Consider the following 287,660-nt stretch of genomic DNA (forward strand, 5'->3'; position numbering starts at 1 on the left):
AACAGGGCATACAACTTAAAATATATAAAAGAAAAATTATGAAAACGAAAGCATTCTAAGACATCTCTTAAAATACTCAATTCCCAAAATGTTAACATATACCGAAGTCAGAATAAAAACCTGATCACAAACCGGAGAGATCTTTTTTCAGGACAGGGAGTGAGATACAAAGCATGGAAAGAAGAGCACGTGTGACTGAAACCACTTCTTTACTCAAAAAAGTTGAGAGGAGGTGAAGGGAACATTTAAATAAAAATAGATCATTTCCTATAAGAAGTTCCAAATGGCAGCAGTTTATAAATTGTCTTTAAAAAAAACACGAAACACTAGCAAAAGAAAGGAGAACCAAACGTATTTTGCGTTTTTCTATGTAGAAGCGTGAGTCACCTTACTGAGGCTGCTTACGAATGAAAAACACAAAAACACAATCTTTCCCATTGAGTAATTTCTCAGCATCTCATTCAGGATCAGACACAGAGACGGTAAATTGATCCACGTTTGCTGAGTGAGGGAGTGGTGAAAAGCAAGAAGCAGTTCTCGTACACATGGTCTCAGCAGGACAGACAGTCAACTCTGACCTTTGAATCCAAAGAAAATTGTCAAGGGGAAAAAAGTATTTTTAAATGAATGCTGCACCAGAGGTTAACAGCTGAATTTAAGTTACTTCTAGAATACAAAAAGACAGATGGGGATGCAGGCAGCCAGTTCATAAAAAGAACCAGAGCTCTTCGTACTACATGGAAAACCGTCGAGTCGATGTGAGAGACATGCACGCTAATTTATCATCCTAAATCACAAAAAGCTATGCGTTCTTGTTAGCACTAAGCCTTAATGAAATCGGGTTAAGATATCTGATTTGTCTCCCCTAGCTGGCAGTTGCTGAAGGAAACAAACACACAAAAAGTAACCTGTTCCGTTTCGGCCAGACCCTGCCCTGGGTATCAGTGAAAGGAAACCCTCCGGGGCCGCAGCTGCACCCGCGGGACCCGGCGGAGCTCCTGCCGCTCAGGATGCAGCGGTGAGCGGGACGGCATCAGTCCTGCACCCACCCTCCCGGAGCCAGACAATTAAATATACATCAACCCTGCGGTGTAAGAAAGTAATTGTAAGAGGGTATTGTCACAGGATCAATGTTTCTTGGTTCAAAAACAGACATTAGCATTTACTTAGCAGCAGCAAACTATTATCCCACAGTACTGTTTTATTCAACTGACATCTTTTAATCAGAGCAATCCATATTGTGGCAACATTCCAAGGTATCATAATTGCAAATATATATGGCATGTTAGATAACAGCTATATTCTTGTTGCTAGTTCTTTCTTCCTTCCCTACTGATTGGATGCAGGCATTTTCTAATGAATTATTTCCACTAAGAAGAAAACCTGAAGTAATGATATTGAGACAACTTCTCATCCGCCTCTACCGGTTTCGCTTTTAACTGTTACACACAACTGCTGGTTCTAGATTTTCCAGAAAACCTCTGTAATGACGACAAGAAGGACAGCCCGCTTTTCGGCGGCGGGGCCGTGGCTACCAGAGAGGGTCTGTGCCGTGGGCACGGGGGTGCAGGGCCTGGCGCACCCCCAGCTCCTCCTGGTCCTGGAGGCCAAGCCTCGCGTGCCAAGAACGTGCTGGTGAGACTCACAGACGCGGGAGGAACAGGTCTGTGACCCTCACCGGAGACCCACGTTCACAGCCCGCCCAGTCTGCCCGTCCGCTGATGCCCCTCGCCGGGGTCTGCTAACACCGCTCCCCGCGGTGATTTCCTGGCGAGGCACACCGCTAACGCGGGGGGGGGGGGCTCCGAGACCAGCGGCTCGGCGGCTGCAAACCTCCGCAGGCCACTTCTGTGATGCCCATTTTAATGAACTGCCTTCGCTTCGCATTTAATTTACAAGTTTTGTAAAGCCTCCCTAGAAAGGCTTCTCATCATCACCTCGCCGAGACAAGCTAGTAATTTTCTTTCTCAAGCCCCCAAATTCATCCCCCAGGAGCGTCATGCAGAGATCTTCAGGCAGTGAGAAAATGGAAAACACACATTTCTTCACTGTCTGCAGTGTGTTTAGTTTCAAAAAGCAAAATAAAAAGCATCTGAAGGAGAGTCCTGATTCTGTCTACTTTATCTTTAACATAACCGCAGAAGGGATGAAGGCAAACACCCGGAAGGTGCACGAAGGTCGGCGCTGCTGAGATCAGCCCCTGTTAATTCACCGAGGCCTTTCTCGCTGCTCCTCTGACTGGTTTTTGCGGTTGAAACGGCGTCTTGGCGATTTAGGCCCTCGCAGCAGGCTTCCCAGAGACTGACTTCATTCCAAATGAGAGGTTCTAGAAAGTCGCCCCGTTTAACCTCCCGCAGGCTTCATTTCCTCATGTGCAAAACCAGAGCCCTCACGCCCCCACCCCCATCACAGTCGTGAGCTTTACGTCAGCGCGCGAGCCTATCGGACGCTCTGCACGGGGCTGGGAAGGCGACCTAACGACAGCCACTTTCTCTGAGAGGTTACTGTCAGAGCAGCTCTGGCTGAGCAAGGCTTTTAAAAAGACTAGTAAGTTTTCTCCAAACCCAATCGGGCCAGGAACCCTGAGGGACCCCGCTTCACGAGGGGCACACGTGGTCCCAAGCCGCCCTTTCGGGTCCTATCGGATCTGCGTGCCCTGAGCTGGAGTCTTCGGTCTACCGCGCAGGGGACTTTCTAAACACAACCCCATTCCCGCTCATCTCTCGGCAGCAGCAACCTCGGCCCAAGCTTCACTGAGCCAGGCCGCCTCAGAGTGGGAACTCTGATAATTCCACGTATTACTTAAAGCTCCTCCTCCTCTAGCCCGACCGACCGACCGACCGTCTCAAGAGGAAGAGGCCGCTCCCGCCCCAGGGCCCCAGCGAGACGCGAGTCAGTGAACTGCCATCACCAGCAGGGGGAGCAGCGGCCTCTCCACCTGCCAAGGTCTCGGAAGTCAAACGTTACTCGAGTGTTCAAGGTGACTTCCGAGCCCAAGTCCCACCTTGCTCGTTTTTTTTTTTTTTCTTTTAATCAAGAATTTCACAAACAACCCACAACCAGAAACTTGTAATTGGGCCAGTTCTTTGGAGAAGGAACTGAAAATGTCAAAAGGCATTCTATTTTGGTGTGGATTCTGAGTTTGCAAATACAAAGATTTTTGTGTGCAAAAAATATAGGCACCATTTGAAAAATGTTAAGCTACTTACATATGGTACATATGCTATATATATACACACACACACACACACACAGCTTGTTTTCAAATTAATTTGAACGGCTATTTAGCTCTGAGCTATCACCTCATTCAGTTATATCTGACTCAACACAGCCTGCAAGTCCAGTACTGGTATCTTCCGATAGCAATTCTGTTCCTGGGATTCGTTTGAAAGCTTTTAGGTTTTCACGGATCACTGGAGGTTCTTCATTTTTCCCCCTTCTGTGTTATGAAGGTATAAGCCATCTCTAGGCATAAACTGTCCACTGGTAAAAATCAATTTTGATTTTATCAGTATTTATTAGCACTGGTGCCAGCAGTTTAGAAGACTAGAGAAGGAAAACATGCAAACTAGGAGGAGAAAAAAAATTAAAGCCGGGTCCTCATACCTACAAATAACATAGCCTGCTGGTCTTTCAGGTATTTTGTAAGGTGCCGAGGGAGCTTAAATTATCAATTTTTAAATTCAATCAATAAAAATTTACAGGACTGTTACTGCTTGCATCTCTCCCGTATCTGCGAGCCCGGTGGCGGGTATTTCTAAAACAAGGGCACCACTCTCAGAGGTGCCGTGAGCCAGCAACCAGGGCAGCAGACACCGGGGCAGCCTGACTGCACCCGCCCAGGCTCCCTTCCCAGCCAGCACCCTAACCGGCTTCAGCCTGGCTCGCTCTAAGCCAGTTTATTCCAGTGACTTGACTCTCACCCTTCTCAGGACAGAACAGACCACGGGGCAGGACCGCACATCCATCTACCTGCCTTACTCTCATTTTCCAGAAAAGACACCCAAAATGTGCATGCTTGAGACTTCCCTGGTGGCGCAGTGGTTAAGAATCCACCTGCCGATGCAGGGGACACGGGTTCGAGCCCTGGTCTGGGAAGATCCCACATGCCGCGGAGCAACTAAACACCTGCGCCACAACTACTGAGCCCAGGAGCTCACAACTACTGAAGCCTGCGCGCCTAGAGCCCGTGCTCGGCAACAAGAGAAGCCACAGTAATGAGAAGCAGCCCACGCACCGCAACGAAGAGCAGCCCCCACTCGCCGCAACTAAAGAAAGCCCGCACGCAGCAACGAAGACCCAACACATTCAAAAATAAATAAATAAATAAAATAATTTTTTTTTTAAGTGCATACTTCTCCAGGTTCGAGATCTTGAGTGCCTGTGGCTCTTAAAAGGGTCCCTGAACCAGAGCGGCGCCTGCTCCCCACACATTCTCCTCTCTGACACACTCTTCGCTGACCAGGGTCACCGCCACGGTGTCTGGTCTTCCCATCACCACCCTCCTCCTCTCCCCGGGGCCGGGGGAGACGTTCCCTTCTTCCACTCAGTCACAAAGCTCAACAGGTGCTCACCAAGCCCCAGCCCCTAAAACAGAAAGAGGTTTCACAGGATTAGTTTTAAGGGACAACTCTGGATTTTAGGTTTTGATCTTTAGCTACACACAAAATGCCACCATCCTCGGAGATGCTGAATTCCTTCTAGATGTACACGAAACACTTAGTCACTTCCAAAGACCTAAAACACGAGTGTCCCAGGTACTCTTCTTGAGAACTTGGTCACTCGACTACAGGCGCCAGCAAACTCCAGCCTCACGGGCCAAATCCCAGCAGCTGTTCACGTGAATAAAGTTTTAATGGCACACACAGCAACACCCTTTAAGAAAATGTTTACCAACTCCTGCTCTAGAGGAATGGGACTGTACTGTACCCACAGGCACTATTTGAGGGCCCCCCCCATCACTCTCCTTTCAAGGTCATGAGGTATTAGAAGCCACCTAAAGCGTAATCTGTTGCAACTCCTACACTCAGACAGATTTTACTCCGCTTAGAGAGAACAGCAGAAAGCACATGCCTCCCAGGTCAGTCTTCTCACCCTTTTCCTCCTGGGTCCACACGGAAGGGACTGGAGACTAATTTATAACCGGGCAACCGGCCTTGCACGGCTTCGCGCCACGGGTGTGTGGTCGAGAACTAGGTCCATTCAACGTTTACCGCAAGTTCTCAGGATGTACAGTAAACATGTTATTTCTCATCGACAGGCTTCAATTTTAAATCAACCTTCCAATGACAAAATAATAATGATAAAAATAATGTCTCCCTCCCCCCGCCATTTAGCAAAAGTGACAAAATGACAAAAGAACTCTTAATTTGGGGGCTTTATTTTAATTTTTTTTTCTTTTTAAGATGCTACATAGTCAAACAGAATTGGATTGGTCTTTTATGGCATGAAATTAATTCACAAACTCTCAATCACTACTTGACGGATTATCTGACGTTTCTCTCCCACCCCCTCCCAACCCCACCGAGCCGGTCTGTTCCTCTCTCCTCACCCCTCCGCTGCCTGACTCACCTGCCCCGATCCCCAGCTAGGGCCACATGGGGAAGGTCAGGGCCACACTGGGGCACGTGTGCTGAATGAAGCGTGAGTGGTGGCTGCGGAGCACAGAGAGAAAGAACAGTACAGAGATCGGCTACCCTTCCCCACAGAAAGCGTAACCTGGAGTTGACTGCCACTACTAAGCACTTCCCTCCCTATGAGAGTTGTTATTTATTTGCACTTCCTGGCAGCTGTTCTCCAACATTCCAATGAACCGCACCTCCATATGTGTGTACAGCCCAGAACCTCCAGCAGCAATGCCAGCTTCACCCAGCAGTGTTAGGTAGCACAGGTGATTTTAGGCCACAGAGTTCATTATAATCTTGTGACAAGAAAACATGAGATGAAATACATTAAATAAGTTAAATATGCATTAAACATCTCTGAGTAACAATTCAATCTCATGACATGAACCAATGGTTATCTAGCTTGGTCCCTTTAAGAGAACAAAGCCTTCACTGACTTTTATTTCCAGAGTATTGCGTCACTCAGGCAACATACACCTCCAACTCGTGAGGAGCACAGCCTATGCTGCCACAGCGCCGTTCTTCTCGGCCTCAGGCCGGGCACGCGTGGAGGAGCAGCCCGGAGGGGAGGGAGTGAGCAGCGGGGGCGGACGCCCTGGGGGGGATGCACTCTCCACCGCGCTGGGCTCCAGCTCCCCGAGGGCCAGCACCAACAGGCAAGGAAGAGTGTCGTGCTGGAGGAGAGGTGATCAGCAACGTGGACCAAGGCTACAAGTGTTTAAAATGACATGTACAACATGCCAGTCTCGTTTAATCATGGTTTCCCTTGTCATTAATAAGGATCATTCTTTTCCCCCAGTCATTTACTATACATGTTAAACTCTCTAAAAGATGGTTATTTTATGTTCTATGTGTGTGTGTGCACGCGTGCGGCAGCACACACGCGCAGGGAGGGGTAATTTAAAGGCAAGACCTGTGAGATGTCATCATACATTAACTTCTTCTTACACGCGGTTATGATACATTTAAATCCCATGATATGGCGGAGCCATCGATCCAATTTACCATCCTTTGCCTGCTGCCTCTACAAGGCGATCTTCCCTATGATTACACCAACGATAAAGAACAAAACCACCAGCGCGAGTAGCCGGGTGCTGAGGCCCTCCTCCTTCCCAGCCGCGGCTAACACAGGAACGGGGCTGTTGCTCTGCGCCGCCTTCCTCATCCGAAGTCCATCTTCTTCCTACGGGAGCAAACACACATTTCAAAGACAGTCAAGGCACCAGAGCAGCAGTCAACTGTACAGCCTGGGGGGTGCGGGGGTGGGGGGTGGGGGGGCGGTGATGCCCAAACTCGATCACGTGATGAGGTCCAACCTCCTCATTTTGCAAATGGAGAAACAAGCCTACAGAGAAGAAGAGACTGGCTTGAGGCCACCAGGAAAACACTGCCAGGAGCCCCACTTTTCTCCCATCCATCCTACACAATGCTGCTGGGTACCTGCTTATACCACACATCTAAGCAGGGGACTCCCTGGTTCCCCATGATTTACAGAAAAAAACTCTTCAGAGAAAAGAATCGCAAGACACGACCCAGTGGGGGACCTGGAAGCTTTCAAAGGTAGAGCTCTGTATATAGTTGATATCTGATGAGTGACAGGTAGACTGCTGGATCAAAACTGTGATTGTGTAATATTAAAATGTAACTGAGCTTGATACATGCATCTCAAATATTTTCTACTTAACTCATGGAATTCCCACCAAAGGAGTGACTCTCTTTCTCATACACATGAAGATAACTTGGCCGTTTTCCCCCACATACACAGACCTGTAAGAAAAGAAACTTCTTCTTTCTCCACGTCCCCAAACGGGGCGCACGCCAAGGCTTTCCTACTCCGGCCAGTTACCCCTCGACTCGTCCCTGACGCCCTCCCAGCAGCTGCACTTTCTCTTCTTCTCCTTCGGTTGGTTCACATTCACCACGTGCCTAGCAGGTCTTGAAGACAACAGGCACCCAACCCATCGAGCAGACCTTCCGCGACACCCACGGACGTCTCGGTGGCCCCACCCATCACACTGGTTGCCAGTGTTCCTGTCGGGGCCTCCCCGGCTGCCCCGGTTAACAGGGAGCTTATCTTGAGGGCAGGGACTGCCCGCATCTGTATCCACAGAGCGGGGTACGAGGCAGGGCCTCAGGAAACGGGCTGGCCAAATGACAGGATGAAACAACACAAAACAAGAAATCAGTCTTTGGCAAGATAAAGAATCTTCTAATGTCAAGATTCGTCTGATAATATTTTAAAGACACTCTGCTCACGGGGCATGGCCAATACGACTGCACAGTGAAAAATGACTGGTGCTATTTGATTAACTTCGAAGAAAAATGGGCACAGCAATACAGCATTTATTTTATTAGGTTTATATAGAAGCTATTTCTACCTATTTATCACTTTAAATGGCACAGAAGTCTGTTTCTGAGGAGCAATACATTCAAGGAGAAGCTTTAGGCGTATCTTAGATTTTTAGCCAAAAAGTAGCGTGTCGGCTTCATAATTCACTCCTTACTAAAAGGAGTCACTGAATGAGGCAAATCAAGATTACTGCAAAGAAAGAAGATGATGCCATTCCCCAAACTCTGTCAGCCCTCCTGTATCTACCACCTTGTCAGAATAAGAGAAGGAAAAGTCAACTGCCACAAATTTATGACGTGTACCTGGTGCTATGCAGTGAAAGAGTGAAAAAGCCTATCATGTGGTTGGGGGACACGATCACGACGAAGAGAACAGATCGATCGGCCTCGAGATTTAAGCTGCAACAAAAGACCCTACGATCACACGTTCAGAAGTGCTCTCTTTAATACTGTGTGTGAAACAGACATACTTTTAACGCCGGAAGGGGCCTTAAAGGGGTTTTGCGAACAGAGGCCTGGGAGCTGCAGTGACTAACAAAGATTCACAGCGAGTCCAAGTTTGGCTGGTCGTTTCCACAACACCGCAGGCCTCCAAGACCAAGCGAAGTGCACCTGCTTTCCCCCTGTGCCAGTGCCAACCGCTGGGTCAATGGCCACAAGCTGGAGACTCTGGTTCCCTGTAATTTCCACCCACATACGGCGACAGCTTCCCATCTCCAGTCTCCTCACCATGTTAACAGCAGGATGAGACCCTACTGCCTAGGCCTATTTAGGATCCTCATGAAACAGAATTATGCCTGTGTTACAACAGAGTACAGGTCAGCATTTACCCACTTATAAAAGATTCTCATCCAGTGGGGATGGAGTGGGGTTTGAACATGTGAATTCAAGATAACCATTGCTGTTTTATTTTTAGTCTCAGAACTGAATTTCAATGTATACACTAATGGATTGTTTGTTGCTTTTTTTACGAGGTGACAAGAGTTTATACGGTGCAAATATAATAACAACTCTACAAATTCAGGGGTCCATCAACTTCCCCACCCAAGGTCCCAGTGAAAAAGCCCCTGGTCCCTGCATATGATCAGAAAATAAAAGGCTGTTACCTTGAACTGCTTGTTCTCTTCCCGCAGCCTCTGAACTTCACTCTGCAGCCGCTTACATTCTTCCATCACCTTCTTCACTTCAGTGTCATCCAAAGAAGAACTCAGAGCTTTAGACACTGTTGGGGTTTCTGTCTTTGATGCAGTTGTGGATATAATTTTATTTATTTCTACATCATGCTGTTCAGAAATAAATGAAAGCCCAAGTGTCACCAACTATGTAATAAAGGACTTTTTCATGCAAAGTAAAGTAGTTCTCAGCAAACACCACACGTGGTAGCGTTTCATCCACACTGCAAAATGTCACATTTACTTTTAAAATGGGTCACTTTATCTAGTGTCTTAACAATCTAAAGCAACTGCGCTCCAGAAATTATGGAGAATGGCAAATAATGAAGTTTGGCTGAGACTAACACTTCAAAGAAAGAGAGAAGGGGCCGTGCATACTGTACTATCGAATTCCTGCCATGCAAAAATTAGCATACTGTTAATTGTGCAAGCTCAGGAATTATCAGCCACAAATTACTGTCACCGCGAAGATGTGAACACCCCCAGGACTGGCTGAGCAGGGGTGGAAGAAGGCCAGAGGGGACATAACACAGAGGGCGATTTATTTCATGAACTTAGGAAACTCTGAAGATGGAACGAAGGTGCAGTAAACTCAGTGTCTACAATATTTCGGTCTGGGGAAGCACCACGTTCTTCCATTTCCTCGGGCAAGACTGTGCTGTGACGCAGTCTGGAGGCGGCCGGGGATGAATCACTGAGTGGGGGAGGGCACGGAAGCACTCAGGTGTGTCGGGAAAATAACATAACTGGGGATCGTTGCCCTGGGGCTTCCATGAAGCAAACTGAAAACTAGGAGCTCTCCCCTTCGTCTCCCAAGTGAGAAGAGTGAGGCCCTGAAAGGCAAGGCAAGGCCCCAACATACAGAGCTAATCACCTAGCACAGAGCTAGGGCCAGAATACAGATCTTACGGCATCCACAACTGACCTTCCCAGGACAGAATGCGTGATGGGAAGGGGGAAGGAAAAAAAGACCAGAGCTATTCAAACCAACAGGATAATGAGAGTGGTCAGTTATTGAGCAGAAAGAAAATGCTACGTAGCTTTGACATAAAGCATGAGCGTCCCTGGAGACGGCTGTGGATAATGTTGAGAAGGCGAGCGTTTCTACTTCCCGCCTCCAGCCGTTAACAGCCAGGGCGGCTGAATGTCCTGCATGTGTTTTAAACTGTGTTTCTAAGGCAATTTGTTTTAAGTTTTCTGACTGGGTTGAAGGGAGGTCCATATCAGCACTACAGATACAATCTTCTCTCTCCAACTGGTCACAAGCCAGGGCCGCGACAGGCTTACCCCTTGGGTGTCACGCCGAGAAAAAGAGAGCTGCCAGCTTGGAGGAAGCCGCTCCTTGCCCTCGCCCGCTCGGAAGGCAAAGGGGGTGACTCTCAACAGGGAATGATCGTGCCTCAGCAAGGGCACACTTGGCAAAATCCGGAGACGTTTTTGGTTGTCACAACTATGGGTGCGACTGGTATCTAGTGGGCAGAGGTCAAGGACACCGCTACACATCCTACAAGGCACAGGACTGCCCCCACGGCCAAGAATTATCCCGCCCAAGTGTTAATAGTGCTGAGGTTGAGAAATCCTAATCTAAAAGCATATTTTGACTGAAGAGCTGGGTGGGGTTCAAGGGGTAGAGAGGTGGTGCTGAGGGAAAGCGCGGACGGGGAAGCGTGCAGGAGGCACTGTGTAAAACAGCAGAACCTCAGAGCTCACCACCACCTGTCCACCAAGCACCATGATGAACGGCAAATTATTCCGTTTGGGTCTTACCCACCGTTAAACAGCAACCTATAACTTTGCGCCAAGTCAAAGAAGCTCTTTGGAATTTATGACATTTCAACAGCCAACAGGTTGCACTTTTCAAAGGGAAAAAAATGTTTCAATTAGCTGTCTTTCTGCAAGTCTCTCAAAGGCAGATTTCATGAAGGCCCACTTATTTGTTAACTTCAGCTTATTTTTTTCTTCATACATCAGAAGAAGGAAAATAATTTGCCAACTTAAATCTTGGTTTTGCGGGAGATGGTATGCAAATAAGCATCAGCTTGCAACATTCAATTACTGTTAACTATAAACATACTTACTGGTTTATCATTTTCTGCTGGCAATTCAAACACACATCTAAGTTTTGAATCCATAAGGTCTTCCGGTTTTGCCTCCTTCCACTAAAACAATTTAAATTTAATAATCAGGATATTATAAAGCTGCTGGAAGAATAATTTTCTTCCTATAACTGACAATTTCAGAAAAATACTCTTCATGAGAAAGCCCCGATGTATATCGAATAAAGAGCTTAAGTCTGCTGAGATTTCAGTATTTTTAACATGACAAGGTGAAACACACTAGCTCTCCTGAATACACACCCTCTTCACTAACCCAGTCTCGCTGCCTGACTCCTCCAAGTCCACCTGTCTGGCCTCTCCTGTCGCCAGTCTGCAGAAAGCACACAGGACAGAGAAGACGGCCACTGAACCAAAAGGGATCTTCTAAACTGCAACTGGATGGCCTAAGGACATCTGGGCTCTCCTTAAGAAAACACAACTTACTTATTAGCAGGGCACGCCCTTCTTAAGGGAGAGTGAGCACACACTACCGGCAGTGGTTTTAGAACGCTGCCAACTGCCGACAGGGCACAAGAACCGGCTGGCCCCTCTCTGTGGTCACCGCTGTCCGGGCTGACCCCCACTGCCTCAGTCTGCCGGTGGTGACATCTTCCTGACCAAACCCACGTTCTGGGACGATGCACTGCTGGCTTACTCCTCCTCCTCCTGGCAGTGGAGGACAGGAATTCCAGGTGTTCTGATAATTATAGACCAGCACAGCAGGAAGGCTGCAATGCAGAAAAAGGAACGAGCTCCCCCACCCTCACCCCAGAACCATGCAGGAGGTAGCGAGAGCAACACAGTACCAAGAGCCAAAAATGGGAAATAATCTTTATGTCGAACAATAGGGAACCACCAAATAAACCATGGCAGGTACAGTCAATGGAATAGCGTGCCATTCAAGGGATACTGAGGAGCGTTTAATTGCATGGGGGAAATTCGCAGGATATTAAATGAAGAAACTACAAGCAATATTTTAAGTCTGTTCCTCTGAGCGCGCACGCACGCACGCACGCACACACACACACACACAGAGTGTACGTCTGCCTGCGTGCGTGGGTCAAAAGAACATGGGGCAAGGACCATCTCTGGGTGCCAAAAATCACCACGTGAAAGACCGCCTGCCGGCGAGCAGGGCATTCACGTGGTCTCCACGTATCTGGAGTACTCTGGGTACCACAGATTACCTGTTCACCACGAGGGGAAAATGCGCTTTGACACTGGGGAGAGTTGGCGTTCACCACCTTAACCAAGTAATCAAACTTAGTGTCACCCAAAGAGGGACAACACAGCATTAAATGCCTTCTGATATGATGCGTCATACACGACACCACCTCGGGAATGTTCTTGACAAAAAAAAGAAAGAAAACAGAAACATTTAACCTGAATTTAATCACGAGGAAATAACGGGACAAATCCAGAATGTGGGACGTTCTACAAGTCAACTGGCCTGGACTGTAAAAAGGTTGAGGCTGCTCTAGGAGAAGAAAAACTAAAGGCCATTTTTGGAACAACTGGAAAATGGTGAATATGGGTATGGGTTTCTCTATTAAACATTACTGAATTAATGTTAAGCTTCTTAGCTGTGATAATAGGACTGTGGCTATGTAAGAGACGGTCCTTGTCTGAAGCAGTTAGGTGGTGAACTGTCAAGAAGTCTGTGTCTTACAGTCAAGTAGTTCAGCAAAAAAGGAAGTTTATGACATCAACAGAGCAAAGGTGGCAAAATGTTAAACAGTGCATCTTAGTAAAGGTTAGGTGAGTAGGCACTACTATTTTTTCAACTTTCTGTATATCAAAATATAAAGAAAAATATTTTAAAGTAAAGAAAAAGCACAAGGCTCTCATTAACAGTGGCTGGGTTTAGTATAAACAAATTACAGGTCACTTAGTTTTATTTTTGCTCATTTGTATATTTCCAAAATTTCCAACAATGTACATTTCAGATAAAAAATTTTTAACTGTTATAAAAGTTATCATGGAAGTAAAATTCACCGTTATTGTATACAGAGTGCCTGGCCTACAACAGTGCTCAGATAAAACAGCTGCCAGATGCCAGACACTATGCCAAGCGTTCTACATACACAGCACATTTAATCCCACAACAGCCATGTGAACTAGGTTTTCATCCCCATTTTACACGTGACCAAACCCTCAAGAGAGTTAATGAACATCGCCCAAGGCCACAATGTTAGTAAAAGGCAGAACTCAGCTTCACACCCAAGGCACCCAAGCCCATGCTCTTTTCACCAAGCCATGCAGCAAAAGCCAAACAGAATATATTCTTGGATATTCCATATTTTGCATTTGCCATACATTTCCTTGATCACACAAAGTAACATGAAGTAACACATCATGTTTCAGGAAATAAAAGTAGTGAATGCCTCAGCAGTCATTCCTATTCGAAGGAATCTTAAAGGAAGCCTACTCTCACTGATCTCCCTGAAACCCCCAAATATCTAGCTTACCCTTCATTTCCTACCCAGAAGTTAAACATGCATGAAGGTGGTCAGTTATGCTTTTCCAAAATGAAAAGAAGCAGCTGTGTGGTGGCACAGGGACATGAAGGTAGGCTGTGCATGAAACAGCACTTAGTATAAAACTTTGAAAGAGAAGAAGCAGTGCAGCGTGAATCTTAGCTAGCTCAACGTTGCAGGCATTCCTCGGATGACTTCAATCTCTTAGTTTGAGTTAGCAAACTGCAAAGCGGTGAAAATGTTGAGGCAGTCCTGCCCTTCTTTTCCAAACTGTGAGGGCTAGACAGTCTGTCCTCACTGGTGCTGTTGGATTTTAAGATTTATCAGTATATTGTGATTCACACTCACAACACCAGGATGCCTGCTGATTTATTCAGGTGAAACCTTGGGGAAGAACTACCATTATAATCTTCTTCTAGAAAACTCAATACAAGGGACTGATTGCAGGGCCCCGCCCCCATGGCTACCAAAATCTCAAGTGCCTCACATAAAATGCTAGGACCGTTGGCCCATATCCACAGATGCAGAACCCACAGAAATGAAGGGCCAACTGTAATTTATCAATTATTTACTTTATGAAAATGAAGTCATCTTATTTTTAGCAAAATTAAGAGATGGAGTTAAACATGTATTTAATCAGGGGGAAAAAAAAATGAAGGAATCTTGGGGAAAATAACAACAACAACAAAAAACCCAGAATCATGCTTACCAGAACCAAGCATGAAAAAAAAAAAAAAAAAAAATGCCTAAAGGGTTGAAGGATATTTAGTATGCAACTCTCTCCCATCCCTCTGGGTTCTGGAGGATGGGGAAGATGTGGTAGGAAGGTTCTCTATAGTGAAAACTGTCCTTTTCCGTGGGGGGAATGGGAGGGGGGTGAAGGGAGAGAATCCTCAGACCATTCAAGACACAATCCACCAGAACAAGGAACTGCTGAAGGAAACCAGATATAAACGTCAGAAGAGTGTTCTAAAAAGTTACATGAAATGTTAAAATCAAAGTTTTAGAAAAACCATAAAGGCAGTCAAAGCACAAACCTCCTTGAAGGCACCACTCCCCTTTAAGATCAATTGTGACACATTTTGAAACGCATGCACCCACAATTCTGCACCTAATCATTTCTTTTAATTACTGAAAAAAATAAGAAGCATTCAGTACTTACTACTGCTTCCATATCAGAAGTGTCAGTTGGAGCAAACATAGACTGAACCATAAACTTGTGTTTACTTTTCTCATTGGGATCATAATCGAAAGGCTGTAACATCACTGAGAAAGAAAATATTTCATTAGGAGGGTCAGAGCTTGGTTACCAGCAGCCATTTGTTATGTTAACTACTTGCAGTTTGGTTGTAAAGCCCTTTACCAGGATTCTCTCCTCTGAGCCTTCAGCCCCAGGTGAAGCGAGCAGGTCAAGATGACCAGCCTCTCGCCCTACTTTGCAGGTCTCAAACCCGAGGTCCAGGAAAGTGAAGGGACTTGCCCAAGGTCCAACAGCAGGTAGTGGGAGAGCTAGGGCTGGGGCTGAGGACCCAGGTCTTCTGACCCCTGGCCCACTGATCTGCCGCTAGGGCAGATCAAACCTGACCAAACCTCTGCTACGGGCCTTACGTCCAGGTCAACCAGGTAGAAACACCTGTGCCTGTTTTGCTCAAGAAGACACATGCAAATGACCTCTTCAGGAACTAAGAGTAATCCAAGACATCTAAGGAACTGTTTTAGCTTCTCTCTGTCCTATTTCCCACGCCAAGGTCATCAAAGTAATGCTTCAAATGCAATTTTGCCAAGAATGTTAGAGAATTTTCACAACCAGCACCCTCAGGGCATGGAGAAGGCACCACCAGCTTACACCCATTTTCTCCCTGAGAACCTAGGGGAGTCTCACATAAGGGCTCCCCTGACCGAGCACACCCACTGCGCTGAGGGAGGTGCCGTCCTGTTCTGACTGGCTGCCCCCTAGGACCCACCGCCCTACCCCATTAAATGACAGCTGCTTTAAAATACAGGTTTTGCTACAAACCTTTGATTAAACCACACATCTCGTTAAGTTCCCCGAAAACTAACTTTATCATACACAGGAAAAGCCCGCTGTAGCCCTGACCTTGATAAGAGCTCCCCGGGACTGAGCATCATCGCCCTTGGGCCAGAAGCTCAGCTCTGCACTTCGGCTTTATCATTACCTCAAAGGCAGGTAATGCTGTGGAAGTTATTTTGATGGCTGTTTTTCAGATGAAAATACCGAAGCACAAAAAGGTTGGCTAACATGCCCAAGGTCACACCGTGGAGGAGTGGACGCTCCAACGCAGGTGGTCTGACTGGAAAGCCAATGCTCGTGGCCACCATGGGGAGCTGGCTCTCCGTCCTCTGACAGCGCAAGTCCTGTCCTCCACCAGCACCTCTGCTGCTGGGCACTCATCAGTGTTCTCTTGCCCTTGAACACCACTTAGAACTTGCCAGGTGCTTAAAGGCTCACAATCAACCACCCCTGCAGCAGGTGAAGGGCACCTACCCTAAGCCCTAGCTTATAAAGGAATCTGGGACTCAACGAAGTGAAGGGACCTGCTCAAGGTCACTGTGCTGGGCAGCAGCAAAACTTCGACAAGGAGCCACATGCAGTCAGCACCCCTTCAGCCACAATGGACACTCCACTTCGAGACGGGGTCACATCCTGCACCCCAGACCCACCATCACATATCTTACAGAACCACACAGGGTGAGGAAGAGAAATACAAACACCCCCCTCCGTCTCAGAGACGCACGGGTCCTTTCTCTCTCGGGCACAGAGGAAGTCCATCAATATGTCCAGTCTGAGGGCCCCCAATCCATAATGTGACCATAAGCAGAGAGAACAAAAGGCCGTTTAAAACACGGGGCCACTCTACTCGAACGTTTACTCTTGCGGATGTAAAGGCACAGCTCCACCCTGGAAAAGCGGTCCTCGCTGGTGGCCTGGGACCTGGAACAGAGACAACTCTGCCTCTGGCATCACGGAGCCAGCAAGAGCTCTCTTGTGCACAGACCTGGAACATCACTACACACCTGGGCTTGACATTTAACCTCAGGGACAAACGACCAGATTAGCAGGTCAAAACCATGGACCCTTATTCTGAAAGCTAAATTCCCATTGCGTTTTTTCCACCTGCAAGACTGCAATAAGGAAGAGGCACGTGATAGAGAACGAAGCCAGTGTCTTCACATGCACTGTGATCTTCCCTGGACAGGAACTGTCAACCTCTTTTGGAGTTGGGTCACAGTCTTCAAACTACTATCAGATTAATATTTATTTTTAAAAATTAAAGTGAATTAGGTTTTAAGAATTTCAGATCTCATCTGGCTGTGACAAAATCACGCTCTAGTATTTTTTAGAATTGGAAAGGAAAGAACCTTGTCCTAGACTACACTTAGATTTTCAGTAGGGCTCAGCTCTAGCAGAAAAACTGCCTCATCCTTGAGACTCTGCTTTCCCAGCTGTGAACCATGGAGGGCTCTGAGGCTGAACAAGTATTATCTGTAAAGAGCCCAATGCCCAGGAGATGAGAGCAATCAGCAGACACTGCTAATTTTCAGGGAAGTTGGCTCTTTAGCTCCAATGACACTGGATCACACACAGAGAATGGATGGGTCCAGAGACCCTAAGACAACCCCACATAAAGAGCCCCAGGAAGACCTGCTGTTCCCTTTCCACTCTTCTCCCCCTTCCCCCAGGAGGTGCAAGCCAGAAAGAAGGGCTTGGGTTGCAGGCACGTCCTAAAGCAAACTGACCCTTCCTTTTTCTCTCTCTACCTCGCCCCACGCTCCCAGCCCCAATGCCTTCGCAATGTCCCAAGAAAGGAAAATAACTTTTACTAGGGCCTCGTACAGACTAGGCACCAGAGAAGGAGTATTTTCCTTAGTTCTCCCATCAGTCCTCACAACAATCATAGAGATGGCCATGTCTCTATGTTCTAGATGAGAAGACAGGGCGTGGAAAGGCTAAGTGGCCTCCCTCGGGTCCCAAAGACAGCGTATTAACTGATGGAACCAGAGCTCCACGTTGGCTTTGTGTCCACAGTCCAACTTCCACACCACAGGTTCTTGAAGTGTTACTCCCAGACCCCGAGACCCACCCCTCAGGTGGTCCATAAAGTCAAAACTGCTCATAATAATACCAAGACGTTACATGTTACATGCCTTTTCCACTGCACTGACATTCGAAGTGATGATCGGTACAAAAGCAACGGTGGGTGAAACTGCTAGTGCCTGAGCGCAGACTTTACTAAATTCCAACCCTTGGCAATGCATCTTCTTAGCGCTCTGTACAATGAAATGACAAGTACAGGGCTTCCCTGGTGGCGCAGTGGTTGAGAATCTGCCTGCTAATGCAGGGGACACGGGTTCGAGCCCCGGTCCGGGAGGATCCCACATGCCGCGGAGCGGCTGGGCCCGTGAGCCATGGCTGCTGAGCCTGCGCGTCTGGAGCCTGTGTTCCACAACAAAAGAGGCCGCGATAGTGAGTGGCCCCCGCTTGCCACAACTAGAGAAAGCCCTCGCACAGAAATGAAGACGCAACACAGCAAAAATAAATAAATTAACTAATAAACTCCTACCCGCAACATCTAAAAAAAAAAAAAAATGACAAGTACACATCAAGCATTTCTGCTGCCTTGGGAAAAGCACCTGTGCAACTGTTTGGGTTGTGAGCTCAAGTGGACGCTTTCTCATGGAACCATTTACTTGAAAGAACAACTGACAGAAAAACTATGGTTATTCACACCTGGGTATACGGCAGATACTCTCCTGAAAAATGAACGAAGTGAGCCTGTCACTTTAAGGAAAATAACTTATAGCTATTGCCAGTGAAAAACACCAGGCATTCAAACAAAAGTTAGAATATTGGAAAACCTCTCTGTGCCACCAAGAGCTTCACAGTTTCCTAAAGATTTAAGGACTTTTCCAGTGAGATCAGTGGGAATAGTAACGAATGTACTTTTTTGATACTGTATAATGCAATGTCAACAGAGGAAGATCTGTATAACTCAGCTAGCATAATATTACCAAAGCCATCAAGTGTAAGAGAAACCAATGCATCTTAGTGAAACAAAGTTCAAACGGTTCACTGACAGGGTGTCAGATTCTACACTGTACTAAACTTTAAGAAAGTGTCACTTGTCAAATTTTGGTATAGTGTCAAAGAATAATGTCTATAATTATCTGAAAAGGCTATTAAAAATACCCTTTCCTTTTCCAATACATATCTGTGGTAAGAGTGGTTTTACTTCATATATATTCAGCAAAACAACACATTATTAACAGACTGAAATGCAAAAGCAATTGAGAGAATCCAGCCTGTCTTCTATTTAGCCAGAAATCAAGGAGATTTGCAAAACATATTGAATAAAGCCATAATTTTTTGAAAAGTTATTTTCCACTAAAAATGTTACTGTTTGCATATAATTGTATTTATTAAAGTTGTTATTAAAGAATACGTTTTAAATTTCTCAGTTTAATTTGCAATACGATAAATATTGATACAACCCACAAATCAAAAAAAGCTCTTTTGGTCTTTGATTTCTAAGAGTGTAAAGGGGCCCTGAGAAAAGGTCTGACCACCATTACCCTACATCAAGCTGCCTTGCAGGCCCCTCCAGGAAGAAAATGCTCTGGTTAATAATTCAAGTGAAGACACTGGTGGCTTTGTGTAGTCCCCTTCTTGGGAGAATGTGCAGTTTGAAAGAGAAAGCAGCTTCACACAAACCAAGTCGAGTCCCATATGCACCCAGACCTCGGGTGGAGACAGAAGCACACGTGCACGCGCACGTGTCCCTTACAGGGAGGGGACTGGGATTCCCTGTGCTCTGATAACCAAACCACCCTGCAACCTCTTGCTCCACCTCTGGAGAAGGGCGCTGTCCGAGACCCCCTGCCACCCTCGGACCTTGAAGGTGGCATCAGTCCAACTCCAGGCCTAGAGCACGCTGCCTGCCAAGTCGCCACAGTGCAGAGCTAGAAGACCCTCAAGAGGATGTAACTGACATTTAGACCTCCGAGCTCAACAAGAATGTAAGCACACAAAGAAGCGGGTACTGGTGGTAACTAATCACCTTACAGGAGCACTGGAGACAGCAGAGGTGTCAGGTCAAATACCCCTTCTGCAAAGGCAGGGACTCATGAAATAGAAACACAGATGCCCGACGCACTGGTGAGACTGGCAAGGTGAAAACTTTAAGCTCAGTGAAAATGGTGGCCGCTGGTGAACTTCAGGAAGCGCAGGGTGTGAGACGGGTGCTTGCCCCCCGCCCCCCGCCCCAGCAACTCTCCTTCCACCTACAGCAGTAGGTGGAAAAGAAGGCATTTGCCACCTACCATCGCTCCTTTCTTGTGGGCTCCCCAATCAGCGTGCAAGAGGGAGGAGGTCAAGTGGCACCCAGACTTTGTGAAATTTCATAAACCCTCGCTGGACCTCAGCGTCTGCACCCTGCTGAACACAGCCCCCAACTCATGTCCAAAAGTTTGTATTTCTCAGCTACGATCATCTCATGTCGAATGCAATTTGTTATACCCTATTAGCTGGAACTTTACGAGAACAAGACAGAATAAATGTTGTTAAACCTTTGTTCTTTCAGCTGCATACATGCAAATTGTGACAGAAATTATGTACTTTTTTCCATGACAGGCTATAAAAGAGCTTCCCATTAACTTAATTTATTTCACTTGAATACCAGAGACACTGATGATCAAACCCTCTTAAATGAACCATCTATCCTACTTTTAAAATGCATTGCTGATGCTACACTAAAAAGAAGAAGCCTGTTACCAGGAGACGGCCTGGAGACCAGGTCACCACTCACCGGCATTAACGCTTTGTGATACAATGTCTGCTATACTGCAGGCTGCGAAAGTGGGAAGTGGGATCCTGTTAGGAAAGGGCCTTCACGGTCATAAAACACTGGATCAGACTTTCTTCGGAAGAAATGCAGAATATATGCTGCTTCACACACACACACACACACACACACACACACACACACACCCCTCTACCTTGGAGGAATGACCTGATTAAATGCAGCATAAAAGCACACACACACACACACACACACACACACACACACACACACACACACCCTCTACCTTGGAGAAATGACCTGATTAAATGCAGCATAAAAGCTTCTTATGAGAACCCGAGCAAGTCACAGATCATTTTCCTCTGCATCATAATGGCAACAGAGCAAATGAATAAAAGTCTAAGAAGCACCTCGACACATGCTTTATTATTTTTTTAATCTCAGAATTTTATCTTTCAAATGTCCCCCTCCTTGTTCACATGACCACAATCTCAGCTCAGCCCCACCCACCAACATCTAAGTCTCTCCAGACAGATCTCCCCGCCTCCTCCCGGTCTCTCTCTCACACAAGCTGCCCTGCAGAGCCCGATAACGCTACAAATTTCATCTCCCCCTGAACACTCTGCTCACCATCACGGTATTCCTCGGACCAAACACCTGCTACAAAAAAGCCTATTTCCCAAGTAAAAAACAATCAATTCAAGTCCACAGCCTGGTTCTCTCAGTTTACTGATATGATCCAACAACAGGCTTCCCTGCTGGTCCAACAGGTGTGCACACGGTGCTGGCCACACCCCCGCACGCAGGTATTCTGTCGTAAGTTACCCAAGTCTCCTTTTATCACGTGGGCCTAGGAGGCTGGCACATCCCTCTCCGTCCCCCTGCCCTGCTCACATCTCAGCAAGTCACACCTCCCCGGGCTGCATCTGACTCTGAACCTGCCACCAGTCTGACTCTATCATGAGGGGGTCTCCAGCTTCAGCGTGCATCAGACCCACCCGGAGTGCTTGTTAAAACGCAGGTGGCGAGGTCCCACCTCCAGTTTGATTCAACAGGTGGGGCTGAGAACACGTACTTCTAACCTGTTCCCAGCTGCCGCTGCTGGTCCAGGCACCCTACCTGGAGAACACGTGCTGCACGACACCTCCTCACGCCACAGCTCCCACTGGAATGCCATTTCACGCTCTCATCTTACTGGGGATCTTATTCTATCAGCGGACACTACTGATACAGAGTTCTCCCCCCATGTTCGCCTCTTCTACCCAATTAAGCTGAGGCCCATGCTCTGCTACCTCACATTCTGAGAACGAATCTGCAGCTTTTCACTGGTGGAAGAGTATATGCCCCTTCTTCCCTGCCAACATTCAAAGCCCCCCGAAGCATGCTCCCTCCAGAAATCTCCCCGGGCAGCACAGAGGGAGGAGACCCTCTTTAATCCCCAACCAGCTGCGTCTCCTCTTCTGCCCCACTTCCCAGGGCCACTCACTCTCCGTCTCGTGGCTTAAGACACTGGTTTCCACTCCTCTCATCACCACTGTGCTCTCTCACTCTCTGTCTTTGCTCTCATGCCTCTGTCAAAAGACTGTTCTCCACTCAAGTGCACTGACAATGTCGTAATGAAGTCACTGCTCCACTGTTTTTGAAACTAATCAGAGACAAACCAGAACTTTGTCATCAGCTTACGATAACCAGTATTCCACAGTGAGGCGACAGAATTCTAGCCTAAAGCAAAGCGGACATTTTGGTTAGACTGGGTGCACGTATCATGAGTAAATTTATTACTTCCTTTAGGATGCTCAAAATGTTGAAAACATGACTACTTTCCTGGACCTCTGCCTATTCAGGGACCCATGGATGGAACTAAGAGTCTAGAGGGTAAATAATTAATTCTATCTATTTATAAATCAGTTGACACTGACTTGTCTTTGTGCTCTCTACAGGATTCTGCAGCTCAGTATAGCCCATCATGGATACCAAACCCCTCAGTGTCTTACTACTTTATCTGTGCAGAGTTTACAGTACAAATGCACCCCAGGATCACTGGAAAATGAGGTGTGCCATATACAGGCACTGGCCAAAGAACATGGCTGACTCACTTTTTTCTATGAATATCTTTTAAAATGCACATCTTTTCTCAAAGCTCCAACACACTTTCCTGTCTCCATTAACACTTCACACTGGAACACCACACGGCCTTTCCTGAGTGCTCTCGTGTTCTGGTGACCATCATCCATTACATGCTATATCTTAAATACGACCCACGAGCAACGTCTCTTGGGACTGACCCACTGCACAGGGAGAACGGTCTGCCCTGAAGCTGAGGCAATTCCAGATCCCTACTCTCATCTCTCCCGTACTTGTTCCTTGAGGTGTTCCCGTCCGGGCCTTCGCTGCGGCCACCGCTCGCAGCCCTTGCCCTTCGCTCTGGCCTGTGATGGGCTGGACACCAGGACAGGGTTAACAGAGAGTCTAAGGTAAGAGTGTAAACAGGAGAGTCAAGACTCGGGAGCCTAAGTGTATAAATGTGCAAGGTGCGTAACCAGTGAAAAGAACATAACTTTTGGCTGCTCCGAAGTCATGCTTGGTTTTTGCTCCTCAGCCATGCTGTAGGAGCTGAAGTTACCTTCAGCTAAGTGAGGTGTTCTGAATGTACTTGGATAAGTCCTCTTGATCATGATCTTTGAAAAATGTAAAGAATAAGGAAATTGTGTTACACTCATAAAAAGTGAAACATGGGATTCTCCTTACGAAACTTAAATATTACAGTAAACTTTTTTTAAAAAATAAATTTATGTAGTTAGTTTTGGCTGTGTTGGGTCTTCGTTGCCGCGTGCAGGCCCCCTCCAGTTGCAACGAGCGGGGGGTACCCCCCGTTGCGGTGCACGGGCCTCCCACTGCAGTGGCCTCCCCTGCCGCGGAGCACGGGCTCCAGGCGCACAGGCCTCAGCAGTTACGGCGCACGGGCTTCAGTAGCTGTGGCGCATGGGCCCAGCCGCTCCGCGGCATTTGGGATCCCCCCGGACCAGGGCTCGAACCCGGGTCCCCCACACTGGCAGGCAGGCTCCCAACCACTGTACCAGCAGGGAAGTCCCTGCAGTAAACTTTAAAAAAATCTTTAAAAGCACGATTAAGCTTAATTACTGTTGGTAATTTCCCCCCTTTTTTTAAAACCAGAATCTCATCTGGTGAAAAAGATTAAAGACATCTTTTAAGTATGAATGTGAGCTGTTCTTATCTGAGAGTCATAAAGCTGGTTCATGAAAACCACTTATAAAAAGGTTCTGTTTATCAGAGACTTCCAAAGCAAACGATCAAATGAAGAAGAATGTGGCTGTTAAGATGCCCAAACCTCCAAATTTAGCTCCCACTATCAGCACTTGACGGATGAATCCCTGACTTCTTTCTCTAAGGGCAGTGCACTTATACTCGGATGCTAATCACCTAAAAGCTGCAACCCAAGGTTGGCTGGTCCAGGGCAAGCAAGCAGCTCCTTTAAACTGAGTCAGCAAAATCTTAAAAGGATTAATTATCCATTGCAGTACTACCCAATTACATTACTTGACCAATGTTTCCATCCAAGAAGAGTTGCTGATATTCATTCTCTGTCCTCGGGATTTTACTGGAAGAACTTTATGCTTTAAATGTGATTGAAATAAGTGCTGAAAAGGGCTATATGTCAGGAATAAACACTGCTCCTTAATTCTTTGAATTTTAATTTAAAAGACAGATTCAGACACTAGAAGATTTGTGTGTGTTTGTCTTTAATCCATTTTCAATTCCCAGGGTACACTTAGTAAAGTGTATCTGTACCTAAACATTGGTATTTTTAATGACTCTTTCCAATGCCCCCCCCAAACAGATATTTTGCATTTCTAATTTCCTCGGTACAAAGGCAACCAATATGCATAATTGAACTGCAAATGGAAGCGTGCTTGCTACTTTAGTGAAATTAGAATTCAGTGAAGGTTACAAAAATATTAAACTTAATATCATATTACAGGAAGCATAAGTATTTTTGATGGGCCCATAATTTTACCACTTCACCTGCTGTATCCGCTGGCAAACATGGTTTGGAATATTAATGGAAAGCCCCCTCATTATTAAACTGCAGTATTAAAAAAAAAAATCCACAACCACTAACAGCTTACCACAGACATTTTCAGAAATTATCTACCTTAAAAATATTTTCCCACCACAGTTCAGAAAACAGATTTAATTTTGTAAAGCTACAACAAATGGCGAGACCCCCCACTGCTTCAAACAATTCATTAATTCAAAAAGTTCTATTTTCCTTGCATTTAAAATCTCTAGAGGAAAAAAATCCAATCTCCTCTTCTCCAATCTCCATTTAAGTGTGCCTATTTTGCTGAGGTCCAGATTTGAATAATTCAAAACCGTCTCTAGCAGATGGTGCATATCAAGGGGCAAGGGGCCAACACCATGGCATTCTGGGCCAATTAATGCAAACACAAAGCACCCAGCACCCTCCCACCTACTGCCTGCCTCATCCAACAGGCACAGACCCCAGAAGTGGCTGTCAGAAAGAGATGCAAGGAGCACCTACCGAAAGGACAAAGAAACGGAGTCAATCAGAGATCCGAGTGACCGGATCCCAAAACACTCCTCTGCGAAGTCCACACGTTTTCACTTACCGACCCACAGGAAGTTTAGGTTATACCTGTTCCCAACTGTAAGTTTACCACCTGAGTTTATAAAAGAGTTGTTGTTGTTTTTTTTTAGGGCCCAATGAGTGATGTGCCATCTGCTGAAGAAAATACATGACAGGCCAGCGTCTGGACTTTTGATGCATAATGTAAGGTCCTGTGAATACCAGATTCAGCTGACAGCTGAGAAGAGTTTCACAGGGTGTGTCTGAAAGACGTCTGACAGCTAGAAAGCCTCAATCCCCCATCAAAACCCTGATTTGTGTGCCTTCAAACCTCAGTCTCTCTTGCCAGCTCCATGGGTAGGTACCATCCTCCTCCTCCTCCCTCCTCCTCTTTCCTTTCCTCCTTGCCCCCCTCTCTCACAGAATGATTTATAACCCTTCCTATCAGCTAGCACATCCCAAGGGTTTTCAGAGATGGGAAAAAAATAATGTACTAGTCATGTCCTTTTCAGGTATGCTGTGACATTTTGTGTGGGAGGCAGGGCAATGCTGGTAGTATTTTCAGTTGATTTGATGACCTCCTTTTTATAGACTGTATTTGAAAATTTACTAGTGACTTTTCACTATAAAACAAATGCATATTATAGAAACAAGAAAAATGAAAATTTCTTCTTAAATTAGAATTAGAAAAATTTCATAAATTAGTAAAATGTATAGAATTGATTTATTTCTAAAACGGCAGTTCAAATATGTACGATCCACCTTCAACAGAAACTAGCCAGTTTTCGTCAAAGCTAGTGGAAGAAAAATGCAATCCCACTCTTGTACCATTGCTTCCTGTTAAAATTCTTCAGCATTGGTAAATACTCTGTGAGGCGGATACCATTCTCTCCACCTTACAAATGAGAAAACTGGAACCTAGAGTGGTCAGAGTATTGGCAAAGATCAGCCGACAGGCTAAACAGCAGGGCTGGGCTTCCTGTTCAGGTTTCCGAAGCCCAGATCTAAGGAGCCCGGAGCAGAGCGGGTGCAGCCAAGCTCGGCGGCCCTCGCGCGCGGCAGAGGGGAAGGCCAGCCTCCGCGCCCCCTGTGCTGCCCGGCTGCCGCCGGGCCCCTCCTCCTCCTGAGGACGGTCTCTCTCTCCCCTGCAGGAACCCGGGAACCCCACGTCCTCTCCCAGATGCCATCACGTGGCTGCATTTTAACAGGGCCCCTGGAAAAGTGCAGTGCTTTTACCCCAAGACATGAATGTCTAATAAATGATACGGTGGCCCCTCAGCACGGAAAACTACAGCAAGTGGAAGCTGGTCGCTGCCGACTGATGAGGCTGACCCGAAGATGCAACAAGATCTGGCTTTACCCAGGTGCACCCCCAGCACGGAGACCGACGCGCACCAGATAAAAACAAAGGAGGCCTTTCTCACGCGTAAACATAATCTTGCCTCATGAGGAGGAAGGCCTGCAGACACATGGACGTTTTGTTATTCAGTGGCTTTTTTCCCCTGAGAGCCAAGGTATTTTGTTTTACATTCATTTGTAAGTGGGGCCATCCCCTAATACTGTAGAGGCAATTTAGTGTCACCAAAGAGCCCCTGGATCAGGACACTTGGCTTCAAATACTAGCTCGGCCACTAATCACCCATGTGCCTGTAGGCGTTCATGCCCACTCTCTGAACCTTACCTTCCTATCTGCAAAAGGCAGGCCACAACCACAAAACCTTGCTCCTCCTCAAGGAGGCCGACATCAATCAAAACAAACGCCCGGGGTTAGTTAGCATTTTAAAAAAACATTCCTCTTTCTGAAAGAGATACACATATACTCACACACGTTTATCCTTCATATTGGAAGGCACACCTACACTGTACAACTGCCTGTTGAGACTATTCAGAAAACGAGGTTGCTGCCCCATGTTTACTGTGAAAATAGCTAAGTCTCATCTACTGACAACCTTACTCAAATTTGACATGGGCAAGGAAATCAAGAGGTAAAAAAGAAGTCAATTTTAAAAAGGGAATTAAAGATATCAGCTGCCCTTGATTTCAACAGAAAAACTGAAACCATATGGATCCGAGCAACACCGAAATGCCAACATCCTGGGCCCCTCCCTTTTCCAGCACGCTGCAGTTCAGAGAGTCTGGGCATCAGAGCCAAACAGCACGGTCCACATCTTGGCTCTACCGCTGGCCAGCTTTGTGAGCTGTGGCCACCGGCCTCCTTCTTAGTACAATGGGGGTAACAGTGCATTCTGCACAGGGCAGACGACAGAAATTACATGAAATGACATGTGTGCAGGCCCAGCACAGAGGAGACCCTCAGTAAATGCTGGCTGCCACCCTCCTGATTTCTCCTGGATAATAACCCGATGCGAGAGTCCCAATCAGCTCTTGCAGCCTCAGAGACAAACACATAAGAGGACAGCTGGTGTGGGCGCACCATAATGAGAGAGACCAATGGATGTAGGGAACAAGGGTTTGCAGAAATGATCAGATAATGAAACACCTTGTATCTTTCCAAAGAGGTGAGTCATTTTCTTTTAGGTGTCAAATAGCCAAATGTATCACAATCAAAATCTGTCATGAAAAAAGCCAGCCAGGTACCCATTTCAAATGAGTAGTAGCTTCTAATGATGCAGAACCTTCTGTGACAGTCTCCTGATACTTAAAGGATTAACAGACACTCCCCCATAGCTCCTCCACAAACACAAAAAGCACTGTTGGATCCAGAAGTTCTAATGAGCTAAAAGTTTATTCCATTTCTAAAATACATTTAAACTCAAACCCATCACTTACATCTCCTTAATTCTAAAAGCCAATTCTCAATTTGGGCCCTCTACCAGCATCTTTTCAAAATTTGGACTTTGGAAACTATATGCCCTCTCAGACAGGAGGGGAAAAAACCCATCAGACATGCACAAAACTTGCACCCTTGAATATATTCCAATTTTCTCAGCCTTCATCTCCCTTACCCTTTCACAATCAGTAAAGTGCAGTTACCAATCACTGGAAATGACATGAGCTTAATGTCAGAAATCATTTAGCTTAAATAAGAAAATAACTCCATTTACCTTCCTCCTACAAAGTAAAATTAAGTTTGTTTAGCCCTTTTTTATTTACTGCCAAAGGGCAGATTTGATTTCAAGGGAGTGAAAACCAAACTCATTCTGAAGCAAAGTCTTGAAGTTACCACTTTAATTTTGCTCTAACTATTGAGGCACGAAGGCTGTAAGCATTAAACTAAAGAGACTTTAATTACGGAAGAACAACAGGTGAGTGGGACCCACAGAGCTTTTTAATCAGAGGGCGGGGGCTTGTGGGGGAGAAAACGACCATATTATTTTGCTATACTGCACATACATGCTTTAAGAGATCCCACCACTTCTAGGGGGACCTTTTCGCCCACCCTGTTGGCCTTCATTCTCAGAACTTACCAGATACATTAATAGACGCCCCTGCATCAATGATCCCACTGTTGGGCCTCACGCAGTACCTACGTGGTGCTGTGGTCTTCACTTTAAAACACACATTTCGGTCTGTCGGGTTGCCAAGCTTTAGGTTGGTGGTGACAACGTCGGTGAAGGGACCTGTGGAATGAGACAGAGACTGATTGGGGATCTCAAGAGGATCGTTTAGAAGAAAGACTGATTTATGGTCTGGGGTCAGGAGGGATGTGCAATACGGTTAATCCAAAACCATCTCATTATGATGGAGAGGAGAGACCAGCTGAGGCTGACGCACTAACAGTAACAGCTAACGTTCACCAGGTTCTCACCACGCCACCAGGCATCTGGCCTAGTGAGTGCTCCGGCATACGGTATCTCCGGGACACCTCACAACTTCATGATTACTGCCAGAGGAGAAAACTGAGGCTCGGGAGGACACACTACTTGTCTCAAGTTTTCATGCTAGTTAGTGGTAGTTAGGATCTGTAACCAGGCAGCCTGAATCCAAGGCCAGTTCTTAACCTATGCTGAGCGCTGATTTCCACAAGAACAAGATGAAATCTAACAGGGAGAATGTAAAGGACTAGACTAGGGTCCAAAATGATTATCGCAGGCAGAGTGTGCCGACAGTAGTAGAGAGGCAAGAAAGACGCTGAGGTGTTGATGGTCTATACACGCAAACTGCCCCCACAGCAATGCAGCGTCGCTGCAGAAAAGTTACCATCATCTTAGGCTACGGCAAGCTCAGAGTCCTGCTGGGCAGCCCACCCCTGGAACATCGCGTTCAGTTTTAACTACCCAGGGTACCCGGAAGATTGAAACCAAGTGCCCTGAGGGGGTATTTTTTATGATTGTTATTTATTCATTTTCTACTTTATTAGATTTTTTAATTAAAAAAGTAAAACATGCTTCTTAAAACAAGCCAAATAATAAAGGATGTATAAAGAGGAAGTTAATAAGCTTTCCCTTGTCCCCTGAGGTAACTAATATTCACAACATGGGAGATCGTTCCACATCACATATGCTTACACAGACAGTACACACATACATGAGTGAGGAGGGGGGTTAACAAAAGTGGGATCCCACCGTTTACACTACTCTGAAACTTCTCCAACACCGGACCACTCGGGTTTATCAAGAAGTCAGGGGACGAGGGGGGGGGGGGGCGGTGAACTACAAGGTCTCTTAGGACCTCTTCCACCCCTTTTCAAATTCACATCTTTTCACTATGTAAATCAATGATGTCTTTATGTCTCCTCCAGGCAGGTTCTCTGACCCATTTTCACATTCGCAGGAAGTTAAGAGATGGGGTGGGGGGGTATGTGTGCTCCTGTGTTCACAAACTAAGAAACACACCAAGTTGCTTCATCTGCTCCCCAAGAAGATCCACAACCAAGACTTTTAAATCTGCGCCTTGAAAATTTTTCAACGAGACTCTAAGCTCCTGAGGACAAGAACATTACCAGTTTATAGAAACCTTACCAGCTTCTATATCTCCAGCACTGTGCCTGGTATGTGGTAAAGGGGTGTGTGTGGAGAGAGGGGGCGGGGAGAGACAGAGAGAGAGAGACCGACTGAGGGTCACTCACCAAGGAGGAAAGTACCTCGTGGATTATCACTAGAAAAATTAAAATCTCAGGCTGCTTTCTCGCCTCCGGAGGTGCTCTGGGCATGAAAAATAAATCTGGTATGGGCTTAACAAATATAAATTAAGAAATCAATAACGGTGAAAAGAAAGGAAAAGGGACTCAATTCCAATAAAATAAACTACAGCCAGTTCTGCTAGAAAGCTTATTTTGAAAATGTGAATCTGTTTCAATGTGATTGATGTGCATATTATGGGGACAATCTGAGCATAAAATTAATTTCACATTTGCTTATGTGTGATTTGTGTCTGCAAGAAACGCTAAGTGATCACAGAAAACTGCACCCAGCTGCAGCGAGTGGCATAGAAATACACAAACTACACAACTACACACACCTCAATCACCCACCAGCACCTCCACTCACCGTGTGGGACAGGGGCCACACCCATCGTCACCTGGTGTCACCTTCCCTGTGACTTCAGGTCACCCTCCTTCCTCGACTTCAGCGCCTCACAAACTGCAACTCTTCCACCAACTCCCACTTCCACAGGCAAACCAGGTCTTTTTCAAGGTAAAGTACCATATTCATTATAGTACGGATATATTTCCGAGCCATTTAATGTGTGCAAAACTGTGCTTCTGCTTGTATTAGGTTCCTATCTTTGTGTGTGTGTGACCAGCAAAGTTTTTGAGTGTTATGCACCTAACCTCGTTTCCTCCTAAGTCCCATGGTTTTTACTGTGCTATTTTGTACAGGATGGCGATTTTTAGGAACGCATATGCCACATTATAGCAGGACTGATTATACTACTAGATTATCTATTGTTTTGTAGTTACTTATACTAAAAGCTATTCCCATTCTTTGAGCAATGACACCTTCAAGAATGAAATGCCTAGGGAATTCCCCGGTAGTCCAGCGGTTAGGACTCCACGCTTTCACTGCCAAGGGCAAGGGTTCAGTCCCAGGTCGGGGAACTAAGACCCCACAAGCCACGCCGCAGAGCGCCCCCCACCAAAAAAAAAAAAAAAAAAGAATGAAATGCCTAGACAGAATTTCTCCATTTGCTTACCTTTCCAATAAGCCCTGCCTCTGGCCCTGTGGCAGTCAAGCTGGATGCCACAAGAAGGAGGCACTTTGTAGGTCCAACTGTGGCCAGGCATGGGGAAAGGCGAGGCCTCTGCTACCTCACCCCGCCTACTGACTCCATCACACATAACCCTCTCTTGACCTGCTAAGTCATCTCCTTACTGAGAACTAAAAGCCTACACAGGAGGGTGGGTACCCTGTGGCCCAAGAGGATTTTCGGCCACAGTGAGGAACAGCCAGATGCTGACCACGCTCCATCCTTGCATCGAATTTTTGGACTCTAGGGAGAGAAAAGACACTTGGTGCCGAGGCGGTCTCTTTGGGATGATGGAGGCAGAAGCTCTACATGCCTCTACCCTTTTCCACTCTCCACCACATGCGGTCTGGCTCAGAATGAAGGAGACAGTCTGATCCCCCATCAAGCCTCTTTGCTTGAAGTGGATACAGCACTTCAGCAATATGGTAAAAGAGAAAAAGAGCAACTAAACACAACGCCAGTTTTCTGGAGCCAAAGAAAGCAATTAAACACACACACAAACACAAGCTCAGACAGACCTACACGGGCACAATCACGATGTACACATGTTCCTTGGCCCTCATGTAAAAGGTGCCAATCACAAGGACTTACGTGCCAATCATATAAGCAGAGCTCCAGCTCGAATGACCCCACAATGCTGGGGGGAAAGGAGAAGAAAACAGACAAAAACTGTGAGACACCTGAAAAGGGGTGCGCTTTTAAATATAAGGCCTACGGGGGAAAACAGTACTCTCACTGACAATGTGAAGGGGCTTCATAAACTAACAGGTCTTAAAGCTTTCCAGATATACGCTTAAAGTTACTTGTTTCAACAAAATTCTGCCTCAAGAACATGGAGACATCTTCAGATCAGAATGCCAAGAATTCATAAGGGCCCACAAACACATCCAAAAAAATAGAGGATTTTCTAAGGCGGTTTGAAGTATACTAAGCAGAAAATAGGGATTGTTGGCAAGATTTCACAGTGATGAAATTAAGAGTACTTACTTGTTTCCAGCTCAGTTTCTCCTGTCTCTTCCTCCTCACCCTGCCTCATCAAAGGGGGGAGTTTAAGTGTGTTTATCCTTTACAATGACCTTTTCTTCTAGGTATTCCACAAAAATAAAGCAAATTTAACTGTAAACACTAATCTGCTTTTGGAAATTCCACCAGTTAACCCATTACATAGCAATCTAAATAATATTTCAGCCTATAAGATTCACCTAAAAAGTAGTTTAAATTATTGAAAGACAAACGATACTTGTGTTATAAGCAGAATAAAAAAAATATCCCAGATTTCTCCCTCAACACTCAATCCTGAGCCATTAAGTGTTAGAGATTTCTTGGGCTTACGTAGGTTTTATTTTCAAAAACATGGAGGAAACTATACTAAAAATATATGCAAGTGAACAACATCATTGATAAAATAGCAAAGTCTCCTGTGTAAAAATCATGACATTGTGTAAAAACAGGCCAACCCTTCTCTCCTCTCGCTGGGCAATTTACTCTAAGAATTTTATTGAAAACAAATTCTATTCGATTTGAGTAATTATAGGAAATAAACCATGTTAGTGTTCTCCTTTTCCCCTGTATTAATGAATGAGAATACACAAAAGCCTCAATAAAAATGATGTAATAAGGGCTTATGAGAATCATTCATATTTTTACTAGTCATTTTCATTTCATAAAACCGCCATTTCCATTAAAGCATTATGTAAAAAATGGGATTTTACTATACCAACATGCATATTTATCACCAATGAACTTAAACACTGCTTATATAGTACAGAGTCAATTTACAAATGAAATCTTCAAAAATTAGACTTTTTTCTTTTAAAAGATGAAAAATATGATTTCATATCTCTAGTACTGCAGCACCTCCTCTTAAGCATTTTTCTTTCTAATCTTCTAGTCCTTATTTCAGATAGTTATACAGATATTTAAGAATTAACATCTAACATGTGAAAAGGGAGGTCCAAAAAAATGAAGCAACATGAATTCGGGAGAAATTAGGAGTATTCCTTAAAGTTTTAATTTTTCTTCTTTTTAACAATTTGAATAATGTTCTTCATGCCCTATATCATGCATATTCATCTGTGAAAATTCCCGTGAGTTTGATAGATGCTCATGAATAGCATTAACTAATGTGAATATGAATTCTGTGACAGGCTCTAAAACATACTAAGATAAAACTAATCACAGTATAAACTACTTCCTCCACCCAGGTTTGGCTTATTGTCATTTTAAAGTGTGTATTTTAAGACAGTAAGAAGATCTAGAACTGGCCTTAGAAAGTAAATAATTCGATGTCAGCAGAAATATGCATAGCATTAAAAGTAAAAGCAGGAACAGTTAATTTTTCAGTCTGTCTTACAAAAATGGAGCCTCAGAATTATAAAGTGCTGGTTTTAAAGGTCAAGGAAAGAAGGTCATAATCCAGCAAATGAGAGTCTCAACAGTAAGACATCAGGTTTCAGGTATTGACAATTTCATAAAAAAGGCTAGATAAACTTATCAATCAAGACACAAGAGCATTCTGTGGAAAAAGTATTCCATTAAATTTTTAAACATTTTAGCAATCTATGCACGGTTTAAGAGTACTTCCTTCTTGTAATCGGTCATTCCAAGATCCATGGAGGAAAAGACTATAACAAAACTCTTCCTTTCAGAAAATGCAAATAACCATTTTCACAAAAGAGTAACTTAAGCATTCAGGTCCCAATGACTGTAAAAGGTGACAGTGAAACTCCAAGTGAACTCAAAACTCAATCTTGACCTTACTTATCTGTGTAACCTTAAGCATATCATATCACCCCATATGTAAAGAGCAGGACAGAATTTAAGGGGCATTATTTTTACTTAGCAATTCAACTAGAAAACAAAGATAAATATATATACACACACACACACATACACACACACAAACTCTAAAACTCCTAGATGATAACATAAGAAAATCTAGATAACCTTGGGTTTGGTGATGACTTTTCAGATACAATACAGAAGGCACAAACCATGAAAGAAATAAGTGATAAGCTAGACTTCATTAAAATTAAAAATGCTTGTTCTGCAATGGATACTGTTAAGGAGAATGAGAAGACAAGCAAGCCACAGACTGGGAGAAAATATGTGCAAAATATTTAAAGTATTTAATAAAGGACTGTCACCCAAAATATATAAAGAACTCTTAAAACTCAACAATAAGAAAATGAACAACTGAACTTAAAAAAAAAATGGGCAAAGGATTTGAACAGCCACCTCAGTGAAGAAGATACACAGGTGGAAAAAATATACAAGTGAAAAGATGTTCAACATATCTCATTAGGAAACTGCAAATTAAAACAACAAATGAGATACTAATACACACTTATTAGAATGGTCAAAATTTAAAACACTGACAGCATAAAAGGCTGGCAAGGATGTGGAGCAACAGTTCTCATTCCTCGCTGCTGCGAATTCAAAATGGTATGGAACTTTGGCAGACAGTGTGGCTGTTTCCTAAAAAACCCAACATCCTCTCTTGCCACACAATCCAGCAATCACACTCCCTGGTATTTACCCAAAGGAGCTGGAAACTCACGTCCACACAAAAATGTGCACACAGTTGTTTATAGCAACTTTATTCATACTGCCAAAACTTGAAAGCAACCAAGATGTCCTTTAGTAGGTAAATAAACTGTGGTATATATAGACAATGGAATATCATTCCACACTAAGATGAGCTATCACATCATGAAAATTCAGACATAGACGAATCTTAAATGCATATTACTAAGTTAAAGAAGCCAATCCGAAAAGTCTATAACCTGTATAATTCCAACTATATAACATTAAAGAAAACGCAAAACTATGAAGATAGTGGTTGCAGGGGTTAAGACGGAAGGGAGGGATAAAGACACTGAGTACAGGGGGTTATTAGGGCAGTGAAACTATTCTGTATGATACTATACTGGTGGATACATGTTATTATACATTTATCAAAACCCACAGGATGTACTACTATACCAAGACTGAACCCTGACGCAGACTATGGACTTTGGGTGACAATGACGTGTCAATGAAGCTTTATCAATTGTAACGCACGTACTACTCTAGTGCTGGACGTTGACAGTGGAGGAGACTGTGCATTTGTGCGGTCGGGGAAACTCTCTGTACTTTCTGCTCAATTTTGCTGTGAACCTAAAACCGCTCTAAAAAAAAATAAAGCTTTTTCTTTCCCCCAAAAAAAGAAGGAAAAAAAAAGTATTTGGTCTTTATATTAATCCACTTTTGGTGGCACCCCCGAAGTTTCAGATAGTAAATATTACTGATTTTAATATATTGTGTATGTATAATTGAATAAATGAATAAAGATGCTTTGTTTTGCTTTTCTTCCATTTTCTGGAGTTCATGAAATTCCGGTGTTGCAAATACATATCCTTCCTTTGTAATATGTGTCCTGATGCAGCCACAATACTTTGAAACTCAAACTATGTGTTACCAAGTTAAGTTACATGCCAATTTGATATATAATCTATCAGCTCTCAGCTTTCCAGATATAAATTTAAAGTTACTAGCTCCATAACAGTTTTTTTCCATTCTGCATAAAAAGAGCTATATTATTTTAGACTCTTTTATAAACACAATTTAGGTACAATATCTCTTTTCTTCAACACTTCCAAAAAACAAGTTACCATATTTCATTTCAACTCTGAAAAGATTACCTTCTGGAAAGGTAATAATCTGTCTCCAGAAGCCTAGGACTGATGATGGATTTTGTTAAGACAATGAAATTATGCTTGAGGTTTCAATACAATAGACTCTGATACACAGAGTCTATTGTAAAAGTATATCAAGATGGGGGAAATGGACACTGTAAAGTAAAAATCTGTTGGATATCTTATAGACGTCTTTAGAATGTATCCTTTGACAGTGTACTGCTTCCTACTTTCCCTAACCATCTGCAATGCACCAATCTTCACATTATTTTTCTTGTTTATGTAAGGCTTCCACGTTCAGAATGTAAACTCCAAAAACAGAGACTTTTCTGTCCCTCTTGTTCACCACTGATCATCAGTTTCCAGAACACTTCCAGACATAGCGCAGATGCGCAATAAATATGCTGAACAAATGAGTAAAACGGCCATGCCACACTTCTATCTATTTTAAACAATGCTTCCAGTCTTCCTGTACCCTCCCTCCCGGATGCACCACCAGGCTCGGGGTGAACGAACTCTGAGCTGGCTGCTGACTGCTCCCTCCGCAGCATTATCCCCCTTTTCATCTTCTACCTAAGACTTACCACGGACTGATAGTTCATGTGTCCCTCTCCTGCCTGTTCCCCACCTAGAGTGAACCTCCACGCGATTCAGCACGGGGAGGTCTGAGCCTAGAAGAGCGCAACAACACACGGTTGCATTAAAGGGCTCAGTAAGTGTGTGCAGCACAAACGAACACCGGACTTCCTCAGAGGCAATTCAACTCTGATTCTGACACGTTTCCTATAAACGAATGCCTAGTCCGTAACTCTGATCTGAAACCATGATATATTTTTGTTCATACACAGGTTGAAGGTACTAAAAATGTTCACTTGTGTCAATAACGCCTTCGTCATTATTATTCTATGATAATTTTGTTTAAAGTTGCCCCCTCTAAAAAAAATGAAAAACAGATTTCATAGTAACAGCTATTCAAAGACGGTAAGCTCTTAAATAACCATGAATTCAAGAGTAAGGACACTGGGAGATAATTTTTTTTAATCTATTTTTGTGATTTAATTTTTAGCTCACACATTAATTCAAAGCTTTAGAAACAAAAATAAAGCTTTGCAATCAATGTGCCTTTAATGGCAGACAGTGGATACCAATATTTCAGCAGAAAGCCTAATTACGTATCTCTTATTTTGAAAGAACCACACATAAAGAACCCTACACATACACATAACTTTCCCAAAGAAATCTTAGAATTCAAAGTGTTCTAAATTAATAAAGTAACCTACCTGATATCCTCGGAGAAGGCCAGCTACTGATAAACATCACACTCATTATTACAGCAAGAGAAATCAAAAACCAAGATTACTCACCAGTGATGCCATCAAAGGCACACTAGAGGACAGCTTGATTGAGACAGACTATACCAACCTTTAAGGCTGCTTATTCAACTCACTAGTTTCCTAGCTCCTTCGGAGCAAAAAGAAATAAAACTCAGTCTCGCATCAACTCCATGGGTGGGAAAAACTAGACCACAAGGCACCCTACTGTAGTGTAAGAATCCAATGGATAAAGTACTATGGAAGTGTAAGATCAAACTCAGGAAAGCTACCTGCAAAAGACATAAAGCTGGACAGCAAGAAACACCTTAGGAAACTGAAGGATATTTGGAGCTTATGTTAACAGATAAGCAATTACTAGTAGAATATACAAAGAACTCTTATTAAGAACAAATGTGTTGGGACTTCCCTGGTGGCACAGTGGTTAAGAATCTGCCTGCCAATGCAGGGGACACGAGTATGATCCCTAGTCTGGGAAGATTCCACATACCACAGAGCAACTAACAACTAAGCCCATGTGCCACAACTCCTGAGCCTGTGCTCTTAGAGCCTGTGTGCCACAACTACTGAAGCCCGCAGGCCTAGAGCCTATGCACCGCAACAAAGAGTAGCCCCCGCTCGTCGCAACTAGAGAAAGCCTGCACACAGCAACGAAGACCCAATGCAGAGCAAAAAATATATATATATATATAAAACAAACGTGCTAAAGTCTTATGAAGGAATACTATACAGCAATTAAAAAGAATGAACTAGATCTGTATTTCAACAATAGACGGGTCTCAAAAAACATGTTAAGTGATACATACACCACAATACCACATTAGGTGATACAGAAAAAAAAATGGAAATAGTTCACACTAAATTCCTCTGGAAAGTGAAGAAGAGATCTGGAGCATGAATGGGCAGATGTGGAGGACAGACATGTCTTCAAATTCTTGGTGAAGGCTTATTTATTAAAGAAAAACTTTACAAGTCTAACAAATTATTAACATTTAGTTATTCTGTATTTGGGTGTTTATGAAATTATATGTATTTTTGTGTATTTACATTTTTTTTCCACAGGAAAAAAGCAATAGTTTAAGATCCAGACAATGTTCTGAGAGAACTTTCTTCTTGTCTAGAATGCTTTGTATACATAAAAATACTAGAATCCTGAATTGTGGAGTTGTTGAAAACCAATATACATACATCAATAGCCATTCTTGTGTAATTTTTATAAAAATCAAGGTTATTATTTAAAACACATTTTAGAGTAGAAGCAGTCTCATTAATTCAAGACAAAGACCCAAACCCAAAATTTTGACAAAATCTACTGTAAAAACTTTGAAGACTAGAAGCCTTTACCCATCTAGAGATAAATTCTTTTTTTTTCCCCGAAATTTATTTATTTTATTTATTTATTTTTGGCTGTGTTGGGTCTTCGTTGCTGCGCGTGGGCTTTCTCTAGTTGCGGCGAGCAGGGGCTATTCTTTGTTCCAGTGCGTGGGCTTCTCATTGCAGTGGCTTCTCTTGTTGAGGAGTACGGGCTCTAGGTGCTGGGGCTTCAGTAGTTGTGGCTCTCAGGCTCAGTAGTTGTGGCTCGTGGGCTCTAGAGCACAGGCTCAGTAGTTGTGGCGCACGGGCTTAATTGCTCCGCGGCATGTGGGATCTTCCCGGACCAAGGCTCGAACCCGTGTCCCCTGCATTGGCAGGCAGATTCTCAACCACTGCGCCACCAGGGAAGCCCTAGAGATAAATTCTGTGACTACTTTCGTTAATGCAACATTTCTTTTCTAAATAGAAAAATGGCTACAAGTATTATATAAGAGCTGAAGTTTTGTACATTCTACCTATACCCAGCACTAAAACAGATTATTTTAAGTTAATGGCACACCTGTCTAGTGTGAATTTTATATCAGTTCTAAAAGTATCTTAGACTCAGGTTTTTTTTTAATGCATAACCTTTGACCCATTGACTAACAAACACCTAGTAATTTTTCTTTATTTAGGATACCAAATTTGTGATTAGGGTGATCATGAAATTAAAAAGATAAGCAATATTCTACTCCAAGTAAAATTCTACCTGTAAAGGAGAGTGGCAAAACATGACATTTTTTTTCACACAAGGCAGGAAGAATCAAGACAGATATTATGTCCAAATGAGTTATATGCATGATCAGAGAACAAGGGGTCCTAATTTCTCATGGTCATGGTTGTGGCTGGAACTTGACTGAGTTATAAATTAACAGTTCAAATCAAGTGCCTAGAATCTGTATCAGCAGAAGTAAAAACTTCCCCAAAATGTTCAACCTTCAGTGGAGATGACAACACATGAAGAACCTCCACACCAAAATTAACACGTCCCAATTCACAGGAGACACAGAGGAGCGAAGCAAAAACAAACAGCACACTCTGCGCCTCTGTGGTCCACGTGGGATTTTCAATTCGTGAGCAATGAGGACCAGCAGAATGTGGTCTATCAGTCAGTGTGTGATCGGCTCTGGCTCCCTTTTCAATAGAGGAGCCTAAATGGCTACACAAGCGAAAAGAGATCATCAACCAGGTCAGCAGCTTCTTAAACAAATTCAACGAGAGGCCAGTGAAAAAGGCTGTGAGACTTGGATGGAAAATATCTTCTACTTTTCCCTTTCTCTGACTTTGGAAATCATACTCATTCTTCAAAGTTTTGCTCAATGTCCTCTCTTCTGGAAAGGCTTATGTCATCTCTCAGGTGGAAAAAATTATTCCTCCCTACACTGTGTTCTAACAATAAGCTGAGAATTGCCAAATTAATATCCACAGCCTGACCCTCTCCCCTGATGTCCACTTACAGCTGTACTGAGCATCTCAAGTTTATCATGGCCAAAGAGCAGAGTCCCATTCCCCTCCCCCAAACCCACTGCTTCCCATCTCAGGAAAAGAAACCACCATTCACCAAAATGCTTGAGCCAAAAGCAGTTACCTTAGTTTCCTCTCTTCCTCTCCTGCTCCACATTTAACCTTTTAGCCAGCTCTACCTTCAAATGAGATTTGGAATCTGAGCACTTCTCATCCCATTCTCTCCACTGCCACCGCCCTGGTCCAAGCCACAGTCTCTCGGCCTGGGTTATGGATAACTGTATAGATTATGGATGAATGGATGGATTATGGATAACTGTATGGATTACGGATGGGTGGATGGATTATGGACAACTGTATGGATTATGTACGGATGGATGGATTACGGATAACCGTACGGGTGACGGATGGGTGGACGGGGCACGGGTAACTGTACGGGTGACGGATGGGTGGACGGGGCACGGGTAACCGTACGGGTGACGGATGGGTGGACGGGGCACGGGTAACCGTACGCCTGACGGATGGGTGGACAGGGTACGGATAACTGTAGCAGCCTCATGGCTTCCACACATACCACCATCCACACATCTCCCACAGCCTACTTTCCCCACACCGGCCATGGTCTTTTAAAAAGACTCCTGGTCAGGGGCTTCCCTGGTGGTGCAGTGGTTGAGAATCCGCCTGCCGATGCAGGAGACACGGGTTCGTGCCCTGGTCCGGGAAGATCCCACATGCCGCGGAGCAACTAAGCCCGTGAGCCATGGCCGCTGAGCCTGTGCGTCCGGAGCCTGTGCTCCGCAACGGGAGAGGCCACAACAGTGAGAGGCCCGCATACCGCAAAAAAAAAAAAAAAAAAAAAGACTCCTGGTCAGAATCCTCCATGCCTTCCCACATCACAACAAAATCCAAAGTCCTTCCCGTGGCCTGTCTACCAAGAGCTCCTCCTTCCTCTCTGAGCCCATCTCCTACTGCACCACTCCATCATTCCACTGCAGGCAAAGTGACTGCTGCTCCTTGAACACACCAAGCCCATCACCATCCGAGGGCCATGCACTTGCCGTCCCCTCTCTCTCTAACGCTCTTCCCCCAGCTTGCACACACAGTTTACACAGGTCTCGGAAACTCAGCCTTCCCCAGTCACCCTCTTTAGAACAGAACCCACTCCCAACCAAACCCCTTTATCCTGCGTCCACCCCCACCCCCCATTCAGCACCTACCATTATCTGATACCACATTATACGTATTTCCCATCCTTTTATGCACTGCCCACCTTCCCCACTAGAAGGTTTTGTCCGTTCCTCATGTGGGTGTCTCAAGTGCCCGGGACAACACCTAGGGCACTGCGGGCACCCAGTAAGTAACTGGCGGCTGCGCAGCCCAGGCGCTGTGCCGGGCCCTCAGGCTAGAGAGGTGACACGGCCTCTCCTGCCCAGAAGCCTGGAAACACAGAGTAAATACACTTGGAGAGCTGTCCCAGGACCCATCCACAACTAATGAATCAGAGTCTCTAGGGCTGAGGCTCTGGAATGATGTATCTTGAAAAAAAAATTAACAAACAATAGTAACATTAGTTAACACTGAACAGGTCTATTCTAAGCACTTTACATGTGCTAATTCACTAATCCTCCTAACATACCACAAAGTGAAGAATCTGAGGCACAGAAGTTAAATACTTTATCCCAGGTCATATAACTTTTAGGTGGTAGATCCAGGATTCACATCCAAGCATTTCAGCCCCAGAGTTCACACTCTTAACTGCTGGGTTGTACACTACCTCTCAATGCACTGAATACCACGTGAAAGATAATATATAGTTTTGTGTGAACACAGGAGGGTGGGGAGTTGAACACTGAGGGGAAGTCCCAGAACTTGAAAAGATGAAGGAAGGTACATTCTCAGCTGGAGGAAAAGCCCTGGGGTAAGCACAGTGTGGCGTGATCAAAGTGCAAGAGGCCTTTGTAAGGGAGACCATATGGCTGCAGAAGAAGGGGTTTGAGGAAAGGGAACGAACTGAGAACCGGGAGGGGTGGCGGGGAAATCATGTCTGCTTATGCTTTTTAAAAGCTTATAGTTTAAGTAAAAATAAGCTGTAAAACCACAAACCTACACAAGTCTGGCAATGAGCTCTGTGGAAGCAAATGAAAGGAAGAATATTAAAAATGACTCTATGAAGGCAGGTATGAGGAAGGAAAATGGGTTTCCTTCTCCTCATGGGTTCTGAAAAGTATTCACCGCCTCTGCCAGCATTCAGGAGAAACCAGATGTAAGAGGAGATGTACTCACACATCTGTGTGTGTGTGTGTTTGAATATTTTAGTTGTTTAAAATGGAGAATAAAAGCCGAGATTGTTTTAAAAATAAAGAGGTGTGACCCAGTTTTGAAAGGCTGTGATGCTGGCCTAAGAATTTTGAACACTAACCTGTAGGATTGAGGGAGCCAACAAACGTTTTAAAATAAAGAAATGACATGATCAACTTCAATTTTTAGAAAATAACTCTGAAAAGTGTATCCAGGATAGCTTGAAGGGTGAGGGAAGTAGAGAGTAAATTAGAAACAGGGAGTTGGGACGTGGGGCAATAATACTGGAGAGAGAGGGCCTACACTCAGGATATGGCAAAGGGGTACAGGAGACGCGGGTAATGAAAACGGACCGGCTAGACGTGAGCAGTGCGGGATAAGGGGCAGGGAAGGACGAGGTCAGGATTTCTGGCTTACCCCTCTGGGTGCAAGGGTCATTCCCAAGATACGGCAGACACGTTCAACGGGGGACGAGAGCATAAACCATGAATGCAGCGCGGAATATGGCCAAGTCCTGAGGTGTTTTCGTGACCACCAGATAGGCAGGAATGACTGGCAGGCAGAGAGCCTAGAGAGCAAAAGATCCGCTTGGAGACGGAGATTTGGAAGTTTTCTGTGCAGAAGTGAGAGCTGAAGGGACTATTAATGAGACAACACAGAGGATGCTTAAATGGAGAAGACTGAGGACAGAAGTTTGGGGAATGTCAACATCCAGTAAAAGAGATGATAAACGGTTGGGCAGTTCACCAGAAAAGTCAAAGACAAAAGTCACAAAGAGAAACCTGGTGAACTGAGAAGGGCTTCAGTGGAGGGGTAAGGAATGAGAATTGAAAGGAAAGTGAAGACGTAAACCAGTCACTGAGATTCACTGCTTCCAAAATCTACCTGTCATGTAAGACCGAGCATTTGCTTAAGTGGGGGAAGATCTGGAGGAATGTGATTTCCTTTTGGGAAGGGGAAACTTAAGCACGTTTGCAGGAACAAGGAAAGCATCAAGTAGAGCAGAAAGTTGAGACACCAGAAACAGAGAGGCTGACTCTAGTGGAGCAAGACAGCGCAAGTGATGGACGAGGAACGGGCTGAAGCACACCAGGTGAAGAGGTGGGGGGGGCGGTGCTGAGGCCCTGCACCAGGAGGGGAGGTGGTGAAACCTAAGTGTGCAGAGGAGAAAAAAGTGACCAATACTTGGTAGAATATCTTCATTTTCTGAGTGAAAGGCACTAAGTCCACATCGATCAGCTGCACACAGCAGGCCTTGTTGATGGGCTTCACCATTCTTTTGCACAGAAGTTTTCTTTTCTTTTTCCCTTCTCACCTTTCTCAACCTGGACATTAACTCCCTGAGAAGGTGCCTTGTGCCATGCATTATGCTAAGCACTGGGATCAGGGATAAAAGACATAGTCCAGAAAAGGCAAAGGCCTTGTTGATTAGCAGGGAAAGAAGGCAAGTAACCAAACACAACTCACCACGATATGTGCAGGGGCACAGGGGACAGGCACCATGTGAGTGGAGTGTCAGGAAAACGACCTCAGAGTGCAGGAGGGAGCGGTGGGACAGGAGGAGGAATGGACTCATCTTGAGAGACGGAAACAACATATGTAAAAGCTCTACAACCGGGAGAACGGAGGCCAGAGCACAAGCACGAGGAAGGTGAGACTGGAGAGCCCAAGGGCACGAATGCTTTTCCAGGTCTCGTTAAAGAATTTTAAAGTTATTCTTTGGGCAATGGGTAGACATTTAAAGATTTTAAGAAAGCAAGAGAACTAATAAGAACCTGCTGTATAAAAAATAAACAAAATAAAATTCAAAACTTCAAAGAAACAAAAAGCAAGAGATAAGCCGAGATCTGCACATTTGAAAGTGCCATCGATATGGAGAGAAGAAAGAGGTAAGAAATGATTACAGTCATCCGGAGAAAAATGAGGCAGCCATAGAGGGGACAAGGAAGAAGGGACAGAGCTGAGTCGTGGGCTTTCTGAGTTTGAGTCGCTCCACTGTGTGGATGTGGGTACCATTCAAGGAGGTACGTGCAGGAAGAGGAGATTTGGAGAAAAAAGGAAAAGGGAGTGGGGAAGAATACATACATTTGGGGGCATGCTGCATCTGAAGTATCTGCAGCCCCACATATGGGCTCGGGTCAGGCCTAGGATCATTCGTAAATGCTGTCAGAAGCCAAGGGTACTGGGAGAAGAGCTCCCTGACAGGGAAAAAGGAAGACGGGTGGGGACACTGAGAGACAAAGAGAAGAGGAGCAAAAAGGGGGGGCGGGAGGAAAACCTGTACCCCTCAGCCTCATCCACAGGACTCCTTAAGGAGTGGGTAAAAATGGCCAAATGGGTGGAAGAAAGCCAAAAGAGGGTGATTGAGAAGGTGAAGGGAAGAGGGTCAAGGAGCACAACGGCAACAGGTGTCAAATGCTGCAGAGGGTACACAGGAGGTAAAGAATAAAAATACAACAAAGGATGCAGGAATGAAGCAATAAAGTTCCCAGGCAATGACTTTAGGAGTGAGTGCGTGGTGAGAAAATGGTGATTAAGACTATTTGCAGAAGCTTGCTTGCTAGGATAAGCCTTCCAGAAGGGAGTAGCCAGGGAGAGCCACAGAGACTGAGGAAGCAGTTATTCTTTTTTAAAGGTAGACAGGACAGCACTCAGACATTCGCTGAAGAGGGCTAATTGGCAAAGCACCGCGCTCCAAGTGAGGCGTGTAGAGGAAAAAAAAAAGAAACAATCTTACTAGGAAGGGCGAAGGCAACAAAGGCATTCACTTAAACATTTTTTGGAAGAATAAAATAGAGAGACCCAAATAAACTGACCAAGTTTTCTCCGGACTTCTCCAGATGACCTCTCATGCTTCTTCCACCTCTGCCATTCTCTGAGCAAGATTAGAGGTCAACTAGGCACCCACAGAAAACTGTGATCCTCCTGTCCCCAAATTACATGAGAAGTTTTGAATGAGGAGGGTATCTACAGATTCTCCAAGGAGTGATTCATGGCTTTTCTTCATCCAATTAGTAAAGCAGTGTCCGACTTCGAAAAGGTCAAAAAGCGCGGATTTAAATGTTCAGAGCAGTCCATCAGGATACACTTATATGCCAACAAATCAATGCAACCAACAGAATGAGAATTCAAATAAGCCTCCACAAGGACAAACCTTTGGTTTTTCAGCAAATCCCTCTTTTTATTCTTGTGTATGCTTCTATTTCAAATGGTCAAACCAAACACTGAAAAGATGAGCAAGTCCAACTTCTTTGGGGTTATTAGCAGAAGAAAACAATTAAGAAAAGAATATATTCTACTAGTTACCACTGGGGAAAACTAAAGAAACAAAACCTATAGGAGCTTGCATTCTACAGCATGGAAGACAAAGCAATCAGTAAATAAAGCACAGGGAGAGGATAACATAAACAAAACATGCAGTGGTACACAATTTGTACAGTTTGAGGTGACGCAGAAAACACTGGAACTGGATAAGAATATCCAAGAATACTCAAGAAAGGTCACTAGAATATAGTGAGCTTTGCAACAGGAACAAGAGGGCTCATTAATTAAAGATTTGAGAGCCCACTAGTGCAAGGCAATGGTAGGTTCTAAGAGAAATACAAACTCCACTTTCTGCCCTCATGGGCTTTCCATCTTTCTTCTTCAGCGAAAATAAATTTTAATCACAGGTTTTCAAGACTAGAGCTGGAAGGAGCACAAAGTGGCACTGAGTTCAAGCTTCCTCATCTAACAGAAGAGGAAATCAAAGCTGGGTGGGGAGGTGAGCTGAGTGTCTCTACTGGACGGCAAGAGGAGGAAGAGAAGCCTCCCTTTGTAATACACAGCACACACGCTGTAGAGGCTTGAAAGCCCGAGGTACAAATTATGCATCCCACCAAGTGCTGGGCCCAGTCTCTCTCAATTTTAAAATGGAGATGATGATAATACTGGCTGTTTACCTAGATTTGAACTGCTTGTGATGTGGCCTGGAACACTTAGCTCCTCGGGTTCTCTAAAGGCTGGAGTGTGCTCCGAGAATGGAGAGGAAGAGAAAACTGACCTAGGTACCATTCCTTTCCTTCCCTTTTTTCTACTATACTGTAAATGTTGCTGAGTGATGTAATTAAAAGGCAAAATAGTACCCAATCAACCTGCACTGTTTGTGATGACAGACACTGAGGTTAATAAAGGACTTGGAATGGGGAGTGGGTGGTAGAAGGAAAGGTGTGGTGATAACATTAGCACATAATTTTGAACATTAATACATGAATGACACAATCAGAAGTGATCAAGTTAGAACAAAAGTCCTTAGAGGAAAACAGAATTAGTACAAAGATTTTTTTAATCAGTCGCTTTAGCGTTCCAGAACAACTCTGCACTTCGTGGAAGCAGTGACAAAGAAGCCATTACTAGATTACAATGACAATTAAGCACCTTCCCTTCCTTTTTGTATCTCGTTTCTCTTTCACTCCTTCTCAATTCCCACTGTCCTATTTCCAGTCCTCCTTTCATCTTCCGAACAACATAATAAATAAGAAAATCCCGGGCCTTCCTCGTAAGCCACACTCCCACTAACTTTTTAAGGGGAGCAATATAGCCAACATAATGATAAACAACATGGGCTTTGCAGTCAGACTGATCTTGGTTCAAACCCCAGTTCTACCTCTAATTCAGGTTATGAACCTGATGATCATAACCATCTACTTCCTAGACCTGTTTTAAGAATAAATGATCACTTATAGAAAAATGCCAAGCACAAGTCACAGATCTCAAACCCCACCTTTCCTGTGAGGTTCAAACCCCAAAGCAGAATTAACAGCTTTTTCTAAGCTCCCAGTGAGGGACAGCCCGTACGTGTCCCATTTCCACATTCTCCTCCACCTGGAGGCTGGAAACTCTAAGGGTTGGACTCCTCTGCAGTCCCCACTCCCGTGCCTGGCCCACAGGAAGCTTTCAGCATGCGGTGACCAAACCAACCCTGAGTCACAGTTATGCTATACTCCGTCCGACAAGAGGGGGGGGTCATCTGTTCATGAAGTAAACTTCAAAGGATGAGCTGTGGAAAAGGAAGAAACCCCGAATACTCCCAATCGGACAATCATCTATTACGCACACAAGCATCATACCCATGCGTGTCTCTAAACCCCCTCCAATCTCATTCACATGCACGGATGTCATCATGTGGGGGGATGGTGACTTCCCAAAGTATACCTCCTACAGAATGAAACAGCACTTTCTGATATTCACCTTGAGTTTTTCTCTTTCAACATTTGAGACATCTCCAGTTATATGTTAGTGCACACTTATGTGTTTCTCTGCCTTTGTAGCCCCACTAGCAAGGTTTAACGCAGCACCTATAAAGGTCACTAATTTCAGACCTTCCTCTCTTAATAAGCACCCCTTTGAACTCTAAATTCCCACTTTACAAATGTGCAAACCTGTGAAATCTCTACCTATAAGTTTCACCCTACCTTCCAAAGACTCCAGAGCAGATTTGCAAATTACTCGAAAGTTACATGTGTTCTAAATATACAGATTCATTAAACACCAATGATATCTGTTATAAAAACTCAATATTCACAAGGTAAGTCAAAGAATGCTTTGGAGTCACCAGCATGAACTTTTTAAAAAGTATACTGAGAAATCCCTCCTAAAAGTTCCACAAATAATAATTCTTAATTAATTAATGTTCTTAAGAAATTATCCTGACAGCTCCTAACACTTCCTTAATGGTTAAAAATTCTCTGCCTCCCTCCCTCCAAAATGAAACCCTTTATGAGTTTGTTCTAGAGTCGATGTGAAAGAAATGGGCTTTGACGGCAGACAAACCTGCGTTGAATCCTCGCGCCGCTGTTTACCACAGCGGCCGCGCCCGGGAGCAGAGGCTCCCTAACCACTGAGTACCTCACATCATAGGGCTGTGCTGTAGATTAAATAATAAGATGAAGAACATAAAGCATCTACCACAGTCCCTAGACTTTGTGGTCTACCTTCTGGAAATTAAGCATTTATCTTCTAGAAAGGTTCAGTCTTCCCTCACCGTTTCTTTCCTCTCATATTGCAAAATGAATGCCAGCTCCACTACGGCCACCGCTTTTAACTCCAGACCCACCCTACTGCGGGGCCTACTAAGTGGTGGACCTCCACCACTAGCCCCTTACCAATATGCCCTCTGCTCCCAGCTCCCCTGGGTGCGGGGTTCCGCTCCTCTGAAATCTCTGAGCACCTCCAGCCTTTAAAGACACAGCCCAAGGAACTTAAGAGTCATCAAGGTTACAAGCCACATCACAAGCGATTCAAACCTAGGTAAACGGTCCAGGGGGCCATAACACTGTCTTCAAGTACCATCCAAAAGACAAAACAGTCTCAATCTCTTTCTCCCCTGAAATATTTATTTCCCTAACGCCCCTCCCAAATAGGCTAAGGTTGTAAGGCCCTACTGAAATGCCAACTGGATACTAATTCAGACGCATCATGGGTACCTGCGAGAATGCGTGTACACCAGCAACACTCCAGGTGCCCACATGGGCGTGCACACACAAACACAGCCAAAAGCCTGACCGAAGACACTACTTGACACAGAGGAAAAGAAACAGCAACCTGCTGGTCAAAAACTGATAATAACCCCTCTGAAAACTCTAGGAAGGTATTTCTATACCTTTACAGATTTGTGCCATTAATGCTAAATTATTAAATGAAAGCACTTCAAGATTTTTCCCTTGGGACTATGGCATTTTCTCAACGATTTTTTTTTTTCCGTGCCAGGGGGGAAAATCCAAAAGCACATTAAGGCATTGTTTCTAGACATCAACAGCTTTTGTTAAAACAACATATTTAACATTTTGAAAAACAGATATTCTAGAGATACTATTTTGCCACACGGGTATTTTTAAAAATAGTCTTAAAATGACTGTCAAGTTCAATAATTTTGTTCCCATAATGAAGCTCTTGAAACAGCTGTTGTTTTTGTAAAGCTAGCAGCCTAGGTCTGTCAGGTAAAAACTTCAAAGAATGTGCACATCCACCGAGCAAGGGCCAAAGCAATCCTGGATATGCTATGCTGATGACAGCCTGAGAGGGGCCTAGAGTTATAGAAAAGGAGGAAGCAAGCCTGGAAACCATAATGCAACTTTGTTTTTAACACAATCCCCAGTGCAAAATAACTGTTCAGAAGGCTTTTATTTTATTTTATTAAAGACACTCAACGGCAACCTTGTCTTGACTAATGGAACTCCGCACTCTGTGTTCGCCTTTCTTGTCATCTTGCTGAAAGCTATGCTCATTTGTTCCAAATCACGGTCATCCTTCAGACAGCAAATTTTTCAAATACAAGTGGGAGATATATAAAGCAATCTTGGAGATAATTCCTTATGTAAAAATTCAAGTTTCAGGTTCTAAAAATCAAGCCTGGGCTTTTCCCTGGTGGCGCAGTGGTTGACAGTCCTCCTGCCGATGCGGGGGACGCGGGTTCGTGCCCCGGTCCGGGAGGATCCCACATGCCGCGGAGCGGCTGGGTCCGTGAGCCATGGCCGCTGAGCCTGCGCTCCGCCACGGGAGAGGCCACAGGAGAGAGAGGCCCGTGTACCGCAGGAAAAACAAAAACAAAAACAAAAACACAAGCCTAAGGGTAGTATTTGAGTATAACCAATATAGTTTACTCCCTTGATTACTCCCCTAATTTTCAGCTACTTAATGGTAATATTACAGGGTCAAAGTTCTCAGTATTTTGCCTTCAGCACTGGAAGGAAAGATGCTATATAATTTTAATAAATAAAAGATAGTGGGCTTCCCTGGTGGCGCAGTGGTTGAGAGTCCGCCTGCCGATGCAGGGGACACGGGTTCGTGCCCCGGTCCGGAAGGATCCCATGTGCCGCGAAGCGGCTGGGCCTGTGAGCCACGGCCACAGAGCCTGTGCGTCCGGAGCCTGTGCTCCCCAACGGGAGAGGCCACATTAGTGAGAGGCCCACGTACCACAAAAAAAAAAAAAAGATAGTGTTAATAATGTTTAAGAGTTCACCTCTTTCAGAAGCATCAATTCAGACTAATTATTTTAATAAATCCACACTTGGATGCAAAGCTACCAGGTTTATTATGAAGAAAACTGTGTTCATGTTACAACCACACACAACAAGGAACTATCACCATATAAGCACATAGCCGAGAACTATCCATTTCTTTCTTAAGGAGTTAACTGTGAAGAAGAGAAGTAAGTAAGTGGGTAAAAGTAGTTAACTTCTACTTCACATTCTTCTCCCAGGAACAAAAACTCAGAAGTAAATAACACAATCTATGAAGATTTAAGTTTGACTAAAGGTTGGTAAGTTTAACTTGCTTCTGATAAGCAAGCTGGTTAATAATTAAATAAATGAAGATAATCTATTCAGGATGGATTTAAACCACTACCATAAAGAATCTTAAGCACACTGCTGACATTTTGTTGTGCTGTAAAACACAGTCTGCTCTATGTGATCATGAAATGTTAAGGAAATCAGTGCTATGCTAAAACTAGAGAATTAATGCTGTAATCAGCATCTGAAAGATAATTACTGCACTGAACAGACTATATCTACAAGGTGTTATATTTTTTAGCTTCCAAATACTAAACTACACGTTAACTTAACAGAGTGAACTAATGATTCTAAGCACGCTTTCCTTATACAAGAGACTACTGTCCCTAACCTATCTACCCAAGTTCCTATCTCCTCCCCAAAGGGGTAATCAGTCCAGCGGTGCTGCCCCACCTGTGACCCACACTGACCAACAGCAGGACCACCTGAGACTTCTAGAAGGCCCCACTGCTTTAGTTGCACAATAAAGCAAAAGTAATGGGTCCACAGCAGGTTTAAATCTTAACTAATCAGCTCATGAGGACGGTTAACTGACCATTCTCAAGGGACAGTTTCAGGAGACGGGGGAGAATGCTAGGATGTGAAGAAGGATTAAGAGTCCTGGGCAATGACCAAGAAAACACAAGACATACTACTGACCATGGATGGAATCAGTGGAAGGGGGAGGGGAGGAGAAAAGAAGGGATACCAAATGCCCTGAAAGTGACTCATTCAAGAAGCTCTCACTGAGCTGGGCAACAAGTGGGCCCTCAGAGTGAAAAAGAAAAGGATCTGGCCTTGGAAGAGGAAGAGCAGCAGAAAGATCAACAATGCAAAGCACACGTGTCACAGGGTTAGAAGCCCTTCACTCTTTCAGAAAGGGGCCCCCAACCCAAAGAGACCCTACTGTTTCACCAAGGCAAACGTCACAGCGCCGTGCTTCCTTCCGGAGGCCAGGGATCTTTCTCCTTCTGACACTTAACACAATGCAGCATGGCACTTTCTATAAGACTGAACGAGGTCCTGTAAGCCTGTGTCCTCATTTCTTCTGCAACGTCCTTAACTTCAAAAGAATCACACAAAACGCCCAAGACGAAAAAGAATCCAACATATACAACCCCATTATCATTTTAGGCTGCACTTAAAAGATGACTAATTTTTTTCCTCTGGATGATAAGCATTTTAATTATTATCTTCTTAAGCAAAGTTAGCTTACGAGTGTGATTCATCTAGTGAACCGTCTGAAGTCAGAATCATCACCCCACGTAATCTGGAAGACACCAGTTAAATGTGACAGTTCTCACCCTGAAACGAACGCTGTCTACACAGCAAAACAGGGTATTGAGCCTCTACTGTGATTTCACAATCTTAGTCCTCAGTTTAAAACTCACCTTCAAACAAATCATAAAGTGGTATACATATGCCTGCAGATGCCTCTTCTGAAGCCACAAGCCAACAGCCTTCAACAATCTGACACCGTAACTTTCCTGGATCACTTCCCTAGCAAAAATATCCAGTGACTTTGGCCATCATTACTTTGGTCAACCCTGGGCCAGAGACAGATCACTCTTCTTTGCCATACCTTTCAGGTAAAGAAGTTGAAATGATAAAACCAGTGGTGTAAATACAACCAATCTCTGCTTAATATTGCACATTTACAAAGCAGCTGAACAGCCATAATACCAACAAAACTTTCTACACGAGGCAAGGAAGATATGAGCGCCATTCCCATGGAGTAAAGAGTCATCCCAGGGCTTCCCTGGTGGCGCAGTGGTTGAGAATCCGCCTGCCGATGCAGGAGACACGGGTTCGTGCCCTGGTCCAGGAAGATCCCACATGCCGCGGAGCAACTAAGCCCGTGAGCCGTGGCCGCTAGGCCTGCGCGTCCGGAGCCTGTGCTCCGCAACGGGAGAGGCCACAGCAGTGAGAGGCCCGCATACCGCAAAAAAAAAAAAAAAAAAAAAAAAAAAAAAAAAAAAAGAGTCATCCCAGGCTTTGGGGAGCAAAGCGGCCAGCCCAATGTCAAACATCACTAAGTCAAAGAACTGGGACAAAAGCCTTAATTTTCTCCAATTAGTGCCTCATTCTATAACATCACATTAGAGGAGAATGTATGTACTAGGGGTGGGGTTAAGGTTGCAGGGGATCAATCAAGGAAGAACTAGCCGAGGAGACACAACACAATATGAACGTGTACACTAGCTGTGTCTGTGCACAGAGGCCTTAGAAGAACTGGCTCCTGTCTACTAGCCAGCGTCATCTCCTCCTCTGCCTCGTGACCCCAACAAATGCTCTTTGTCACTGTCATTCCGAAATACGACTGGCATCCCAAAGGAGCCCAATCATCTCAGTCTTCGTGCCTCTGTACATGCAATTTCCTCCACCTGACATGCTCCCCAACCATTCCCTCTTTTCACCTGCTTTCATTCGACCTTTAAACTCTGCTCAAATGACACCTCCTTCAGGAGGTGACCTCCTTAGTGCTCTCAGAGTACTCTGGATTACCTTGTGTCACTGCACTGTTCTGGCTGATTCTGTCATCTGCTCTCTTCCCTAGACCTAAGTTCTGGGGTGGGGGGTTGAGGGAGAGCAGGGGCCTACATGTGATGTGACTCATCTTCTCCTGGAACCTGACACATGGAGCAGGCACTGAAATGTCTGTGGACTAAACGAATGAACGTGCCAATTCCCAGGAGTCGCTAAGCCCGGCTTCCAGGGTAGAGAACTTCAGACAACGCAAGGGGAAACCATCACCCTCCACGTTCAACTGGGTCACCTGGATTCCTTCCTCAGGCGGGCGATGAGAACATCACATAAGCTATGGCACAGCTGTGGAATTATAATCCACGTTAGGTTTTGGGGGTGTTTGTCTGTTTTAACTGGAAAACCTTCAGTTGTTTATACATTTGGAGTCACTTCCAAATGTGACAATCTGGAGATTGTTAAGCTGGGAGGCTAAGTGACAGCCACAGCACTGGAGTATTTCCCAGGGGTCAGACAGCATAACGGTTAAAGAGTGTGAACTCGGAAATCTGGGTTCAAATGTACCATTTGCCAACTGATTAACTTTGGGTCAGTTACCGGACACTACCTCCTGCTGGTACATTTAAAGTGGGGTCGGGCTTCCCTGGTGGCGCAGTGGTTGAGAGCCCGCCTGCCAATGCAGGGGACACGGGTTCGTGCCCCGGTCCGGGAAGATCCCACATGCCGCGGAGCGGCTGGGCCCGTGAGCCATGGCCGCTGAGCCTGTGCATCCGGAGCCTGTGCTCCGCAATGGAAGAGGCCACAGCAGTGAGAGGCCCGCGTACCGCAAAAAAAAAAATAATAATAAAGTGGGGTGCCTTGTGGCCAGAAGGCATTCCAATGCCACAAACATCTATCGAGCAGCTACCCTAGGCCAAGTGCTGGCGACACAGCGGTGACCTGGCCGTCCAATGCAAGCAGAGTCTCATCATGCCAGCCTGTCTTATTTTCTTCACAGCACGTACCACTACCTGAAACACTCCCGTGTACTGGCTTGTCGCCCCTTCCTACAAGGTAAGCTTCATGAGAGCAAGGGTCTTGCCTGTCTTGTCCATTTATATCTCTCAAGGGCCAAGCAATGTCTGCTACACAGTTACTCAGTCCCTTTGGAAACAAGGAATGGCCAAGTCAGATGATATCCCCGGCGCTGATATTTTGCTGGAGAAGATAGGGGGAAAAGATTAAAAATAAAGGTACACATTTCAAGGGGCTCTGGCTCGCCACAAACACATGTGGCCCCCTGGGCTTCCTCAGGCTCCAGTCGCAGGTGGCTCCGGGGAGGAAAAAGATCTCGCCACCCTGACAGCCCCGCACGGCTGCAGAGACATGAGCAACGGGCACGAGAAAGGCAGGAGAAGGAAAGCTGGGCCACGCATCCTGTCGGAACTTCTGCGGACGTTCCTTTGCTTAACAGGTACTTATTAGGCTCCTAAGCCGTGCGGGGCATGAGGCAGAGACGTGACAAAGTCCTGTCCTCATGGAACTTCCCTCCTAATATACAGACACGGCACACAAGTGCGTAAAGCGGTCCTTTCGGGGAGTGCTAAGTGCCGAGCTGCCACGAGCAGTTACGCGACAGGGAACGGCCGCAGGTGTCCACGGCGGGGTGGCCGGCCAGCGAGAGACGACCTCTGACCCAGGACCTGAGTCTTCTCGGCACAGGCGGCCGCCGCGGCCCACACTCAGTGAGGAGGTCGCAAACGGGACAGGAACGGCCACAGCGGCAATGAGGCGACTGTCTCGAGGGCGAGGCGCGGGAGGCTGCGGACAAGCAGGCCCTGAACTCCCGGGCCGGACGCCTGGCCCTCGCGGCCCGGGGAGAGCGGGCTGGCGGGCGGGTGCCGCGGCCGGGGGGCCGACGTCACCACCGCGCCGCCGGGCCCTCCGGAGCGCGGGTCGGACCTGGGGAGCGGGACGGCGGGCCTCTGGGCTTACCTCGGAATTTGAGCTCGTGCTGCGGCTCGAGGCTCAGGACCTGCTCCACCTTCGCCATGTTCCTCAGCGGCGGGACACCTCGGGCGGGGAGACCCCGAGAGGTCACCTGGGGTGGGACGCGTGAATGCTGCGCCCCCTTTAAATTTGGAATTGGGGGCCGGCCGGGGCGCGGGCGGGGGTCGCCAACGGGGTGCGCGCCGGGGGTCGGCCTACGCGGTGCAGGCGCAGGGGCGGAGGGCGAGGGCGAGGCCGCGGTGCCCAGCGAGCGCACGGCACGCACGCACGCACGCACGCAGCGACGCACGCACGCACGCAGCAGGCCGGCCGCCACGGCCCGGCGCGCGCTTGGGCGGTGGAGAGCTGAGCGCGCCGAGCCCCCTATCGGGCAGTGCGCAGGCGCGGCGCTTGCCGCGGAGGCGGAGCTGCCGGACGGCAGGGGGTGGGGCGTTGCGCAGGTCCAGGGGAGGGGCAGGTGGGGGACGCCCAGAATTGAGTACCGTCCCCCTGAAGATTACTTTTTCAGGGCCCTTGGTGGCCAGGCTTTGTGTTAAGTGCTTTACTCAATAATAATAATTAATAAGAATGAACTGCCACTTTCCCCTGCTACTGTGGTGCCAGGCACTTAGAGATTTTGAATAATAATAATAAAAGTACCATTTATTCTTATTATAAACATGATGTTTATGGGTGAATGATGTGTGCTAGGCACGATGACATATGGTAAACAATAAATATAAATTTAGTAAGCTACCAATTATTGCTTGCTTATTTTGTGCCACTCTGCTGAACCCTTTGGATAACAACAGCATCAATTATAATAAATAAAAGCTACTCTACATTAAATGTTTACTGTGTAACAAGCACTCTGCTGAATCCTGTGCTACTAAATGCAACAAATATTTAGAAATACAATGATCAGAAATATTGACCTGGTTCCTAACCTCTCACTAGAGCCCATACGAGAGGCAGCCTTTGAATAAATAACTGCACACAAAAAGTACATGATTAAAAATTACTGAGACCCCTGGACTTCCCTGGTGGCGCAGTGGTTAAGAGTCCGCCTGCCGATGCAGGGGACGCGGGTTCGTGCCCTGGTCCGCAAAGATCCCACATGACACGGAGCGGCTGGGCCCGTGAGCCGTGGCCGCTGAGCCTTCACGTCTGGAGCCTGTGCTCCGCAACGGGAGAGCCCACAACAGTGAGAGGCCCGCGTACCGCAAAAAAAAAAAAAAAAAAAAAAAAAAAAGAATTCGCCTACCAATGCAGGGGACACGGGTTGGAGCCCTGGTCCGGGAAGATCCCACATGCCACAGAGCAACTAAGCCCAGTGAGCCACAGCTACTGAGCCAGTGCTCTAGAGCCCACGAGCCACAACCACTGAAGCCCACGAGCCATAAATACTCACCCTGTGTGCCTAGAACCCGTGCTCTGCAACAAGAAAAGCCACTGCAATGAGAAGGCTACACACCGCAATGAAGAGTAGCCCCTGCTCGCCGCAAGCAACAAAGACCTGACAGAGCCAAAAATGAATAAGTAAGTTATTATTATTTTTTTTTTAATTACTGAGGGCTTCCCTGGTGGCGCAGCGGTTGAGAGCCTACCTGCCGATGCAGGGGATGCGGGTTCGTGCCCCGATCCGGGAAGATCCCACATGCCGCAGAGCGGCTAGGCCTCTGAGCCATGGCCACTGAGACTGCGCGTCCGGAGCCTGTGCTCCGCAACGGGAGAGGCCACAACAGCGAGAGGCCCGCGTACGAAAAAAAAAAAAAATTACTGAGACCCCCATATCTGCTTGGCCTCCAAAGTGAACACTCTACCTTATTGACATTTAAATTTTACTTCATTATGTAATGTTTACTACATAAAATATGTATTAATATTCTCCTTTTCATATATAGATGAAACACAGCAAATAGCTAACACTGACCCTACATGGCAGGCATATGGGATTCTTTGTACTATTTTTCCCACTTTTCAGTATGCTTGGAATTCTTCATAATAAAAAGGTTTTTTTAAAGGTAATCTTTGTGGGCTTCTCTGGTGGCGCTGTCGTTGAGAGTCTGCCTGCCAATGCAGGGGACATGGGTTCATTCCCTGGTCCGGGAAGATCCCACATTTCACGGAGCGGCTGGACCCGTGAGCCATGGCCGCTGAGCCTGCGCGTCCAGAGCCTGTGCTCCGCAACGGGAGAGGCCACAACAGTGAGAAGCCCCATGTACCGCAAAAAAATAATAATAATAATCTTTGTCTTTTAACTACAGCATTTGGTCCATTTATACTTATATTTATGATATATATGGATTTATTTCTACAGTCGTATTTTGTGCCTTCTACTTGTCATGACTGTTTTTTCTTTTTCCTTTCCTTTTTGCTTCTTTGGGGCTGATTTTTTTTTTCTCATTCCACTTTTCTTCCTCTTATATACTCTATTTATGTTGTTTTAGTGATTACTCTTTACTTTGCTCCCTGAAAATAAAAGCACTTAGGCATACTTTAACTCTAATCACCCAACCCCTAAATTATACGCCTTAATTATAGTATATTTTAAGTTTAATCTTTTCCTTTTTCACCAGTGAGTCATTACTAAATTGTTTATATAGTCTGTTAGTTTAGACTCAGCCACACAGTTACCAGTTTCTTTGCTCATCTTTTCTTCTTGCATCTCAGAACTTACAACCAGGATCACTTTCCTCGTGCCTGAGATAGAGCCTTTAAACTCTATTTCAGTGAGTTTGTTGGAGCAAATGCTATCGGGTTTTTGTTCATCTGAAAATTACTTTATTTTTCCCTTGTTCTTGCAAGATATTTTGGCTGGTTTACTAGAGGGACAATTGTTCTGTCTCAGGGCTGTGAGGATGCCACCACTGACTTCCAGCTCCCGTTGTTACTGCTGAGGTTTCAGATGACAATCTCCTCATTATTCCTTCAAAAATAATCTGTTTGGGCTTCCCCGGTGGCTCAGTGGTTAAGAATCCACCTGCCAATGCAGGGGTTACGGGTTCAAGCCCTGGTCTGGGAAGATTCCACGTGCTGCAGAGCAACTAAGCCCATGCGCCACAACTACTGAGCCTGCGCTCTAGAGCCCATGCTCCGCAACAAGAGAAGCCATGACAATGAGAAGCCCGCGTACTGCAACTGAGTAACCCTCACTCGCCGCAACTAGAGAAAGCCTGCGTGCAGCAACGAAGACCCAACGCAGCCAAAAAATAAATAAATAAAATAAATTTTTTAAAATATAAAAAATAAAATGTTTTTTCCTGTTGTTCTGGGGTTCTGCAGTTTTATCGCGTCGTATCTTTCAATTTATTGTCTTAGCCCATTCAGGCTGCTTTAACAAAATACCATATAGACTGGATGGCTTAAATAATGGCATTTATTTCTCACAGTTCTGGAGCCTGGGAAATTCAAGATCGAAGCACCAGCAACTTCTGTGCCAGGCAAGAGCCCACTTTCAGTTCATAGTCAGCTATTTTCTTGCTCTCTGGGGTCTCTTTTATAAGGGCACTAATCCTATTCATGAGATCTCCCCGCTCATGACCTTATCACCCCAAAGACCACAGGTCCTTAATACCATCATTCAGGAATTGGGTTTCAGCGTATGAATTTTGGGGAGGATACAAATATTTGGTCTATAGCACTTATCCTGCTTGAATTCCCGAGGGTTTCTGAATTTGTTGACTTGTATCTTTCATGGTTCTGGAAAATTCTCAAACAACATTTTTTTAAATTGTTGTAAATACACATAGCATATAATTTACTATCTTAGTCATTTTAACTGTACAGTTCAATGATATTGAATACATTCGCATTATTTTGCATCCATGACCGCCATCCATCTCCAGAACTCTTTTCATCTTGCAACTAGAACTCCATACCCCAAAAAACAATAAGTCCCTATTCCCCCTCCCCACAGCCCCTGGTAATCACCATTCGAGTTTCAGTCTCCATGAATTTGACTACTCTAAGTAAGTGGAATTGTACAGTATTTGCCTTTTTGTGTCTGGCTTATTTCACTTAGCATAATGTCTTCAAGATTCACCCATGTTGGAGCATGTGTGACGATGTCTCTTTTAAATGTTACTTTAGTCCATCCTCTCACTCTTTTCTCCCAGAAGTCTGACTAGTAGTTTATTCAACGAGTATTTTTCAAACTGCAGGTTGTTTCCCAAAGGTGACATAAAATCAATCTAGTAGGTTGTTACCAGCAGTGAGGAAGAAAATGAACAGAAACTATCAGAGTGTGTTGTATTTTTTCATGAAACTTTTGTTTCAGTTGTATTTACTAATATACCTATACATGTAACTAGGTGGTGAGTTACCAAAAAATGCATTGATTAGACCTCCTCATACTGTTCTCCATGTCTCTTTGCCTCTCTGTCACAGCTTCCTCTCTCATCTCTGTGTCCCCGTATTGTGGATATTTCCTCAGATCTCTCTCCCAGTCAGTAATTTTCCCTTAGATTGCCGATAAACGTGTTCCAGGAGTTTTTCATTTCAGTTATTCTTTTTTAAGCCTCTAAGTTCTATTTTGTGCCTTTATGCAACTAAGGATCACACTGGCAGGTCTCTAACATTGGTTCCAGGCCCCCCTCCACGCAGGGAATGGTGCCATATTGGGGTCTTAGTGTTGGTCCCCACTGTTCTCACTTTAGGCAGTGGCAGTGGCCAGGTCAGCTTGATGAGGGGAAGTCCATGTTCTTGGGCCCATGCAGAGCTTCCACACCTGCTACCATGAACACTTTTAAGTAAACTCAGTGTACAAGCAATGGCAGGGCTGGCCCAGAATGTGTCACCCTGTCCAGTGGATTATTACTGAGTCACTGATGTCCTTGGGTGGGCATTCACACGGGACCCTGGAAATATCTTCACACTGTGCTCACCCGGGGAGACACCCACATCACCCCTCCCCACACCTCCTTCTCGCGAAATCCGGTTCTGCTGTATCTGTTCCTGGCCACCCACTCCCCAGGGGTCAGTGTGCATCTGTGCTTCTGGTCACCTCTCAGCCAGACAAAGTAAACATCTAAATGTACTGCCTGAGATTCTGGAAAATCTATGGATTCCATTTATGTTGTAATTCTGCAACCTGACCAATTAAACCCGGGCTGTGATTTTCAGCAAAGTCGAAAACCTAGAGCTACAAGAAATAAAGGATTATTTTAGGGCTCTGTAGAATCTCTCTGGCTTTCCAACGGTGACTTAAGCTGAGAGGTTAAAGAGCTTGTCATTTTCTTTCCATAACAGTTCCAGGAGGAAACTCCCCGGACACAGTGGTTAGGACTCCTCACTCTCACTGCCGAGGGCCCAGGTTCAATCCCTGGACGGAGAACTAAGATCCCACAAGCCGTGTGGAAAAAAAAAAAAAAAAAAAAAAGCTCCAGGAACTCAGCTGCAGCCACCCCGCCCCCCAACACACACACACAGTCCCGTGGTCATCACGGCCACGTCAGGGGTAGCAGCCACTCGGCTCTCCCGGGCGCTTGCCGCCGCGAGAACTACATCAGAGTCAGATGCAGATGTGAAGGTGAGTAGTAGTAATGCCACTGCAAATTACTTGTAGATTACTTGTAACCCACGCTGGATGCCAAACCGACTCTCTGGGATAACAATAACTGATTTGTAGTTCGGGCAGATTTCTGTGATGCAGACACTCCCACCATGACCGATTTTAAGCCACCTATGGAACATCGCGGAACACAGAGTTAAAAGAGATGCACCATTGGCTTCTGGGAGCTGGTCCGAGCCCAGCACACCCTTGCCTCTGTTCCACACCCCGTGGGCACCACAGTCAAGCATGAGGATGTGGCTAGGTCAGCCCCAGAATCCCCGCTTCGAGGGTCTGTTTCCTGGGACCACTGTCGGTACAAAGCACTGTATCAGTCAAGGTCCAGCCAGGAAAGCAGAAATTACAGCAGTTATTTTGACAAAGATAATTTAGTATGAGGAAATGGTTAATCGGGTAAGGGGGAACTGGAAAAGCCAGAAGGGGAAGACGCCGAGGTATCGCGAGGGTAGCGGGGCAGGGGGCAGGGGAACATCGGCAAGGGGTCGGGTCGTTAGACCCCAGGAGCTGATGGAAACAGTTAACTTCTTCCACCTGGTGGGGGTTTCAGAATCTACAAAACAGCTCACAAGATGTGGCTCAGAATATGATCTCTAGCCCTTGAGGAGGAACCAAAGGTCCTTGATTTTGTTTAACAGCTAAACATTATTATTTTGTCTTGCTTGACTGTTTTCCTTTGCTTCTGCATTTTCTCACTTCTCTGATTAAATTTATTCTTTTCCTAAAGTTTTTCTACAGACAAAAGGCAGGTGGAAGACATGGCGGGGAGCAGAGGGTCAGGTTCTGGTCTGGGAAGGCCCCATAGGGTCCTGCTCAGTTACACTGAGAGAGGGAGAGAGAGAGAGGGAGAGGGAGGGGGAGGGGGAGGGGGAGGGGGAGGGGGGAGGGGGAGGGGGAGGGGGGGAGGGGGGGAGGGGGAGGGAGAGGGAGAGGGAGAGGGAGAGGGAGAGGGAGAGGGAGAGGGAGAGGGAGAGAGGGAGAGGGGGAGAGGGAGAGGGAGAGAGGGAGAGGGGGAGAGGGAGAGAGAGAGAGAGAGAGAGAGAGAGAGAGAGAGAGAGAGACAGAGAGAGACAGAGAGAGAGAGAGAGAGAGAGAGAGAGAGAGAGAGAGAGAGAGAGAACAAGTGAGCCAGGTAGAGGCTGTGTTCACCTTTTGTAAACTGGTGTCAGAAGTCACCCAGTGTTGGGCTTCCCTGGTGGCGCAGTGGTTGAGAGTCCGCCTGCCGATGCGGGGGACGCGGGTTCGTGCCCCGGTCCGGGAAGATCCCACGTGCCGCGGAGCGGCTGGGCCGGTGAGCCGTGGCCGCTGAGCCTGCGCGTCCGGAGCCTGTGCTCTGCAACGGGAGAGGTCACAGCAGTGAGAGGCCCGCGTACCACAAACAAACAAAACAAAAGAACTCACCCAGGGCCACTTATCCACTGCATTCTATCCCTGTCCAGGTTCAAAGGGAGGCAACAGAGAGTCTACTTCCGGATGGGGGTGTGGCAAGGTCCTAGTAGAGCACATGGGGCAGGAAACGTTGTTGCCGCTGTTTGTGGACTATCCAGTCTTCTGCCAGGTAGGGGGCAGGGGTGGGCACCAGCCAGGGTAACCTCAAACCTTTGGAAAGTTGCCCTGTTTTCATGAGTCTTGGAGGAAATGGCCTTTTCCCTTCCCTTTGGAGCTGGGGACAGTATTTTCAGCTGACTGTACGTTGAAGGCCCCTGCTAGACTCCCCACCTGGGGTGGGCTCTGAACTTTGTCTTTCATCCTATGAAGCCCAAAAGACTGAGAAAATCAAAACACTTGCTCACAACTTCACTTTTCCAGGACAGAACCCAGCTCCAGGACTCGGCTTCTCAACAAGGGTTTCATCCTCCCTTTCTTTTTTGGCATCAGAGCACCCCTGGTTCCAGCTACTCGATGCTCTTAGAACACGAGTTGTTTTGCTTGGGAGGGTCACACAGAACATCCAATCCTCCATACTGCCAGAAATAGGAGTCTCATGGAGAGAGTTTTCATGTTAAAATACTTTCTTATCTTGTTTTTCCAAAACAAACAACTTTATATTGAAGTATAGTTGATTTACAATGTTGTGTTAGTTTCTGGTGTATGGCAAAGTGTTCAATTATATATATATGTAAAATATATATATATATATAATACATATATATAAATATATATATATGTATACACACATATATATATATTTACCTGTGCCATACAGTAGGTCCTTGTCATTTATCTATTTTATCATGTTAAAATATTTTCATTGCACCCAACTCTCAGATCTCAGTTTCTAATATCATTCCCAATAAATGGAACCAGGATGCCACCGAAAAATGGCTGATTCTAAGAAGGGAGCATGGAACATATGAAATGGACCTGGAGTATCTTAGAGCGCCTGGAAATAAGGAAGTGCCCAAAAGACAAAACTAGGTGGTACGTCAAAGGGACACAGGAACCAATGAAAGAGTTCCCAATGGAACAATTTAAGCAACAGCAATCAATAGCATAGTATTGGATTGTAACCTGAAGAATAAAATAAATATCCATGAGTCCATACTGATATGAATCATTCATTGAGTAAATGGAGTAGAAAAGACAGAAGAATTCCAAATAATTTATGTTAGCTATTCCTCCCTCAAGGAGGTGGGACGTGACCCCCCACCCCCTGAGTGACAGCTATGTTTAGTGACTTCTTTCCAAAGAGTACAAGATGGGAAGTAGGGAAGTAGTAACTCTATGAAGAGAGACCTGGCAAATGGTACCCCAGCCAGGTGATCAATGATGAGTCATGGTGGGAGCATGGACCTTGATACGATGTGATGAGAAGGGCGATTCACCTCTGTGGTGTCCCCCCCAGAAGCCCACAGTCCCGATCTAATCACAAGAAAACACATCGGAAAAAAACAAACTGAGGGACGTCCTATAAAATACCTGAGGAGCACTCCTGAAACTGTCAAGGTCATCAAAGACAAGGAAAGTCTTAGAAACTGTCACAGCCCAGAGAAGCCTCAGGAGATGTGATGACTAAATGTCATGTGGTGCCCTGGGTGGGGTCTTGGAATAGAAAAGGGGCATCAGGGAAAACCAAGGAAATCTGTATAAAATATGGACTTCAGTTAACAGTAGCATGGTAATCACATGACTAGTGGTTCATTAGTTGTGACAAACGTATCCCATGGAAGACGTTAGAGATAGAGGAGACTGGGTGCTGGGCACATAGACACTCTCTTTACTGTCTTTGCAACTTTTCTTTTTAAAAGAATTTTTATTGAAATATAGTTGATTTACAGTGTTGTGTTAGTTTCAGGTGTATGGCAAAATGATTCAGTTATACATATACATATTCTTTTTTAGATTCTTTTCCCTTATAGGTTATTTTAAGATATTGAGTAGTTCCCTGTGCTCTACAGTAGGTCCTTGTTGGTTATCTATTTTATATACAGTGGTGTGTATATGTTAATCCCCAATCCCTACTTTATCACTCCCCCCGGGCTTTGCAACGTTTTTGTAACTCCAAATCTATTCTAAATTTAAAAGTTTATTTAAAATATTATTACTGGATTTTCAAACATCTAAATTGGCATTCTCTATAGTGCAATCAGTTACTGTTGCTCTCTGACCCTCAAATCCTTTGATAACCAGAATGCATAAGGTTGAAGCACACTGAAGAAATGGGTGGCTTTGTCGAACTGGTGTCTCACCCCCTTTCCTGCTTCGGAAATGCCGCCACCCCTGGCTGTCCAAACCCCACCCATCCTTCCTGGCCTCGGTCAGTCACTCACTCATTCTCTCTTTCATTCATTCACTCATCCAAGCAGCATTTCCCAGGATCCACTGCATCAGCATCCTGCAGTGCATAGATTTAACCTTGGCTACAAAGGACCTTACTGTCTAGTGAGGGGAGTCAAGAAGAAAGATACCAAGAGACAATGAACTTTACTCTGGGGACTGGGAGAAAACTTAAAAAGCTCATAGGGTATTAGAGAATAATCTTGGGAAAACAGTAGGAAAGATCTTGCCAGACAGAAAAGAGAAGGAAGAGTTCTCCAAGTAGAGGAATAGCAAATGCAAAGGCCCTGGGGTACACGGCCTGCCAGGGCCTATTTGGGGAAAGGCAAGGAGTAATAAAACTTTCTCAAATTTATTTAGCTCCTGCTCTGTGTCAGGCAGTAGGTTAGCATATGTATTTGTTTCCTATAGTGCTGTAACAAATGACCACAAAAGTGTGACTTAAAACAGCACATGGGACTTCTCTGGTTGTCCAGTGGGTAAGACTCTACGCTTCCAATGCAGGGGGCCTGGGTTCGATCCCTGGTTGGGGAACTAGATCCCACATGCGTGCTGCAACTAAGAGTCTGCATGTCGCAACTAAGAAGTCCGCACGCCACCAATAAAGATCCCACATGCCACAACTAAACATGTCACAGCGATGACCCGGCGCAGCCAAAGTAAAAAGATAGATAGATAGATAAAAAATAATAATAATATTTTAAAAAGCACACATATTATCTTACAGTTCTGGAGGTCAGCAGTTCGAAATGGGTCTTACGAGGCTAAAATCCATCTGCGCTCCATCTGCAGGCTCCTTGCCTTTTCCAGCTCCTGGAGGTTGGCCACAGACCTTGGCTTCTTGCCCCTTCCTCCATCTTCAAAGCCAGCAACATAGCATCTTCGACCTTCATCTCCTGTGGACCTCTACTTCCCGTGTATTGAGTGTGTACGTGTCAGCCAGATACTGCACCAAGTGCTTTGTTTATATTAACTTGTTTAATCATCACCATGTCAAGAGGGTGATTTAGCCCCACTTTACAGACGAGGAGACCAAAGCACTGAGAAGCGTACCAGCAAGGGCTGGGGTGATGGGTCTTCTGTTGTGCTATAGAGTCTAGGCGTCACCCTTGGCTATCCTAGAGGATGTCCTATCCAGATGAGTAACACGACCAAACGCATTGGTTCTTTGTTTTGTTGGTTTGCTTCATTTTGTTAAATTTTTTTCATTTTTGTTTTTTAAATGTATTGTTTTACTTATTTATTTTTAATTGAAGTATAGTTGATTTACAGTGTTTCAGGTGTACAGCAAAGTGATTCAGTTATACGTATAAAACGCATTGTTTTCCAGAAAGAGACCCACAGACATAGAAAACAAACTTATGGTTACCAAAGGAGAAGGCGGGGAGGGATAACTTAGGAGTTTGGGATTAACATATACACACTCCTATACCTAAAATAGATAAACAACAAGGACCTACTGTATAGCACAGCTATACTTTAATAAAATAAATACATAAATAAAACCATTCCAATAGTTAGGAATCCTTAAAAATAAATAAAATGCTCAAAACAAACAAAAACAAAAAGTAAGACGTGTTGTGTTCAAGTACACTTGTAATTTTGCAACAATTTTAGACTTAACTGAGAAGCTGCAAAAGTGGTACAGAGAGTTTTGTCTTCTCCTTACCCCAGTTTCCCCAATGCTATCATTTTACATCATTTTACACAACTGTGGTGGCAACGTTGGAACATATATCACTGTAAACTCCTGACTGTTTCTGGACGTCACCAGTGTTTCCCCAAATGTCCTTTTACTTGTACCGATCCAGTCCAGGATACCTCAGTGCATTTAGCCAGTTCATTTTTCACAGAGATGCTCGGGAAGCTGACTGGGGGATGGACTGATGTCACCATCAACTGTAGCCTCCGCGGACCAAGTGCCACATGACCAGCGCCACCCGGAGAGGCACGGGTCTCTCCTACATCCTCACAACGATGGGTGGGAACATCACTTGCTCCAGTTGGGAGCTGAGGGAACCAAGGCCCAGGGAGCTTTAAACACTCTCCCAAGAGGAGGGAGAAACTGGAGCTGGAGGACAGGGACGTGGATGAAACGGACCACAGGGGTGAGGGTGGGGTGCGTTTCTCAGCAGTGGAGGCCATGGTGCGGGACTGGGGGACGACCACAGAATCGCGTGGCCCTGCCCGAGGCCCTTGACACTGGCTGTGCCCTCCCAGGGCCACCTGACACTGTCACCGTCACTCGACCACTTCCTGACCGCCTACTGCGCATGGAGCACCGGGCTCGGTCCCGGTCACATGGGGAGACACGTGCGCACAGGCGACAACGAACCTCGGGAGGGGAGTTGTGGGCGCGAAGCTGGAGGTCCAAAGGTAGGTGGGCGTGAGCTGGACGGGACACCCGCCTGAGAAGCCTGCTCTGTGAGGCTTCCCTGACGCCAGCTTCTAAGTCAGGCTGTTCCTTCCCAGCGCTTGTCAACATGGAATTACTTATCTATTTATCTGCGGCCCCTCTCCCCACTAGGACACAAGCTTCATAAGGATTCCGGCCGGATGTGAGCTCGTAGCAAAGCCTCCAAGCACTGCAATCAGTAGAGGAGGGAGGGGGGGAGGGAAGGAGGGAAGAAGATCCCGGGTCACCAGGTATTGAAATTTCAGGACTAGCTCATACATACGCTGTGTTCAAACCCACGTGGACCCAGCAGCTCCAAACCGGCCTGGATGGAGGTGGAGGGTCATTGGACTCAGAGCCACTCCACTTCTTTGCAAACAGGGGTGCACTCGTGTGGCCCGGGGTGGCTTAACCCTTGTCCAAAGAGGGGGCCCTCCAGGCTCAGGCAGGAGGGCTCGGGAAGGGCTCCCTGCTCAGGGGAAGGAGACGGATGCTTTCTCCCTTCTCCACCCAGGAGCAAGCTCTCCCCGCTTCCCTGAACTCCCTTGGTTCCTCATTCCTGACCGGGAGCGACCTGGGGGGGGGGGATGGATTTGTGGTCCTCATCTCTGCGCTCAATACATGTCTGATGAATGAACGAAATAATGTAATTAAGAATTTGAAGGGAGGGGTGGGGAGAAAGTCTTTTCCCTCCTTAGGCCTTGTCCCCAAGCACCCAGAAGGCCACATTTGCATACAAATAATTGATATTCTAATTACAAATCATTGGTATTGATTTATTAAGCAGATCCCCAAAGGATCTCTAGAAGATAATTAGATTCCAAGCTCCTTCGGGGTTAGGAAGGCGTATTTACCTCGCTGTTCCCCCGGGCGGTGTGAGGAGAGGCGCTACGGGCCGGGGTAAACCTGCTCTCCTTGTGGGGAGAGCTGGTAGCGGCCCCATAGATCATTTCCAGTGTGTCGGGGGGGGGGTTCGGGGGACAGGGGGCACCTCCATTTGTGCGTTTGCAAGTTCGCGTGTGTGTGTGTGTGTGTGTGTGTGTGTGTGTGTGTAAAATTTGCAAACCTTGCTTTTCCCCAAGCCCGAGTGATTTTCCACTGTGCGAGTGGCCTTCCCTTATGGAGGCGGTACATCACCCAAGCGTGGGGACCGAAGGACAAAAGACACGCAGACCCCTCGTCCAGGCCCAGCCGGAGACAAAGCCAAGCAAGACAGAGCCTCCAGCAGCCCCGCCACGGGGTGGCGGGGGGGCTGGAGGTGTTGGACCCTCCCGATCATCTCTATGGGCCTCTTTCCCAAGCCACCCCAAATAGATGACATTAGTACATTAAAAAAAAAAAAAAAAAAAAAAAAAAAAAGCCACCGGTGAAGGAAGCCATCAATAGAAAACTTGGCAGTTTTTACCGATCTGATTAAAAACTCTGCTTGCTCTGCGAATGCAGCTTCGAGCCCCCCCACCTCCGCTGTCTTTCTGACCCACTGGCCACCCCCAAGGCCCTGTGAGAATAGACGCCTTGCTGCAGCCCTGGACACCAGGCTCAGAAGGAGAGGAGTCCCCTGCGGCCTGACCCCCTAGAACTCGGTGGTGGCGAGCCGCCCAGCAGGGCCCGGGAGGGCCCAGGGATGGAGGGAGGGAGGGGTCGGCAGGTGACAGCACCCGTGAGAGAGGGAGGGAGGGAGAGGTGTTGCGGCGGAGGTGTTTTAAGGTTGGTTTCTCCACTTCCATGTTCCTGTGCCCTGCTCCCAGGAATGCTTAGGGCCACAGATTTTCAAGTGACTGTCACGACTTTGCATTTCTGTCTGGGCCCAGGGAAATGAAAACAAACGAAACAAACAATATGTAAAGCAAATGCAGTGTTCTCAGGAAATCCAAGCAGCTGCAGCAGACCCCATCATCTCCTGCCGGGAAAGGCCTTGTTGACCCTATCTGGGTGGTGGAGGCTGCTGCTGCCTGGGCCACAGACCAGTTTAGCAGCTCTGAGATGTACTAGGTGTGTGAGCCCCCGGCAGGGTCCTAAGCTGTGGGCGATGCCCTCCAGCCAACCGGACACAGCTGCAGTGGACCGAGGGGTACGTCATTGTTCACTGCAGTGCACAGGAGGTAGCTCAGAACACCCGAAGGGAGCGAGTTGCGGGAGGGTTTCACTCTGGGTTAGATGCAAGGGAGGGCAGACCAGAGGCAGCTTACAGCTGTAACCAACTGGCAAAGCAGTAGCCTACCCATCACTCAGATTAGCTGGGAGAGGTCAGTTTGGGGGGTTTGGACACCGTCCTTGTTTTGTCTGGGCCCAGAAGGATGACAGAGGGGTCTTGTTATTGTCTCGACCCACCCTGGTCACGGAGTGGCCCTGTGGGATGCTGGTGTCCTGTGGACTTCTGTTCAACAGGAGAGAGGACATCAGGGCCGGCTGTGAGCGCCAGGCCAGCTCCTGGCTGCCAGTAGCGGCTTTCCCTTCCCTGCCCGCGCCTCATCTGTAACGTGGGGAATAATCAAAGTTTGCCTCTCTAAGGTTTGGGGAGGATGCAATGAACGAATGCAAGTGAAGTTCTTAGTGCCCTGTGCCTGGCACATGGTAATTCCTCAATAAGATATTAGCTATGACCACGAGGGTGGCATTTCAGACAGCTCTCGGGGTCTCTTGTGTTGCATCTGGGAGGCTCGTATACTGTGTGGGCTTGGGAGCTGTTCTGTTCCTGGAGATTTTACTTATTGCAGGGCAAGTTTATTGGTACATTGTGAAGGAAATGAATTCATCGCGTAGGTCAATCCCTCTCACCCCAAATACGGCGCACCCAGGAAACAGGGCATTAAAAACTGGCTCTTCAGGGCTTCCCTGGTGGCGCAGTGGTTGAGAATCCGCCTGCTGATGCAGGGGACACGGGTTCGTGCCCCGGTCCGGGAAGATCTCACATACCGCGGAGCAGCTGAGCCCGTTAGCCATGGCCGCTGAGCCTGTGCATCCGGAGCCTGTGCTCCGCAATGGGAGAGGCCACAACAGTGAAAGGCCCGCGTACCGCAAAAAAAAACAAAAAACAAAAAACAAAAAAACTGGCTCTTCATCATCAGTTTGTAACTCGGTGAAGGCACCCCCTATCCCCCCATCTTTTGTTCAACAAAAGCAAGCGATCCTTCACCCCTAGCAATTAGAAAAAGGGGCATGCAGTAGCTACCTGCTGTTATTTCCTCCCATGGGAGAGGTATCACAAAGAACCAGCTTTCTCTCTCGGAAGATTAATTCCCTCGTGAGCTCGGAATGTATTGGTGTTGTGATAACGCGTGGTGTGTGATAGGGGTCACAAAACCCTGTCGTGATTTTTCATCTATTTATTCCTCCGTGTCTGAGACGTAGGGCTTTGCAGTGGCAGGAGTGTTTTAACATGTGACGATACAGATAATACATGATGACGGATCAGCCTCTGAAAGCTGGAACCTGGGAGGGGGAAGGGGTGGCATTTGTCTCGCCACGGCTGTGGGCAGCAGCGCCCATGGGCACAGGCACTCTGCCCCTTCAGCTGTTCTTGTCCATCCCCTGCCGCCCCCCCCCCCCCCCCAAGCCTCAGAGTTCTCCCGTGCAAACCCTTCTCACCCTGTGCTATTCTGCTGCTGCGGCTGCAAGACATCTTTGGTCTTTTTCTCATGGTACTTTGCAATTTAAGTCGTTGCCTTTGCTTCATTTTGTGTTTGTACTCACAGGCATGTGTGGGTGTATTTTTATTTAAACGACTGCATTATGAAAAACAAAGACAAACTCATATTTTTTAGCCTGTAATACAGAAACAAGAAAGAAGTCCCCAAAGGAGCCCTGGTGAAAAAAAGCAGGTACTCAGTGTGTGTGGTTTTGTAACGGGCTGTCGGGCTGTCGGATGCTAGGGCTAATAATGGAATTTGTGTGTTTCTTATTGGTGCGACTAATAATATTGGTGTACAGAGCTTGACGGCTTGCCATCATTAGCTATTCACAGCAGCCCCCATGAAGTTGGCATCATTGTCACTTAGCAAATAAAATCACACGTTGACTTGCAGAGGAGGTAGCCAAAGTTGAAGCAGTCACTGAGTCGGCATGTCTTCTGGTTGGCCTTAGAGCCCCTTTCGAAAAATGAGCCCGGAGTCCTTCAGTTTAGAGAAGAGCCCAAGTAAATGTAATTTTACTCCACATCTTGAAATGCTCTCTCTTCAAGATTACTGGATCCCTTAAGCCTGTACGTCATTTTAATCCAGCTAATGCCAAGGATCCTTTCCAGGCTGGTCTTCCACTCAAGGTGGCTGAGTTTTTCTTGGGGGTGGTGGTGGTGGTGGTGGTAATTTGGTACAGACAATAATCATCTCCATAGTTGTACCATAAGAGGCTGTCCTTTCAGCACCACGAGGTTGTTAACAGCCCATTTATGAAAAAACTGCCGCTTATCTACCCATGTTCCCATCTCCTATTACATTCAGAAGGAGCTGCATCTGGGGAGAAGTAATTTAAAACCAGGGAAAGAAAACCCACGGACATCCTACTTCTCTAACATGAGGTTATCACATTGGACATAAAGAGCATAAAGATAAAATTTAAAACATTCAAGCAAAGCATCCTTAGTGGGATCTTTTATGATTTGATGGCCCCGTGTATTCATAACCGGTGATTCAGACCTCATATCACCCTGGTGGTAAAGATCTCCTATGTCATTGTTGTAGCGTCTGTTCATTTTTTCCTTTGTTTTTTTCACTTTTTTCGAAAACTATGATGTGTTCCATTTATATGCAAAGAAGATGTGACCTGACCCCATCGCTGGACCAGCTGATTGAAATTCTAATGCTGATGATAGTATATACCACGGGCGTGGCTTCTGCGCCCTAATATTGTGCATTCACCTCACACTTACGTTCACAAGCCTACAATTTTCTTCTTAAAAGTGACCTTTCTCTAATGGAGTGGAGCCTTGGTAGCTTTCCCATTATGTTTTCCATATATTTTATTTAACAGAGGCCTGAAGGTAATAATATTCTACACTGTGTATTAATAAGGAGAATTCTGACCCTCTTGTCCTGTTTCCCACCCCTTTAACAGTGACACCTGTGGTTATATCAGCTTTATGAACACACCTTAAAAGATGATCTCTGCATTCTTACATTGTTTCCTGGAAGATGCTGAAAGGTTACGCTGAAAATAAAAAAATCTAAGTGACCAGAGGTCTGATTAAAATCATTACTAACACAGTGATTCATTTTGACAAGGTGTTAGCTGTGAAGTCTTTTCTTCCTTTCTTCTCCCTTACAATCTCCAGCAGTCTCTCAGAAAGGGTATAAACTGATAATTTAATACTCTTGGTAAATCCTAGAAGGCTGATGATGCGTGACTTCCCAACCAACACTGACATTTTCGGTGGAGAATCACGTTTTTGGCTAGTGTTATTATAAGCCAAACAACTGGAAAATTATAAAGGCTTTGCATTTTATCTTTATAATATGCCATCTTAATGGAAATCTAGTTCTTAAGTTCTAAAGGGAAAAAAAAATCTGCATAAACATTAAGGTTGCTTAGAAACCTGGGTCCATGATTTAGTTCTTATACGCTCTAAGGCAACAGCCAGTTGCCTGTGGAAAAATAAAGCCCAGTTGTTTTTGTGTCTGCATTTAAAACATCCCTGTTTGTTTCAGATGTGTGCTAATTTGTTTCTTCCCTTTTGACAGTCTTCTCTTTTTCTTGGCATCTATAAATGAGACTGGCTTCTGTAATGGTACTATTTTGACAGGTGATAGTCTAATATTCTTCTTCTTAACATACATTTATTTATACTCTCCCCACCACCCTTTCTTCTAGGTGGATTTAAGGCAGCTTGAAAAGATCAAAATAAATGTGGACTGTAAACTTCTAAACACTTGCCCCAATCCGGCTCTAAGCTTTTTACTAACCAAATTGAAGGTGTGTGTGTGTGTTTTATTTTTAAAAATTTATTTAAATTTATTAAATTAATTTATTTTTGACTGCATTGGGTCTTCGTTGCTGCACACGGGCTTTCTCTAGTTGTAGTGAGCAGGGGCTACTCTTCGTTGCGGTGCGTGGGCTTCTCATTGCCGTGGCTTCTCTTGTTGTGGAGCACGGGCTCCAGCCGCACGGGCTTCAGTAGTTGTTGCACATGGGCTCCGTAGCTGTGGCTCCCAGGCTCTAGAGTGCAGGCTCTGTGTAGTTGTGGCACACGGGCTTAGTAGCTCCACGGCATGTGGGATCTTCCCGGACCAGGGCTTGAACCCGTGTCCCTTGCATTGGCAGGCGGATTCTTAACCACTGTGCCATCAGGGAAGTCCCTGTGTGTTTTAAAAAAGAAAAATAAGACCATTGCAACTTCAGTGTATGTATTGAGCCAGTTTTCATGAAGAATCTGAAGAGTGAATTAGGGTGCAGGAGTTCATGACTTTTAAAAAACAATATTTATTTATTTATTTATTTGGTTGTGTCAGGTCCTAGTTGCGGCAGGTGGGCTCCTTAGTTGTGGCATGCGAACTCTTAGTTGTGGCATGCATGTGGGATCTAGTTCCTGGACCAGGGATCGAACCTTGGTCCCCTGCATTGGGAGCATGGAGTCTTCACCACTGCACCACCAGGGAAGTCCCCATGATTTCTTTTTTAATAAGAAAAAATCCACACCTAACACACAGTAAAAAAATTTTAAAACTATAGAAGTACAGATAAAGCAGAAAGTGAAAAAAAGTTAACAGCTCTGTAACCAAGCCTCTCTCCTCAGGGAGGAGATTTTGAAAGCATGCACACATATAAATGTGTGTATGTGCATAATTTGTTTTATACAAATAAGACTCATACTCTACACACATCCTGATCTTCCTTTTCATTCTACAATATATTGGGCACATCTTTCCATGTTAATTTGTATGTAACAGTTTTGTTTCCTTTATGCTCCTTTTCCAGAAGTTATAAGCAAGGCTGCAAAGGCTATTCTTTGTGTGAATCCTTCTACGGTATCTCCAGGCGGTGATGCCTTTAGATGGGGACCAAGGGAGGGGTCCCCCCCCCAAGAGGGCTTGGGGTGCTTCCCTCTCACCAACAGGCCAAACACTAGTTCACTGGTTTGGTTGTGCATCAGTGTAGTTTCTCCTCTTTAACCTGTTAATTTGCTATGTGTATTTTCTTTCTTGCGAGTTGTCTTTTCATGTAATGGGTCCTTTTATTTCCTTTTCTGAGGGTGGTTCTTTCTGCTTTCTGGACACTCTTAGCAGACTTAGATAGTAATCCATTCCATCATATATGCAGCAAACATTCCACCCCCACCCCAGGTTTTGGTTCACCTTTCAACTTCATCTATGGCCTTTTCTGGTCTATCTTCTCCCCTAGCCAGTAAAAGGACCTGGGAGTTGACCCTGGGTCTGGGGGTCCCCGCCATACCTCTCATCATCCTCCTTTATCTCCCCACACACGCAGCCCTAGCTGTGGGTGTATGTACTGTAACACTGGAGGATATGGACTAAAAAACACATCAAATAGGAAAATGCAAATTCCACCATAGGATACCACTACACCCTGCAAGAACGGCTAAAATGGAGAAGAATATATCACGTGTTGGCAAAGATGCTGTGCAACTGCAATTCTTATATGCCGTGGGTGGGATTTCTAGTGATATGCCCGTTAGGAAAACTGCATCTACTGAAGCAAAAATGAATAACCCAATCTACAAATATCTCTCTCTCCCATGACTCAGTAATTCTACTCCCTGGTACACGTCCAGCAGAAATCTGTATACGGGCACCAAAGACACGTGTAAGAACGTCTCTTGTGGTACATTCCTAATGGCAAAAATCTGGAAACAACCCAACGCTTATCAATGCAGAATGGATAAACAGTGGTTTATTCACAGTCGAATACGACAGAGCAGTGAGAATGAATGTGAATACTACAGCCCGTGTTGAATGAAAGAGGCCAGACCCAGGAGTACATACACTACGGTTCCAAATGGTATGTATGGTAAAGTTCAAAATTAATCTCCTCCAGAGAGGCACAAGGTGGAGCTTCTGGGATGTGATGATGTCCTGCTGTTTGAGCTGAGGGGTAGTTACGTGGGTATGTCTCCTTTGTGCAAATGTATCGGGGTGTACACAAGATTTATGGAACTTTTTGTATGTTACGTTTCAAAAAAAAATGGCAACAAACAAAAAACCAAACGAATGACAAATAGTGATTTTAACTGAAACAGATAAAAGATTATCAGGGAGATGGCTTTAAAAACAAATTATATGCGAGCAACGTTGTGCTGAGGGCCAGTTATGTAGGCATCTCCCCCAAACAGCCACATGGGGTTGGCGCTTTATTATCTTCCCATTTTGCAGATGAAGGCCACGAAACTCAAGAGAGGTTAACAACTTTGCCTAAGGCCACCCCCAGCCTAGAAAGGGGCTAAGCTGAAGCTCAAACCCAAGTCTGTCCATCTCCTGGCTTCGCTGCTCTCTCTGGTTCCCTCGTTAGAACACATGTGTCCTGTCAACACAACCATAGCATAGAGACAACTGTGCTTGTCTCGTAGAGGGATATCAAAGAGAAAACAAGTGAAGCTGTGCTTCTATGGGCAATGCACAGACTGACGGAGTCCAGGGCTGAAGTCCACACTGAACGGAAATGCTGGCATCGCTGACGAAACCCACCAGATAACAGAAGATGGTGTGAAACTTTTTGCTCACGAGGTAGGGAAGCAGCATTCCCTCCAAACGCTCGCTGGAGGCTTTGCAGGCCTGCCTCCATCGTTGTTCCCCATCTGAGCTCTGCAAGGACATGGACAGAAAGGAGCTGTCTAAGAGAGGGATGCTGGGAGCCGGACTGATGGATACAAATACCACACTGCTCACCAGACACTACAGCTATCAAAGTTCTGGCATTCCAGTTTTCAAAAATCATTTTAAAATGACACCGGGAGATTTGGTTAAGACGAACGTGTAATGAAGACTATCACAAAGAAAAACCACTTGAAAGGCAAATACATGTATCTGTAAACATAGCATTTTTATTAACAAAATGTTTACACTCTCCTTACAATACAACAAATTTTGTAGTGACTTAGCATGTTATACTCTATAAAAGTTTAGTATAGAATATTCAAGCTAAAACAATATAGTTTAAAAGTATGCCAAATCAACCACCATTGCAAACTATCTACTACCAGCCTAAATGTAAAAAGGAAAATCCAACAACAAAAATCAAAAGATCAAGTTTTCTTTTGTCAGCATCTACAAACAATACAGACATCATACGGTTTATATATAGACTTAGGTCCAGCCCAAGGTTAAGACTGAAAAAATAAAGTCTTCAAACATCCATATAAGCTTGGCAAACCATCATTACAATATTTCATCACAGGTAATCAAGCGATGCATCATGCAGGGAAGCCACGGCTACAAATCTGGGCTGTTTATAGTGCAACAAGGCGGCCTAAACTGTAAGCAACTTGACTTTTTTCATAACAGACGCTATTATAGAAAGGCACAAATATCTTACTCCTTGCATCAGGTCTTGAAAAGGCATGACATTCTTAGGAGAAATAAGAATTGCTGGTACAACGGCTTAGCTTTTTTTGTTAACGTCTAGGCTCATCTCCACAGCCGTTTCTCTTCAAGACTTTAGACTTGGGGTTTTACATACTTTAACAAATGTTCTATCACAAACTAAGCAAGGCGCTGACACTTAAACTGCCTCATCGCCGGTGGTAAGAAACATTTTGTTCGGCAGTCATGTTGCCACTGTAAGCTAGTGCTGCCCTTTTCCTCGCTGTAAATACTGGACTTCTTCCCCTAAAATTAGCCTTTGTGTTATCTGACAGTACTGGTGGCCTATTGCTTTCCCTGTTGGATGTGGTAGGCACACTCTACCGCTGCGACCAGGGTAAGGCTGCACGGGAAGGCACGTCACACGCGCCGGGGAGGCGGCTGGTGCCCTGCATCTTTAAGGGAGAGCCCACAGCAAAATGAGAAGAAGAGAAGTAAGGCCAAGAAGTCGGCTTCGATCACAGAGAAGGCAAGACGTCCGTTCTTAAGAAGGTCAGAGGCATGATTGACAATCATGTGAGTGACTCGTAAAGTGAGATGATGGAAAGAAAGACTGAGCGGCTGGATGAGAGTAAAAAAAAAAAAAAAAAAAAAAAAAAATCTTTTCCAGGGCAATAAAGCTCCGTCTACACAACACAACAAATGGTTTAAGAAACAGAGCCACCAATCAGTTGCTCTGACTAGCCAGCTGCTGCTAATTTTCCCCACACTGACTCGACCAGTCACTTGGATACCAGGCGCATGATCCACATTAAGCAAGTTTCCTAGACTAGGTGATAACCGCATAGGCAGAGTCAGCAGAGGTACACAAATTTAAGCCCCACTTTCAACATTTTCCAGTGGGTGAAACTGATTATTCAAGTATAAATTTCATGGAAAAGTTAATAACGATGAATTAAGGGTTACGCTCCAATTGATGTCACAGGCTGCTGACGATTCCTGAAGTGGGAGGGGGAGTGCTCCCCCCCTCCCCCCCCCGCCCGCCCACTGCAGCTGCTGCTCGTTGGGCGCTGGGCTTGCCCTGGCGAAGAAGGGGTGCTCGGCTTTTGTCTGTGACATAAGACGGGGAGTTGCTTGGATAACTGCAATTCTGAGTAAAGACTGTCAGCTGTGTGTGTGAAATGCTGTTTTAAAGATGATTTCCTCTGAAGCACCGCTTTAAACAATTTGCTTCTGGAAACATGACAAAGTTCCTGAATCAAGAAGTTGCATCAAAACCGGAGCATTCTGTTTCTTTTGCAGGATTAAGGAGATGATTGAGGTCTACAGTTTAAAACTGCCAACTATAGAAGGCTCTTTTGAAAAATCATTCCTATCTGAGGACTTCCCATTAACTGGCTAAATTCCTGGCACTTGAATTCCTGTTCGTGGAAAGCTACCCAGAATTTTGTTTGTTTCAATTATGAAGCATTTTGATGAGGTACTGGACACCAGGACCATGCACACTGATCTGCAAATGGACTGGCCATGAGTTTTTAAAAATTTCTGTTTAATTTGTTAAGACTCCATGGTTTTAATTCTAGTATCTACTGATGACACATCCTAATCTTACTATCTATCTAAAATGTTCAAGGTAATGAAAGGAAAAGATGGAAGATTTCAGAGTTTTCTTTTTATTAAACTTCTGAATCTTTTGTTTGAAAGCCACAAACAATTCTAGCCTATCTGGAACTGGAACTCATTATACTCTAAGAGGAAAGAACACAGATATTAGTTATTTCTGATGGTACAGACCAAAAATCAAAGTTGATCTGTGCCACTGGAAGTCCTTCTGGATTTGGGAAGTAAAAAGTATTCCTTGCATGCTAGGGGAACCCCGAAGGACACACGGAGAAAGATGGAGATTCTTGGCTCTATTTCTTCCCTTTCTTCATTATGCCTAAAGAAACGTCATCGATAACAGGTTGCTCACTTCTCATTCTCTTGGACTGAAAACGTGGAGGCTCCTCAAAAATGTAATACCCTCCTAAGTTTTTTTAAGATTTTCATTTGCACATAAAACAGGACAAATGCCCCAGAATTCTATTAATATTTCATGAAAACCGGATAACCACATTGCCTGGATTTCTATTACTGGAAGTCAAGACGAGTAACTCTGCTGTCAAGAGAAACGGGCAGAGGTCACTTCTTTCAGTCCAAGGCTAAATTCCACCTCCACCTCCCTTTGCTAAGACTATACAGCATCGTGTTTATCTCCTGGATAAATCTGTTGCTTGGACTGTTTTTTTGTTTGTTTGTTTGAATCATAGTACCACAGGAGTTAAAACACATCTCCTAAACATTACCTTGAATCATTAAAAAATTTCTGATGGACCAAGCTAACTGAGGGCAGGTATATAGTCACAGCCTGACCCTTGAAGGTACATTTCGCTTCTTCTTTTAAAATATATGAGCTGTTAAGAGGTAGACGATCTCTTGTAGTCAAATAAGTCATGCTGCTATAGTCCCTTTAAAACAAATTTAAATAATGAAGAATTTTTACAGGTTTCCACTCTCTAGCTTATCACTGTTGTTTAACTTTCATTACAGAGACAGGAGGAACATTTGCAGCCTAATGAGTTGAGAGAGAAGAGCCAGCCTGAGTCTGTGGGCTGTCATTTCTCCCCCAGAGGTTCTACAGCAGGTACCTAGCACAGATCAGAGTTAAGGGGATTCTAATAACTTCTCCCCAGAAGGAAAGGATCTTCTCATTACTTATACAGGTTCTTGCAAAGACATCCGAATGTGTAGGGGGCTCGCCTGTCATATACATAACGTACTGTGCGCGTATTTCTTATACACTGAGGGGCCATGAATCACTTTCTCAGCGTGTTCTGAGAAAAACAAGTGAAAAAATGCTCATGAGAATGTATACAACCTCTTTTGCAACTTACTCCCCGCCTATAAGAAGATGCATATATGACAGTGAGCAAACGCCTTTTCAAGCTCGGAGGCTGACAGGCCAATCAGCGCAGGGTGGTCTGAATTAAATCTGCCCATTTAACACAATGCCGGAACAGTACAGATATGCTGGTCTGACGCCTCCAGGAAAGCCATGGAGAAGTCATCTGAGGACATTTTCATTATTCTACCTCCCAGAGTTTAATTTAGAAGGTCTCCTAGACCTATTTTCCTTCTTGAGAATAGAAAAGCAATAAACGCAAAATGTAAAGATAAGTTCTGAAATTCAATGTGGTTTTCTTTCCCTTTTTATATATTTAGAAATAATAAAACCCAGTAACTTCAAGAAGGACACCAGCCCACTTAGAGGAGGTCGGGCCTGCAACATAGGAGGGTCAATCGTCTCAGACGTGGGGAGGAATCCAGGAAGCCTGTGTACAACGGGAGGCAGGCATCTCAAACAAAATCACACACAGGCGACCAGGAAGTGGGTTATTCTAAAGGAATCAAACCTTTGCTGTGTGAAGAACGTGGCCTGTGGCTGAAAAGCAGGTGATGGAGGTTTCATTTGGAACCAGAAGGGCCTGCGATAGGTACTTCTCCCTAATCACTTCTTAAAGAGAGTTTGAAATGAAGGACACTTAATCATACTCATACTTTATGCTCTTTTAATCACCAAATGACAGTTAATGAGTTATCACAGAATCAGAAAAACACTTGTGTGAAAGGAGAGTTCTTAAGACCAATGGTTACTAAGATTGGACACCTCCAAAGAGCTGATTTCCATTTCTCTGAGAGGAATCAATATACACTTGCAGCTAATTAATGATTTTTCTCTTTTTCAGTCCCCAAAGTTTTTAAAGATGGCCCTGCGTCATAAAAGAACCAAAAGAAGATTTTTATAGATGGGCTATGTCTCAATTCTTTTACAATCTAGCATTTTCTCATAATAAGACATAAGAATAAAGAATATATAAAACGTGTACTAGATCACTATTTAGTCAGGTGAGTAATCCAAAGTAGGCTCAAAATAAAACACTGTTTCTCACTTTAATATTCATCTTTGCATCTGAGAAGCAAACAAGATAACTGAAAACACCTTCCCCCCATTCTCGAGTATGAATTATGAATTCTGAGAAAGCAATGTGCAGTTGTTATTGTTAAGCGTTAAAAAGACACCTCGTGAGAAACGGAGCCATGGCAATTTGAGACAGACTGAGGACAACGAGAGCAAGAGAGGCCCTGAAGCGCAGGAGGAACACACGGCAAGGAGAGCGAGAGACCAGGATGAGAAAGCAGCCGCGGAGGCTGAAGGGTGGACCCGTTCGGGCTCCGTGCAGTAAATGCCACAACCGGGTGACAGGCATTCGGAGGCCTTACCGATAAGAGAGGCACCGAGGCACTCTGCCTTTCCCTGTGTACCCAGACACCATGAAATCATCCACGCTGACTGACAGCTTTGCTTGAAAACATGTGAAGGCCACAGATTTGTGTCATCTTTTGGTGAAAAAAGACGGAAAGGGCCACACACGCGTCGCCTCTTCGTGAATCCGGCAACCTTTGTTTTCTGTTGTTGTCATGGAGATACAGGCCCAGCAGTGGGAAGGTTAGGGACAAACGGGGCAGTGGCCCGACGGCCCGATCCACCTGGAAGTATACGGAACAAAGCCACAGCACCTTCAGCCGCAAAGAGCCCGGCCCTTGGAGTCACACATTCTCTCTGAAAGCTTGCTCATCTCAAGCTGGGAAGGAAGCTAGATGCTGCAGGAGCACAGAGTCCACACGTATTTTAAACAAAACAACATGAGAATTTTCACTACCTCCGTTCCTTCTGTATGATTTCGATAAGAGAATAAGCAATTCCAAATGCTTAAGACATACACCAGGGGAAAGGGAATCGTTTTTTACTTAATCTGAGTTATAATTTTCCCATTACAATCTAACCGTATCAAGTGGGGGGCACAAAGAAATAACCATTATTTTTAAAACTTTCAACTGTTCGGTTTAAGGATAGCTCTGAAAGAACAATTTAGTTTGAAATTCAAACTGTTTCATTTCCTATTTAATCTTGTACATTTCCTTCCCTTACAGTACTCAGGTTGGAAGGGTGCCAGATTAGACCAGGAACAAATTTTCACCAACTTCACTTCAGTGCTTTATTTTTAGATTACATTAAAAACCTCAGTAGGCTCCCTGAGGGAAAAAAGCATTAACCACTAACAGAGGCAGGGGAAAACAAGGGAAACAGAAAGACAGGCTAAATTGTTAACAAGGAAAGCTCTCTCAAAACAGTTGGCCCGAGGTTGCCGTAAAAGCTAAAAGAAACTTACCCCCAAGACCAGGTAGGTAAACGCCGAGAGCTCCGAGCTCCGGGACCTTAACCTTTTGCCCCCAAGCTAGGAAGGGTTAGTCACGCTTGTCAGAGTGGCACACGTCTTCACCATGATTTCCAGATGGGACTGGAGGGGCGGGGGTGGCGGGAGGGAAGGCAGAGAAATCCTGACCGATCGCAAGCCATGCGCTCTAAGCTTTTGCACCATGTCAACGTGCTTCAAGGAGCCTCCTGTGCACAGGCTGCGAAATGGGCGGGCACAGTGCAAGAGTAAATGGAGTGTTGAATGAAACACTGAATTTGTTAATGTATTTACATAATTTATAATCTGTAAGCAATGTTCTCGTAAATATAGACTACAACTTTACATATGCTAAGCGACAGACCATTGTCTCCCCCACCAAAATATCTCGGTTAAATAAAAAATTGACAGCATTTACACCACTTTCTTTACTTTCTCTCTTCTTCTCTTTGTAAACCACTGCTAGTCAGTTCAATCATCTGCAATTCAATTTATTCCAGGCAGCTTCTCTACCACCACCACCTTGATCGTGACAGCTTCCTTAAAAAGGTGCCAATAATGTGCCTGGTGACACGCACGTGACAGGGTCAGGATGCAAACCCAGGGTGAGGCATGCACCTGCTGCTGTGAGTTTACTGTGCATGTCCTGGGCTGATGTACCCAATGGAAAGTGCTTTAGAGACGGCAGGGGTGAAACCATCTCCATCAGCCCTTATAAATAACCCATTTTAGCTTCAAATAACTGCCATCCCTCCATTTATGATAACTGACCGCCTTCTAAATGACACCAAGGAAATGGTATCATTGGTACCAAATGGTATCAATGGGAAACCAAGGAAACGATAATCTCCACAAGGTCTTTTTCTTCCCTTAAGGACCACAAAAGTGCTAATTTTCCCTTTACAAATGTTACATAAAATCTTGATTACAAAACTACTCAACAATTTAAACCTACCATCCATACAATTATACACTCGCTCTCAGCAAGGTCAAAAGCCTATGATGTCATCCCTTTGTACACCAGAGACTCTTTACAGAAGAGAAGTCCACGGACTGAAATGTTATTGCTGCAGTCTGCAAAGAGGAAACAGAATCGGTCGATTCCTCTGACTCCTTGTTGCCCAAAGAAGATACAAGACCGGCGAGGCGACCCCTGGCGACAGGGCTCCAGCCCTCCCGCTCACTTTCAGGACCACCTACTTCACCGCTGAGCCTGGAGGCCGAGGCTCGGTCAGCAGCAGCTCCGTTTCGGCTCCGAAGGCTGTCTTCGGAGTTTGAAGCCCTTTCCACCGGAAGGTGGGTTGGCGTCAGTGGATGGAATTCTTCGACCTGAGCCAAGAGGACAGGAGGGAAGGGAATGAGCTTTCACTTTCTCAACCTGTTCATTCTGAGGAACAACCATTTTGCAGATGCAATTTGACAGGTTTCATTAAAATTTAAAAAGTTGAAAAAACTTCTAATTTGGGAAGACTTTTAGATTTACAGAAAAGTTGCAAAGATAGCACAGAGCGCTGCTGTATCCCCCTCACCCAGTTTCCCCTGATTCTGGTACCTTACAGTATTACCATAGGATTTGGCAAAATGAAGAACTCGACGCTGGAACATCACTATCAGCCCAGCTCCAGACTTTTGTCGGATGCCATCAGTTTTCCCACTAATGTTCTGTTTCTGTTCCAGGGTCCAAAGAAGGGTATCACATGGCATTTAGTACAAATTTTTTTTTAACTAAAGAAATTACATGTTAAAAAAAATTGCATCAGAATGTGCCTGTCCCTCTGTCTCGTGGCAGAGGCCACCTTCCAGAGACAGGTGTGTGCAGACATGCACAGTACACACACGCTCTTAAAACCAGGGCAGGAGCAAATACTGTTTCACCTACTATATCCTGGGGATTGCTCCGCCAGAGCGTTCTTTTAAATAGCTCTGTGATACCGCATTGTGTGGATGTACCGTTCTTTATCCCCTATTGATAGATATTTAAGTCTGCTTCCAATATTTTGATGTTATTAAAAACAATGCAAAGACTGTGTTTGTAAACCCATGAGTGCATGTGTGGGATAAATTAACAGGTGTGGAAGAGCCAGGTCACGCGATTCTACTCCTGGGTATTTATCTGACACGGACACTGTATTCCCAGTGTCTATCTAGCACAAATGCAAGAAGGACGTGCAATTTCAATTTTGACAGATGCTGTCAAATTGCTCTCTGAAGAGGCTGTGCCACTTCATTCTCCTACCAACAATGCATGAGAATGAACAGGTTTCACTTTACTGCTCTGTGAATCATAATGTCAATTTCAAGAGAAACCTTAAATCACCCATCATCCACCTACCTCACTGATAACTCAAGGGCTGCTTCCTGTACAAAGGCTTTCCTGACACCCTCCAACTTCCTAACTCTGTCCAATATCTCAGATGCTAAAATCAAGTCAGGAGACAGAAGCACGTTACGACACATTTGTTAATGCAACTATCTCCATTATTTCCCTCTAATCAGGCCCAAAGCTCTTCAAGGGAAGAGATCTCCAGCTTTATGTTTCTAATATCTATTTAGCATAGCACCTGGCACTGAGGTATTTTGAAAACATGGAACGAACTGACACCTGCATCTTTGGCATTAATGAGGCTCAGCAGGAATCTGCCAACTCTCAGGTGCTCGGGTGCCCAGCCTGAAGCCTCTGGCACATCCAGCAGCCTGCAAATCAGGAGTTGGGGAGGGAGAGGGCAGTACACAACATGGTGCCCGCACGGCTAGGAAGCATCCTCCAATATGTCCTACAAGCACTTTCAAATGCCTATACGCACTGCTGTGAATACGTTGCAAATTTATTTAAAAGCTTTACTGACTCTTCTTGTCATTACTTACTTCTCAACAAGTGGATACTGAAAACACAGCTGGTATTACAGAGCCATCTCTGAAATATTTTTAGAAGAACACAGAGAACACCTTCGTGACCTGAGAATAGGCAAGGATTTCTATAACAGGAGCCCCAAAATGCTAACCATAAGAGAAAATAAGGATAAATCGGATTACATTAAGATTAAAAGCTCAAATTTACTAAAGGAGTTGATTCAAAAATGAAAGTCAAGGGACATTCCTGGTGGCGCAGTGGTTAAGAATCCGCCTGCCAATGCAGGGGACACGAGTTTGAGCCCTGGTCCGGGAAGATCCCACGTGCCGCGGAGCAACAAAGCCCATGTGCCACAACTACTGAGCCTGCACTCTAGAGCCTGCGCGCCACAACTACTGAGCCTGCGTACCACAACTACTGAAGCCTGAGCGCCTAGAGCCCGTGCTCCACAACAACAGAAGCCACCGCAATGAGAAGCCTGCACACCGCAACAAATAGTAGCCCCCGCTCACTGCAACTAGAGAAAGCCTGTGCGCAGCAATAAAGACCCAACGCAGCCATAAATAAATAAATAAATAAATAAATAAACAAACAAATAAATAAATTAAAAAAAAATGAAAGTCAAGGCACACAGTGCATCTCTCCAATAGACATAATCAACAACGGACTCATAGTCAAAATAAACTATAAACGCTAAGATAAAGGCAGATAAACCCAACAGGAAGATAGGCAAAACTACACAAAAAAGGATATCTAGATATCATAAGAATGTAAACAGACATCGGAAAGGTGCTCGACTTCATTCACTGCCATAGGTGCAGGTCACTACCCTGCCCCTCCGTGTCAGAGTGACTGGGATTTACAGACCCCACTGGTGTCCGTGCCAATGCAACCACCCTGAAGACTGTTTGACAGTAAACTTGTGCTCAATGCATGCATACCTGAAGACTCAGCCATCCTTCTCCTGGGTATAAACAGACCCAAGAAAAACGTGTACCTGTTGGGTACATGCTGGACATGAAGCAGAATGTTCACAGAGGTTCTACGAGTCATAGCTCGAAACTGGACATAACTACCCCAAGGCCTATCCACAGTGTGCGGACTCCCCGCCGCGGCCGCCCTAGCACACACGCTCTATGGCGACGAGGGCGAATCGCGCGCTGGTGCGGACGAATCTACCAAACGTGATGTAGAGCTAAAGACGCCAGACACGGGAGAGTAAACCCAGCATGTTTTAAAAAGCCTAAAATATAAAAGCAGGCACAACAGGAAGAATGAACGGTCAGGATGGTGCCTCCCTGGGTGGGGGGGGCGAGGCTGCGGGCCGCTGCTGGGCCTTGCAGCGAGTGCCGATTACAGGAGTCTACACAGTCCGTGAACGTGCCTGGAGCTTTATACTTCTGATATGAGCACCTTTCAGCGTGTATATTAGACTTTAATAAAAAGCTAGCTAACCAGGCACTGTGCTAATGCAATTTTACAACACCCCAGTAAATAATAAACTCAATTTACATCTCTTTAAATTTTTCTAATCTTTTTGAACATGTATTTTTTATGTTTCCGTTAAAATGAGTATATGTACAGGCTAGTTTTTATACAGGAATTTGCATTATTGGTACAGCTCACCACCACCTTCCTGTTTTTTAATACTGCTGGAGTGAAGAACACTTCAAAGAAATGGTGATAATTTTAGCACTCATGACACCACACACTTAGATATTTTAGCTTGAACTGTGAAAAACTCCCGACTGGCTTCACGCTGCCTTCCAAGAATGCATCTGGGTAACTGCTATTTACAATCTAGGAAGACGATAAATATCATGACTCTTCAACGCTGGAAGGAAGGGGCTGGACTAGAGCTTGCACACCAGCCTCTACCAGCCATCCCAGGCAGCAGATGGGCCTGGCAGGCCTGCACAGTGTCCTGAAAATATTTGAATAAGTGGCCAGATTTAAAGAGTGGGACATGTTACATAAAATTCGGATCTCTGGTTCTCGGAACAAACTAAAAACATCAAAAAAATAATAACACCGAAAATAACCCCAACAATTGAGTAGCCAAGGGCCTAAATCCCGGTGCGGTCCACCTGCTGGAGCTGGGCCTTCCCTTGCCAGCTGTCAGGGTCACCAGGGCTTTCTGCAGCCCCCCAGGTCTCGGTGCTTGCCCCAGGCCTGCTCCTCTGCTGGGCCGTCCCTGCCTGGCCCTGGTGGCTCCTCCTCTGTATGTCGGCCAAGGGCCCTTCCACTTCTCTCAGACCTCCCCCACAGGATGGATCTGAATGAGTAAGTTCACTGTGCTTTGCTGGCTTTCTCCTGTCCTCCAACGGGAAGTCTGACCTGTTCAGTTAACATGAACCCCAGGGCTCTGCACACCTGCTCTGTCAGGTCTCAGCTCCGGTATCACCTCCTCAGAGAAGCCTTCCCCGGCCACCTGCAGAAACTCCTTCACTTCATCCTATGTTATTTTCTTCCCATCGCTGCTCACCATCTGAAAGGACCTCACTTATTAGTGTGTTCACTGTCTCTCCCACAGTGGAACGTGCGCCACAGGACAGCAGGGGCAGAGCCCATCTTGTTCGCCGCTGCCTCCCCTGAGCCTGGAACAGTTCTCAATGCATATACTGATGAATTTGAATGAAATGAATAAACAGATACAATCTGCAGAGGATCCCAGAGGTACGCAGCAGCCTCTCTTTTATCTAGTGTCATCCTATTAACACTTCTGGAAAGGGAAAAAGGAGGGGTGGGAAAAAGTGGTCTTACGTTTCACTAGTGAGTGCCTAGTATTAATTTTTGAGGGCTTTCTTATAGTGGAATTACACACTCATTTCATTTCCCTTTGTTTATTTTGTTCATTTTCAATGACTCTGGACAACTAACTGAAACGCATTTAGAGAGAGAACGAGGGAGAGGTGGCAGCCTCTAGGACCTCTGGGCCCTGCACATCGTTTATTCAGCAGCAACGCTCTTTCCAGAAGAGCTACAGTCCTCAGGCGGCAGCTCTCCAGCACTTACAGCACGGTATGAAAACCCACCGTCACTCTTGCATTCTCAAATCTCATTCCACTGAGAAGAGTATCAGAGACTAGGCCACTCTCTGTAAGGAGAAAATTCTACTCGGAAAGATAATTCTATTTGAAGTTGCTCTGCACAGAGGAAACCCATAAGGCACAGAGATACTCACTAATTTCTATAAAGAGTTCGTTTATGTTTATCGCGTTTTTTGCGCTGGTCTCTACAAAAATTGCATGGATGGAGTCGGCGTAGTCCTTAGCATCTCTCTCCATGACCTCTCTGGAAGGCAACGAATTGCAAATCAGAAATTCTGCCCATCAAGAGCTTAATGTGATCCCCACCTACCCAGTAATTAACCAGATTTACGATGATAAAGGGTGTCACAAATGGCTGGCTGGTGAATGAGCCCTGACACCGTGGTCCTCCCAATTACACCACTTCTACGGTTAAAGAAAACAGAACAGAACAGAATAGAACTCGGGGCTACTAGCGATGCATCTAGTGGAATGGCCAGAGAATCACTGGGGTTTCTTTTCCCCTCAAAGTAGAGCCCTGGCTTAGGGAATCGTGGAAGTGGTCCAGAGAAATTGCCAATAAACGTGCTTTCCTTAAAATATCCTTCCCCATTCAGGTATCCTATGTCATGAGAGCTGAGGGCTACACTAATCCCAGATAATATCAAATATGATGCAAATGATGTTTAAATAAATTACACACCTGTCTCGATATATAATCTAATTAGCTCTAAATGTCTGAACTCTTAAATTCTAGTTTGAAACTTCAGGACTCCAACCAAACAACAAAAAGGAATTTTTCAATGTCAGAGATAAAATAAAAGCAAGATTCTTATATTGGATATTGCTCTGTAACAAAAGGAACACATAATCAGCACTGTAATCTCCTGTTCTAATAACTTACCTTACATCGATAAGATCACACTTATTTCCTGCAATGGCAACTACAATATTGGGTGGGCCGTGCTGTCGAAGCTCTTTTACCCAATTCTTTAATGTTGAAAATGTCTCCTGTAACACAGAGGAGGAAAGCAACTGGAGATCTAAACAACCAAAACAGAGTTTTCAAAATAGTCTAAAGAAAACGGCATGTAAGTCTTACTTCTTTTGTGATATCATAAACAATTATAGCTGCAGCCGAGCCGCGATAGTACATTGGCGCTAAGGCACGAAACTGCAGAGAAGAGGGAAAAATAAAAAACAAAATTGGGAAAACTGGTTAAATATGTTTTTTACTAGACTTTTAAGCCCATTATCCCTGCACAAAAGGTAATCTTTCTCTTAAGCCAAAGAAGATGACATGATGCTTTAAAGCAAATGAACCAGTAATTACCCAAGGCAAAAACTTCTAATGTAACACTGAAATGCCTCTCAGAAGGCAGTTTAGAATACAGTTTTATAGGAATTAAATATGGTGCTATAAACAATTGTTTCAGCTAAAAAGGCTTTTTAATGGAACTCAATGTTATAATTCCCAAATTCATTTGTTCAATAGTCCTTTAAACTTTGGCTTCCCAAACTATCAAAGAGATAAAAATAATGCTGTAAATAGTTCTGCAGAGAAGTGGATGCATTTGGGTGTTGAAAAGATAACGCTGTGATCTAAGTGCTGACTGTGCTACAGAAATGAGTACACCTCTACGTTCACCACTTGGATGAGCCTGTAAATCGCTTTTTTGGTATCTTCCACACACATGGCAATCCCCCAATGCAGGTACATATCTCATTTCATTTACATGGATTAAACTCTGTGTGCAGGGCTCCCTCCCATCAATCACCTCCCTGCCCCAATACAGTAGGGAGGGAAGAAAAGGAAAGGGAGAGTAATAACAATGTAAACAGCGAGGCTGATTCAGTGGGCCATTTCTCTTGATAGAGTGTGAGATGGAAAATGGGAAGCTCTCTCTCCAGCCAACCCTGGTTCCTGGGCATCTGGGTGAGCACCTTGCTCAGTGAATGTGATGCCAGCGTTGAAAGACAAGACTCTTACCTACGCTTGACCTTTGTCTTACACCCTGACTTTGAAACCTGACCCCTACATATGATGTGAGAGATACCACTGGACTCCCCTCTGGCTCTCTGTTCTGTGCCTTCCCCGCAAAACACAGGTAGGAACTGTCATCAGAAGTGAGCATCTGAGTACATTCCATATACAGAATTACAGACTCCACAACTTCTTACCCAATGACTTAACCTTTGGCCTTTAAACTTTCATGCTAATTTGAGTTTTATAAATGAAAGTGAAATTACGACTGTAAACTGCATGAGGAAGACAGCATGTCTGTTTAGTACCCCATTTTATCTCTGGGCCAGGCGCCTGGCACACTGTAGTAAGCCAGAAGTGGGGAATAAGGGAATAAGAACTGTTCAGGTGCATGAGGAGGTCAAACTAAATGCCAAACCCAGATGACCATCCATGTGAAGTTTTACTAGTCTCAGTGAGAAAGATCCCTGCTTCTGGGGTCAAAGCCTGATAACTTTCAATAAAATATGTAAAGTTTTAGAGAAGAAAAAAAAAACCCAATAATAAAGCCTGTAAGCAACTTTAAGGAAACCAGATTATTAGGTAGAAAAGACTCTGGATTGTCTTCCATGGGGTGAGAGTCACAGGAGCAAAGGCAATGATATTAGCTTTCATTTTTGATGTGTTATTCTGGCAACACGCTTTACAAGATTGTTGGTGTTTTGGCTTTGTTTTCTTTGTTTTTTGCATTTAAATTTGTAAGGTAAAATTCATTTAGAGAAGTGCAAAGATCTTAAGTTTGATAAAAGGTCTTAAGTTTTGGTAAAACAACAAACGTGTATGTATACAACCACGTAAACACCATCCCACTGAGATATAAAATGTTTGTATCAACATGGAAAGTTCCCTAATGATCCTCTTTTCATGCCCCCGCTTTATCCTTGAATATCCAAGTCTATTTTATTGATATTTACTGATATTGATATAACCACAATGGTTTTCTCTTGCTTAAGATCCACATAGAATGTCCTCTTCCATTCTCTTATTTTCAAGCAATCTCTGGGTTTACATTTAAGGTAATCCTTTTATAACCAGCACATTGTTAGATCCTGACTTTTGATCCAATCTGACCACCTCTGCCTTTTAAGTGGAATGTTTAGTTCCTTTACATTTAATGTACTTACCGATATATCTGGTTTTTACTAATATTAGGTCTACCATTTTGCTGTTTGCTTTATATTTGTTCCATTAAAAAAAAGAAAACCCTATTCTTTTCTTCCCTTCTTTTGCATTAACTAAATATTTTTTAGTACTCAATTTTAACTTATTAATTTGTCCATTGGCTTTTTAATTATACCTTCCTGTATTACTTTTTAAGTGGCTGCTCTTGTAACTACAATATACATTCCTCACAGTTGACTTAGAGTTTAAAATGCACCACCTCATGTAAAAGATCAGAACCTTGCAAGATTTTTTTTATCCCACTGTCCTTTGTGCTACTGTCAAATATTTTAAATCTATGTGATAACCCACACAATCCAATATTATAATTTTTGCATTAAATAGCCAGTAGTCTCTTAAATAAGAAGAAAAAAGACAGAATTTTATATTTACTGTTTCTAGTGGTTTTTATTTCTTCCTATGGATCTGAGTTACCTTCTGGTGTCATTTCCTCTAGCCTGAGAACCGTTCTGGGACCGCTGCTGCTAAATCCTCTCTGCTTTTCTTCTTCTAATGGTGTCATGACTTTGACTTCATATTTTAAAGATAATTTTGGCACTTGAAAGATACACTGCTCCACTGTCTCCTGGCCTCCACTGACTCTGTGGGAAGCTGGCCCTCATTCATACTGTTGTGTCCCGTACATAATGTGTCTATACTATTATCTCTGGCTGCTTTCAAGATCTGTGTCTTTAACTTTGGTTTTCAGCAGTTTGATTATGATGGAACTAGATGTGGTTTTCTTTGTACCTATGAGTGTGCTAAACTTTTGGATTTGTGAGTTGATATATCCCACCAAAATCTGGGAAATTTTCACCCATTATTTCTCAAAATATTTTTTCTTTCTGTCTCCTTCCCGTCTTTTTTACAACTTCTGGGTCTCAAGTTACACATATGTTAGACTGTTTGAATTTGTCCCTATGGTACTAAGGCTATGTTCCTATTTTTCCACTTTGTTCTTTTGTTTTGTCACTTACCCAGTGGACTTTTCATCTTAAATACTACAGTTTTCAGTTTTAGCATTTCCGTCTGATTATTAGTTGCCATTCTGTGTAAGATTCCCCATCTGTAGTTAAGTAGATTATGACTACTTTTCCTTTAAATCTTTGAACATTTCTAAGCCATCTGGTTTCCATTATCTTCTCTGAAGAGTGTTAAAACACTGGCTAATCACTCTGAGATTGGTTTTACACATGGTTAGGGTGGGTCTACTTGGGTCTCTACTCTTAAGACACGGCCCTTCAGAAGTTTCAAGGGAAGCCTAACATGTTTATCAATCCCCTCTAACACGGCAGGACTGGACTCCAAACTCTCCTTTTCCTGTGATGAGCAGCAGCCGAAATCTCTGCTCCGTCCTGTCACCCCTCCAGCTGTTGGTTTCTGTTGGGTCTCTTAGTGTCGCCCCTGTGCATTCACAATTTGGGGGTTAGGCAAAGCCTTGAAGGGAATTTACAAGCAGATTTTGGGGGCTTCCCTCCTTGTTGGATCCATCTTTTCTGGGATTTGCCTCCTTCTTTCCCAGCTGCTCTAGCAACCTTAAACTCTGTCCTCAAATACTGCAAGCTAAAAAGACGGCCTTTCTGCTGGAGTCCTAGCTACCCTGTGCTGCATGGTCTGGGGAGTGCCCTCTGGGGAAAAGCCATGAAAATGTGAGTCTCACTCAATGTCGTTCCCTTTTCAGTCCCCAAACTACGTCTGGTTGCTTGGCAGTACCTTCAGAGAGTTGTTTAATGTTTTGTCCAGAGTTTATACATAATCGTTCTCTGTGGGAGGGTTAGTCTGTTACAAGCCACTCCACCATTACTGACACTGAAACTCTTTCCATGTCCTTTTGGTGTAAAGAAAGAAGGTGGCAGCTTAAAAAGAGACTAAAACGACGTCCGCACAGCTCTGCTCCCAATCTGGCTCTAGATCAGGGGTTGGCAAACTTTTTCTGGAAGGGGCTAGGCAGTAAGCATTTTGGGCTTTGTGGGTCATATGATCTCTGTCGCAACTCCTCAGCTCTATTACGGAAGTGTGAAAGTAGCCATAGACACTATGTAAACAAATAAGCATGGCTGTGTTCTGATAAAACGGGAAGCAAGCTGGATTTGGCCTGTGGGCCACAGTGTGGACCCTGGCTCTAGATACTAAGCCACTACACGTTTTCCTGATTTCGGACACGAGAACAACTCCTATGTGGCTCCTGTGACAGTGGATGAGTCCGTGTCTTCCTGGTGCTTTGCCCTCTAGAAACAGTCATGAGGAGAAACCACAGTAAGATTCAGGACATAAATCTTCAAGGACTGGATGTACTGTCTATTAGACTTTGGTTAGAAGCTTTCTTTTACATGATCACAGACAGATGGCAAGTAACTGAAATGCTGCTGCTACAGTTATGGTGCATTTCTGATATGGACTTGAGGTGCATGTCTGAGCAGGGGCTGGGTCTGTCTCCATGCTTCTGCAGGAGTCCCTGTTAGTGAAGGGTGATTGGTGGGAAAAGGTCATTTAAAACAAATTCATTTAGGATAGCAAATAGGAATGAAAAGGTTTGACAAAGGCTCTATCTTGAGAAAAAAATTATGAAAACGAGTTTCATTTTATCTGATATTAGAAAAAACTTAGGTTTATTACTGCAACCAGGAGCTAGTTTCCTGAATGAACACTGAGTCAGAGTTGATCGATAACTTGACTGTGATTCTTTTGATAAAACCATATGCTGGCACAATATGATATCTATCTTTCATTTCATGTTTGCCTTTCCTAGTCCTGTCATAAAAAAGGAACTTTTACAAAATATGTGAGGACTCCCACAGTTTTCCCCAGGCCCCTCGACCTTCCGACACACAAATCATTACCTCCTGAAGCACTTCTGTCCTCATTCTGATCAGCAGTTTTCTCCTCACTTAATGTAACAAACTCCTTACCGTGCATGGCTTTGCATGACTTCTGTGGAGTTCCCCAAAATCACTTTCATTGACTTAATGAAATTACTTTGCAACCAACTGTGACTGGACCATCAGAAAGATGACCCATTGGTGAAAACGCGAGGGTCAACTGGGGAGGATGTCTGAATGGTCAGTCCATCATAAAGGGGTGCCATTTGACGATGACTTTTGGTTCCATAATGTCATTACTACAGAACTGAATAATAAATATGCAAATATCAGAAATGTATAATTTGAGGCATGCAATACTCACATGGTAAAACTAGGCAGAGGATCTGTTCCTCCTTACCTGTGCCAAAGTAGGGCTGACAATCAACTGATCTAAATCCACTGGCATCAGTACTGTGTGCCAGGGGCTTAGCGCACAGACATGAGGACAGTCCCTGCCCCCAAGGAGCTCACAGTCTAACAGAAGATAAACAAGTAAGGAAACGGGGGACAATCCCACGGATGTGGGCAATCGCAAAGACTGTTCAGGATCCGAAGAGATACACTAATGAGTTCAGCTGCTAACTGGCCCTCCCCATATCTGAGCATCAATCCCAGGTCAGGCTCTGTGCTGGGCCCTGGGAGTGCGAGCCCGTGGTCCCAGCTCTCACAGTTTACAGTCTGTGGGGACAGCCTGTCAGGAAGAGTGTGTAGACAGATATCTAATTACAACTTGGAATGAGGGTCCTGAGGCAAATGAATAAAGGGCAGTGATGGAGAATGAGCTGGGGTCATGCTTAGGTGCAGAGGGGTTGGGGAAAACTGTGAAGGTGTGGCGTTGAACTTGAGACGAAAAGGCTGGTAAGGACCCAGCTGGCCAGGCTCCGAGTGGAGGGAAGAGAGAGTTCCAGTACGAGAAACAGCGCGTGTGAAGGAAGGCCCGGTTCTGGAGAGTCTGAGGAACTGAGCGGAGGCGGCGGGCTAGAGCTCAGCGAGTGAGAGCATGGACGCCCCGGGAGGGCCCTGGAGAGCGGTGGAACAGGCCGTGCAGGGCCGTGCAGGGCTGTGCAGGCCAGTGGGCGGGGTGGGGTTCCCAGGAGAGGAGCTGTGGGCAGTTACTGAAGGGCAGTAAGTGGCAGGGTACAGTACTGAGTGGGGCTGGCAAGGGGGAAGGTAAGAAGACCAGTTAAAAGGTGAAAGGAATTCTCAGGTGAGAGTTAAAGCGGGCGGAGAGCAGAGAGCTGGCAGTGGAGACGGGGAGAACCGAGTGGAGCTGAGGTGCATTTAGAAGCCGGAGCTGTCGGGACACGCGGCCTTGCTGGCGTGGCAGGCCGACGGGGAGGGAGTCGAGGAGCGCCTCCGCGTTCACGCCTGAGCACAGCGGGCACGCGGCCATCTGAGAATGGCAGGGGTGGTGAGGAGAGCTCCCTGGGGTGACATGAGACGCGCGCTCTGAAGGCCGAGCACGCGTTCTCTAGGCTAACGGTGGGAGGGGGGTACTCTGAGCAGAGGGAACGGCAGGCCAAGGGTATGAGGCTGTGGACCGGCCATGCACACTGCAGAAGCCTATGCAGTTTGGTCTTGGAGGATGAATTGGTGGGAGGAGGTGAAGGTGGAGAGTCAGGCTGAGGTTGCCACGGTCGAGGCCCTGAAGGCCTGGACAAACGGGAAGGACAAGCTTACAGATGAGCCCTGGAGGATCCTCACAGCATTTCAAACAGTTTCTGATTAACTGTCAGATGTTTTGCTCTTCTTAAACCCTGTGATCTGGCAACAACCAGCTGGAGCGAGGGCTCGCTGCAGGCACCCCTCTCCTGAGGGTCTCCTCGGCGAGGGGCTCTGATGGGCGGGCCTTCCGGCCCGCCGGGCTCATCTACATTCCCTGCGGGAGCCCCTGGCTGGTTCAGTGATCTAGCTCCAGGTAGGGGTGAGGCAGATTTGCATCTCAGAGCAACTACTCCTGGTGCAGAATCAATTAGAAATGGGGAAACAAGAGGCATGCAGACCAGCTAATTACAAAACTTCACAGAATCCTGCTGTTGCGGTAGCAGCAAGAGAGAGGCATAAACCCTTGTGTTATTCTTTTTCCATGTTCTGGAAAGAAGAGATGTTATATATCACCATGTCTACCAGGACAGGCTCTGATTCAAAGCATAATGGAATCTATATCATAGCATGTGCTTTATAATGAGGGTTTTGCCGTGTCATCAAATATATGGGAGGGGGTAACCGAAACTTGGGATTCAGTGAAAGGGCACATGTATTTCTTGTACGCAGAGCCACGAGTTCGTGGCTAAAAGGCTAGATGCCAGGGCTGTGTCCATGGATGTACTCAGGAACACCGCGCGGCAAGCAGCCCTCTGAAGGACAGCAGAGTGATGGTTAGCCAACGCCTGTCCCCACTGGAGACGCACAGCCCAAACAGTGTAGGAACAGTGGGGACTGGAGACTCAGCAGATGCATCTAAGACGAGGAAATGGACACAGGGTGTGATATCCAGCATTAAAAAAACAGAAGAAATCAAACAGAGCAAACCGTAGACATTAAATCTGTACAAATGTATGCTGTCTACGTCTAGGACAACAGTAATGGTTTGCTGTGTTTTCCTCCACGTGTCTGTGATGATTCTTGGCAGGTTTTATACCATTCGTGGTATCTATGCCATCTCAGATAAGACTGTGAGGACAGACTATTTCTTTCTCCTGATCACTTCTGCTATAAGAGCTTAAGACAGCACTGTGCGTCCATCACATGTTCTTGTTTTGATAATACTGTTTGAAAACAAAATTAAACAGCAGCTGAATAATGGGGTAGCTGCCAGACACACCTCAGCAGGGAAATGAGACTCCTGGCCCAGAGGGAAAATGAGGTGGCAGCAGCGTCTGGTTCCCTCCCCGCCTTCCCACCCCATCCGATTTGGGCGGGCTTTGCCAAATGCCGTTCTGCGCGGTGACGCCGTGCTCCCGGCCCCAGCTCTGGTCCAGGCCCCTCCTGAGGCAGATGACCACCTTGGACAACTTCACCAACAGGCGTTTATTAAGCACCTACCGCGCGGCACTGTGTGAGCTCATCCATTTCACTGTAATCTCAAACTTTATACGCTGTAAAGTTCCCTCCTTAGCTTTTAAAAGGCGGCTACAGATGAGATGAGCTTAACTCTCCCTTTCTACCATGAATTCTTTTATATCTTCGCTATAGAGGAGATGGAGCCCCAAATTACACACAGTACTCTGAGCAGGGTTTTCTCAGGCCTCTTAGTCAATGTTTACTTGAAGACACTAAAAAGTATAAAAATGTCCTCCGTGCCCATATCACTTTCTCCGTCAGTAGACTCTGTCGTTCTAATTGAAAAGAAAAAGGCTGGCCCACGCAAACGGAAAGACGTGTCTCCAGCGCACAGAAGTGAGGTGAGTGACGTGAAATGACAGGAACCGGCGGTTTTGTTGGAGCTTTAATTTGGGCCTCAGAAAAACACATAGTGAATTAAAGAGTGACTTACTCGTTCTTGTCCAGCTGTATCCCAGATTAGGAATTTATGTAGCTCGTTCTGGTACTGGACAGTCTTGGTCATAAAAGATGCCCTATAAAGAGAGACCTAAATGATCAGAATACAATTATTTAAAGCAGGTCACCAGCCCCAGTTGGAAACACCACGCAGACTTCAGGCTGAAACTCCCGCTCCACACTATATCCTAACTGTTGTCCTCTCTGGAGTATTTACGAGATGCTCAGATGCTGGCTGCATATTCTGTGTCAAAATAAAGGGGCAGAGGCACATCTGCCCAGCACAAAGGAAGGGTTCTTTGGCTTGTGACTGCCTAAGCTCCATATCGAAAGAACCAAGAGATAATTTGATAATCCAGACATTAGCCTCCCTTGTAATATACAGAAGCTGTTCTTCAAAACGATGGCACCATGGGAAAACTTTTTTTTTTTTTTTGCGGTACGCGGGCCTCCCACTGCCGCGGCCTCTCCCGTTGTGGAGCACAGGCTCCGGACGCGCAGGCTCAGCGGCCACGGCTCACGGGCCCAGCCGCTCCGGACGCGCAGGCGCAGCGGCCACGGCTCACGGGCCCAGCCGCTCCGCGGCACGTGGGATCCTCCCGGACCGGGGCACGAACCCGCGTCCCCTGCATCGGCAGGCGGGCTCTCGACCACTGCGCCGCCAGGGAAGCCCCGTGGGAAAGCTTTTGTTAAGAACCTGTGTCCGGGAAATCAGTGCGCTTAAAGCATTAGGCCATTTAGGTTTGTCCTCAGCCATTCCTAAACCACATGGCCACACACAGAGCTAGTGTAATACTAGAGTTAATACAACTAAGATGCCAAACAAGAAGCAGGAAGACAACCAGTACGTCTGTGTTTCAGTAACAAAGCAGCCCCTTGGTGGTCCTGATGGGCCACATCAGGCCTCAGGGGCCGCCCCAGCCCTCCATGGGGAAAGGAATGCTGATGTGCAGGTCTTACTGCTCTCTGTGAGGCGCCACTCTGCCCAGGGGCCTTTGAAGGCAGGGGCTGGGGGGTCTCATGCTTTCTGGAGAATCTGTGAGGAGCTGTGGTGGCCCAGAAACATGCCTGGACCCTCTAGGGGCTCCTGGCTAAAGGTTCGGGAGTCCTGCCCTGGGCCTGTGCTCGGCTCCAATGCTACCCTCTACTCCCCATCTCACCCAGGAAGCTCCCTCCTGGGAAGCCCTTTCTCTCCCAGTCTCCTCAGTGCATCCGAGTCTGGCTCAAGAACCCAGAGATGATTATGTCTTCCTTCCCAATGAATAAGCCTTCTGGGGCCAAGGGTCAAGTTGTACTCTTGGAGTCATAGCCTAATCATCCTAATCAGGACAACCAACTCAATGGCTAGACATTTTCAAATATGCTGGATCTGAAATATCCTTGAGATTCAAGTAACAGATACATAATTTTCAAGAAAGTTCAAGCTGAAATCGATAGAATGACTTTCTGAAGTATTACTGAGCTTAGCTAAGTATCAGAATCCTAGTTTTAAAAACTGATACAATGAATTCCTAGTAATATCTATATAAATTTATGGTTTAGCAAGCAGCCACCAGAACAGTGACTGTGATGAGGAAGGGGGAGGGAGCCAGGAAGCAAGATCACATTTATTGGGCTGGGGCTACTTACTTGGTATCTCTTTAGGGGAAGTTTACCCCGTGCTGTCCTTCATAAAGTGCTTTAGGCACAGAAGGTGCTCAATAATTGCTTATCACGTCAAGAACTTCTGGCAACTCACCATGATTAAATCAAGATGTGCACCATGATTTCTCATTTTAGGAAAGATCTAAGCATTCAAAAAGCCGTATTTGGGCTTCCCTGGTGGCGCAGTGGTTGAGAATCCGCCTGCCGATGCAGGAGACACGGGTTCGTGCCCCGGTTCGGGAAGATCCCACATGCCGCGGAGCAACTGAGCCCGTGAGCCATGGCCGCTGGGCCTGCACGTCCGGAGCCTGTGCTCCGCAACGGGAGAGGCCACAACAGTGAGAGGCCCGCATACCGCAAAAAAAAAAAAAAAAAAAAAAAAAAAAAAAAAAAAAAAAAGCCGTATTTATTGTGAAGATTAAATGATATGATGTATGTGAAAGTGCTTTGCAAATTGTAAAGTACCATCCCTATGCAAAATACTATTACTATTGTTATTATTGTTATTTAAAGGCAGCTGCAGGAAATGTTTTAGTTTAGACTCTGCAATTAGTCCTAAGAGCTTGCAACTCAACTCTCCATCAATTATGGCTTGGTGTTAGATGTAAGAGTGACAACAGACACCAGGTAGAGGCCTGTTAACACAGCCAGTGCATCCAACACATCCATTTTGGCTGCTCAAAGAACAAGAGAAGAAATAAGCTTCAAGTAGAGAAAAAGCTGAGAAAGATATATACAACAATTAAAAGGAAATGTTTCATTATTAGATCTGAATTCACTGAAATCCAACCAACCTGCCAACCATTTCCCTTGTAACGAAAGCACAGATTCATTAATCAGACAGGAGGAAAAAAGACAAAATGGCAGCTGCAATGTAATGTAGGGATCTAAAAGGATTAAACCCAATTTCCTGTCTGCGACCCTAGGCCATCCTTCCACCTCTCCCCCATGGTCGCTCTCAAGACAACTCCTTCCCATCTGCACTGAGGTCTTGTCATGTCCAAAGCTCTCTACTTAGGTCTCCTTGGGTTTACACATCTGTTGGCCTCTTGTCCTTTTATCGCCAGCACCACTCGCCATACTGTGCCAGTTCTTTAGGAATCTCGCCTGTCCTTCTGTCTGAACCACCTGGAAAAGCCTCTCCCCCTGCTTCCTCTGCAGAGAAGTGGGGTGGCTGCCTTGCTGGAAGAAAGTCACAGAGCTGTGAGGACCAGCGTGAAGGCTGTCCTACTTCAGCTGAACCCACCCAGGCCTCTCATCCCACACAGCAACGACCCCACATCCTACGACTTTTGTCCGGCTCCCAGCCACTGCCCGAGACCCCCCCTCCCTGGGCAACAGCTTGCTTTGGCATTCTCAGAGAGGACAGAGGCTGTAAGCCCGAAGTTTCCCCTCATGTTCCCCCATCAACCCTCCCAACTTGAGAATAAACACATTTCCATTCACACCAGCTGTGATTTCCACTCTTCTGCCTCTGCTGAGTCAGAGGTGTCTTGTCTTTGATTCACACACCATCACTGCTCCCAGCACACCCTGCCTGGGCCACTGCGGTCACCGAACTGGTCTCCTCCTCCCAGACTCAAATCCTCCCAATTGCTCTGTTTCTACCTACATGCTGACTGTTCTTTTCCTTGAATGCTTTCTTCCCTGGCCAAATGCTCCTCAGGTTTTAGGTCTTAGCTCAGCTGCCAACAATCACAAAAATCTGTGTGGTCCACCCAAGCCAGGCAGCTCTGCACCCCAACTTCACCCTGCAACACACATCAACCCATTTTGTCTTCAGGGCATCTGCTACGAGGTCTGTATAATATCTGCCTGGCTTATTTATTTATCTATCTTTAAATTTACCTGTTCAACGCCTAACTCACCCATGAGAAATGTAAGCGCCACGAAGGTCGGGACCTTGCTGTACGTCTTTCTCTGTAATAGGCGTACCTTCCTCAGCCCCCTCCTTGCTATCCTGGAATTCTGACAAAGCATGTACCATGTTGCCATAAGCCACTTCGCCTTCCATGACGCCCACAGCTCCAGGGAGACTCGGCCCAGCACTCCCCAAAGCATAAAGTGAGAAGTGCTTCTGGAGCAGAGAGAGCTGAGATCAGAGGAGCCTTGGGGGCTCTTGAGCCAGGTGGGTGGCCTCTGGGGGTGGGGGTGGGAGCCACCAGCAGGGCTGACCACGCCCAGCGAAGTCCTCATGACCTGCTGCTGCTTGGCTGCCAGCTCTCACCTCCAGGCCAGCCAACAGGCACCGGGTGACAGCCAGGCGTCTTGAGCAGTGACCGACTCCCGAGTCCCTCCATAGCCCAGACTTCCAGAGCTATGCTAAGGAAGAGGCTGCGGCACTCACGGCTGAAGCAGGAGTGTCTCCCCAACCGCCGGGTCCCAGCTCAGGTGGCTGTGGCGTGACCACCACGCCTCCCTGTCCTCTCCTCCTTGAGCCCCCGTGACACCTCTTTACTGCAACAGATATCTCTGTTGATCTTTGAGAACCTGAGATCTTGGCCTGTCACACCTGTAAGGACATTTCCTCCCCTTCGGCAGTTGCATTTGGTGATTCTACACAGTGACGACACCCTGACTCGGGCCAAACAAGGCAGGGGGTGATGCCCACTGTCCCTCCCGGGTGGTCCCTGCGCGCTGGCCGGCCCTGGGCAGAAGGCCCCCCGCACGGCTCGCCAGAGTGAATCCTGCCCCACAGCTTTAGGCTTTCATCCGTGGGGGACGGCGCTTTTCTACATCTGGCCGCCTTCAGCTGGGCTCCACAGTCTAGACACTCCATCCCCATCTCACACGTGACACGGTGAAGATGGGGCTTATTTCCACTCCACTCCCACAACAGCCCCCAATTCCAAGTTCTCAATCAGAACACGGTGTCTGCCTTCCACGGAACAGACACTGGTCTGCAACTCTTCTTTGTCCTTTGTTACTTCCATCCACTCTGAGAGAAATATCTGGTTCTTCATTTTACATTTAATCTACATTTGAACCTCAACCCGAAATAAATTCATAAATTGGACCCTACTCTTCGGGCGGGACCACTACAATTTCTCCCTCCCATCATCACTCCAACTTCAGGATCACTCCTTTAACGTTCAAGTTAAATGATGCGGACGGTACGATGACTTCAATAGCTTGCTTTTTGAAAAACAGGCAATGGCTTCCTGCCATCCAAATGACACATTTTTATTTTCCAGCCTGCCATTTACTTGTCTGACAACCTTCTTCTTCACCGCTAAGCCACCTCTCCTCACTCTGCCTAGGCAGCTCTTATCACCACTTTAATCTAAGATCCCTACTAGCATTACTTCCTAGAGCTAGACTGCCTTGCATGTGCGTCTCCATTTTTCACGACATTCTAAAACGATGACTTTCACGGGCACCAAGTAGTCATGATCTTTGGTAGGAGCACGTGTTCCCAATGAACGTACCTGCTGCAAGGTGTTTTAAAAATGCCTCTCCTCTAACTGCAGAGTGCAGTAGACTTGTTCGGCTCTCTCAGAACACAGGTGTGCCCTGCATCACACTCCAGTACCTGCAAGCCCTTTCCTTGGAATGACACACGGATGCTGTCATCCCCATAATGGTATGTGGTGCCTTGTAAGGAAGGCTTTGAGTATCCACAACCTCAGCTCCTCGTGTAGGTTCCACAGTCACACGCATCTTTAAACTCTACCATTTCTCAGAGATCTAAGGTCTGACGTGCCATTTCGTACCACTCTGCACAGGGCTGTTGTCTAGGCAGCCCTGCCCACCTGAACCAGAGTGGTGGGTGCACACGAGACGGCTAGGCCACAGGTTCACGGTCACCTTAATCAAATTCTCTAGTACTTTCTACATTTTTGTCATTCTAAACACTTTTGCAAAAATATTTAAAATCAAGGAAAACATTATTTTAAACCTAAAGACAATTAGATTTGATAACAAAGAGTGTAGCCTAAGTTTCCTAAGTTTGTCCAGAATAACTTACACAACAGAAAAACCTTTCACAACATAAACAATAAAATTAACAACAACAGGGATGGACCTAGCTGCCCTGAGTGGTCATGATGGTCAGGCGTTCTTCTCGTCCTTCACGTATGTGACCCCGTTTAGCCCTTGCTGTTAGCCTCTGGGCTGGGTTCAAGTCGTCAGCACCATTTTGCAGACAAGGCATGGAGGGGTGGAGCGAGTGGGTGGCACAGCTGGGAACCTCAGCAGGCGGCCGGGCCCTGAGCCTGGCCTGGGAACCGCAGCACCGCAGGGCCGTCATGCACTGGGTGGTCGACTCCCTCAAACACATGCCTTCTTCTGCCCGGCAGGAAGCCTGGGCAGGCAGGATGGCTGCAAGCCCACCCCTGCCCTCAGGAGGCTCACAGGGAGAGGACTGGTCAGATGACAGATAATTATAAGGCAGATACTCAACGGGATACTGACGGATGGACAGAGAGTTGCGGGAGCACAAAGGTAAAGCCGCATCTGAGTTCCCAGGAGAAGGGTGACTCCACGTGTGCGAGGATGGATAACACCCCCCAAGAGGATGTCCACACCCCAACCCTAGAACCTGTGAATATGTTACTTTCCACGGCAAAAGGGGTCTTACAGACGGGATTAGGTTAAGAATCTTGCGATGGGGTGAGGATGCTGGATTATCCAGATGGGCCCAATGTAATCACAAGGGTCCTCAGAAGGAGACAAGGAGAAGCTGGAGCCAGAGAAGGTGATGTAAGATGCAAGTGGATACCAGGATAACGTGCCCTGAAGATGGGTGAAAGGCATCTTCCGGGGTGCTGCTCCCTTCCCCTGTGTGGTGAGGCGCTCTGCTGCATGGGAGCTTGCTCTCCAGAGGGTGCTGGGCTCGAAGTGGCCAAGGCCCCACCCCACTGGCCTGGTTTCCCAGGGTCCTCACGTGGGGGAGGAGAGCCATGCCCTGCTTCCTTTCCCACCCTTCTGGATTTGTAACTATTTTGCGTTCTTAACACCTGCCAATAAAGACTGTCTACGCTGAAAAAAAAGAAAGTACAAGGGAGAGCATCAGTGCCAGGTATGGGAGGCTGGAAGAAAGGCAGCCTCGAGAAGCTGCAAAAGGCAAGGAAGCCAATTCCCTCCTCAGAGCCTCTGGGGGGAACCAGCTCTGCCAATACCTTGACTTTAAGCCAGTGCAACTGATTTCAGACTTCTGACTTCCAGAACTATAAGACTATAAACTTGTGCTCTTGCAAGTGACATTTGCTATATGTTGTTACAGCAGCAATAGGAAACTAATACAGTAGGGAGGACTTCATGAGAAGAGCTGAAGTTGGAGCTGAACCCCGCTGAACCCTCCTTCAGGAGAGAGTTTGCCCAGCAGAGGTCCAGCAACAGGACCTAAGGCGGGGGGATCACATTCTATAAAGAGAAACAGCAGGAACAAAAGCACAGAATGGTGAACGTGCAAGACGCATCCAAGTGGTTCTGCAGAGTGAGCCTGGGTGGGGTGGGGTGGCCAGCACATTCAGGTAACCATAGAAGAGGCCCCAGGCAGGGCAGGGACAGATAAGTGGTGAAGGTCAACAAGACACTGCATCTTCACACCGATGAGTGTCTGCTCTGCGTGAGGCCCTGTTTCCTGTATGTCAGCATCTCCCGAAGGCCAGGGCCTCACTGTCACCATTTCTGCCATATCCATGTTCCATCTGTATTACTTACTATGAATATTGTAAAAAAATCATTCTATTTTTTTTTAACTTAAACTTCTCTGAGCAATAATATTGGTAAAATTAAAATCCCACAGGATTCATGGACCAGTTTATTTTTTCTAACAGACAATAAAATACTTAACAATATAAATTTAAAACATCTACCTGGGCACCATGTGAAGTCATTTGGAGGAGGATGTTTTGGGAAAGATGGCTGAAAGTGGGAGGAGCCCCTGAGGGGAGAGGAAGGCACAGTGTTATCAGACCTGTTTGAAAGCTGAATTCTGGAAGCAACAGGCCTTTGGGGTCCTTCTGCCAGATACCAAGCCCTTAATAACCCATGGATGAGTGAGATGGATGTCTATTTTTAAGGAACTTACAGGGCAGAAGTGGAAATGGATTTCTAGGCAAAACCTGGGGAATACTAAGCACCGTGAGAGCTTGGACCAGATGGAGGGGACGGGACACAAAAGGGAAACAGGGAAGGAAACGAGCTAGGAGGCCCTGAAATGATCCTGGAGAAAGACGGGGTAGGCTTGATGGGTAGGAAGGGACACTTTGAGGCTGATACCCCAAAGCCACAGGGGATGGACTGGTGAGAGGGGCAGTTCTGAGAAGTCTGAGGCAGAGGCTTCTGTCAGCTCAGGCAACTATGTGTGTGATGAGCTATTTCAGTCATTTCCAAACTGTTACTATATCATTAATTTTTGGAATGGGTAATACACTCATAGGCTTCATGACCCAGAATGTACAGAACAGGTATACTGGCCTGAAATGTCTCCCTCGCACCCCTCTCTCCCAGCTATTCAATTCCTCTCCCTGGAAACTATCTCATCCGTTTCTTAGGTTTCCTTTCAGATATACGTGCGGTTTATACAAGCATATGTGCATACAGTTTCCCCTGCATCCTCTTTTATTTATTAATCCAGATGGTAGAATATAGTACATATCTTTGATTTTTTTCACTCTACACTACACCTAGGAGGTCATCCAATATAAGTATATAAAGTTTTCTCAAGCTGGCCTTTTCCCCTTCATCATATTATATCAAGTGATTATGCTATAAATAATATAATCAGGCCCCTGCTAATCCACAACGCTGCAATGACTAAACTTGTATAGTTACTAACCTTGTTGTTTGGAACTTCTGTGAGTTTATCTGAAGGATAAAGTCCTAGAAGTAGAATTTCTGGGCAAGGGTCTGAGACAACAGCATTCTCACTAAGAGTGCATGCAGGCTTTTCAGCCAGACTATCCAGCTCTGTTTATAAGTTTTGCCACCAAATGGGCAAGTCAATTAACCTCTCTTTGCCTCAGTTCTCTCATTTGAAAACTAGGAATACCTCCAGTACCTATAACACAGGGCTTTAAAGCGTTTTATATATATAAATATATATGTATATTTTACTGAAGTATAACTAACAAACAATAAAATGAAGCATAGGGTTTGACGTTTCATATTCTCGTGTAACTATTGCCGCAAACAAGATAAAGAACATTTCTATAACCCCCAAAGTTTCCTTAGTTAAGGAAACTTTGCCCATTTCTAGTTAAGTCTTGTACCCACCCCAGGCAAAACTTTTTGACTCCTACTTCATAGCTTAGTTTTTTTTTTTTTTTTTTTTTTTGTGGTATGCAGGCCTCTCACTGCTGTGGCCTCTCCAGTTGCGGAGCACAGGCTCCAGACGCCCAGGCTCAGCGGCCACGGCTCACGGGCCCAGCCGCTCCGCGGCATGTGGGATCTTCCCGGACAGGGCACGAACCTGTGTCCCCTGCATCGGCAGGCGGATTCTCAACCACTGCGCCACCAGGGAAGCCCCATAGCTTAGTTTTGATTGTCCTTGGAGTTCATATAAAGTATATACTCTTGTGTCTAGCATCTTTCATTTAATGACATTTTTGAAAGGAATCTATATTACTTGATAGCTAATTCTTGTTTTATTGCTGTATGGTATTCCATTGTATGAATATATCAGACTTTGCCCATCATTATGTCGAGGGATATTTGGGTTGTTTCAAGCTTTTGGCTATTATGAATAAGGTATTTTTTTACAAGTCTTTCTCTAAACATATATTTTAATTTCTCTTGGGTGAATACCTAAGGGTAGAAGTGCTGAGTCATAAGTTAGATGTACGTTTAACTTAATACAAAAATAGAGCACAGTCCTCCAAAGCAGTGACGCTATTTCCTACCAGCCTCAGAAATGTATCCCGTTCTAGCTGCTCCACATTCTCACCAGCATTTTGGCTGTTATGCTTTAATGTCAGCCATGCCTTATGACAAGGCTGGATGTCCACTCTCACCACTTGTATTCGACACTGTATTGGAGGACTGAGTCAATACAATAAGGGAAAAAAACCCACCAAGACTGTAAAAACAGTAAAACTGTCACAGAGACCATATTTATAGACATCAATATAGTGTATGTAGAAATGCACAATGCCCTGTGGAGTCTATAAAATATGTAAATGCTAGAAATAAGAAAACTGACATTCAATGTAATTATTTCCATGACTGGTTTTAAGTTTCTCATTTTGGCATTTGTTTGTTGTTTCTCTGCTCCTCCTTTTCTGCCTTCTTTTGGATAAATCACACTTTTCTCTGTATTCTATTTTTTCTCTTGTATCGACTTTTTAGCAATACCCCTTTGTGTGTGCCTATTTTTTCCAAAGTTTCTCTAGAGGTAACAATATGAATCTTTAAATTTCAGTCTATTTCCACATAATATGGTGCTACTTCATGAACAATGGAAGATATACAACAAACTAATTTCAGGTATTCCTCTCCCACCCATTGTGCTCAGTTGCCTTATATTTAGCTTCTTCAAATGTTATAAACAAAGTAATACAATTGTTATTTTTGTTTTAAAAGCCAACAGTTTTCTTAGAATTTCATTTAGTATCTTTCATGATATGGGTCTGCTGTAGGCAAATTCTCTCAGCTTTTGCCTGCGAATATCTTTAATTCACCTTCACTTTTGAAGAAAATTTTTGCTGGATATAGAATTCACGCTTGGCAGGTCCCTGCCCCACCTTTATTTACTGTGTTGAAGATGCCATGTCATTATCTTCTGACCTCCAGTGTTTGTTTAGAAGTCGGTGACAATTCTTATCGGTATCCAATGTGTTTTTCAGTATCTAATGTGTTTTTTAATGCCCTTCTGATTGCTTTTAAGATCAACTCTTTTGTATTTATTCTGATTGGCATTTGGAGATATTCTTGGATTTGTGTATTGATCACTTTCATCAGTTTTGGAACGTTCTTGTCCTTTATGTCTTGAATTATATGTTTGTGCCATTCCTTTTCTCCTTTCTTTCTGGGATGCCAATGATGTGTATGTGAGTGTGGCATAATAAGAAATATATATTTGGTCTTTGTTCCCAGGTTCTGACACAGGGCTCTTAAATCTCTTGGAATATCCTGAGAGGAATGTCTTTTGTTCAGATGAGGTAAATCCTGGCAGTTCCCTAGATAGCTCCAGATTGCTCCAGATTGTGGGGTGGGAGGGTGGGTTGCCAGAAAGACCAGATCTTGATAAGGGGGTTGGAACTTTCAGCCCTACTCTCCATCCTCTGCGGAGGAGGAGCTGGAGACTGAGTTAATCTCAATGGCCAATGATTTAGTCAGTCATGCCTAGCAATTGAGCCTCCATAAAAAGTCCTTAACAATGGGGTTTGAAGAGTTTCTGGATTGGTGGCATACCTGCAACTCCAAAGGACAGAAGCTCCTGTACTTGGGACCCTTCCAGCACTACAGACCTCTTTGTCTCACTCTTCATTTGTATACTTTATAATAAACTAGTAAATGTAAGTAAAGTATGTTCCCGAGTTCTGTGAGCTATTCTAACAAACTATCAAACCTCAAAGGGGTGGAGGGGTATGTGTGCATGTGGGGGAAGTCTCAACTTTGTAGCCAAGTCAGACAGAAGTGTGGGTGCCCTGGGCACGTGACACTGGTGACTGGCACCGGGAGATCCAGCAGTCTCGTGGGACTGAGCTATGAACCTGTGGAGTCTGACACAACTCTGGGGAGGTAGTGTCAGAAACGAACTGGACTGAAGGATGTCCAGTGGTTGTCTGGAGAGTTAATTGTTGGTGTGGAAAAAACCCACACATTTGGTGGAAGAGGTGTCATGAGTAAAAATAGTTAACAGTGAAACTGCCGTGATATTGTCCTACAGATTTCAGATGTCCTTTTGTTGTTGTTGTTAACTCTTTTCTTCCCCTTGTGGTTCAGTCTACTGGCCTGACTTTAAATACAAATTTTATTAGATCAGCTTAATGGCTGACCGGCCACAGCAGAGGAGGGATCAGCAAACATGATCAAGATTTTAAGGAGTTCTCTTGGCCTTCCAGTTCCCTGCCTGGATCCCTGTGCCCTGGCTGCTGTCACCCTATGTCCAGTGAAGGCGGGGACTCCCTCAGAGATGTTTCTCTGGGCTCACCAGCTGCCTCAAGTCTCCACAGTTAACAGTCTGAGGGCCCCGTCTACGGCAGCTTCTCCCTGGCCCTGTCTCTGCAGGGAAGGACAGCAGCCATGGATCACTTCTCTCTTGTGAGTGGCTTGTCACTTTCTGAAGTTTAGTTCATTTAGGTTTCTTTGTGAGCTCACATGACTAATGGGCTTTAAAAAATTTATCTTGCTGGTTTGGTTTTTTTTTGGATGAGAATTTTGTGACTTTTTATATCTGGATTATAAGCACACAGGGTTGTTTTAAGGATTAAGTTATCGTATTTAAAATATAAAATATGAGCAACATTATCACTACAACTTGGAGCTTGTAGTGGTTGTATCAATTCACACTCAGTGGTGGACACACTGACAAGGAGGATGAGGTCTTTGGGATGAAAGGTGGAGAGAGGAGTTCAGGGGCAGATATGTGGTGTCCCAGGTGTGTCTGCAGTGACACAGCAGTCATCTGCAGTCGCTGGAGAAAGGTGGCCCTCAAGGCTGTGAGTGTGAATGAAATCACCTGGGAAGACCCAGGGCCATGGCAGAAATCTTCCCTGCTTCCACATTTTAGGGGTGGACACCAAGGCCAAGAAACAGAAAAAGCAGGACTATCCCAAGAGGTAGGAAGGAGGAGAATCAGAACTGTATCCCAGGGACTTCCCTGGTGGCACGGTGGTTAAGAATCTGCCTGCCAATGCAGGGGACACAGGTTCGAGCCCTGGTCCAGGAAGATCCCACATACTGTGGAGTAACTAAGCCCATGTGCCACAACTACTGACCCTGCACCCTACAGCCCGCGAGCCACAACTACTGAGCCCGTGTGCCCTAACTACTGAAGCCTGCGTGCCTAGAGCCCGTGCTCCACAACAAGAGAAGCCACTGCAATGAGAAACCTGCACACCGCAATGAAGAGTAGCCCCCGCTTGCCACAACTAGAGAAAGTCTGTGCATAGCAACGAAGACCCAATGCAGCCAAAATAAATAAATAAACAAACAAATAAATAAACTGAACCCTGGCCTCAGAGCCTTTGCACTTTCTTAAAAAAAAAAAAAAAAGAACTGTATCCCAGGTAACAAGAGGCTTTGCAGAAAAAAAAAAAAAAAGAATGCTAGGAACTTCTAGAGAGGAGAAATACAATAAAATGGATTATACTTGGCCATTTACAAGTTGATGTTAAACTCTGCAACAGTGGTTTCAGTGGAATAATAGGGCAGATGCCGATAAGAGGAGGATCTGAAATGAATCAGAGATTGGTGAATAGAGATGATGACGGTATACAATTGTAAAAATCTTATAATTAAAGAACAATCTTTTTTTTTTTTTTTTTTTTACTGAGCACATAACTAAGGGCTAGGCACTAGGGATACATCTGTAGTCACTCTGGATAAGGTTCCTCTTCTCATAGAACTATGGAGTGGTGGGGTCAGACAATAAGTAAGTAAATAGATAAATGATAATAGATTTTAATATTTACTCTGAAGATAACAAAACATTATGTGGTAATAGTGATTAGAGTGGTTATTTCAGCAAAGAAAAGAGCACTAAAAGAAACAAACCAACCAGATATTCTAGAACTTTAGAAAAATAATAACTGAAATAAAGAATAAAGATAGGTTTAAAATTAGATTAGAATTAGTTGAAAAATTTTAAAAGATTAAAAACTGGCTTAAGGGCTAGGAGAAAATACCTAGTTTAAGGCGTGGAGGAAAAAAAATAATGGAAAATGTAGAAAAGAGTGTAAAAGCCACACACACAAATTCTAAACTATATGTTAATAGTAGTCTGAGAATGTGAAGAGACAAAATGGAGCAAAAGCAATATTGAAGAGATAATGGTTGAGAATTTTCCAACTTGAAAGACATCAAACCACAGGTTCAAGAAATACTATGAACCGAAGCAGGATAAATACAACAAAAGTCTCACCTAGGCACATCAAAGTAAAACTGGTGAAACCCAAAGACGAAAAGCAAGTCCCAAAGGCATTCAGAAGAAAAAATGACGCATTAATATTCAGACAGCAACAAGACTGACACCTGACTTCAATAAAAATAGATGAAGTCATATGAAAATGGGATACATATTTTCAAAGACCTAAGAGACAATAACTGAAAACCAGGAATTCTATATCTAATGAAAATAGACTTTAAAAAATGATTGTGACCTGCCAAAATAGCTTAAATTAAAAACAACTGTTGAAGATATGGAACAAATGGACCTGTCATGTATTGCTGGTAGGAATGGAAAAGAGCATGCAACCACTTTGGAAAACAGCAAGTTCTTATAAACATGCCTTAAAACCTACTGTGGCAGCCAGCATCTAAGACGGCCCTAAGGATCCTCACTCCTGGTATTTATGTCCTCGTGTAGTCCCCTCCCACAGTGAATGGAGCTGACCTGTGTAACCAAGAGGATATTACAGGAATGAAGGTGAGGTCTCAAAGACACTGTGGCTTCCATCCTAGGCTCCCATGTTGTGAGGACACTTCAGCAGCCCTATGGAGAGGTCAGTATGGCAAGAGCCAGAATTGCCCAGCTAAGTTGCTCCTGAATTCCTGACCTACAAAAACTGTGAGACAATACGTGTTCATTGTTGTTTTAAGCCACTAAGCTTCAGGGTAATCTGTTACACAATGGTAGACAAGACACATGCCTTTGAACCAGAAATTCCATCTTCAGGTATATACTCAAGAGTGACACGTGTACATATCTACACACAAAAACTGTATACAAATATTCACAACAGCTTTATTCATAATAGCTTAAAACTGGACTCCATTTAAATGTCCATCAATAGGAGACTAGATAAACAAATTGTGGTATATTCATACAATACAACACTACTCAGGAATAAAAAGGAAACTACTGATATGTGCAAAAACATGGATGAATCTCAAAAACAGTATTTTGAGCAAAGGAAGGCAGCACAAATGAGTAGATATAATAAGACTTCATTTATATGAAGTTTAAAAACACACATTTACTCTATTGTGATAGGTGGTTAGGTTGACGGTGGTTAGGTTGTTCAGGCAGGAGTGGGTATACCAGGAAGGGAGCTTTCTGGGGTCACGGAAATGTTCTATAGCTTGACGGCACTTAAACAAGTACAAGGCAAAAATGCACTGAACCACACATTTTATTATATGAAAATAAAAGCTCTATTTAAAAAAGATGAAATTAAGACATTTTCAGACCAAAAAAACCCTCAGCACCAGAAGAGTACAGTAAAGGAGATATGAAACAGTATTTATTCTTCAGAATGAAATAAATAATCCCAGATGGAAGGTCAGAAATGCAGGCAGGAATGTAAAGCAACAGGAAGAGTAAACATGTGGAGAAAACTGATAGGAATGTTGACTGTATAACAATAATAAAGGTCCTATAAGGTCTAGAATTAAAATGCACTGTAAAAGCATAAAAGGCAGGAAACAGGGAAATTGGATTTGAGATCCTTGCATTGTGGGAATGTGGTGAAAGTAATTTATATTAGACTCAAAAAAGTCAAGGATGCGTAAGGTAATTGCTAGAGTAACAATTAAAGAACAATTAAAGAATGTATTTCCAAGGTAGCAAAGGGGGAAATATGGTATTAAAAGCAAAATAAAACAAAATTCAACCCAAAAGAGCACAGGACAGGGTAAATAAAAAGCAAAGTGTAAAATTGTAGTGTTTAAACATAAATACATCAGTAATTATATTAAAAGTAAAATAATTAAATACTCAAATTGAAAGTCAAAGTCAGGGAGCTCTGAGCCCAGGCACAGTGGTAGTAGCCCGCACTGGGAGAACCCTCACCAGCCTGTCAAGCAGAAAACCAGTGCGGCTGGCTGGAGGAGGGGGTTTGGGGCTCCCAGTGTGGCTGGAAATGCAGACGGGATGCCCTGGGAAGGAAGATGCTGCAGAGGGAGGCTCAAATCTATGCATCAAGTCCCCTCAGAACCATGGTGACTTTGAACCGCACATGTGTGGGGGAGACTCCAAGGACAGCGCCAATGGAAGGCTGAAAGGGCTGAGCAGGATTTCAGCTGCTGCCGACTGCAGGAGAAAGAGTTGGAAGTCTGAATCCTGCCTACTTACAGGGGCCCAGTGAGCACCCTGAGGGAAAAGACAGGTAGGCCACCCTTCAGAAGTAAAGACTGTGTCCCAGGAATAAGGATTTGCCATGAGGCTGAAGGCAACAATCCAACAGAACCATCCTAATAACAGAGTATAAAAGCACGTTTCCCCAAGTTCAAGGTGGTTAGCCCACAGTTCAACTTTCTGCTAAAACAAAACTCAGCACTGCCCGGAAGATAAGAGAATAGAAAATCCCTACAACATACCTCTGCAGCATTCAGTATACAATAGTAATTAAAGAAAAGCTACTACATATGCAAAGACATGTGACCCAAGGTCAAGAGGAAAAAGAGTAAATAGCAACAGATCCTGAGCTGATACAGACGTTGGCACTAGCAGACATGTGCTTTAAAAGCTATTAGAAATATAATCAGGACTTAAAGACAGACAGTTATACTGAGTGAACAGATAAGCTTACAAAATATAAAAAACAAAGACTCTAGAATTAGATAGTGTTTGAAGTGAAAAAAATACACTAGATGTGCTTAAAAGACAAAAGAAAGGATCAATCAAACTTAAAGGCAGACCAACAGAAGTAACGTGATCCTTAAAGAGAAAAAGATGGAAAACAAAGCAAAGCAAAACCCAGGCCACAGTCACCTGCGAGATAATATCCAACAGTTTAATACATGAGTAACTGGAATCCTATAGGTGGAACAAGAGAATGGGGTAGACAAAATATTTAAAGAAATAATGGTTTAAAATGTCCCAAACAATCATATTTCTAATCCAAGCAACTCAGTTACCCCAGAGTATATCAAGCACCTAGCACACAACAGTAAACTGCTGAAGACAAAAGACAAAGAGACCCTAGATAACTAATAAGAACGTGCTGTACAGCACAGGGATCTCTACTTAATACTCTGTAATGACCTATATGGGAAAAGAATCTAAAAAAGAGTGGGTATATGTATATGAATAATTGACACTTTGCTGTACAGCAGAAACTAATACAACACTGTAAAGCAATTATACTCCAATAAATATTAATTTTTTTAAAAAAAGAGATCTTAAAGCAGCCAGATGATAAAAACATATGCTACATACAGGGGAACAGTGCTACAGATGACGCCAGGCTGCTCAGCAGAAACCACAGACGCCAGAATACAGTAGAATACTATATTCAAAATGCTGAAAGAAAACTATCTGTACATTACACCTCCAAGTGTGTACTTCTGACATCTTCACTCATTTCACCCATGGAATGTACAGCTTGGTGACTATAGTTAATAATACTGTACTGTATGTTTGAAAGTTGTTGACTAAATCCTAAATGTTCTCATAGCAAGAAAAAAATTTTTCTAATTATGTGTGGTGACTGGATGTTAACTACACTTCACAATATGGTACCATATCAAATCATTATGCTGTACAAACAAAATACAAAAAGGGGAACCGCCCCCCCAGAAATCCTTATCTAGCAAAAATATCCTTTAAAAGTGAGGATGTAATACAGACCTTTTCAGATAAACAAAAACTGAGGGAATCTGTCACTAGTAGCCCTGAGAATCCATGAGATGCTAAAACAGTTCTTTAGGCTGAAGGGAAATAACAACAGATGAAAACTCAATTCTACCAGAAGGAATGAAGAGCAATGCAAATGGTAATAAGGGTGTAAAATAAAAAGAAATGAGTTTTGCATGTCCTCTTTTTTCCTACCCTGAATAATTACTCAATCTCAGGATCACTTAAATTAGGCGGGCCAAGCAGGTAGGTACATGCGGCGGAGGGGTGGGGTGACCCAGGCTCACAGAGCCGGCATGTAAGGTAAGGAGTGCGTCAACGGCTCAATGTTATACTGTTTTACACCAAGCAGCCAGCTGTCTTTTAATGACATTCGGGGGATAAAAGTTGGTTGTCTTTTAATGTCTTTATTTACAGTAAAATAGCCATCATTAAAAACAAACAAACAAACTTGAAACAGTCTCTAATTTAGAGAAAAGTTACCGCTACAGAAGTTATTTATCCTGAGCCATTTCAGAGTAAGCTGCCTCATTACCTCTGAACATTAGTGGACATTTCCTACAAACAAGACTATCTCCCTGCGCAAGCAGAATAAGAGAATCAAAACTGTGAAATTAACACTGACACATTACTACCATCTATTCCTCAGAGCCCATTTGAGTTTTGCCAATTGTCCTAATAATACCCTTTTTGGTAAAACATCCACTTCAAAACACATGCTGTATTTAGCTGCCATGACTCTTTAGTCTCCTTCAGTCTGGGTTAGCTTCTCAGTCTTTCCTTGACTTTTTAAACTTTGAGACTTTTGAAGATTATATACCTGTCATTCTGTAAAACACTTCTCAATCCGAGTTTATCTGATGTTTACTCACAACATGATTAGATACAGTAAGGATGATTGAACTTTTGAAATTCAATTAATGTAATTGTGGTAGTTACAAAATATGTTCATTTTTTTGCCTTTTGATACTCCTTCCTTCAAGAGTGGAGCTTAATTCCATACCCTGCGGGTCTGGGATGGGCTTAGTAACTCCCTTCTAAGGCGTCATAAAAATACTACAGATTCTTCCTTGCTCTCCCTTGGGTCACTTGCCCTGGGGAAAGTTAGCTATCCTTTTGAGGACACTTATGCAGCCCCATGGAGAGGCCCACATGGTGAAGATCTGAGGAACTGAGGCCTCCAGTCAACAGTCATGTGAGTGCGCCATTTTGGAAGCAGATCCTTCAACCCCAGCCAAGCTTTCAAATGACTGAAGCCCTGACTCGACTGGGACATCTTGACTGCAACACCACAGAAGACTCTGAGCCAGAACCATATAAGCTAAGCCACTCTGATTTCTGACCCACAGAAAATGTGGATAATGAATGTTTGTTGTTTCAATCCGCTAAGTGTTGGGATAATTTGTTACTTAGCAATTGATAATGAATACAGTTATCCATCACATTAACAGAAAAAAGGAGGTAACACACCATATTGTCATCTAAATAGATGCAGAAAAGTATTAGGACAAAATTCAAGATTCATTCTTCGGCCATGGCTCACGGGCCCACCCTCTCCGCGGCATGTGGGATCTTCCTGGACCGGGGCACGAACCAGTGTCCCCTGCATTGGCAGGCGGACTCTCAACCACTGCGCCACCAGGGAAGCCCTCAAGATTCATTCTTGATTTAAAAGAACTTTCAGCAAACTAGAAAAAGAAGGAAGCTTCCTTATCTTAATAATGGGCACCCAACAACTAACATCATACTTAATAGTATAATGTTGAATGTTTTTCCACTAAGATTGGAAAAAGGCAAGGATGTTGGTCACCGCTTTTATTCAATATGGTACCGGAGGTCCTAGCCAATGCAGCAAGGTATGGAAAAAATTAAAAGGAAAGGAAGAAACTGACTTTATTCTCAGACAACATAATCATGTATGTAAAAAAAAAAAACCTAAGGACTCTACAAGATAGCTATCAGAATAAATGAATTTAACAGGATTAAAGTATATAAGGTCAATATATGAAAATCAATGGTATTTCTATATACAGGTACAAACAACTGTATATAAAATAAAAAACTAAAATTCCATTTACAATAGTTTGACAAACATTAATATATAGGAAAAATTTTTAACAAAAATACTCTTAAGACTCCTGCACTGTAAACTACAAAACAATTCGGAGACAAATTAAAGAAGACCTAAGTAAATGGAGAAAGACACCATGTTCATGGATCAGAAGACTCAATATTATAATTTATTAAGATGCCAATGGTACTCAATGGGGAAAAGAAAGTCTTTCAACAAATGATGCTGGGACAATTGGATAATCACATGGGAAAATAATGACTCTTACCTCTACCTCACAGAATACAGAAAAATTAATTTGAGATGGATCAAAGAACTAAAAGTAAGGCTAAAACTATGATGAAAACATAGGACAATATCTCTGAGAACTTGGGGCAAGCAGTGCTTATTTAGAGAGGACCAAAAAAGCATGAACCCAAGAAGACAAAACTGATAACATGGGCTTCATTGAAATTAAAACTCCTCATTAGAAGACATCATTAAGAAAATGAAAAGGCAAGCCACGGAGGGGAAGAAAATATTCATAATAAATATACCTGACAAGAGAGTTCTATTTGTAATATGTAAAGAATTTCTACAAGTCTGTAAGAAATAAGGCAAAAACTCCCAGTAAAAATGGGCAAAAGACCTGAGTACTGACTTCATAAGAGATATATGAATGACAAATACACACATGAAAAATGCTTAACATTATTAGTCATCTGGGAAATGCAGACTAAAAGCACAATGAGATACCATTTTATATCCACTAGAATAACTGAAGTTAAAAAGACAAACAAATGCTGGTGAGGATGTAGGGCAACTGGACTTCTATACCTTGCGGGTGGGAGGGTAAAATGATACAACCACTTTGGACAACTCTGGTAACTTCGTACTAAGTTATATATGCACCTATCCTATGAACTAGAAATTCTATTCCTAGTTATTTACCCAAAGGAAATGAAAACCTATGTGTACAAAAAGAGTTTTAAAAGAATCTTCACAGCACCTATATTCATAATAGCCCCAAACTAATGGGTAAACAAATTGTGATCTATTCATATAAGAGAACATTAGTCACCAATTAAAAAAAGGGACTGTGATATATGCAACAACATGGTTGAATCTCCAAAACATCGTTTTATGGGGAAGAAATAGGACACCAAAGAGTGTCTTCTGTATTATTTCATTTACATGAAATGCAAGAACAGGCAAATTAACCCATAGTGATTGAGGTCAGCACAGGGGTCACTTATGGGGAGTGGGACTCACAGAAACAACCTTTTGAGGTGATGAGAATTTCTGGATTGATTAGGTGGTGGTTATATGGAATGTATTTTATCAAATTCACATCATAAGCTGCTTACAAGAAACCCACCTTAAACAGAAAGATACAGAAAGGTTAGAAAACAAAAGGATGAGACAAAGTTGCACGATGCAAATACTGACCAAAGGAAATAGTCTTGTTATATTAAGACACAATTAGACCTCAAGGCAAAATGCATTCCCAGAGCTAAAGAGTACATTTCAGAATGTTAGAAGGTTTGTATTATCAGTAAGATACAAAATTCCAGATTTGTAAGTACTTACAGTAGCTGCAAAACAGATAAAGTGAAACTGACAGAACAAAAAGGATAATCAGACAAATACACAAGCATAGTGGGAGATTTTTAACCCACTAAGTCTCTTAGTAACTGATGGATATGGGTAGACCGAAAACCCAGAAGAAATGAATACGATTAATAAACCTGACCTAATTCCACTCACAGGAACATGGCAAATAACAGTTGCAAAGTATACAATCTTTTCATATACATATGAAACATTTACCGAAATCAACATATGCTGGGTAAATTGCAAATTGCATCAGAAATTAAAGGATTTAAATATGTTCTCTGACCTCAATACAATTATGCCAGAAATCACTAAAAAGAGTTAACTAGAAAATTTCCCTATATTTGGAAATCAACAAACACATAACTAAATGACACTTGGATCAAAGGTGAAATCATAATAAAAATCAGAAAATATTTTGAAATGAATGACAATGAAATGATGATATATAAAAACTTGGATCCAACAAAAGCCATGGCTAAGGTATTAAAACATAGGAATACAACTGAAAGTAAGGACTGAAAATCAGTTATATAATCATCTCTTTCAACGAGTTAGAAAAAGAGTAGCACATTGAACAGAACAGAAACTATAAAGATAGGAGCAGGAATTAATGAAAAAAAGAGAAATACTGCAGAGTTGAGCAAAGGCAAAACTAACATCAGAAATGTAAAAGAGATATATGTAAAAAGTATAAAGTCTTAACATCTTTATGCCAATAAATTGGGAAAAGTATATGAAAATAGTGAAAATCCTTAAAAAAACCCCAAACAAACCACAATCTATCAAAATCAATACAAGAAGAAATAGAAAATCTGAAAATGAATAATCTTACAACTGTGAAAGAAATTGAGGGACTTCCCTGGTGGCACAGTGGTTAAGGACTCCACGTTCCCAATGCAGGGGGCCTGGGTTCGATCCCTGGTCAGAGAACTAGGCACTACATGCATGCTGCAACTAAGAGTTTGCATGCTGTGACTAAGAGTTTGCATGCTGCAACTAAGAGTTCACACGCCACAACTAAGGAGCCCACCTGCCGCAACTGAGAAGCCCACTTGCCACAACTAAGGATTTGGCAAGCTGCAACTAAGGAGCCCACTAGCTGCAACTAAGGAGCTCACTGGCCACAACTAAGGAGCACACATGCCACAACTAAGGAGCCAGCGAACCGCAACTAAGACCCGGCGCAACCAAATAAAAAATAAAATAAAAATTATTTTTTAAAAAAGAAAGAAACTGACTCCTTAAACTACATTATTCAAGGACAAGTTGAAGCCCACATGCATTTTACTAATCATTTAAAGAAGAAATAAGAGCAATTTTACACAAACTCTTCCATAGAAGAGCTTCTCAACTAGCTTTATAAGGGAAGCAAAACCTTCATACCAAATCTGATGTGTACGTTACAGAAAGTAATATTACATGACAATCTTACCATAAACATACACAAAGGTCCTAAAAAAACACAGTAAACTAAAGCTAGTGATATGTAAAAAGAAAAATACATCACAATCTAAGTGGATTTACTCCATGAAAATTCAACGTTATTTACCACATTAACATCGTAAAAGAATAATTACAGGATCAAGCCAATAGATGTAGAAAAATCTTTTGGTAAATTCCACACTTATTCATGTTAAAAACAAACTCCAGCATATGATAAAATGAAGGACACTTTGTAACGTGATAAGGTGTATGTACAAAAACCCTACAGCAAACATATATAATGGTATGACAGAGAAAGCTTTCCTGCTAAGATTAAAATAAGATAAGAATACCCAGTATGACCATTTCTATTCAACACCGTACTGCAGATCCGTACTCAACTCAATAAAAGATACAAAAAGTTTAAGTTTTAGAAATAGAGCTATTTCAAAGCAATACCATTTAGCACATTGACAGCAGAAAACTGCACTGAAACATCAAACCCCTTGGATTAAATCTAACAAAAGATGTGCAAATCCACTACACAGAAAAGCAGAAAAAAATGCTCAGAAAAAATAAAGAAGCCTAACAAATTGAAGAATAATCTATGTGCATATATTGAAGATGCAGTATCATACAGATGTCATTTCTCTCCAAACCAATCTATAAATTCAATGGAATGTCAATCAGAAACAGTGCAGATTAGTGGGTTGGTGTGTGTGAAACGGATAACACTAATGTTTACATGGAAATGTAACAGGCCAAGAAGAGCCAAGAAATTACTGAAGAATAAAATGGAACTACTCATACTACTGGACATTAGGACTTATTACAAAGATACTGGATTTAAGAAACTGTGACACTGGCACAAGGACCCAGAAAAAACACTAATAGTCTCTTTAAAAGATCACTGACTAAGGCAAAAAATAAGTGTATTGTGGACTTTATAAGATGCAGAAATAAAATATATGACAATAATAACACAAAGGATGAGTGAGGCGAAATGAAAGTATACTCTTGTAAGGAGGTTCTTATACTATACGTGAAACCGTATATTATTTGAAGGTAGGCTGACAAATTAAAGAAGTATATTGTAAATCCTAGCGCAACCACTAAAATAATAGAAGAGGTACAGCTAACAAGTCACTAATGGAGATAAAATGGAACCATTAATATGGGCAGTAGAAAAATACAGCAAGATGGTAGATTTAAGCCAAACCATATTGATAGTTACAAAAAAATAAAAATGGTCTAAACCAGTACTATACAACAGAGCCTTCTACAATGAGAACTTGAAAGGTAGCTAGTGTGACTGAGGAACTGAATTTTAAATTTTAACTTAAGTTCAGATAGCCACATGCAGCTACTGTATTAGACAGCACAAGTGTAAACACTCCAAATAAAAGGCAGGACCCACAATGTTGTCTTCAAGAAACTCACTTTAAATATACAGATATAAATAGGTTAAATGTAAATGGTGGGAAAAGATATGCAAACACTGGCCAACAGAGAGCTGAAGAGCCTGTATTCATATGAGACTGAGTAGAATTCAGAATCAGGACTGTTACCAGGGAAAAAGAGGGACATTTCATGATAGTGAAGGGGTCAAGTGATCAAGAAAAATAACAATGCTACATGTAGGTACAGTCAATAATAAGAGCTTCAGAACATCAACAAAAACTGATCAAACTAAAAACAGAACTAGACAAATCTTCAATTAGGGTTGGATTTCAAACACTCCTTTCACTTCAAATAAGGGGGAAAAAAAATCAGTAAGGATACAAAGGAGAGGAACAGTGCTACTAGCCAAGCTGATTATTTAACATTTACAGAACACATCACACAACAGTAGCAGAATACATTCTTTTCTGGTACACATGGAACATTCATGAAGGCCACATTCTAGGCCATAAAACAAATGTCAAATGTAAAAGGTTTGAAATAATGAGTATGTTCTCTGACTACAACGGATTTAAACTACAAATCAGTACTAACTGAAAATATCTGGAAAAATTCCCAAATAATTGTAAGTTAGAAAACATACTTCCAACAACTAACAGGTCAAACAAGTCACAAGGGAAATACTTTGAACTAAATGAAAACGAAAACACATCATATCAAAATCTGTGGAATTCACTCAAACCAGTACTCACAGGGAAATTTATAGTTCTAATTGTATAAATTGCATATACAAAAAAATGCCTTAAAAAATCAGTATTATAGGGCTTCCCTGGTGGTGCAGTGGTTGAGAATCCTGTCACCCAAGAGCTCTGATGGAGAAGTATGAGATTAATGTTGTTTTCATATCTGCCAACACAACATCCATTCTGCAGCCCATGGATCAAGAAGTCATTTTGACTTTCAAGTCTTATTATTTAAGAAATACATTTTGTAAGTCTATAGCTGCCATAGACAGTGATTCTTCTGATGGATCTGGGCAAAGTCAATTGAAAACCTTCTAGAAAAGATTCACCATTCTAGGGCTTCCCTGGTGGCGCAGTGGTTGAGAATCCGCCTGCTGATGCAGGGGACACGGGTTCATGCCCCGGTCCGGGAAGATCCCACATGCTGTGGAGCGTCTGGGCCCGTGAGCCATGGCCACTGAGCCTGTGCGTCCGGAGCCTGTGCTCTGCAATGGGAGAGGCCACAACAGTGAGAGGCCCGCGTACCACACACAGACACACACACACACACACACACACACACACAGACACACACACAAATCAATATTACAAACTTCCACCTTAAAAAACTAAAAAAGAAGAAGTTAGGCCAAAATAAGCAAAGGAAGGAAAAAATGAAGATAAAAGCAAAAATCAATGACAAGGAAAAGAGTGAAATATTAATGAAATAAACTGATTCTTTGAGAAGACCATTAAAATTGCACTGGACAGATCCTAATGACATTAAAAAGATAATAGAGGAATATTATGAACAACTTCATGACAATAAATTAAAAAACAGATACAATGGACAAATTCTTTGAAAGACACAAACTACCAAAGCTTACGCAGGAAGAAGTGAATAGGCCCATATGTATTAAAGAAGCTGAACTGGTAGCTAAACTTTTCTGACAAAGAAAACTCCTTGCTCAGATGGCTTCGTCCATTGATCAAATGGATATAATTTATGAATTATACCAAACTTTTAAGGAAGAAATACCAATTCTACATGAACTCTACCAAAAAAGTAGAATAGGAAAAAACACTTCCCAACTTATTTTATGAGGTCGTGATACCAAAACTAGAGAAACATATTACAGAAAACTATGGATCAATATCCATCATGAACATGAAGGCAAAAATGCTTAGCAAAATTTTAGTAAATCAAATTCAGTAATGTATTAAAAAATGCATATTAACCAAGTGAAATGTATCCGAGGAATGCAATGTTGGCTCAATATTTTAGTATCAATTGTTGTAATTCACTATTTTAAGACTGAAAAAGAAAAAGCATAAGAACAGTTCAAAAGATGAAAAAAAACACCTGGCAAAATTCAACACAATTCTTGATAAAAAAAAAAATCTCACTGATTTAGGGATAGACGATAACATTCTCAACCTGATAGTGGGCACCTATAAAAACAACCTAGAGCCTAGACGTCTAACTTAATGGAAAAGACAGAATGCTTCCCCCACCAAGATTAGGAATAAGGAAAGGATGTCTGCTCTTACCACTTCTCACAGTACTGGAGGTCCTAGCTCATGTGCTAAGGCAGGTAAGAGAAATAAAAGGCATACAGATGGGAAAGAATGAAATAAAACCGCCTATTACAGATGGCATGATTGTGCACCTAAGAAAATCCCAAGGAATCTATTAAAAAGGTGCCTGAACGAACTGAATTTAGCCAAGACACACAACACAAGGTCCATACGTAAAAATCAATTTTATGTCTCTATATTAGTAACAAACAATTGAAATTTAAAAATTCCATATAATCTATAGTGACAGAAAGCTTATCAGTGGTTGCCTGGAGCCAGTGGTAGGGGTGGGGATGAATACAGGATGGGGCAAAAGGGAATAGTCTGGAGTGATGCAAGTGTTCTATATCTTTTTTTTTTTTTGCGGTATGCGGGCCTCTCACTGTTGTGGCCTCTCCCGTTGCGGAGCACAGGCTCCGGACGCACAGGCTCCGCGGCCATGGCTCACGGGCTCAGTCGCTCCGCGGCATGTGGGATCTTCCCGGACCAGGGCACGAACCCGTGTCTCCTGCATCCGCAGGCGGATTCTCAACCACTGCGCCACCAGGGAAGCCCAAGTGTTCTATATCTTGACTGCGGTGGTGATCTCACAGATGTATAAATCTGTCAGAATTCATCAACATGTTCACTAAAAATGGGTGTACTTTATTGCATATAAACTATACTTCAGTAAAGTTAATTAAAAACACAGATCAATGGGATATAATAAAAAATCCATAAAAAGCGCACTATAAATACAGATGCTCAATTTATGACAATCATGGCTCAGCACAGAACACTGAATTATGGATGGTCTAAAAAAACAAAAAAAGGGATGAGGATTACTGGATAACCCTGTTGGAATTAAAAAAAAAAAAAAGCCAAAATGCCCCACAACTTAACGTTTATTTTACATCTCATCCAGAAATTAATTCCAGGTAAAATTTAAATCTAAATCTGAAAAGCGAAACAAAATTTCTATAGGATAACAGGAGAGTATTTTCATGACCTTGGTAAATCAAAGTTTATTAAAAGGACATAAAAAGCACTAACCATAAAGAGGAAGATTGATCAAATGGATATATTAAAAGTAACAACTCTTCATTAAAATATCCTTTTAGAGAGTGAAAACCTTAGTCACAGAGTGCAAGAAAATATCTGCAATACTCAGAACCAACAAATGACTAGTATCCAGAATACGTACACAACATCTACAAATCAATAAGGATATGACTGATGACCCAATAGAAAAATGAACAAGATTCTCAAACAGGCAACATATCCAATGACCAATAAACATATGAAAATGTGTTCAATAGCTTTAGTCATATGGGAAACAGAAACTAAAACCAGAATGAGGTACTAACCCACCCTCCAACACACCTAAAATTTGAGACTGATAATACCAAATGTTGTAGCTGATATAGAGCAACCGGAACTCCTGAACACTGCTGGTAGGAATATAAATTGGCACAATACTTTACAAGGTAGCTACTAGAGTTAAGGTACATATTCCTTCTGACCCAGGAATTCCACTGCCAATTGCCAAAGAAATTCCACACATACGGGCACAAAAGACACGTACAAAAATGTTCATAGCAGAATTATTTGTAATAGCCTCAGACTAGAAACAACCACAATATCCAGCAGTAGAATAAACTGTGGTATCTTTATCCAATGAGATACTTACTATATAGAGATGAAAAAGAATAAACTATTATTACATGAAATGACATAGATGAATCTCACAAGGTTTGAATAAAATAACCAGATACAAAACAATACCTACCGGTCTAATTCCATTTAAATAAAGTCTAAAAAAAACCTATAGTGTTAGAGGCGTATTAAAAAATAACAGCTGCTAAGAAATAACAAATGCTTACCATATGCCAAGTACCATTCTAACTAATTTTTAGGTGTTTAACTCAAATTTCACAACTCTATAATGAGATGCAACTTATTCCCACAAATGTGCAAATTTAGTCACAAAGAGGTTAAATAATTTGCTCAAGGACACACAGCGACTAGTGTTAGACCTGGAATGTGAAGGCAGCTAGCCTGGCTTGAGAGCGTGCATTCTAAAGGCTACATTGACGCTCAGTGGTAGTGCTTTACTGGAAGATGGAGGGAGGGCAAATGAGCAGAGAGAGGTGGGAGAAGTAGGATGACTACTTCCCGTCTCTCAAGAAAGCAATCCGGAGATAATGCCTAAAATTGGGCGATGGGGTGGGGAGAAGAGAGAAGGGATCAAGAATTAGCAGTATATGCGTATTACGAAAAAATTTGGAGGAAAGATCAGAAAAAACAGCTAAACAACATCCCAACAGTAGTTGCCTCTGGGGAGTGAGTCAGAGTGGACCAGGGGACAGTTATACTTAACTTATAAGCCTTACTGTTACAGAAAAAAACCACATGCACACACTTCGATAAAAATAATTTTTAAAGATTTTAAAAAGATGTAAATATTTTTAAAAACAACAATGCTATCATGTATTGAGCCCCAGTGTCCCTGGCATTTAGCTAAACGTTTTAATTACAGTATCTCATGGAATTCCCCTAACACTATGGAATCAGTGCCAGTATTACTATTATTTTGCTGATGGGGAAACGGATTCAGGGTTAACTAGCTGGCAGGTGGCAGAGTCCATGTCGGAACCACCACGAGGACAGATGAAGGTCTAGAAGTCAACAAAGAACAGGTATGTTAGGATATTCAGGAGGAGCCCTGGACAGGAGCCAGTGACTCATGCTGGCTTCAGGGAGGGGAGGGCCCATTAGGAGGGGGATCTGAGAAGGACGCCCAGGTTGCTGGCTTGCGTACCTGAGGACATGTTGGTCCTTTTCTCTTCCACAAGGTCCACGGAAAGAGGAGCAGAGGGCCACGCCTGTGGTGGGGAGTTTATGAGCTCAGTCACGAATACGTAGAGCCCCTTAGAGTTTGGGAAAGGCACGGCACGGAGGAGGACGCAGTGTGCGGAAGACCAAACACATATGAAGTCAGCAGGGGGCGGGGGGAGACGACTGAGGGGGAGGGTCACGGACCCAGGGAGAGAAAGAACGTCTGGGGCCTGGCCCTGCTGCCGTCCAGCCTCCGGGCCACCCATCCGACGTGCCCTGTCCCCCGGCCTCACAGCTCCTGCTGTCCCCCGTGCTCCTCTGCCCTCAACACCACCGATAGTTATCTTCCACTCTTCAAAACCTGTTTTTCGAAATCCAGTCCGCTCATCTTTCACTATGGAAATGCCAGGGCTTCCAAGTGCCTCCCACCCTCTGCGTTCCCCTCAGCAACCAGCCGTGCCCTTGGGCCTGGGTGCGGCCCCTGCCACGGGCTCTCACGGGCGCTCCACATTCCTCCTTGGGAGCACGGAAAACGGTCAAAGAAATCACTGCCTGTACTTTAGTTACAGAATATGCCTCTCTCCTTCTAGGAGAGGCTCATGAGGGCAGGGGGGGCTGGCAGACTCCTTCTGAAAAGGTCCAAAGAGTAAACACACTTTCAGCTTTGTGGGCAACAGGGTCTCAGTCACAACGATTCAACTCTGCCATTGTAGCCCGAAAGCGCGCAGACAAGGGACAAATGAACGGGCGTGACGTGTCACGGTATCACTTGATCTAGAAAACCAAGAGGTGGGCCAAACGGCCACGGTCTGCTGAGCCCCGGTCTAAATCGGCAGCCCCCAGCCTAGCATGTGGCACACAGCAGGCACTCGATGCATGAAGAAAGACAGACAAAAGCCGTCGCTTTGGCAATGAGATGGAAGCAGGCACCGAGGGAAGGCGGTTTCAGTGGGCCGGTGGGGTGGCATGGAGACAGCAGGGGGCTGAGGAGAAGCGGCAGCTGAGGAGGCAGGAAGTCCTCTTTCCGGAGCCCCCAGTTTGCCCGGCAGGCTCGGGGGACGGCCCTGTCTTCGGGGAGCGTGTCTGCAGGCTCTGAGGAGAAGGCAGGGCTGGGGAAGGAAGGGGAGACCTGATGAAGGCAGGGCTCCGGGGCTCAGGGGCGTGGGGCGGGCTGGTCCTGAAGGAGGAGGACACCTGCCGAGGACAGAGAAACAAGGACGGTGGAAGGCACGAGGGGGAAGCCTCGCATCCTCTTCCCTGTGAGACGTGCGCCTGGACCGCCAGGTGAAGAGAGCGGGGCTCGGGGAGGTGAAGAACCCCAGCGCCTGCGGGGCTGGGGGGGCTGGCCGCCGAGGACAGGGCCACAGGCCTGAGGGAGACCCTCCAGCTTCCCTCCTCTCTGGTGAGACGGCACTTCTAAGCAAGCTGGCGTCTGGGTTTTTAGTGCTGCCTAGTGTGACGTGTGTCACTCACTGAGTCACCGGTACCACCGGCTATCACTTCCTGTCCCTTGACTTTCCCATGCAGGTAGTGACAGGCAGGCCCAGAGGACGAGTTCACACTTTAACCATGTAGACATACCCGGTTCTTTCTTGAAGGGTACTGAAAGGCATTTTAATTTCAGAGAATCAGTGGCTGTTTCATCTTGGTGCCTTCAAGTGTGTATGTGTCTGCTATAAAATATTTCCCGATTAGGCAGAACAGAATTTTTCTTTAAATGGAAGAAGCCACTCGACTGGGGCTTTGCATAGTAGCTATCTAGTCTTACAAGCCTAACAAAGTATTAAAACCCACGAAACACAACTTCTCACAGAGAAAGTATTAATATTATGATATTTAAACAGCCTGAAAAGTTTTCTCACAGAGTTGAAAACCGACAGCCAGTCAATTTCATTTATTCTAAGACCCAGATACCCGGAAAAAAGCTTCAATTTTGACATTAATTTGTCAATTCTTTACTGCTACTGGAACGTGTAGTAGCAGTGCTGGAATGTGTGAGAAGGGTTTGGACCCCAAACTATTTTTTTACGAAGAACTAAAGCCGCCTAAAATATCTTTTAGGTGACGTGCCAGGGGAAAAAAAAGTATTAGGACCTGTTTTCTTCTGCCTTATTTCAAGGTGTAATTGCTGTTACTATTCATAGATCGAAGGCTCTATGTATATTCTAACAAGTAAAACTTTAATTCATACTTTCATTTTTAAGTTTTCATTCCTCACAAATCAAAAGACAATTTTCCTAAAACACATCAATCCTCACTCCACCATTTCAAGTTCTTCTAGAGATGATGGGACCAGTGTCTCCAAATTCACTAGAGTTTAAAATGGGGATGCCTAACCCTTGTAACACAGCCTTTATTTGAATGGACTTTTCAATACACCTTTAGATGCACATTCCATAAACTTGATCTCTTACCCTATTGTTGGGTTGATATTCGGATCAAAACTGTCTTCCACGAACCGCCACACAATACTTGATTTACCTACACCTGTATCCTGAAAGAGAATGAGAGAGGTGAAGAAAAAGTTTTACCTGCTTGCATACACCAAAAACTACCTTCTGCCCTAAGTTCAGGATTTTGGAAAAATCATTCCAGACAGGTAAATTTTAGAAGTTAAGAAACACAAAAAGGTTTTCATAAAAATTCAGTGGAGTAACTAGGAGATTTCAAAATGTATTGTAGGAGAGGGGTTCCAAGTTTTTAAGAGACAGGATCTTTTGAAAGATCCAAAGTTTCTGCTCACTGTGCAAAGTGACAAACTCACCTGCTTTATAAGAAGTCTAAAAGAACTATGAACACTTGAACTACTTCTGAGTAATCCCTGATAAATCCCAGCCCCACCCATGTAGGAAGGACTAGTTATTGAAATCTTTTGCAGTCTTTAAAGCAGCAACTCAGGCAAGAGAGCATCAATTTCAGAAAGTATGGTCTGAAATAGCAAAGTTGCCTTGACAAGTCAGGAAGCTGAAGCTTCAAACTAGTCTTTGGGGCTTCCTGATTTGAATGTGCCCCCGGCCGCCCCAAGGAAAGTAACTCTGTGAGAAGTGTGAGAGGTATCCCACAAGTTCAAAAACACCAAGCAGACGGCAAAGGAGACTACTGCTGCTCATAAAACCTAAAGACCTGTTACTGGCTGTACTTTGCAAGACTTGGCCAACTCCTAGCTAGTACCTGGGGAAGCTATTTAAGAGCTGCTCTTAACCCAGATGCAATGGAGAGGCAAGGAGGGCTCTTCACCCTTTGGGGGGGGCGAGAAGAGACCCTGGGCTCCTGGGAGGGACGAGGGGGAAGGTCCCTCCTGCCATTTAAACCTTCAGGACTGTGCGGCCAGGTGGGCGGGACGGCCCGGGGGGGGGGGGGCTGGAGGGAGGGTCCCGGGGCAGGTAGGCGGCGTCCCGCACGGAGACTGGGAGAGGGGGCTGAGAGAACGTGGGCACGCCCGGGTCCCCGGCCCGCCCGGCCTCCCGCGGCCCTCCCAGCCGGCCCGCCGCTACTCACCCCCAGCAGACACACTTTGAGCTCCCTCAGCGCCATGGCCTGGGAGCCAGGGGCGCGGGCCCGCCGCCGCCCTAAGTTGAGGAGGGAGAGGCCCGGCCCAGCACGAGCATCCCCCAGCGCCGCCGCGGCACGGCCTAGCCCCGGCCGTGGGGCGCGTAGAGGCGGCGGCCGCCCGTTCGCCTGTCCTCGGCCTGGCCCGTCCGTTACCAGCCGTGCGGGGCCCGCCTCAGCAGCCGGGACGGTGCCGCGGGTTCCCAGGCGCCACCGCTGCCGCCATCTTGGGACGCCAGCCGGGTCACCTGACCTCCCCGCCCACCTCGGCAGCCACCTTCGCCGCGAGGGCGGGGCCGGCTGGCGCCGCGAGGCTCGATGCAGGGGTGGGGGGGCGGGGCCGCCGACGAGGGGCGGGGTCCGAAGCCAGATACCCCGCCCCTCTCCCTCTGGCCCCGCCCCTCGCGCGGCGGGCCCCCCTCCAGGCCCATTCCAAGATGGCGGGTGAGTGGGGCTGGACTCCCGGGGCGCTCCCCTCCCCCCAATCCGGGACCACCCCTCGAGGCCCGGGGACCACCCCCGCCCGACCCTGAGGCCGCTTGCCGCAGCCCCCTTGTAACTCCTTATGTGTCTCTTGGTTTTCAGGGATCCCCCTGTACTTTGTGGACTTGCAGGATGACTTAGACGATTGTAAGTAACAGTTGGGGCGTCCCGCCCCTTCCTGGGAACCTCTCATAGAATTCGGGGTGCACGAAAGGCGGGGGTGGGACCTACGGGCTGGGCTCTCCGTGTTGGGCCCCGAATAGCGGGACCCCCAACTGCCTTAATCACTTGTGGCGGTCCCTCCTCACTGGGCGGGTCGGCCGAGGATGGGGAGGATTTTTGTTGCTGAGAAACTTCTGACTTCCTGTCACTTTCTTTCTCTTCCTCCTCCTCCTCGTCCTGCGGCGGCCCGGGAGGGGAGGGCGGGCTAGTCCCTTCTCCTAGTGATTCCGGGAGGGAGGAGGCGTGGCCACCTTGGGGGTCGGGGGCTTCCACCCAATGTCTCCACTTTTTTCCCTGGAACTTTTCAGAGTGCTGGGGAGTTTGGGAGGTCCGGCTCCCCGTGTGGCCGGCCACAGACTCGCACAGACTTCTCCAGTGTACTGGCCACAAGCCCAGCTCAGTTCTCATCCCTAGGAGCCCATTGGGTGGGTATCCTTTACCTGTCCCTTCCTGCTCTTTCCTTTAGAATCACGTTAAGGACTGATGGCTGGGGAAGGTGTTCCTGGAAATGCAAGTTCGCATTTGTGGTGATTGAAGCATTTCCTTTCCATTCAACAAACATTTCTTGAGCACCTGCTGGTTCTGGGCCGGCCATGCGCGGAGCCCGGGACCTACAAACTCGAACCCCAAACGATGACGACTCTCAGGAAGCTCACAGTCCAGAGCCGACTTGTAAACAGATAATTACCAAACACCGGGTTGCCTGCTTATGAAGGAGGCCTGTACAAACCATCACAATAGCCAACATTAATGGCGGCTTACTGTGCTCTTCCCTTGCCCATCTGCAAGTTTCCTACTAACAAGAACTGATGTTTACAGAAAACACCATAGGTCAGGCACAGTTTAAACCCTTTATACACATTATTTCTTTTAGAAGGAGGCAACTTTATTAAAGTAAAATGACACTTGAAGGGGCCAATGTTTAGGAGCATGGGTCCTGAAGTCAGATGGCCAGAGGGTGAAGTCCTGAGCCACTCTTTACTGGCTGTGTGATCCTGGCCAAGTCACTGTACCACTTGGAGCCTCATTGCCTCATCTGTAGAATGGGCATAATAGAAGTCCACCTCAAAAGACTTCCACGCGGGTTAAATAATAAAAGGTTTAGCATGAAGCCTTGTACATAGGACACGCTGGGTAAATATTATCTGCCATTATTATTGTTATGATCATTATTCATAATTATTTAACGCTGTGGGGCAAAGTACAGTGTTGGCCCCAGGTTTATAGAGCTAAATGTTTCGGCCAGCGGGCGTCTTCGAATGGAAGGAATGTAGCCTTTCTCTTGATAAACAACAGTAAGCTGCTGTTAAGGCACCTCTCCTTCATAGACTCGATATTTGGCCTGGCTGGAAAAGCTGATTTCTGGCTATATCAGTTATCTAACAAACCACCCCAAAACTCAGTGGCTTAAATCAGCAGCATTTTGTTATTTCTAACAATTCTGTGCATTGACTGGGTGATACAGAAGCTTCGTGTGTTCACTTTGAACTCTGGGAAGATAAGAAGGTCCCAAATGGCTTTCCTCACATGGCTTTTGGCCAGGAAATCTGCTGGGACTGCAGGTCAGGGCCTCAGTTCTCTTCTAGGAGCTTCTTCCACTTGGCTAGCTTGGGCTTCTCACAGCATGGTGATGGCAGGCATTTGGACCTCTTTTCTGGCAGCTAGCTTCCTTTTGTCTTTTTTGTATATGTGTACAAAAAGGAAGAGATTATATAGGAAAAAATAATTCTGATTTTCCTTTGGCCCTGTTTGTGCAAATATTGGGTGTTTGAGACTTGTAATAAAGAATGCCATAAATACTCTTTAGCAGACAGCTGAAGACTCGTCCCAGTAAGGAAGAAAACCAGCATTATGGCTCTGAACACACCCATGCCATGGGTAGGGCAACTCTGGGAGCCTCCTGGGGCTTCTTTTTTTGAGCAGGGGTGGGGGCTTCAGGGTGCTGTTCCTATGAAATTACAATATAATTGGTTTGATCAATAGCCATAATAGGAGGGCCTGTCCCCCAGTAATTTATGCAGCCCTGGGTCCCACCTTTGCACTTTACTGGGGTGATATTTGGGAGGCATTATCATGCTGTGATTGATAGCAAGAACCCTGAGGTCCTGTAACCCACTTCCTGCCTTTAGCTGAGTCAGTGTGAGCAGATCACTCACCCTGTTGACATTCTTCATCTGGAAAATGACGTTAAGAATTGGAGTTGCTTCATAGGACTGATGTGAGGATTAGATGAAACAATACACACAAAACATTTTAGCTCAGTGCCTGGCATAGAGTATTATATTCAATGATTTTATTACTGTTATTATTTTAACCATCATCATTATTGCTAGGCACTCGTATACAATTTTCTGATTTGGTGTTAAGGGCTGCTACTATGTGAAGTAGGTGGGATTATTCCTGTTTTACAAATGATGAAATTGAGAATCAGAGAGGTTAACTAACTTATCCAGTATGGCACAGGTCATAAATGATAGAACTAGCAATCCAATTCTGTTCCTCTGAGTCTTGCTTTTTTTTATTCCATCGCACAGATTGACCTCACAAATATTCTTAAGCTAATGGCAGGAGCATGGATGTTGCTTGCGGTGGTTCTCCATCTGTTGTCCTTCTTGGGCATTTTTTGTCTAAACGATGGGATAACCGCTCCATTTAGGCTCTAAGTCACTTTGGGCAGGAACATAGGTCATCCTTTTTTATCACCCAGTGTCCTCCATAATCTAGGTGTTCAATTAATGTCATTACTGGTAGTGATAATGGATGACGAGTCTTGTCCGATTTACTTTGTGATTTCTTGATTAATTTGGCTAACTTCAAAAAGAAGCCACAATGAAAGACTTCCTTGTCTTTTAAAATCATTCAGTCTTCGGGTCATTTCAGCACAGAAAAGATTTAATTTTAGTGAGTTAGCTTGCTGAAGCAATCTAAATTCCTTCTCCTGAGAGAAGAAAGTATGTGGGATGGTGTGGCACCCCGGTGGTGGATTGCACTTAGAAGGTGGAGCTGGGTGTGTCTGTGCCTCAGGGGCTTAACGTCCTGTTACCTTCCGGGTTGTTTAAAGCAGGTGGAGGCTGAAGAGGTATTACTCCTGGTAAGGTTTGCTTGGCCAATTGGAATTTAAGCGTGTGCCAGTGGTGGGTGAAAAAAAAGTGAGGGGAATCTGTTGCAGATATAAAGAGACCTAAGAGACCTATCAACAAAATATAATATGTGGTCATATTTGGATCCTTAGTTGAACAAATCAGCTATAAAAAGACATTATTGAGACAGTTGGGGAAAATTAAACTTGGGCTGGGTATTAGGTTATAGTAAGAATCATTATTAATTTTGTCAAATGCGATAGTGGTGTCACAGTTTTATTCAAAGGAGAAGGACCTTATCTAACAGAAACAAATAAGCATTTATGGGTGAAATGATTTAATGTGTGAGGTCTGCTTTGAAAATGCTGCAACAAACAATAAATCATCAAAGTTGGGAAGAAGGATGAGTGGGAAAAATTGGCAGAATGTTTATACTTGTTGATACTGGTTGCTAAGGGTGTGGGGTTTATTATACGATTCTATTTTTGCAAGTGTTTGAAAATTTCCTTGATAGAAAGTTTTTAAAAATGAGATGAAAGTTTCATATATGATCAAATGTCTACATGAAGAGTTTAAAGGTGGATTTCAATTCTGAAGTCATGTTATTGTAAGATGCATTTAGCTTCAAAAGACAGACTTGGAGAATCTATTAGTATTTGGAGGACTGTGTATCTCTTTTCAAATGTTTAGTTTTTGAGGTATCTGTGAAAGAAGTTGGAAGAAGGTATACTTCTGTTGATGAGAAAAGCTAGGTATCAACAAATAATATCTGGACCTTTGCTGAAAATGGGATTAGCTTAGTCAGAGGGATACAGATAGACTCTTTGAATCTTAATGCTAGAAGGAGTGGTGTATGTTCAAGCTTGAATAAAAGACATCCTCCAGAGTAGAATGCATTCCGTTTCACCTGCCCACTTTGGTCCAGGTTTGTAAAAATGTTCTGTTTGAGGACCACAGCCAAGCAGAGAAAATAGACTAATTTTAGCCCCAAACCAAACCATTGAACGTTCTCTCTGAACTATTATATAAACTCAAATCAAAGATTGTCAATTTTTTTTTTTTAAGTAAAGACCTCCCTGTTGAGTGAAATAGTTTGAACAGGAACTTGAATGTACTAATAGTTGGGAAATAGAACAAAATCCAGACATCAGACTATTCTCCAAGTCAGAGATGGGCAAATTTTTTTTTCTGTAAAGGATCAGATAGTAAACATTTTAGACTTTGGTGGCCAGAAGACCTGCTGTAACCATTCAAGTCTGCCACTGTAGCCTGGTAGCACTCTCAGATATACATAAATGAATGAACATGGCTGTTTGCTAATAAAACTTTATTTACAAACACAGAGCTGGATTTGGCCCTCTGTTCTAAATCAAACTTGATTTCATTTTTTTTCCTTTTTGGGGGGGGGATTTTTTTTTTTTTATTGTAGTTGATTTACAATGTCATGTTAGGCTCAGGTGTACAGCAGACTGATTCAGTTGTATATACATATATTTATACTCTTCTTATTATATATTTATTATATATATATTCCTTTTTCAGATTCTTTTCCATTATAGGTTATTACAAGATATCGAGTATAGTTCCCTGTGCTCTACAGTAGGTCCTTGTTGGCTGGTTATCTATTTTATGTTTAGTAGTGTGTATATGTTAATCCCAAGCTCCTAATTTCTCTTTCCCCCCTTTCCACTTTGTTGTAACCATAAGTTTTTTATGCCTGTGAGTCTGTTTTGTAAATAAGTTCATTTGTATCACTTTTTTATTTTTAAAAAAATTTTATGTATCACTTTTTTAGATTCCACAGATAAGTGGTATCATATATTTGTCTTTCTCTGAAACTTGATTTCATTCTGTCCGCACCCAGAAGTCTGTCGATTAGCTGAGCCAACCTGAAAGGCTGCCTTTCCCACTGGGCTCAGTTTGAAGAGCTGACTTTTGTCAGCACAGCCCCTGCTTTGTTGAGGAGCCCTTGACAGGTTGTTCAGCCTTCACGTCTCCTTTTTCCTGTTGGTGTGTTGGGGATTAAAAGGATGTACCTGTCTCCTCCCAACAACAGGATGAGGGTGAGCAAGGAACAAAAGAGTCAGCATGGTGTGGGCCGAATCTACTGTGCTTCCCGGCTGATAATTGTAATGCCTTTTACTTTTGTTGTTCTGTATTTTCCATTTTCTATGAGACAAACAGATGAACATCAGAGATTCCCTGAAATTGTCTCTGTTTAAAAAGAGAGTTTTATATGGCTTTCTACCTCACAAATGAAGATTTTTTTGAGCAGAAATTTTGCAACAAAACCTAGCTAATGAAAGAGAAAGTGGTTTTGAGCTTCAAAACACCACTTAGCCTTAACCCAGATGATGAAAAAAAATAAGAGATGAGGGCAAGTGGTTGCTTTCCCTGTTTGGAAAGTCATTCATCCACGTAACATGTTTCTCCAGCTCCTCCCAGACACCAGCCTGTGGGAGGCGCTGGGGATAGAGGGATGAAGAAGACTGGGCTCCATCCCAGAGCTGCTCCCACCTAGAGGGAAGGTGCGCATAGAGATGGCACAGATGGGAGGCGCCGGTTGAGTTGGGTCAGGCCAAGGAGGGCAATGGGTGAGTGAGCTCAGTGAGAACTTTTCCAGTGCAGCCAGGGGGCAGAAGCCAGGCCAGAACGAGTGGTGTCGGGAAGTTGAGGATATGGTGCCTGTAGTCCATGCATCGAGCACACACTGTATTCCAGACACTGTCTGGCCGCTGGGCATTTTGGGGAGTGGGGTCACTGTTCTTGGGAGCTCCCAGTGTAGCCAGGAAAAGAGACCCTTTTGAGAAGAAGCAGCTGGAGGGGCTGGAGAGGTTGAAGTCAGTCGCTTTGCTTCTTGGCTAAGAGAGCCCAGAACACCTTTGCATTATTTATATCTACTCTGACAACCTTAAAACAAAAGAAAAAGGATTTGGATGGCCCAACCGTTCCACTCCTGGTTACTTGCCCACAAAATGTGAACACGTGTTTTCAAAAAGACAGGGTCATGGTTGCACTATTCTTAATAGTCGAAAACTAGAACCCACCCAAATGTCCATCGTGAGTAAAATGGATTATAACTTGTGGTTATGTTCACACGTTGGAAAACTATGCGGTTATAAGAGTGCATTATCTACAGCGCCACCTCAGTAACATGGATGAACTTCACAAACATAGTGGTTGGTGAAAGAAGCCAGACACAGAAGGGTATAGATTGGATGATTCTGTTTACACAGAGTATGGAGACAAGCACAGCAGTCGAGCTGATCTGATGTGGAAGGCAGGAGAGTGGTCCCCTTTGGGTGAGGCAGTAAGTGGGAGGGAGCGTGGGGGGCTTTTGGAGATGCCAGTTAAATTGTCTTTCTTGAGCTGAGGACTGGTTTCACAGGCATGTTCAGTTAAAAAATGAGTCAAGTGGAACACTTACTTTTTATGCACTTTTCTGTGTGAATGGCATAGTTCAGTTAAAAAAATAAGAATTGCCTTTGAAGATCAAGGCACAGGGGAGAGCATAACCATGGATGGGGGTAAGGAGTCCGTGCAAAGGGGAAGATGGCAGAGAGCAGGAGGGGAGGGTGATGGCGGGGTTGGACTGTGTAAGACAGGCATGGGACTCGGTGCATCCGCGGAGGAGTTTGCTTCTTTCCAGAAGGAGGAAGGCGACCTTCCTGGCAGTTTGGCCAAGGCGGTCATTAGAAAAGTGGTGCAATGTTGGCCAGCATTGCTTGATTGTCTCACATATTTTGAACAGTAGGAAAATAGAGCCCCCCACGCACATACACTCACCCCAGGGGCTGTGGGTTTTGTTTTGCAACCTTTTTTTCCTTTCCGGATCTGCCTCAAGTCTGAGTGGAGAAGTCGCTGCATTTTTCAGTAGTGCTCTTCCATCCATCAGACTGTGTGGAGTCTGGCCCCCTCACCCACACCTCCTCCAGCTCTGTCCCCAGCTGGGTGGGTTGGCAGGAAAATTGAGATGTATAATATCCCAGTGGAGCCCACGAGCGGCTTGGAGCTGCACAGTGCTCACCTATCAGGTGACCCGAGTCAGTGTTGCCCGTTGACCATCAGTGTAAAAGGCAGAGTCATAAATAAAGACGGGTTTTGGAAGCCGTGATTAAAGCCACAAATCAAAGAGGCATTTGCATGTATGCATGGTATAGAAAGGACGGCTGCTCGTGAGCTGGGTTGGTCTTTTCAGCCAGCCCACTGCGTAGTGCTAGTAATAACCATCAGTAGCCCTCAAAGATTTGCGATGCAAAACATTATGCACTGGACAGATCCGCTCATGCAGGAGCTAATAAATCAGCGTGGGTCTTGTTAGAGAATGGCATTTATGCAGAGAAAGTTTGCCTGTGCAGCTTGCCGTTGAAATTTAGTTAAGTCAACAGAGACCTGCTGTGTGCAGGGGTCAGTTCCACCTTCCGCGCCAACCCCCCCGCCCGCCCCCAAAGTCAGTGAAGAAGCAAGAACGTTCTTTATCTTTTGCATGGGTTGGGTTTGTCTGGTGTAGCTGTTAGAAATAGTGCCAATTTAAGATTCTGCATTAGTATTTATAAGCCTGTTAGCAAGAAGGATGAAGCCACTTTAAATAATACATTAATGGATGGTTTACTCTGGTTTCCCCCCAAATCGTATAAGGCCTTGCAGAGACTTAGTTATTGTTCATCGAAGAGTGGCTAATGAGAAGGGCTAAGAATTATCAATTACATAAGTTCTACGTTAATACAGTTTTCTCTCTCTTTTCTTTTAAGTACACATTTTGCAAGTAAGGCTAGACTCCTTCTCAGCCACCGTCAACCAATCTTCTAACATTTTGAAGTGGACACAGACAGCGGGTCACATCTGTCATGTTTTCTCCCAACCAACGTCCCCTAGTGCTGTGTTAGAGACAGAATATTGGATCGTATGGATAATTGGGCTGGCCCAGGGTGGCGTATCTCACACAGAGTTATAGTGACAGGATGACATGTTGAATGGAGAATCGTAAATATTGGGAATGCCTGGAGAACGGATTCTTAATGAAAATGCTTGCTGGGATAGACGTGCTCTAACATTCTGCCTCCGTCTCTACCTCTGTTCATGTCTGGGTCAATAAAGTTATCTCATTGGACATGGTTTATTGTGTTGATTTTTTCGCACCTTTCCACTTCAGACCAGTTCTGGGGTGGCTGCTCAGCTAGGGCTTGGTGGCTTCATGAGCAATCTCTGGCTTCCCGAACCCCTCAAAGGCAGCAGACAGCCAGTGCACTTTCCTCTGCTGTGTTCTTCCCTTCATCTGGAATGTTCTTTTTCCCTTTCTCAGATCCTCTCTCTCTTCCTGTGTGGTAAACTCCTACTCGATCTTCAAGGCCCAGCTCAAATATCACCGCTGTTGTAGGGAAGCATCTCCCATCACCTCCTTCCTCCTACAAGCAGAGCTGGTCTGCTTGTCTTGTTTGTACCTGTTACCCTATGGCTCTTGCCACCGGGGTATTGTGGGTTGTTATGTGTGGGAAGATCTTTGTTCCCTTGGGAGCTTTTGGAGTCTGGGGACCATGCCTTTGTCATCTCTGAACTGCCAGTGCTCTGTCGAATGTTAAGTTATGGTTTACTGTTGTCACCTGAAATTAACCATGCTGGGTGTGGAGAGGACGTTTGAGATGGGTTTGCTGTTAACACGCCTTCTGTTTTTTGTACTAGATCTTCTGATCCTTTTTGTGATGCAAAGTGACCTGTAAAGTTTCTTTTCTTTCTCTCTTTTTATTAGATCGTATCTATTGTGCTTTGAACCTGTAAAGCACATTCACCTAACATTATACTTAAAGCATTAATTCATACTTAGCCTGGTTTGAGACAGATTGGTGTCTTGTGGAAAAAGCACTGACACACAGGCATGAGCTCAGGGTCCCCTGTGCGTTTTCGCCAGAGCAACCTCATCCAACTTATTTTGTGCCCCAGCCTGTTTTATTTATTTTTATTTTTATTTTTTTATGTATTTTTTTGGCTGTGTTGGGTCTGTTTCTGCGCGCGGGCTTTCTCTAGTTGTGGCGAGCAGGGGCTACTCTTCGTTGCGGTGCACGGGCTTCTCATTGCGGTGGCTTCTCGTTGCAGAGCAGAGGTTCTAGGCGCGCGGGCTTCAGCAGTTGTGGCTCGCAGGCTCAGTAGCTGTGGCTCGAGGACTCTAGAGCGCAGGCTCAGTAGTTGTGGCGCACGGGCTTCATTGCTCCGCGGCACGTGGGATCTTCCCGGACCAGGGCACGAACCCGTGTCCCCTGCATCGGCAGGCGGACTCTCAACCACTGCGCCACCAGGGAAGCCCCCCAAGCCTGTTTTAAATGATGACTCTACTGACAGCGTGCGTTATATTTGGTAGATAACCCTTGAGTCACCCGTCAGTGTTGAGCAGGATCTGGGACAGGGACAAACGCTTTTTCCCCCACGGTTGTAGCTTCCAGAAACACATTTAATGAGGGAAGAGGTGTTCGTTCGCCTGTTTTTTACTTAGTCACCTAGCGTCAGGGTCAAAGGATAATAATTCTGTTGGACTTTGTAAACTGATCAGTGTCTCATTGAAGTAGAGCCAGCCTCATCTTCAGTTGGGTGAGCTTAAGCCTACTGCTTCGGGACCGCTCTGGTTTTGGTTGGATGGAGGTGAGCTTTGTATCTCTTAGCTGGTTTTTTTTTTTTTTGCGGTACGCGGGCCTCTCACTGCTGTGGCCTCTCCTGTTGCGGAGCGCAGGCTCCGGACGCGCAGGCTCAGCGGCCATGGCTCACGGGCCCAGCCGCTCCGCGGCACATAGGATCTTCCCGGACCGGGGCTTGAACCCGCGTCCCCTGCATCGGCAGGCAGACTCCCAACCACTGCGCCACCAGGGAAGCCCTAGCTGGGTTTTTAAACTTGGACCATCCCCCTGGAGGGTAGGCAGGATGCACCAGGGCCACGGGGATGTGGACCCTACGGTTCAGGGGACCTGTGGACACGTGGGTGTGCAGCTGGGGACAGGGTGCTGAGCAGAAGGTGTGGCGGGGGGCCCCCACCCCTACAAGTCAGATAGCGCTTCTCGGCCTTTCCCTTGCTGGTCTTTGTTAGGTTTAAATCATTAGTCATTTTTGGTAAAGGGTCAGTGATGTCCTGTGCAAACTTGCCAATGAAGCTCATACGTGGCAGAAACTTAGAAAGCAGCTGCTGCCAAAAGTCCATCATCATGGAGATAGCAAATGAAGCCGGTCACGATCAGTATTGTTTTCAAAATATTTTAAGGGAGCCAAGAAGGCTTGAAGGTATTAGAGACTATTTTCTTAAGAAGGCTTTGCTTTTCTGTATTATATTAAGCCTTCTTGAGTGGAGTAGGTAACTTTTTTTTTCAAACGTAAGAAAATATAATGAAAAGATTTGAACAAGGCATTATTCATACCCTACTTCACATTTCATTTCTAGCTCGAATGCTTAAGATTCCTGATGTTTGTGGATGACCTGGACTTGTGGATCCTCAGGATAATCGACTGCTCCTGATATCACCGTGTCCATAGACCTTTGTTCCTTGTTCCGTGAACAGTTGCCTGTTTGCCCTCTTAGCAGTGGCTAGAAATGTAAATTCTAGATAATTCTTTCTGAGAGCAGGAGTCATTTTATGTGTTACCGCCACTGTCGGGGGGCGTAGCAAGCTAGCTTGACAGATCGTTATCATTCATTCATTCATTCATTCAGCAGCTTTTACTGATTGCCTGCTGTGGGCCAGGCGTGTCAAGGAGTCAGTAAAAGCTTTTTGCCCTGTGAGTGCGATGGTGGAGGATTGGGGGGTGGACGGGGTGGACCCGTCTACTGATAAACAGTAGACGTGGGAAGAAAACGTTCTGTGTGTCAGAAGGTGATACATTCTCTGGAAAAATAGAAAAGTAGATCAGGGTACGGTGGGGTGTAGGTGGGAGGCATGCAATTTCAAAATCAGGTGGCCAGGGTGGACCTCACTGAGAGGATGAGAGAGCAGAGCTTTTACTGAGAAGAAGGAAGTTATCAAAGAGGACATCTTGGGGAGCAGAGTTCTAGGCCGAGGGAGGTGCTGGGCTGTGTGACGGCCCTCGGCCAGGGACGTGACTGGGGTCATGGGGAAACAGCAAGGAGCTGCGCGGCTGGAGGAGAGGGCGGGGGTGGGAGATGAGGTCAGAGAGGCCAAGGGGGGCCAGGTCATTCCTGCGGACATGAAGCCCCTTCCCTTATGGGACCATCCAATCACCAGGGGCTGCTCAGGTAACACCTAGCTTTTATTTTCACAGTGGTTCTCAACTGGGGACCTGTGGCAGTGTCTGGAGACATTTTTGATTTTCACAAAGTGGGGAGAGGATGCTCCTGGCATCTAGTGAGCTGAGGCCAGGAAGGCTGCGGAATGTCCTGTAATGCACAGAACAGCCCTGCATCCCGCTGTTAGAATGTGGTTCAAGGGCCAATCATGCTGAGGCTGAGAAACCCTGCTCTGTTATTATATAGTTCATCAGCTGTTGATTGATTTAGTTTGTCTTTGAAGACTTAATAAAAAAAAACATTAAAATGTCACGGGAAGAGGTTATTAATCACGGTATCTGGTTAGAATACTGTCAGAGTTGACGTTGAAGATAATGCTGGCTGTTTTCATTCACTTTGTGGCAAGGGGTTCCAAATCTGCCTTGCATGTGCATTTTAGTAAACTCTGGTGCTTTTATGGAGTAGTTCAAAAAATTTAATACATCATTTACAAGTAAATAGTAATAGTCTCACCGATAATCTCATCAATTTGGATTCAAGTAGGATTTTGAAAGGGGCCGGGATGTTGGTCCACACAAAGGACAATGTTTACATATATTTGGAATTTGGAGTAAAAGACACTATTATTCACATATGAATGTGATGCTATAAGTGGGGCATATTGTCCTTGGATTATACCAATCCAGTATTTTTCGGAAGTCTATCATTTGTGTACCACTTTTCCTATTTCTGCTGTATCTATATACCACCTGTATTTTTCTTTGTATCAAATAATTTCTTTTCTTTAAACACATTTTGGGGAACTTGTATGAATTGCTCAACATGAAACTTAAGCAAAATATCGTAAGACAGAAGTAAAATAACATGATAAAATTCTAGGTAGACACAGTTGTCTGCTAAGGATTCTGAGTGTGAGCCCTGCTCTGTGTTCGAAAGGAAGATGAACCAGTTTTAGGGAAGTGTTGAAGACACACTAGTCGAAACGAAACTTTCTTTGATTAATCGGAGAATTGAGAAGAGAATAACTTTCCCACTGTGTGGTTTAGTGATATTTAATGTCCCTTCCCTGTGCCACACTGGGGGACGTGCCGTCCTGAGCTGTCCATAGTGAGGCCAGGTGAAGGCTGTGCACTTGCAGACTCGCTGGTGAGGTCAGAGCTGCAGTTGGAGAGTATGTGACCAACCAGGGGTGTAAAGGAGGCCGGTCCTCTTTGGCTCTGATTGGCCACCAGCGGTCTATTAATGCAGAACTCTCCCAGAGAGGTAGCCACGCGATGACCCGGTTCTTTGTTTTGTACAGGACTAAAACTGTAATTCCACTTCTTAAAACAAAACAAAAATGCCTGTAATTCAGATTTCTTACTATTTCCAGTGAATCTTACACGTCTTTCTTCCCTCTGACCCTCTTTACCTACTTAATATGAATTCCCAAAATTGAATTCTACTATATTCATCGTTAGGGTGGTGGAATACTTTTGATGAACTCATGCGCTTTGTATTGGATGTTGAAATGTATTCATTTTATCGTAGCAGTTATGTGATAGTTTTGACCTGCATTCTGTCCTGAAACTAAGACCTCTCATTTCTGCAAGCAGAGGCGAATGAATTAATGTCTTGGTTTCTTGATAACTCGCTGTGCGTGTGGCTCTAGGTGGCTTTGGGCTAGTTGCTGCACCTCATTTTTGTTTTGGTGGAAGCTAGATTTTCTCAGCTTCTCAGGGGCTGTTAGGCTCCCATGAATTGAATCCAGGTGGCCAAAGTCTTGGGAGACTGACTTCTATAGAAACTGCTATGTATTAAGTGTAGGCTCTGTACCAGGCATTATGTGATGTGGTCCCAGGGCTTAAGGGCCTCCAAGTCTAGCCGTGGAGACAGAAGCAGTCTCCTTAGAGTTAATAATGCACCACTTTATGTAAGAGGTTGAAAACTGACAACTGTACACTTCCATTTCTTACCCTCCTACTTTACGTTGCCATTTTTATTGCACAGCACATCTACGTGTTACACGTTCTCCAATGCGAGGTTGTAAGTTTTGATTTGTATTGCTTAAACCATTGTGTGTCTTTTGAAGAAATCAGGAGGAAAAATAGTTCTTAAAATGTTTTCCTGCATATTTACTGTTTCCAATGCTTGTGATTCCTTTTGAAGGTAAAGTTTCCAAGGGGTACCACTCCTCTTCAGCCTCTAGGACTTCATCGGGCATTTCTTGCAGTCCACATTTGCTGGCAATGTTTAAAAGGGTGTGTTAAAAAATAAATTCTTGGGCTTCCCTGGTGGCGCGGTGGTTGAGAATCCGCCTGCCGATGTAGGGGACACGGGTTCATTCCCTGGTCCGGGAGGATCCCACATGCCGTGGAGCGGCTGGGCCCGTGAGCCGTGGCCGCTGAGCCTGCGCGTCCGGAGCCTGTGCTCCGCAACGGGAGAGGCCACAACAGTGAGAGGCCCGCGTACCGCAAAAAAAAAAAAAAAAAAAAAATTCTTAGTGTGTGTGCTTTTTTGGTTTCTTTTTAGTCTGACTGTGTCTTTCATTCATCTTTCTCCCTGAAAGATGTTTCGCTGGATGTCAAGTTTAGGATTGGCGTTTTTTCTTTCAGTCCTTTAAACGTGTGCTTCCATGGTCTTCTGCTTCCACTATTTCTGGTGAGGAGTCAGGGGACATTCACATCATTACTCCTTGTACATAATTTTTGTTTTTCTTTGCTGCTTTCAAGATTCTCTTTGGTTATCAGCAGTTTGACTGTGATGTGTCTAAGTGTGGTTTTCTGCGTACCGTTGACTCTTGGAGAACTTGGACTTGAACTGTGCAGGTCCACTTATATACAGGTCTTTTTTCAGTAAGAAATACTTCAGTGCTACATGATCTGTGGTTGGTTGAATCTGTGGATGCAAAGGAACCACGTATTTGGAGGACAGACTATAAGTTATACTTGGATTAACCCCGGTGTGGTTCAAGGGCCAGCTGTATTTATCTTCTTGAGGTTTGCTGAGACCCTTGATTTTATATATTTGTTTCTTTCACCGAGTTTGGGGAATTTTTGGCCATTGTTTTGTCATCTCCATTCTGTTAGGTCTGCTCAGTGAATTTTTAAATTTCAGATGTTTCAATTTTAGAATTTTTATTTCGTGTCTTTTTTTTTTTTTTGCGGTACGCAGGCCTCTCACTGTTGTGGCCTCTCCCGTTGCGGAGCACAGGCTCTGGACGCGCAGGCTCAGCGGCCATGGCTCACGGGCCCAGCCCCTCCGTGGCATGTGGGATCCTCCCGGACCGGGGCACGAACCCGCGTCCCCTGCATCGGCAGGCAGACTCTCAACCACTGCGCCACCAGGGAAGCCCCCATTATCTCTTTGAATATTGCCTCTTCCTATTTTCACTAATCCGTCCTGGAGTTCCTACTGGACTTGTCTTAGACCTTAGCATTCCATTCTTCATGTGCTTCAATTGCTGTCCCGTATTTTCCAACTCTTTAGTTCTCTGTGCAGTGTTCTGGGTGATTTGTCAGATCAGTCTTCTAGCTCACTAACTCTCTCTTGAGCTGTGTCAAAACTGCTATTTAAGCCAGCTACTGAATTTTTAATTAAATTGTCTCTATTTTTAATTGCTACTTGGTTCTTTTTCAAATGTGCCTGTTCCTCCCACCCTGCCCTCTCCTCTTTTTTTGTTATATCTACTTTAAAAATCCTATTAATTCTATGCATAATTCTTTGACAGTGTACTTCAGATTTTTTTCTAATATCTCTAAACTTGGGGTGCAAATTCTCATTTGTTGTGTCTGTTAACCCTTTCTCTTGATGGTTTGTAACCATGTATAGTTTGAAATTTTTTATTCCATATTTATCTTCAGCAGGGATTGTTTTATGAAGGTGCATGCTTATTGGATTGTACGTCTCTTTAGAACAGCTTGTTTGCTTCAGCAGGGATGCCTGGAATTGGAATAAATCTGGACAGTGGTCCTCCCAGTTGCTCAGTGTGAGGCGCCTGCACTTTGCAACTCGTGTAAATCTGGCCTCTACACCCATAGGTCATGCAAGGCTGTGGTTTTGATTTCTCAGGAGTGAGCGTCCTTTACCCTACTCCCACCTTAACTGTAGCCCCCTTTCCACAGTTGTCTTATATTGGGGGCTTGGTTTCAAATTCACTACGTGTATTTTTTATCCCCGTATAAACATCAGAAATCTAGTGCCTTAGCCCTACCTGTATGTAGGTCTTAAATGTTGACCATAGGGTGTCAACTTCTGCTAAAGCAGTTGTTTCCTAGCAACGCACAAGTGGTTTATCTTCCAGGGGCTGCTGTGCTGATCTCTGCGGTGCTGATCTCTGCGGCTCCCTCCCCTCCCCTGGCCTCCTCACACCTCCTGCTCTGCAGCTGAGAACCCTCTAGGCGGTCAGCCGCTGCCACCTCAGGGCTCCCCTTGTTTGTGACAAGGAGAGATCTTCCCTGGGAGATCCTAGTGCTGGGCTGCTTCTTGTCCAGTGCCTGGAAACTTTTGTTTCATTGATATTTTTCCTGGTTTTCTAGTTGTGTGAACCTTGCAGGTCTTTTACCTTCTCGGCTGGAAACGGAAGTCTCTCTTGCCTTCCTTCAGTTGCCTCGGAGGCCATAAACCTTGCCTTTGGCTTTGTTGTGCTTTCAGCCTTCATCTCAGTAGGTCTTTTTGCACATCTCTTGAAGGAGCGCTGGGCCGGAATGCAGAACCTTTAGGTTCTAAGAATTCCAGTTTTTGCTACTGGCTTTGGGGGCTCTGAATATAAAATGAGGGAATTTTATCAAGGCATGTGCTAAGGTTCCTTCTTGCTTCTTTATGATTTTATATTATGACATTCATTTTTTTTTTTTAATTCAGTATTTTCATTCATTTAAGTTTCTTTTGGTGTTCCTTCACGGCACTACTTTTTATTGAGCACCTGTTACTTGTTAGGTACGATACTGGGTGCTGGGGTTACAGCCCCTCCATGGAGCAGGCAGAGCTGCTGGGAGACAGACACGAGCAGCCACAAAAGCTGGTGCCAGCGCCTCTGTGGCGGCGTCAGGACGGGAGAGCCACAGCTCCAGGAGAGGCTGTAGCCGGGGACTGGCCTTCCCCCTAAGGTCAGGGAAAGGCTCTTTTGGACAGTGACACCCAGGCTGGGGGAGGGCGTAGTGATTAAGGAGTGATAGTGTCCCAGGCACTGTGAACAGCACGTACAAAATCATCGAGATGAGGGCTTTTGGTGTGTTTGAAGAACTAAGGGAAGGCCGCTGTGGCTGAATCCCGGGCAGGGAGGAGGGAGGGATTTCTTTGAAAATTAAGCATAGTGCAACATCTAGAGTCCGACTGTTTGCGTTCAGATTCTGACTCTGCCGCTGTGTAGCTCCGTGACCTTCGGCAACCTTCCTAACCTCTCTGAGCTCCAGCTCCCTTAATGGAAACGTGGGCGAATATGGTTATTGTCAGGGTTCAGTGAACTACTGCTATACAGGAAGCTCTTAGCACAGTTCCTGGCCTATAGGAAGTAACCAATAAAGTTTAGTTATTATCCAATATTTTATGGCTTATGGCTTTTATTCCCATGTATATAGTTAGTGTTGTTTTCTGTAGTTAGTGTAGTAGAATCATTAATGTTCTCTAATAACAGTTATTCTTTTGTAGAATGAATTGCTAAGTTCTTTAGGTCTCTGATAAGCGGAGGTTTTTGGGGAAATATTTTCTGTTACTTTAAAACAGGAGCTCTTAACCCATGAAGTACACCGTTGGGCCTCAGAGGATGTTTTGAAACCTGATCCTTATGAAAAGTTGTATGTGTGAAAAGGGCATGTATGTCTGTGGACGTCATCAGGTCCCAAAGCTGTCTCTTTTGGACTCGGTGTTTTACAGCCCACTCCAGGCCGGGTCTGCAGCGCTCCTTGACCGTCTGTGGGTTGGAGGTTGCATAGTCTTCCTGGGTCCCGAAAGGTACTGAGAAAAGCCCATGCCACGTGACTGTGGTTAGGGGCCTGGTTCTCCCAGGAGGGACCCTGCAGGAAAATGACATCGTTGATCCTGGCACATGCCATTTGTTTCTACAAATGTCTAATTCCGTGTTAGAATTATCTGGGTAACTGTTATACAGTGTACATTTTTAATAGGCTCTAATCACTAGCCTAAAAGAATTAGTTGAGGAAAAAAATGTGGTTAATGTTTCAAAGAAGAGTCAGCACCTAGGTGCAAACTTGTCGTCTCTTGTTTTCAAGAGTTGTCAGTTACTGCCGAAATTAACCGTGGTTTTTCTATCTGCCGGGTAGGAACCCTATGCATTTTTGCGGTAGTGCTTCTCGCCCGGCTATTTCAGTTCAGGGGATAGGAGGGAAGTCTTTCCACCCCGGACGCGCGGGTGCGTAGAGGGCGGTGGCCAGGGTCCAGGCCAGATCATGAGGGGCCAGATCCCGTTGGTCTTGCCATGCACGAACTCACTTGTTCCAGCATCTGGACCGGGAAGTGTAAGGCTCTGTATGCACCCTATGTGTTAGAATATGGGAGCATAGACAGGTTAAGTCCCGTACTCTGGTCACGCAGCTAATGCATAGAAGTTGGGGCATTCATTCCATTCCGGGGACGCTTGGCGTTACCTTGGAGGGAGGGGATGCCTGCCCTCAGCTGGGGGGACAGGGGAGAGCAGGCTTGGAGAGGAAGAGGCAGTATGACAGCTGGCTCATTTTTGGCCAAAGTGAGTTGGAGGCACCCGTTAGACACCCACGTGGAGGGGTCTGGTTGGGCGTTGCCAGGCCAGGGCTCAGGGTTGACGGGACTCGATATCACGGAGTGGGTGAAGCTGCATAGTGAGGACACTTAGGCCAAGACAAGATATGGTGCCGAGGACTTGCCATCAGATTCTTGCTTAGGGGTCAAACTTCTTTTTCTTTCGACCATTTTAAACGTGTTTGCGTAGAGCTCTGTGGCCAGTTTTCAGTTTTACTTCATAGGGGCGAGTGCTTTGTTCACCTGCTTCTGTGTCCCAGGTGACTGAGAGGGTCCTATCCACAGTGGTGAGAGAGCATCAGACCGGCAGCCCTGAAGGGGGGCGTTCGGCCCTTCTCGAAGGCTCTGGTCTCACCACCCTTCCCTTGGTTTATAAACCTGCTCCCTGCATTTTCCACGCATTGTCAAGTCTGCAGTTCTCCGAGGCTTCAGCCGGGAAGGCCTGCGAGAGGAGAAGGCGTGCGACCGGCCCGTCTCGCCCCGGTGTGACCCGTCCCCGTTGGTGCGCGCTCTCGAGGGTGGCTCCCCTCTCCCCTCTAGATGGGTTTGAGGACTACGGCCCCCGATGCGGCGGCATGTGGGTGACGGCCTTCCTGGACGTTCTGGGCCAGGACAACCTGCCTGCACTCGCCCGCCTGGAAAAGTGCACCTTCAGCGGCAGCATCTCCAACGGTGAGCCGTGCCTGGCCTGCACACGGTTAAGGGGCCACTGGCGGCCACCGGTCTGCGACAGCCTTGCAGGGTGCGTGGTGGAGGTGGGATACGGGCTGTTCCCTGGGTGCCGGGAGCCCGCCTGCACAGCGCTGTGTTATTAGGCTTTCCCATTATTCTTGTTGCTGTTTTACTGACCGCCCGGTAAGCCAGGAAGGAGACGGTGGTGAAATTTAATGGGATTTAAATAACTAGGATCGCTAACTGGCTTTCCTTCCCATGTATGGCGCTCGGAAAAGTGAAAGGTGGCCCGTAACTGAGGAGCACCGGTCGGCGCGTTGCTCGCCCGTCCGTGTCTCGACGGCGCCGGGCTTCGGGGACCTTTGTGCCACTTGTGCCGCACATCTGCTGTCACCCCTCATGGGGCCGGCAGGACCCTCCTCCAGGCTCAGCCCACGCCTCTTCCCTTCAGCAGACGACCTTGACTCTTCCTTCAGGAGGAAAGCGGAGACTAAGGCATCCCTTTCAGTTCCCAGCCAGCCCAAGCCTGCATCTGCCGGCACGTCCCTCCTCCCTCAGGGGAGAAGGCGCTCTCTCTCTCCCATCTCCCTCCGTCTTCTGTCTCTTCCTTGTCACCCCTTCTACGGGCCCTTTCCTTCCACTTAAAAACCCTCTCGCACTCTGACAGTCCTGTGGACTCTACCCGGCCCTCCCGGCATCCCTTCCCTGAAGGACAGGTTCTGTGAAGACTGGTTCCTACTCACTGTCTACTCTTACTACTCCTTTAAAAAATTATAGTCTCTGCTTTCACATCTGTTAAATCATAGAAGGCTCACAGCAAGTGCTACTGAGTGAGCCCAGTTATTATCCCAGACCTACAGCTGGGGAAGTGAGGGTACTGTGAGTGGCGGCTTTTGGTGAGCCGCTCTTCACTGAGACACGTAGTCCACGATTTAGCAACTTTCTCTTTTAGGGTGTGTGCTTTTCACGTCCAGTGTAAGAGCCGCCTGCCTCCCCCCAGGCCACCAGCGTATTTTCCTGCACTGTCTTCCTGAAGTTCCGCTGTTTCCCGTTCACGCTGGGAGCCACAGTCGACCTGGAATTGCTCTTCTTGTTTGGTGCGATGGGAGGGAGAAGTCAGGTTTCACTTCCCTCCTGTGGTCTCCAGTTAACCCGGGGCCATCTATTGAGAGCGCTTTGATCTCTGCTCTGCATTGCCACCTTTGTCTTCAGTCAGGTGTCCGTTTCTGGACTCTCTAGTCTGCCACATTGGCTGTGTATCTGTCCTAGCACCAGGACCCCACCGTCCTCATTACTGCAACTGTGTCATCAAAGTCTTGGTATCAGAGACATTACCTGATACCTTGCTGTCCCACTTTGTTCCTCAAGATGGTCCTGGCTGCGGTTGGCCCTTTGCATTTCCAAGTGTATTTTAGTACCAGTTTATCAGTTTCTAGAAAAGAAACCTGCTGGGATTTTCACTGCAATTGCATTGCATCTATAAATCAATATGTAGAGAACTGACATCCTTACAATATCTAGTTTTCTACTCCTTCCATTTTTTAAGATCTTCTTCACTTTCCCTGTGTGTGTGTGTGTGTATGTATACACATATATACATATACATGTATAAACATACACATAAATAACTATAAAACTATAATACATGGTTTTCTGTTGTAGAGATCTTGTGTATCTTGTTAGATTTAGTTCTATGTATTTGATCTTTTAGGCTAATGTAAATTGTATCATTTCTTAAAAGGTATATTGTAATTGTTGTTGACATGAAAATGGAATTGATTTTTATATTTTGATTTTGTCTCCATTGATTATGCTAAGTTCACTTATTAACTTTAATAACTTCCCTGTGGATTCTGTGGGTTTTCTACATACTACAGTGATGTTGTCTGTGAAAAATGATGGTTTTATTTTTTCCTTTCCTATCTTGTTTTATTTTTGTAGTAGCTACCTCTCATCAGCTTAAGAAAATTTATATTTCTGGGTTATATTTCTGTTTTGCTAGGAGATTATTTTTAAACTTTAAAAGATGATCTCAAACTTTTAGAAAAGTTTCAAGAAGAGTAGGAAGAATTCTTATGTATCTTTTACTCAGATTTGTCACCTTGTTAACATTTTGCCACATTTGATTTAAATCTCTCTCCATATTTTTCCTTTTTGGTTATCAACCATTTGAGAGTAAGTTGTACACTTAGTGTTACTTTTCCTTTAAATCCTTCAGTGTGCATTTTTTCTAAGAACAAGGGCTTACCTCATTTACTTACATAATCACAGTTCAATTATCAAAATCAAGAAATTTAAGTTTGATACAATACTATTATTTAATATGTAGATTTTAATCACATTTTGCCAGTTGTCCTAATAATGTCCTTTATATCAGGGTTTTTTGTTTGTTTGAGTTTTAGGTCCAGAGTCCAAGTCCGCATCATGTAGCGCATTTAATTTTCGTGTTATTTTAGTTTCCTGTAGTCTCTAACAGTTTCTCAGCTTTTCTTTGCCTCTCTTGGTATTGTTGACATTTTGAAGAGTATAGGTCGTTTATTTTATAGAAAAAAATCACTAAGAGTTTTTAAAAATCCTCAGTGGGGTCTGAATTTTATATCATGCTTCTTTTATATCTGAAGGGAAGAATGACTCTGGGATGGGGTACGCCTCTGTCCTACTTTAGTAGACGGTGCCAGTTTTCCAAAGTGGCTGCCATAATTTACTCTCCCACCTTTGCCCTACATTTTATCTGCCAGTTGATATTGTCAGATTTTAAACTTTTAGCCAATCTGGTAGTATGGTAGTGTATATAACGATATCGCTTTTTGATTTTAATTTACACTTTCCTTATTTATGAGTTTGAGCACCTTTTCATATGTTTGTTGAACCTCTGAATTTCTTGTGAAGTATCTGTTTAAATGTTTTGTTGGGGTAGGGGATGGATGGATTGTCTGTCTTTTTCTTAATGATTTGTAGGAGTTTTTTGGTTTGTTCTAGATTTCAACCCTTTGTCAGTTGTGTATGGTAGACATCCTCTCTCTTTCAGTGGCTTATGTTTTAGCTTTATTTATGGTGTTCTTTTGGTGACCAGAAGCTATTCATTTTAATGTAGTTAAATTTATCAACATTTTCTTTTATCCTTAGTGCATTTTGAAGTGTCTTTAAAATGTCTTCTTCTACCCCAAGATCATAATCGTATTCTTTTATATTGCTTCAAAGGCTTTAGTTTTTTTTTTCTTTCATTCACATTTAGGTCTGTAACCCATCTGAAATTGATTTTTGTTCATTGTGTGAAAGGCGGTGGCGGGGTGGGGGGCGGGGGGAATCCAGCTTCATTTTCCTAATTGTCACAATACCACTTACCAAAATATGTCCTTTCCCCAGTGCCATGTCTGTTATAATCTGATGTCTGTTCATGACTCTCTGGACTGTCTCCTTTTCCAGTGGCTGGTTTGTCTCCCCACAGCCAATACCACACTGTCTTGATTACTGTAGATTTGTAGGAAGTCTTGATACTTGATAGAGAAAGAATTATCACCTTGTTTTCATTCTTTGACATGACTTGTTTTTCTTGGTCCTTTGCATTTCCATATAAATTTCAAAATCAGCTCATCAGATTCTAATACAACAAAACAAAAACAACACCTATTAGGCTTTTGATTGGATTTGCATTTAATCTGTTCATCAATTTGGAGAGAATTGCGCTCTTTACAATATTTAGACTTCCGATCCATAAACATGGTATATCTTTCTATTTATTTAGGTTTCCTTTAATGTCCCAATAAAATTTTCTCTGTAGAAGTTTTGTGCTCTTTTGCTGGTGTATTTTAAAGGAAATCTAAGATATTATGTCATTTTATCCATTAAAGACTTCAATCTAACTGCAGTATCATTATCACACTCAGCAAAATTAGTAATGCCTTCCAGTCTACCAATCTACACTCAATTTTCCCTGACTGTCTCAAAATGCCTTTAAAAAAATTATTTATTTATTTGTTTTTGGCTGTGTTGGGTCTTCGTTGCTGTGCGCGGGCTTTCTCTAGTTGCGGCGAGCGGGGGCTACTCTTCGTTGCGGTGTGCAGGCTTCTCATTGTGGTGGCTTCTCTTGTGGAGCACGGGCTCTAGGCGCGTGGGCTTCAGTAGTTGTGGCATGAAGACTCAGTAGTTGTGGCTCGTGGGCTCTAGAGTGCAGGCTCAGTAGTTGTGGCTCGTGGGCTTCATTGCTTTGCAGTGTGTGGGATCTTCCTGGACCAGGGCTTGAACCCGTGTTCCCTGCCTTGGCAGGAGGATTCGTAACCACTGCGCCACCAGGGAAGTCCATCAAAATGCTTTTTTATGGTTGGTTTGTTTGAATCATGATCCAGATAAGGTCCACACATTTCATTAGGTATATGTGTCTCTTAAGTCTTTTTTTGTTCATAGTTGTTTTCCTTTTGATCTTAAATCTCTTTTACTCTCTCATTGATTTTCCCTGTCATCTTCCTCCTACATCATTTATTTGTTGAAGGAGTCATTAGTCTTTTTTTTTTTTTTTGCTGCATTGGGTCTTCGTTGCTGCGCACAGGCTTTCTCTAGTTGTGGTGAGCAGGGGCTACTCTTCGTTGTGGTGCACGGGCGTCTCATTGTGGTGGCTTCTCTTGTTGTGGAGCACGGGCTCTAGTTACGCAGGCTTCAGTAGTTGTGGCATGTGTGCTCAGTAGTTGTGGCTCGCGGGCTGTAGAGCGCAGGCTCAGTAGTTGTGATGCACGGGCTTAGTTGCTCCACGGCATGTGGGATCTTCCTGGACCAGGGATTGAACCCATGTCCCCTGCATTGGCAGGCAGATTCTTGACCACTGCACCACCGGGGAAGTCCATCTTGAAGGGGTCATTAGTCTTGTAGAATTTTCCACATTCTGGATTTGGTGGTCATTATTCTCATGGGTGTAATTTCACGTGTTCCTTTGTTCTCTGTATTTTCTGTAAACTGAAAATTAAACTTGGAGACTTGATTAGATTCTGCTTCAATTTTCTTTTAAACAATACTTCATATGTTGTCTTGTGTACTTTTTATTACAAAACATCAGGAGACAAGGTCTGGTTGAGATGTTAATATTGAGCAGTGGGCGCAGGTGTTCAATTCTTTCACTACAAAATTCCTTACCAACCTTTCTTCTAATGATTTTAATGGTCACAAATAATCATCGCTTAGATCTGTTATTTCATTGTCTGTTGGAAAATGGTAATTTTCTTTTTATTGTCTGTGAAATCTGTAGTATGGCCCCATTTTCCATCCTGTTGTTGGCTCTTGTTGCCTTTTCTCTTTTTTTTCCCTAGATGATTCTTACCAGAGGATTATCAATTTTATTAGTTATTTTGAAGAATCAAGTTTTGTCTTTGAATTCCTCTGTTATATGTTCATTTTCTAGTTCAGTAATTTTTTGCTCTGATCTGTATTATTTTCTTCCTTGGAGTTATTTTGGGGGTAATTTAATTGCTGTTCTTTTTCTTACTTCTTGTGAGGAATGCTTAACATTTTACTTTCTTGGCCTTTCCTTTATAACATCTGCATTTTACATTTTAAGATTGCTATTAAGTACTATATTAAGTATTATAAATACTTAAATATTATATTAGTTGCATCCTCAAGTTCTGATAGGCAATATTTTCATTACCTTTTAGTATAGAGTATTTTTAACATCCATAATGATTTCTCCTTTGACCAATAAGTTATTTAGAAGTATATTGATTAATTTAGAAATATTTGAGGATTTTTCAGGTATCTTTCTGTTATTTGCTTCTTAGTTTAAGTCTTTTGTGGTCAGAGAACATACTTTGTATTATTTCTCTTCTTTATAAGTCGCTGAGATTTGTTTTATGGCTCAGAAATCTGCTCTAACTTGTTGCATGTTTCATGTGTGCTTGAAAAGAACGTGTATCCCAACATTTTTGGGTAGAGTATCCTATCAATGTCAACTTGGAAAGCTGTTTGAAAACATTTTTCAGGTCTTCTTTATTCCTATTTATTTTCTGTCTTCTTGTTCTGTCAATTATTGAGAGAAGAATGTTGGAACCTGTGACAATAATCATGGATTTATCTGTTTTTCTTCCAGTTCTAACAGCTTTCATTTTGTGTATTTCGAAGCTGTGTTCTTGGCTGTGTACACACCTAGTATTGCCCTGTGTTCTTGGATAAATTGATCTCTCGATCAGTGTGCAATGTCCCTGTTTATGTCTAGTAACATTCCTTTTTCTGAAGCTTACTATGTTTAATATGAATATATATACTCCTGCTTTCTCTTGATTAGTGTTTGTATGGTATATTTCTGCCTGTACTTTTGTTTTTAACCTTCCTATGTCTTATATTTGAAGCCTGGTTATTGTAGAAAGCATGGAGTTGGGTCTTGCTTTCTTATCCAGTTTAACAATATGCCTTTTAATTTGAATGTTCAGCTCATTTCCATTTGTTACTGTTGATATGGTTCAGCTTAAATCTACTGTCTTGCCCTTCGTTTTCTGTCTGTCTCAATTCTTCCTGGTATTTTCCTCTTTTCCTGCCTTTTTAAGAAAAATCAAATGAGTTTTTTAATAATTCCAATTTATCTCCACTATGGACTTATTAGTTATACCTCTTTTAAAATTTTTTACTGGTTGTTCTAGAGATTATAGTGTATTTCTTTAGCTTATTCCAACTGTTCAAATAAAGTTATTCCACTTTTCATGCAGTGCAGGATACAGTATAAGAACTTTAGAGCAGTGGACTTCTGTTTCCTCGCCCCCTGTCGTCTTCCTACATTTTACCTCTACACAAGTTACAAACCCTACAATACCTTGTTACTATATTTGCTTCAGATAGTCAACTATCTGTTTAAAGCAACTAAAGTAAGAAAAATATTTTTTATATTTGCTATCATTTTTACCATTTTCGTGCTTTTTAGTTCTTTTTGTAAACTGTCCATTTCTGTCAGATGTCCTTTTGCCTCAAGAACTTCCTATAACAATTCTCGTTAGCACAAGACCACTGTCAGTGAATTCTCACAGCTTTTGTTTGTCGGAAGGTTTTTATTTCACTTTAATTTTTTCTTCAATTAACAGACTTTATTTTTGTGAGCAGTTTTAGGTTTGCAGAAAAACTGAGCAGAAAGTACAGAGTCCCCATATTCCCGAACCGCCCTGGCATGTCCAGCTCTTCCAGTGACCTGCAGCACGTGAATCAGACTTATTTTCAAGTCCTCGTCTGATTGTCCCCACCTCGGCGGCCGACGGCCTCACCCCTCCGTTTCTCCCTTCCCAACGCCTGCTCGTCTGCGTGCTGTCTCCCTGCCGCGTTCCTCCACGTCCTTCTTCTCTGTCTTTAGAATCTCATCACCGTTGGTCATCGTTGATTTTCCTGCCTCCTTACAGGCCTTGACTGTGAGCTCCTTCAGAGCGGGACCTGGAACTTGCTGGTCTCTGCACCCTAGGCTTCCTGCCCCTAGTGCCGAGCCAGTGGGGCTAAACTCATGATCATAACTGCACGAGTGGGTGAGGGAAAGAAGGGACAGAGACACCAAGGGTTCCTTCCATGGTGACATTTCCAGGGAACATTGCCATGTGAAATCAAGCCATCCTCTTTCTTTATGTTAAAAAAAAATTCACAGAATAATACATGCCCTTTGAAATTTAGCAATTTCAGGAGTTAAATAGTGAGAGTCTCCCTCCCTTCCCCACTATAATCTTAGATAGTAACCATGAGCCGTTCAGTGTATCTCCTTCCACACGTTTCCTAAATGAGTGTACGTGTATATGAGTGTGTTTATATGTACATGTATTGCACACGTATGCATAAACATGATTTTTGTTAAGAAATGGGTTCATACTGTATGTAAAATCCTTCCTCTTGTTTTTTCATTTCATGAATCATGGGCATGTTTCTTACTCAGTGCATTTCTATAGGTACCTTTAAAAATGGTTGTATGGCATGCCAGTGTATAGCTACATCATAATTTATTTTAGCTTCCCTCTCTTGATAGACATTTTGATTGCAGTTCTTTGCTTATATCGTAATATGGTTGATGGCTGATGCACTAGAGGACTCATCGTGTGCCAGGTGCCATGCTCTGAGCTCCACGTGCACGATCTCATGGTCTCATGTAAGCTTCCTCCCGCTTTCCTGAGGTGCACGATTGTCCTTCCGTGTCATTAGCACAGCTGACAGAAGTATCGACTCTGATGCTTCTGGACTCTGCTCGTCCGCTATGACCTCTCCAGGTCGTTCCAACATCAAGCAGCCAAAGCACCAATCTGTTTGCGTCTTTAGCTCTCTCGCGTTCTGCACTCACAGCGGTGGATGTGTCCCTGCTTCAGGGCCCTGTCTTACCCCTTTCCTTGCTTTCCTTAAGAGGGCGGGCCTCCTGTGACCACTTGAGGCTGGAGGTAGTTCTGCCTCTTTGTTCTGTGGCCCCGCAAGCAGACTGGGGGCCTCAGTTGCTTGATTTCCCCCGGGAGCTGCTGTGACTGTGGTTCAGTGAGACGTGATCAGGGACTTTATAGGGTCTGTTCCGGCTTCCCCGAACCTCCTGGCTGCCGGATCGCGACCCGTCATCCCAGGGGTGGTGTAAGTCTCTCTGTGGGCAGGCTCGAGCTGATGGATTTCTTCCCGTAGTATGCTGGGCCAAAAGACGCCTCTTTGAATTCCACATTTCTAGTCATCTTTTTCTGAAAATCAAGGTGGGTTTTCGACTTCATCTCTTCTCCCGATGCTTGGCCAGAAATGACACAGAGACGTGTATTATTTCTGGATTGTCAGGTACCCAGAGGAGCAGAGAGAGGCAGACAGAGGCTCCTTTCCATTTGCTCCCAGACACCCATCAGGAACGCCAGTCCCTCTTTGCGGGCACACCGAGGCCTCCAGGCCAGCGTTAGCCACTGTTGATCCCATTGACTTTTCCCCTCATCAGTGCCTTTGTTGAAAACACCTTTAACAAGGCATACTTTTCATGCAATAAAATCCACCCACTTAGAGCGTCCAGTGAGGTGAATTTGGGGTAAATGTATGCACTCATGCAGTCATCTCCATGGTCAAGTTTGAACGTTTCCATCAGCCCCTTGTTTCCTTGTTTGCCTCTTTGCAGTCAGTCTCCTCCTCTCTCACCACCGCTGGCCCAGGCAACTACTGACCTGTTTTTGGATGCTAAGGTTTTGCCTTTTTAAGAATTTCCTATAAATGGAATCATGGGGTATGTAGTCTTTTCTGCTGGCTTCTTTTACTTAGCAAAATGCATTTGAAATGCCTCCCTGTTGTTACCAGCAGTTCTCTCTTTTTATTGCTGAGTCATATTCCATGGTATGGATATTGTGTGTTTTGTGTATGCATTCCCCAACTGACAAATATTGAGATTTTTTTCCATCTCGTGGCTATTGTGAATGATGCTAATGTGAACCTTTGTGTACAAGTCTTTGTGTGGACCTATGTTTTTATTTCATTTGGGTACATACCTAAGAGGGAATTGCTGTGTTGAATGATAAGTGTACATTTAATTTTTTGAGAAGCTGCCAAATTGTTTTCCAAATAACAATTGTTTTCCAAATAACAAGTGTGCTATTTTGCATTCCCACAAGCAAAATCTGTGAGTTCCTGTTGCTGCATATCTTTATCAGCACTAGGTATTGTTATTATAATTTTAATTCTTCTAGTGGGGGTTAGTGTTACCCCATTGTGGCTTTTTTTGGTCTTTGTGTTTTGTTTTGTCTTTGAACCTTATTTTGAAGTAACTTCAGATTTACAGAATTGCTGTAAAGATGGTACAGAGAGCTCCTTTATGCCCTTTGCCCAGCATCCTTTAATGCAGTGGCTCTCAGCCAGGGGTGATTTTGCCCCCAGTGGACATTTGGCAATATATAGAGACATTTTTGATTGTCACATCATGGGGAGGGGACAGCCAGGGGGCTGCTACTGACACCTAGAGGGTAGAGGCCATTCGAGATTGAGATGGCCATCGGATGACCCTTTGGACCTTTTCCTTCTGCATTTTATTGGTCACTTAAATTTCCTCCCGCTGTCATGGGACCTCTCTTCCAAGTCTATCTAGGCCTGAAGAATCAGTCAGAAAAGGAGAAAAAGGTTTTCTTTTGTGCAGGTGGACAGTTTCCACCTCCAGTGACTGCCAGACTGGAGGTTATGGGTCCTCTTCGTATAGGATGTTGACCACCTTTGGATGCTCCTTGACCATGTCTTCTCCCTCTGGACGGAGGTGGCTGACTTTCCTTTCCCCCATGATTGTATTACCTGCGCGTAGCGTAGCCCGTGCTGGAATTAGCACGTGTAACTGTGTGGATCGTTTCTCACTTCCACAGTCAGATTATTGCCAGAGGGCTGCCTGATATCTTCCGGGACTTCAGTAACAATGAAGAGGACTTTGTAATGGTAATGGAGATCGTGGTCAGATTGTCAGAAGATGCAGGTTTGTACAAGGATTGTATACTTTTATTTTTAAGTTGTACATTTCCAAGAAATTGTATATAAGCTTTGATAGCTGATTAAAATAAAACCTGTTTGTTAATTGGTAAACATTAAGCAGCGTCTACCCATGAATGGATTTTGTCATGAAGAATGGGCAGGCATCTTATTTGGCATCAAATTATCCTTATTTTTAGAAAATTAGAATGACTAAGGATTATGAATGCTGTTTGCCCTGGCAGTTAGGCCTTTATTTTTTTATTTTGTGAGTTTTGCCAGACTGTTGGTTGCTAAGAAATACCCAATCAAAAGAAGTCCTTTGGATTAGAACAATCCCAGTCATTAGTTTCCCCACGTGTGATCTTTGTAGGCTAATCTTGATTTTTCTTTCTCATTATACCTCTCCGTGATTGCTGTCTTGGAAGAAAAGCACACTGCCTTATGGTAGACACTAAGACATTGTCCATCCCCCCACCCCCTGCTACACACACACAGACACACACACACGCACACACAGACTCAAGATAAGTAACATGAGTGTTGAGTGGGGTTGCCAGTACTGACGGCTGCTCTGCACCAGCTACCCACTTTGCATTTATGATGGCTGGTGAACAGCTTCAGCAAGTTTCCAGAATCTTAGGCTTGCTTTAGGTTTTGATCATTTTAACCAAAAATAGAAAAATAAGCCCTTCCATATAGCTCCCGTATTAGTTTAAAATATTCATATGAGCATGACACAACGCTTTTAAAAAGGCCCAAGTGGATGTTTTGAGTCTTAAATGGATTCCCTTTGTAAATGAGTCACCATTTACAGTGCTGAAGCAATTATATATTTGTGTTAAATTTAATGTGGTGTATTGCAGCTAGAGCCACTCTTTTGTTTAATGCTTTGCCTTAGAAATAATTGGGGTGCGTGGATTGTGGGGGAGTGCATTTATGAAAGAATTATTTATAATGTATACATTCTGGCTGGAATTTAAATAAGCACAACCCATAGGTCTCGCATGTATGCCATTAGTTGTAATGGGTTTTGGACGCTGGCCCGGCATGTGGACCTCTTGCTCCCTCCTTGATTTATATATGGCTTGTTATAATAGAGTTGTCATTCTCTCTTCTTTTTATGTTTTTATATTGCCACATAGCTTATCAGCTTTTTAAGCTTGTCTGTAGCATAAATACTCTAAATGGGAAATGATTTTTAACCTGCATTTGTCTAATTTCCTTGATGAAGCATTTTAGTAAGAAAAGCTAGAAACTATCAACATATACTATATAAGATGCTTAGCTTATTCTTATATAATTCTTTGTCTCATTTTTTTTTATTGCTGCAGAGCCCACAGTGCGGGCTGAGCTGCTGGAACAGATTCCTCCTATTGCCATTTTTCTACAACAAAACAGACCCGGTTTTCCAGTGGTGCTTCTCTGAGCATCTCATACCCATCGTGGTGCAGTGCCTCACAGATCCAGACAACCAGGTGTGAAAAGTTATAACCTTAAGGTCTTTGTAGCAAATTCTCTTTCGTCTTATTTTAGCTGATATTCGTAATTCAGAAAACAGCTGCTTAGAGTTAAGTGACTCAAGAACAAAAGGTCTCTTTGTGCCCAGTTTCTTTAATCACATAGGAAGGTAGATGGCACGCATTCTTATTATCATATTTCTTTGTTTTTCACTTTTTATTATGTAAATTTTCAAACACACCTAGCCGTGGCGAGAGTATTAAAATGAATGCCCATGTACTCTCCACCCAGCTCCAACTATCATTAACATTTGACCAGTCGTTTTTCATTTATCTTACCCAGATAAGTCAGCATTTCCCAGACATTTCAACTGTAAACGCTTTAGTATTGCTCCCTAAGAAATACAGACGCTTAAAAAAACCCCATAACGACAGTACCATTATCACAATTATAAAAACTATCAGTAGGTCCTTAATATCATCTAACATCTAATGACTGTCCACATTTTCCCGGTTTTGTCATAAATCTGCTTTTTGCAGATAGTCTGTTCAAATCAGAATATGCACAAGGCCTACACATTGCATTCGATTGATGTGTCTTTTAAATCCCCTTTAATTTGTATCAGTTCTTCCTCCTCTGCTATGTATTTGTTGAGGAAACTAGGTCATTAGTCCTATAGGATTTCCCACATTTGGGATCCGGCTGATTGCATTTCCAGCGTTGTTTGAGATGTTCCTCTATTCCCAGCATTTCCTCCAAAATGGTAAAGTCTTGAGGCTCAGTCAGACTCAGATTTTTGCATCGTACAGTGAGAACACTTTTTAGGTGTTGCTGTGTTTTCCTGCGGCATCAGATCAGGAAGCACAAAAGCAGTGTGGTCACTGGCCTAGGTTTTGTCAGCCTTGTCTGTTTGGGACAGAGCTCCTCAGCCATCTGTGATCGCCCGTCGCCGACCATCACCCAGCTCTGTGAGTTTGGTAGAGGCTGCAGGAAGCGTGATGCTCCAATGCCATCCGTCATTCCTTTAGTTTTTGTTGATGTGTAGCTGATTTACAGTGTTGTGTTAGTTGCAGGTATACAGCAAAGTGATTCAGTTATACATACATACATACATATCTATATACATTCTTTTTCAGATTCTTTTTTCTTATAGGTTATTACAAAATGCTGAGTGTGTTTCCCTGTGCTCTACAGTAGGTCCTTGTTGGTTATCTTTTTTATATATAGTAGTGTGTATCTGTTAATCAACATCATTCCTTCGTCTTCTTTTTTTAATATAAATGTATTTATTTATTTAATTTTGGCTGCATTGGGTCTTCGTTGCCGTGCGCAGGCTTTCCCTAGTTGCAGCGAGAGGGGGGCTACTCTTTGTTGTGATGCGCGGGCTTCTCACTGCGGTGGCTTCTTTTGTTGCGGAGCACGGGCTCTAAGCACGTGGGCTTCAGTAGTTGCGGCACGCGGGCTTAGTAGTCGTGGCTCACGGGCTCTGAGCGCAGGCTCAGTAGCTGTGGGCTTAGTTGCTCCAGAGCACGTGGGATCTTCCCGGACCAGGGCTCAAACCTGCGTCCCCTGCATTGGCAGGCGGATTCTTAACCACTGCGCCACCAGGGAATCCCTCATCATTTCTTCTTAATTTAGTACCTGGAATTCTTCCATAAAGAACTTCCCCCTCAGCTATTTGGTAACTCTGAAAAACTGTCTGTGGGAGACAGGTAAAATGATTTACTTTTCCCCTTTATTTACCAGTTTCTAGAATAATCAGTTGGTATCCTAATAATCTACAAGGTTACCAATTAGGTTTTAAAATTTTATTTTGAGTATTATTATGAACTCCTGAATTTTAAATATTAGATATGTTTTAAGCCACTGTAGTTTTTATTCTTTTTAATAATCAAATTGTCCTAGTTTTGACCAGAGGTAACCCTTCAAGTTGGCTCCTGAATTTTCTTAATGTGATCCAGTAGGCTTTGCTAGCTCACTTTAGCTGGAATCAGCTATTTCTCCAAGGAGTCCTGGTTCCTTTACGAGGGAAATAATTATAAGAAACCAGAATGTGGGTACCAGGGATGCTCATTGCTACAAGAGTGGTCATGGATTCTAGTGACAGAGCAATTTATTTTCTTAAAAAAATAAAAATTCCTCATGAGTTTATATTGATATTTCCAACTCAAATTTGGGATTATAGGGCTTCCCTGGTGGCGCGGTGGTTGAGAATCCGCCTGCTGATGCAGGGGACGTGGGTTCGTGCCCCGGTCCGGGAGGATCCCACGTGCCGCGGAGGGGCTGGGCCCGTGAGCCATGGCCGCTGAGCCTGCGCGTCCGGAGCCTGTACTCCGCAATGGGAGAGGCCCGCGTACCACACACACACACACACACACACACACACACACACACACACACACACAATTTAGGATTATAGGGCTTTTACTTACTTGATTTTTATATTTGTATCTTTTTATTTGTTTTTTACACAGTATAAATCTTCCTTCTTCATGGTATTAATGTGTGTGTGTGTGATGTGTATGTGTGTGTATCTAAAATAAAAATACCAGTATTATTACTAACAACATGGTAGGATTACTGAATATAGTTTAAGATTTCCTTGCAGTTCTTTTTGCTTTTAGGCTCTCTCCCAGTAGAGATGCACAGTCATATTAATATTACTGTATTTTTAAGTCACTTGCATTAACCCTTCTTTTTTTTTTTTTTTTTTTTTGTGGTATGCAGGCCTCACTGTTGTGGCCTCTCCCGTTGTGGAGCACAGGCTCCGGACGCTCAGGCTCAGCGGCCATGGCTCACGAGCCCAGCCGCTCCGCGGCATGTGGGATCTTCCCGGACCGGGGCACGAACCCGTGTCCCCTGCATCGGCAGGCGGATTCTCAACCACTGCGCCACCAGGGAAGCCCAACCCTTCTTTTTTGTGGTTAAGCTGCCATCTTGATACACAGTTAGGCTCATTTGTTTTCATTTTTAAGAATTGCTTTAGCTTTTACATTTTGATCTAATTTAGACTTGTAATTATTTAAAATGTTTTTACATGATTCTAAAGTCAAAACTGTAAAAGAAAGTACATTTAGAGAAATCTGATATCTACTCCTGTCTCCTTCCCCATTCGCTCTCTCCCCTATGGATGGCCATTTTTATTAGCTTTTGGTTGGTTCTTGCCTTTAAAAAATACACACGCACAATTAACTCTAAGCAAATACACGTATGTCCTCGTATCCTGTGCCGCCTTGCCCCGTTGTCACATGCGGGCCGGCATACTGTCCCTGGTGCTCTGCCCCTTGCTTTTCCCGTTGTCTTGGTGTCCCGGAGATTAGCCCACGACAGGCAAGGGAAGGCATCCTCGTTACTTTTCCCAGCATCAGAGCACTCCACTGTACTTTATCCGTAGACCTTAGGTCATGTCTACCCTTTGCCACGTTAAAATTGTTGCAACAAATAACCGTGTGTCATTTCTGTTTCTGTCAGTTCATTCTGGGGATGGATTTTCCACTAATTTTTTTATGATATGCCAAGTTTTTGTTATTGTCATTGCCAAGAAAGTCTACAGTTTTGACTTGTATTTTTCCCTTGATCCAAGCATTCTTAAAAGAACAAATACTCCCTTTTGACTATCAGACAGTGTGATGGGATTAAGGATGGTTTTAAATAAGGAAAGAAGTCAGCCAGCCTCCACTGTCCTGTCATCAGTATTTTGATTATCTTCGCATTTTCTCCTCCGGGTGCTTTTGCGTGTTTTCCTACGTGGGTCTAATCACAATGCGATGCAGTTTCCTCCATCCATTCATCTGTTCAGACAGCTTCTGAGCGCCCCTTGTGAGCTGAGCGCGGCTCTTCGCGCTGCGGATGAAGAGATGAGTAGGACGGCTTTTCTACCCTAGGAAGCTCGTCTGTGTGTCATAGACGTTGTACATCTTCATAATCTTCACACTTTTAATTTTTTTGAATGCTTAGTTTCCTTTCAGCTTTTTTGTCCCGTAGATGCAGTGAGCTTCACAAAAGGTGCAGTTTTATTTTTCTGTCAGCTTTTCTTTTGCCTTCGGATACATTCTTAAAAATGAAGTTATGCTGGGTTGGGGGACTTGACATGTCCTTGGCCCCTGTCATGTATCACTGTCTTACGTTCGATTCCGGACGAGGGAGGCAGGAGCCGTGATGTTGGTCCCAGGCTCTCCCGTGGTTCCTGACACTCAGCCTGTGTTTGCTGGGGAGTCGTGTCCGTGGCCAAGAGCCGGCTCTCCCCGCTGTTGGCCTGTGCTGTTCACGCCCTCCACCGCCCCCTCCCTCGGTCGCTCCTTTCCTGGGGTCTCCAGAGCTGTCTCCTCTGAAGTCCTGAAGATGTCGTCCACGCTCTCCCCACTGACTTCCCACCAGCCTGGAGACCTCTGGCTCCCCGACCCCCTCTGTGCCCTGCCGTTACTTCCTGTTCTTCCTCGGCTGCTCCCTCTCTCATCCTGCCCTTTTGGCCGTCTCCGCCATCACGCTCCATCGCTCTCCCCTGGACCGCGCTCCCACCCTCCCGGCCCTGCCCGCCTGCCCGCCCCCAGCCCACCGGCCCCCTTCATCCTGGGTTCCCATCTCGGTAGGGGAGTCACATCGTGCGCTGATTGGGGCCACTGCAAATGCATGGGTTCCAGTCGCCGCTGGACTTGCAGTGCTGCCTGGCAATCCTTTTACTGGTCCCTCATCCGCTGCTTTTCACATCGTCCTCGGCAGCTCTTTGAGACCTTTGCCGCTTTCATCAAGCCTCTTCACCTCGCCCTGCCTTGCGCCTAGCCGGTGACCTTGCATTCTACTTCCCGGAGAAAATAGAGGCCTTCAATCTTCATCCCCTCTCTCAATGAATGGAGCCACCATCCACTTCATTCAGTTCCCCGGAGCCTGGGAACCATCCACATCCTTCCTTCCCGCATCTCCTACAGCTAGTTAGACCCAAGTCTCCTTGGTTTCTGTAGCAGACACATAACCTCTTGAGACACCCCCTCTGCCCTTCCCGTCGTCTTTAAACACAGAAATGGGATGAAGTCACATCTTTCTGAACAGTCTTCAGACTCCTAACGCCCTCAGGCACAGCCCGGCCTCCTGCACGGGCCTCCCGTCCCCGTCCCGCCGTGGACACCGCAGGCCTCCGCCCAGGCCTTTCCTTCCGCTCCTGCTGGTCTCCCTGCTCCTTCCAAAGGCCGCTCTACTCCCGTCGGCCCCCACCTCCCGCTGACAGATGCCGACCCTTCACACATCCACCGTGTGCGCTGCTCGCGATGCCTGAAGGTCCCCGATGAGTTAGGATCCGTCCTTCGGCAGAGGCGAAGATTTTGCTGCTTGAGGCAGTGGGTGTGCCAGGCCCCGTGCAGCACCTGCATTTCGGGACAGTCTGTCTTTCTCTGTTCATCATCAGGTGCTTTTCATGGCCGTTGGACATGCAGTGGCTCCTGTGAGGCATGAAATACACAAACTTGGGCACGACAGCAGTATGACCACCATGACTGCCTCGACCGCTACAGCTACGATTTCTTGAGCTCTCCCCGTGTGACGTACCGTGCTCTTGTTTCCTCTCCCGAACCATCTCGGGAAGAGTGGGCGTGCTGCTGAGTTCACCCTTGTTTTAGAGGTGAGGAGGCCGAGGTGCGGAGAAGTGTGGCTGTGTGTGTCGGGAGCCTGGGCTTATGAGGCTCATCTGGTGTATGTTCTAGGATTGCCCAGGTCTACTGGACGTTGTAACCAATAGTTTCTCTCCCGTTCCAGACTCTGAGCCCCTGGCACTGGGACCTGGGTCTTCTTTATTTATCTCTGTGACCTAGCAAAGGGTCTGGTGGCTGGTAGGCATTTGGAACTGCACTGGCTGTAGACTCTCCCTTTGGTAACGTAGCTGTCCCGGGCTCCTTGCCTTCTGTCTCAGGAGAACGGCCGTCCGACCTCCTTCTCCAGTCTGATGTCTTCCTTCCCCTCTTTGGCCCCATCTCTTGTTCATAGCTCGCTTATTTTCCAGTCTGTCTCTTTTCTCTTTCAGTTATAATCATGCCTGAGTCTCCCTCATCTTTGTGTCCCCTGGCCTTGACCCTGAGCGCACCATCACTCCTTTTCCAAGTGTCTGCACTGGGGCCTTGACCCTCTGTGGGCTCCCGTTCAGGGGTCAGCTCGCGGTACTGCAGCTGGTGGGCCCGAAGCCAGTGGGAGGTCTCTAGCCATGGACTCAACTAATCTCATTGTGAAATCTGATGTTTTGGTTTTTTTCAAAAATAGTTTTAATTTTTAAAATTTCATAAAATATTTTCATCACGTGGGAGGATTATGTCATAAACACCCAGATCCCTAACCGCTCATATTTGAGAAATGTTAACATTTTGCAATTTTGCTTCAAACCTTTTTATTTTTATTTATAGGTTGCAGATATGGTGAAAACTGCACCGGGCCCCTCCTCCATCCCATCCTCCCTTCTCCCTTTTCTGCAGGAACCCACCACCCCGGCTTGGTGTGTCCCTTCCATGCCGGCCTTTATAGCCACCTCCTGTGGAAGTGGCCCTGAATAAGAGAGTGTCTTGTTTCGGGTGCTTTACAGCCTTACATAAATGACATCAGGCTGTACTTTCCCTTCTGCCACCTGCTTTTATTCCCCCCGTTTTTAAGATGTATCCCCGTTGGTCCAGAGAGCTCTTGGCCGCTCGTTTGAACTATTTTATGCATTTATGCATTTCTGTGTTTTTCACCATTTATTTGTCCAGTGACTTCCTTTTTCCTTTGTTTGATCCTTTTGCCCCATTTGCCCCCGTTAACTACTTTCGCGGTTTTGAAGAAACCTTTCTTGGATGCCCACTCAGCGATTAATGTTGCGCCGTCCCGATATGCCCCAGACACTGTCCTTTACGTGTATGAGGTCGTTTCATCCCCAGAGCCACCTGTGAGATAGGTGCTATCACTGCCCACTTGTACAGGGGAAGAGATTGAGGCCCGAAGAGGCCGACCCCCTGCCCAGGAGGCCCCACTGGCCATCATCGCACAGCGCAGGCCGGGCACGGCACCCGCACCACTGCAGCGTCACCTGTTGGGCTCGGAAGTGTCCCCCCGCCTTTCCCTCCCTGCCTGCGTCTTCCCCAGTCTCCATCACCAGCCCTGTTCCTCGCCCGCCCTTAAGGCTGTTGTCTGGGCTTTTTCTCTCATGGTGCCGGGTCTCATCTGCTCCCCTGGGCCTGAGGAGGTCCCCGTGCGTGCGGACACCAGGATGCCGCGTCTCAGCCAGGCCTCCGGAGTTGGTGCGTCACTGACCTCCTCCCGCAAAGCCCAGTGGCTGGCTCTCCCGAGAGATCTACTGCATCAGGCCCACAGAGTTCAACTCCTCCAGCGCCCAAACCTGTTCTCTTTACCTTCAGTCTTATTTTCTCTGTTTTATTTATTGGTGCCTGGAGGCAAAGATCCCGAGTCATCTTTGATTTTCTGTGACCACAAGCGTGCAGGGACCGCCTCTCCTCTCTGTCCCCTGCCCCCAAGCCCACGCCTGGTCATAGCCGGAAGCGTCGCTGCGCAGGAGCCCCTTGCCTGCTCTCAGCATTTAGAACCCTTCGAGGTTTCTCAACTGTCACTCTCACTGAGGCCAAGGCGATCTGGTCACTCCTCTGCTTTTCCACCCTGGGGCCCCACGGTGCCGGAGTAGCTGCCAGAAGTCTTAGTGGGACCTGGAAGCCTTTCCCACTCCAGCCTCGCTGGCCCTTCGGGCTCGCGCTCCGCCATCCACCCGCCACCCCCATGCTGTCACCCGGGACCTCTCCCCAGAGTCCGTCTCTCTGCTCGTGAGCACGCTGTCCTCTCCCCTTTTCCTGCTTGCGGTGTTAGTCTCCTGGGGCTGCCAGAACAAAGTACCACAAACTGGGTGGCTTAGAACGACCACACCTGTCCAGAAACTTTTCTGCTCGCAGGCCTCCAGGGTTCCGGTCTCCCAGGCTCGCCTCTTTATAACCAGTTCCTGTCTAATCACCTGCGACTCTGCCTGCACGTTTCTGGGTCCCGTTGCTCTTCCCCCGCCTCCCCATCACTGCGATGAGCTGCCAGTCTCATTACTTGCTCTACAAACTGGAATTTCCTGTGCTTTCACTTCCCCAGAACGTTCTCTCTCTAGCTTCTTAGGAGCCCTCGAGCTCCGGCGGCCGCTCACCCGATGAGAGGCAGGCAGCTCCCCAGCTTTCCGTCTCTGGCCCCAGGAGCCTCTGTGCGCGTGTCCCGTCTCGTAGGGCAGGTCCTCCCGCCAGGGCTTCACAGAGTGTCGGGAGGACAGCGCCACATTTTCCCACCCCCTGCCTGCGTGGTACCCACTCTCCAAGTTCACTCTGCGGTGGGAAGACAGACAGCAACGTGTCATCATACAGGAAAAATGTGTGTGCGCGCGCGCGCGCGCGCGTGTGTGTGTGTGTGTGTGTGTGTGTGTGTGTGTGTAGAAATCTGGGGTAGGCATTGTGAAGGCAACGTGCAAAGCCTGGTTATGCTGTCAGAGTGTAGCTGGGGAAACCGACCCGAGTGGGGAACGGGATGTGTGGCCTGAGCTCAGAGGAGCGGCCGGTGCCGTTGGCGGCCTCATCTAAGGCCCTGGGGAGGGAGTGGCCCAAGGGCCAGAAGATCCGTGTGGTGGGGCAGCCGGGGGCCGGGGAAGGCGGCGGGGACCGGCCCGGCACTCACCGTAGGGAGTTTGGTCTTTGACCCTGAAAGCACTTTGGCTCATTCTGTGTTTCACCTTTTGCCTCTTCCAGGTTAGAAAATCAAGTCAGGAGGTGCTGTTGATTCTTCTGGAACAAGATCTAATTTTCCAGCACGATACTGAAAACACAGTGTGTCCCATCTGGCTGGTGCTCTCCGCCCCTGACGGCGATGATGAGCGCGAAGCAGAAGCCGTGAGTGTAAGCCCACCGGGGAGGGACAGCCCCCGAGCCTGGCAGACTGTCCCACAAGTTGACGCGTGCGGGGCTTGAAGCGCCACGTGCGTTCAGCGCTGCTCAGCACTGTTCCCACGAGCAGGGCAGCTGGTGGTGGGGCCTCTGTCCGGGGAAGTTCTCAGTCAGATCCAAGCTTGTCCTGGAAGTGATTACCCTTATATCCAATTGTTTCAGGAAGGCACAGCTTGGGAAATCAGAGGGATCCGGGCAGAGGTGAGGCAGCTGGCATGGACTTCTGCTGGGCAAGGTGCTGAGATTTATTAGGTAAAGCCTTGAGCCAGCTTGGGTCATGGACCCTGTTTCCCAAAGTAAGGAACCGAGTGTGGTATGGGAGGTGCTTTTAGGTGGTACTTGGACAATTAAAAAAAAAAAAATCTAATGGACATGTGTGTCTGTTTTATAAATTAAGATGAGACTAAACTAGCTATGTCAGCACATAAGAGAGAGTCTGTCTGAAGAATGTGGCCATCACATTTACAGCAGTTTGGGAAATGCTGTGTTCAAGTCTCTGTGCTCTTGTCAGTTAAAGGTATACGATGAAAGGAAGGGTGTAAGTACTGAATGTCTTCTACTTTTAGTAGTTAATTTTGTGGTATCCTTGGGTTTGTGGGATTCTGTACCCATTATGAAGTGATTATGCAGGCAAGGACTTTCTAGTTGCTTCTGGAACCCTTGTTCACAAACTAGCTGCTGACGAGCCAGTGCTGGCCTGCACGTGCCGCCCGTAGACTAAGACCCAGCTTGTCCTCGGGCTTGTGGGTCAGGGGAAGGTCATCCAAGGCCACCTTGTGTTCCACAGCTGCTGCTCCCTCCCCAGGGACCGAGGCAGGGGTTGCTGCACCGCTCGGCCCTTGGTGTTGGCATCACAGAACTAAACAGCTCCAGGAATGTTCCAGCATTTTAGGAAAATACATAAAGATTTACAAAACCTTAAGTCTTAATTGTGAGTACAATAAGATATAGTTGTTTTCTCGGTTGAGAAAGAATGATGTTCGAAAAAGGAATTCTTTTTCAAAGTGGAAACATTATACGCCATGGAGCTAAAAATTTGTAATACAGCATCAGAACATTTGGTCATTATTCTTCATTTATGTAAAAGTTGTCCTCAACTATGAGTTAAAGGTCTGGCTTTTTTAACTAATTTAATTTTTTGCATATTCCATATGTTTATAAGATGAATCAGGCTGAAGAATAATTGATTATTAAAATCCAAATTCTCCAGGGTTCGTTGATAAATTTCAAGTTTCCCTGTAAGAAATTAAATTCATTTTGCAGAATGAACCTGGATAATATCATTTAGTTGGGATATTTGGCAGTTGAGCGGTAAACTTTGCCAACTAGATCTTCTTTTTCATTTGAAAGTTAGTTAGGCTAGTTTCCAAAGCTACAACTGACAACCGAATATCTTATCCCTAAAGACTGCCAAATACCATGACAAATAATTTTAAAGGCATTTTTGCATGATTTTTATTTTGTTTTGTTTCCAACCACTCCATTCTTGTCAGCAATATTCTTCTTTTCTTTTGGTGAAAATATTTGGAAAATATAACAAGTCTTCAAAAAGCTCTCTTCACATTTCACTTGCAGAACAAATTAGTTCACCTAAGTTGTACTTTTTATTCAAAGTGGGTTGCCGATTTCATTACTTGAAATGTGCAAGCTTTTAAATGTGGCTGCAAAGAACAGAAGTGGTCTTGAACTCTCCCCAGGTAGAGGCACATCTGCGTTTCAGGGCACTTCTGGAAGATTGCCACTTCTCCTCCCTTAGGGCCCCAAGGGAAGCAGGATTTGGGGCCCCTTGCCTGGCCCGTGTGTGCTTGCGTCAGACCCAGAAGCTGTTCTGTCTTCCCTTATTTCCTGGAGGTCAAGGAGTCTTGGAGGGGGTCTCACTCATTGGGCCCCCAGAGTCCTGGAGTACAGAGGGTGCTGTTCTCTTTTCAGCGAGGAAATGACAGTACGATAGGGAGTGGATTTCATTCTTCAAGGGACAGAGGCCACGCCACGTGTGGGATTGTCAGAGCTTCCCCAGGAGGACAGCGCACTCATTTAGCTGGTCTCAGTGACACCCCAAACACTGTGGTGACCGACATGTATGTGTGAGGAGGTGACAGGTGAGAAAAGAAGCAAATTGCACTGCTCCAATGCCCTTGTATTTTGGGCTTTCTTTGCAGCCATATGGTGTGACTGTTGCTACGTCCATATGTCCATAAGCACACACTCTCGGAACAGTGCCCTTTTGGAGGAATTGCTTCTTGCTCCGAGGAAACAGCGTGCCTCTATAGACAAAATGTGCATCTGTTCATTAGCCTTTGCATTCCCTTTGGAAGTTACAGTCAGTCGATTCTGATGCCAGCAACCCTAGTGTGTACATGATTGAGAGAATCGGAGCTAGCCAACTGGACATGTCCTGGGCATTTTAAAATTGAGTTATGCAGTGCAGGTTATGTGTATTATGTGTTGGTTTCTTATGTCCTGGTTTCTCAGATAAATGCGGTTTGTTCTGTGAAGTCTGTCTAACATGCCAGGTGATGTTAGCCACTCTCTCCTTCACGCATCCCGGAGGCTTGGTTCATATCTGTCTTCTGTCATTTAGCAGTCGAACTGCGAACTTCATTTGTTTGTTTATTTCTCCTTCAAAATAGTGCGCTTTTTAAACAACAGGTGTCTTTCTGCCCTTGGCACCCAGCACAGTGCCAGGCCCAGAGTCAGTACTAAATAAATGTTAGTTGTTGAATGAATGAATTGGTAAAACCTGGAAGCGCTGTATCCTGTAATTATATCTAGACAGCATAAACAGGCCACCGGAGACCAATTATAATTCCTCTCGCTTGCAGGAAGGCCATTAGCATTCTGAGATTATAACTAATTGTCAGAAGCCTATTTTTCTCTCACCACACGTTTTCACATTAAGGCTTCCTCACTTTTTGTTGTCATTCCTAGTTTTGAGCTCATTTTTATTTGTGCGTTTATCTTAAAAGAATGGTGCGGTTGTGCTATAAAGAATAGTTGGCTTCCAGCAACTGAGTGGAGCTCGTCATTGCGTACAAGTGGTTCCCGGGGCCACGGGAATGTCATTTCTTGTCTCTTGGAGTGCTGACTTTTTAACGATTCTAGATTTGTTGCACACGAGTAGTAATAAGGTCTTGTGGGCGTGGCAGATGGAGAGGGTGGTTGGAGATGCCGGGCCCTCTTTAGTCGCCCGTCACCCTGGATACGAAGCCTCGCGGCTCATTTATGTGACTGTCACTCTGTGCGGTTCTGCCGAGCATCAGATCAGAAATATGTGTCTTCTAAATTCGGAAGACACAGCCTTTCCCTCATTTGTGTTGTGGGGGTAGTTTCCTCTTCCCCCACCCCAGTTGGTTCTCTTTTCCCTCTTGTTTGCTATGTGCAGATTCCAAGTAGAATAGTGGGTGAACTGCTAACCAGGAGCTTGCTCTGCTGTTTAAAAAAAAAAAAAAGGCAGTGCTGTGCAGTGGGCAGAGCAGACATGAGGGATGGGAAGTCCTTCCTTCTTTCCTTTCTTCTTCCCTTTTTCTTTTTTTTTGGAGCAGGGGATGGAAGAGTTCTTTAAACATTTTTTGGGGTAATTTTTCATTCTGTCTTAATTTCAAACTTGTAGAAAAGTTGCAGGAGTGAACTCCTGTACACACTTTATCCCACTTCTCCAGTGGTTTATACTTACGTCTGTTTGTTTAATCACATCCTCTCTCTTTACACATCTGCGCGCACACACAGATATATACATACACATATGTGTGTATATTTTTCTGAGCCATTTGAGAGTAAATTGGAGACATTGTGCCCCTTTACTCCCAAATACTTCAGTGCATATTTCCTTTCTAAAAACAAGGAAATTCTCTCCTAAACACCCATAGTACACAGATCAAAATCAGGAATTTTAACCCTGATACAATACTAATATCTCATCCATGGTTCATGTTCAAATATTGTCATTTGTCCAGGATCACACATTGCACTGAATTGTCACATCTCCTCTGTCTCCTTGAACCTGGGGCAGATCTTGAGTCTTTCTCTGAATTTTGTTAACATTAACATGTTGGAAGAGGACAGGCCAGTGCTTTGGTGGAACGTCTCCCAGTTTGGGTTTGTCCTATGTTTCCTCATGACTAGATTCAGGCTTTGCATTTCTGGCGGGATGCCCTGGAAGTAATGTGGCGTCCTTATGTGTCACGTTAGGAGGCCCAGGACTTCAGTTCGTCCTGATATTGATGATGTTAACTCTGGTGACTTAGACAGAGGAGGTGTCTGCCAAGTTTCTCTGCACCGCTTTTCCCCTCTGGACATAATAAGGGGAGTTACTTTGCAGCTACACAAGTTTGCTGTTCATCAAACTTTCACCCACTGGTATTAGCGTCCACTGATGATTCCAGCTGTCATTCCACTGTGAAGAGCGTTCCCTTCTCCATTATTTGCTGACATTTTGTTGAGATTTTCACATCTATATTCAAGCGGACTGTTGTAAGCAATTTTCTTTTCCTGTTATGTTTTTGTCAGCTTTTAGAATCGGGGTTATTCTGGCTTCAAAAAATGAGTTGGGAAGTATTCCCTGCTCTTCTATTTTCTGAAAGGTTTTTTTTTTTTAAGATTGGTGTTATTTTCCCCGTAAATATTTGTTAGAATTCACCAGTAAAACCTCTGGTTCTAGGGTTTTCTTTGTGAGATGGTTTTTGATAACAGATTCAACACAGATATGGGCTATTCAGACTTGTTATTTCATCTGTGTTATTGGGTAAGTTGTATATTTTAGGGAATTTTAAAATTTCATCTAAGTCGTTAATTTATCAAGTTGTTGGGATAAAGTTGCTTACAATATTCTCTTACCCCTTTAATGCCTGGAAAATCTGTAGTTTTATCCCTTTCATTTATGATACTGGTGATTTCTACTGTTTATTATTTCCTTCCTTCTACTTACTTGAGTTCAGTTTGCTTGTAGTTTTCCAGTTTCTTAAGGAGGAAGCTTAATATTTTTCAGCCTACCTTCTTGTCTACTTTAAGGGTTTAAAGCTACACATTTAATGTTTATATCTTTGTGATGTATTGACTCTTTTACTAAGAAGTGACTTTCTTTATCACTGGTAGTAATATGTATCTCGTAGTCCACTGTGATATTACTCTAACCACTCCAGCATTCTTATGCTTACAGCCCATCATAGTATATTTGTTTACATCTCTTTACTCAACACCTTATATGTCTTTACATTTAAAATGCTTCTGCTTTCATTAGCATAGAGTTTGGTCTTCCTTTTATAGCCAATCTGATAGTTTCTGCCTTTTAATTGGAGTGTTTATTCCATTTATGTTTAATGTAATTAGTGATATATTTGAATTTAATTCTGCCATTTTGTTATTTGTTTTCCATTTGTGTCATTTGTTCTTCTGTTATTTCCTGCCTTTTCTTGGGCTAATTGGATACTTTTGTATACTGCACTTTAATTTCTCTATTGAGGATTTTCAAAAATGTAGGTCCTTGCAACATCATAGTTCCCCTCACCCCCTCCTCCTCTGTGCTGTGGTTGTCATATGCATTATGACATGTACATCACATGATGATCCTGGTAATGTGGTATTATAATTTTAGATTTGAACAATTCTATCTTTGGGAGAAAGTAAGAAAAGAGAAAAAATGCATAGCCCTTTATACCCACATTTTTACCATTTTTGGTGCTCTTGCTTCCTTTCCTAGGTCTGAGTTTCCATCTGGTATCATTTCCCTGCAGCCTGAAGGTCTTCCTTTAATACTTTTTAAAAATTTGGTTGGCTGCTGATGAAATCTCCCAGTTTTAATCGGAAAATGTCTTTATTTTGCCTTCATTTTTTTTTTTTTTTTTTTTTTTTTTTTTTTTGCGGTACGCGGGCCTCTCACTGCTGTGGCCTCTCCCGTTGCGGAGCACAGGCTCCGGACGCGCAGGTTCAGCGGCCACGGCTCACGGGCCCAGCCGCTCCGCGGCATGTGGGATCTTCCCGGACCGGGACACGAACCCGCGTCCCCTGCATCGGCAGGCAGACTCTCAACCACTGCGCCACCAGGGAAGCCCTTGCCTTCATTTTTGAATGATAATTTTACTGGATATAGAATTGAGGTTTGTTTTTGTTTTTCCTTGCAGCACTTTAAAGATATCATCCTGTTGTCTCCTGGGGAAGTCAGCTGTCATTCATATCGTACTCCTGTGTAGAAAATATCCTTTATTCTCTCTCTGCTCTTGAGATTTTTCTCTTTATCTTTGCAGAGTGAATGCTTATCCTGCTTTGTGTTTATTAAACTCCTTGGATATGTGTACTGATGCCCTTCACTTAATTTGGACAGTTTTTGGCTATTGTTCCTTTAGGTGCTTTTTCTCTCTTTCTCCTTTCAGTCTGGGCCTTATAAAGTTGGGACCCTTGATATTGTCCCAACAATATGTCTTTGAGGTTCTGTTTTTGTTTGTTTGTTTTGTTTTTTTTAAGTAATTTTTGATGTTCAGATTTAGTGATCTTCATTGATCTGTTTTTAAGTTTGATGACTCTTTTTGTCATCTCCAATCTGCTATTAGCCCTATCCATTAAATTTTTTATTTCAGTTATTGCAGTTTTCAGCTCTAGAGTTTCCATTCTGACCTTTTAAAAAAATGTTTATTTATTTATGGCTATGTTGGGTCTTAGTTGCGGCACGCGGGATCGTTCATTGTGGCAGGCAGGATCTTTCGTCGTGGTGCGTGGATTCTCTAGTTGTGGCGCACGGGTTCTAGAGCGCATGGGTTCAGCAGTTGCGGCATGTGGGCTTAGTTGCCCCACAGCACGTGGGACTGTAGTTCCCTGACCAGGGATCGAACCTGCATCCCCTGGAATAGAAGGCAGATTCTTAACCACTGGGCCACCAGGGAAGTTGACCTTTTTTTATAGTTTATATATCTCTATGATGTAGAGATTCCCTATATGTTCTTTATGCTTGTATTTTCTTCTCATCCTTGAATATATTTATAAACGCTCCTTGAAAGTGATTGTCTGGTGGTTGCAACATTTGGATCATCTTGGTGTTGATTTCCGTTGATTGCCTTTTTCTTTATTATGGGTCACTTTTTCCTGTTAATACATAGTTATTTTTAATTGAATACTGGATATTAAAAATGATACACTACAGAGATCTGGATTCTGTTTTATTTCTCTAAAGTGATTTTTTACATAGCAGGCAGTAATCTTGTCTGATCTCCAACTCCCAGCTGTCACCTCTGCTCAGTTTGTTTAGTTTCTGACTGCTGCTTTTCTGCTGGGCCCCTGGGGTCTCCCCATATATGTGTAGTTTAGCAGCAGCCAAAGATCTCAGCAAAATATAGACACAGATTTTGGACCTTACTTGCAAATTTCTCCTGTTGCAGTTCATCTTTTAAGGACAGCCTCCGCTCCAGTTTCTGCCTTTTGGTTGCTCTCCAGTACTCTTAAATGATTGTTTTTCTGTGTTTTTTTCAAGATTCTGTAATTGTTATCTGTAAGAGCGTAAGTCTGACCAAGCTACAGTGTTATTACCAGAAGCCATGATTCTTTTTTATAGTTTCCATTTCTTTGGTGAGATTTCCTATCTGTTCATTTGTTATGACTCTATTTTCCTTTTAGTTCTTGAACATATTTATAATAGCTCTTTAAAGGCCTTTTTAAAAAAAAATTTTATTTATTTATTTATTTTTGGCTGTGTTGGGTCTTCGTTTCTCTGCGTGGGCTTTCTCTAGTTGCGGTGAGCGGGGGCCACTCTTCATCGTGGTGTGCGGGCCTCTCACCGTCGCGGCCTCTCTTGTTGTGGAGAACAAGCTCCAGACGTGCAGGCTCAGTAGTTGTGGCTCACGGGCCTAGCTGCTCTGCAGCATGTGGGACCCTCCCAGACCAGGGCTCGAACCCATGTCCCCTGCATTGGCAGGCAGATTCTCAACCACTGTGCCACCAGGGAAGCCCTAAAGTCCTTTTAAAGTCCGCTGATTCTAACATCTGGATCTTCTGTGGATTTGTTTCTACTGATTGAGATTTTTCTTGAACGTGAGTCACATTTTCCCATTTGTTCTCACGTCTGTGATTAACGTATCTTCTCACATTGCAGAAACTCTGGATTCTGTGTTTTTCCTCTGAAGAGTGTTGACTTTGTTCTAGCAAACAGTTCAGATTCTGTTTCCTCTGCAGTTCTCAGCAGCTGAAACCACACAGATCCTTCTGCCTTCAAGCTATTGCTTTGCTCTGTGAAACTCACCGTGTCCCTTGTGCCCACGTGGTGCTGAGATCAGCCAAGGATGAGAGTAGGATTTAATCGGAGGTGGGGGCTCTCCCTTCTTTAGCTCCCTTCCTCCATCCTTCCCTCCCTCCCAGGATTTCTACCCTCACTTTCCAGCCTCCCTGGCCACCTCCATCTCTGTCCTCTGACTTCTCAAGCCAGTAAAACGGTAGCTTTTACTTGGAAGTCCAGCTACGCCGTGTGGCTGTGCAGAATGAAGGATGCCCCAGGCAGAAAGGCAGCAGCCAGCAGTGCATGTTGTACCCAGTGTGGTTTCCCCTTTCAAGGGTCTGCGTCCCTTTAGTCCCCACCAGTGTTTGTTGAGTCTTCAGTGATCACCTGTGAGCCGTCTTTTATGCTTTGTCCGGCTGTTACTGTATGTCCCACCTCACTACTCTTTGGTTTCGGTAACACGACTTAACCTCTTTGAGCATTAGTTTCCTTATCTGGAAAAAGGAAGGTAAAGGATACTCATGTCATAGGGTTTGAGGAACGTGAAAGAGGTAACGCATGTGAAGTGTTCATTCACGTGTCGGGCACATGGTAGGCACCTGGCAAATGGTAACTCTTCAGCTTTAGACAAACCATATCTGAGTAAAACTTGCAAGCCATTGGCCTTCTATTGATGTAACCTGACAAAATGCAAAAGAAGGTGTTCTCTGTTTTGACCTCTTGGGTATTTTGGCACTATTTTTAATATTAGCTTTCGGAATCCAGTTAGTGATACTTGGGACATTTATGCTTTGGTATTCCGAGTGACCCAAGTTTTCCTGTTATTTCTAGATAATCTGCAAGCTGGCGTCAGAGCTGAGCAGCAGCACCGTTGAACGCCTGCTGCTCCCTTGATTCTGTGAGCTGTGTGGTTTTCAAGTTCGGAAGGTGGGAACGTACAGTTGCCAAACTTGAAAAATTCAAAAAGTTAAAAAAGATTCAAAGTTGATTCCTTTAAAGTGCCTGCACTTCCTCAGTAGACACAGTCTGGATGAAAAACGTGGCCAGTGTGAACTGTGTAAGGAAAACAGTGAACAGTGTTGCCAGTTTTCCCTGCCATCCGGGCATCTGTGGAGACATACGGTTAGGCTCCGTGAGGGTAACCCTCTCGGGCACAGGAGGAAGAGACATTGCTGGCTTGTCCTTCAGTGCTAGGGCCCAGGTGTGCAAGGCCTTTCATCACTGGGGCTGACTGGCTCCAGGACCCTCGCATGTTTGCTGTACCTTCCAGCTGCACCCCCTGCACTGCCCTCCCCGTTTATCGCTCATCACTCGGTTGTCATATTCTTCCTTCTGAAGACCATTGCCAGCCCCTTCCCCGAGCAGCCTCGCCGTCCACCTTGCTGTGCAGCTGCCCGTCTTCCCCGTGGTCTCCCCTCGTGACGCAGAGGCAAGGAGCTGGGTCTCATTTACCATGCAGAGAACATTAAGGGTCTCTTTGGCTCGAGTGCCAACCCAAAGCATTATGTATTGAGATGATTAGGAGCCTCAGCGTCCTAGCATGTGGTGCTCAACTGTAAATCTTCTGTTTCCAGTGCAGTGGAGGCCCCGGGGTGGCGCTGTGTGGTCACCGGGCTCAGTAGGTGCTTGTTAGCTGCCCGACCAGAGGAGTCGTTGCTCTCAAGGCTCCTGCTTGTTAGTTTTCACAATTTGTTAAGACAAAAAGAAATCGGAGAATGATGAGTATGCCGTTTGCCTCTTTAAGGTATGTGCCACAAATTTTGGTGATATTTGTCATGCTGTCGGACAAGAAGCCACTGAGAAATTTTTGGTACATGACGTTTTGCCAACTGTCCTTGCTGGTGCACTTCTCAGGGCACTTTTGAAATTAGTGGTGAAGGTTCGTATTTACGAGTCTGTTACTTTGGAATGGCAGCTCAGTTTTGCATGCATCAGTTTCAGGTTTCTTGACTCCTGAAGCTAACATTTCTTAGAAGCCTCAGGCAGCTGGTATGTGGGATGGGGCAGGAGCAGCCCCCGTCCTCTCTCCTGGGGACTTCTGCTGTCGCTTCCTCCCCGTTCACTTTCCCCCGGTCTCTTCTCACTGTCTGAGCCACTCTCTCTCGCTTCTCCACTGCTCTTTCTAGAACACTGCTCCACCACCTCACTCCTGGCTTTCAGAACCTGTGGGGTTTTTTTCTTGGTTTACAGATTAAAGTCCAGACCCTTGTTGACCCCTCAGTTCCCTTCACAAGTACCTTTCCTGCCTCACCTCCAGTCGCCTCCCTTGGGTCTGAACGCCGCCCTGACCTTCGGTCGTGCATCTGAATCGCAGGGAGGGCGAAAGGGGGCACGGCCGGGGTCTGTATTTTTGCTGAAGTCCCCGGTGATTCTCAGCGCACGAGTCTGGAGAGCCACGTCCCCAGGCAGCTGGGGGGCTCTTCAGGGCCGGGCAGCGCTCTGCTCTCGCGCACCTCCCTGCCCCTGCTCACTGCTGCCCGTCTCCTTCCAGAGGCTTCCCTGCCTGGCGGGGGTGCCCTCCTCACACGCCACACCCAGCTTGCGTGTGCATTTGCCTCTGTCAGGTTCCTTCCCTGTCTGGACTCACCTACCCGCTGGGTCAGAGAGAGTTAATTTCTCCCTTTTCAGCCTTCCATGACGTTCCGTTCAGAGTGCTTGCGTGTCCCCCACCACGCCTCATTGCAGCGTTGCTGACGGGGACTTCACTCCATCCCGTTCATCTTTGCTTCTCCACTGCCCACCCAGCACCGGGCCCCCAGAGAACCGTGCTAAGTGAGCACTTGCCACTCTTACATGACAGGGCGTACCACCTGTACGGCGGGAGTACAGCTAGTTTAACTGGAGCCCCGCACACTTACGGCCACAGCGAGGAGGACTGACGCGAACTCGTCAACGGACTCAGGGCCGTGTGTGTCCAGAGGGTGGTGACAGTCCATCGCAGTCCACTGCACACGGTTTGCGTTCCGTGGCTGGAGGTACTTGCGGTTCTATCAGGTTTCATCAGTGTGCGCCTTCTTTCACTGAAGTACCCCAGCCAGAGACCCCGGTACCTGGGTGGGGCCGCTAGTTGGGGAGTCCACAATTTCAAAGGCATTCACAATTCTTCCCTACAGTTCACAGCACGCACATCAGTCATTCAGCCTTTGGGGAGGTTTTCTGTATTATCCTGTTGAATTTAACGCAGTCAGTTACTAGGATTAAGAGGTAAAGGAAGTTACTTATCCTCATTTCTGTGTTTCAGACGATTCCTTTTGGACTCATAGCTAGTTGCCTTTTGTGTCGTTAACTTATGGCTCTGCCTTACCCACATCATGGAAACAGGTCTGCCCTTCCTTCGGGTGACCGAGTCTGAGTGGCATGGTTCTGTGTTTGCTTTGGTAGCTGCCGAAGATTTTTGAGCTCTGCTCAGACAACGCACGGGGGATGAGGAAAGCGTGTGCGGGGTGCTTCACGGCCGTGTCCCACAACACGTCCCGCGAGGGCCGCCGGGCCGCGCTCTCGCAGCTCTTTATCACGCTGGTCAGCGACCCCTGTCGACGCGTGGGTGCGGCCACTCGCAGGCCTCGGTGTGGCTCTGGACTTGGCCCCGCGTACCGTGTCTTTTCAGTAACGGATTGGCATATTTAGACCCTGTGAGGATTATTAAGGCACCTAAAATCTCAGAAGCCTGGTGTGTAGTAAGAAAGTGGCACACAGCTCAGCATTCATAGCAAACGAATATCACAGAAATGAGAAATGAGAAGGAGAGAGCCGTAGCTGCATTGTTACCTTTTCTGTTACGATCATAAACATGCCCGTAATGATTAATAAGGTCTGTTCAGATGCTTTACAAAGTCTGGAGTTACTTGATGTAGAATTAATATTCTGGAAGCATACAAACTACATGATGGCACTAAATTTTTCCTGATTTTCTGTTGAAAAATCATTTATTTGGAACTTAGGGACTGCCTTAGAAAGCAATACATCTGCTTAGACATAATGTGGCGGACGGTGAATTGTCTGGTGGTCTGCCATCTGTTCAGCCTGGGATCAGACCTGGCCGACACCACGTCCACCGCGCCCTTCTTCTCTGGTTTCAGGTGCGCCAGGCTGCCTTCCAGTCCCTGGGCCCCTTCATCTTCACCTTTGCCAACCCCTCCAGGGCTGGCCTTTATATTCGAGAAATGGCACCCTCACTCTGAGCATCCGACCACCGGCTCCGTATTTGGGCTCGGATTTCACCTCCAGGTCACCGGGTGCAGGCAGCCATGGTAACATGTCCTCAGCCTGGCAAGTTTCCCCTGGGATAGTTATCCGGATCCCGGCTTCACCTCAAGCATCCACCTAAAATTCTAGCAATTATCTTGTCTGGAGTTTTAGTAACAGTGACCTTCTGGGCAAGATGGAATATTAGAGCTTTAATTATGTAAAGAAGCAAAAAGTAATTGCAATAATGATTTTGAAACATGACTACTGGGTTATAAATAATGAAGCTACTGTGTCTCCTAAATTTAGATAAAATATTCATTCAGAGTCGTGATTAAATAATCTATAAAGAAAATTTGCTCCTACTTTTTGATTAATGAAGTTCCTTGGATAATTTACACAGGGAGAACGTGAAGTCTCCCCAGTAGAATTTTGTGCCGTAGGATTTTTCATGCACATGAAGGTGACATTGCTGACTCACCGTTAGGAGGCCCGCACTGTTCTTCTCGGAAGTTCCAGTGCTAGATCTCGGGTTTTTTCCTGTTTCCTCAGAAGACGATGGGTACCTACCTACTCAGCAGGCCCTTCGAGGTGGTTTACAAGCACCTCTCCGTTGCGAGTATCCCTCCCCAGCCGTGTGAGGGGAGGTGGTTCACATCTCGGATGGCACGGATGCTCCGTAAGGTGGGTGCGTCCTTCTCTCCATCTTTCTCCACCAAAATTCACTGAGTTCTTGCTGAAGGTCAGGCCTGTGTGCCGCATCTTCCTCATCAAGACTTTCCGGGTGGCTCACAAATAGCCAGTTCTTAGCAGCTCTAGCACCTTTTATATTCTAATGCCTGCCCCCTGGTGGAGGTACTGATGAGCAGTAAGGGCGGGAAATCTCGCCACCGAAGGGGTGCCCGCTGAAGCCAGGGCTAACGCACCACTTGAGTGTAATGGAGGGATTGGGTGAACCTTCCCGTGGCATTTTCAGTGCTCGTAATACTCCCAGAGGGGCAGAGGGCGCTGATTGGACCTCTCATCCTCTGTGAGGTTACTAACTGCTGGCGCCGGCAGACGCGGGAGGGTGGGTAGCCCGGCAGAGAGGAGGACCGGGCTTGCAAGGGTGGGGATCTGATGTTTTCCCATTTTACTTCCCGTCTATTACACGGTGCTAAAAATTTGCTTCCCTCAATTTCAACTAGTTCAACAAAGCCGGGCCAGACAAAGCCAGCTCTACCCGTGGAAGGCGCATCCCCGGACACCAGCCATTTCCCGTGCATCAGTAGCTCCTCCAATGGCCTGATGGAGAGCCCAACGGAAGACTGTCTTGGCTGGAGCCGAGTTGACCAGGCTTCCCCCGAGGCCACGAAGCTCCCCAGTATTAACGACCTCCCCGTCAACAGCCATCCCGCACCAGACTCCTGGGCCCGGCCGGGGAGTCCTGAGGACGTTTTCAATAATTTCCTTTATTGGCGAACTCCTCTCCCTGACCTAAGCAAGGACTTAGAGCTGCTCCTGAGCGAGGCTGGCCCGCAGGAGGCAGGTGGCGGCACACCCGAGGCCGTGCACAGGAGCTGTGTGGCTGGGAGCGAGATTCAGAGAGTCCTGGATGGTTTGCAGGAGCATACGGTGCACGGTCCAGATGTGCAAGGTAACCGTTGTCCACGCTAAGGAAAGAGAGAACGGGATCTTTCTGGACCGTGTGTCACCCGGGCCCGTGTGGCTGTCCACGTGTGCGTACTTCCCTCGGTCGACCCTACGCACCCACCGTGGGGGCGCCGGGCCCAGTCTCCGCACGGCGCTCGCACCGGGGACCGTGCCGTGGCAGGTCTCTGCGAGGGTTTTGCCTCCTTTGCTTTTCAGCCATGTGACCCGGTTCTCAGATGAAAGCGGCTAGTTCTCGGGCGTGTCTAGAGTGGTGGGAATGTTATTAGCTCCTTGGACACGGTTCCGTCTCTCGCCGTGTCGCAGTGCCCTTTCTAGTTAGCAACAGCCGAGGATGGCGGTCCTTCTGGGGCCCGTTAACTCACCTGAACCTTAAGGTTGTTGCCTTTGTACAGCCAGGAAAAGCGCCGCTGCTTCTTTTCGTCTTGTGGCGACTGTTCCCGCTGCGCGTCTGATCCGGGAGCCGGGGCTTGCGCTCCGTGCCCATCGCCATATACCTCTTCTTTCTCCAAGCAGGGCTATATTCGTTTTCTGCCTTGAGTCGGGGAAACTGGAAAAAAAACAACACTTGCTGCTGTTGCCGGGCAAAGATCTGTGACGCCTTCGGGAAAGGAAATGTGAAAATCCAGTTAGCCCTGTGATCATTCTTTGTCTTTAAATTTATAAAGGAAATTAAGTCAGTGTTTGCTGAAAGAATGAGCACGTGTAACATATCGCTTCTAATTGTTATAGACAAAGGTCTGTTTTTGGAAAACACATTTCTAAAGCTGCATTATTCAGTGCTTGGACCGGGGCTGGGTGCTGGGGCAGTAGTGCCCGACACACGTGAAGCCCTTAGGGTCTGGTTGAGGGGATTATGGAAACAACCACCCGGCAGGGGCTGGGGCAGGGGTGGGTGCACAGGGCAGGAAGCCGGTCCCTCCTGGGGGCGGAGGAAGCATCTGGGAGAAGAGCTCGCAGAGCAGCTGACATTTGACGCGGGCTTTAGGCGACGGCCAGGACTCCATCATCTCGAGAAGTCGAGGGTTGAGTTTCAGAGGTTTCTTCCAGTTTCCTGAAATCGTTGTTTGTAAAATCTTGTGTGCATATGCAGACTTAACTTCTTTGTAAGGAAGGACCCGCAGCTTTCATCAGCACTCAAAGGGATCTGGGACCCCAAGAGATTGAGAAATAAACTACCCGTTGGGTATTTGTGAACTGGCCATGGCTGAAAATGTCACTCAGACACCTGGGAAGGGCCTCGGGTGCACTACGGTGGTGGCACCTTGCCCCGGGCCCAGTGGGGAGCCCTTGCAAGCTCTAAACATTTTAAGGACTCTTGTTGAATTGAACTAGTAGAAAACAGGACGCAGGCAGTATTGTGTGTGTGTGTGTGTGTGTATGTGTTTGGAGGCTGGAGACATGGAAACATCAGTTTGTTTTTACAGAAAGGCATGTGAACTATGTCGTCTGCACTGTCAGGAGGGTCTCGAATAGCCGTGCAGTGGACAGAAAGAACGAGTAGTGCTCGGGGCCGGGTGAACGCGGTCTTCACTCGTCGGTGGGGACGGGGATGGGTTGGCAGAGCAACGGCCGCCCTGGTTTATAAATGGGGGATGGGACCCCCCCCCCACCATGTCGCTGGGCCTCCCAGACAGCAGCGTTCAGGAACGTGGTGTTGTCTTTCTGTGAAAGATGATGGAATTGAACTCTGATGTTCCTAACTGAGGCTTTTCGAGTTCAGGTTTGATGCTCTGTGTGTGGGGGGGGCATTTAGTTGGAATAACGTTAATAATGGCCGTTAACATCAGCACCTCGGTGAGAGCTCGCGCCGGGCGACCGACGTCCGGAAGGGGAGGGCTTGTGTGGTGCATCCACGTCCAGCCCGTCTTGTTGTGGGTGGATCCCTACACACCAAATAAAGTTACTAAAATTCTTGGAACTTCTCTTCCTGCAGCTCAAGTCCAGGTATCGTCAGCCGCACTGAGAGCCGCACAGCTAGACTCCGTGAGTGAGCCCGAGCGCCCGCCGACGGAAGGGCCCAGGGAGGTGGCCATTTCAGATCCCAGCCCAGCCTCTGGCAGTCAGCCGGCCCCGTCGGCTTCGCCGCCGCAGAATGAGCTCGCCGCGGCCAGGACGTTACAAAGCACAGTGAGTCTTTGCCCTCTCCCTCCGCCACCGAGGATGTGACAGAAATCACAAAGCCCCATTTTCTTTTATTGATATATCCTGGCAGAAATGATAAATGGCACATTTAATTTTATTCTTAAGGTCATGTTTTGGATAACTAGACAACGAATCAATCAGGTGATTGATAACCCCGACTCTCCTCCACAAAACAAGCGTGGGGAGACCAAAAGCACCTTCCCTCTTCTCCAAAGACAGCCTGGTTCTTTGGGGGGATTAACCGTCTAAATGCTCTGTTTCACTGCTAAACCCACGCTTACATCTTTCGGCAGCAAGGGGAGGTGAATTCGTGCAACCCCTAGGACGGAAAGCTGACGGTGACCTTTGAGACTGCGCGTCACCTCCGGCCCGTCCTGTGGGCCTCCTTTGACCTGTGCTTGCTCAGGTGCTGGATGCCGTTCCTCGGAGGGGAGATTTTGAGAAGCCGAGTAGCTCACTACTTTTTCTCCTCTAGTCTGGAACCAACCCCCGTGAGGCTGGGACTCCGTGTTTGGGGCGAGAAGGAAGCCTGGCGCTTATTTCTCACCTTGAGTTTCTCTAGCTTTCCAGCTCGCTCATGGTAGGAGGCTCTGATGCCTTCCCAATTCCTCCTAAACTCTCACGTGGACCCCTTTGAGCTGGGGTCCTTCACAGGTAGTGGTGAGACTAGTGAATTAAAATTAGCAAGGGTCATGATGTGTGGGCACCCTCTTGTTTTCATGTGCCACGGTGGAGAATCTCTTCAAACTTGTGGTTTCCGGGGTCAGAATACCAATTGTTTCTTCAGTCACACAGTTTATATTTTGATGTCCGTGATTAAACTAACTTATCACCCCCTTTTACCCTCTTGGTCTGCTCCAGTGAAGCTAAACAAAAGATGAATTTAAAAAGCCTGAATGTAAAATGTTCAAGGGTTATTATTAAGGTTGCCTTTGATTAGTAGGGAATGAGATGATATCCTGTTTTGCTGATTTGCTTCAAAAAATAGGCAGGAAAGCTCACGTTGTTACCTTTGTTACCTGGAGTATAAAAATCACCTGTGTTAAGTGGACAGGTGTGGTCACGTTTACCTTGGTGGGAGGTGTGATGGTCTTCGGGCTTCTTTGTCATATACAGAAGTGAAAAAGGAAAAGAGAGAGCAGACTCCTCCAAGATGGCTGTCTTGAGTGAAGGATCTTAAAAGGGCCTGTATAATCGGGCTTTTGGTTTATGGCGAGGGATGTCAGGGCTCTTGAATTTGACTCTTAGGTTCCTAAGGGATCAGTCAGGATGCTTCTAGTTGCAAAAGAAGGAAAAAGAAACAAAAAAACCCCTCAGAGCTTAAGCAATGAGGACAGAAGAGGAGGTGAGGCTGGGAGGCTGGTGGCCCTCGGCCCTTGCGTTGACCTTGCGTTGACCTTGGTCCAGCTCCCACTCCGCCATCTTCATGCACCAACCCGGTCCCGAGATGCCCAGGGGAAGGAGGGGCCTGTTTCTTCCCAGTTGTCTCTTTTGACCGCCAGGAAGCTTTCTGGGGAAATGACCTCCCAGTTCCTTCTGGGGTTGCCTTGACTTGGGGTGGTTGACTTAAACCTTAACTTGGCTCCTGGAATAAGTGCTGCATGTGACTATGGCACTGAAGACTTTGGAATAAAATTATTTCCTAGAAGAAGAATAACGATTTATTATTTATTAATCTATATCAATTTATTAACTTGGAAAAATTGGGGTCTTAGGTTATCATACCAAAATGTTTCTGTTTTATCACGTCCTCTGTTAAGGACGTGTGCATTAAGCAGTACATTTGATTGAAAACCTGGGGAAATTGAAGGCTCTGGGAGAGTATATACCTCAGAGCAAACGAAGCATCTATCGGTGTATTAATCGACTTTCCCGGATCATATATTGAGCTGATTTGTCAGAATCCATTAGGCTGGTAGACAGTATGACATTTCAAGTGCAAGTAGGAAAATCCATGTTATGGTTGAAGGAGAAGGTCAGGTCCATCTCAGTTAATGTTAATCAGTGACCAGAGACCAATATGTCACCGCTGGATGGTCCTGCTCATTTTAATTGTCAACCTAATGTAAAGGTTCATCAGCAAACATTAGAGGCATTTGTACCTGTGAAAATTGAGGACAGTTTTCTGAGTAAATACCCTTTCATCAGCCACAGCCTTTCACTCAGATTAAATGGGTCCCCCCAACCCCCTGCCTCCCCATCCTCTGTCTGGAGTCCAGAGCGCTGGACTCTCTCATCCCTGAGAAAAGCTGGAGGGGCTCTTCACCATTCCTTGCAGACCTCCCCCCCTCTGCTTTAAACATGCGACCGCCTAAGGGCGGTCAGCTAACCACACCGGGGACCCTGGGGCCTAAAGAAGGGTAAACTCAGACTCGAGTTGTGGGTACTCACCAGCAAGAGCCTGTCTTTTATAAGGGCCTCAAGCAGTCTTGAAATTAAAATGCACTTGAGGTGACTGACCCCGCACTATGTGGCGGTATCATATACAACCGGTCAAATGTATATTTTCACATCTGGAGGGATACCGTTGACTTCAGGGGAGCTCTGGTCTTGGTCTGCAGAAGTCATCTGTGGCCTTGAAAGAGGATTCTTTGAAGGCGGGGGGGTGGCAGGACGGCTTTCTCCTTCGGACTGCGTTGGTAATGTGCCCCATCAACTCTGCAGGGTCCGGGCGAACCTGGCAGTGGAACCAGTGACCATTTGGAGGCTGACCAGAGGCACGGCTGCAGCCCACTTGAAGAGGGTAAATCTAAATTGCAGGTTCGTTCCTTGAAAGGAAAAGCAACTCAACACTACATTTTCTGGAAGTTAAATTTAAGAACGGCTGTTGGAACCAAATGTTTTTCTTCCATCAATATTAATGACATATCTTAGTTCACAATCTGTGTTGCTGATATTTCCTCTCTAACTTAAAAAACATAAATTCTCAATTATTGTTTAAAGTCTTCTGAACAATCTCAGAGGTATTTTAATAAAGCAAATCAAATATGAGAAAAGAATTTGGCATGTATACCTTAATATTTAGTGTCTGTTTATACAAGCCATTTAGCTCCTTTTTGGTCTGCAAAGTTTTCGACAGCTTCCTTTGTTGAACTGTGTTTGGTTTTGTTCTGTCTTGTGGATTAGCTTCTAGTGCTATGGAAGTTCTCTTAAAGGTTTTTAATTATTGTATCCCCTTGTCCTTGCAGAGAAGAAGGTAAGTGGGTGATGTCTTAGGAAGGCAGTATCCCATCAGTTGGAAAAAGGTAGTACTGAGAAGAGTGTAGGGGCCCCGGCCATAGGTGCTGGGGGCAGTTAATGAGAAAAGAGGGGCTAGTTTGCATTCTCCAGAGCTGCGTGTAGCACACCAGCCAAACGTTGATATTCTAGACTGTGCTCTGTGATATCCAGTGTTGGACCAATTTGGAAAAGATGAGCGTGGCCACTGCTTTAACTTTAGACCAAGCCGACGCACTACATGCCAAACAAGAAGTTCGTGCAATCCAGAGCCCCGAGCTTTGGGAAGGCGTCTTGTTCCTCTTATACTCCCGCTTTGCTGTTTTCACCTCCAAGTTCCAATGTCCTCGTCTTTCATGTGTGTTCTTCTCTACCGCAAGTATGATGGTTCCCTTTCTCTCCTGTTTCCCAGGGTATAATACCTCACCCCCTGCTAGATGAGTATGTGTCCACGATCGACCCAGCTCGAGCCCAGACCGTTGATACCGACATAGCCAAACACTGTGCCTACAGCGTCTTGGGGGTGGCGCTGACCCTGGGCAGGCAGAATTGGCACTGCCTGAAAGATACGTACGAGATGCTGGCTTCCGACGTGCAGGTAAAAGGAGCCTTTTCAGGAGCAGGCACAGAATAGGATGGGTCATCTAATTAGGGAGAAAGGGAAGCTGTGGCAAGGCTGCTCACTGACCTGTATTTTAGGTGGCCGCCATTGGCTTGTTTGCTGGTCTCTGATCAAATGAAGCTTTAAGTGGTCAACCCCTGGCAGTATCAGTTTGGCTCCGCAAACGCCACTTACGCTCTCGATAACACTGAATTGTGCTTGCCTTTTGCAGTCCGTATGTCTCTGCGCTCCCCCAGTGGAAGGTCTGTCGGACCCTAGCCTTCTCCATCCACGAGCTGGCTGTGATCCTTGGGGATTTTTAAAGGACCTCGATGAAGTACGAATAGGACTTCTGAAACACCTGTATGACTTTCTAAAGGTAGGAAGAAAGATTAAAACAAAAAACAAATCTCCCCTCTTCAAGACAATTTTCATATATCTATTTGACTGTGTCGGGTCGTAGTTGCGGCACACAGGATCTTTCTTTGTGGCATGCGGGCTCTTTGTTGCAGTGCCCGGGCTTCCCTAGTTGTGGCACGTGGGCTCCAGAGCGCGCGGGCTCAGTGGTTGCGGTGTGTGCGCTTAGTTGCCCTGAGCACGTGGGATCTTAGTTCCCCGACCAGGGATCGAATCCACGTCTCCTGCGCTTGAAGGTGGATTCTTAACCACTGGACCACCAGGAAGTCCCAATACAATATTTTAAAACCCTGGCTATGTGAAGTATCAGTGGAAAAAAAACCAGAAACAGCTGTCTGGGTTTCTTCAGTTGAAGCATATCATCCAAAATCTTAAAGTGGGCATTCTTTCAGTGATAGGTAAATATTTTTATCTTTCCTCCTAATCTTCCTGTCCCTTAGAGTTCTAATTGCATGGAGGATGGTAGACAGATGGCCCAGCACACTCTGAGAAAGAAGGAACTGGGCTCCCGGGTGGCATGTGACTTGCCCGGGGTCACCTAAGGGAAGAGCCCAGCTGAAATCCAATCTCAGTTCTGCAGGGCTCTTTCTTGCAAGATGTTGCTGCCTCCCTTCTTGCCTCCCCCCCGCACCCCCGCCCATCCCCGCCCTAGAGAAATGATGAACGTAAAACTAAGAGCTTAAAAATGACCTGGAGAAACTAATTACTCGCGTCCACATGACCAGGAGCTGCCCTTGACGGAGTCTGGCGCATGCTGCATCACTGGAGATTTTCCTGTCTGGTGCAGGAGCACACGAGCAGTGCTGCCTCCCTGGGAAGCAGCCGGGGCATTATCTTCCGAGCACACACATGCTTGGTTTTTTTTCAGGCAGGAAATTGTGAAAGAAGGATGAGTAGGGGGCGTGTAGAAACACACAAGCACATACACGAACCAGGGGAGAAAGGTTGGAAGCAATCAGGGATGCCTTGGATGTCTGTTAACAGCAAAGCTAATTCACAGCCACACTGGGTAATGGAGTACAAGCCGTCAGGGAAATGCACGGTTCTGGCCGGTGACAAATGTATAATCTGAAGCATAATAAAACAGTCTATTTGGGGACATTTTGAAGGATTATATATTTTTATTTATATATACATTTTAAAAAAATAGTTGCTTCATGAAGACAAGAGGAGAGAATATCTTTATCAGCTTCAAGAATTTGTAGTGACCGATAACGGCAGGAATTGGAGGTTTCCGTATGGACTGGCGGAGTAAGTAAAGCCTGTGTGGGGTTATGAGAAGGCAAGGTAGATGGAATAGTTCTTAATTTCCCTGCCTTATAATTGATTTCTAAAGTAGCAGTAGGAGTGTTCTTTTGGATAAAGAGATTATGTTTTTATTAAGGGCTAAACTGAATTCCAAAGCTCTAAGTTACAAATACCACGGTCTCTGGGGAGACATTCATTTTCAGAGGCAGGCAGGGCGAGAGTCACTGTGGAGTTAGAGCGTTGTGCTGTTCTGTGAGCCAGTGTATTTGAACCAAGTGAAAGATGAATCACCCGCTCTTCAATATTTCCCTATTAATCGGAGCAGGTTTTGCCAAAGCTTTCTTCAGCATTCTGAGCGTAGCCTTCTGTGTGAGGGCGCAGCGCCGTTTATACACTTCAGCCACTAAGGACGATTATGTTACAGTGAGAGAGATGAAAAGGTCTAACCCAGATGAAGCGATTATTTAATAAAAACGTCCCCGAAGGTGGCTCAGATCTGTACATCATTTTGTGTGTGAAGGAGTTATTTAATTCCCCATTTTGTGCCAGCAGGAGGAATGTTCAAGGTTTTAGTGATTCTAAAAGAGTGAAAGTGTCACTTTAAATAATGCTCCGTCCCGAGGTGTATAATGTGCTTTCCGCAGTATTGAGTGGATTTGCTTGTGGTGTTGTTGTTTGGGTTTTAGTTTTCACCTTGTCAAGATTTATTTCAGTATCTCTAGTTTTCATTTTTCTTGCCCTCAACTGGAAATCTCTCAAATAATGTCTTCCCTGTAGAAATCCATCAGGCTTTTGCGGCTATTCAGGGTATGATTTGGCCGATGCCAGGGGCAAACTAAAAGATTTTCTTTGCTGTGATCCTTAATCATTATGCTTAATTTGAGAGATTGAGGTTTCAGTCATTATGCCATGCTCCCCACGTATATTCTCAGAGAACCGAGGAAAAACAGGCGCACGTTTTTTTCCGTGAAGGCATCGCGCCCTCTAGCGGCTGAGTGCCGGAACTCGGCGAGGTCCGTCTCGGGCCGGGCTGACCTGCTTCCCGGGGCTGGGGCTGGGGCTGGGGGTGGGGGTGGGGATGGGGTCGGGGACAGGGGACCTCGGGATGGGGTCGGGGGCCGGAGACCGGGGATGGAGTTGGGGCTGGGGACCGGCTGACCGGCTTCCCGGCTTCCTGGGACCGAGGACCAGCGACGGGGACGGTGTGGAGCTGGAGCCGGTGGCGGCTGCGATGACTTGCTTCCCGGGCCCGGGCCGGCTCGGGCCCGGGCCGGCTCGGCTCGCTTCGCCCGACGGCGTTATCTCCGAGCGCGGGCTATCTAACTAACATCTCTGCGGTGGTTATTGAAGCCAAAGCCACTGATACGAATGCTGTGCTTCCATGCCCACGATATTGGTATCACTTTTCTGAAAACAGTGCTTTTTGATATGAAAGTATTCACCGGCACTCGTGGCTTTTGGTTCTAGCTTCCTTCCAATCTCTTTTTCATTTCCTTTCTTTGCCAGTGTGGAAATAATGCCATTTATTTTCATACCCTCCTCCCCTTCGCCGTTTAGAAAACAGTGAAAGCTTTGGTAGTAGGTTTTTCCCACCAGCCATCTTACGAATTTTTCCCTGCGAGTAAAGAGCTTGTGCTCGCGTTCTCTCCAGGTGGACCTTGTTGGATTGAAAAAGGCTCGTGAACAGTGCGTGAGCCGGCCAGCAAAAGCAGAAAATTTAATTTGCAGCTTCAGGAACACTGTGGAGACAGTGAAATCTCATTTGTTTTCCCTTGATCTGTTGATCTTTGGGAACTTCAGCGTCCCGGCTATTTTTATGTTATCTGATTTTTAAAGTTTTATGTGCTTTCGAACTGATAACCTAAAGTTGAAATATTGAATCCCTATTCATAAATTTCTCAGCCTCTGTTTTACAAAGTTTAATTTATTTCCTTTCTGTTTGATTTGTGTGTGAGAGGGAGATGCAGAATTAAGATATTTTCCCCCCAATTTTCTTTGCGTGGCCATTTTCACTCAGCTTTCTGCTTCCGTTGATCTCCCAGCCTGGCTATTTTTATCTATAAAATGAAATGAGAATAAAGAGAGGTTGATAATGTGTTTTTCACCCCCCAAACAATTTCTTTTTTTTTTTTTTAAATTTCAAACACAGCTGATACTGATTTTGGAGCTCTCTAATCCCAATGATGTTAATGATTATTTAGTGCCTATTGCCTTAAAGTTGTGTGCAGATAAAGTTTCTGAAGTTCGGTGGATCTCCTTCAAGCTAGTAAGGAATCGTGACCTTTTCTGTTTATGATTTTTAGAAAAAGGAATATTTATGTTTCTTCCATTTTGACGTCTTTATTTTTTCTGGGCTTAATTTGTCCATTTACCCATGAAAGCAGCTTTTAAGTTTTGAAATTAGGAACTATATTATAGGTTTTTTGTTTGTTTGTTTTATGGTAAGCGGGCCTCTCACCGTTGTGGCCTCTCCCGTTGCGGAGCACAGGCTCCGGACGCGCAGGCTCAGCAGCCACGGCTCACGGGCCCAGCCGCTCCGCGGCACGTGGGATCTTCCCGGACCGGGACACGAACCCGTGTCCCCTGCATCGGCCGGCGGACTCTCAACCACTGCGCCACCAGGGAAGCCCTGTATTGTAGTTTTATCAATATGTAAGATAGCTCTTTTGTTAAGCAGTATGCTTGAGTGATGAAAATTGTGGATAAATTACCTTATGTATGAAACTCTTTAAACAATGGCTTAGTGTTTCTTTAAAGCGCAGATTGGGTTGACTCTCCAGCACGGTTTTGTAGAAAAGTAGTTAGTGAGCAAAAACTCCAGCAAAGAAAAGCCGATCCTGTTTTATGTGGGCTTATACCAGCTGAATACTGAGGAAACAAAATCTCATTTGAAAATATTTACTAAGGTACTCTGATGGTGCTAAAATTTTATAAAAATGACATGTTCTGAAAGGTAACGATTTAGTTGTTATGCAAGGGGACGTTTTCTAAAATTTGGAATCTTAAGATTAATAATGTATTTTTCTAACGCCAGTCCCTTTTTACATTTCATTTTTATGAAAGGTTTTATGGGTGTGAGTGTGTGTGTGTATCGCCATACATTAAACATCTTTTTTCCTCTGTGTTCTAATGACCACTGTGACAAAAATGACTTTCCCCCGCGCTTATAAATCCTTTTGAAAGGTGGAGGGCGCATCAAAATGCCTAGTCTCCGTGGAGAGCAGTGTTCATAATTCAAGTAGATGGCAGCACTCTAAACTCGCTCTTCTGACATTTTTCACAGGTTGTAGCAATTCTGCAGAAGTTCTTTTCCAACAGTGAAAGTGCATTGGGGTTAAATTTCATCAATGAACTCATCCTAAGATTCTGGCACTGTTCTAAGTGGGTCGGAAGGCAAGCGTTTGCTTTCATTTGTCAGGTTAGCAGGGCCTGGGGGGAGCATCTACCCTGCACATATGTTTGCCGTGTGATATCAAGACACAGCGCCAGGCAAAGAATCTCAGCCCCGGAGGACTAGCCAGGAACTTGGGGAGCAGCGGACCGAGCCCCCTTATCTCACAGGAGTTTGTGACAGCCCAGTGTGGAAAAGGGACTTGCCCACGGTTACCCAGCGCTTCCGTGCAGTCATCCTGTGGATGGTGACTGAGCACCTGCCGTGTGCCAGGCCTGCTCTAGATGCTGGAGACGGAGCAGGAACAGCCCTCCGCTCTCGGGCACTTCCCACCCAGGCGGGCGGGGGCCAGGCCCAGACCGTGCTCCCGTCACGTCCGGCCCAGGGCTGCTCCCCACTGCGCCCACCGCCGTAGGCAAGGAGGAAGGCGGGATGAGGAGCGCGGCAGTGGGGCAGCTCGGAGACCACTTCGTCTCTTGCAGGTGAAGGTCAGTTCCTCGGGTCCCCCTCTCTACTTAGCATCTTGGAAACGAGGGCGTGATTTACGTTTGGCTGGGGAGGATGGCTGACACCTTTGATCGCCTCTGTGTGCCGGGCACCTTGTCCTACATCTGCTCCTAACGGTGAGGTCTGCCAGGTGTTGAGCTCGTTGCACCCGTGAACTTTTAGACCACTTCCTTTAGCTGAGGGAGTTGAAGCCCAGAGAGGTTAGGTAGCTTGCTCAAGATCACCCAGGAAGTGTAAAGCCATGATTTTCTTTTTGCTAAAGTGTTATTTTAACGGTTTTAACTTTTCTTCATGCACACGGTATATCACATACAAAGGTGGAGGGAACAGTAGAATGAACCTGCGCGTACCCGTCACCCGGCTTTGTCAGTAACACAGTAAAGCTGTGATTGGGCTCTACCCGACCCCCGGCCCCGCGGCAGCCCCCTTTCTCTCCGCCAGGAACCACCCGGCCTCCCTACTGAAGAACTCACCAGGGCCCCCTGGAGGCCCACAAGGGTATCACAGGGGTACTTTGGCCATCTACTTGCAGAAGGGCAGTGGGAGGCAGGATAAATGCCAAAGTCACACACCACAGGCCTGAAACCACACACTTCCATGAAGAAGTCAGTACTGCCCATTATTTCGTAGAGAAAGGGTAAATGAGATAGTTTTGCTTTTATTTTAAAATTCTTTTTCTGAGATTTAGGCAATCCGCGATGAAACAGAAGGAAAAGGCACCAACTAATTTTGTTCAAGAAAAATCAGTTTTTTGGTGTGCCTTCATTAAAGATTTAGAAAACCTACGGTAACACAAACAAAAGGCAAGTGGCCTCGGCCAAGAGAACCTCCCTGTGAGCACGTGGATTACTATTTAAATGCAGGGAGAGGCCGCAGCCTGGAGGTTAGGGGGGCCGACTTTGGAGTCCAAACCTGTTACTTGAAGCCTGAGTCTACTGCTTCCCTGCTGGGTGGCCTTGGGCAAAGCACCCTCTCTGCACGGCCTTTCCGTGTTCTGGGAAACGGAGTTCCTGTGGTACGGGCCTGCCTCCTGGTGTGGCCCTGAGGCTTTAGTGAGCTGACGCATCCGAGTGAGCAAGCTCGGTGCCAGGAACCTGGAGAGCACTTAGCACATATCAGCTGCTGTTGTTACTCTGTAGCGGGAAGAGCTACAGGGTTTAGAGTCCACATTCCTGCCTTGGAATCTCCACCTTGCTGCTGCCCGTGGGTCTTGAGCCTTTGGGTATCACCACAACATTGGACTCACCTGCAAAACTAGGCTCAGTCTGATTTCCCTGGCTGGCTATGAGAATGAAATGGGAGAATCCACGTACGACTCTTTGTAAGTAGAGCAGCAGTAAATGCCACTTGGTCACAGAGGGCTGGGCACTGAATTGGGGTCTGGGATTTGGCTGTCATGTGATAGGCGTGGCCCCTGTCCTCAAAGCCTGAGCTCTGGTGAGTAACAGGCATGAAGGTTCCCAACCTTTGTTGGCGGGCGCTACGCTAGCCTTTGCAAAAACGATCTGCCATCCCCGTTGCTACTCCATGGGACGGGTGAGGAAGCCGAGGCCCGGAAAGGGGAAGCCACTTACTCATGGCCACGAAGCTAGAAGTGACCAGGTTAGGTTTTGAACCTGGACCTCTCTGACTCCAAAGCCTTTGCCTTCCCCACCAAATATTACACCACTTGTACCCCAGTGCTTGGTAATGAATTATAAAAGTGTTAACTGTGTTTCTAACCAAATTTGGTGGTTGAGATTTTTTTTTTTAATTTTTATTTATTATTTATTTATGGCTGTGTTGGGTCTTCGTTTCTGTGCGAGGGCTTTCTCTAGTTGCGGCGAGCGGGGGCCACTCTTCATCGCGGTGCGCGGGCCTCTCACTATCGCGGCTGTTCTTGTTGCAGAGCACAGGCTCCAGACGCGCAGGCTCAGTAGTTGTGGCTCACGGGCCCAGTTGCTCCGTGGCATGTGGGATCTTCCCAGACCAGGGCTCGAACCCGTGTCCCCTGCCTGCATTGGCAGGCAGATTCTCAACCACTGACACACACACACACACACACACACACACACACACTCCTCAGACCAAAAGACCCTGAAATTACTTCTTTAGAATTACAGAAGTGTATGTTTTTAGAAAATCTGTGCTCATCACTATTGAAAAAGGTCCGTTTTTTGGCTCTGGCTTTCTCTTCATCACAGGCAGTGGTGAGTGAGGAGTGTATCCTGTGGACCAGTTTGTTGAACACTTACTCCCTAGCCTTTTAAGCCTTGCGTCAGACCCTGTGCCAAACGTAGGGCTTTTGCTCGCCAAAGCGCTAAGACAGACACTGTTGGAAAAGGGTACGTGGACCATTTTTCTGAGCTTACAGATTTTAAACTTAATCAGGCAGCAGCTAAATCTCCTCTTTAGGGAATTGTGGCAAATTGTGTGGTAGCGTACTTCAGATCTATTATATAAATTGATATGTTAATTTTTATGCATAAATTACGTTATCATAAAATGACTAAGAATTAAGATAGCTCAGTTGTATATTTAATAAACATGCTGAAATGCAAAATATTACATAGTCTTCTAGAAATGAGGGAAACTTTTATAAACTTTAAGTTACGACAGACAGATTATGAAAGGTAGTCAATTTAAGCATTAACTATGGTTAGGTTTTAATGGTATTCATTTTGTAGTCAGTCAGAAAAAGTTTATACCCCAACCTAGTCAGTTATTTTAAACCTGAACAGGACTTAATGTACCGTGTCCCTTGTATAGTTCGCTTCTACACCACGTATTCAGGAGAACAGCTTATCTCCTGCCCTGCATATCCCTCTGCTGCCACTTTCCTCCCATCCTCCACCCCACCTGGCCAGCAACCTGCTCCCCCCCTTCCTGGGTTCTGTGTTGCCAATTCTTTTGTACTGGAGGGAAGAAAAGATAATATTAAAAGATTTTTATTTATAGTTGAAAAAATATGCATGCCTGTTCTTAGAAGTTTGTCTTCAAAATTTAGGAAATACTCTTTGATTCAAGCAATGTTATCATTTTAAAGGACTTACTCTATGAAAAATGGTTTATTGTCCTGAGACATGGTTTAAAAAAAAAAAATCCCCAACCAGAGTATGTTTTTGAACACAGTTCACGGCACATGTGATTCAATTTCATGGTTTTTTCTCTTCAGTGTATTTTAGAAATGCCGGTAACCCTCATCTTGAAGTCACTGGAGAGACTGTCTTAGCTTTGTAGTCCGACAGGGACCAAGGTGTTTCCTTTTCTGCCACCCTAGAACCAAAGCGGTGGAACAGTATAGACACTACCATGCTAGAAAACCAGAATTAACCAGTCTGTGATCACTCACAGTCTGGTCATTTCATGTGCGGCATATGCTGCTTACCATACCTTGAAGGGGCACCGATTGTGTCATACCTGCCCAGGGAGGAAAGATTTCTGAAACTCTGACGTGTGCTCAAATGACCCCTTTCCCATCTGCACTCACAGGAGCTACTGCTGGGACGGGCAGGGGTCCCAGGTGGCCCGGCCTGTGCTGCGCTTCTGTGCCCCTGTCTGCCTGATCAGGAAATCTGTGAAAAGGCTGTAGAACCGGGTGGCTCACTGAGGTGGCGGGGGGAACCCCCTTGGCATCAGACTGTCTGTGAGCGGTTTGTTTTCTCTATTACAGACGATATTATTCAAACCCCAGCCAACACCTCCTCCCCCAAAATAAAGTACGTTATTAGAAGCTTTTAAGTCTTTGATAGACTTGAATATTTGGCTTCCCTCATGCTTTCCTATAAAATATAGTTTACGGTATTATATTTTATTTTTAACTGAAATACTGTACATATGTAAATAACTCTTGACAGGAAGGAAATATATTAATGTAAGATTAGCCTCCTATCAGTGGACAGAACAAATACATCATTTAAATTTATGCTCCACTTTGAGTTGCTGCAAATATAGCCCAATTTGTTTACTTTTGAAAAATGTGATAAAGAAATCTACTAAAGACTGATTTATGGCAATCTTTCTGATATTGTACTTTTGTTGTAAACTGTACTCGGAACTTTTCCTCAAGCACTCACCCCCTCCTCTTCTTGCAGGAACTGTTTCCATAAAGATAGGTACTGGCCTTTGATAGAGGCATAAAGCAGAAAGATTTTCATTCTTATATGGATATATTATCATTTGTTTAAGAACGTGGGGGTGGGGGGAAGTTGATCACTGAGATGCATGGATATTGACTTTATATCTGATGCTTTAGAATCTTAACAAAAAATAGGAAATCATAGTTCTGATCACTCTATATAGTTGAACACAAATACCAGTGATTTGGGAGGTTAAATTATGATACTTTTCAAATCGAAGTACACAGAACTTAGATTTCGTGCTTTTAAAATTTAGACTAAGAGAAAGGGACTCTAGAATGTAAATAGGTTTTACATTAATTAATAACTCAAGGCTCTATAAACAATTGATTAAATTCTGCATACGTGTATGCTGAAGTTATTTTTCTTGTTTCTATTTTTATCTTCTCAAAGGCAAGCATAAGGGAAGGAAAGAGCAGCCCATTTGGGATCCAGGAGCTAGCTGCAAAGGGCACGCTAGCTGTTCCCATTCTTCCCTTGGAGCTTTTTCTTATCTTTCTTTTCTTTTTTTTTTAGAGATAAAATTTCTGGAGCTATATATTGAATTTCCTGGTATACAGGATGTTTTCCCCTCCCCCAGATTCCACTGGGCTGACTCTTTAAAAAGAAAGGAAGGAATCTATACCGTGCCAAAGAAAATAAGGCATATGTATGAGAATTTCACATTGCAACCCAGGATAGCATTTTGACAACTTCAGCAAAGAGTGAGTTAATACATTGGAGACTACATATTAAGAAAAAAAAAAAATCAATCTATCTTGTATTTAGTACTTGCCTAAAGTAAATAGATGGAGGTATTGTTTTGCTTCAGTAACAAGCAATTTTTAATTTTTTTTATTGCCTAGAAATTGAGATTATCATGTTGTTAAAATCTGTTGATCTAGCAGCAAGTAGAATTACTCAACTGGAATCTTGTATTCTGTGCAGAGCTTCATTTTACATTAAGGAAAAAACAAATCAGTTGGTGTTGTGATGTGTAGGATTTGCCTGCTGAATCAGGCAAATCCTGCTGGTAGAGATTTGTTGAGACTCTTTGGTAAATAATCTAACCTTTAAATTTTCAGTTTATGTGTTAAAATTCTTCTATAATTTAATATGAATGCCTTTCCAGTGGACAGCTATTTTTATGACTAACTTCCCTGCAAAAAGTATGTTGAAACCTTGCATTTTATTCTTCGTTGGTAACAACTGAGATTTTTCTAAGATTGTTCTGGTTGCCCTTGCTGTTCTCTCCTGTAGCTTCTCCATCAGTTTAGGTCTTCACGTGTTAATTGTTCTTAGGTGCAGTGTTGAGTGTCTGTGTTTTGACGACTGAAGGGAAGCTTCCTGTTTTCTTGAGCACTCGGCCTCCTCTGGTGAATTAATGGAAAAGCACAAGATAGTTTCTCACAGGTACAGCTGCCTTGAAAGGCATCTCAACAATAGAACCGTCTCAGCTTTTCCCCAAGTGGACATTTCCTCCTTGCTAAGTGTTTTCATTAGCACCTTTCTCACTTCAAGAATTCGAGTTTTCAACATGGACAGATTTTGATGTAGCTTTGCAAATTCTCAGGAAGGTCTGTCTCCCACTTCCGGAGTGGCCAAGCATCAGGTTTTTTCACTGTCAAGTTGGGCCCAGATCGGCTTGAAAGGGGTCATATGTCTGCAATGTTGGTTTTTTCCTTCATGCTAAGAAATAACGATTTTTAAGCATGGCCAAAGTCTGCACTTTACCACCCTCTGTAGACGACGCATGCAAAGATGATTTAGAGCATTATTCACGCATAATTCCTACAGGTAGTTGGCCCCGAATTGTGCTATGATCGTATTTTAAGCAGACATGGAGAGGAGGTCACAGTTGCCTAACAACGGCCACGAGCCTCCTCGTCTTCCAGGTTCAAGGAACTGAAGGTGAGAGCAGCGCGCAAGCGGCGAGGAGGAGTCGGGGCTGCGGCCGTGCTGGCTCTGGGGGCGCGCGGCCTCGGTGAGGCCTCTGGATGGATCTCAATACATCCTCCCAGTGTGTTAGAAGCGCCCGGGCCCGTTCCCCTTATCGCAGACGCGTCACCCGCGTCCACGTGGAGCGCCGCCTTCGTTAACGGCGGGCCCGTCGTTTCACTGAGGGCGCTGGGGGCTCGGCCGTCCTGGAGGGGCCGCCGCGCCGGGGGCGGCGATGACGCGCGGCGGGCCGGGCGGCCGGCACCGGGCGGCGGCGGCGGCGGAGGAGGAGGAGGAGGAGACGGCCAGGCCGCCGGGGGGCGCCCTTCGCCCAGACCCCGCTGCGGGCCGGCTGGCCGGGCGGGGGGCGGACTCGGCCGTTCCGCGGCCCCTCCCCGCGCAGCCCCGCGCAGTCCCGCGCCCGCGCCCGAGGCCGGAGCCGCGTCGGGGACCCGCAGGCTGTGAGGCTGGCGCTCGACTTGGCCTCAGACGTCTTCGTCATGCGGGTGCTGCTGGAGGATTCCGGGGAGATGTTCCGAGTGACAGGCTGCCGCAGCGACATGACGGTGCGGGAGCTCAGAGGAGCTGGACCTAATAGCCGGCATCCCCTTCAACCTCCAGCGGCTCCGGTACCTGGACCAAGGTGGCCCCTGCCCGACCCCTTTCTTAGCCCCGTGTACTCCCTCGATCTGGGGCGCCCAGTCCCCTCTGAACCCGCAGTGGGGGAAGGGAAGCCCGCCCAGAGGAGGACCCCCAGATGTCAAAACAGACCCCACCCCCGTGAAACCCCGGGTGGAAAAGCCAAGCCTGGACACATAGGGACTTCCCAGCTCCAGAGAAGCCGAGCTTCACGTTAGACCCCAAATCTCCGGGCAGACCCTGCCCACAGCAAGACCCTAACCCGCAAGCAAACCCTGCCTGTGCTGGGGCTCCAGGCCCAAAGCCGGCTGTCTAGTTGGGCCTGCCAAGCAGAGCCCAACCCTGGCCACGTCAGGACGCCAAATCCTGAGACAGACGCTGCCGCCGCAGGACCCTCCAACACCAGACCCTCAAACTCCCACGTCTTCATCAGGGACCCAAGTCCCAAAGCCAGCAGTGCCACACAAGACCTCAAGCCTGAAACGCCTGTCCTCAGCGGGACCTCACAACCTAGGGCAAAACTGCTCGTGTCAGGACCCCAGATGGAATTAAACGTCGAGTCCCTGTGCTGGGCTGTGGGACACCAGAACCCCCAGCCCTCCAGCCAGCCACGTCCGTGCAAGGACCCCAAGTCCAGAACAAGCCTGCCCAAGACTGAGCCCCAACTCTCCAGGGTTGCCATGACTACCTCAGAACCCCGAATCCTTTGACAAGTCCGCGCAAGGACTCTAGAGCTTGGAACAAGCTCTGCCCACTTCAGGGCCCCCACACCAAGAACAAACCTGCCCAAGACTGAACCCCCCAATCCCCAGGCTAACCATGTGACCATCCTAAACCCAGATCCTCCCAGCAACCGTGTAGGCTCAAGGACACTAAAGCCTTAAGCAAACTCTGCCCTCTTCAGGACCCCATATCTCTCCACAAGCCATATGCACGTTTGAACCTCAAATACAATCCTCAGGTGACCCTGGCTCACAGCAGAAACCTAAGTCCCAGAGCGTGAAACCTACTACCCAGATCATGACCCTAGGTCCCAGAGCAGGTACACCCAATTCTGAGCCCCGCTCTCTGCTTAACCAGTTGTGCATCTGAACCCCAATCCATCAGCCATCTCTGTCTACGTAAGGATGCCAGGGCCCAAAATGAACTCCTCCCACATCTGAACCCCCAAATCCAAAGTTAACTCTGCCCACATCTGAAAGCTAGTTCCCGAGCTCACCAAGACGACAGCAGAACCCAAAGCCCAAGTGTCATCAGAAGGGTTCCAAGACATGAGACAAACTCTGCTCACACTAGGACCCCAAACTCAAGTCCAGTCTACCCGTATCTGAACCTCCAACCTCCACAGAAACTACGTCCACACTGACACTCCAAGCTTTAAGCCAGCCGTATCTGTGTAAGGAAGCCAAAGTTCAAAACGAGCCTTGCCAAACTCTGCTTGCTTGTATTTGAAAACCCAAATCCCACGTCAGCCTGATCCACACCTGAACCCCCAATGCTAGACCAAACCCCACCTATATTAGGACTCCAAATCTCAGAGCCGAACCTGTCACCATCAAGACCCCCGAATCCCGGGGCAGACCTGATTCCTCACCCCCAGTTGCCACACTACCCAGGCCTACATCAGACCCCCAAATCCCAAAACAAGTCCTGCCCACAGAAGGACTCTGCATCCCAGAACAGACCCTTCCCATACCAGGAGTCCCAGACAGAAAGCAAACCTTGCCTTCATCAGAACCCGAATCCAGAGCAAACTCTGCCCTCATTGGGACCCCAAATCTCAAAACAAGCCGTGTCCACGTTTGAACCCCGAATACTGGTACTGACCCAGTTCGTATCAGAACCTCGAATTTCAAGCTGTGCCCTTGTGATGTCAGGAGCTCAAAGCTAGTCCAACTGGAATCGAAACCCAGCGCCTAGAGCTCACTGTGACTGAATCAGGACCCCAGGGCCCCCTGTCCAGACAAATCCCATGGGGGAGGCACCCCGTGGTGGGCAAGGGCCCTAGAGCCCCATCTCTCCCTCCATCGGTCTCCTTCCCTCCTCCATCCTGAGGACCCGGCTGTCCTGATCCCCAATCCCTACAGTATTTAGGATATGAGAACAGGATCAAAGCCCCCAGGCTCCAACATCTGCGCACCCGGTTGAAATCAATGCAAAAACACTTCAAGAAAACGAAGATATAAAAAACTCTCTGGTCTGCTGCACAGAGAAAGTGAACAGCCGATATTGCAGAGAGACTGCAGTTATACTGCAGGGGCCAGGAAGCCATGGAGACAGAGGTCTGAAAGCAGCCGGTCTCCACGAGAATCATGTTCCCAGGCCCTGCGCTTCCGGGGCTCAGTTTCCTAATCTGTAAAGCAGAGCCCCGTTAGCTCTAGGACTGTCAGTGCCGTGTCCCCCTTTAGGCAGAAGTGACTCGGGAGACTCAGAAGGTATATTGAAGGCCAAAATCCTTTCCTTTGCCCTCTTGGAAATCGGGTATGCATTTTTCATGATGTACTTGCTTTGCTATAGGGGTATCTGGAAGATGCTTTGGAGCATTTTCGAGGTTTTATCTGGAAAGAGATGTACCTGTACTTAATGTGTTAAAAGTGAAGCGAGCTATGGAAGGACTTAGTAAGAGTTCCGAAACAAGTAATTCGAAAATTACGTGTCCTGAACTACAGATGTCTGGCACCCCTTCCGTTAATTTATTTTTGCCGATGAGCTATGCTGAGCGATAAATTCAAGGAAGCTAAGAGGGAATGAAAGGGATGGAGTGGTTTAACACTGATGTCACAGTCCTGTCACTCAGCAAGCACTTAGCAGCTGTTAGAAGCTTGACCTCTCTCCAGCTTCGTTGCATCCTTACTGTTGACGGCAAACAAGAAGGAGAGAAGTTACACCACGTCAGGAGAAGAAATTTGGGCTTCTGCTGATAAATCACCAGCCTGATGCCTCTTTTCCCACCTCAAAGGTTGCCAGGGAGGATCTAATGAGATAACATGCGTGAAAACCCTGAGAGACACAAGTCTAAAGGGGGGTGAACATCTTCCTGGAGGCGGGTCACCTTTCCACGTCTGTTGTCAACTCTAATAATTTATTTAGCTGGTGATAATTAGTATTTGTCGAAGCTGAAGGCAGTTGCTGCCTGCCTGTAAAAGGAGAGTGTGCTCTGGTTTCTCTAAGAGCTGTTTAGCATGTGTGAACGGTGCTCTTGTCTTTCTCAGGGAAACACAGCCGTGCCCCATTTTTTTCAAAGTTGTTAGGAAGTTGTCTTACTTAGACTAATTACTGATTATTCTCTGTGTTAGCACCACAAATAAGACGCTAATTAACAGATTTGCTAATCGCTGTTCCGCGTTTATATCCACCATCTGGAGTTGCTGGGGACCAAAGGGCGCCAACAAAGTCTGGAGCGAGCTGACGTCACATGGTGCCCGAGGCAGGGCAGGTCTGGAGCCCCAGCATTGCCGTTTGCTGGCCATGCGAGCCTCCGCCCGCGCCTGCAGCAGATGAAACCAAAAAACTCATGAATTCTCCTCGGAATAAACGATAATCCAACCTGGGCAGAGTTGAGAGGTTCCATTCTTGGCACTGCTTATGGGAGAAAACAAATGACTCTGTTATCCTTCAGCTAGGTTACAGGTGGCCATGTAGGAAGAAGTGTGTGTATTTTAAAAAGTAATCTAAAAACAGCTGCATTTTTCTTCAAATTCTCCACAGTCCTCTTCTACTAATTCTGATGGTCCTCCCCAAAGGGTCTGAATTTAGGAAGTGTGAGTGGATCCACCCCCCGGCCCCCATTCTTTCGTATGAGGAAGGGGCTGTTTGGGGGAGAACCTCCCAAACAGAGAAAGGAGCTCTTTCCATCCCAAGTCACTGAGATGCTTATATTACCATACGGTCTCCACTGGGGCAGTTTTGTCCCCCAGGGGCCATTTGGCAACATCTAGAGACATTCCAGGGGTCACGGTTAGGTGAGCGGGCTGCTGCCGTCTCGTGGGTAGAAGCCTGGGATGCTGCTAAACGCCCTGCAATGCCCAGGAGAGACCCCACGGCAGAGGGTCACCTGGCCCCAAATGTCAGGAGTGCCAAGGTTGAGAATTGCTGCCGCAGACTCTACACTTTGAAAGATCCAACAGATGTTTGTCATTATTACCTCTTTCAGCTAACTGATGACAACAGTAACCAGAATTAGGTAGTATTTTAGTTTAACATCTATAACTTGTATAACCGCGTCGCGCCGCACCTGTAATATACAGTTATATACTTACAACTGTATATTTTATATACATATATATATACTTCAAGTAGCTCTGCTTAGGGTTTGCCTCCTGAAATGACTTTTATTCACTCATGTGTTTTTTTTTTTGCCACGGGTCCAGTTACAATTACAGAATTTTATAAATCGTTGCCTTTTTTTTTCTTTTCTTTTTGGTTTCTTTTTGGTTTGGCTTCTCTTTGAGCTAAGCCAAATGAATTTTCTAAAAAGCATCAATAACCGCAGACAGACGATGCGGGGTCATCAAATGAGAGCAGTCCTCAAGGTTCTCAAATGATCCCTGTGATCCCCAAGGTCAGGTTAATCTCTTAGCTAAACCAATGTAACAGTTTATCTTTGATGCCTGAATTTTCTCTTTAAAGAAAAAATCATTCCCTGTAGGAATTCTGATGGATGCCGCTACGCTGAAGTTCCACGATGTTCCTGGTGGAATTATTTCATTATGTATCTGGCATTGTGATGGATGGAGGGAACTGGGTTTGGCGGCCGTGGAAGGGGATTCCAGTAAGGTGTTTTCGTGCTTCTTTAAATGGATATTATACTTCATGAACCAGCTGTAAATTGTGGGCGTGTGTGTGTGTTTGTGGGGATTCGCTTAGCCTTCAATGTGAATATTTGGGTAAAAGTTTCAGAGTAGAGGAGAAAGATAACAAGGACTCATGTCATCATGATCAAGTCGAGTGTTTCCATTTGCTGTTCGGCTTTTGCGATTTCACCGTGTCCACGTAGCTGTGACTTGTAACCCACTCACCGCGCCCCAAAAGGAGCCAGGGCGCCGCGTTTTCTATTCATGTGTCTATTCTGTAAAGTTGAAAACCTAAGTTAACGGTGGAGAATTCCACATCACTTGGAAATGTGTGGCCCAGAGTGTCCAATGCTGCAGAATATCCTCCGGGGGGCCTGCCCTCACCCAAGGGGGAGAGACTTGGAAACACAGTGGGTGCCGTTAACTCTTGGCCAGGGCTTGAGCCGGGTGCTTGGCTGGGCTCTGGGGTGGGAGCTGGAAGGCAAGAGGAGGAAATCAGGGTGTCTACCCAACAGTGAAGATGAATCATTCAGACACAAGGGGGCAAGTGCACGTTCTTTCTGGAAAATAAATTCGAATGAGAAGCTCTGAGCTTGTGGAGGAGAGAGAGTTTACTTCTGGCTGGGATGGGGATAAGGGGAGGGCAAGGCCCATCCAGCTGTTTGCTTAAGCCTCTGGTTCCTCCCTGCTTTTCTCCCCTTCCCCTGCCTTCCCTTGCTTCCCCTCTGGCTCTCTGTCCGTGCCTGGACTTTCTGGCTCTTGCTCAGGACATGGGTGATGGGTGAGGCCCTCCTCTCTTGAGCCAGAATTGCTGTCACCCCGCCGGGGGCCCCTCACACCCCGCTTCGCCCCCCACCGGATGCTGCACATCTGCGGCCGGGTTCCTCTCTGTCGGAGGCCGTAGTCCTCCTCCTGTGCCCAGAGCCATAATTCTCCACGTGATGATTACATCCCGGGGCTGTTATTCACCTGGGAGCAGAGTTCAGAGTGTCCCCAAAGCTAACGGAGACAATGGGCCCAAAAATAGACCGGAAGGCCAGGGTCCATCACATCTCCAGAGAAGCCTGTGCCCCTCTGGGGAGGCCGTGCCACGTCGGCTGGGGTCTTCCTTCAGAGCCATAACCCCCTTCCTCTGGACACCCAGCAAAGCTATTTTCTCTCTTCAAAACACGGACAGGAAGGATTTCCTGCCTCCCGAGACTGCCTGATGGTAAATTCGTATTTCCTGGACGTGTAGAGAGAGAGACATGTCTCCCCCTGGCTCATTTCCAGCTTCTCGGCTCTCTGATCCCATCACCAGCCCGCATGTGGCATCCAAGCAAACTTTCCCTCCAGAGTGTCCTGTCACCCGCCAGCCAGGTGTATCTGCACTTCTGGAATCACCCAGACTCCCGTGCGTAACTCTGTTTACCCCGCCCAGCTGTCTCGCCTCGGCGTTGCCGAAGATTCTTTCCGCAAAACAGCACACGCGCAGCATTTTGATGACAAGCGGTGGAAGAAGTGGATGTCTCAGAGAGCGTTCGTGGCGCTGTATGTTGCCTCACACAGGGCGCACTCGGAGGCTGTTCAGTGCCTTCTAGAACACGGTAATTCTGACAGCAGCTGAGTACGTTCAAGCGTGGGGTTATTCTGAGGGCAAGCGGGACACAGCGGCTTTTTGCCTCCTGGTCCCTTCAGTAATGGTTTCCCGGACCCACGTCTGTCAGCCACCAATCGAGGTCCCCGTCGGGCCACTCAGTCCCTGTCTGAGGAGGTCTTTGGACATGCTTATCAGAGGCTGTGTCCCCTCTCTTGGCCGGGGCTCAGGAAGATGGACTTTTCAGGACACCAAGTCACAGGGCTTCCTGGTTTATTGCGTCCGACCAGGCACTCCGCTGGGGATATTCCCATCCTGTTTGTTATTTCTTCCCACCCGAAGTCCCGTTTCTGCAGTGGTCCGAGAGGTCTAGCCCCAAACCGGTATCCCTGCCTTGGTGGTTGGCAGGCCAGCCAGTCTCCTTTCTCCAAGCTCTTTGAACTTGCCCCAAACCCTATTTTCATCTCTCCTCCACCAAAGGGCAATTACTCTCACTCTCGCTCTGTCCATGGACATAGAAGCCTTAGCCTGCCTTGTCTCCGAGTTAAAGGGCTTTGCATGAGGTTCTGTGGGAGTACATTTTATCTTCCCTGGATGTGGAGTATTTTTGGGGAAAGAGGCCCACTGACTGAGGTGTAGACCATCCACCAGCAGTAGACACAGCTGCAGACATCCCAGGCCACTGGCTTCCTCGGGGGGAAAAAGGAAGAATGTGCTATTTGGTCAATGGTTTGGGGCTCAGGAGGGGGCCTCATCTGAGGGTTTCCCATATCAACTAGCCTCCAAGTTAGACCCCTCCTTCCCAGCCTTCGGCCTTGAGCCCAGGCTCTCTGTGTTGTTTCCCCCACTCCCACCAACCAAGCTGGGAAAGCATCTCAGATGCTCGGGCAGGATGCTGGGGCCGCACGTCTGTGATGGGTAGAGGTTTTTCTGACTCTCCTCCTCTCCTTCCTCCACTGCTTCCTGCACTTCTGCTGTTGTAAGATGAAATATGGGCTTTTCACAATCCAGCAGTCCGTTAAGCTCGTAAAAAGTCATTTTCACTCTGACGGAACTGTGATGTATTTGAAAGCACCAGTTAAAAATGTACAGCCAGCTTTGCAAAGTTTTCTGCCCTTTGCAGACAGTGGCTATGAAGAGGCGCCGGGGCTGAGGCTAAGAGTCGTGAGAACCTATTTAAAACTACCTCACCGGCCAGCCATAGCTCATAAACACTGGCTACCAAAATGTCAGCTGCATGTAATTGAATTGCCTTGTTTTCTGTGTCGTGATATCTGTTACCCACTGTTTGATTCAATTCAACAGGTCCGTATTGGACACCTGTCATTAGCCCATCCATCCGCAGGAGGCAGTGAGGAATTCAGCCGAAGTGAAGTCTGTCCACGAGGCAGGCTGCCCGTCATCTGTCATTTCCCAGGCACCTGTCTTCTCCAGGCCTCGTGCTCCGTGCCGGGGATGAAAACAGCAGTGATCAAAACAAGTGTGTTTTCTGCCCTTGTGGAGTTTATGAAGGGAAGTCAGCAAATTATTACAAATAATTAATTCCATGGTCAGTCGTGCATGGTGTGTTCTGGAGACGCAGAATGTCTGCTGAACAAATGCAGGGGGATTTGTAGGGAGGAGGGCTAAGGAAGGTTTTCCCGAGGAAGTGAATGAAACCTCAAGAAACACAGAGTTAGCCCAGGAGAAACAAACAAACAAAAAAAAGGATGAGAGTGTTGTTAGCAAAGGGAATGGCATATGCCAAGATCCTGGGGCAGGATAAGGGAGCAGGTATATTGACAGGATAAAGCCAGAAGGCTGGTGTAAGCGGAGTGTGGGTGGGGCGAGGAAGATCATGGAGGGGGGTGATGCTGGAGTGATGGGGGGGGTGGGTGAGATAGAGCAGTAAAGACCAAGAACATCGCCCCAAGCGTGGTAGATGCCAACAATGGGATTTGAGCGGGAGAGTGGTACAGGCATTGTAGGAAGGTCATTGGCTGCCGGGAGAGAAGCATGGGGTGGGGGTGGGGGGCAGGCAGTGCTAGATGCTGGGTGGGAGGGGGGAGATGCAGCAGTGCCCCCCTCTGTGCACTCGGTTATTCGTTCTTGCAAGCATTCCTTTCCCAGCCTCAGCCTTTCCCATGCTTCTTTTCTTGAACGGGTTTCCAGAAGGTTGGCTCCTGCCAGCAGGGGGCCCTCCCTCAGCCAGCTTTATTTCCCAGGTGCCAACTGTCAGGGCAGATCCCCCGTGAGCAAGACGCCCCTGCACGTGGCTGCAGCCAGGAGCTGGCTGGACTGTGTCAGCCTCCTGCTCAAATATGGGGCCTCCATCGACGACAGAGAGGCCAAGGGGGAGACGCCCATGTCCCTCGGCTGCCGCCTGAACCGCAGCCAGAGCAGGCGGCGGATGTTCCTCTTCTCCTGGGTGGTGAAGCTGGGGACAAAGGACCCGACGGGCCCTGTCGTGAACAAGGCTTTGCAGAGAGTCAGGTCTGCGTTTGGACCCGAGGAGGAGAACAAAACGTAGCTCCACCTGGGAATGTTTGCATGTCAGCTCTGACTTGGGGTAACTTTCCTGAGTTCAGATCCACGGTGGCCAGTGGCTTTGGGTGAGGAGGAAGGCTGGGAAACGTGGCAGTTCCTCTGAATCAGACACGAAGCCCTCTGTCCTATTTGCAAACGACTTGAGGAGGGTATTGATGGAAGTGGGTGAGTTTGTGTTCATTTCCTAAATCCATCACAGACCTAACGGGCTCCCATGCCAGCCTTTAATGTTGAGCTATTTGTTCCTTGTATCCAGTAACGCGGCTTGGGGTGATGGGAACCAATTACCTTCTCTCCCGTCTGGACACCATCTAATGCATCGGCATAATAGGGGTAATAGCTGTGAGGAGAGTAGCTCTGTTGTTACGGTACAAAACCTGCGCAGGCAAACGTCACCAGGTCGTGGGCGGTGTGACCTGTGAATTTCAGTTTGTAAAATTCATGGCACTAGATGCTCCCTAAGCTAGAAATGTTCCAGAAGTTTTCCTGAACCTTCCTGGAGGGGTCTGCTGCCTGACTCTGAGGTGGGGCTGGGGGAGAAGCCAGGCTGACCTGGGGGGCATCTAAGAGCTTGGTTCTCCACAGGGGCGCCTGGTTACTCTTGGCGAAAGGTGATAAGCTGGCACTGGATTTGGAGGAGACGGTGTAAAAGATGAGGAGGAGTTCATAAGGGAGAGGATTCGAGCTGGCAGCTCCTTTTTTCCTTTTGTCCCATCCCCAAAGGTCCAAGCACCCCCCTCCCGCTAGCTTTCTCCTTTCCTGCTAGAACTGGGGTAGCTCCCAGCATCCCTACTGTGGGGCAGTGTCTATGCTGAACTCTGGGCTCGACACCCACAAAAGCGGCCCTGTGGGTGAGTGAGCTGGGGGTGGGAGCCGAGAGGGAGGGGTGAGGGCTGGGGCGGACTGACAGGCCCACCCTTGTCTGAAGGGGGCCCCGTGGCTCAGCTGTAGCACAAAGGTGAGCCAAAGGCAGCTAGATCTTTGCAGAGCTTCCCAGAGCTGGAAACCTGGCTTGTTGATCTCAGTCCTGATGTTTAAGCGTTGGCCGGAATTATTTTACGATCGGCGTACGGAACGAAAGGAGTAGGAGATCTGAGACACATGGCTGGGACTGCTGACCCCTGTCCGGCTAACTCATTGCACTGGGGAGACGGGTAGAAGCAACCTAAGACTCGCTGGACCTTCCCCCGGCTCTGAAGCCACAGGGCGGGAATGGCCGTGAGTGCGGCCGGGTGGGAAGTGTTGTCCACCCTTCCACCCGTGGCCACACATGTTTCTCTGAAGCCCCGTATCCTGACACAGCTTCCGGAGTCAGTCTGCGTGGCAGCAGTCTCTCGACCGTTGAAGTTCTGTTTCTTAAGGTGCTGGAAGATGGCACCGCGTCCCAGCTGCCAGCCGCCCTTCTTTCTGACTTACATCCCAAGAACTGGATTCCGCTTTTACATTAACTGGCCGCATTTCCCGCTGTCATGGCTGTCATGGCAAGTAAGAGCCGTGCTGGTGACGTGGCTTTACGCCCAGTGGACGTGGCTGGACCCAGCTCAGCAATCTGTTTGACAAATAATAGTCAGGAGAAAAACAGACAGCTCAGCATCAACAATGTCAAAACAGATCTTGTTTGTGGCAGACGTTCTCCACAGTCAATAGGCAGATATTAAATAACCTCATCCAGCGGGGTCAGTTCATTTAGCTAATGAGGTGTGTTGGCAGGGGCACCTGGGCACCCTTTTAACTTAACAAGTGGTGTGACTCAGAGTCATGTGTTTTCCGGGAGCTTTGCTCTGCTGTGTTTATTGTTAGTGGAGCCAGCTGCCTGACATTTGTCCCCAAAACTTTGGAGGGAAGCCCTCTGTCTTTGTCACCCCCAATTCAGCTAAACACTTGGCCGGCAAACTCTCCATGGTGACATTTTGCTCGGTCTGTGGCAGGGTCATTGAAACAGTCCTCTAGGTCCCGGGGGCTCTTCCTTTTAGACAATCTTAACATTCTAGCTGTTATATTCAAACAAGCCTGTATCACCTATTCAATAAAATATGTCCGTAGCCTCAGAAGACTTGATCTGCGTTTGGTTGCCATCATCTTGCACTTTGCAGAAAATTTCATTCAACATTTGAAGTTTCTTGGGGTCGTGCTTTGGAGCCAACAGAAATTTTTCTTTTTTAATTGGGGTACAGTTGTTTTACAATGTTGTTTTAGTTTCTACTCTACAGCGAAGTGGAGTTCCCTGTGCTATACAGCAGGTTCTCCTTAATTGTCTATTTTATACATATTAGTGTCCATTTTTTTAAAAGGGGTTGATCTCAAACAGTTCTGTAGGACCCTGAAATCCTTTTAGGCCCGAGGTATTGGGGATGGTCTTTTGTGCTGAAGCAGCGGGGGTCTACCATCACCCAGGTGGGCCTCACCTCTGCGTGGGGAGGGACAGGCTTCCTCTCGGAAAGGCGCTGCTGTCAGTTGTCTGAGTATACTATCCATCTCCCTCCTCCTTCTTGTGTATCTCCCATGAAGCTGGACTCTCAGTCGCCAGAGTGGACTTGCTCCCGGGGTAGTGTGGACATACAGGGCTTGGACCCCACATTGCATCTTGGTGGCCCTGCCCTGTGGCCTTGGGCACGTTCCCTACTGCTCTGAGGTACAGGAGGTTGGAGGGTGGGTGTGGTGCCTGGTCCCTAAGGTTGTGGGGAGTGCCCGGGAGGTAGGAGGTACTCAGTACACGCTAGCTCTTCTAGTCTGAGAGCTTGACTCCTTCTGAAGTCATGGGCCCGATTGTTGATGATGGACGGGGGGTGGGGGCAAATAGGAGAACCATTTGGTGCCTTTCTTGGGTTCTCAAGTTCTGATCACCGTGAGACTGATGACTTCTGAGCGCAGTGCCCCCCGGAAAGTGCTGCCCAGCGTCCTTGGATTTCTTGGTGGCCACGTGAAGAAGGGCCCCTCAGCACCCCCTGTGTGCCTTATGTCAGCCTGGAAAACAGCCCTTGGGAACCGGGGGGCCCCTCTGGAGAGGCCGACCACTCGCTCAAGGAAGCTGGTGACAGCTGCCCCTCCAGCGCGCTTCCATCTGCCTTGGCTGTCCCCTCTGGAGCCCTGGCCGCCCGGGGTCTCTCAGCTCCGCCCAGGGCTTGGGCGCATGGCCGCCTCTCTCCAAAGACTCGTCCGGGGGGGGGGGGGGGGCGTTCAGCTGCACTGAGTCCTTCCTCCATCTCAGGCCTGAACGCTCCCTTCTCTGAAGCATAGTCACCAACCAGACTTTCCCAGGGAGGCGAAGGGCACCCACTGGTGGCACCTCAGGGGACTTTAGTTGGCCCTGACGCTGCAGTAAGTGCCACCGAAACATAGGGTGAGAGTTACTCCCTTTTCACATCGCTCTCAATCCTTTTAATTCCGGCAAGAGGAAAGTCTCCGCTTGGTGTTACTAAGTCAGACTGCCCCCTGACCTTTGCGAAAAGGGAGCTTTTATAAGATACACAAATAGAGCAGCCTTCCGCAGGCAACCGTGTTTTGCCAGGATTTAATAACATCGTCTTGTTTTCAGTATATTTGTGGGCTGGGATTCTTTTCCTCTTTCCACTCCTAACTCATATGTGACCTCGGGGCAAACTGTCACCTCCACAGGGACCCCCATCATCTCTCTCTCAGCCCAGTTGCAATGAGCAATGTGAATTGTCCTCGGGAAGGGTCCGGGCTTCGCGTCCAGCAGATCCCATTTAGAATTTTCCTCCGCTGTTGGCTGGGTGGCATTGGGCCAAGCAATTGCATCTCTCAGAGCCTCAGTTTCTTCGTCTGTAACATTCGGGTAATAAAATCTGCCCCTGTCATCATCGGAGGGATGAAATGCCTGGCACAGAGCAGACTCTTGAAAAATAGTATCCATTATTATTATTATTACTACCACCAATTAATTTGCTTAAAATGTTGACTCACTGGGAGTCAATACGCTCCCGATGTCCAGAGAGCTTCATAAATTTTCAGCAAACCTTATACAATGAGAGTCTCCTTCCAGAACTAATCATTCCTAGAGTGGGAGATAAATAATTTCCCTGAAACTTGTGGATTTTAGTATTAAGTACAGGGTCCAGAAAGTCGTTCTGAACTTAAAAATCCAGGGCCAGTTCTGCAGGAGAGAGAGAGAGAGAGAGAGAGAGAGAGAGAGAAAGAAGAAAAAAAAAGCTCTAAGGTGAGAGGAAAATTCCAGTCTCTCAACTCTGCCTCTGCAGTGCGTACTGACTACACGAGCATCCAGCAGAGGGCACAGAAACCCATTAACATTTAGAAAAACACCGCTGTTTGCGTTCATCGGAAATGTCAGAGCTGCGGCAGTCTGTGCCCCACTGGAAACTCAAGAGTGGGGCTCAGCCACAGGGGCTCCCGGACAGCTTCTGTGCCTGAACCCCCGAAATTGTCCGCAAAACACACATTTTCTGGGGAGAACATTCATCATGTCCTGTGAGGGTCCATGGACGCCCCCAACCTGGGCACGTAACAGGGAGGCCAGCCTCCCCAGTTGTCAAATCAAATCAAAGCATCAATTCAATATCCCCTTCTACCCCTTGGGCGGGTGTGTGTTGTCAATTTGCGATGGGAACAAATGATAAATACTGATAACACCTGGTGCTGACGTGCATGTGTGCGTGTGTACACGGGTGTCTGGGACATGGCTCGCTCTGGTGCTGCAGAGGGGAGCTTGCAGAGTCCTGTAGCCTTGCCGGACTTCGATTGGACAGTAGGAATTCAGAGAGGCCCTGCTACCCCACTTTGTAAGTCCATCCCACAGAGATGAAGCCTCCACGATGGTACGTGTGTGCAAATGTTTGTGGCAACTGTTTCTGGTGGCGGGTGCCTGGAAACACTCCAAATGCCCAGCACTGGGAAAAATGGTGGCACGTTTTGCAGCTGCTAAAAAAAATGACTTGATCTGTACGTCCAGGCCAAGGGACAGCCACGAGCGTCGTCTGTGATGTGTCATTAAGTGAAAAACAGCAAGTTGCCTAGGAAATGTGTATGAGCTCATGGAGTTACAATTCTAAAAAGGAGGCAAATCCAATAAATGTGCACATAAGCACATTTTTTTTTTTTTTTTTTTGGCGGTATGCGGGCCTCTCACTGTTGCGGCCTCTCCCGTTGCGGAGCACAGGCTCCGGACGCACAGGCCTAGCGGCCATGGCTCACGGGCTTAGCTGCTCCGCGGCATGTGGGATCTTCCCGGACCAGGGCACGAACCCGTGTCCCCTGCATCGGCAGGCGGATTCTCAACCACTGCGCCACCAGGGAAGCCCAAGCACATTTTTATTTTGAGCAAAAAGAATGATGTCAAAGCTCCTTAAACTCTTACTGTTGCTTACTTTGGGGCCGCAGGGTAGCTCTACACAGTTCTGAATTATCACAGCCGGCCTTTCTTTTTTTTTTTTTTTTTATGGTGGTGAAATACACAGAACAAAATTTGCCATTAATGACATTTTGTGCATTCCCAGTGTTGTATAACCATCACCCCTATCTAGTTCCAGAACATTTTCATCACCCTAGAAAGAAACCCTGGACCCAGTAACAGTCCCCCTGACCTTCTCCCTCCCCCCCTAGCCCTAGACAACCACCAATCCACTTTCTGTCTCTGTGGATTTGCCCCTTTCTGGATACTTCACATAAATGGAATCATACAATATGTGGCCTCATGTATCAGCTGATGTTTTCCAGGTTCATCCACGTGGTGGCGTGTATCAGTGCTTCATTCCTTTTTATGGCTGTAGAGTATTCCACCGCCTATCCATTTGTCAGTCGATGGACATTTGGATTGTTTCCACCTTTTGACCATTGTGAATAATGCTGCTGTGAACATGGGTGTTTAAGATTTTTCTGAATACTTGTTTCTTTTGAGTACATACCCAGGAGGGGAATCCCTGGGTCATAGAGCGATTCTGTGTTTAGCAGCATGTCCTACATTTGTAACTAAAAAAATAGGAAAAAGGAAAAGAAGTGAACCCACCTCCCACCTGAGCTCTCCAAAGTTTGAGAATCACAGCAATCATTTATTGAGCAGTTATCCCGGGCCAGACATTCTGCATGAATTATCTCATTTAATCTCTTCAGTAATCCTGAGGGCCAGAGGTTTTCAACCTTGAGCGCAAATCAGTCCCAGAGAGTGCTTATTAAGACACAGATTGCTGGGCTTTGCCTCCCGTGGTCCTGGATTAAGTAGTTTGGGGCCAGAGCCTGAGATTTCTAACAAATTCCCAGGGATGCTGGTGCTGAGAGGCACTGAGCACGGTCTAGTCCATCCATGCCCGTCTTTCATTTGAGGAAACTGAGGCTCAGAGAAGTCAGCAACTTGCCCAGAGTCACACAGCATGTAAAAGGCAGAGTGAGAATGCCTGACCCTAGACCATGGTTCTAAGAAGCACCACGATCCTTCTCCAGGGGTGAACCAGCCAGCCTGGGAGGACTTTCTGGCGACTGTGACCTCGGTTACCTCTCTAAGGGCCCCTTTCCATGCTAGTAAAACGCAGACAATACTGGCACTTTCTCAAAGCACCGCAGAGGTGCCCACCCAGAGCCTCACCAGGACGGACCACTGGGCTGGGCACCGCCAGGCAGCACAGAACGCAGGATGGAGAGCAGGTGATCAGACCCCATCGACACCTCCTCGTCCGCTCGGCGTGCACCAGAGCCTCAGCAGGACAGGTCCCTGGCGGGGGCCTGAGTATTTTCTTCCAACGTCAGTCTTTGGTTTAGATAAAAAGATTCTCTCCAGGCCTCCCAGGCTCAGCTTGAGGGCGCCCGCCAGGTGGCGCTGCTGAGCGCTGCCGCCTCAGGTGGGCGGACGCGGCGGCCACCAGGTGTCGTAGCGAGACCGCGGATGGACTTGGTGCGCCCGAGAGTTCCTTCCATCCAGAGGGGAGTACGTCCAGAGCCCCCTGGCTCTGCAGGTTGTAGATCCTGTTGCATTTAATTTTCTCCTCTCCCTTTAGACATTATACCCCAAGGATTTTCCATTCGATTCTTTTATGCTGTTTTGATCTTTGCATAGTATAGGATATTTTAAAAAGTAACTGTGTGGATAGTATTTTCACATAAAATTAATGGTACAAGAATTTTAGAAAGAAATACGGCCCCTCAAAGATTCTTCCTCCAGGGGCTCACCAATGGTCTTAGGGTAAGGAATAAGAGCCAGCCAGCTTTAGATATAAATTTTATGTTTTTTAACCCCCCAAAGGGAGGAAAAGTCTAGGACCTTCCTTGCAACTCTCATGAATGTTTGAATTAATGTCTTATCACCCAGGAGGGTCTGCAAGAAGAAAAAAGAATTTTGCTAAATTAGGTATCTTTAAACTCAAGATCCTCCGTATTTTCCCCAAAGTATAAGCCATGGCACCCAGAGAAGGGCTGAGATTAAAAATGAGCACTCATCAGAATTGCTATTTTTACCAAATTACACCTTCAAAGAACTTCATGATTTATCTCCACCTTTCAGCAGACTGCAGTATATTTCATACCTGGTTCATCTCATGATGGTTTAGGAATTCTACTTAAATGATGAAAAAAGAAATGCCTCTGCTTAGGCCAGCCTATAAAGTATCTCATTTACTTCTTGTAAAGACCCCATGAGGTGTTATTATCCCTGCCCCACAGTGACAGAGGCTTGGGGAGCAAAGCCACTTCCTTTGAAAAGAAATGAATCAGGGCTTCCCTGGTGGCGCGGTGGTTGAGAGTCCGCCTGCCGGTGCAGGGGACGTGGGTTCGTGCCCCGGTCCGGGAGGATCCCACATGCCACGGAGCGGCTGGGCCCGTGAGCAGTGGCCGCTGAGCCTGGGCGTCCGGAGCCTGTGCTCCGCGGCGGGAGAGGCCACAGCAGTGAGAGGCCCGCATACCGCAAAAAAAAAAAAAAAAAAAAAAAAAAGAAAGAAATGAATCGGTCCCCTGCAGCTTGGAGCCCTGGACTTTTAGACAGACGGATGTGCTGGTGATGGGGCGAGGTGACTGACCTGCTCTCCTGCTCTCCACCCCTGCGTCCAACAGATGCCGTGATTGAGCCCTCACGAGTGACAGGGCTCCAGGCCGCCCTGATGGCAGGCCACCGGGAATGGTCTCGTTGCTGCTCCGCTGTCGCCCTGCACACCCACCCTGTGGGCTTCCTCTCCCTGCCTCAGGGACTTACTAGATCCTTTGGCTATTTACTTCCGTAAATCAACAGCCATCTCTTGCAAGTCTTCAAAAGTCCAGCCTGGGCCCAGTGGAAACCACCATCTCCTCCACTGTCCCTCCTCCAGCTCAGGGCTGTCCCCGGCTGGCTGGTGGCCCTGGGCCTTCAGCCTCTACGCTCTGTCCTCCACAGCCCTGCACTCGCCCAGCTGTTTCTGTGTCTCCAGGGGGCGGGCCCGGGGCGCTGGGGGGAGTTAGGGGGGCTGTGTGCAGCTCTCCCCTGCCCCCCAAAGCCCCTCCCTTGGGGGTACCAGGCACTTGGTGGGTTTTGGAGATCCCCACTTGGGCCTCTCCCAGTGGTGATTTCCTGCTGACCCCCTAAGACCTGCCCTCCTCCTCCGGCTGACTGTTGCAGGTCAGGTGGTGCTCTTGGGGAGGGGGAGACGGCACCTGCCCCTTGGCCTGCCCTCTGCGTGTCCTCTTGGCCTGCAGGAAAATGGTCTGCCCTTGTCCTCTAGGGGGCAGGAGTGGGAGCCCTCAGATCACTGGAGGTATTGCTGGCGTCCAGGTGCCGGAGGAGGACAGGGGCCAAACCAGTGTGGTGATGGCAGGGAGGATGGAGCAGGGCCGGCAGGTGCTGGAGGCGCGGGAATGGGAGAGGGGGGAAAAGCGACCCTTTTTCCAAATAAGGTCACGTTCACAGGCTCCAGCTGGACACATCTTTCCAGGGGCACCACTTCACCCCGTCCAGCGGGTATGTTTGAGGTGTCAGCACCCACGGGGATGCTGTGGGTAGGCTCACAGGAGAGAGACTCGCCAGACCCCTGTTTTGGGGGTTGTCAGCAAGCAGGTGGTTCTGAGAGGGAACCAGGGGGGAGAGGGCTGTGGATGGAACAGAGGAGGGTGGCCGGGGGTCTCCTCTGTTTTGGGCTCAGGAAAAGGGGAGCCAGCGGACAAGGAGAGGAGGGGCTGGTGAGGGAGGAGGGAAACGCTGGGGGCGGGGGCGGAGGGCGTGGGCATCAGAGCTGAAAGCTGCTGAGAGCCCATCCAGCTTGGTGACACGACTGTCCCTGGCAAGGCCAGTTTCCGTGGTGTCTTTTAACATGTCCCCTGTCCCCTGCCTTCCTGTGAACTGGATGTGGCACCTCCAGGGGGGATCAGCTTCAGCCTGGGCTTGCGGTCCTGACAGCTGCCCCCCTCACTGGGAAGTTCTGTTTCCTCCTTTGGACTAGAGAGTAATTTTGAGACGATCCCTTGCTGCCCTGTGAACACCTGTTCCCGCTACCTTTTTTTTATTCTTATGGTAAAGCAAGCATAACCTGGAAGTTACCAGTTGGACTCTTTTTAAGTGTGTAGTTCAGTGGCATTGAGTACGTTCACACCATCGTGCAACCATCACCCCCGTCTGTCTCCAGAACTTTTTCATCTTCCCCAGCTGAAACTCTGTCCCCATTAAATACTAACTCCCTTTCCCCCTCCCCCATCTCCTAGCAACCAGCATTCCACTTTCTGTTGCTATAAACTTGACTCCTCTAAGTACCTCATATAAGTGGAATCATCCCAAATTTGTCCTCCCATCTGCTTTTTTAAAAAGCAGCTTTATTGAGATTGAGTTTTAATTCACATCCCGTACACTTCACCCATTTAAAGGATGCAGTTCAATGGTTTTTATTATATTCACAGAGTGGTGCAAGCGCCACCTCTCTGTAGTTCCAAAACATTGTCATCATTGCCAAAGGAGACCCCAGACCCATTAAATGCCCACTCCTCAGCCCTCCCTCGCCCCAGGCCCTGACAACCACTAATCTTTCTGTTGCTGTCGATTTACCTATTCTGGACATTTCCTATCAATGGAATCATGCAATATGCGGCTCTTTGTGTCTGGCTTCTTTACTTAGCTTGAACTTTTCAAGGGGCATCCACGTATTACGCTGTCACATGTATCAGTTCTCATTCCTTTTTATGGCTGAAGAATATTCCTCTATATGGATGGACCACACGTCGTTTATCCATTCATCTTTTTTGTTTGTTTGTTTGTTTGTTTGCGGTATGCGGGCCTCTCACTGTCGCGGCCCCTCCTGTTGTGGAGCACAGGCTCCGGACGCGCAGGCTCAGCGGCCACGGCTCACGGGCCCAGCCGCTCCGTGGCACGTGGGATCCTCCCAGACCGGGGCACGAACCCGTGTCCTCTGCATCGGCAGGCGGACCCTCAACCACTGCGCCACCAGGGAAGCCCTATCCATTCATCTTTTGATGGTCAACTTACAGACTTGTGCAGTCGTGACCACAATCCACGGGACTCACATTTTATTTTTTAAAAGTTATTTTACTGAAGTATGGTTGATTTACAATGTTGTGTTAATTTCTGCTGTACAGCAAAGTGATTCAGCTATATATATATTCACATTCTTTTTCATATTCTTTTCCATTACAGTTTGTCACAGGATACTGAATATAGTTCCCTGTGCTGTACAGTAGGACCTTGTTGTTTATCCATCCTATATATAATAGTTTGCATCTGCTAATCCCAAACTCCCGATCCATCCCTCCCCCCACCCCCTCCCCCTTGGCAACCACCGTCTGTTCTCTATGTATGTGAGCCCGTTTCTCTTTCGTGAATAAGTTCATTTGTGTCATATTTTAGATTCCACATATAAGTGATATAATATGGTATTTGTCTTTCTCTTTCTGACTTACTTCACTTAGTATGTTAATCTCTAGGTCCATCCATGTTGCTGCAAATAGCATTATTTCATTCTTTTTTTATGGCTGGGGACTCACATTTAAACATGGAGATTTTGTGCTTGTTCAGTTACCTTCAATTCCAGGGTGTGCAGTTCTGGAGAATGCACCGGAAGCACCCAGTGGGGCTGCCTGGACCCCCTGGCCAGCACTCAGGCCTGTGGGCAAACCCCTGTGATTCTGCCAGTGGATTCTGGGTCTTCTTTTAGCACCTTCTAGGAAGTAGGGTTTTTTTTGGCCATGCCACGCGGCATGTGGGATCTTAGTTCCCTGGGCCAGGTATTGAACCCGCGCCCCTTACATTGGAAGCACGGACATAACCACTGGACTGCCAGGGAAGTCCCCTTTAGCACCTTCTAGAACCTCCTTATTGCAGCACAGTCCCTGGACAAGCATCATTGGCTTCACCTGAAAGTTTGTTAGAAAAGCAGAACTCAGGCTCCACTCCAGACCTATCTGATCAGCATGTGCACTTTTTTTTTTCTTGTGGTACGCGGGCCTCTCACTGCTGTGGCCTCTCCCGTTGCGGAGCACAGGCTCCGGACGCGCAGGCTCAGCGGCCGTGGCTCACGGGCCCAGCCGCTCCGCGGCACGTGGGATCTTCCCGGACCGGGGCACGAACCCGCGTCCCCTGCATCGGCAGGCGGACTCTCAACCACTGCGCCACCAGGGAAGCCCAGCATGTGCATTTTAACGAGATCCCCGGGAGGGTTTGCAGGGCATTGAAGTTTGAACTCTGCCGTTCTTCTTGAGGTTTCCATCACGTTCACACCAAGGCAGCATCACCCTGAGAAAGCCTCAGCACCGCTGGGTGCACGTCTGGTCCAAGTCCTCCAGCTGCACGAGATGGAGGAAAAGTTTACTGTTTATTTCTGTCCCAGGGCATCTGTGGCATGCCTGGGCATCAGGGCTGGGCAGCTGGCCTCTGCTGGGCCGTGTGGTTCTGGTCCGTGCAATGACTGCTCAGCCTTTGCTTGTGATGTCTGCAGGGTCAGGGTCCTGTCTACTCCCGCTCTCTCTCGGCCATTTCCCTTCTATTCTCAGGGACAGTAGGCACATGGAGCTGGTCTCACACCAGTTGGGGCAACTTGGGGGCTCAGGAAGCTGTAAGACCCCAGCCTGCTACTCCCGTGACCTCCTGGCGTTCCAGTACCCCTCTGCTACCCCTAACTCTGCCATAGTAGCCCCAGGAGGCTGACTCACATCCTTTCTGCCTAGATACTCCGGGCAGCCATATCCTCACGGGGGGCCTGTCCCCTTCCAAGGGGGCTCCTGGTAAAAGGGACCCTCTCCCTGTACACCCCCTTGTGGGTAAACCTTGCCCATGTCAGGGATAGATGAGGTGGGAGGGCAAGTTTTCTAGGAGGCTTTTCTCTCCTTCAGACCTGCTGCCAGCTCCATTCTCCCCGAGTTCTCGCCCTGCTCTGTGGATGAGACTTTTGAAACAGAAGCAGAGAGAGAACTGACTCCAGTTTCCCTCTGCTTCCTGGGGCATCCTTCTTGCTGAGACGCAATGGCACCAAATGCTTGGTTCCCACACTAGGAAAAGGGTCACGAGGGAGAAAGAAGAGGGAAAACTATTATTTTTATGCAAATTTAATTTGGACCCAGAGCTTCATCCCTTTGGGACGGTGGTAAATTGAGCTTTGGTCAGTCTTATGGACTCTGCCCCTCTGGGGGTGGGGGTGGGATTATAGTCACTGAGCAGATACCAGTGGTCCCAGGACACTTGGTCCTTACACGGCCTAATGGCAGAGGACGTGTGTGCCTGTTTTGGGGGCCCCTAGAGTCTTTGGCAAGGCCAAAAACCCTGCTGTCTGAAGGTCCTCTCCCAGGCAACGACTGGCGTAGGGTAGCAGCTGCCGCCTTCCTGATTTTGCCTCGGCCCCTGTTGCCTCTTCCACCGGCGCTGCCACCCGTTTTCACGGCTTGCCAGGACCCTAAAGGCATTTATCTACTACTAGATGAACAGTTCTCCCTGCCTAAAGGCCTTTCTAAGTCTGTGTAAAGAGAGGGGAAGTGAAAAACGTGGACATGTCAACTAATTTCATGTTTTAACAAGTACTGCTGCCGTGACCTGCTGGTGATTTATTTTGAGAAAGGCTATAGATTGAGCAGGCCCGCCTGCTGTCCCTCCTCCAGGAAGTTTAGAATTAGAACCAGAGGATGTGATTCTATTGAACTTTGGCCAGAGCAAGTTCAAGAGGGAAGACCTTCACCTCTTATATTTGGTTTCAGACCCCATAGCCCTCCTTTTGGAAGGGAAAAAGATTTCTGGCATTTTTTTTTTCAATTTTTTTTTTAAGCAAGACTTTTGCTAAATCCTTGGGAACAAGAAACCCCACATCCTGTTTTTATATGTCCAGAGCGAAAGATAAGGATCTAATTTAAACCCTGACCCTAGAGCAATAAGACCCAATTCATACAGGGCACGTATGCCTTCTCCCTTCCCAGAGTCTGTTTCTGTCCGGATTAACGCAAAGCTTTGCTAGTTTGCGAAACTGTTCTTCCCCCAGGGAGTCCTGAGGTCACGGCCGGCCCGGGGCAGTTCAGGAGCAGGGCCGCAGGCCCCTCTGGGCAGGGAGAGGCTGTCTACGGCATCTGGAGGGTCTGACGGATCTCAGGTCGGTCCCTCGGACGCTGGTTAGCCCCGCGGCGGGGCAGGCCCATCAGTTTGGCGGATGGTGGGCCCCGGAGCAGCTGCACACATAAATCCGACGCCTCTGCGGGCTGAATCCCTGCCAGTATCGATTGACTCGAGCCCCGGCAATTAATTGGGCAAAAAAATCATGTGGGAATTAAAGAAGGCCCGGGGTGTGCTGGTTATAGAAAACACTTAAGTTTAACGCATCGGCCGAGAGCGGAACATCATTTCACAGTGGTGCCCGTTTGCTGAGGACATGAACTAGCTAGGTGTGGTGCATGGGCTTTGTTTCTCTGCAGCATGTGGGCATGTGGGATCTTCCCGGACCGGGGCTGTTGCATTCTGAATGAGCCGGCAGCACGGAGGAGCTGGTGAGCAGCCTGGGGAAGTTCATCGCTGAGCCTCTCACCCAGCCCTGCCTTCAGAACCATCTTGCAAATCAGATTTGTGATGTCTCTCCTCTGCTTTGAACTTTCCATGGTTCCCCATTGCCCTTCAGAGAAAGCCAAAGCTCCTGATGGGAGGTTTCAAGTCTCCCCCCATCACCTCGTGACTTCTTTTGTTTTTCAATTTTTTTGCCTGCGTTGGGTCTTCGTTGCTGCACTCGGGCTTTCTCTAGTTGTGGAGAGCGGGGGCTACTCTTCGTTGCGGTGTGTGGGCTACTCATTGCAGTGGCTTCTCTTGTTTCGGAGCACAGGCTCTAGGTGCGTGAGCTTCATTAGTTGCGACACGCGGGCTCAGTAGTTGTGGCTTATGGGCTCTAGAGCGCAGGCTCAGTGGTTGTGGTGCGCGGGCTCAGTTGCTCCGCGGCATGTGGGATCTTCCCGGACCGGGGCTCGAACCCGTGTCCCCTGCCTTGGCAGGCGGATTCTTAACCGCTGCGCCACCAGGGAAGTCCCCACCTCCCCACCCCGTGACTTCTTGTGGATCTCATTCTGGGCCACGTTCCTTTCTGCACGCGTAGCCCGGGCACACAGCCTTCTTTTGTTTCCTTCCTGGAGCAGGGCCTTTGCACATGCTGTTCCCCCTGCCTGGGGTGCTCTCCTGGTCAGCTAATCCCACACACCCTCCGTTCTGCAGTCTCCTGGCGGTGAGCCCTGCCTGCTGCTTCTCTCCCGCCTGGCACATTCCTTGGAGTACCCCTGGGCTCTCCTATCAACACGGTAGTGAATTATTGGGGGTGTCCTTACTGTTCTGTCTCTGTCTCCTTCACAGAGGGGAGCTGCGTGAGGGGAGGCCCTCATCTCATCTAGTTTAACACCGCAGCCTTGTGGGCTGCATCTAAAAGGCAGAACCTCAAAAACATGTCGCTGAGTGAAACGCGGTCACAAAAGGCCCCATCCTGTAGGATTCCATGGGCACGAAATGTTCAGTCCAGACAAATCCACAGACAGAAGGCAGATCACTGGTTGCTTAGGGCCGGGAGGAATGCAGAATGACAGCTAATGGAGTTTCTTTTTGGGGTGATGAAGGTGTTCTCAAATGAGACGATGGTCATGATGGGTAATTCAGTCAAAAGACTCAAAACGATTGAATTGTGCACTTTCCGTGGGTGATCTTTATGGTATGTGAATTGTATCTCAGTGAAGCTGTATATTTTAAGGCATCCAGCAGAGATTTAACAAAGGAAAAGTTGTGAAGTTCAAGGGAAGGGGAAATTCTCTCCTGCAGAAAAGCAGTCGACTTCATCTGTGAACACGCAGGACAACGTGCTGATGGGATGGGGGAAGTGGTGCGGAGGAGGTCCAGGGCCTGGCCGTGTCCTCGGAGGTCCGCTGACCCAGCGGGAGAGAGGAAGAGGTGGGAGGAGGAGGGTGGGGGTCGGGGAACAGGTGCTGCTGACTCGCTGGGCACGGTGGGTGGGCGGCAGCGGTGAGCGACGTGGGAGGGGGAGGGTGCCGAGCGCCCGTGTGGACGCGCTGAGGTTCAGGCCGGTGGGACTTGGAGGAGGTGGCACCCACGGTGGGTCTCCGAGGCACAGGGGTCTCGGCACCACGTGAAATCCTGCAGGGAGCCTGGGGCTGAGGAGGAAGAGGCCAAGGGGAGAATCCGGGGAAGCAGGCTGGGGAGGGAGGTAGAGAGAGGAGCCGCGTCTCGGAGAAGCGCACGGTCTGCTCTGCTTCTCCACCCCCTGCTCCTGGACCCTCGGGGTCAGAGAGAGAGCAGAGGGGGCTTAATCTGCAGCTTGGGCCTTTGCCCACCACGTGGCAGGGATCGCTCCTTCTGGCTGTGGGGTGCCCTCCCCCGGTGGGCACCAAATTCTGCTCTTGAGCGTCCAGGCAGCCCGGAGACTTGCCCTTGTCACCCGGGGCCCGGGAAAGCCCCTGTGCCCTCCACCCCTGCACTTCTGGGTTGACACATACGTGCTCCCGAACTGGTCCGTCTGCTGGCTGTCACTGCCCTCTGCTGGTGTCCCTGGGCTCTGCCATGGAGCCACCAGCTCTGGACCGTGGGTGGGGGAGCAAGACCCGGACCCCTGCGATGCTGTCAGCGTGAGAGGGGCGTCCCCGGCGGTGCTGACGGGGCCCTACGTCTCCCCATTTCTGCTGTGACTGTGCAGCTCCCCGTCCCCTTTCTCTGTCTGACTCAGACATGTTTCTTTCTGGTTATTAACCTCTGGGGCTTGCTTCCAGCTGCTCCGGGCCCCTCCTCGCTCCCTGCCAGGTGCTGTGCTCACCCTTTCACGTCCAACACTTCACGCCGTCCCCAACGAGTGCGGCGCTGCCACCTCCACTCGGTACGGGAAGGATCAGGGGGCTCGTGGGCTCCGGGAGGAGCTGGGGTTTGAATCCTATTTATCCAGTGCATCCAGAGACGCCTGGAGCCTGGTCTAGTCCACACTGGGGGGCCCCAGTCTCCTCACCCCACCTGCTGAGCCGAGGTAACACCCGGAGCCGGTGGCCACCATGTCCCTTGTCACCTCAGATCCGCTTTCCTCTCACACCTCCCCACCCTCCATGCCCCCTCTGCTGTGTGTCTGTGTGTCTGCGTGTGCATGTGTGTGCACGATGCATCTGCGGGCGTGTGTCTGTGCACGTGTGTCTGTGTCCACACGTGCCTGTCTGATTGTGCACACGTCTGTGCGTGCATGTGCGTGCATCTGTGTAGGTCTGTGTGAGTGTACTGTGTGGGCACCTGTGTGTACCTGTGTACGTGTATGCATGTTTGTGTCTCTGTGGTTTTTTAAATATATTTGATATACAAAAAAGAAAAACTTTATTACTACCTTTAGGGATTTTTTTGAAAAGCAAAAATTAAATCTTCATTTTTAAAAAACATTTTTAAATTTAATTAATTTATTTATATAGCAGGTTCTTCTTAGTTATCCATTTTATACATAGTCGTGTATACATGTCAATCCCAATCTCCCAGTTCATTTTTAATCGTGGTACTTCTATGGCAGCTTCTCCAACTTATTATTATTATTATTTTTTTTTGCGGTACGCGGGCCTCTCGCTGCTGTGGCCCCTCCCGTTGCGGAGCACAGGCTCTGGACGCGCAGGCTCAGCGGCCACGGCTCACGGGCCCAGCCCCTCCGCGGCACGTGGGATCCTCCCGGACCGGGGCACGAACCCGCGTCCCCCGCATCGGCAGGCGGACTCTCCACCACTGCGCCACCAGGGAAGCCCCCAGCTTCTTTTGATATATCTACTCCAAGAGGCCATTTCGGCTCATAGCGGATGCCTTCTGTGTATGCGTGAGTGTTTACCCGCGTGTACGTGTGTTTCTGCTCGTGGGTACACAGTCTGTGTTTGTGGCCTCTGGTGAGACTGCTGTGTGGCTGGCAGCAGACCTTCACCGGGAGGTTTTCTGTGTGGGACTGTGGATGGTGGCGGGGGGGGCTGCTCACGGGCTCAGGCCTCGAGCCCCCAGTGCGTCCTCCTGGGAGACACACAGCAGTCGGGTCTGGAGGGGGCGCTGTGGAGAGCGCGGCTCCGTCCACACATTGTTTCGGTGGCTTCTTTGTACCGTCCCCCCGGCACCCCGTGCCTCTGTGGCAGTGAGAAAAGTGTTGATCTCTGTACAGGAGGGAACAGAGGTTTCCCTCAAGAGAGAAGAATTGACAATGTTTATTTTCCCCCAGCAGAGTTAGTATCCATGGTGACTTTAGAACTCAAAAGAGAAATCCTCTGAAACAAAAGCAGAGAGTTTAGGAGCTGTGGTCAAATCTCCTAGGTGGTTCCTGGGGGAGGGCGCCAAGTTCCCTGGTCAGGGGTGGGCCCTCCTTGGCACGTGCCCTGAAGACCCCAGTCTCTCCCGGGTGGCCCTCATCACCCCCGTCAGGGACCAGCTCTTGGCCACTCTGTCTGATGGCTGCTGCCTCTGTTCACCCTGCTCCCCAAGTTTGGGATGATGTCTTTCTCACCTGAGTGAGGGAATGAATGAATGACAGAAATTCTCTATATTACTCAGGACGTGTTTGGGTGTAACTGCCAGAAAATCAACTCAAACTGACTGTAGCCCAAATTGGACATTGTTGGGCTCGTGAAACAGAAAAATTCAAGGTACCACTGGTTCGAGGGGCTCTAGGGATCAAATGATGTCACCAGGTTCTCTCTTCTGCTTCTTTTTTCTCACGTTTGTGTCCCTCTCTTCTTTCCTGCAGTCAGGTCCCTCCATATATCAGGGGAAAGTGGTGCCAGGAAGCTCCACCTTATGTGGTCTTCATGGCTTGAGAAAGAGGATCCACCTCCCCTAGCATCAAGTCCCAGGAAAGCCCCTGATTAGTCTGTTTGGGTCACATGCCCAGTAGAATGGAGTCTTCTCATTGGCCAGCCTGCTTCATGGCCCACCCCTGTACATGCGTTGGGGCAGGGTACCATGACTGACACATGATTGTGGATTCATGGGACCGCTAGAGTGTGGGATGTGGTTTCCTGAAACAAAGAGTGTTGAGCAGAAAGAATACATTTTTCTATTAAATGCATTCTTTGATAATTAAACAAAGGCAACATCTCTTTTTTTCCCTAGATTGGCCAAGTTTGGAACTCAAACTTGAGATATGGCTTTTTATCTAACTTTGAGAACTTTCACAGCTCTTGTGATACATGGAACTTAAAACAAAATTAAAGTAAAAAAGTAGAATTTGACAGTAATCTTCTAGCTGCTGCGTTTTTGCTTTTAGCTGTCCATTCACTAAATGAGTGTATATCATCAACTCAAAACATGGCCCCCAAATGGGTTCTCCCTGCCATTATAATCTGAGAATTAGGTTCCAGGACACATTACCCCAAGTCTCACCGGGGACAGTAAATGAGCAAGATCCATTTCCCTATGGGCTGGCGAATGAGAAATGTACAGCTGGTCATTAAAAGCTTTAGTTCAGGATATTTTTTTTTCCATTAACATGACTGAAACTGTACTGAAAACCAAACAGTTATCTCTGGGAGGCGAAGGAGTTTCAGGTAGGAGTTGGGGAAGAGGTGAGTTTTAGCACATAAAGTGGGAAGTTTGTGGGAACCTGAGGGGGGCCTCGGCCTTGCTGCCCGTGACCACCTATGATTCCAGTGAAGGGTCTTGGCCGGCCCCTTTGGCCTCCACAATGCCCGCGGCCAGCTCTGCGATTCTGTCATAATCTGCAGATTCCTGGCGTCCTGGAAGCTTTCTTCTCTCCGTGTTTGTCTGGGATAGTCTGGAAAGGATGGTCTTGGGGTCAGATGTGGCTGTTTGTGTCCTGGCTCCCCTACTTCCAAGCCCTGCGACTACCCTTCCCCCCCACCTCCCAGCTGGGAAACGGACGCCCATGAATTTATTTACAGCAAACACCATATATGCCTGCGTATATGCGGACCCAAAACAGAAGGAGATTCTTCCCACTTCCCTAATAAGAATTAAAAACAAAAAGACCATATTGACCAAGATGTAGATTAAATCATCAAAAGCCTAGTTATAATGTTTCTCTAACTAGTTACACGCGTGTATTTAAAAATCACATAATGCAGAGGTATTACTCTGGAAATATGGTTAATCCCCTCTTTCACATTTCATGGATCGTTTTTCTTAAATTGTATTTTATTTTTTTATACAGCAGGTTCGTATTAGTTATCCATTTTCTCCACATCAGTGTATACATGTCCATCCCAATCTCCCAATTCATCACACCACCACACCCCACCCCCGCCACTTTCCCCCCTTGGTGTCCATACATTTTTTTCTCTACATCTGTGTCTCTATTTCTGCTCTGCAAACTGGTTCATCTGTACCATTTTTCTAGGTTCCACATATATGCATTAATATACGATATTTGTTTTTCTCTTTCTGACTTACTTCCCTCTGTATGACAGTCTCTAGATCCATTCATGCCTCTACAAATGACTCAGTTTTGTTACTTTTTATGGCTGAGTAATATTCCCTTGTATATATGTACCACATCTTCTTTATCCATTAGTCTGTCGATGGGCATTTAGGTTGCTTCCATGACCTGGCTATTGTAAATAGTGCTGCAATGAACATTGGGGTGCATGTGTCTTTTTGAATTATGGTTTTCTCTGGGTATATGCCCTGTAGTGGGTTTGCTGGGTCATATGGTAATTCGATTTTTGGTTTCTTAAGGAACCTCTGTACTGTTCTTCATAGTGGCTGTATCAATTTACATTCCCAACAACAGTGCAATAAGGTTCCCTTTTCTCCACGCCCTCTCCAGCAGTTGTTTTTTGTAGATTTTCTGATGATGTCCATTCTAACTGGTGTAAGGTTATACCTCATTGTAGTTTTGATTTGCATTTCTCTAGTAATTAGTGATGTTGAGCAGCTTTTCATGTGCTTCTTGGCCATCTGTATGTCTTCTCTGGAGAAATATCTATTTAGGTCTTCTGCCCATTCTTTGATTGTGTTGTTTGTTTTTTTAAATATTGAGCTGCATGAGTTGTTTATATATTTTGGAGATTAATCCTTTGTCCATTGATTCATTTGCAAATATTTTCTCCCATTCTGAGGGTTGTCTTTTTGTCTTGTTTGTAGTTTCCTTTGCTTTGCAAAAGCTTTTAAGTTTCATTAGGTCCCATTTGTTTATTTTTGTTTTTATTTCCATTACTCTAGGAGGTGGATCAAAAAAGATCTTGCTGTGATTTATGTTATAGAGTGTTCTTCCTGTGTTTTCCTCTAAGAGTTTTATAGGGTCTGGTCTTACATTTAGGTCTCTAATCCATTTTGAGTTTATTTCTGTGTATGGTGTTAGGGAGTGTTCTAATTTCATTCTTTTACATGTGGCTGTCCAGTTTTCCCAACACCACTTATTGAAGAGACTGTCTTTTCTCCATTGTATATCCTTGCCTCCTTTGTCATAGATTAGTTGACCATAGGTGCGTGGGTTTATCTCTGGGCTTTCTATCCTGTTCCTTTAATCTATATTTCTGTTTTTGTGCCAGTACCATATTGTCTTGATTACTGTAGCTTTGTAGTGTAGTCTGAAGTCCGGGAGTCTGATTCCTCCAGCTCTGTTTTTTTCCCCCTCAAGATTGCTTTGGCTATTTGGGGTCTTTTGTGTCTCCATACAAATTTTAAGATTTTTTGTTCTAGTTCTGTAAAAAGTGCCACTGGTAATTTGATAGGGATTGCACTGAATCTGTAGATTCCTTTGCGTAGTATAGTCATTTTCACAATATTGATTCTTCCCGTCCAAGAACATGGTATATCTCTCCTTCTGTTTGTGTCATCTTTGATTTCTTTCATCAGTGTCTTATAGTTTTCTGAGTACAGGTCTTTTACCTCCTTAGGTAAGTTTATTCCTGGGTATTTTATTCTTTTTGTTGCAATGGTGAATGGCATTTTTCAGATTTTTCATCGTTAGTGTTTAGGAATGCAAGGGATTTCTGTGCATTAATTTTCTATCCTGCTACTTTACCAGATTCATTGATTAGCTCTAGTAGTTTTCTGGTGGCATCTTTAGGATTCTCTAGTATCATGTCATCTGCAAACAGTGACAGTTTTACTTCTTCTTTTCCAATTTGTATTCCTTTTATTTCTTTTTCTTCTCTGATTGCCATGGCTAGGACTTCCAAAACTATGTTGAATAATAGTGGCGAGAGTGGACATCCTTGTCTTTTTCCTGATCTTAGAGGAAACGCTTTCAGTTTTTCACCATTGAGAATGATGTTTGCTGTGGGTTTGTCGTATATGGCCTTTATTATGTTGAGGTAGGTCCCCTCTGTGCCCACTTTCTGGAGAGTTTTTATCATAATTGGGTGTTGAATTTTGTCAAAAGCTTTTTCTGCCTCTATTGAGATGATCATATGGTTTTTATTCTTCAGTTTGTTAATATGGTGTATCACATTGATTGATTTGTGTATATTGAAGAATCCTTGCATCCCTGGGATAAATCCCACTTGATCATGGTGTGTGATCCTTTTAATGTGTTGTTGGATTCTGTTTGCTAGTATTTTGTTGAGGATTTTTGCATCTATATTCATGAGTGATATTGGTCTGTAATTTTCTTTTTTTGAAGTAACTTTCGTATCAGGGTGATGGTGGCCTCATAGAATGAGTTTGGGAGTGTTCTTTCCTCTGCAATTTTTTGGAAGAGTTTGAGAAGGATGGCTGTTAGCTCTTCTCTAAATGTTTGATAGAATTTACCTGTGAAGCCATCTGGCCCTGGACTTTTGTTTGTTGGAAGATTTTTAATCACAGTTTCAATTTCATTACTTGTGACTGGTCTGTTCACATTTTCTATTTCTTCCTGGTTCAGTCTTGGAAGGTTATACCTTTCTAAGAATTTGTCCATTTCTTCCAGGTTGTCCAGTTTATTGGCATAGAGTCGCTTGTAGTAGTCTCTTATGATGCTTTGTATTTCTGTGGTGTCTGTTGTAACTTCTCCTTTTTCATTTCTAATTTTATTGATTTGAGCATGGATCAGTTTTATGTCAACGTTCCACTGGGGTCTCTTCCACCCAGGCCTTTGAGGGTCCAACATTCTCCAGGGCTCAGCATCTTCACTCCCATCTAGTTGCATGAGACACAGCACTTTTCAAATTCCCTCCGTAAGGCTCGTACTCTATACTCTATTGTAAGGTACATTTGTGTGATGTTAGGACAGTTTTCCCCATCTGGCCGGTAGGTGTAAGCAGGTGATCTTCACAGGGCAATCATTTGCTTTACTGCATTTTAAAATGATGTAAATAGACTCATTCTGTTAGTTTTCTATTGTTGTGTAACAAAGTAGCACAAAATGAGTGCCTTAAAACAGCATGCATCTATGATCTCACAGTTCTTTGGTCAGAAGTCTGGGTACAGCTTAACTGGCTTCTCTTCTCATATCTCACAAGGCTGAGGCGAAATGTCTCATCTGGAGACCTGGCTAGGGTGGGATCTGCTTCCCAGCTCTGTCAGGTTCTTGCATTCTCTTGAAATCCCTTCACCTTTGCCATAATCTGTCACAGTTCTGCCCACATTCCAGGGAAGGGACCACACAAAGGTGTGGACCCCAGGGGCAGGGTTGTGGGTCAACTTAGGATTCTGCCTGTGACACTTGTTTACGATGAGAACTGTGATCTCCTTTGTGAAGACACTTTCCTGACAATGACCAAATCAGCGGGGTTCCTTTCTCCTTGATAACATCAAGAGAAGCCTCCCAAAGTGGCATTTATTGGCACCCTTCCCCCCTTTTAAGATATGTCTTTCTCTAACACAACTTTGCTGTTAGAAGTAAAATACTTGTGAGGACATCTGATGACATAGAAACTCAGGGCAGTTCCTTCTTTTCTGAGGGACTCGGTCTTGGCAGATCTTCTTCCCCAGATCAAAAGAGGGAGGGGAAGGAGAAGTACGTGGGCAGGGGAGGGGGGGACTGTCTGCACAATGGGAGACTGACTTCTCTTCCCAGCTGGGTGTTTACTCAGCCCTGGTCCTGTGTTGAGGCCAAAGTGTTGGGGAGAAACTGCCCGTATGATCAGCACGCCCACCCCCCCTCCAAGCTCCATGCCCTGACAGCAGTGGGGGATGGAGCCCACCCGTCCTGTACCCCCCAGGACCAGGTCATGGAAAAGCAACGAAGTTGGGGGTTTCACCTACAAGGATCCCTGCAGCATGGGGCACAGGGGTGGGTGTTGGAGGGTTGTGGCAAGATGCCACCAGCTGGCGTCAGACAAGTGATATGGAGCGGACCCCCTCCTGCCCCAACACCAGACGGGGGAGAGCACAGAAGACAGAGGGGGAGGAACCCCAGAATTCTATTCCCCGCCCTCCCCACTGCACCCAAGGTGGAAGGAGGGCTGGGAATGGAACATTTGTTCACTTATTCCACAAATTATTGAGTGCTGGGCACTGTTTAAATAACATAGCTGTTTAGAACCAAATGGGACTAAGTCTTATTTCTTAATTTATATTTTAATCGAAGTAAGTGCTACACTTAGAGCCAAATAGTGCCATAAAGTTCGTTAGGATGAAAAAGGCAGAATCCATAGGGCCCACCTGATGGGGGAAATTCCATCCATCACTTTTACCTGATTATTTCAGGGATTTTCCTCGTTGCCTCTAAATCATAAGCTCGGACGGCTCCTCCTGATCTTGCAGTTTTAGATGTTATCCACAGACTTCCTACCATGGAAACACGATTTCGCTCTCTTTCTATTCAAGGCTCTCAAGTGCATCAGCCCAGGCAGCGCCATCTGTGTCTCAGGGAGCAGTTTCCAGGAAGGGGAGCAGGAGATGCAAAGACCCTGAGGTGGGGACTGGGCGTTTCTGAGGAACAGGAAGGGGGTGAGTGAGGCTGGAACAGAGGGTGCGAGGGAAGCAGTCAGGGACGGGACAGGGGCCGGGTTGTGGAGGATCCTGTGTGTGTGGAAAGATGTTATTCAACGAGCGAAGGGAGCCATTGGGTGCTTTGAGCAAGGGACAGACATGGTAGGATTTTCTCCTGTAAAATCCCACTCGGACCACCTTACACCCACCAGGATGGCTGTCATCCCCTAAATGGAGAATAACAAGTGTCGGTGAGGGTGTGAAGACATCGGAGCCCTCGCGTGTTGCTGGTGGGAACGGAAAAATGGCGTGGCTGGTGGACAACAGCCCAGTGGCTCCTCAGAGAGTTAAGCATGGAGTTACTATATGATTCAGAAATTTTACTTCTGGCTGTATATCCCAAAGAATTGAAAATCAGGAACTCGAACAGATACTCGTACACCCCTGTTCACAGTAGCGTCATTCACAACAGCCAGCAGGTGAAGCAACCCAAGTGTCTATCGATGGATGGACGGGTAAACCAAGTGTGGTCCATCCACACAACGGAATACTATTCAGCCGTCAAAAAGAGCGTCATTCTGACACCCACTACGACGTGGATGAACCTTGCGAACATTACGCTAAGTAAAATAAGCCAGACACAAAAAGACAAATACGGTATGATTCCGCTTATAGGAGTCTAATTCAAAGAGACAGAAAGTGGATTGGTGGTTGCCAGGGGCTGGGTGGAGGGGGGAATGGGGAGTTATTGTTTGGAGATGGATGCTGGTGATGGTTGTGCAACAACATGAATGTACTTAATGCCACTGAACCGTGCACTTAAAAATGGGTAAAGATGGTACATTTTATGTTCTGTGTATTTGTCGCACACACACGCACACACAGCTCACTCTGGCTGCAGGTGGAGGGACGCTGGGGGGGCTGATTAGGGGCTGCAGGCATCCAGGTGAGCAATGACGGTGACCCTGGCCAGGGCCCCGGGGGGTGATGGGAAGTGGCTGGATTCCGGAGAGACTTGAGACAGAACCGATCAGGATTTGCGGCCCGATTGGGTTTGGAGTGTGAGATGAGTCCTAGCTTGAAGGCCGGAGCCAACTTCTCAGTCCTGAGAGTGGGGTCACGGGGAAGAGCTACCTTTAGAGAAGGTTCTGGACACGTCCCACGTGGCACACCCAGTGCTCACCCCCTGCCAGGTGCATAGCACGCGTCACCTCGTGTAACACTCTCCACCCCAACCCACACGTGCACTCACACACGGCACGTGAGCAAGGGGGCGATGGCCTGGGAGAAGGCAGCCCAAGGCTCAGCTGCACCACTTCCTGCTCGCGGCCACACAACTGGTGTGTCCCGGGCTCCCACTCTAGGCCGGCCCCGGAGCTGGCGCTCTTTACCGGTTGGAGAAGCCGGCCGCGTCTCAGCCTCCCCTGTGCTCATCAGAATAAAGAAAATCAGAAAGGACGTGAGAGGCGTTCATTCTCTCTCTCCAGAGTGGAAGGGGGACTTGCCCCAGGGGTAAATAGAGAGACCCCCGGTGTTCAGGGTTCAGGGAGGTGGGGAGGAGAGGGTGGGGGGGGCCTCTGGGAACCAGGGTGAGCCAGGCCCTGGGGGAGGGAACAGGAGCTTCCCCATTCCGCGGAGAAGAGGGTCTGGGGAGCAGAGAGCTCTGAGCTGCAATGAGGAGGGGGCACTGGGCAAGGGGGGTGTGAGCCCTGTTCCTGCCTCGCTCCCCCCCTCGTTCCTTCCCCCACTCCCCTCACCCTCCCCAGTTAGGGCCCAGCTGGATAATCCAGGAGAGTCTCCCCATTTTAAGATTCTTAGCTTAATTGCTCCTGCAGAGTCCCTTTTGCCCTCTAAGGGCACGTAGTCCCAGGTTCTGGGATTAGGAGCTGCACGTCTTCGGGGGCCATCGTGCAGCCTCCAAGAGCTGCCCACAACGCCTCCTGTCCCCGTATGTGCCCGCCTCTCCTCCCATACGGATGGGGGCTGCTCTCCCTCCCTTGAATCCAGGCTGGCAGCAATCTGCTCTGACCTGTAGGATGCAGCGGCAACGGCACTGCTCCAGCTTCGGGCTAGGCCGTGAGAGGTGATACTTCCTTGGGTTCTTTGAGATGGCATGGAAAGAAACCGTTCCATTTGACATGTTTGTACCAGGCCTTAGCTCAGGGGCACCAGGCCTGCTTTGTGAGTTGTCATTCTCCAGGGTCCTGGTCTCAGTCAGGGTTCAACCAGAGAATAAGCCAGCTGTAGGTAAATATCAGGAAAAAGGGTTGGTTTAGGTGACTGTGGGGCTGGCTGGGCAGGCCTGGAATCCGTGGGATGGGCCTTCAGGAAGGGCTGGGACTCCCGGGCACGGACTCAGGCTGCCGTCCACGGGAAGAATTTCCTCTTCGCCAGGGAGCCCCAGCCGTGCTCTTAAGGCCCTTCTACTGATTGGACCAGGCCCACCAGACCATCTAGGGCAGCCTCCCTAACTTCAGGTCAACTGATTATGGACTGTAATCACATCTCCAGAGTATCTTACGAGCAACACCTAACTTATTGTTTGATTGAGTAACTGTAGCCAAGTTGACACATCAAACTGCCCTTCACAATCTGCCTTTGAAAATATACCCTCAAATCCTGGGGGGCTGGAGGCGCTGGGAAAAAATATAAATATATGTATCTATAGATGTGTATGTATATGTATATGCACATATACATGTATGTATTTATGGGGGTATGTCTGTCTTTATAATATAGCTATATAAAATCTCTCCTGGGCCAGATGGGCCTGTTGACTCTCTTTTGTTTGGAAATCAGCTCTGCACAAATGATTGAGATATTGTTTGTATGCTCCCTTGAGTGACAAGGGTTTGCCCATATAATTAGCAATAACGATGAATAAAAATAAAATGTGGGCTTATATATGGCCAATTATACGTAATAAAGCTATCATTCCATCTGTAGGGATCTACTGAGAGCATGTGGGGAGTCCCATGAGGTTGGCTCCTGTTGCCAGAAATTGCATGAAATGACAGCTGACCATGTGAAAAATGGGGTGAACCTCATGTTTGAATGGTGAGGTGGTGCCTGGGGTACCGGGGGTTGGGGGTGGGGGAGCTGAGCCACTGAGGAGGAGAGAGGCCTGCACCTCAGTTCTCCCACCAGTTCCCCCGGGGGTGTTCTCCTCCTGTGGATGGTGGGGTGGCAGGGAAGCCCCTCCAAGGGCCAGGCCGGGGGCACAGCTTTCTCCGTGCCTCATCTCACTTAATCCCCCCCAGTGAACGTGTCATGTGGTCAGAGTCCACCCCATTTCACAGACCAGGCAGTCGAAGCTGGGAGATGTGAGGTCACGTGTCCAGGGCCACAGACCTGCCCTGACCCCATGCTCTCATCCATCACTGTCAATTATGATTCTACTACTAAAGATAATATTAGCTCGTATGTACTGAGAGCTGTCCTGGGGCCAGGGACCCTTCAACCACTTGTTCCTGGGACCTTACGGGACACGACCAGCATTCCCATTGGACAGAGGAAGACACCAAGGGTCTAAGAGTGAAAGTCACCGTCCCAGGGGTCCCAGTGAGGGAGGGTGGAGCTGGGGGTGGCATTCAGGTCTTCGGGACTCCCGCTCCCCAGGGCCAGGTATCAGGGCTTCAGACGGGACAGGTGTTCAGAAGGGATGGATGTTCAGTGACCTGTCAGGAAAAGCAGGGATGTTTTGCCCCAGGCTTTGCCTTTCTCCGTAAGCATCCTTGGCAAGTGGAACGTTGTTCCTTCTGCTAATGGGCTGCACGCACACATCCCTCTAAACCATTGCTAGGTTCTGAGTTGTGTACTGTAAAAACGAGGCTGTCACAGGCTTTTGCAAAGATGCTGGCCCAGGGCTCATTGCTTCACACGCGTGGGTAGCTCATTTAATCCTCCTAGCCACCTGTGTGGCGGAAAAAACTGTGATCCTATGTAGCAGATGAGGAAGCTGAGGGTCAGAGAGGTTAAGTAACTTACCCCAAGTGCCACAGATGGTAAGAAGCCACAACGGGACTCCACCAGCTCTGCTGGCCTGCAGAGCCCAAGGAGAGGGGCCCCAGGGCCCAGGGGTCGGGGGAGGGCCAACAGGGCCAGGACTAGGGGGAGGCAAGTGCAACATTCCCCTGGGATGCAAAATTGAAGGCGACGGCAGAAACAGTAAACAAGATAAATGACGTTTTCATGCGATTTGCGAAAAATTAGAATTAATGTGAAAATCCATGATGCACAAAATATCAAAGCTTTAAAGACGGATAAGTAACAGGGTAGTGCTGAGCCATATTGGAGCCTGAGGCAAAGGGAAAAATCAGTATTACTGATCCTGTCTTCACTTAAAAATTTCCACGTTTTGTTCATCATGGAAATTTTGAATTTTAAAAATAGTATTTATCTTGAACACTGTTTTTGGGGAGTGTCCCATTAAAATTTGCACCCCATTCGCCCCACTCTCGGCCTTGGGGGAGCAGCCCCCAGAGGCCAGTTAACATGAAAGGATGGGTGTTGGCATTTCCCATGGCCACCAGCGGGGCCGTTTTGACCCAGGTGCCACCCTACTCGCCTCTCTGGTTTGGGGCGGTCCTTTGCCTGGATCCCCTCCATCACAGCTCCCCAGCCTGTCAGCTCCCAACCTCTCTTCTTTAAGGCGTTAGGTGGCCTTAAAGAGACCCCAGTGCTCCGCAGGGGAGACGTGTCACCCCACGCTCATGCGGGGGGAGGGGAGGAGCCCAACTCAGCGCCTCTCTCCGAAGGGACCCCGGCAGCGGCCAGCCTGGGCGCCTAAGTCCCCGCGGCCCGCACCTGCCCTCCTGTATCTCCACATCCGCCCAGAAGGGGGCGGCGTGGGCACGTGCATGCCCAGCCTGCGACCTGGGGGCGTTGCTTCTTCCTACTTGGGCTGCCTTTCCTTCTCCTTGCCAGCTGTCCCAAGTGACAGCCGACAAGGCTGCCCTTTAACCCCTGGCTGACAGTCCCGCTCCTGGGGAGGGATGACGAGGGGGAGGAACCTCTGCGTGCTGTTTTGGTGAGCAGCATCTTTTCCCTCGGATTTGAACTGAAAAAAATGCACACGATCACACAGACGAAATGTGTATGAATGTTTACTCTGTGCCAGGCTCTTCTCCCACTGACTCCGCACAGCAGCCCTGAGAGGTGGTCGCTACCGTAAGCCCCCTTTCGTAGATGCGCATGCTGCCCGGGCTCAGTGGGGCAGGGTCTCCCGGGAGACCACCAAGCACAGATCTGATCCCGCACTCAGTGGCGCCAGCGTCCCGTCCACTTCCTCTCGACAGTTACCATTCGAGTCCAGGCTCAAGTGCCAGGGAGTTAATGTCCCCCCAGAGGAGGCCCCAGCCAGGGCAGCACGAGTGGAGGATGAAGGCCCAGCTCCCTGCCCACGGCTGCCCTCTCGCACCCCTCCCCCAGTTTTCAGGTGGGCTCGAGCCTCTGGGGCCCAGGGTGGTGGTTTGCCTTGCTAATAGCCCCCCTGTCCCATCATCACCCCCGCCAGCAGTAACATTTATTTTTGCTGTTTATTGAGCACTTACTGTATGCCAGGAGCTGTGTCTAGGGCTTTGCAGGGTTTACCTTATTGGATCCTTTCAGCAGGTCCCATTTTACGGATGAGGAAGGGGGCCAGGTCACAGGGTCACAGGATTCAGACCCAGGTCTGATGGCCTTAGCGAGTTGAATGAACCAGAGGGTGAAGAAATGGCAGGTCGAAGTTTTCCAGGTGTGAAGGAGTGAATGAGTGCCGGGCCTGGGTTCCTCCCAGGACAGTCACTTTGGATGGCTCTAGGAAGCCCGACGTCATGGAGGATGGTGTGTGTGGGGGAAGCTGGGGCACATCGCAGTCTCTGAGAGTCACACCTGGAGAGGGAAGACTTGCCCCTTGCTCTGTGCCAACTGGGGTGGAGGGATCGTTGTTCACCTCTGTGCATTTTATATTTTACTCATTTTTCTCCCAAAGGTGAGTGTGCATCGCTTTTCATAATTTGAAAAGAAAACAGTAAAAAAATTAAGACTTTCAAGTAAAAGCACAGTTAGACATAAATTAACTGAGGAAATGTAGCTAAAGTGAGCTCTTAGCAGGATGCTTGGTCAAAAGTAGTTTCTGGAATGAAGGCAAGTGGATGGCTGAATGGCCGGATCTGGTTCATAGGTGTCTGCCCACTGTCTGCTCCAGGAGGTCAGGGTGCATTGCCCCCCTCCGAGGATCCTCACCCTCAGGAACCCAGTAGTTACTGACGTGTTGAGATGACCACGTGTCATTAACCCTTTCAATCTCCACAGTAACCCCATGAGGTGGGTATTACTATTATGATTATTCTTCCCATTTCTCAGGAAAATGGAGGCCCAGAGAGGTTAAGTAATTTGCTGAAGGCCACACAGCACAAAAGGAGTGAATCAGGAGTCTAGTCTCAGAATTTGGCCCCAGAGGCAGCTCCTGACCCCTAGGGGATGCTGACCCCCCTCGCTCCCTGACCCTTCGGCCTTGACTGGGACTCCAGCGTGGTCTGCGTAAAAAGCAGACATTTCCAGAGCTAGTGAATTCCCTTTGGGCAAATCAGAGACTTTGAGTTCCACAGAGAGAGCGGTGTCCTACAAAGAAGGCATTCAGGGTCAGCAGACTTGGGTGTGTGAGGCCCTGCAGCTCCACTGAGGGGGAAACTGAGGCACAGAGATGCCAAGCCCTTGCCTAAAGCCAGCCGCCGAGGAAGCAGGCCTCCTGCACCCGCTGGGTGTGGACTCTGTGCCTGCCGGCAGGTGGGCGCTCTGTGGTCTGTCTCTGGGTGGTGGGGACGGGAGTCAGCGGGGGTGGAGGCCATGATGCCGTGCCAGCCCCCCACCTCTCTGGAGCGCCCGCACCAGCCCCAGCTCCTTTCTGCGTGCCCCACCTCTACCCCTCCCTCTGCTCCAGTCCCGCACTCCTGGCCAAATTCTCAGCTTCACCGCGACCTTCTCCCTTCTCGGGTGCCTCAGAGCGCTGGTCCCAGCTTCCCTCCGGGTCCGGGGCTGTTGGAGTGACGTCTTGATGAGACCATCAGCCCCAAGGGGCCGGGGCCCCCGGCGGCCTGGCTCAGTGCATCACGGGCACAGAGCAGGCGCTCAGCCAAGTGTGCGCCGACGAACCAAAGAAGGAAGAAATGAATGAGCGGACGCCGGCGCGCACTCAGCCTGGAGGTGTCACAGGGTGTCGGGGGGAGGGGGGGGCACAGCTGTCGGCTGTGGCCGGGCCCCAGTCCCCCTTTCTCATCCAAGAAAAGCAAAAAGCGGTGATGATCATGGAAGGAGCCCTTGGCTTTCCCTCCCCAGGGAGAGCGGCTGATCTTTATATTTGGACTGTCCTATCCCCTGTCTGGGAGAAGAACTTTCCTCCCTCTGGTGGGTGGAGGCTGGCCACGACACTTTGTCTTAGTTGCCCGCTCTCCCTCCCTCCCTCCTTCCTTCCCTCCCTCCTTCCAAGCACAGGGTGGCGGTGGTGGCAGTCCCGCCTTCCAGCCCCGGGGCCCTGCAATTGCACCGGGTGGCCGGGCAGTGGGGCTCACAGACTGCCTGGGGGATGGAGCCGGGCTTGTGACAGCCCCTCTTCCATCTCTGTGTCAAAGGGAGGAGGTCACGGGGTGTGAGCAGGGCCCAGCTAGGGAGGGGTCCGCACTTGCCGTGCTTTCAGAGTTTCCTCCCCAGGGCGGGGACTATGACCTGGCCCGGGGCCCCCCTGTTGGACCCCCGGCAGCCGGGGAGGGCGCTGGGCCCAGGCACCTCCTGCTGCTGCCTCCCGAGGCGGGTGGAGGGGGTGCCAGGGGTTGGAAGGGTGACAGGTGATGGTCCCGGCAGGTAGGGGCCCTGGCTGGTGCCCTCTTGCCCGTGCGGGGCTCTGCAAGCCAGACAGATGGGGGAGGAGACGAGTTGGTGGGGGGGAGACCACGGATGGCAGGGGCCGCTGGGTGGGTGGTGGCAATGGCTGTGTTTTCCGCGGGTGTCTGGCTGGTGACCTTTTAGAGGAATGGATTCAGAAGTGGCTGCTATTTGTCGAGGCCCAGTTCAGAGACATCTTCGGCGTTAAATGTCAGGCCCCCACTGTCACTGGGAAGCAGGAAGTGCATCCCAGCAGGGTGCAGGCTGGCTGACACCTGACAGGGTGGACGGACGCCCCGCCGGCCCAGGGATGGGGGTTTGAGGCGCCTCGGGGGCATCTGAGGAGGGTGTGGGATGTGAGTGTCTGGAGGACCCAGGAAGTCAGGGCTCATTGCGCTGCTTTGCGGGAAGCCGGCCAGCCCAGTGTCGGGGGCTGTCTCCAAGGGTGACCCGGTGACCGCTGCTCCCCCCTCGAAAGAGCCCCTCCTGCATGTCACCCCAGCGGGTCTCCTCGCGTTCTCTGAGTGGAGCTATGCGCCCCCGTTTCGTAGTCAGGAAGCTGGGGCTCGGGGCCCCCAGGGGGCTGCATCTGCGATCGGGGACCCTCGACATTGGACTCAGCTGCCCTTTCGGGGCTCCGACTTCCCAGGGGAAGGCTCTGGTCTCTAGTGATGAAAACAGCTCAGCCCGGGGCCCAGCGGTGCCCCCCCGGCCCCCCTCGGCTTCTGGCCTCTGAGCTCAGGGCTGAGCCCTTCGTGGGGATGGGCGCCCTGCCTCCTCTCTCCCTGTGAGCCACCTGTGCTCAGGAGACAGACCACAGCTCTGTCACTTTCTGGTGCTCCTCCCACCCCAAGTCTCAGTACCCCGTCTGTAAGGTGGGGGGATCCGCGCCGGGGCGGAGAAGCGGGGTCTGGCGCTCCCACTGTGCCCAGATGCTCCCCTGTCTCTCCCAGGAGCTTTTGCTCTTTTCTCCTGGGCAGGGACTGGGGGTAACCTGCAGATTCCAAGCCGGACTCTCGTTCTGAACACCCCCCCCCCCGTGCGGGGGCAGGACCCCCCCAGGAGAGTCGCCTTCCCCGGGGAAGCCTGGCTGGTTCCAGGGTCATTTCTAGCAACGGGGACCTGGTCTCCATCCCGGTGGTGTGTCCTAGCTGGCCCTGTGCTGAGCCTGTTCCTGGCCTTGCTTGTGCAATTTAGCCACAAGGCCACGGGCGTGAGCCGCCCTGGGGTGCTGGTGCTGGGGGTCAGCTGGAGCCGTGGCCAGTAGCGGGGATGTGGCTTTACGTGATGGCGGGAGGCCGTGGACTTTGAACCAGAGCCCTGGGCGGCGGCTGACTGTTGAGCTTTGCTGGGCGTCAGGTGCCACACCTGGAGCGCCAGGTAACTGCAGGTGACACGTGGGGCTTCCTCTCAGCAGGTTAGAGCCGAGCACCCCCGGAGTCCTCTCTACACCCAGGGGGGTGTGGAGGTGCTGCCCCCCCATAGCCGCCTGCCCACCTGAGCCCCCACGCTTCCAGCTGGAGCTTCCATCTCAGCTGGGCTTCTTTGGTCTTCGGCCTGAGGACTTGGAGGACCTGGGGGAGCCCGCTTAGCCTCAAGCTGGCCCAGCCGCCAGCGCGGGGAGGTGGGCCTCCCTCAGCGGGGTGGGGGGGGAACTGCTGGTTAGGCATCCGGCGTCCTGGTCCTCCCAGGTCCTTAGCGGGTCCCCAGCGGGATCAAGCCCGGGGTCCTCCCATCAACACGCGCCCCCCCCACCCCTTGCTGTTCTCGCTCCCTGAGCCCCTTCCTCGCTTGCACGTCCTGAGACCCCTGCTCCCAAGTGCTCCTCAAGGGCTCTGCTTTTGGGGGACCCCAGTCAAGACAGGTTCCTGAGGTGCCCCATCAGGTACGAGGCCTGTGACGCCCAGGGCAGGTCAGTGCGCCCGCGGCCGCAGCGCGGAGACGGCTGAGCTTTTCCTGCCTCGTCAGCGTTGACCCTCAGCACAGCCTCTGGCCGGAACCCCTGATCCCTGATCTCACACGTCGGGGTGTCCCTGTCACACGGAGTAAGGGGTGGAGGTGGGGCCTGGACCCAGGCTGGCCCCAGCTGGTGACCAAGGGGGACAGAGGAAGTGACCAGAGCGGGATGCTTCCGTCTGGGGCGGATGCTGAACTGGACGGTGGGTGTCAGCGGGGACCGTCCCTGGGATGGGAGGCTGGTGTTGGAAGAACGGGCTTGGGTGGCGCTCAACGCGGCCGGCCACGCCCGCCCGGCTCCCTGGTGGCTCACAGGGGGACGGTCATCCAGAAGGCAGCTCGTCCCCAGGGACTGTGCCACCAGGGGGGCCGAGCTGGGCTTCAAACCCGTGCCATCTCGTTCCTGGGCTGGTTGCCCAGCGCACACCACGGCGGCTTCTGGGGAGCGGTCCCTTTCCTGGGAATGCAGACTTCCCTCCCACTGGAAGTTCAGAGAAAGAAAAATAAAGAAAAGGAAAGAAAAGGAAACAAACCTGCTCTCTCTGCAAGCCTTCCCCACCCCTCCCTCCCTTTTCCCTCCTCTGCTTCTCCATTTCTCTCTCTCCTCCTGTTCTTGGTACATCTCCCGACTGCCCGCCCCCTCCCCCCTCCACCTTTTATCTGCTTCTGTCTCTTGCTCTCTCCCTCCCCATCTCTTTTAGTCTCTGTCTCTTTGTCTCTCTCTCCCCCTCTCCTCCCCAGCCCCCCCACCCTGGGGCAGGCACTGGAGGTGTGGGCTGTACTGGGCTCTGTGCCCGCTGTGGGGACTTGACCTCGTCTGTATTGAGGGGAAGGGACAGGATTAGCTCCTATAATCCCCGGCCTGCTGTTGGCCGTGGATGCTGACAGGGTCCGGGCTGAAACTGCAAGACCTGTTGAACGGGCCAGGTATGCGGGGCCTGGCTGGGCTTGGCTTGGGGTTGAGGGGGGCTCTGAAAGGCCATTCTGGGGGTGCACAGGCCTTTTCTGAGCTCCCTCCTAGGTGTCAGCAAGCCCACGGAGGGGAGGTGGGTGCCAGCAGCTTCTCCAAGGGCTTAATAACAGACCAATGCATTCGGATTCTTGCTGAAAAGCATTAGAGGAGTGTTTGCCCTCCGCAATTCCACATCTGTTTTCCTGAGTCTAAGCCTGAGAACGGTTTGCTCTGGGTGGGTAGCGTCCCAGTCCTCCGTTTCTTTTCCCATGTTTCAGTGTCCACCAGAGCAGCTTTGGACCCTCTGCTTCCTGTGCTGGGTGGGGCTGAGGTTAGAAATTGCAGGTACTCCCCTCTTGGCCTCCAGAGAGGACCCCGAGCTGGGATAAGGCAGTTCTGTTTGCACAAGAAAGAAGTCGTAATGAGCCACTGTGATCCACCTCCTGTGCGTTGATTTTCTTAAATGGCACCTGAACCCCCCATCCCGGGATACGGAGGGCTGGAGCCACAAACTTGCCCATCTGGAGGTTTGCCACCTGAAGCCAAGCTCTGGGCCAGTGTTTCAAAGGTTTGGCAGGAAATTAAATGTATCCAATGGAATTTTGCATTTATTATTTACTTTTAAACTTTTAAATACTGAAGTCTAGCGTAATACAGGAACAGGCACACATCATAAATGTTCAGCTGGATGCGTTTTCACCAATGGAACATGCCTGTGTCACCAGCATCCAGTTTGAGACCTAGAATGTGACCTCCCCACTCCATCCCTGCCCCGAAAAGATCCCACCATCCTGACTTCTCTCAGCATCCATCCGGTTTGTCTGTTTTTGCACTTTGTGTAAACGGAATCATACAGCATGTTCTCTTTTGTGTCTGGCTTCTTTGGCCCAGCATCCTGCGGGTTTATTTTTATCTCTGACCCCACCAGAACAGTCTTCCTGAGGCCGGGAAAGACTCTGCTAATCAGGTCCATGGGGTAGCGATGGCTGACAGAGGTAATGACCGGATGGCCACCATGGGTGATTGAGATCTGACACGGCAAACGGACAGCTCAAGGGCAGATCGTACTTAACTTGCCCTCTGCAGTGGGTAATATATGTTTCCATATATGTGTCAGATGTCGAGAGAACATATAAAAGAATAATTTCATGCACATTACCCAGCATCGACAACTTCATAAACTGCCGGCCATTTAAAAAAATTGAGCTGAAATTCACATTGCACTAAAAGAACCACCTGCAGTGTATAGTTCAGTGTTGTTTTGTATATTCACAATGTCGTGCAACCATCTGGTTCCAAAACTTCTTCATTGCCCCAAAAGGAAACCCCTTACCCATTAGCAGGCAATCCCCAGACCCCCTTCCTCCAGCCCCCAGTAGCCACAAATCTTCTGTGTCTATGGATTTGCCTGATCTGGACATTTCAGACAAATGGGACCATACAGTAGGTGACCTTCTGTGTCTGGCTTCTTTCAGTCAGCATCACGTTTCTGAAGTTCTTCCATGTCGTAGCATGTCTCAGTACTTCCTTTTTATGTCATCTTTTCTTTAAAGCCGAGGAAGCAGCTTTTATTGATGAGTTATCTCCAGAAACCAAAAAGACTGTGTGCCCATTTTCAGCTACCCACCATCCCTCCAGGATCTCACAGCTCCTCTTGGGGAGAGGATACAAATTGCCTTTTGGTTTTCCAAAGCCCCAGTCGTCTGATGAGGTTTCCTCTCTTTGTACATAAAGGAAGAAAATGAAGCCATCACAGCTTTTCCATCAACATCTGATTTAAGGATGGGGCCTCTATCCTGAGATGACATCTTCTCTTTCTCAGCATTAACTTGTTCTTTTATGAGATAATTGTGATACTAAATGGTGTAGTCCAGGGGTAGGCAAACCTTCTCCGTAAAAGGATGTATAGCAAATATTTCAGCTTTGTAGGACATACGGTCTCCGTGGCAATGACTCCGCTCTGCCATGTGGAAAGCCAGTTTATCAATGTGCAAACGAATGAGGGAGCTGTGTGCCAATAAAACTTTATTGATAAAAGAGGTGGCAGGCCAGATTTGGACACCCCTCATTTAATAGATAGTGGCACTGTTTCTACATATTTTAAAGGTTCTTAACTTGTCAAAATGAAAACTTCGCAAGGGTGGAGGTGCTAGTCCCTGCACTAGACGTGATTAACGGTAATGAAGACTCCTTGCCCCTTGAAGTTCAGCACGACTGGGAGACTTGCTTTGGGCAATGAGACGTGTTCCCCCCCACGCAGCCCCCCCAGGATGAAGCATCTCCGGGCCAGTGTGCATGGACCACAATAACATTTGTCATGGACTACGCTGTCTACCATCGCTGTCACTGCCACCAAAGGCGAACATCATGGTGTTCCAGGCCTGTTCTTTTACAGAGATGCTGGTGGTGGCGGAGGTGAAGTAGAGAGTTACACTGACCCGTATGCTGAAGGATTGCTGGGTTGGGGGAGACAGGGGAAGCCAAGATCCCCGGCGGCAGGGGGTACCCTGGTCACTGAGTCTCACGGGAGCACCGGGGAGGGGCAGAGGTGTATGGGGGGGGGGCGGGGAGGCGACAGCTGGAATCAAGAATTTCGTTTCTGAATGTCAAGTTAGATGCCTTAGACATCCAAATGGAGATGCCAGAAAAGCAGTTGGAAGTAGGAATTAATTTTAGAGATTGTAAACCGGGGCTGCTGGCATATTTGGTTTAACTTGCAGAGTATTCAACAGTAATGTCAACATTAGACAAATCAAAACAAATTTTAAGTGTAAAAATTTGGGAAACTTTACATTATAAAATTCAGATAGTTCAGACTCCTTTGACTGATTAGAAGGTCTGGCTTTCCTGGCCCCGCGTTCCCCAGGGCGAGTCTCTGCCGGAGCAGAGAGGCAACTGCTCCTTACACAGGGCCCGGGCTCTGCGGTTTGCGGCCCCTCCTCAGAGGGTCCTTGAGCCTGAATTATTTGCCTGCTAGTTGCTATTCATCGTTTTGCTCAGGATGCTGTGTTCTGTGTAGCGAAGAGGAACTTTAGCTGTGTCTCTACACCCATGTCTCTGCTGAAACTGGGAAAACAAAGGATCGTGCAAGAGCGTCAATTTTCAAAGAAATTACGATGGTGTATGCTTTTTCTTGCACTGGGTGCATTTCCTTGTGTGTTGGAGGGTAACCCTTGCCGTATCAGCCAGCAGATGAACTTGAGCTGCTGTCCTGTGGAGGTACAGCCTGCACACCTGAGATCAGGATGGGCCCCAGCACCATATTGGTAGCTCCCTTGGCTTTCCTTGGTGCAAGTGTTTGAATGTGGTCCTATATTTCAGTATAATTGTTTTAAAAAAATGAGTGGAGAAACAGGAACTTGCTGAAACCAGGGATGAGAGGTAAAGGTCTCTCACATTAATGCCATTGCAGCCAAGGTGGGTATTGTATTAGTTAGTTGTGTTTCCAGAGAAACAGAGCTAATAGGAGATCTATCTATCATCTGTCTGTCTAACCTATCAGCTATCGATTTATTTTGAAGAATTGGCTCACACAGTTATGGGGGCTGAGAAGTCCCATATCTGCCACCTGCAAGCTGAAGACCCAGGAAAGCTGGTGATGTAGCTCCAGCCTGAGTTTAGCAGATGGTGTAAATCCCAGTCCAAGGGCAGGAGAACACGAGGCAAGATGTCCCAGGTTAAGCAGCAAGGCTGGAAGGGAAAGGCGCAGATTCCTTATTCCTCCACCTTTTGTTTTATTCAGGCCCTTGGATGGGTTGGAGGGTGACCACCCACACTGGGGAGGGCGATCTGCTTTACCAAGTCCACCGACACAAATGCTCGTCTCATCCTGAAACACCCGCACCGACACGCTCAGAAATCATGTTTAATCTGGGCACCTCTGTGGCTTTAGGCAAGTTAACATGCAAAACTAACCATCACAGGTGTCTCGGACACCGTGGCGCGTCCCTGGCCCAAGTGCGGGCTCACGTCACAGGAGGCAAATCTGCAGGCTTGCTATTTAGCCTTGAACAAAACAAGACAAAAGAGCTGGGGTCGAATTTGAAGTATGGCCCTAAAAAGCACCTCTAGAAGACAAAGGGTGATTAGGGATTTTGTAAAAATGTTTTCACTCTCTAACAAGGAGAGCTTTCCTAATGGCACGTAAAGCGAGCGCTGAGAGTTTCCACATCTGACTGTCACACATGTTTTTCGGAAATCTTTATATTTGGACCTTTGAGGTGCCTGTAATCTTATTAGAGTTTTATACTGTGAAGATTATATTGAGCTGTGAACGTTTCAAGGGCTGAGCAGCGATGACTCCACCTCAAGCAGCGTCTTTCTTCTTTCAGCAGCTATTCGGCACCTATTATGCAGCACTGTGTATTGTTCTAGATACTGTGTGTGTAATGGTGAGGAAAGCCGGAAATCCTGATTCCCGGCCTGCCAGGAATGTCAGGCTCTTAGAGGAGTAAAATATTAGTAAAAATGTTACACAATATAGAGGCGGACTTGCTGGGTGATGAGCTGTCACGAGTGGTGTGTGTTGCCCTGAGAGCGTGGAGGCTGCGATGAGGCAGAGGACGTCGCTCTTAGGCGGCGCCCTGGCAGAAAGCGGAAGGTGAGTTGGAGTTGCATAGTGAAAAGCGTGCCCAGGTGTGGGCAGAGGGAGAGAGGGAGGGGTGAGGCCTAAAAGGTGTCAGCAGTCAGACATCAAAAAGTGGGGTCCGACTAACTATTACACTGGCACTTAGTAGAGCTCCAATAAATGCAATAAATGTAAGCCCTAATTTTATCCACTCCGCCCGCCCCAGGGGCTGTCCAGCCTCTCTTTTCCTATAAGGGGCACTAGCCTGGCTCAGCCCTGGCCACGCCCCCCTTCTGCAGCCTCTGGCTCCGGGGCTGGTTCAATCCACACCTCTGAGCCCGCCCTGCGGCCTGTGTTGAGCCCAGATCAACATTCTATGTGTATCCCTGTGGGAATGTTATAGTCAGACATCGAGAAGCAAGATTTATTTCCTAATTAAAAGAGAGCTTCCTGTACAGCAAATCGATCGATCACAACCCCGCACGCACACACAGACTACCGTTGCTTACTTACACTTGTGCCTAATTCCTCTGGGGAACCAGCAAGCCTCTCTCTTCTGATGCCTGGGGTTCCAAAAGCTGTGGCTTAACCAGAAGTCACGGTCTGTATTTCCTCTAATCAGAGTCATGCCCCAGAATACGCAGAACACAGCCTATTAACCCCACGATCACGTCCTGAAACGAAAACCCAGTCAGGTAGCGTGCTAGTACTATAATTACGTGCAACGAGCGTAAAATCCACAGTTACTCTGGGCTCCATTTTTAAAGTTTGAATGAATGGCTCCGGAAAGATATTAAAGTTTCTTTTTCCCCATGGGGGGACGGGGGAGACTTTAATTGATTTGTGGGGTTCTGAAGGAACGCCCAGCTTTCTCTTGAGCCCTTGGCAACAGACGGCTCTCAAACATGGCAGGTGCTGAGTAAATGCTGTACACTTAATTGAAAAGCCTGAGGACAAGTCTCACTGTATGGAAGTAGCATTGTTTTCATTACCAACAACAGCAATAAAAGTAGCACCAAGCGCCCTTGGCTGAGTCCTTTGGCCAGGCCAGATGTCTTAAATACTTTGTCTGCACCTTGTTTCTGAAACGTCTCTTCTTTTGCCGCCGGGGATGGAACAAACATTTTCCTCCTCTCTCTCCTCTGTCAACCCCTTTCCACCCTAATCCCCCTTAATCCTTACTCACACCCCCCCCACCCCGTGAGACTGAATCTGTGCCCTCATCTCGCAGCTGAGGGGGCAGGGGTCTGAGTGGTCCACCCGCCTGCCCAAGGTCACACGGTCTGAAAGGGGAGTGGCTGGCTTGGAGGGCAGGTCAGCCTGACTCCTGCGCCCAGCTCCTTGCCCAGCTCCTCACCCAGCCCCCTGATGCAAGGGAAGCTCTACCTGGCCCTTGGTGGACCTCTAAGGACTGTTTTTACATCGTCGTTGGAGCTAGAGGGATTGTGAATTATTTTTCTGGCTTTGTCCCCAAAACTTAAAATGACAAGCGTCACCTGGAAAGCTGATCCAGCTTCTGCGATTTTAAGGAGGAGCTTCCTGAAGGCTATTTCACGGTATTGCCTTGCAGAAGAGCTCTGCTCCTTACGGTGACGTCAGCGTGCCTTGAGGGAATGTCCCTGAGTCCCGGAACTCTGCAGAGCCTCCTCTGGGGAATTCTCTAGGCTCTCCTGAAAATGGGGTGATCGGGTGGGTTTGCTATTTATTTGCTATTATAGCCTGTATTTGTTATCTGCTTCTGCATAACAAATTAACCCCAAACTCAGTGGCTTAAAACAGCGTTTGTGATCTCCCAGCTTCTGTGGGTCAGGAGCCCAGGTGCAGCCTAGCTGGGTCCTCTGGGTCGGGGTCTCTCCCAGGCTGTGACCATCGCAAGGCTCTGCTGGGAAGGATCGGCTTCCGGCCTTGTTCACATGATCACCAGCAGGACTCAGTTCCTTGTGTGCTGTTGGATTGAGGCCTCCTGAGCTGTTGGACAGTGGGTTCCCTCAGTCCAGGCTCCATTGGGTGGGTACCTGGGTGTGTTTGAACGTGTAAGAGCAGGAGCTGTGTTCTCCACTAGTTTTATTTCATGCGGTCATGTCATTTTCTTGAAATTCAAGCACCGGGGTTTCTACTTTGTCTTAGACTGAGCTGTGCTTGTGACAGCATCCATCCCGAGTCCTCGGCCCCGTTACGTTTTGCTTCACTTCCGAGGTCACTCATTTAGACCGAGGCCCATTTGGACTTTCATTGCTGTGATGTATTTCAGCATCGTGAACCCAGGTTCACCAGCCTCGTCTCGACCTTGGAAATGTTGTGGCATTTTACAGTGTGTGGTGACATTTATGAGCCCATTTGGACACCCACAAAGAGGTTGATTTCCATAGATTAAATGTCAAGTTTGAGACGGTCCAGGGTGATGGAATCCTCCAGTGCTGTCCACTCCCGTTCTCAGCGGTGGCCTTTGACTGGACATTTGTGCTGTATTATGAGTCCACGAGTGCAGCCCAAATTACTTAGGTCATCTGAGTGCAGGGGGATTGGTGTGATGGGGAGGCTTCTGGCAGTGTAATTGGAGACCTGCAGAAATGTTGTCTCATTTTTGTTTTTTAAAATAAAACACATACATGGTTAGTGAATAAATTATCGGAGGCAGAAAAAAATCCCACCAACTGGGGTTTCTGAGATGTTGGTTAGTTTATAAAACCATCTGTGTGTTGACCAGAGCAAAAGGGTAAAAAAGAATCTGTGCTTCAATGTTTTAAGTAGAAGTAGTTTTACGGGGCATTAATAAACACATGAACATAAACTTGGAGTAAGCGTCATCTAAATTAAGGGGTGGCAAAAAGCATCAAATAGTTTCCTAGAACTTTAAACGTATTTGCGTTCTCACTGTCTAAAGGATTTGTGTGTCTTCAGATTTTGATCTGACTCCCTCTCTCTCTCTTTTTAAAGAAATCTTAGAATTTACAGCCACCCTGCTGTACTTTACATCCCCAGAATTCATTTATCTTATCACTGGAAGTTTGTACCTTTTGAATCCCTTCACCCATTTTCCCCACCCACTCCTCTGACAACCATCGATTTGTTCTGTTTCTATGAGATGGTTTTTTTGTTAGATTTCCACATACAAGTGAAATCACACAGTATTTGTCTTTCTCTCTCTGACTCATTTCACTTAGCGTCGTGTCCTCACTGTCCATCCGTGTCATTGCGCCGGCAGGATTTCCTTCCTTTTTGCGGCTGAATGATATTTAATTGTATACAAATATACCACATTTTCGTTATCCACTCATCCATCAACGGGCACTTAGGTTGTTTCCATCTCCTGGATACTGTACGGAATGCTACAGTGAACATGGGGGTGCAGATATCTCTTGGAGACAGAGATTTCATTTCCTTCAGATAAATACCCAGACGTGGAACTGCTGGATCATATGATAGTTCTATTTAAAAATTTTGGAGGAACCTCCATTACTGTTTTCTATACAGGTTGCATCAACTTACATTCCCACCAACAGTGCACAGGGTTGATCTGGGCCTCTTGAACTTTTATTCTCCCAAGGACCTGAAGTTAAGTAGATCTAAGTATGGACGTACCCATTTCCTCCACTGGTCTACGGTGGGTACCAGGGCCGGGACAGCCCTGAAAACCTCTACAACCCGGACCTCTGGTCTTTCTGAAGTTTCGGCTGTTGCTGCTGCGGTGTGGCCCGCTCTGCTGCTCTGGGTCACGTTGACCTGCAGCCAGGCTGCTGGTCCACACAGACCAGCCAGGGAAGATCAGAATTGAAGTCAGCCCACCAGCAAGTTTCAGGAGAGTCAAACCACGGGCGGGTTGAATTCCTGTCCAGGCTTGGGGTCCAGGCAGTCAAGGGAGCCCATCTCTTTTGCTAGACTTTTCTGTTGCCAAACTGTTGTGGAGGATGATTCACAGATTCATTTTTGGATCAGGAGTTAGAACAAAAAGCAGCACCTGACGTCGGAATTGTGTCCCAGGCCACGGCGTGCGCTGCCTCGTGCCTATAGCAGACAGAAGTTCCCCCCCGGCGGGGTCGAGGCAAAGCTTGAAGACAGAAGATTCTGGCTGCTCTGCTCAACCACAGTGGCGGCATCTGATCACAACAAGGGACGTGGGTTTCTTCAGGGGTAGATGCCTCGCCTGCAGCGATGACCGAGATGCCAGAACGTCAGGATTTAAGTGGAACGGGTCTGGCCAAGCATCCTGTTGTTTAGTCTATATCGGGCTAAACCTCTGGGTGATTGGAAACATCTTTGGAGCTGAATGAGCCACATGAGCTTGTCTCATGCAGACACAGCCCGAGTCAAGACCAGGGAAGGACACGTGCTCAGAGGAGGGTATTTTCTGAGCCGGGGGAGAGGGAGGCAGCAAAATGTATTCAATACTCTGCTCTTCTCCTGCCCAGCCATAACCAACAACCACAAACCAGGCAGCTTAAGAAACAGAAGCTGGTTCCCTCACAGTTCTGGGGGCTGGCAGCCTGAGATCGAGGTGTGGGCAGGGCTGTGCCCCCTCTGCAACCTGTAGGGCAGAACCTGCCTTGCCTCTTCCTGGCTCCTGGTGGTTGGCTGGCAGTTCTTGGCATCCCTTGGCTTGTAGATACATCACTCCGATTTCTGCCTCTGTGGTCACGTGGCTTCTCCCCTGTGTGTCTGTGTCTCTGTGTGGCCGTCTCCTCCCCGTGTCTCTCCTCTTCTTACAAGGACACCGGTCACATTGGATTAACCCCACACCCCCACTCCAGTATGAGCTCATCTTAACTCATTCCCTCTGCAGTCACCCTATTTGTAAATCAGGCCACGTTCACAGGTGCTGGACGTTAGGACTTTGACAGATCTTTTTTTTTGGGGGGGGACACACAGTTTAGCCCATAATACCTTGGTCTTCTTTTTTCTCAGGACCTAAAGAGCTGTGACATTTCTCCTCTCAGTGTGTGGTCTGTGGGTGGCAGGTGGGATGTGAGCACGGCGACCGTGGGATTTGCTGGCGGCCGCGGCCCGTGGGACCCACGTGGCAGGTGCTGAGTGTACGTACGCGGCGCACTCCGAGGCAATGACAAGGCTTCTGGAAGGGCTGTTTCTCTCGTGTGCCGGCTCTTCCAGGCTGGGCAGCCCGTGAGAACCTGAGTTTCCAGCTCTGGGCCGGAGGAGGGCCGTGTGGGGCAGAGGACCACCGAGGCGCCTGGGAGGGGGCTTTGCCCTGTGGCTCTGTTCTCAGCGCCCGACCGGCTCGCTCTGGAGCTGTCGGCAGTCAGCACCCCCACCCCCCGGTGAGAAGCCCAGTCACTCCAAGCACATCCTGCAGGCTTTGTAGAGAACCACATCCCTGAACAAGAGAAGCTCTTCAGCCAGGGGCCTCTGGCATTTGGACACCGAGCCCAGAACGTGCAGGGGATGGCCCAGACTCAGTAGAAATTCTGCCCCTCAGCATTTGGTGCCCCCAAAGTGTGCTAGAGGAGGCCAGTGTCCAGGGTCGGGGAAAGTTCTAGGTGAGGGATTCTTGCATTGGTAAAGCACTCCCACCCACACCTGGACCGGAAGGTGAGCAGGACAGGTTTGGATGGGTGGGGCTTGTAGGTGGATTCCATGAGATACAAGCGCCTCCAGCCCCCTCACTCGAGCAAACCCAGGGAGGAACCCATCCCGTGAACAGTGACACTGGACCAACCAGAGGGAGGAAGGAACGTGACTCCGTGGAGGGCAGGTAACTGACATGGCTGCCCCCCACCTCTGCCCGCCCCAGGTGTGAAGGAGGCACCACCCTCTGCTACTCAGAAGCGCAACACCGCCGTCACAGGCCACCTACAAACTCTCCGCTTGCCTACTGCCTGGGGTGCGGTTGGCGGGGCCTCAGGGCCTGCGGGCTCTTCCTCTTTCACCAACTGGACACCGCACCCTCCACCCCCAGCCCCGTTTGTAGGAGGTGAAGCAAAGCCTCAGGGACAGGCAGGGACCGGAAATCAAATATTGACCGAGGGGTTAATGTCAAACGTCCACGGGGGACGGACGACGGCCTCGTCGCCCAGCCCGGCTGCTGTCCGCGTGGTGATGGGGGTCAGGGGGGGTGGACCAGGTAATCGGGGAAGGTTTTCTACGGAGCGCTCGGGAAACCCATCCTCTCCAGGAAGTCTGCACTCAGTGGCACATCTTGTGCTCGTTTTTGCTGTAAAGCTGTTGATGTATTCCAGATATCCTGGGGAAGGAGTGTCGAGGGACCCTCGAAGCACTTTATTCCTCCTGAAGAGCAGGCCCAGAGGTATTTGGGTACAGAAACACCTGGTCAACAACCTCATTTACAACAAAGGTGCTGAGAAGGGGACTGAAGGTGACATTAGAGGGTTTAGACAAATATTTAAAAATGAGATCACATTGTGTTTTTAAAAGCTATACCTAGAAGTTCCCATGGTATTAAAAAAAAAACCAGAGAGTCTATTTTGCTGTATTCATTGCATTAGCCAAGAATGAATATGTTACAAGAATGTTCCGGAAGGGAGGCATTGATGAACTGAAAACGTCTAAGGGCTGTTTTGTGTTCTTTTCAACAATATCCCACGAGCAGATGTGGAGGGGAGCCCTGTGCTTGGGGGGAGGCGGGGGAGCTCTTCCTTTCCTGGGCGTGGGCACCGGCGTCTGGCGGTCCACCCTTCCTTGCCCCAGGGGCCGGGGTCTCTGTCCGGACTCAGTGGACACCTTGCTTCGGCCAGTTTAGCTCCTTGGCATACGCCCCTTTGCAGCTTTTGATCTCATGACTGTGCTCCAGACACTTGTTCAGGCCCGGCACCCCGGATCTCCAGCCGATGAAGCCCTGGGTCGTCTTTGGGACTGGGGGGGATGGGAACACCTGGAATAGAAAGGCAGGGGGTTGAGTCACCTTGGGCCACAGCAACAGGAGGCGTGACCACGGGGGCATCAGGATCGGTATGCCTGGTGAGGAAAAGACAGAAAGAACCACGGTACTGGCCCCCAAATAGACACATAGGTCAATGGAACAGAACAGAGAGCCCAGAAATGGACCCGCACCTCTATGGGTACTTAATCCATGACAAAGGAGGCAGAATATATAGTGGGGAAAAGGCAGCCTCCTTGATAAACGGTGTTGGGAAAACGGGACAGCGACATGCAAAAGAAGCAAACTGGTCTACTTCTCACACCATGCACAAAACTGAGCTCAAATGGATTAAAGACTTAAAGGTAAGACCCGAAACCATAAAACTTCTGGAAGAAAACATAGGCAGCACACTCTTTGACATTGGTCTTGGCAATATTTTTTTGGAGATGTCTCCTCAGGCGAGGGAAAAATAAACACATGGGACTACATCAGACTAAAAGGCACCTTTTGCACAGAGCAGGAAACTATCAACAGGACAAAAAGGCCGCCTACTGAATGGGGGAAGATATTTGCAAACGTATGTGATAAAGGGTTAATATCCAAGACATGCAAAGAACTCATACAACTCGGCATCAAAAACCAAACCACCTGATTAAAAAGTGGGCAGAGGATCTGAACAGACATTTTTCCAAAGAAGATATACAGGTAGTTAACAGTCACCATCAAAAAGACCACAGATGACAAGGGCTGGCAATGATGTGGAGAAAAGGGAACCCTCCTGCACTGTTGGTGGGAATGGAAGTTGGTGCAGCCACTGTGGAAAACAGTATGGAGGTTTGTCAACAAATTAAAAATAGAGCTCTCATACTATCCAGCAATTCCACCCCTGGGTACTTACCTAAAGTAAATGAAAACACTAATTTGAAAAGATACATGCAACTCTCTGTTCATTGAACCATGATTTACAATAGCCAAGATAAGGAAGCCACCTAAGTGCCCAGCAGCAGATGACTGGATAAAGATGCGGTCTATATATACAATGGAATATTACTCAGCTGTGAAAATTAATGAAATCTTCCCATTTGTGACAACATAGATGGGTCTAGAGGATACTTAAAAGTGAAATAAGTCAGACAGAGAAAGACAAATACTGCATGATTTTACTTACATGTGGAGTCTAAAAAATAAAACAAATGGACAAAAATAAAGAGAAACAGAGTCGTAGAAACAGAGAACAAACAGGTAGCTGCCAGAGGGGTGGTGGAGGAGGAGAGAAATGGGTGAGGGGGAGTAAGAGGGACAAACTTCCAATTGCAAAGTAGACGAGTCGCAGGGATGAGATGCACAGTGTGGTGAATAGAGTCAGTAACTACGCGGTGTCTTCGTAGGGTGACAGATCGTAACTCGACTCGTGGTGATCATCTTGAAATGTTTAGAAATATTGAATCACTGGGTCGTATACTAAGGACGAACATAGTGTTGTGGGTCAATTATACTTTAAAATCAAAGAAACCCGTAGAAAAAGAGGTCAGGTGTGCGGTTGCCAGAGGCGGGGGCGGGGGAACTGGATGAAGGCGGTCCAAAGGTACAGACTTCCAGTTACGAGACAAACAAGTGCTAGGGACGGAACGTACAGCAGGATGAATATTATGAGCGCCGCTCTACGTTATATAGGGAAGCTGCTAAGAGAGTGAATGCTCAGAATTCTCCTCACAAGGAGAAAATCATTTCTTTCCTGTTTCTTAAATTTCGTATCTATATGAGAAGATGGATGTTCGCTAAACTTACTGGGATAATCGTTTCATGGTGTGTGTAAGTCAGCTCATGAGGCTGCACACCTTATACTGACTTAGGACTGTGTGTCAATTATAGCTTTTAATAAAACTGGAAGAAAATACTAGAAAGAAAGAAGAGCCAGGGTCCCTAAGAAAGGCGCACTGAACGCAAGCACGCTCCGATCAGCTGGCCTCGGAGACCACAGCTTCCCTGAAAGAAACGATCGCCAAACATGTCTCTTTATCTTGTAATGCTTAACACCACATTTAATTCACGACCCAATGAAATAATTTTTATTTGGTAAAAAGAGCGAAAAAGAGAGAAAAGTAAGGTGCAGAAATATCAAATACTACAGTTCACAGCGCCCTTTATAAAATATGTGGCCACATTGTCAGATGGTATCCTGGCAGTTATAGGCTTGAGTAGAAGGTTTTATGATACGTGTGTGTACACGCACACACCCCCCCAAACCATAGATGCCGCAGGAATGAAAAACAATGGAATTTAATTAAAAACCAGAACGGAAATGGGATTCTATCTGCAATGAAAAAAAAAAAAAAAAACCCCACAATTTTGTTTGTCAATCCCTTGAAATTTGGAAAATTTTTGGAAAATGAGGCTAAATGTTGATGCAGCTTTCTCCCTTCCATTTGGAATCATCTTCTGTTCTGCTCTTACGGGGGGATTTGAACCAAGACAGCGGTGGGGAATATGTGTTCCAGCAGAAGAAGCGAGATGGAGAGGTTTAGTATGCTTGGGGTTACGCGTTCACGCTTCGCTCAAAGGGTCTTGGAGTAAGAGGCGGTGGCCGGAGGGGACGGTCCTGGTGGAGGAAGCCCCTTAACATATATTCTTGATGAGGTGTTAACATTAATCTCTTGAGAGGCCCCAAGCAGAGAGGGTCGTGAACAAGTGCCAGCGGGGCCAGGATTTCCCCCAGCGAGCCAGTTCTCCACGCTGCTGGGACCCCGGGAGCACACGGACCGGCTTTCGCGTCCATCTCCAACTTGTAAGAGAAACGCAGTCAGAACCCGCCCTGAGACGCCACACGTCACCCACCAGATGAAGAGATGAAAACACCGCCGAGAAGGAGCTGATAGGAGAATCTGTCGTGAATTCTCTGTGAAGGGCACCATTACTGTCATCTACCAGAAACGAAAACGCAAACACTCTTTGACCTGACAATCCATCCCTAGGCATTTATCCTAAGACATCCTAACGCCCGCACACGCACACACCAAGGCCCTGTTTGTCATAGCAAATGCCCGGACACAGCCTACGTGTCCATCCATGGGGGACCCATTCAGCCACAGCCCCTCCGCACCGTGGAAAGCTAAGCAGCAGTTTAAAAGAATGAGGTAGCTCTGTATATTCTCAGATGGAACGACTTTGAAGACAAACTGCTAAGAGAAAAAAAGATGCATCAAAAGATGTAAAATATGGTATAATTTGTGTACTAAGGAAAAAGGGCTAGAGCCCCCCACATCCACTTGGGTAGGCGCATTGCATCTGGGGAAGGGTGCAGAGACGGCGGGCAACAGCTCTCAGGAGTCGGGGGAGGGAGGGAGGCTTTGCACGGCATTGCCCTTTGGGGTGTAGGATGCCTGTTAAACCATAATTTTTTTTTTTTTTGCGGTACGCGGGCCTCTCACTGCTGTGGCCTCTCCCGTTGCGGGGCACAGGCTCTGGACGCGCAGGCTCAGTGGCCACGGCTCACGGGCCCAGCCGCTCCGCGGCACGTGGGATCCTCCCGGACCGGGGCATGAACCCACGTCCCCTGCATCGGCAGGCGGACTCTCGACCACTGCGCCACCAGGGAAGCCCACCATAAATGTATTTTTAAAGAGTCTATCCACCTGAAGAGGGGATGGAAGGAGGAAGACACCATTTCTTCGGCAAGGAAGGAAGCTCCGAGGGAAACAAGCAAAGTGCCTTTCTCTGCTGGATCGTGAGACTGACCCTCCACTCCTCCCCCCCCGCCGTGCACCCCCGCAGGCTCTGACAGGGGTGTGGCTTCCACACCTGGCCTTCTCCTAAGCAGAGGCTCACACAGGGAGAAATCATGTTCCGTTTTGTTCTGGCCCCAGGACAGTTCCTCTCTTCTCCCCGCCAGAAGGGGATGCTGTTCTGATCTCTAGGTGGACACGCTTCCTTTGAAAAGATGATGATTCTGGTGGCAGCTGCCACCCCACCTGAGCAGGCACGGGGGCCATGTGTCAGGATGGCAGAGGAAAGGGCCCAGCTCCCCCACGGGCAAGGCACTTATGGGGACTGCTCGTGGCCTGGAGAGACAGCAGGGTCCCTCGGGGACCCCTGTGTCCTCTTCTCGGGTGGAGGTGGGGGTAGGGAGGTGGCAGAATTAAAACCCCGCAGTGGAGAAATAGCAGAGCCTCTCTCTACCTGCCCCTCTTGCTCTGTCCGCTGGCCAGCCCTAGGGTCCCAGCCCGAGTTTGTGCGGGCAGAGCGGGTTCCCCACGTGTGTGGTTCATTTGAACAACCACTGCATTTCTGGGCACGTCTCCCAGTAAACTTACGGACCGGGAGCAAAACACTGTGTCTACAAGGGTGCTCCTTGCAAACTGGGTACAACCTAGACGTCCGGAGATAGGGGAAGGGTATGCAAATCATGGTCCCTTACGGAGAAAAATGCAGTCATTAACATAATAATGATTTGGAGTGCTGTAATTAACTGCATGGAAAGATGTATAGGGTATATTGTTAAGTGAAAAAAGGAGATTACAAAGCAGCCTGTGGAGTTTGATTTTTAAATATATATATATATATATATATGCATGTGTGTGTGTTTATTGAAGGAGCAGTCAAAAAATAACATTTATAAGAGTATGGCTCTGGAATCAGACCCCTTGACCTTGGGAAAGTTATTCAGCCTTTGTCAGCTTCAGTTTCCTCATCTGCCAAATGGGTTTGATGGCAATTACAGCCACTTTCCAGGGATGTTGTGGAAATAAGATAACCATATAAAGCGCCCAGTATGGGGCAACTAAAGGACAGTAATAAAATAAGAGCCAGCATTTATTGGTGGTATATGGAGGCATAGAAAACATCTGGAAGGAACTCCCCAAAATGTTAACCATGGGTCAAGGTACATACGGACGTTTTAATGTATGATTCATATTTTGCTGTATTTCTAGAAAAATCAGTGAGTCTCTATTGTTGTATAATCAGGGGGGAACCCTCTCAACATCTCAGTGGAATGCATTCATTCACTCATTCATTCATTCATTCGGCTAACAGATCGTACCCACTGAGCACCCACTGCGAATGAGCTGGCCACCCCATCAGACCCTGAGGGCGTCAGGAAAAGAAAACCCAGAGCCTAACTCCTCCACCCGTGGCCGCCTTCATCCTGCGTTTTCATCTGCTCTGCCTATCAGGACACAGAAATGCCTTCTCCATAGCTGGGCAGAGAGCAGAACCCAGGATTAAAGCGACAGATGCCTGAGAGGAGAGCCAGGGACATACAGAGCTCAGCAACTTCTAGAGGCATCTACCCTACCTCCACAGCTGATGGGTCTCAGGTGGGAACACCATCTAAGTCTTCACCCCTCCGGACAGCCTGGTCCCTCCCTCAGCAGCAAGAGCGATCTCTTAAAAAGGCAATTCTCAACACGCCGTGGCCCTGCTTCCCACTGCAAATCGGGCTCAAATCCCAACTCCTTCCTCTGGCCTCTGAGGTCCCGCCCGTGTAGGGACCGGTAACCCGCTGTGTCTCCCATGTGTGCGCTTGGAAAGGGCTGGAAACCCGCTTCCCCACAGGCCGGGCGCCGCTGTGTTCTTACCTGTGCAGGTGGCTGGGCCCACCAGGAGCAAGACCAGAGAAACACCATCTCTGGTGGGGTTGATTTCTTACTTAGGAAAGCAAGTACTTAAAAGAACTTTGCGAACCTTGATGTACTTCTCCACTGGGGTCACTGGCCGGATGCGGAAGCGCTCGGGAAGCTCGATTTTGGGCTTTGGGGTGGTGGGCTCTTCTTCACACTTGATCAGCTGAAACACAATCCCCAAGGATGGGGCCCCGCGGGCTGAGACCCTGGAAGCTTCCCCTCACTGCCCCCCCCCCGCCCCACGGGACAAGGTACTTTACAGGTAAGGTGGTGCTCAGATCACAGTTAGAAAGGGGTGGAGTAGGGACTGACCAGCAGGCCAGCTCAGCCCCAGGCCCTTGCAGACTGCCTGTCTTCAGCCCTGCTGAGTGATCTGAGAACACGTCACAGGTTATGGACTCAGACTAAAACGTGGCAGCAAGGTTCAGGACCAACCTGTAAACTGTGAGGAGAGCCTCCATCCCCCCCTTTTAATTTTTAAAGCAATTTTGAACTCCTCAAAACCCCAATTTAATTACACATAAGGAATATTAATATAGACTCTTTTGTGCATATTACATTAATAAGGACTCATTTTATGCATAAAATTTCAAATTGTGTAACTCTCTAAGTATTAAAAAAACTCATTAAGAATGGCATAATTTCAGTGCTAGTGGGGCGGGGTGAACTACAGAGGGGCTTTACGCTGCCTAGAATCGTGAACATTTTGAAGTACGCGGCCTTTGTGCAATTCTGCCTCCCTCCAAAGAAATGTGGTTTCCTCGTGTTGTGTCCTGGAGATCACGTGGGAGGTTGCCAGCCACTGGCCACCATCCCAGTGAAGCTCACACAAACATTCTGCGGGCCTGTTGGCGTCGTATAAATCCAAGCCACTATTCTAGACTCAGAAGATTTCATTGACGCATCTGGATTTCTGGACTCTCCTGAACAGTCAGAAAATACAGCCAGTCTGCTTGCCTGGCAGCCCTCAGCTGGGCTGATGGCGGCTGCCTCTGGGTGGGGTCAGTGGTCTCTTTGCTGGTGTCCCCACCACTCCCTAGTAATTATGCCTGGTCCTTTTCCTCGTTTCTGTTTCCTATCTGGTGTAGGAAATACCAAGGGTGTTTTCCTAATAATCATGCCGATATTCACTTGGCCTCGCCTCTCTTTCCATCTGAACGTCACAGTCTCTCAGTGAGGCAGTGAGGACTGTCACCCCCTTTTACTGATGGGAATTCTAAGGCCGAGTGGCCCTGGAATCAGCTAGACCAGCGTCTCCCCTTGGTGCCTCTCTTTCTGAGCTGTGTGACTTTGCACTTCTTTGAGCTCAAATTCCTCATTTGGAAAATGCACGTCAAAGAGCAGCCCCTCTGCACAGGGGTTGTCGTGTGGGTTCAATGAGCTGGTTCGGATGAAGCACCTAGAACGTGCCTGGCACATAGTAAGTACTCAATAAATTTGTGAATGGGAGGGAACTTCAGATGTCAGCCGTCTTCGCCTACAACATGCTCTTTATTTTTGCAAATTATACACTTCATAACCATTTATTCTTGGAAATGATTGATTCTATAACCTCCGAGCTCATCAAATTTACATTTACCTCCTCGAGGGGGGTGGTTAAAAATCCCCAGTTCCCCGCCCAGTTTTGCCGTGCTTCGTTTTCAGCCTTCAGGCGGTACTTCCTGAAAAAGAAAGCTCTTCAATGCCAGACAACCTTTGAAAAGGGTTAAAGTAGCAAACCCTAAGGTGTGACGGGGAGAATTTTACATTCTTCAGTGCATCTGGACTGAATGCTGACTCCGTGTCAGGCAGGGGGCAGGAGTCCCTGTTGCTGGGGACTTCCCACCAATGTAAGGAAGACACACGTCTAAGAACCAGAGATGCTGGTTGGATGGTACATCCAGGAGCAGACAGGACTGGGGCTGACTCTGCCCGAGGGGTCATCTAGGAATGGAATCCTTGTTTGGGTGGCCCCTGGACCTATAGTAATGGAGGAGCGTTAAACCATTATGGGGGTGCATATAAAGTTCCTTTGTTTTCAGAGCAAGGACAGGGCAGACTGAGGCCCCGGGATGCAAAATTTAAGGAGGTGCCCACTCTCAGCTTCCTGCAGGTGCAGAGGCAGCACCTGCGTGGCCTTGAGATGGAGCCCCCTTAACTATTGCAGCCCAGACGCCTCACTCATCCCACCCTAATCCTGGCCCTGCTTTTGTCCCACATTGAATATAATTTATACATAACTACCTAGGAGCTGAACCGAATTGCAACTGAAGAGCGGGTGTGTTGCATTTTGCAAAAATCTGATTAAACATTTATTCGTTTTGATTTTTAAGTTTCTTTTCCTATTTTGGAATCAATATCTGCACCCCAAGCCCCCTCTGATGTCTCAACAGTTTCAGAGGCCCTGGCCAGCCTCTTTCCTTGGGCACTGAGCATCTAAAGCAGAGTCTATTTCCAAAGGAGCTGTAACATGAGACAAAAATATGAGCCATATATGTAACTTAAAATTTTCTAGAGCCACATTTTTTAAAAAGTAAAAATACACAGGTAAACTTAATTTTGGTATCACTTTTTAGGGGCATGAAGTTTTTGAAATCTAGTATTTTACATTTACAGCTCATCTCAATTTGGAATAAGCACATTTCAAGTGTTCAGTAGCCACTTTGGACATGGGACAGAACAGTCTAAGGGCTTAATTGGCTCTGTTCACACAGGAGGGGCCCTCTGATTTGGGTCTTGAAGGATGAGTAGGAGTTTGTTTGGTGGGGGAAGAGAGAAAAGGGCATTCTAGGCAGAGAGAATAGACCCTGCTAATGCCCTGCTAGGTAATATTTCCTATAGTGGGTACTTGGATAAAAATAAAGATTTAAAAAATAATAATAGCATGTATTTATTGCAAATAATACTGGCTTTGCATTTTCAAGAGTGATATAAAGTTTCCTATAAAAATAAGTTCATCAAGTGAAACAAAGCTAATTTAAAGAAAAGTATGAAGTGACTATTACAGGGTTTTCAAGAAAATGGTAAAAGTCGTAGAGATGACCATAGGATAACTGAAGTTTAAGAGGTAGGCCATGATGGTTTGTTGTTGCTAATATTTACTTACTTGCATCTAAATTAGTATCTTCCCATACTGGTTAAAACTTCAAAGAGGTGGGACACTATTTAGCAACGGGATAGAATGCCAAATAAAAACATCCATTACAGATGTCTGCTGAACATAAATCTTTTAGAAAATGGATCTATTCTTTAAATTAAAACTTCTTGTTCAAAAACCAGGACAAGCAAGAGAGACTGTGAAGTGCTCTCATTCGAACTGAGCAAACATTAAGATTTTTTAAACATTTGGTAAATATTAAAAATAAGCACACATCAGTCGTATCTCAACAAGCAAAGCTTTGCAGCGGGTTGTAAAGCCAGATGCAAAATCTTTCACGCCTTTGTGGTGTGCCTAAGAAAAGAGGAAGAAAGGCTCTTTCGTCCCTAACACTGCCCCCTTTCCGCAAGGCCCCCAACCACCTCCAGGGCACGCTCTTCGCGCCCAGAGGTCGATCACCTCCAGGACTTGGTGGGGAAACGGAGGCCGCCAGGTTGAACACTTCAGGTGGGAACGGCCCAGCCCACTGGGTTCCCGGTTCCCGGGCGTTACCAGATCTCGTCCTGGGCCACGAGGTTCATGCGCTCGGCCGCGGTCCTGCTGATGGGCTTCTGCGCCATGGGGCCTGCGGTCTTGGAGCGCCCGGCACGCTGGGGCCCTGGGCTCAGCGTCTCACGTCGCCTAGGAGATCGGTTGCCAAGGAACGCAGGACGCGGAGGCGGAGGCGGCGCAGCACCTGGCGAGGTTGTGGCCGCCTGGCTTCGCGGCTTCCGTGCGTCCACTGCCAATCTCAGTCCGCAGCTGCGCTCTTCGCCCGCCTCCCTGCCCACCTGCCGGCTCGCGGGTGCAGCAGCCCTCCGCTGCGGAAAACCCTGGGGAAACCTCAAGGCCTTACGTTCCCTCCTCCCTTTAAAATTTAGACCTGTCATGCAAGTGTACAGGCCAAGTGTACCAACCCTAAGCGTAGCGAGCTTAATGGATTCCGTCATAGAGAACCCTGTAACCACCGCCTGGGTTACCAAATAGGTCACTCGACGCCCCGCCCCCCAGCCCCCGTCGACTTTTCTCGGCAGAGATTTGTTTCATCACAATTTGAACTTTGTGTAAGTGGGATCATCCTGGTGTCGTTTTTGCCTGGCTTCCTTGGTCCGGTGTTACGTTTGAGAGGTTCATGCATGTCGCTGCGAGTCGCCGGGCTGTGTTCACTTCGATGTGGGCGTCACTGGGGCTGAGTTTCGGGGCCACCATGAAAGCGCTGCTGTGAGCTTCAACGCACTTGGCTTTGGGAGAACATATGCATGCATTTCTTTGGCATCCACTCTTTACAACCATCTCCAAATGCAATTCAAAGATAATATTGCCTCCAGACCCTACACCCCACACTCTCTCTCTCACGCCCATCAACACCAATCCCCCATCACTGGGGTGCTCAATGGGTGTTTGTTGACCGACTCAGCGACGACCCCCCCCCCCCGCCCCCGGCTTCCGTCACACCACATTGTCACAGGCCTGGGACTGGAAAATGTGTCTAAAAGACGACAGAACGTGCATCCTCTGCGTAGGGCAGGGGGATGTCCCTCTGCCTGAGAGCCACAGGCATCCAGAGCCTCGTGGCACCGAGAGAAGGAGGCAGCAAGCTTCCGCTGACCTACAGGTCGTCTCTGGATGATTAACAAGACCCTCGGAGAGGACGTGGGTGCTTTCATCTCCTCACTGGGCGTCGGCTATTCTCCCTGGCGGGCCTCCCCGACTCCTTCTTCCCGACCTCCTCCCTTATCCACAGATCTGTGCTCTTATGGGGATGTTTTGAGGATGTGCTTTCCCCTCTTGATGACGTCCCCCACACCCTAGGTGTGTGATGCTCTTCTTGGCTGCTGGAAATGCTGGGTGGAGGCCCGGGATTGGGGTGGTCCCTACTGCTGCCTCAGCTGAAACAGTGAGGGGGCAGGCAGGGGCCGGAATCAGGGCTGCAGGTATTCATCAGGGCGATGTGTAGCACGCTGTCTGTGGCCGTGGCTGAGCAAGCCAGCCCGCCAGGCTGGGTCCCCAGCTGGGCCTGGGATTGTCTTCCTGGCCTTTTCTCTGAGGTTGCCATTCCTGCAACGGGAGGGGAGGTACCCTGGGAAGAGTCGTGAATAGTAGACGGCTAGGAAGAGAAGAGGATCCACCATGTAGTGGGGCAAAGTCTGCTTCTGTCCTGGGAAGCTTCTAAGATGATTCTGTTAAAATGATGAACTAAGAACAAATTCGTTTACTGAAAGTCTGTATGCCAGACACCAAGGGTTCATTCATTCTGCAGATGTTTGCTGAGCGCCTCCTATGTGCCTGGGGATCCAGGAGGGAACAAGACCGGCAAAGTGGTTGCCCTCCTGGGGCTGACTTGTCTGCAGGGAAGACACAGAATGAAGCGAGTGAAGACAGATAAACAAATGCGCCACAGCCCCAGGGAGAGACGCATGCTGTCAAGGAGGTTACATCAGGGAAGCAGGCTAGGGGTGATAGAGTCGAGTGAGGGGTACGGAAGGGGCTACCCTAAGTGGGTAGCCAGGAAAGGCCTCTCTGAGGAGGGGGCTCCTGAGCACAGAGCTGGAGAGGGAGGGACCCATGCAAAGGGGTTGGAAGAGTTTTCCATGGAGGAGGGAAGTGCAGGGCACAGGTCCCGAGGTAGAACAAGCCCGGGCTGTTTGAAGACCAAAAGGAGGCCAGTGCAGCTGGAGAGCTCCCTGGAAAGTGTGGCTGGGTGCAGAAATGAGAAAGCGAGCACAACTTCTCCCAGGAGTTCAGTTAAGCAGGGACACGGATGTGAATGCAGCTTCGTACATGAAATAACAGTAGGATGAGAGCACCCCAGATGAGGCAGAAAAGTGCAGAGGAGGTGATGAGCGAGTGGGGTTTTGAAGGTTGAATAAGAGTTTGCCAGTCTTGCCCATTCTCCTCAGAAATATCTGCACAAGGCACCCTGGGGGATGGGTCCAGGTTGAGAAATGGGGAGAGAATTACGGTTAAGTGCACAGGCTGTGGGATTGGATGTGGGCTCAAGTTCTGGCTCTGCTGTGTACCATCTCGGTGGCCGTGGGCAAGCTGGTTAACCTCTCTGAGCCCCAGTTTCCTCATCTGTAAAATGAGCCTGTAGGTATCTTAGCAGGCTGCGAGGAGCAAACGTAAAGGGCTCCATGCGGCGCCTGGAGGGCTGGTGCTCACCAATAACGGCGAGTGTTACCCAAGGAATAGCGTCTTGGTAGCCTTGGCTTGGGGGGGGTCCTTGGCGCAAGACACAAAGGTTTGGGGGGCAGTGTGGGGAGACAGAAATGGGGCTTTGGGTGGAACTGGGGTTGACTTCTTGAGGATGTCAGTTTTGAATAAGAGGCTGTGGATGGGCTGGTGGACTGGCCTGGAAGGCGAGATTCCTTCTTTCCTGAGAAGTGAGAGAGGGACCTAAGCTACGCTGGCCTGGGCTTCTCCCCGGGCCCCACCGCGAGGCCACTGCAGGAACGCGGTAACCGTCACGGTGCAGCATTCACAGGTCCTGGCTGGCCGCTTCCCTCAGCCGCTAACTTCACGGAGATCCACAAACTTCACGGAGGAAGGGTTCACTCGTGACCAGGTCACAGAAGGGAAAACTGCCCCAAACAATAGGTGGAAGAGAAAGGATTTGAACCAAACCCCAAAGCCACCCCCTGCATCTTACCATAAACTCCTGTCTTAGAGGACCGCTCTCCCTTCCCAGGGGCAGGACCCTCCGGAAGGTGCAGAGCCAACAGAGCCTGGCTTTCCTCTCTCTCTCGACCAGCGAGGAGGCCCTCTTCTCTCTGGATAATTTCCAAATGGCTGAAGCTTAGCTGTGAGGGTCGAATCTGCTCAGCAAATGACAGCTGGGGAAGAAGCCCGGGCCTGGCCTTCCTGAGGTGATGTCTGTGGAAGGCAGAGTTTCTCCTTGGAGCAGCATTTGCTGTGCCTTCAGGCAGCCGAAGCTGAGAGAGGACTGAGATCACACAGGGACCCCAGACACCAGCTCCCTGGACCACCTTGAAGGCTCCTTCCTGACCGATGGGCTCAGGACTTGCTTCATCTAAGTATGAACAGAGCCTGGACTCCACTGTCCTGTTGGATGTGTTGTCAATCCTCAAATAGCATAACCACCGGAACCTTCTATCAATAGGGTTGCAAGATTTAGCATATAGAAATACAGGACATAAGTTTGCATTTCATGGAGCAATACCCATACTGTACTATATGCTAAGAAATTATGTATTTATTAAAAAGAGCTCGGCATCCGTAGCTTGCATGACCACCCTACCCTCAGTGAGTTTCTCCAGCAGTGTACCTACCATGCTCAGCAAATGAATACATTTGCCTTATATGAAATTCTCTTGACTTTTAATTTCTGGTGGTCTGTGTTTCTTTGCTTTATACATATCCCCCTTCTTTCCTGGTTCTGGGGTTCAAACCCTCCTCCCTATACTCGAAACAAGAAATTCATGGACCTCTGACATACGCAGTTTAGTCACCTGATGCTTTTAGTTTATTTTATTTGGGAAAAGTGTTTCGCAGCATATATATATATATTTTTTTAATTTACTGATTTATTGATTTACGGTTGCGTTGGGTCTCCGTTGTAGTGCGCGGGCTTCTCTCTTTGCGGTGGCTTCTCTTGTTGCAGGACATGGGCTCTAGGCGCGCGGGCTCAGTAGTTGTGGCTCGTGGGCTCTAGAGCGCAGGCTCAGTAGCTGTGGCCTACGGGCTTCGTTGCTCCGCGGCGTGTGGGATCTTCCCGGACCAGGGCTCGAACCCGTGTCCCCTGCAGCGGCAGGCGGATTCTTAACCGCAGCGCCCCCAGGGAAGCCCCTGCAGCATAGATTTCAAACAGGAAGTTTGAAGGGAGAGCTGAGGGAGAAGAAGGCCACACTTGTTGATTATACCTGGGAAATGGAGACAATATTTCCAGCTTGCAAACGGTTTGCCATGTTCCTGTATATTAATATTTTTGGCCCTCTCAGCATTCTGGGGCCGTTGAGTTCTCATTTTTTATTTTTTTCATCTTGCTGTTGCTTTTTAAAACATTCCAACAACTGGAGCCAACTGCTTCTTTTTAGTTTTTAAGCTTAAACAGTTTTCCTTTTTATTGTATGATTTTTTTTTTTTTTTTTTAACCGAGGAGGGCTTTGTGTGGGGAGAGGTCCCTGCCAGCCGGTGTGCCTTGTTCTCAGCACGGGTGATTATTACCTCCACTTCACAACAAAGACGCGGAGGCTTGAACTGAAGGTGCTAATTTGCAGGGAATGTACTTGATGGCTTAACCGAGCTTCAGCTTAAGGAGCTGGAAAGTTCTAGCCTTCACAAACACATTATGCTCTCTTCAATCGCAGCAGAAAGAACTCTTCCCTTACTTCGCCAACAAGCTACACTCCACGCCCCTAAGGTAACAATGAACACATTCTCTGGGTCTTGTTGTGGAAGAAAAAAGCTGAGTTCCCCCGCTGCCGCCTCTCCTCCCCTCCACACCCTAGAAGTCTCCCTCCTGAGCCTGTTCAGCATTTGGCATCATTATCGATTATTGCTCCAATTAGAGACCCCACGTCAGGGCGAGGGTACAGTCTGCCCCGCTCTTTCTCTCTCCCCTGCCTCTCTCGTCCCAGCTCTTAGGATGTGAGGAGAGCCCAAGCCCCGTGTGAAAAGGAAAGTGAGAGTGAATGCAAGGGAGAAGAACCGACTTTGATTTCCAAGTGTGAATGTGGCTCGAGGATCTGGGTCATTCAGGGTGGTGAGTGCCCAGGACCCCCCTTCCGGCGGCTCTTAGGATTGGAAGAGAAGGCGTCTGTGCATCTGCAACGAAACGCCTGAGAGATGCATATGCTCTGAGGACAGGGGCGTCCTCTCTGAAGGGTTTACGCGTAGCTTTAAGTCACAGAGACTGAACTTGAATGGCAGTGTAAGTGCAGTAGTTACCTATGACCCCAGAGATAGTTTATGGAGCCAGACTGGCCACGTGGAGGGCTCTGCTCCCAGAGAGGACCCGCCGCCCCTGCCCCGGGCTCTACCCACAGAGGGTTTTGACGGGAAAGTGGGTCACTGGGATGGGGGGTGAGGAGGGGTTACAGCCCGCACTCATTTACCCACCGGGGGGTACCAGGCAAACTTCTCGCATCCTCCACTGGCTGAGGCTGAAGCAAGATGGCTTTCATTCATTCAACCAACAAATATCCATAGAGTCTCTCCTATGTGCTGGGCTTTGTGCCAGCCCAGGGAACCCAGCAGGGACGAGATAGGTCTAGTTCCAACCTCAGGAAGTTTCCAGTCCAATAAACAAATAAACCAGGAGCGTTTCGGCTGGGGACGAGTGTTATGAAAACGTATAAAGCATGGTGCGGAGTCGGGGTTCTCTAGCGGGTGGTCAGGGAAGGTGGCATTTGAGCAGGGACCCACGCGAAGCACGGAGCCCACCCCCAGAAAGAGTAGAGGCTGTCCATGGGGACTGGGTCCAGCAGGCCTTGCGGGTTGGGGTGGGGAGTTGGGACTTTATTCCGAGTTCAGTGGGAGGTCCTTAGTGCATTTGGGTAGCTCCGTCCAACCCACAGGCCTTCCCGTAGGAATGACGATCATTCTTCCTTTGCAGAGGCAGACACAGAATCAGAGAGGTTAAGCTACTTGTCTGTGGTCACACAGCAGTAAAGGTAGGAAGCCAAGATCCAGATGCACCTCATCAACAACGTGGCAGATTGCAAGGAGAAAGTTCACCTGGAATACCTGTTCGGGCCTCTTAGATGCTTCATAGTCAGGAATACATCGTTTCCCATGTGACCGTTTGCACAATCTTAATGCCTATAAAGGGAGCCAATAGCGTTGCGTGTTTCTGTGTCCGCCGCCCCCCTCCCCTTACTCCTCACCCCTACAACCTGGGCCTGAGTGAAAGGCCCTCTGGATGAGTTCCTGCCGCACGATCGTTAAGGGCCTACCACGTGCCAAGCTCCCGGTGTGGTGGTTAGGGTCTAAGTCTCATTCCTCCCTCCGGACCCGCCACCAGCCAGGGCCCAGCACACAGTAGGCCCTCAGCAGATTCTTGTTTGCTTGCGTGAAGGCTGTTCTGACCATTCTGTGGCTACAAGCCTCACCCAGGGTGTGAAACTGCAACACGAGAGGCTAAGAAACGTGTCAAGGAGACGCCTTTCCTGTCATCAACGTGGAGGTAGGACCCACTGGGACTCGCAGATTTGATCTAAAAGGCAAGTCGATTTTGTGCCCTGATCTCTTTCTGCGTTCGTCGCGCCGGTGTCTGGGGAGACATCTTGCGGAGGCTCGTATCCCTCACGCTCAGGTAGCTTCACATAAAGAGGATTTTAAATGAAAGCTTGGAGGCTCTCTGAAATCCGGAAGGCGAAGTTGGGAATAGCTATTATTTCAGAGATTTGCGACTGCTGTGATTATTGAGGGGCTACGTGCGTGCCAGGTCTTTTACAGCTGGTTAATAAGGATAGCAGCTGCGCTGGCGCCCGGCTCCTGCCCGTCTGTCTAATCGTCGAAGAGGCTTAAAAGGAAGCATTCGGATGGGAATCTGGGGAGACCATCCGGCACACAGCCTAGGGGGCCGCTGTCCGCAATCAGCCTCACTGCCCTTCAGTTCTTTCTCTGTGACTGGGGGGCTGGCGGAGAGGGAGAGAGCAAGACCGGGGGAGGAGACAGCCAAGATGGAGTTGCTGAAGTTTTTGTGGTCCTCTGAGGCTGTACATTGTGGAGGTGAGCTCCTAGGTTCCAAGGTATGGGAATCTCCCAGACCCATCGGGGAGGGTGCTGGTCCCCCTGGATGAGAGAGAGCTTGGAGCCTCCAAGAAGAAATGGAAGCCCACTTCTGGAGACCCCTAAAGCCCAACTGACAAGTACAAGGCCCCTACACGCCCTGCAGTCAGCTCGGACTTTGTCCTAGATTTTGCTCTGGGGAGGGGCGCGCTGTGCCCTATTTTGTTTCGGTTGCTCTGATCTGGAGAGTGGACTGCATAGCAGACTAGAGGCAAGGGGGCGAGTTGGAGGTTGCTAATGATACCTAGACAAGTGGTGATGAGGCCTGGGCCCAGAGAGGTGGCATCTGGGGTGGGGAGAAAGAGAGGGAGAAAGTAGGAGGACGTATTAGCCAGGACTCTTACTTGAGAGTGCTAGGCATTCAGCTCAAATCAGCTTGAATAAAAAAGGGGGATGGTTTAGCTCCTGTATTTGAAGACTTCGGAAGCTTCAGGTAACGCTGTATCCGGGAGTTAGAGCAAGGCCATCGGGGCCTGGTCTCCTCCACCCCCGGGCTCTGCACACCTCCCTGCTGGCTTTTCTGCGGCAGGCTCTTCTGGCAGAGGCCACCAGCAGCTCCAGGCTCCCGAGGGATGGGGGCTCCTCCTTTCCCCACGGCTCCTACACCAGTCCCAGCATTCTCTCTGACTGGGCTGTCAGAGGTGTGTGCCCATCTCGGACAGGATCACCATGGCCAGCAAACAGAATGAGCTGATGGAAGGGCTGGGGCCACGCGTCCACTCCAGCACCTGGAGAAGTGGTCAAGGTGCGAGCAGGCGATTCCGACAAACGTCCCTGCACAGGGTGTGGAGGCCCAGTGGACATGGGGAGGAAGTGGACGCCACAGGTGACTTTGAGCGTCACACTGAGGTGTAACCAGGGGCTGGGGCCGGGTGCCATGAACTGAGCCCGCTGACAAGGGGATGGGGGGGTGGCAAAGACAGCAATGACATTTGGACCAAATTAAACCAAAATAACCCTCTGGCTCTGCCCGACTTAAGGGTTCCCGATTTATAGATTTGTGACGATCGGCCTTCGTTTGCCTGTAACTCAGCTGTCATTTCCACTTTCTCTCTCCGTTAGGATCTTGTCACTCTGCAATGTGTTTAGTGTTCCTCGATCGGGGGAAAGGGATGAACCAGTGCAATTTTGCTTTTTATCTCCAGGGACAATAATCAGGATGGGGTTTATAGGAAGACCATTTTTTTTTTTTTGGTTCAATACAAAAAACATTTTGCTGGTGAGTGCGTTGTGGGGGGACTGTTGGAGTCGGGGTTCAGGGTGTCTTTGGGTGTGTCAGGGCGGCTCTAGCCATGTGGTTAAACTGTGAGGCTCCCTACACACCCAGCCTGGGGGTCTCCAACCCACCTCTGGCCCTTTGCTGGCTCTTCTCCTGTCCACACTCTCCTTGCCCTTTAAGACTGACCGTGAGTCCTTTGGGATCATAAAATCCCCCATTCGTTCTCGAGGGCCCTGTGCTTGTGGCTGGTCCCCGTCTCTCAGTGACCGTGTGCCCAGGCTCCCCTCTCTTGGCTGTGGTTAAAAATTGGTGAAAGTCATGGGCTCGAAGGACCCTTGGGTTCCGCCGTGCCTGGACTCTGGTCCCTAATAATAACACAGGCGCCCCAGGTAGGAGCCCTTCCACTGAGCCAGACAGGGGATCCGCATCTCTTGCATGACCTGGTGGAGTCACGGGGTGTATGCGGTCACAGATGCCACTCGCCCACGGATGAGCATGGCTGCCCCTCAGATACCACTTGTGGCAGTGCCGTTGATGATGTGATTTTGCGAAACAACTCTTGACTGTATTTGAATGCAGCAGTTTTATTCCTGGTGAATTTAAAGTCAAATAAACCTGTGCAAAGAGGACTGTATTGGGGCTTCCCCGGTGGCGCAGCGGTTGAGGATCCGCCTGCCGATGCGGGGGACGCGGGTTCGTGCCCCGGTCCGGGAGGATCCCACGTGCCGCGGAGCAGCTGGGCCCGTGAGCCGTGGCCGCTGGGCCTGCGCGTCCGGAGCCTGTGCTCCGCAACGGGAGAGGCCACAGCAGTGAGAGGCCCACGTACCGAAAAAAAAAAAAAAAAAGAGGACTGTATTGACGTGTGTGAAATGGCTTTGCGTTTATATGAAAAACAGAGGGCTGCTCCCGGCTTAGATCATTATAAGGGAGATTTTCATGAATGAACCTCCGTGAGTATGCAGCAGGGAGATCCCAAGTCGTTGGGTGTGGGGATCTTTCTTGGTGGTTACCCCTGTCCTGTGTATTTTCCTTAGCACAACACGTGGCCCCATCATTGTGATAACCTCCAAATGCTCCTCCCCTCCCTGGCATTTCATGTTTTGTTTTTTTTTTTTCTCCCTGGCATTTCTAACATGTTCCCTAGACCCTGTTGAGAACCCCTGAACACGTTCAAAACTCACAGCATTGCCGGGGCAGCTGTTCCCGTTTCCATTTTGTAGCCCTTGAGCTCAGCCCGGGGACCCTGCAAGTGAGTAGGGGGCTCCCTCTGTGTGTTAGAGGTGCTCACGGGCTGGGCCGATTTCAGAAGCTTGTGACATTTGATAGTAAGAATAAGCATTTCCGAGCCCCAGTACGCGCATTTATTCATTTCTTTATCAGACACTTACTGACGCCCTACATAGGTAAACGAGCCCCAGCTCTGCTCTCAAAAGGCAATTATCTTGCAAGGTGGTCTGCTGGGTTGAATAGTGTCCCCCCAGAATTCATGTTCCCCTAGAAGCTGTGAATGTGACCTTCTTTGGAAGTAGGATCTTTGTACATGTAATTAGTTAAGATGAGGTCATACTGCACTGGGGGGCCCCAAGTCGGTAACTGGTGTCTCTATTAGAGGCCATGTGACACGCACGGACACACACAGGGGGAAGATAGGCCATGTGGAGACAGAGGCAGAGATTGGAGTGATGCAGCTACGAGCCGAGGACACCGAGGCAGCAGGCAGCCACCGGGGGCTGGAAGAGGCAAGGAGGCACCCTTCCCTCGAGCCTTTGGAGGGAACATATGGCCCTGCTGACACCGTGGTTTTGGACTTCCAGCCTCCAGAACGGTGAGAGAACACGTTTCTGTTGTTTTAAGCCCCCGAGCGTGTGGTCATTTGTTAATGCAGCCCCAGAAAATGAATACAGGGGCCATACACGGGCCTCAGCGACCACTGTGCAGGCTGCTGAGGGCTTGGACGGGAGAGAACACGGGTTCATGGGCCTCTAATCCATGCTCATAAATCCAGGAGAGCTTCCTTGGAGCAACCTGAGTAGGACAAGGAAAATGCCCAGCCTAAGTGGGGCTCTGAGCAGAGTGTGATCCAGTACGTCCGTCCCTGGGGAAAGGGGCCGCCCTTGCGTGTGGACTGTCAGGCATCCTCAGTGAACTGGAACCATCCCGGCCCAACACACCCTGACCCCGTCTCTAGCCACCGTCACCCCGCCCTCCCCGTCCCCCAGGTGACGAGGGTGCAGTGTAGAGGGAGGCGTGGGATGTGGCTGGATGGCTCCAGGGCTCGGTCGTCAGCCTCACAGACCAGGGTGCACACCCCAGCCCTGCCAGCCTCTCTCTGTGAGCTCTCAGGCCAACCCTCCGGCCTCTTGGAGCCTCCGTCACCTCCGTAACATGGGTAAGAGAGTGGTACCCACCTTACGGGCTCAGTGGGGAGAGCAATTTGGTGCATGGACAGCCTTGGGAAGGACACCCACCTGCATCATCTGAGGGTTGTAGCCTCTTCCTGGAGCAGGGGGGGCCACACCCCCACGAAAGCTCCTCGTGCACGTGACCCGTACGGGGTATACTCTATAATCGTAATGGGCTTTCCCTGAAGGTACAAAGATTGGGAGCAAGAAGGCAGAAGGATGGAGAGCTGAGTGTAACAGAAGAGAGTTTAGGAAGAAACACGTAACTGTTGCAGAGGGGAGCTCACACAGAATGCTGAGATTTCAGGCCGCTTTGAGGATCTTCCCTGAGATGTCTGCCTGAAATGTTAATACTCCCAGGTACCTGCGCAGCCTGGTACAGAAAACATCTCAAATTACCCTGGGCTCTGTTGTGTAATTCGCTTTACTTGTAAAATGGCTACACATCAGCTCTCTTTAGATCTTCCCCAGGAAACAGGGATTTCGGGAAAACTTCTGGGAAAGACTGGGAAAAAAAAAACCCAAAACATTGACTTTTTCTAGAAATAACTAGAAATTTTAATCAATGCAGCCCAAGCTAAAGAAGAGCTAAGTGATCTTCATCTGGGGTTGTCAGTGTTTATCAGGCACTTAATTATGTGCCGGTATTATGCACACGTAACACTCTCTTGAATTTCTGCATTCATCCTGCAAGGTAGGTATTATTATCCCACTATGCAGGTAAGGAGACTGAGGCTCAGGGTGGCTGTACTACCAGCCCAGGTCAACTAACTGTTACTGAGTCCAAGCTTGTACTGCTCACTGCATGACAGGCCAATAAATTGAGAGATGAGTTGTCGGGGTGAGGAATTGTGACTTTATTTGGAAAGCCAGCAGACTGAAAAAAATGGTAGACTGATATCCCAAAGAACCATCTTACCCCAGTTAGAATTCAGGCGCTTTTAATACTGAAAGGGGAGGGGGGTTTTGTTGGTTGTTGCAAACTTCTTGGTGTCAGAATCCTTTGTTATTACGGGGGACCACGCAGGTCAGGTCACCATGTTCCTGCAAACCTCAAAGACATGTTATTCTCCGTTCTGCAGCTCTTTATCTCAATATGAATGGAAGAGTGTTCTACCCTCAAAGGTCAGAGCCTTGAGAAGGGCCTCTCCTGGATATTTCAGGCTCTAGGCAACGTTCTTAACTTGTAGCAAAACCAATAGAAGACAAAGGTTAAAGTAAAAGAAACAGATCCCATGTGGACTCAGGTTTGTTCTTCCCCATTACATAACCACTGTATGTAATGAAACCTAAATGCCTTTGATCGCGAGACACCCTGGTATTTCACGCGTCATACACATACAAACGGTCAAATTTGCTGCCAGGAACTTGGCCGGGAAGAAGCTGAGCGCACTCGGGCCCCGAGCTCTTGCTGTTGCTTGGGAGGTGTGCTTTGGCCAGCAGTGGCTGGATGGGGTGCAGCTCAGAAAAAGCCCAGGCAGAAGGATTCTGTCCTTGTCACGCTCTACCCATGGACAGGGATGGCGGCCAGGGAATCTCTGACAGCTACGGGAGGCCTGGCTGGACCAGACAGCCTCTGGAGCCTCACAGCTGAGTCATCCTGTTCTCTGCAAAGCACACTCAGACCCGGGGGGCCAGCTCTTTGCTCGGCTCTCAGGAGAGGGAGGAATCCAACCTGCACCGCCATCGGGGTGTCAGCCTCCCTCGACCCTTTAAGTCTGACATCCATCCAACGTAAGTTGTGTCTCAGTTTCAGAGATGTGAAAATGTGAACTAACGTGCATTTAGAATCAGCAAAGTACAAGGCCTTGAACCCAGGCTGGGTGAGAACAGAGAGCGTGTGCCGCGGGAGGACCCCAGCCAGATGCAGCCCCTCCCCTGCCCTGCGCCGGGCTCTTCCTCAGGCCACATCCCTGCATCTGCACAGGATGCTCTTGTCACTCCCTCCCGCCTCGCGCACAGGTGGATTTCATCTCCGCGTCTCCACGAGGGGCTATGGCGTTGACTCTGAGTTGTGAGGTCTCAGCGGCAGGAGCGTGGAGACGAAATTTCCCTGCCAGAGGTTTGCTGAAGCGCTGGACACGCGGGGAACGGGGCCACAAGGCGAGAGGGGGCCGTCCTCCTGGCTGCAGGGGGGGGTCAGGTGTTCTCGGGTGACTGACGACACAGCAGTCCCCTAGAACCTCAGCTTTTGAACCAGAAAAGTGCCAGAAATCCATGCCATCATCCACCCCGGAAGCCTTAAATGCTCCTGACGCCATGGCTTGTCCCGTTTAGTTCAGTTCGTGCAGAAATTCACTCAACAGAAGTTTGCAAGCGTCCCGTGTGCATGTGGTGAGAGGGGAAGGCTGTGTGGTCCCTGCCTTTCTGGGACCCCCACGTGGTGGCAGGCGTGAGGTGGGTGGGGCCGCGAGGTGGTGCGTGAGCCCCAGGCTGCGCCTTCGGGAGCCCCCGGCCCGCAGGGTGGATGGCGGGGTCCGGTCCATGCGGACGGTGAGGGAGGGAGTGCAGGGCTTCATCGGGGACCCACCCTCACCCGGTCCCGGCACAGCACGGTCAAGGCGCATCCTGCCGAGGCTGAGTCACGAACGATAGGCAGGGACGAGTGGGCGGGGACCAGGAGGGAGAACCCCCGACTCAGCACTGGGGCGGGAAGTGGCACGTCCACAGCGCCCCAACCGTGTGCCCCTCCCATCTCCCCTAATCAGCACCCACCAGGGCCCCCTCTTCCACCCCTCTCCACCCGGCAGCCAGAGTGGGCTGGACGCTCACAAACTAGATGGAGTCCCCCTCCCTGAGTGAAGCCCCCAGCGGCCCCCTCGTTCCCGGCGGTGATGCTGCAGTGTGAGGAGGCCTGGGCTGCTGAGCGAGGCTCCTGGGGCTCGAATCCTCTTCTCTTTACCAGTTGAGCAAAGTTGAGGAGATTCTTTCCTCATCTGTAAAATGGGGATCATGGTGATACCCACCTCGACAGTTGTTATGGGGAAGAAATGAATGAATACCATAGGGGAAAGGCCCCACATGTGCAAAGGACAATGAAAGGACCGGCCCTTAGGGGCAGGTGGAGGCTTCTCATGGTGGACACAGGCCCTGCCCGGGCTGAGCCATTACCTCAACCCTCACCTCCACCCCCTCTCGACTCCTCCCCACAATCTCTGCTTCTGCCACACTGTCCAGGTTTCCACTGAGGAAACCCTTCAGGCAAATTCCTACCTCAGGGCCTTTGCACTTGCCGTACCCTGGCCTGGCATGTACGTTCCCTTTCCTCCTCTTCCTTTAGAACGTAACTCGGCTGTCACTTCCTCCAGGAAGCCTTCCCAGCCCAGGCCAGGTGACCTCCCCACCCTTTCGTAGCATCATGTCGTTTCTCTTAGAGTGTGTCCTCATAGTTTCTTGCCCAGCGCTGAACTCTCAGGGTCTAGGACGGTGGTGGCTCTTGACACTCGATGAATATTTGTTAAACACATGATGGGGACAGTGATGAGAGAATATCTGTCTGCTGTTCTTAGCACACGCTCCTGCCGAAATCCAAAAAACCAACCTAGTCTATGAGTGTTTTGAGCGTACGTGGAGGTGTTTGCAGAAATCGGGGACAGGCAGGAGCAAACCGAGGCTGTCTTTGCACCTCTGTCTCCCACCTCCTTTGGGGTTTCATGCTCGCGGCTCTGAGCGCTGCAGGCCAGGCAAGGTGCGTACCCTTGCTGGCCGTCCCACGCCCGCTCTGAACCGCTCCTGGCTCCATCAAGCGCGCCGGGGCAGAAGTATGAAGGCCCAACTCGACTTCCTTGGCTCCTGTGGGTTTAAGTCAAGCTCTCAGTGTAACTTCAAAGTAGGTTGTTTTTTTTTTTCCTTTTGGGTGTACTTTATAGAGAGCATGTTTCAAATCAAAGAGAGAGAACATTTCCCCCTCTTCTTCTTCTCGTGAAAGGCAGGGGGTCTAAGACATTTTAATAGCTTTCATATTCCTCGCTCCAAATATATTATTTCAGCACAATAGTTGCTTTGCGGGAGAATTGCTTAAATGATTCAAAATGGATTTAAAAATATATTTCAAGTTTTAATTTTATGCACAGAACATTAATGAGTGGAGTACCTTGGCGACCGCCTGTCAGTTTAACATATTCACAATATTCTCAACACACATGTTATTCCATCTCAATCCTTTCAGAGGGAAGAAACCAGTAATTTTTTTCTCGGGGGATGTCAGAAAATACATTATTTTTGAAGTTGTATTTTGATCCCAGAATTCTGCACAACATATCATTGCTACGGTCTGGGTTTGTCAAGTCTCTTGGACGCCAAACTTTGAAAAAGTCGAGAAGGGAGAAGCAGCCGAGAACTTTTTATGTGTTTTATGTTATTCATGTTCTCTCATGAGGATTTGCGCTGAGACAAATGAAGGTGAAATAATGAAGATTTTACCAAGCTGTGCATTGGAAAGTTTTGACATCCTTTAAGCAACAGCAAGGGGTTGAACAGATATTGGGTTTGATGCAAAAACACTTAGAAAGAGAGATTCTCATTTTTTCCTGTTTTCGTTTTGTCTGTTCAAAGATGCTGGCTGCCAGCATCAATACTGCTGTATCTCTCTGCTTGTCAGATGATGATTCAGGCTTAGTCATTTCTGTGTATATACATGCTAGCATTGAGTTCATTTGTTTATACATATCCATACATCAGGGAGATGCATATTCAAAGACCGATCTTTTCCTCCAGGGTGCTGCTGGCAGTATACTTCTTGCTCTTGCACCTAGCGTGGTGTGTGTGTGGAGTGAGCAACTCAGCTCCAAGTGCCCCGAGCTGTGTGGACGTGTGTGAAAGAACTAAGCTCTCTGAGATGCTAATCTGTGAAATGGGGTAATGATAGGTATCTTCTAGGATTCAGGCCAGGATGGTGACTGCGCCTGGGTCTCCAGCTTCCATCCCGCTGCTTTCCTCTTTCAGAAAGTTCAGGGAGCCTCCTAGCGGACGAGGGGCCAGTGCCAGAGGTACCCTCAGCCACTTTCTGTTTATGGTGCTGGCATACCTGACTTCTTGGTATGTTAGAAGGAGACTTAAAAGGCCCTTTCCCCACTTTTAACAATAAAAGAAAATTTATTTTGAAAATGATTGAAGTAATGCATAGTCACATAAAACTCTTAGAGTTCATATGGAGGAAGAGATGACCCCAGAATGGCTAGGAAGATGTGCACAGTGACGGTGCACTAACCCCTCCAGGCATCAGTATGCGCTCTACAGCAGCGGTGTCCAACCTTTTTGACACCAGGGACCGGTTTCGTGGAAGACAATTTTTCCACGGATGGTGGGGGGACGGCTCGGGCGGTGATGCGAGAGATGGGGAGAGGCCGATGAGGCTTCGCTGGCTCGCCACCAACCTCCCGCTGTGTGGCCCGGTTCCTAATAGGCTGCGGACCAGTAGTGGTCCCTGGCCTGGGTTCTGGGGACCCTGCTCTAAAGTCCCTGCAAACAAGGCAGTTTTGGTGCAGGGGGCAGTAATTGCCTTTCTGACTCAGATGGTGTCTATAGAGAGAGCCCGTGGCACAGTTCAGTTTAGAGGAGGCAGGATGGACCCACTGGCAAGTGGGAGAAAAGGAAAATGGAACCAGTCATCCACGGCACACAGAAATAAATTCTAGAAGGGTTAACCAGGTACAAGTAATAAATTAATACTAGTAGTATTGCAAGATATTTACGGTGCTACATGTACAATCTAGGGGGTGGGGAGAACTTCTCAACCAAGATTGGAAACCCAGGAGCTATAAAGAAAAGATTTGATTTTTTTTTTTGACTCTGTGAAATTAACAAGTTTTTCATGCCAAAGGTATCACAAAGGCACTACACACGTGACCAATCTGGAAAAACATGTTTATAACCGAGATGTCAGACAAACAGGTTCATTTCTGGGCAACACAACATTTCCAAATAACCCACATGTGTTTGAAGTAAACAATGAATGTTTTTCCCCAGTCCCCAAGCCCCTTCCCTAGGGGCAATAGCTTTTAATGGTTTAGTGAATTTCCTTCTGGCCACTCTTTCTCCTCCATCACACTGCAGAGGGAATTAATTTTCGTTTTCGTTTGCTCTGCAGCCATGGGAAAGCAGGAGAACCAAGTTGGATTTTCTTTTTCTTTTTTTTCTTTTTTTTTTTTTTTTTTGTGGTACGCGGGCCTCTCACCGTTGTGGCCTCTCCCATTGCGGAGCGCAGGCTCCGGACGCGCAGGCTCAGCGGCCACGGCTCACGGGCCCAGCCGCTCCGCGGCACGCGGGATCCTCCCAGACCGGGGCACGAACCTGTGTCCCCTGCATCGGCAGGCGGACTCCCAACCACTGTGCCACCAGGGAAGCCCTGGATTTTCTTTTGATTGATGGTACCCTTTCCCAAGCCTGTCATTGGCACCACGCCTATGACATCTGTGCTATTATTTACTTAGTCTTTTCTTTTCAAATTTTTACACACGTTTGAAAACATACATCTATTCAAAAGGGAAACTTTAAACCATTACCATCAACGGAAAATCCATGTTATTTGCCGCATGTAGAGGCGGTCATAAAAGTAACGTAAGCCAATGTTATTCAATTCCAGTTCGATGCTGTAGCGGTCACTCTCTTTATTAAAAAGGGTGGCGGCACCATTCAGGATGTGTTAACTACTGGCTAGTCCCCCGGCACAGGCTCTCCTTGGCCGAGTCAGAAGGGTTAAAAATGAATAACTTTGGGCTTCCCTGGTGGCGCAGTGGTTGAGAGTCCGCCTGCCCATGCAGGGGATGTGGGTTCGTGCCCCGGTCCGGGAGGATCCCACGTGCCGCGGAGCGGCTGGGCCCGTGAGCCACGGCCGCTGCGCCTGCGCGTCCGGAGCCTGTGCTCCGCAACGGGAGAGGCCACAACAGTGAGAGGCCCGCGTACCGCAAAAAAAAAAAAAAAAAAAAAAAAATGAATAACTTTGTCACTGTGTGTTTCTGTGCTTTGTGATGCCACGTCACCTCCAAAATCACCTTGTGACCTCCCCTCGGGATGTGTCCCCCTCCGGGCATTGCTGGTTTGGTGCCATCATATGGAAGGAGATGGCAGGGCTCTGGGAGGTCAGCACAGCCTGCAAATCAGTCTTCCATCTTCGAAATACTACAATTTATACTTAAAAAAAAAAAAATGTCCTCAGAGGAAGCCTCAAATGGAAGGAAAATTGCATAATCCTACCAGTGCATTTTCAAAACTTCCGATGCAGTTTTTTATGATGTGAACCTGTCAACGCAGTATTCTGAGCTGCAATGAAATACTTAAGAGAAAGTTGGTTGTAGCCAAGGACAACTAAATATCCTCACCTTTTTTTTTTTTTTTTTTTTTAAATAAAGGAAGGAGTAATCATTTTGTTTTCGAGGTAGTTGTCAGTCACTGCTGGGAAAGGTATCATTTGTTTCTGGTAAGTCAGAAGAGAGTGAAGAATCAGATCTTGAGATTTCTTTTTTCTTTTTCGTCTCTGTACTTTTCTTCCTGACACAGAAGGGTTTGTCTTTTTGAAAGCTGATGTAGAAAGCAGCACCTCTGTGACCCAAGGAGAAACTGGAAAATATGTTTGATTATAGAGAGTTCAGATATTGTCTCTTTAGTGTGAATTTTAGAAGTGATCTCCCTAAAATGTGCCTCTTCTGATTGCATCCTGTGACCAGCTCAGGGCTCAGCATTGAGGACCGGAGAGAGGATGCAGCCTGTGAACAAAAAGAACACTGGAGCCCACCGCTGGCTATGGTGAGGAATGGGTTTGACTTCAGACAGAATATTTTACAAAGCAGAGCTTACTCTTGTATGAAAGGTGTGCCCCTGTCCGCCTTCTTCCAAAGAGCTCCAGAGAAAAGGCACTGTTGCAAAGTACTGTTTCTTCGTGGCCTTCTTTGCACCCTGTATTTACATGTTTCTATGTGTTACTATTTGTTAATGCCTGTGTTCCCAGCTGCTCTCCATAAATGGGGGCTTATCTCGTGCCCCTAGTTTCTTGCTCACTGCCGGGCACAAAAGGCAGAACTGAAGAAAATGGAAATGAAGGTTTATATCCCAAGATATAAAGAGATACAACAAGTGAGTGTGTTCTGAGTGGTTCGCTCCATAATTGTAGGCAGAGAGCATCAGACCTTCCTCTGGTCTCCTGAGGAGTGTTCAGTATCTAAAAATCTCCCAGCACGGTCAAAAGCAAGTGCCCTAATGAAGTTAATTCAACAAGGGGAAAATAAGATGGCTTCAGTTTGTTGGGAAGGAGTCAAGGAGGATGAAAAGAAAAGAATTCGCTACGGGAGCAAAACTGCCAACCCACTTGAACAAGGTTCTCGTTTGCTCGGACACGCTTCCCCCTGAGAGGCCAAGTTCAAAGCCATCAGCAGCCTGATTTCTCAGCATCCACTGGACAGATCGGAGGGGGCTGGGGGTGGGGCGAGGAAAAGGAGGAAGTGAATTGACATTAGCGCCCACTCGCCCACCCACCCACGCCATTAGACAAGCCCAGAAGGGCTTGACTTCCGGATATGAAGCTGTAGAGCTGAGTAAGGTTTGAAAAGCCTTCAAAAACGTTCAGAAACTGCCCTAAGCCTGAATTTTAAAAATTGTTTTTAGGGCTTCCCTTCCCTGGTGGCGCAGTGGTTAAGAATCCGCCTGCCAGTGCAGGGGACACGGGTTCAAGCCCTGGTCCGGGAAGATCCCACAGGCCGTGGGGCGGCTGGGCCCGTGCGCCACAACTCCGGAGCCTGCGCTCTAGAGCCCGTGCGCCGCAACAAGAGACGCCACCGCAATGAGAAGCCCGTGCACCGCAAGGAAGAGCAGCCCCCGCTCGCCGCAACTAGAGAAAGCCCGTGAGTAGCAACGAAGACCCACTGCAGCCAAAAATAAATAAATAAAATTTTAAAAAATTGTTTTCCATTTTCATAAGATACGGCATTTTGTAGTTTCTGTCTGTGCCGATCATTCTTCCTGCTTCCTGGGGGCTTCCCCCCAGACCTCAGCATGAACTGGTTTTACCCTTTACTCAGCAGTGGAGTGATCCCGGGTACCTTCTCCTCCTGTTTGGGCCTCAGTGTGCTCAGCTGTAAAATGGGGATGTGAGAGCCCTAGCTTTCCGGGCTCTCGCAGGATTCCGTGAGTGATGTTGCAAAGCCCTTACCGGCAGAGCGTGGGGTCCGCCGTTCCCTAGCTGGGACCGCAGCAGCCTGTAACTTCCGGTGACTGATAATACAATTGACCTCTGGAAAGGAAGTGATTGAGGAGGGGGGAATCCAGAGAAACAGAAACGTGAAAATACTCTGATTTTCTGTTGTCAATCATAGCACTAGTAGGTCACACTTATCGTCTGCCCCGGGTTACAAAGTGCCGTAACCTGTTGTCTCAGGCACATGTGTGTGCACACATGTGTGCAGGACTTCCCACCTTACACACCAGGCACTCAGGCTCGGAGACGTTAAGTTCCTTGTCTGAAGCCCTACAGCTAGTGAGCTGTAGGAAGTGCACCCTGGACCAGCTTTCTTGGCTCAAACTCCTGCAGACCCCAGGCTGTGCAGTACTAGGATGGTGGTCCAGTTTCCTGAAGATGGGACCTCAGAGGGGGATTTAGTTTGTTTTAAAAAAAAAAAAAAAAGGAACCTGACAGTTTGGGGGCCCCAGAATTTGTGACTGTAGATTTATATTTGGTGCACCACACTGTAGGCAATTGGCTTACAAATCCAGGAGGTGTTTATGAATGACCTACAGAGTGAAAGGAAGAAGATCTTAGTCCCTGCCCCGCAGAGCTCTGTGCGGTTGTGGGGAAGTGAAGCGTGTGGTCACGGAGGCCACAGGGGAGCCAGGTGAGGCGCCAGTAGATGAGCCACTTTGAGGATGCAGCCGGGTGATAAATGTAAACCCAAGGACGCCAGGCTCTCTGCAGCTGGTGGCACAGGTCTGAAATGGGCAGCCTGACAACGTGAGTGCCAGGGAGGGAGCTCAGGGCTGGGGGTGGGAGAGAGAAGACGTGGGATGTGTCTGCGTGGGTTGCAGTCTCTCCATTGCTCTTGTTTGGCTGCTGAAGTTCCATGGCAACCTTCAAAGTCTGCACACGATCCCCTGTGAGTGCAGCAGAAAAACTTACAGAACTTTTGGCTCCGTGAAATCCTTATTACCATCTCAAAAGTCAAAACTTGAGTTTGAGAGGGGTTGAAGGGAAGAGCTGCACTTTAAAAAAATGTTTTCTTTTTAGAGACTTTTTTTTTTTTTTTGATGTAGACTTTTTTCTTTTTTTGGCTGCATTGGGTCTTCATTGCTGCACGCAGACTTTCTCCAGTTGTG

The 287,660-nt window shown here is 47.0% G+C and overlaps 5 protein-coding genes across 11 annotated transcripts; 2 read left to right on the forward strand and 3 right to left on the reverse strand.

Moving 5' to 3' along the window:
* Nucleotides 1-5,362: 5,362 nt before the first annotated feature.
* Nucleotides 5,363-55,485, reverse strand: VAPB (VAMP associated protein B and C). Of its 2 annotated transcripts, XM_059036850.2 has the most exons (6): nt 55,185-55,485; nt 28,574-28,726; nt 14,881-14,984; nt 11,224-11,304; nt 9,080-9,256; nt 5,363-6,807 (listed from the first exon to the last, which is right to left on the reverse strand). In XM_059036850.2, the coding sequence occupies exons 1-6, from the start codon at nt 55,240-55,242 to the stop codon at nt 6,649-6,651; spliced, it is 732 nt and encodes a 243-aa protein (XP_058892833.1). In that variant the 5' UTR covers nt 55,243-55,485; the 3' UTR covers nt 5,363-6,648. The 2 variants fall into 2 exon arrangements, with proteins under 2 accessions (XP_058892833.1, XP_066869231.1); XM_067013130.1 differs by lacking the exon at nt 11,224-11,304 and having other exon boundaries at nt 55,185-55,482.
* A 19,258-nt stretch (nt 55,486-74,743) lies between these two features.
* Nucleotides 74,744-129,876, reverse strand: RAB22A (RAB22A, member RAS oncogene family). Of its 6 annotated transcripts, none has more exons than XR_010836298.1 (10): nt 129,541-129,835; nt 128,457-128,536; nt 97,102-97,183; nt 88,663-88,734; nt 88,465-88,571; nt 87,716-87,825; nt 82,881-83,009; nt 82,636-82,754; nt 80,707-80,973; nt 74,744-75,669 (listed from the first exon to the last, which is right to left on the reverse strand). XR_010836298.1 is itself a non-coding variant. In XM_067011891.1 (8 exons), the coding sequence occupies exons 1-7, from the start codon at nt 129,574-129,576 to the stop codon at nt 82,912-82,914; spliced, it is 585 nt and encodes a 194-aa protein (XP_066867992.1). In that variant the 5' UTR covers nt 129,577-129,835; the 3' UTR covers nt 79,978-82,754; nt 82,881-82,911. The 6 variants fall into 6 exon arrangements, 3 of the variants coding, with proteins under 3 accessions (XP_066867992.1, XP_066867993.1, XP_066867994.1); XR_010836296.1 differs by lacking the exon at nt 74,744-75,669 and adding an exon at nt 79,978-80,195 and having other exon boundaries at nt 80,707-81,900; XR_010836297.1 differs by lacking the exon at nt 74,744-75,669 and having other exon boundaries at nt 79,978-80,973; nt 129,541-129,840.
* Nucleotides 129,877-130,028: 152 nt separating this feature from the next.
* Nucleotides 130,029-200,802, forward strand: LOC131741029 (serine/threonine-protein phosphatase 4 regulatory subunit 1-like). Its single transcript, XM_067012964.1, is given in 23 exon segments — nt 130,029-130,035; nt 130,177-130,221; nt 148,849-149,005; nt 159,276-159,382; nt 160,710-160,798; nt 160,800-160,853; nt 178,792-178,887; nt 179,705-179,770; nt 181,342-181,500; nt 182,040-182,126; nt 182,633-182,829; nt 183,333-183,781; nt 185,732-185,925; nt 188,605-188,700; nt 189,569-189,754; nt 190,015-190,066; nt 190,069-190,136; nt 191,325-191,429; nt 193,572-193,688; nt 194,706-194,840; nt 195,172-195,187; nt 197,519-197,644; nt 200,720-200,802. Coding segments are annotated over 23 exon segments (2,691 nt in total).
* A 1,035-nt stretch (nt 200,803-201,837) lies between these two features.
* Nucleotides 201,838-210,872, forward strand: ANKRD60 (ankyrin repeat domain 60). The gene is given in 5 exon segments (XM_059037099.2): nt 201,838-201,932; nt 201,934-201,998; nt 206,643-206,770; nt 208,208-208,373; nt 210,568-210,872. Coding segments are annotated over 5 exon segments (741 nt in total). The 5' UTR covers nt 201,838-201,855.
* Nucleotides 210,873-257,102: 46,230 nt separating this feature from the next.
* Nucleotides 257,103-266,590, reverse strand: CIMIP1 (ciliary microtubule inner protein 1). The gene is made up of 4 exons (XM_059037098.2): nt 266,502-266,590; nt 264,453-264,534; nt 262,935-263,036; nt 257,103-257,264 (listed from the first exon to the last, which is right to left on the reverse strand). The coding sequence occupies exons 1-4, from the start codon at nt 266,567-266,569 to the stop codon at nt 257,103-257,105; spliced, it is 414 nt and encodes a 137-aa protein (XP_058893081.1). The 5' UTR covers nt 266,570-266,590.
* Between the last annotated feature and the right edge of the window lie 21,070 nt (nt 266,591-287,660).

The sequence above is a fragment of the Kogia breviceps genome, chromosome 14 (assembly GCF_026419965.1).
Source record: "Kogia breviceps isolate mKogBre1 chromosome 14, mKogBre1 haplotype 1, whole genome shotgun sequence".
Lineage (NCBI taxonomy): Eukaryota > Metazoa > Chordata > Mammalia > Artiodactyla > Physeteridae > Kogia > Kogia breviceps.

Coding starts and splice junctions, on each gene's coding strand:
- RAB22A (XM_067011891.1), bottom strand. CDS start 129,576: ATGGCGCTGAGGGAGCTCAAAGTGTGTCTGCTGGGG. Junction 128,537..129,540: donor TCAAAGTGTGTCTGCTGGGG/GTGAGTAGCGGC, acceptor ATTCTCTTTCAG/GATACAGGTGTAGGTAAATC. Junction 88,735..97,101: donor ATACAGCTGGACAAGAACGA/GTAAGTCACTCT, acceptor TCTTCTCTGCAG/TTTCGTGCCTTAGCGCCAAT.
- CIMIP1 (XM_059037098.2), bottom strand. CDS start 266,569: ATGGCGCAGAAGCCCATCAGCAGGACCGCGGCCGAGCGCATGAACCTC. Junction 264,535..266,501: donor GTGGCCCAGGACGAGATCTG/GTAACGCCCGGG, acceptor TTTCTTTTTCAG/GAAGTACCGCCTGAAGGCTG. Junction 263,037..264,452: donor TAACCACCCCCCTCGAGGAG/GTAAATGTAAAT, acceptor ATTGTGTTTCAG/CTGATCAAGTGTGAAGAAGA.
- VAPB (XM_059036850.2), bottom strand. CDS start 55,242: ATGGCGAAGGTGGAGCAGGTCCTGAGCCTCGAGCCGCAGCACGAGCTC. Junction 28,727..55,184: donor GCACGAGCTCAAATTCCGAG/GTAAGCCCAGAG, acceptor CTCATTCCACAG/GTCCCTTCACCGACGTTGTC. Junction 6,808..9,079: donor AAGAGAACAAGCAGTTCAAG/GTAACAGCCTTT, acceptor TTGCTCCCGTAG/GAAGAAGATGGACTTCGGAT.